The sequence below is a fragment of the Nuphar pumila genome, chromosome 4 (assembly GCF_984573655.1).
Source record: "Nuphar pumila chromosome 4, dmNupPumi1.hap1.1, whole genome shotgun sequence".
NCBI classification, from domain to species: Eukaryota; Viridiplantae; Streptophyta; class Magnoliopsida; order Nymphaeales; family Nymphaeaceae; genus Nuphar; species Nuphar pumila.
This window is the reverse complement of record NC_143252.1, coordinates 22,296,465-22,556,184: the sequence shown is the minus strand read 5'-3', so window position 1 is coordinate 22,556,184 and position 259,720 is coordinate 22,296,465. Positions and strand designations below refer to the sequence as shown.

Below are 259,720 nucleotides of genomic sequence, written 5' to 3'. Positions count from 1 at the left end.
AATGTAGATTCACATATTTGTTTTTGGCAGACCTCACAAAGTTCACATAACTATATTTGTCAACCTCCTATTAAGCCTGTAGAAGTTCACAAACATTTCACTAAATTCACATATATAACATAAAATTCACAAGATATAATGTGAACCTTATGTTAATATATCGTAACATTGCAAATACAGTGTACTAAATCCACATATATATAACATGAAATTCATGAGATATAGTGTGAATCTCATGCTGATACATTGTAACATCATAAATATTGTACTAAATTCACATATATATAACATGAAATTTGTGAGATATAGTGTGAATCTCATGTTAATATATTGTAACATCACAAATATTGTACTAAATCCGCATATTTTCGATGATTATTTTTGGCAAATCATAGGTGGCAATTAATTGATGTCACTTCATCGAAGAAAATCATCGACAATGAGTTTTTTCGGTAAACACATCTTTAACAACTAAACCTGTTATTTTTTTTGAAACAATAGCTTGAATAAGTTATTTTATTAAAATATTGGCATGAGTTAGTTATGTTATAGAAAAATTGCATGATTTTTGAGTTATCTTTGTATATTATACTTTTTATTTGATTAAATCATGTATGTGAGTGTTTGTGTGATTATATGTTGTGCCTCTTGTATTATAATCATAATTAGGGAATACTCTTTGTTTCTTTTGGTTGTTTCCTTAATAGTTTGAGTTTTTTTATAGGCTATTATGTTGGTTTTGCAATGTTTTTTCAATAGTCTATGCCTTGTCTTTGTTGCCCGCCTATTTATTTATATTTTTTGTATTGTTATTATAAATTTTTTTTTATTTAATATGATGACTGAAAATACTGAATCAAAGGGGGCCACACCCACAAGATCCGGTAGTGTTGGAACACATCAAAAAAAATAAATGAAGAACAATTATATATTGGGTGATAGTTTGTATTATGAAGTACGAAGTAGGCTTGACACATGGGTAGAGAGGGAGCCTGCTTTGTGGCCAAAAGCTTGGGTATGCGACATGAATCATGGATAAATTGATACCCACTTCTATGCTCAAACTCGCAACAACTAACACCTTTAATACAGACCAAACAACAACAAAGACTTGAAGCGTGACCCAAATCTAAGGAAGAATATAAAAGTTTGTTAATGAGTTTGTAGCCAAGGTCATGTTTCTGATCTTGAAAGCATCTAAGAACAAGAAGGGAAACTCAATGGTGAAGAAGTTTCACCCATTGGCTGACTATGAGGTTGTTGCTGACCTTAATCTCTGGATAGAGGAAGCTAGAGATGCGACCACCTATAATGATAGTGGTGAGATAGAGATTATACCTCAGCAAGGGAAAGATGTGAACCTTAAGGTTGAGGTTAATGTGGAGGGTCCTCATGAAATAGAGGTGAGTGAGGGTCCTCAAGACGTGGAGGTGAGTGAGGGTCCTTAAAAGCAAAGCCGGGTAGATCGAATGCTTAGCCAAAGGCTAAGGTCGCAGAGGATAGTGCACATGATCAAATGCAATGAGGAACAAGGTCCGGTGCTTTGAGGAGAGGGTCGTAGTGGAGGACAAGTTTCAATACTCATGGACATGTACTTTATTTACTTGTTATTTTATTTATACATGTTTGTAAGATGTTTGCATTTATTGTCAATTATACATTCAATCAATGATAAAATTATTATATGTATATATTGTACTTTAATCTTTAAAATATTATATTTGTGTGTCTATAATTAAATGACTAATTTGATTGATTCTATCAAAATTAATTATGATTATAAGATCCAACAAACTGCATGCATTAGTTTTACTAATTCCAAACACGTGAGTGGTTCGTAACACTAACAGAGGATGCGAATGACTAGTTGAATCAAATACATTTCCATAAATTCTTGGAGATCACACCATGGAATATCAGTCACAATCTCTTAGAGGTCGTTGTGCAGTTCTAGAATCCAGCAACCAACACATTCTAGTTTGGAGATATTGAGATGACTATCATGTTAGAGGATGTGGCACAAATCGCTGGATTTAAGTGTCAAGTGAAGCCAGTGAGTGAACATCAGTGAGAAGATTTTAAGCACATGTGTGATGTTTATTTGAGAGTTAAAGATGATGTGTTTGAAGGTGAAAGGCTGAAGTTATCATGGTTGAGGAACCACTATGACCCTAGTAGGGCAAGGAGAATGAAGGAAAAACTATTGTGTATTAGAGGGAAGGGTGGTTTATGGGTAGACAAGAAGGTGAGAATATTCTTGCTCTACTTCTTTGGTATATGTGTATTCATCGATACTAGTGGAAAGATGATCCACAACTCATACATTCAACTATTGCAAGACCTAGTTCTCGTCGACGAATATGCACAGGGAGCAACCTCACTTGCATATCTATATGAAAGTTTGAGTAATGTGAGGCATAAAAGAAGAAAAATGGTTAGTATGTTAGTTTTGTTGAAGATATTTATTCCTTTATTGTACTCAAATATTATTTAACATTATTTATGTACTATATTGTGTATTAATCTATATTAATTCATGTATTAATATTTACAGGTTTGGATATGATAGCACCTATCCATTAGAAGGTTGTTGAGATGTGACCGTCTTCTTGAATTTTCACGTGTTGCAATGTGGAGTCGATCACATAACGAAAAAAGGGTTATAATCGAAGAGCATTGGGTCCTCCCATGAGAAGGGATCATTGTGTTGCATCATTGTGTGGGCTAACCAGGGCACATGTAAGTATTCTTCAAACAATGTCCTACAATTTTTATAAATAATGCGATATAAGACTAACTATGAATGAAACTTTGGTATGTAGGTAATATAATGTTCCAATGAAGACCCGGAGAACCACTCAAATGTGGTTATGCAACCGAAGGACATCACAAGGAGGGATATTTGGTTGTACAATGATCAACCAAGTGGTTTGACAATTTGGTTTTGTTCAACAACCACCTAATCACCCTTGTGCAGTTAACAAAACAGTCTTGTGCACAATGAAGGACCAGATGAAGGATTAGCTCATGATCTTCCTCTTTGAACTTGAAGGCTGATACAAAGGTAGTGAAGACATCAACTTATCGTCTATGGTATGTGCTTGCAATGATGAGGATATAACTGCTACCAACCTTCAATTTTCATGCAGTACCAACCATCAGTTTGCAAGCAGTCCCTCTTCAAAGAGGGCCACTAAGGATGAGGAACTTGGGGTGAGGAGTCTGAAGCATGGAAGGACTGCAAGTGGAGTAGATGATGAGTTGGCTCTTGCATTATTTGAAATTTGCATGTTGAAGGTGTTACTTCAAGCAAAGGAATCTAAAATACATACTAAAGTTGACCTTATCGCTAACAAAAATTAGGTCATCGATGACCTATAAGTGTGCTTAACGCATCCACAAAGTGACTTTCATCTTCGATTATATATATATATATATATATATATATATATATATATATATATATATATATATATATATATATATATATATATATATATAACAATGATTTATTGTAAATTTGATTACTATTGTAAAACATTGGATGCAAATTTGACAGATTATTGAAAATAAATTTGACAATTTTTTTGATATTTTTTAAATTATTATTGTTCTTTTAATATTCAGTGTTTTATACATTATATTTTATAAGTTATGGTTGTTTTGAACATTATGTTTTATAAGTTTTGGATGTTTTATATAATATATTTTATAAGTTCTAGATGTTCTTTAAAAATGTTTGTATGCTTAACTTCATTTCATGTTTAATGTTTTGTAACATGGACATGTGCAAAATGATTTGGTCATTATAAATCATTAACTCATTAAAATTTTTTTGATTAAATTGTGTATCTTTTGTAAACTAATTTTGAATGGAGCAGGTGAACTTAAATATAACAGATGAATTGTGTAAATGTTATAAATTTGAATTAAGCAGGTGAATTTGAATGTAATAGGTGAATTATGTAAATGCTATAAATTTGAATTAAGCAAGTAAAACTATCAATTTGTGAGGATGGGGAAGTCCACAAGAAAAATTATGAAAATGGCCAAGATATGCGAGGATGAGGAAGTCCAAAAAAAAGATTTGTGAAAAATGACTAATATTTGCGAGGATGAGGAAGTCTGCAAAAAATGATCAAGATTTACAATGATGAAGAAGTCACTAAAAAAGATTTGCAAAAAATGACCAATGTTTGCAAGGATGAGGAAGTCCACAAATAACGAATGGGCAAACCTAATACTTAAGTCTACAAAAGCAATTATGCGCACAATGACCAATATTTTCAAGGATAAGAAAGTTCACACAAACAATAATGTGAACAGTAGGGCCAAGATTTGCGAGGATGAAGTGGTCTGCAAAAACAATTCGCGAACATTGACATAGATTTGCAAGAATGAAGTATGCAAAAAAGATTTGCAAAAATATTTTTTATGGACTTCCTCATCCACACAAATATTAGATCTTTTATTTTGGACATTTGCGAATTTGAACATCGGGTGGATTTTTGAAAATTATAGTTTTTTTTTTTAAATGCATCATTTTGTCTTACTATATAGTCATTTTCCATATTATATCAAAATCTGGTCAATTTAGGTCTAATCAGTTTAGAACATCAATTTAGTGCAGGTACACTCGACCCAATTACACCCTTAATAGGGACACTACATTTTATCCTCTCTTGCCTAAAAATACATTAATTATTGATAAAAGTTGTCTAAATTTTGGATACTTTTTGAAATTGACAAATTGAAAGTTAGAAAATATCATTATTATTTGATGCTAAGGTTTACCCATCATGTTCCATTTGTGTGTTTACTCATCATGTTTGAGTTTTGTGCAACTTTCTAGCAACACATAGAGGTAGAGTAAAAATGTACTTATACACAAAGTAACTTAAGAGCTTGTTTGATGCACGGTTCCCCACCCGAAATTAGATAGTGCAGTTGGTTGGGACGGTGTATGAAACAACCATTAGATGTGGAAGACATCCAAGAAACAGTATTTTGTTGTTTCTGTAAGAAAGTGTACACAGAATTTGGATCGGGACTGGGTAGACCTGATTCATTCTATAAAACACACCATCTAAGCTTGTAAGCCTTAATATTATTAAGGGTATTTTGGTAAAATACCAAACCCTAACATATAACATAAAATCAAATAAATAGACAACAACAATACACATGAAAAATTAATGTGAATTGCTGCTCCTTGTTTCAACTTTTGTCATCTTCCTCCTCTTCTCACGAGGCATTCAATAGGGATCAAAATCTAACATGGTATCAAAGCCAGGTCATCATTCATGTGAGTTATGATCATATCTAATATTCTCTCTATCTCTCTTCTTTTTTATCTCTCACCTCTTAAACTTTCCAATCTTTTCCTAAGGAAAACCACGTTTTTACTTATTCACATATTTTTTTAATCTTGATCCCTCTCCTCTTGCAATCTTCAACATCTTTTCTCTTAATTTATTCTCCTCAAATCTCTCTAAAAAATATCTTGAATTTTCCAAAAATCTCTCATTTTTCTCTTTTCTTTGGTATTTTCAATATATATACATGTATATATTTCTTTTCCCTCTCTTGAATCTTTTGCATATAGATTATTTCTTGTCTCCATATATCAAGATGGAAATCATATTTCTCTATAAAAAAAGGGGGGAAAAGGGACGATCTTTCAAATTTCTCTTTTATTCCTTAATATTTTTCCTATAAAAAAATCAAAATCATGCAAAATGTGATTTCTTAGAATCTCGACTTCTCTTAAATCCCTCTTTTATTATTTAGTATTTCCCTACAACAACTCAGGAGCTATTCAGTTTTTTGACCCTACCTGAATCGAAAAAAAAATATGGGTCTAGTTTCACATCTTATTTATTCATTTGGCCTATGCACCCAACTTCTACAAATGACTCAAATCTCCACTCCTTTTCCCATGAATCCTTCCCTCCTTTCCCAGTTTGTTCTAGAAAAACTTGCCTCTTCCAACTACTTAATATGGAAACATCAAATTACTCCCTTCATAGAGAGCTTGGATCTTATGGGACACCTGGATTACTCTGATCCCAAACCCTCTGAATTCCTAACTGAGAAAAATGATGGAGAATGGAACACTAATCGTAGTCTCACACGAACCCTCGCGTATCGTCAGTGGATTCGATAGGATAAAATGTTGGTGGCATATCTCTTGTTTACTCTCTCATAGGATGTTCCTATCAGCATATATGATGGGATGAGTGCAAAGGAACTCTGGGATAAACTTTGTGAGGTTTATTCTTAGGTTTTTTAATCTAAAGCAATGCAACTAAAATCTTAGTTTCTTAATTTGAAGCAGAATTCATCATCTATTATGGAATACATGGACAAGGTGAAGACCATTACCGATGAGTTGGCATTAATTGGGCAGCCCGTTTCCAACAAGGATAAGGTGCACCAAATACTTGCTGGACTTGGACTAGAGTATTCCATGCTTGTCATATCTCTGGAGTGCCTATAAGAAATTGTGACCCATATTGCTACAACATGAGGCTTCACATGTTAAAAAGGGAGGTGATGATCAACAAAACAAATCTGTTGAAGTTCTTAATATTAATGTGGGGTCGAATAGATGTCGATTGCGACAGAATAATTTCAAATCACGTGAACATGACAAACTATGGACAAGGGGGAAGATGATTACTTTCTTTACCATTGCAACAACAATAAAATTTTCAATAGTATTCAAATCAGAATCGTGGGAGTCTTATTTATCAACTATGCAAGAAAAGAGGCCACAATATTCAAATCATAATCATGGGAGTCTTACTTACCAGCTATGCACGAAAAGGGGCCACAATGCAGCTGACTACTGGGATTTGCCTTGTCATGGAGTGGCAATTGGAGCAGAAAAGGTCGAATATAACACTAATTATGCTCAAGTTCAACAAGGCAATGAACAACAATAAAGTCATGAAGCCTTAGCTGTAGCATTTCAGGGAATACAGGTGGACCATACGGAAAAATGATCTCAGGATAAAGCATGGATCTTGGATTCAGGAACCAGCAATCATGTTACAGGTGATGAGGGTAAGATATCTGAACCCAAGGTATATATTGGCGATGGTAAAGCTATTACAGGTGATAGAATTATTCATCCCATCACTCATGTAGGAAAAGCCTCTCTCTCTAGCAGCCCAAAACCTCTAGTCCTATCCAACAAATTTCTTGTCCCAAGACTCAAACGTAATCTTGTGTCAATTTCTCAACTTTGTCAACAAGATAATTCTTCTATTATTTTTACTCTTTCTGTTTGTGTGAAGATACTGGATTTGATACATTGAAGGGAAAAGAGATGGAGACCTATATGTGATAAAAGAAACTTGAAAGTTTCCATTGCTCCTTTCTGAGTCTCGGTCTACTTCGACGCCACCAGTTGATCTTTGGCATCGTCATCTCGCCCATTGTGGGTAACCTTCTTCGCAATCTTTAGTTAGTGTTGGTCTAGTGTTTGGTTGTTTTTGTAATAAAGAGTTGGTGACAAAGAGACTTTGCCCTAGTTGTCAAGTGTGTAAAAGTCATCAACTCCCTTTTAAAGTTGTCAATAAAAGGACTTCTTTTCCTTTCGAAATCATTTATACTGATGTTTGGGGTTCAGTTCTTGTTTTTTCTTATTCATCAACTAAGTATTATGTGATATTCATAGATGGTTATAGTCGATATACATGGATCTTTTTCATTAAACAAAAATATAAAGTGTTTGGCTTGTTTTGTCATTTTCATGCCTTTGTGAAAAACTAGCTTAAGCAAAAATATCATCCATCTTCACAGTGATGGTGGTGGTGAATATAGTTCCAATGCCTTTAAAGAATATTTACAATGTCATGGCATAATACACAAAAAATCATGCCCTTATACACCTGAACATAATGGTATATATAAAAGGAAGCATCAACATATAGTTGATAGTGTGATGACCATGATTTACGCAAGCCATGCTTGTTTGGGGTTATGGACCAAAGCGTTTCTTACAACTGTCCACATCATAAATAGGCTGCCAATGAAAATTTTGAATAACATGACACCATATTTAGTTCTTTTTCAGCGAGATCCTTGTTTCCAAGATTTGAAAGTATGGGGTTGAGTTTGCTATGTTCATGTAAATGATTCTCAATGTAATAAATTTCTCTCAAAGGCATCGATATACAGGTTTGTCAGGTATGATGATGAATAGAGGGAGTACCACGGTTGAAACCTTGCAAAATGATGCATAACTATATCCATGCGTGTCATTTTTTATGAAAACAATTTTATTTTTATAGAAAAAGGCACTGATACAGATAAACCTCTTCTATCTTCCATATATAATTATGATTTGCAAGATTGGTTGAATTTTTCTATACAACAAGATACTTCATGTGCAGATCTGCCAAAAGAAAGTGTTGATTCTGCATCCCAACTAATTTTGCATCCTAGCATCTTAGCTCAACATAATATTTCAGCGACATACTCTCTTTCAACAGCTCCATATGATCTCAATGCTAAATGATATAAATAGGTTTATTATAGAAGGGCATAACAAATGGCGCCAAAAACCATACAACATGCCTCTGTTGATTTTGAATTAAATGTAGACACGAGCCAGCAAAATCTATAGGCTAAAATGTGTAGATTCGCATGAGAGCACCATCTCATTGACATGTGGATGAGTTATGATGCTTTTAGCGCTGATTATCAGGTATATTTTCATACAATGATGGATGTCAAACATGGAGGTTAGTTGATAGACTGATTGGCAATAACGTGGTTGGCAACAAATGGGTGTATAAAGTAAAGTAGAAAGCCGATAGAAGTATAGAAAGATACAAAACTTGGCTTGTAGGAAAATGATATACACAAGAACATGGTATGGACTATGATGAAACCTTTAGCCCCATGATCAAAATGAGAAAAATGATTTGTGTTTTGCCTTATTGTAAAGTATAATAAGAGAATGCATTAGATAGATGTAAAGAACACTTTCTTTAATGGTGAACTTAAAAAAAAAGGACAAAGAGATGGAGTCAAAGTATGTTGATTCTAATAATCAAGTGGACATTCTCACAAAGAGACTTACAAGGGCAAGGTTCTGGTTTTTAAAGAGCAAGTTGTCCATGATCCAAACTACATGTACAGAGGCTATAAGAAAGTTAGTGTATACTAGGCAAACTCAATCCATTTTATAAAACACTTCATTTAAGCTTGTAAGTTGTAATATTATTAAGGGTATTTTGGTAAAATATTGGACAACAACAATACACACAAAAAATTAACGTGAACTGTTGCTCCCTGTTTCAAATTCTATCTTCTTCCTCCTCTTCTCACATTTTCTTGCGGGTATTCAGTAGGGGTCAAAATCTAATAGTTCCACCCCCCTATTACGGAAAGAACATGAATGGAAGAATGTTTTTTAAACAAAAAAATGGTAGGGGTCTCCCCAACTCACTCATTCCTCTCTCTCTCTCACTCTGTAGTGATCCCAAACTCAACCCTGAAAATATAATCTTTTTAAACAAGGTCATACTTATGGCATTGTCTTAACCGAATTAAGCTTTAAAGAGTCAGCCTATGCATGCACAAGCATTTATAGCTCCTTAGAACAAAATTCAAAATACGACATCTAATTGACTCCAACCATATCAAGAACTAGATGGCCCACCTAAGTGCAAGCAGAAGCACATATTAGCCTCATAGTACTAGGTCTAGTACAAAATTACCAAAAGTCAAGACTTTTTTGTCAAAAATTCAAATAATTGCTTTATTTTATTTTAAATGCAGAATAAAACCCAAGGATCTAGGGTCCATCACAAATTTACTTTTCCCACACTAACCAATCATAAAAAATATATATTAAAATGAAATAATTTAAAATTATAATAAAATTTAATAAACTTTTAGAATTAAGTTCACAAGTCTAAATCTGTATTAATGCCAAAGGTTTAGAAACCATCAACTAATTCATAAATATCGCCACTCCCAGTAAGTCAGCTTTGCCAGCATGCTGCTCAGTTAAGTCTAAGCCTCATCACCTGAAGATATTAAGTAGCGGGTGAGAACTCACAATTTCCGTACGAAATTTCACATTGCACGGCAATAAAGAGTAAAGCACAAGTCTTCCAAGAAAACATTGCATAAACAATTAAGCATAATAATTCAGACATAATAATTCATATATGCTTGCACACAAATACATTCAATATAATCACATAACAGAAAAATTGATGTAGGTACAATGCATGTGTCAAATCATATACGTTGCATGAATTAATGTTAATGCATGAATAAATTTCATCTCTTTATTAACATTTTTTATTGAATGCATGTAAATGATTAATGTCAAACAATTTAAGTTATTATTTTGATCATGACCCACAGGTACCAGACAAGTCAATTTATAAGATTCGTAGTAGTATCCAGTTATATCTTAGTCACACACAATTATATTTTATTATTAACTAGGTACTACACATGTTTATCGACCGATGTTCGTAGAACACATCACCCTAGGCCAGAACATACATGGAATACTTCACCGGAATGTTGAGACAAAAAGGGACATACACAGCTTATCATCATTTTCTTAGTATACCAATACTCAACAACTGGAGCCAAACATCACCACCCTAGACAAAGTAGTGAAAAGTTTCCTATAACTATGGCTAAGAACATAAACCTCAATATCAAGTTCTCAAAAAGAATAATGCACAGTGTTTGGTATCTCACAAGTCCTCCATGACTTGCAAAAATCTAAGGATTCTACTATACAAGCAAGGCAACCAAGTACTCAAAATACACTATTTAGGTCTTTTTTACCTTTTTAAATCAACACATGTTCTTCTAACAAGAACCAATGTGGATTCACAAACATCCATAGTATGCACTTTATCATGCGTTAAACAATGTATCATTGTATGCTAACAAATATCATCAATCATATGCATTATATTACAATATAAACAATACATGTACAACATTATTACATTAATATGCACAAGCACACAATCATACATGTAGCTTACTCATAAGTCACAATACAACTTGGTTAACTCTTCCAAGTTGTATCAGGTATTCAAATAGGCATTACCCGTTAGACAACAAATAATGCTCACAAGCCACCTACCAAGGCCACATAATTCACATGATTAATATGAACATGCATACAAAATCACACATCAATATGCACATAAATCACAGGGTTTAAATATGAAATCAAACCATGTTTATTGGTCCCTTTTTGAAACTAGGACACTGAAATCACAAGAGCTCCAACTCGAAATTGCAGAGAATAAATTTTAGCAGTCAGTATAAATTTTGTATCAGTCATATTACAATAAGTAAAAATCTAAAAAATTAATAGTAGATGCAAGGGTGTGTTAATTAAACATATCTATAAACCTTGCCTTAATCAGAATTTAGAGCAGGGAGAAATAAATAATTTATCAAAACTGGTTTTCTGCTCTTGAACTAACTTGTATGATTTAATCCCTCCGAAAAAGCATCAATCTAGTAACTTTATAGAAGGAGAAAATTTCTGTAAAAAATATTTTAAATAGATGGACCTGTCTCAAACAATCTCACAGAGATTAAGGCCAAACTCCATCCTAGCTGTGAATTGAAATTCATAGACAACAACCTATTCTGGTTCCTGAACAGGTTGTACTCCAGAAATTTTCAACTTTCGAAGCTAACTTTTGTGATTTTTAGCTCAAAGACCATAATGAGTCTATGTATAAAATTTATATTTGAAGTTCTTTAATATGTAATATAAAAATTTTGCCATAAAAGTGAAACCGAATAAGAGAAATAAAATCCACATGATAATACAGTCATGTACAAAATTTTTGTTAGGACAAAAATTCTGCTCTAATTTTCGGAGGTCGTATTTCTTTATCTAGAACCCGAATAGAGCCAAATTTTCTCACAAAACTTCCTCTATGACTTTGAAACAAAACTCTATAATTTGGTAATTTTTGGCTAAACCTTTTGAGCATACAATAAAGTTCTTAAAAAGTGTTTGAACCAATGAAAAACCAAAACAACATATTTTTAATTAAATACATAATAAATCTCATAATTTTCATAATAAAACATAATAATTATGCTTCTAATGATTTTCAATGAATCATAAGCACAACATACACATTCATATCAATATCTAAACATGTTGTAATCATACTCATAAATTAAAGTTCAATATTTTCAAACAAGAAAACTTGTTTTTCTCCAATATTTCCAAACAAGAAAACATGTTTTTCTCCAAAAAATGATTTTCAAAAATTATTTTAGGATAATAAGCACCTTTGAATAGATTTTTAATACATAAAACTATATTAAATTTATGCATAAACATATCTAACACGCTATAAACATCAGATCTAGCATGAATATGAATTTAAACATCAAATTGCACCATTCTGGTATAAAAAAAATTAAATCAAGCTTATAATTAAAAATAAATAAAATAATCGAAACTAGGGTTTAAAAATTGACATATATATATATATATATATATATATATATTAAATCCAACTGTAGGAATGTGGTTTCATACCTGATCAACCTATACCAAACCCTAAACATGTTGAGTAATGAGAAATCCCTTGCCTTTGATGCGTAAACGAATAGAAAATCACAACGAATACACAAACGAGTATCGTATCACGACAAGAACATCCAAAATATCAAAGAAAATCTGAAAATAGGTCATAGATCTCTCTACCTCCTCACATAGATGCTTGGTTTGGGCCTTCTTCTCCAAATATTGACCTTCTTTCTCTCTCTCTACTCTCTCCCTTTCTCTCTAACATCTCTTTTTTCTCTCTCACCCTTTTCCAATTCGTGTGGGAGAGAGGAGGCCTCTCTCTTACTTTTATAGAAGAGAGAGAGATACTCCTATATCTCTTACCTTGGTTGGAGTGGGACTCCAACACAAGTGTGACTTTCCCAAGAGGAGGGGGGGTCTATGATCCAACGTTAAACATTATTCTATTTAATTAATTAAAAATTATTAATTAATTAGTTATTAAATAAATAAACATTAATAATTACATTTAAATAAAAATTTAAATTTCTAAATACAAATTTTAGTCATTGCTAACCTGTACAACACATAAATTTAACCACATCATTATATGTTATAACCTCTTTCCCAAATATATATTATTATAAATTATCATATTCGTTACACAATCATCAATATTATAAATCATCACAATATTTGGCTTAATAAGTAAACATCATTGTAAGATTTAGAAAACTTAAGTACAAATTGAGATAACTTCATAAATACACATCGCTACTGTATCAAACGTATAAATCATTGCTGCTTCAAACGTATAAATCGCTACTAATTTAAATGTATAAATCGTTAATACTTTAAACGTACAAATTATTGTAGAATTCACACCCTTTATAAGTACATATCGTTATAATGTTTGTGTTCCATAAGTAAACATCATTGTACGATTTAGCAAACTTAAGTACAAATCATGGTAACTTTATAAATCATAAATACACATCGCTACTGCTTCAAACGTATAAATCGTTGCTACATCGAATGTACAAATGACTCCTGCATTAAATGTATAAATCATTGATGCATTCAAACATACAAAACATTATAGAAATTTGGCCTTCATAAGTACATATTCTTGCCAGAAATAGGCTCTTGCAAGATCTTTTTGGGTATACATACCTTTTATAAAAAACCAAGCCTCATTGGCTCGGCGAAATTGACAATATTTGCACATACCTTGAGTTTTACATTGTTCATAAACCATGCTAGGATTTTGCATGGTTGCTCTCCAAATCTTCTACTTTCCTTTGATGATCTTCAATAGCTTTGAGGCGAGCATCTCCCTTAAGAGCTTTTTCTTGACCTCCTTCAATCTTGGTGAGCTCAAGTTGAGGTTCCAGAACGAACTCCATTACATAACCCCAAAGTTTTTTTCCTTTGAGGTTATTCTCCATTGCGGATGCCCACATCATGTAGTTTTTGCCATTTAGCTTGAATGATAGGTCAATCTTGGCCACCATTGCTCCAATAAGAAAGTATGAGAATAAAGAAGAGAGAGAGAGTCACAACTTCACCTTACAAGAGTCTAGTGGCTTTGATACCATGTAATGAAGTATGCGAAAATATAAAGAATGCTAAATGCATTCACAATCTCCAACAACGGAGAAATATCAAAAGAGAGCAATACACAAGTCCACTATGGGACAATACATGCACAAGCTTTATAAAAAGCACAACTAAAATAAAAAGTCTCTTTTATTGAAAGAGAGAGCATGAAAAATGCTTAAGAAATACAAGGGGTCTCACCCCTATTTATACAAAGAGAGAGGGCTGAAAAAGGAGCCAAAAAGGGGGGCTCCCAAAGAGTCGTTGGGAGCCCCCAACGGTCATATTTGTGACCGTTTGGGGAGCCCAACGACTCTATTGTGGGCCCCCCTTTTGGCGTGAATCCAAAAATAAAAAGGATAAAAAAGAAAAAAAAATTCTAAAGAAAACAAAAATACATTGTTTATTAAAACAATGTGAAAAGACTATAATACCCCTATTAGGTATTATAGTCTTATACATATGATTTAACAGAAACAACATGAGGACATATAAACCTCCTCATTTTTTAAAAAACAACAATGGTGGAGGAAGAAAAATTGTTTGTCATCTTTGTAATGAATGAGGTCATCTTAGACCGGATTGTCCTAAGCTTAAAAAGAAGGTAGCTTTCATTGGAGATAGTTCAAGCAATTCAAGTGAAGAATCAAAGAGAGAGAGATATAAATGACTACAATGCTCAACTTACGTAAACTCTCCAAAAATTCATGAGAATCAACTCTTCCGCACCTTCCACCTCCGGTGACGCGATATCATCAACTCCCGGTATGTCTTCTTGGATCCTTGATTCGGGTGCCTCCTTTCATATGACACCAAATACATTTTTTTTATCCAAACCAAGTCTTAATTCTTTTAAGTCATTTGTTTCCACGGCCGATGAAACATCATTAGATGTTGAAGGGATAGAAAATCTTGAAAAAGTTTTTAGTCAAAGCAAAAAAATTTATGTTTTAAAAATTAGGATTATTTCAAAACTGTAATGTTTGACCTTCATAAGAATAAATTGTGCTAACTGTTTTTCAACGCCTAGAAGGTAGATAGGTACAAATCGATTTATTTCAGTATGAAAATAGGTATTATTTAACATGAATAGTACAACCAGTTGCATGATTTAACATTCAGATTTACAAATCGATTTGCTTATATAACGAAACCTTACACGAAACTCACCAAAACAATAGGAGTTTTGGTAATCCGACAGTGGAGGAGAAACACTCAAAAGATAGATGCAATCGATGGTGGCAACATTGCTTCCATTGCGCAGACGACAACAAAGGTTGCTCCGGCAGCAGCAGATGACGATAAAGAGTGCTCCAACATTGGCAAACGATGACAAATGGTACGTCGTCAAAGAGAGCTCTTGTTACAACAGATGGTGCATTATCAAAGGGTGATCCGGTGGTAGCATAGGAGTTTACTGCTTAGGGCAAAAACAAAACGTTTGAACTTTGAAGAGTTAAGATCAACCTTTATTTTTTGGATGAAAGACAATTTTATCCTTTTTTTGAATTATCGTTTGATGACAAAAAAGGGTACTTAAGTCTTTGCAACAGCATCGGACTGCAACACTACGTTATGCTTCGAGCCCCCACATGCTTATATATGTGGCGCTCATTTCTACTCCTGAACACGCACCTGCGTGTGTTCAGGGGAACATATAACCTGCTTCGGTTAAGCTCATATGATATGAACGTCGACTTTGTTACACCGCCAATGTTTCTGTAAGAAAGGCATACGGGGGAAATGTAGGGGTACTTGGAATTCCAGGACATCGTGGAAAAGTGAATCACAAATAAAACATCTGGGGGCGCGGCACAAAAACGCTTTTACTCTATTTTTTTTTTCTCTGCCACGGAACTCGGAAAGGGTGGTTGGTCAGAAAAGGTTGCTCAGTCATTTGATGACTACTGGCTACTGCTTAAAATGAGAGCAGCCTCGCATTGGCTTTACTTCCCCCCCCCTCTCCTCTCGCTTTGATGTTGGTCCTGGTCTGCATTCTCGCTAGGTAGAGGAGCAGGACCAAAAAGTAAAAAAAAAAGGATGGAAGGGAAGAAGCATTTGAGCAATAGGGAAGAGGGTGGTTTACCCACCAAGGAGGAGAAGAGGACCAACAAAGCGTCGACCATCGTGATCCCTCCTTACATGAAGGCGATGTCGGGGTCGCTGGGAGGGACAATGGAGGCGTGCTGTCTGCAGCCAATCGACGTCATAAAGACGAGGCTGCAGCTCGATCGTTCCGGCAACTACCGGGGGATCCTCCACTGCGGCAGAACCATCGTCAGGACCGAAGGAGTCAGGGCACTGTGGAAAGGCCTGACCCCCTTCGCCACTCACCTCACCCTCAAGTACACGCTCAGGATGGGGACCAACGCGCTCTTGCAATCCGCTTTTGCCAATCCTGACACCGGCAAGATCAGTAACGGGGCAAGGTTGATGGCCGGTTTTGGCGCCGGCGTCGCCGAGGCCCTCCTTATCGTTACTCCTTTTGAGGTCCTGCATCGTAGCTCTTACCATTTTATTGTCCTTGCTGCTGCTTATTCTATTCTAGACTCTTCCTCTTGTTCTGTTTCTTTTGGGATTATTTCAATTCAATTCATCTTCATTTCCTTCATTTTCCCATCTTAACTGAACCGCTTCCAAAGTGGGGAATGTGCATTGATTTGCTATGTTGGACAAGATCTAGACTGAAAGACTAAATAACTTACGCATGCAATAGGATTTCCAGTTCTTCGAATTGTTAGCGTGGCTGATGTCGGACACGGATGTTTCCCTCTTCTTTAGTGGTAATGCATATGTATTTGAGCTTTAAAGATCCTAGTTGCTGGATAGAGTGAGATGACAGTCGCTCAGGATGCCAAACAAAATCTGCTCTTAAAGGGCAGAGAGATTAATCAGGATTTCTTTACGGACGATTTTTTCTTCTTGCAGAAAGAATCCTGGAGTCTTTGAATGGTTAGGGTCGTATTATTCATATGTTTCCATGTCAAATCGAGATGTCTCCTCAGTGGTTCAACTGGGATTGGAAAATGGCTTAAAATATCATTTTATATTCTAAACTGCGTCCCCCAGATTTGATTGTTAAAACCATAGAAAATATTCTTTTAAGAAAAGCAATAATGAAATTCTGTTGCTACATTGGAAAAGATTCATAGAAATGCTATGGCACTATAATTGTTAAGTGTATTGTTGATCTAGCAATACTTGTTGAAGACCAATAAGCATGTGACCCGTCTATGAGACCTCTGCCACAACTGTATCCATGGATCTATACTCCACTTCATGCTAGCTTGACCAACTATTCTACCAAGATTGCCACCAAAAAGAGAAGACATAATAATGCATAGCTTTCCTGTTGCTCAATCTGTTTTCTGAATGTGTGTCCAAGAAAATCCCAGTAAGTAATGGATTTAAAAAATGCAATTGTAACATAGATATAAAACAGTTGGAGTTAGAAGATGCAGGTGTATCATAGGTATAAATCCATTGGAATTCATCTAAATAGATGCCTATTAGATTTAGAAGATGTAGATGTATAGTAGGTGTAATACCATCCACTGGCAGTAATCTACAGATACATCTTTCACTTATGTATTCCCCTCATTGGTTCCATGGGAAACCGTTGGAAGACTGCTGGGGATTTGATAAAGCAGATACAAAAGGGATCAAAAGGAGACTGCTTCTCAAATAGGCCCAAGCAAAGGACAGCTACTGTATGAATGATACTTCATTCTTATTTCTAGAGAGTGAATCTATCATTTCTAGAATTTTCCTCTTATCCATAATAGCACCATATAAAATAAAAACTTTCTTGTGGTTCTGTTGGATACCTCACTTGATAAATAATGAATAGCCTGGTAAATCCTGGATTGTTGAATATAGTAAGGCAACTTTTCTTCTTTTACACTCCTAGCTGATCGATAATATCACTTTTACCTTCATTAGACCTTTGTCCAAACAATATCAAGGTGCAATAGAGATCCATGAAGCATGTTTGTACACCACAAGTTTAGTGACATATTTATGCTACTGCAATGTCATTGCTCATCTATTGATATAGTTGAGTGCCTATAAATTTCTCCAGGTAGCCCATATTCTTTATCTAAAGCTGCATAATGGAATGTTATCAACATAGATGAGAAGATTAGGGAGACCATATGGCTATAATTTATTAAGAGTGAAACGCCTGCTTGAATCCTTGACTACATCAAAATCCATGACATTTGATGACACTTTGAGAACTATCAAAACCAGGGGCTAAACTATAATTTTCTTTTTAAAGATGGTATGCATATCCACCTAGGATGCCTTGCCACATAATATCTGCCTCATATAAACTTCATCTCATACATCAGAATGGATATATGTGCTGCTCCTATATGTCAGCAGGTGTTTCGATCATGTGTGGCAACTGGTGAGAGAGGTATTAGCAACTTAACATCATTAAAGCAAAGCTTTTGTCGTAGTTGTAATATCGTGTGTTTTTTTTAGTTTTAAATTCTAAAATTCTGAAATTGTGGCCAAGTACTTTATTGAATACGATAAATATCATGAAAAATATCCTCTAATATAAGTGACGTTAGCTTGGTCTGGGGGTGGCCCAAGGCTTATTGACAAGACCAAAACGAGACGATTAATATTTGTAAAACTTTTTGTTTTTAACATTTACATTTGAGTGAAATTCAGGTTAAATTAAGGCAAAATTCGGAGGCGAAAATTAGGTAAGTATACCGTTAGATGCGTCTCGTAATTCTGAGAACATTGATATTTCATTTTTTTGAAATCAGGTTACGGTTGACCCAAAAATTATGTTTTTAAAAAATGACCCACCTCTAATTTTGGGATTGGATCAGATTAGATTCAAACCGTTTGATCCAAATTGATATGGATTTGGACCTGGTCTAGGACTCATATCGACTAAGATCTGATCCAGGTTTGGATCCATATGGATTTGGATCTAAATTCAAAATTTGAATGTAACCAATTTAAAACTTTGAAATCAATTTAAAGGTTAATTTGAGCAAGAATTATGCTATGAGAGAATTTTCAGAGGGGGCGACACCCTTTGAATATTCTAAAAATTAATTATTTAATAATTAATTATTAAATAATTAATAAAAACATGGAGTAGAACTCTACCTAGATAGATATTCTAGAGGGGGCGTCACCTTCTAGATAAACCTATAATAAAAAAAAGAGATAAGATAATAAGGAGAGGTTAGAGTTAGACAGAGATAGAGTTCTACATTTGGTAGAACTTTATCCTCTATAGGATAGAGATCTCTAGAGGGGGTGCCACCCTCTAGAGGAGCCTTTTAGAGATAAGATTAAAAAAAAATTGTAAGGGATCTAACTCGTCACTCTCTCTAGATCTCATTTTCTAGAGAGAGAGAGAGAGAGAGAGAGAGAGAGAGAGAGAGAGAGAGAGAGAAATGGAAAAGAAAGAAAGAGAAAAAAAGAAGAGAGAGGGAAAGAGAGGATGGAAGAAGAAGAAGAAGAAGAAGAAGAAGAAGAAGAAGAAGGAGGAATCGATCCGTCCTTTCCACCCTATATCCGACGACTTTTCGGTCTATTTTTGTTTCTAAACCAAGGTACAGGTTTCTCTCTAAGTTTTTATGAGAAGGAATAGGTAAAAACTTGATTCATGTATGGGTTTGAGGAAAAAAGAGAAATTTGATTGTGAAACAACATATATTTAGGTATATGTATTGTCGATTTTAGTAGATTAATGTATTCATATCATTTTTCATATATATGTCGATTTCCCTAATTCATGTGTCTGAAAATATGTGTAAATACATATTCATACATATCGATTTTATTTATTTTTATACATACATGTTACCATGTTCGTGATTCATGCATCCAAAGTATGTTTATGCCATAAAGTCAGTTGGTTTTATCGATGTATTTAAGACATGCATGAAACTTTAGACTGTTAATTTTATTTTATGTTCATTTAGTTAAATATGCATGCCTGCTGATTTTCCTTTCTGTTGGCCATTCATGCTGATATATATATATATAAATATATATATATATATATAAATATAAATATAAATATATATATATATATATATATATATATATTTATATATATATATATATATATATATATATATTATGTCTTGGTCGACCCTTTTGATCATATACCCAATTGCGGGCATATAACCCATGCGTGATGAGTTTCTTTTTTATGTATCATTTCTGAAAAAAAATTTACTGTATTCAGTTATGTTGGCAACCTCGTGCATGTCAAGTTGCGTATGTGGACAGATCTGGTCAGATTTGTCAGCAGCATGTGTTGACAAATCTGGATAGGTCTGTCGACTGATTGTGTCAATAGATTTGGACCAAATCTATCGAGATCCGCATGGGTGCAAATCTAATCAGACTTGCTGGCCCGGATTGGGTGCAAATCTAATCACACTTGCTGGCCTAGATTGGGTGCAAATATGATCAGACTTGCACTGCCTTGCATGGGTGCAAATCTGATTAGACTTGCTGGCCCGAATTGGGTGCAAATCTGATTAGACTTGTAGTGCTTTATGGGTGCAGATCTCATTAGACTTGCTGGCTCGGATTGGGTGTAAATCTAATCAGACTTGTAGTGCTTTGCATGGGTGCAAATTTGATCAGACTTGTTCTTCCGGATTGGGTGCAAATCTGATCAGACTTGCAGTGTGTTGCATGTGAGCAAATCTGATCATACTTGCGGACCCCTATGTCACACGAACTCTTCTAACAGGGCACCACACCTGCACCCAAGCGGTTGCGACACTTAGACACAACTTCCTTTATGTTAGGTGAAGTCAACCACATTGAGGTCCATTTCTATCCAAAAGTAGATTCAATTAACCCTAATCCAGTCCATTTTTATCTCTCTCTCTCTCTCTATATATATATATATTATATGCGCACACAAATACACAGTGTTAACTTAAAACTGTTATAATATATATATATATATATATATATATATATATATATATATATATATATATATATATATATTCACCCCCACACCCAAGTTTTTTTAAAGTGCTACATCGCAGCATCTGCACCTGCACCTATCTCACATAGGCAGACTCTTATTGGATATAAATCTGATCAGACTTGCGGGTCCTTATTGGGTGCAAATCTGATCAGACTTGCATTATTGTGCTTGTGTACAAATCTGATCAGAACTGCCCAATTATTTTTGTTCCGCAAGCTGATTAAACTTGCCAATCTATATATGCATATAATCCATCGTTGATAATTCTATTTTTTTTTTCAGCATGTTTTGATGATGTTATATGATTCAAATTTGTTTTGCTCATGCCTATATATATACACAAGCTTAGGTATTTTTGTCAAGTTCATAGTATGTGAATTTGATCAAAACTGCTAAGTTTGTGAGTATGCGAATCTGAACATAATTCTCGTATTCAGGTTCACACTCATTTTGGTTGCAGACTTATTATTTGATTACATGTTTGATCGGGTATGCATGCTTATGCATTTAAATGCCACGTTGCAATTGTGCATATCATATGCATGAATCTGAAATTTATTAGATGTTGGCATAAATATGGTCATATGCATGTTTGGATGTTTATGTATGAAATTGATCATTTTAATGTGTTTTGCGAGCATCGATTGACATGTGTATGCATTTGGTTTCATGTGCATTCATTTGTATGATTGAATGTGCATTGTGGACATGCTTTGTAATAATGAGTGGGTTGCATGTTCACTGAAATTTTTGCAAAGATGCATAAATCACCTTTGAGATGTGTTAGTGGTCAGATGTGAACCACTGCAGGCCGTGTAGGCCAGGAGCATATATTAATTCACTTATTATTGATTTTATTTATGTATTACAAAATTTGTTTATGGAATTATTGGCTTTCCAAAATTAATTGTACTGTTAAAATGTGATGGGTCAGGGTCCGAGTTGGGTTTTTCATGTTGATTTGCAAAACGGTTCTTATACTAAGAACTAGAAATTGTTTAAAAAGATAAAAAAGACCAAAAAATATAATTAATTCTTCCTAGATGTTCCTTCTATAGTATGAGAATCTTGGATAGCGGTTTTGGGAAAACCGTGAGGATACTAAAACTCCGTGTGCGATTATGTTGCTGAACCCAATGTGGTGGTTCACCTCCCGACCATGGTTTTAGGGAGATTTTAACCACTTTGCCTGGAGGTGGTGTTATTGACACAACTATTGTTATTGATATACCAAGAAAGTGACGTCAGTAAATGTTGATCTTCCTTATGTCTCAACATTAGATGTTGATTTCTAATGTTCCGATGGATGGTGTTGATTCCTGATATCGATCGAGGAACAAGTGTAAAACTGAGTAATAAATTACAAATTGTGTGTTAAGCTACAACCGAGAACCTAACTTGAACTTCGAGAATTGTTATACCCGTTTTGAGTATCCATGGGTTTAATGAAAAGTGAAAATAAATTTGTGTGCATTTAATAGGGACATGCATACAAAATAAACTCTTATAATAACTTAATCAGTTATTCATTCATGTGCATTTAATCATGCATATTTATTGTTATGCATTAGTTCATGCATTCATACTTATTCTGTCTCATATAAAAATTGTTATGCTTGAATGATAAATTGATTATAAAATTGTTGTTATATTCTTGCCATAAATTATGGATTTGTCATAAATGCATTTTCTCCAAATTATTGCATAAATTCTAATTTGTATTCTTTATGCTCATTTATTTCATTAGAGAGATTCGTATGTAAAATTCTTTAGATTCTGACACCTTACTTTTAGTGTTTTTTGCAGCCTCAGGGGATTAGTGAAGTGACTCGCTTCTGAGAAAGCTACGAGTGCCACAAGCTTGCTAGACAGCTTCACCGATGGACAACGTGGCTATGCTTTTCTTTACTTTATCTTTACATTTAATTGTCTATGCACTAAGGTTTTTTAATGCAATTGTTTCGAGACTATTATTACTTATTTAATAAAATTTGACTTGCTATGGTGTAGATGATAAATGTAAGATCCTTGGTGATTTGTTTGGTTATCCAACTGGGAGTGAAACTATAAATGCCCCGGGTCTTTATAAATATTTTCGCAATAGTTTAAAAAAAAATAAAATTTTTCGCATCTTTTAATGGGTATGAGTTGAGGTCGTTACATGTGTGGTATTAGAGCCACCACAAAATCTTACGCTTTTATCATCCTTTTAACATTACAGTTTTTAATTTTGGTACGAAAGTCCTCTCTTGAAGTGTCAGCAAGTCGTGCCTTGTGATCCAGAGCAGTCTCCTTCACTGGTAAGGCTATTTAGTAATTTTATATAAAGTCTTTGAATTTCTTATGACTGATTGCATTCATAGTAAAATTTTCTTTTGGTGTGAATTAAAAAAAATCTTGGTGTGACTGTATGAATGCTTTTGCTCGGGATCAATCCTAAGGGGTAGGACCGATCAAGGTTTAATTTTTTGGAAAATTTTTGCATGATGTAGATGTATCGACGCAGGGGCGCTTCGACTTTTTTTGGTGCTACCCACACTTTTTCGGTAAGTTCTAATTTTGGGGACAAAATTCTTTTAAGGGGGTAGGGATGTAATATTGCGTATTTTCATACTTGGTCATTTTTATATTTTTCGAAAAATTTGGCTAAGTATAGAAGAAAAATCATTTGGACCTCGTTATTAGACTGATGTTTTTGAATCTGGGCTTGGTGCAGGTCTCATCGACGAGGTCGAGACGAGCCAATCGAAACAGAAGAAAGAGTTTTATTTTTGACCTTTAAATTCAAGCGAAATTTAGGTTATTTTCGTGCGAAGTTCGGAATTTGATATTCGTGTAATATGTCGTTGGATGCGTTTCGGAATGCCGAGCGCAACAGTATGGTACTTTTTCGAATTCGAGTTTCAGTTGGCCTGAAAATCGTGTTTTCCAAAAAAGGAGCAGTTTGTCGAATTGAATCCGAATTTGGATCGGATTGGATCCAATAGATTTGGTCCAAATTAATATGGATCTGGACTCTATCCAAGACCTATATTAATCTGGAATTAGTCCAGTCAAAAATCTATTTGGATTTTTGAGATGGATTTTGATCTTGGATCTGGATCCTGATCCAAATCTATACCCAACGTTTTTCTAGCCTTAAATTCAATAACAAGCTTTAAATTAGAGTTAAATAAGGTTAAGAAGTCTCCTAAATTAATTTTGCTATTTTTGGAAGCCTTTAGATATTTATCAAGTAATAAATATTTAATAATTAATTAATTAAATTTTATTAATTTCGAAAATTTGATTTAGGGGTGATTAGGACTTCTTAAAAGAGTCCTCATACTTACCTGAGAAGACTTAAGAAGGATTAAGAAAGGATTTTTAGAAATTTGGAAACTTTGAAAAAAAGGTCAACAAAGAGGAATTTTGAAAAATTTAGAAACTTTAGAAGAGAGTCCCAATATTTGGAAACTCTCCTTCTCCTGCCCATTTAGAGAGGGCGGGAGAAAGGGGGGGGGGGGGGCGTCACCTCTTCTCTCTCTATTTAAGAAAAAATGGGAAAGGAAAAAAAGAAAAGAGAAAGAGAGAGGAAGGAGGAAGAAGAAGAAGGGTGACCTTCTTCTCCAGCCAATCCAGTCCTTTTCTACCATTATTTCTCATTTTTTCTTCAATTTTTGCAAACTCTTTTAGATCAAGTGAGAAATCGAATGTCGATTCGATTTTCCATGCAATATTTGGTGTAAATCTACGATTAAAGAGTGAATCCATATGTTCACTCTAGAATACATGGATGAGGGTCCATGGTTTCTCTTTCATATGTGTATTTTTTTATTCTTTTCACATTTTCAAAAGAGTAAATTTCTGTACATACTAAAACCGAAATTTTATTAATGGTAGAAGTGCTTTTTTAATGTTTCTTTTGATAGATATTGGTTCCCATGACTGATATATATATATATATATATATATATATATATATATATATATATATATATATATATATATATATATATATAATGGACTGTCATGTGCATGTACTCTGGTGATTAAATGATTCATATGCACTCATTCATCAAAAGAAAAAAATCGTAGATTGGTGAATCTGAATATTTTGTTGGAGTTGTTTGTATACTTATACTTGCATATTAGTGTTAATCATGCATAATGCATACTCTTGAAGACATGTATGGACACAAGTGCATACATGGATCCTTAAATCTGAATGTGCATGCATAATACAAGTTTAATAGCATGCATTTTTTTACTTATGAAAAATAATTTTTTTCATGGACCCTATGCTGGTATGTTTTTTTTAGCATGCTTGAACTTTGCCACAGGGCGCAGCCGAGTGGGCTCGGCTGGGCAGTCTGCTAGTGACTTGGGGCTGCAGGCGTGGCCAGACGGCCTGTTATGTAATAATCAGAAGAAATACGCATATTTAGTTGATTTGGGCCTAGGACCCGATACCCGGATCCGTAAATACCCTACAAATTGGATATTAGAATATACGTAAAGAAATAAATAACTAATATTAGTTATAAAATAAAAATTTCCGGTATAAAGGGGTCAGATCCATAGTTGGACCCACAAGGATCCAACTGAGGATCCGCTATTCAGGGGCGATCCGGATCCATTTTTAAAATGGACTCAGTATTGTGGGTTGCGAGGCTCGGACCCGGACCCGAACCTAGACCCGTGTAAGTGTTTTTAAAAGAATGCAGAAACCAGAATCGTGCCCTAGGCACGATTCTTGCACAAGATCAAGAAAGGAAAAGGGGGGGGGGGGGTTACGCATGGCGTAACCGACCCCTCCGATTCTTCTGGAGGGAGAAGAAGGGGTCGAACCTCGAATAAAAGGGGAAAACCATCCCTCATTCGACATTTTTTTGGTCTTCCCGTAATCCGTCTCTCTCTCTCTCTTCTCTCTATCGTTGTGCGCACCGAAAAGGAGTTCCGTCGCAGGCTACCTCCGACTACCTGCAGCTGTCATCGGCCTCCTCGAGCACCTCCTTCACGGTAGAAGAGAGGAGTGACACCAGCTAACTTTCTCTTGCCACGGCAGTCTCCGATCACCGGAAAGGTCGTCGAGAACAGGTACGGTTGTTCATTGAATCTTGGTGAGGGATCGAACAGGGGTTCGATTCCGTGTAAGGGTTCGAGGTGAGAAGCCACAAAAATCCTTTAGATGGACATTTTCTTGGTTTTCAAGAACCAATGGGGTATTTGCTCCACTGGAAAGAATAGCGCAACACTCTTTATTGGGTCGCTGCGAGTTCGAATCCCAATGGTATAGTTGTATAACTGGTAGGGTTCTGCCTAACCCCAGATTTGAGGGTTTCCAAGTCTTAACCCCATAAATTGAGGGTTTCCGACTGTAGTATCGGGTAAACCCAGTTTGAGTTCCGATTATTGTGGTTGAATAACCAGATTGAGGTTTTTCGATTTTTGTTGTTGAATAACCCAGATTGGGTTTCAGATTCTTGATGTTGAGTAATCCCAAATTGGGAGTTTTCGGTTCTTGGATTCGATAAACTTAGGTTTGGGGGTTTTCTTTACAGAATTGGTGGGCCGATAATGATTGTTTCATTCGGAAAAATCAGTGCATACATGTGTTAATATATGTTGGCCGATTGCATCTATTTTGAAAAAAAAATGTAACTTGATGATGTTAATTATTGTTAGTCGATAATGTTTATGTCATTCTGAAAAAAAAAAGTATGTTAAATCGATGTTGAGTTAGATGTATCGTAGGTTCCATTTTGTTTTAAATTCAGAATTTGCATGTTCAATGACACTCTGTGTTCTGTCATTAAACCAGAATTTATGTTATAATAAAAGCCTACATTAAGGTGCTGGTTATATCAAATATGTTCCTGTGTGTTTATTAATGGATATTTAATCTGAATACATGTCTTAGTTACCTGTTATTAGACTTGATTTCTATTCATTTTCTTAATTATCAGAATTGAGTTCATCCGATTTCATGTGATCATGTATGGTTTTACACAGTTTTATATCATTAAAGCATGTATATTTTAAGATGAAACTTTAGGGTGTTCGGTAGACGCTTGATTTGGGTTTTCTCTGAACAATTTGGTTTTGGGGAATCTGTATAGTGATTAACCTAAATGCTGTCTGGAAAAATACTTGTTAAGTACCCACCTTCTGTGGGCTATTCCAGTGTTGAACAGAAAATGATATTCCTATTATAAAACTGCATATGTGTGGGTTGTTTCAGTGTTGAATATAAAATGATATTCCTGTCATAAAACTGCATATGTGTGGGTTGTTTCGGTGCCAAACAGAAAATAAACTGCCTGTTATGTATGGGGGTGTGTTGGCTGGACCGATACTGTAACAGGCATAGCAACAGCCCGATGGAACACACTCAATAGCATACCTATGTTCGTCATGGCTAATGCTGCTCATAATACGGTTCATTCCATGATAGGTTAATATATGTGCTCATAAGTTCTGCCCAGTGATATGTATATGTGATTGACCTTGTTAAGCAGTAGTTAATTGTCCTGATTATGTAGTCATTAACGTGAGCATGTGTTGTCATATAACTGTCAGGTTATTGATATTTGGCAATTTACATAAGCATGTACACTTGATAAAAATGTTTAATTTATGTGCACATGCACACACTCAAAGGAGATATGCATGGGTGGATACATGTATGTGATGGAGGTAACACACATGGTGAGGATGCATATGATTGAAAAATGACATGCTTATGGTTGGGTTATGTTTGCATGAGTGTACATGCTTTTGGCACTATTGGCCTAGTGTTATGAATAAACACTACTTGGTTTTATTATGTGATGCATCGATTGCCTTATTGGATCATCATCGGCTTGGAGAGCCGTGAGTTTGTTTTCCTTTCACATATGTTTTTTACTGCATCACTGGTATGACACACTACTAATTGTTCTAGTTGTCCTCACGGGCTGGAGTTCCGTAAGGGAGGATGCGGGTTTTTACTTTACTTTTGCATATGGTGTTGCAAACTTAAAGAATTGAGGTAAATTAAAAACATAATAAAGAACAATGTAATATATGTTCTGGGATCTTCCATCTGGAGAATGAAGATCTTAGAGATACGGTCTTGGGGAGACTGTGAGGATACCAAAAACTCCGTGTGCTGTAATTTTGTCCCCTGAACCCGATATTGAGGTTCCTTCTCTTGGCGACGGTTTTAGGGAAAGTCCGCCACTTTACCTGGGGGTGGTGTGTTGGTCACAACTGTGATTGTTTTGGTACCAAGGAAGTGACACTTGTGGGCGTGGGGTGTCCCCGACATTAGATGTGGAGGTCTAATGTTTCGAAGGTGATTCAGTCGAGGGCTAAGTTGGAACCCAGTAATAAAATACAAATTGTGTGCTAAGCTACTCTAGGAACCTACTTAACCTCGGGGATTGTACCCGTTTGGTGTATCCGCGGGCAACAGTAATTAAAAAGAGAAACTTAAAGTTGCGTGCATTTAATAGGGCATGCATATGCAAAGAAAAAAGAAAATTTAAAGTTAAGATAATAAAAGGACTCATGCATTGAAAAAAAGTCATGCATCTTCCTGTTATGCATTAGATTATGCATGTTTGAATTGTTCTCTATATCATGACATGATATGGTGGTGATATGCAATTTACTTCCTGAAAGCATGCTGCAAGGTTTGGTTATTTAGTTCTTGATATATGGTACCGCTTTACTGATCTCGACTGGTGAATATATGCAATCTGTCGCATGCATGAATTGTTAGACACTGCAAATTGTTATATCTGCACTAACTCAAATCATTATATGAAATCTTATCCATGTTCTTTGTCTCACCTGATTTCTTTAGAAGTAACTGTGCTCAGAATTTCAGTTCTGACACTCTACTTTGTTGGTTTTTCATAGGAAATGATGAACAATGATGTTGGACTGACTACTGGGAATGAATGAGAGTCATACTTGGGCTTGACAGCTTCAACATGGGACATAGTGTCTCTTTCTTTTACTTCAATCCTTCTTGCTTTTTCAGTTGTTGCTTTATTTTCAGTCGAATAAAAAAGTCTCTGAAATTTACTCTTATTCATAAATAAAGAAATTGTTTTGGTTCTTATGGATGATGGTTGCAAGTTCGTTTGTGGTGTTCGGGCTATCCAGTTGGAATTGAAACTGTGAGGACCCCGAGTCTCTGGGAAGTTTTCCGTACTGTTATAAAAGAAAATAAAAATAAAAATAAAATAAAATATTTCGCATTTTCAAAGGGTATGAGTTGGGGTCGTTACATGTTACGTCTTTGGAGCCCAGCCGAGTGGCTTGGCTGGGCAGCCTTGTGGGCCTTCAAAAAAAAAAGTAAGGGATTTAAAAAAAAAGAGGGGGGTGGAGGGGATAGGGTTAGGGCTGTCAGCTAGGCCCTGACAGCACTCACAGACCCGGGCTAGGCCTGTGCATGCTGTCAGAACCATCCAACAGTCTTGGCTGGGCCTGGCTCAGCTAGCCCAGGGCTGGCAGGGACTTGCCAAGCCCAGTCCAGCCATGGGCGGGACTAGGCCAGGCCTGGGCAGGGTCTGTCCAAATCAAACCCAGTCGACCAGGGTCGGCAGGGTGTGGACCTCCTTGAAAAAAAAGATTTTCTAAATGTTTGTTTCTTAAAAAAAAACATATTTTTTTTGGGTTGACTGGCAGCCAGGCTGACTGCACAGGCCCGGGCTGGGCTTGTGTGGTGGGCTGCCAGGCCCAGCCGACTGAGCTCGACTGGGCTGGAGCCAAGCCCAGCCGATCGGGTGGACTAGTATCTTTAAAAAAAAAATGTATATATATATATATCATCTACATGTTTTTTTTTCTTTTTATATAACATCATGTTACCTGTATGATGATGGTGTATGTAGGTTTTAAAGAGTTTAAAGACCGAGATAGCAACTTTACTAAATCTTTTTATAATTGAAACTAAAATAAGTTTCAGGGCTTGTATATGTATCATCTACATTTTTTTGTTTTGTTTGCATAAGATCATGGTGTATGCAGGTTTTTAAGAATCTAAAGATCAATGTAAAAATTGCATTGAAATTTTAATTGAAAACAAATGACGATGTTATTATATTTTGAAAGTGTTTCTTCCGAAGTACAATTTCTATTAAACAAGCCATGCTAAATACATGGTGGGTCAGACTGAAATAATCTGAACTTAAACTAATAATGACAAGATTAAACTTAGTCTTTTGGTTAGGGTTTTAGTGGGAACAAAGTTGTAGGTTGGGCTTGACTTGAACCCAAGTCGACAGGGTCGGTTGGGGCAACTGTTAAAATATATATATATACGTAAGAAGGTATATATAAGTGGAAATACAATAAAAGATAAGATTTAGAACGAAGAGATACGTAAGAAGGTAGGTGTTGCACCCATTGAAAATAAGATGCGAGAGAATCGTTTACGGTGGTTTGGACATATTCGGCGAAGGCCTAATGATGCTCCAGTTAGAAGGTTGGAGAAATGGGAAAATATATTAGTTAAAAGAGGTCGGGGTAGGCCTAGGAAGACTTGGATGGAGATGATAGGAAAGGATATGAATGCTTTGAACCTCACCGAGGACATGGCGTTGGATAGAAATGATTGGAGGAAAAGGATTCATGTGGAAGACCCAAAATGAATTTCTTTTTTTGGTTCATATCGCTGACCCCAATTGTTTTGGGATGAAGGCGTAGTTGTTGTTGTTGTTGTTGTATATATATATATTGTTTTTTTTAAACAAAAAGTTTTAAAATAAAACTTGGTTTTGAACAGGCAAGTGGCCTGTTTGGGTTTAGCTTGGTCGAGGCTGAACCCTGGATGACAGGGTTGGCTAGTCTTGATAAGCCAACTTAAAAAAAAAGATATGTATTTTTAACCCTTGGTGTTATGTAAATCTAGAATTCGATTTTTAGCATACATGTTAAATTTCCAGATTTCGGGTATGTACATGTATGTTGATTTCAGTACATGTTATGCATGAAAATGTTCATGTGCTCGAATTGATGTGACATCCTTAAGGATTATGCCAAATGGAGCTTGTTTTAAGTAGATGCGCATACTTGAAATAATGTATGTTTTGCAAGTGAATGAATGTTCACATTTTTAAATTGGACTCTCATAAATGGAAGCATATATGTGAATAATTACATAAAAGCACATGCGCATTAATAGTGACCACGTGCACATGGTTAATTTGACATATACGTATGTGCATTGGAAAGTGTGACATTATAAATAGCACGTTGTTATGATATTTGCATATGATGTATTGATGATTAAAATGGATCGTCGTAGGCCTGGTGAGCTTTGAGCTTTGGTTTTGCTTTTCTTTTACTTATTTCAAATGCATCAAAAAAATCACATTAATGTTGTTGCACTATATTGCACTGTTCAATGCTTTTCCGTGGGCGGTGGTCTTGTGATGGTTCTTGCAAGGGAATATGCGAGCGTGTGCTTTTGTTTGCATGCTGATTTGCAAATTAAAGAATTGATTATTAATAATAGATAAAAATAAAAGAACAATGTAATATACGTTCTTAGATCTCTTGTCGTTAGAATGAGAATCTTAGAGTTTCGCTTTTGCGGAACTACGAAGATACAAAAAACTTCGTGTGCGCTATATTGTTACCCCTTAACCCGAAATGAGGTTCTTTTTTCTGGCTACAGTTTAGGGAAAGTTCGCTACTTTACCTGAGGGTGGTGTGTAGACACAACTGTCATTTTGGTATACTAACAAAGTGACACTATTGGATATGGAGGTTCTTAGTGTCCCGACATTAGATGTGGAGGTTTAATGATCCAAAGGTGATTCAGTCGATGGCTAAGTTTGGAACCCAATAATAAAATACAACTTGTGTGCTAAGTTACTCTGAGAATCATACTTGATTTCAGAAAATTTTACCCGTTTGGTGTATCCGCGGGCAATGGTAATTAAAAAGAGGAACTTAATTATGTGCATTTAATATGGACATGCATATGAAAAAAAACTCTAATAAAAGATAATAATTGACTCATGCATTGCACTGAAGTCATGCATATTCCTGCTATGCATTAGATCATGCATATTTACTTATGATATATGGATGAATGCATGATATGTGTTTTATTTCGCATAATAGCATGTCTTTAATGCTTGATTAATGTTCCTTATTGATATAAGTTGTTTCATCTTGTTTAACAATTGTTCTATATTAATTACATGCTTGCCTAAATTATGAATCTATCATAAATGCATTTCCTTTCAATTATTGCATAAATTCTTATCTGTATTCTTTATGCTCATTTATTTTATTAGAAGGATTAGTATGCAGAATTTCTTGGATTCTGACAGTCTACTTTTAGTGTTTTTTGTGGCCTCAAGGGATCAGTGAAGCGACTCGCTTCTGATAGACCTACGTTTGCTACACGTTTGTTATACAACTTCACAAATGGACAACGTAGCTCTGCTTTTATTTACTGTATCTTTGCATTTAATTGTCTATGCACTTTGATTTTCTTATGCAATTGTCTCGAGACCATTATTACTTATTTAATAAAATTTGGCTTGCTATGGTGTGGATGATAAATGTAAGATCCCTGGTGGTTTGTTTGGTTATCCAACTGGGAGTGGAACTGTAAAGGATCCGGGTCGTTGAGAATATTTCTGCAATGGTTTTGATTTTTTTTTTTTGCATATTTTAAAGAGTATAAGTTGGGGTCGTTACACAAACTATACCTGATTCCATATATTAATTGGACCCTTCATGCCCGACCTAGATTCTAATTGGGCCTTCTTTTTAATCACCAAACCCTAACCCTATAGGCTTACGGGTCGGGTCTGGGTCAAACCATAGTTTAAAAACTCATCAGGTTGACCTGGTGACTCGGTCTGGATCACCCAATCACCAAGTCAAAAATTAGGTTTAACTCATCTTTAACAAAACTCAGTCGAGTCATGGGCTAGTCAGCCAAATCATGCATATATATATATGCATTTAATATATTTTATATATAATTACATATATTATATGAAATATAATATAAACATTATGTATATTATATATAAAAATATGATTATATATGTATTAATAAAATTATACATTAAATATATTATAAAAATATCATATAATCTTATATTATATATAATATATTGGTAAAATACTATAAAATATAGATAATATATACATATATTTATATATTTTATATTAAATATAAAGTTAACATGACCTGACCGAGTCATGAGTCACTAAAGGACAAGCCTAGTGACGAGTCATCGGGTTTTAAAACATTGGGTCAAACCCAACCCATTGACACTCCCACACATAAATGAAGGAGGGAGCAAGATGGCTAGTCCAACTAGTCATTGGGAACAAATTCAAAATAAAAAAATAAAAAAATACAAAATACAAAAATGCCCCTAATGGGCATGGCCTATTATAAGAAAAGAAAAAGACAAAAATTCCCCTAATGGCATGGCCTATTACAAAGAAAAAAAAATACATAGAAATCTAAAGGATATATATATATATATATATATATATATATATATATATATATATATATATATATATATATATATATATACAAGTTAACACTCCTTCAAACTTGTGTGATAACCGAAAGTTTGTTAAAAAGAGAAATAAAACGAGGTGAAGGTAAGGCCTTTAGTGCAAAAAACTGCCAACTGACACTCATAAGTCATCCTCTCAAATACTCTAACATAGTGCCAGATTATCACTATACACTTTGTTCTTTCATGGAAGGTGTGGTTGTTAGCAATGTAGATTACACTTTTGTTACCGCAACATATCTTCAAATGATTAAAGATAATGACTCCCATATCTTTGAGAAGGCTTATCAACGAAATAATCTTCATAGTTGTCGTTGTCATGACATGATATTCAACTTCTGTTGAAGATAACAAGACTTTTTGTTGCTTCTTGTCAGTGTTATAAAAAACGCGCCTTGAGGCGCAAAAGGAGCGCCTTGCCTTGAGGCGCGGCCCTCTGTGCCTAAAGGCGCAAGCCTGAGGCGCAAATTTTTCTTCTTTTTTTTTTACAAAAAGATTTCTGAGACATGATCAACAAGATTTTTGTAAGTTAATCTCATATATTTTCCAATTATTTCAGTTATGTAATCAGTTTCTTAGTATATTACTATATGTTAACTTTTGTTGGTTAATCTTGTATATTTTGCAGTTATGTAATTAGTTTCTTAATATATTTTAACTTTTGTTGGTTAATCTCATATATTTTCCAGTTATGTAATTAGTTTTTTGGTTACTTTTATATGTTAATCTCATATTTTTTAGAATAATCTCATATATTTTAACTTTTGTAGGTTAATCTCATATATTTTCCAGTTATTTCAGTTATGTAATCAGTTTCTTAGTATATTTTAACTTTTGTTGGTTAATCTCATATATTTTCCAGTTATGTAATCAGTTTTTAGTTACTTTTATATGTTAATCTCATATATTTTAACTTTTGTAGGTTAATCTCATATGTTTTCCAATTATTCAGTTATGTAATCAGTTTCTTAGATATTTTAACTTTTGTTGGTTAATCTCATATATTTTCCAGTTATGTAATCAGTTTTTTAGTTACTTTTATATGTTAATCTCATATTTTTTAGAATAATCTCACATATTTTAACTTTTGTTGGTTAATCTCATATATTTTTCAGTTATGTAATCGGTTTCTTAGTATATTTTATCTTTTGTTGGTTAATCTCATATATTTTCCAGTTATGTAATCATTTTTTTAGTTACTTTTATATGTTACAACAACAACAACAACAACAACTACGCCTTCATCCCAAAACAATTGGGGTCGGCGATATGAACCAACAAAGAAAATCATTATGGGTCTTCCACATGAATCCTTCTCCTCCATTCATTTCTATCCAATGCCATGTCCTCGGTGAGTTACTTTTATATGTTAATCTCATATTTTTTAGAATAATCTCATATATTTAACTTTTGTATGTTAATCTCATATATTTTCCACTTATTTCAGTTATGTAATCAGTTTCTTAGATATTTTAACTTTTTTTGGTTAATCTCATATATTTTTCAGTTATGTAATAAATTTTTAGTTACTTTTATATGTTAATCTCATATTTTTTAGTACTTATTTGAGATTTTCTATTTCTTATTGGTTGTTATTTCATCAATAAAATTATTATTTGAAATGGAAAAATATATTTGTTAAAAGAGGTCGGGGTAGGCCTAGGAAGACATGGATGAAGATGATAGGAAAGGATATGAATGCTTTGAACCTCACCGAGGACATGGCATTGGATAAAAATGATTGGAGTAGGATTCATGTGGAAGACCCAAAATGATTTTCTTTTTTGGTTCATATCGCCGACCCCAATTTTTTGGGATGATGGCGTAGTTGTATATATATGTATGGTATTGGTTGTTATTTCATCAATAAAGCATTTCTTTCTTTATTTATAATTTTAGATATTTTTTTATAAATTTTTTAAAGTTTTCAAAAAAATATTTGAGGCTTACGCTTTACTTCTCGAGGCTTACGCCTCGCCTAGGTTTTTGGTGGAGCGCCTCGCTACGCCTCAACGCTTTTCACAACACTGCTTATTGTACATCTAAGATATTAAAGAGTCCCCTATAAACACACAAAATTCAGTAGTTGAGACTATCATTAGGATTTCCTCTTGAATTTGCATCAGCATAAGCAATTAATTGTAATGAAGACGAGGATAAAAAAATCTCTTTAGTTATAGAAATTTTTATTTATTTGATTATCCTACTAACTTGTTGAATGAACTACAATATCTATGTCTGACCTTGTAATAGACAAGTAGGTTAGAGACCCCATCAATTCTCGATATGGCGTTGGATCTTCTAGAAGAACTTCATCTTTTAGACTCAATTTTGTATTGACAACTTTCGGTATATCAACTTTCTTGTCATCTGAAATCTCTGATTTAACAATAATATCTGCAATCAACTTCATTTGAGATATAATATATCCTTTGGGTGAGTAAGCCACCTTTATACCTAAAAATATTTCAAAAAACAAAATATTTTTTAAGAATAATTTTTATTTATTTTACTCCCTTTTTGTCACATCCAGTAATGATCATATAATTCACGTACAACAGAAGAATAGTAATATCAGAACCTACATCTTTGAAAAAAAGAGCAGTGTCAGTATAACAAGATCTATAATATAAACTTAATATAACCTTGTTGAATCTATCGTACCAAGCTTTAGGAGTTTGCTTGAGCCCATATAAAGCTTTTCTCAATCAAACAACTTTCTCCTTCTCGATCTTAAGACTGGGAGGAGGATTCATGTACACTTCCTCGTTTAGGTCACCATTTAAAAAGACATTCTTAACATCTAATTGGTAAACATGCCATTTTCTAATGGATGTTAAAGCAATAAGAGTCCTTACACTAGTCATATGTGCTACAAGTGCAAACATTTTCTTGTAGTCAATATCATACTCTTGATAGTAATCTTTAGCAACTAATATAGTGTTATATCTTTCTAAAGATCCATCTCCTTTCGTTTTAACCTTAAATACCCATCTATATCCTATGGTCTTCTCCCGTATAGGTAATGCTTGAATCTCCTAAGTTTTGGCCTTTTCTGGTGCTCTTAGTTTTAGGTTCATGGCATCTACCCATTCAGAAAGGTCTTTGGCTTTATAGTAGGACGAGGGTTCATGAAAAGAATGGAAATATGACAAACTCTATACTTTGGTGCAAATGGCTCATAAGAGACATGCACATGGAAAATTTTTAACCGTTATTCAAGAATATTGCTGAATAGGCACATGATTATTCAAGGAATCACTAAAGTTATCAATATGCTTAATCTCTAAGTCACCTTCAAGGAAAGTCACATTTCTTGAAACATAGAATTTCTCATTTTTAAATCTTCATCGGTATCCTGTTTATTTTGCGTGTATCCAATAAACACATGTTTAGGAGAGAACTTATCTTTTCCTTCAAGAAGAACAAAACCTATGCATTAAAAAACTCTTAATCTACTTAAACCAAGAGCGATTTTATAAATGTTTTTAATTGGAGGAATGTTTTGCAAAAAAGATAGGGCATCCTGTTTATAAGATATACTATGGTAAGTGCACTTTTGACCCAAAAATTCTTCGGAGCACTTTAAGAAATAAGTTTCTTGTGGTTTCAATGATATATCAGTGTTTTCTTTCGACCAAACCATTTTGTTGTGAATTTTTTTTATAAGATCTTTTATGGGTGATTCTATTTTCTTTCAAATAATTTTTAAAATCATTGGATAAATATTCTCCTTTTGAGTTTGATCGAAAAATATCAATATTGATTTCAAATTGATTTTTCACAAACTTATGAAATTTGAATTTAAGCCTAAGGAAGTAGATCCAAGTATACTGAGTATAGTCTTCAATAAATACTACATTTAAGAAAATCTCATTTAGATATAACGGGCACGAGTTCTCATACATCTGAGTGTACTAATTCAAAGGGCTTTGTAGAAACAAAAGACCTAGATCCAAAAGGAATAGATTTCATTTTGCCAAGTATGCAATCTACAAATTCTTTTTCATTACAAGATTCCTTCAAAAATGAAAAAAGAAACAATTTTGAAATATTTTGATGGCATCTTTTATGCCATCATGTAATATTTTTTCTTTACAAAAAGATCCTTTAAGAAGGGAAAGAAAATCCATGCAGTAGAGATCTCCCCTCCTATGGCCTTCTCCAATTAGCTTCCTTTGGTGATCCTGCATCCAACATTTTTTAGACGAAAAAGAGACATTTAGAACATGAAATTTGAAACAGAAAACAAGTTTAGTTAAGTTTGAAAATAACTCTAACATTTGGAACATGAAATTTATTTGAAATTATCTTTAAAACTTTCAATACTTTTTATTTTCAAAGAAGTACCATCCGTGATAAAAACAAAAGATTTGCAAGAATTATTAGTGCATTCAGATAAGATGGACTCATTAGGAGTCTTATGAAAAGCGGCACCAGAATCAAGAATCCAAGAATACGTACTCGGTGGAGAAGAGGTAGACACTACGACTGTGGAGGTGGAAGTTGAAGATGCCTTAAGAAATTGTTGAAGAGATTCCAAAAGTTGAGAGATAGAAAAGTCTTTAAGGTCATCACTAGGGATGATGGTGGACCGGGGGGGGGGGCAAGTTCTCCATCCCTGCCCTGTCTCAAAATCTGCCCTCCATCCTTGCCTCCATCCCTGCATGAGTTTTGATTCCTGTCTCCATCCTTGTTTCATGTCATCCATCCCCAGTCCAAATAGGGCGAGGTGGGGCAGGGCCTCGTTTCCCCTCAGTCTCCTAAAGGAGAGGAAGGTTTACTAACGGGGATTGGGGACGGAACGGGAGAAAGCATAAGTCTATCCCTGCATGGGTTTTGATTTTAACCTCCATCCCCGTTTCATGTCCTCCATCCCTTGTCCAAATGAGGCAAGGTGGGGTGGAGCCCCGTTTCCCCCCTGTCCACTGCCATCCCTAGTCATCACCTTTCTTGCTTGTCCCATCCTTCTTGAAGATTTTCAACGGTAGTCACCTTTTTAGTTTTGGACAGTCCAACTTGATGTGCTTCGATTCATTGCAAAAATGACATGATTTTTCTTTTTACACGATGGTCATGTTTTTCAAATTGAGGAGTTCTATATATTCTTACATTGTTGTCGGGCCTAGACACAATAAAAACTTTTGCTCTTCTCTTAGACATGTTAAGCCGCATTTCTTCTTGATATACTTTGGCAAGGGCTTTATCAAGAATAGGAGCAATGGTCCTATGTAGAATTTGAGACCTAACTTGCTCAAATTTGGGCCTTAGCCCAAAGAGGAAAGAGAATAAATGTGTCTTTTCAAGTTGCTTTTTTCTCAACTCAATGGCCTAGTCTTCTCACTTGGGTTCGAGCAAAACCAACTCATCCCGTAAGGGAAAGAGTATCCCATAGTAGTCTCTCACACTCTTATCTCCTTGTCTTGTGGTACATATCTTGTCTTGGAGGAAGTATTGGTGAGCCAAATCCTTTTGCACGAACATTAGTTTAAGAAACATCTAAGCATCACACGTCTTTTTAAATTTAACTATGTGGGCTCATGCTATTAATGAACCAAAACATGATTTGGGTATTTTCGGCTTCCCAATCTTTCATCTTGTCTTGGTATTCTTTAAGAGCATTTTTACGTTCATTGTCGTCAAGAGCCTTGATTTGGTCACCATATTTCTTTTTGAGTATGAGTTGTGGTTCTTTGTGTAACGACCCCAACTCCTACCTTTGAAAAATGCGGAATTTTTTTTTCTAAAGAGTTGCGGAAACCTTCCCAGAGATCTGGGGTCCTCACAGTTCCACTTTCCATTGGATAGCCCATCCACCACAAACGAAGTTGCAATTATCATCCATATCAACCACTAAAACTCTTTTATTAATGAGTAATAAAATTTCAAAGATAAGGTTTTCTTCAACTGAAAGTAAAGTAACAATTGCAGAATTGAAAAGAACTGAAAGACAACAGAAAGAACCACAATATCCTCTACTGAAGCTGACAAGTCCAAGTATAACTCATCCATCCCCAGATGCATGCCCAACTTCACTGTTCACCATCTCTTGTGAAAAACCAACAAAGTAGGGTGTCAGAACCGAAATTCTGAGCACAACTACTTCTAAAGAAACCAGATGAGAGAAAGAACATGGATAAGATTTCATGCAGTGATTTGAGTGAGTGCAGATATAAAATTTTCAACATCTAAATTTCCATAACTACCAATGATTTCATTTACTCACCAATCAATAACAGTAAACAGTGTCATATATCAACAACTAAATAACCAACCTTTCAGCATGATTTCACGAAGTAAAGCGTATGCTACCACCAAATGATGTCATGATATCAAGAATGATTCAAACATGCATGATCTAATGCATAACAGAAAAATGCATGATTATGTGCAATGCATGATTTCTTCTGTTATCTTTCATTTAAGTTCCATCTTTCCATATGCATGCCCTATTAGATGCACACATCTTTAAGTTCCTCTTTTTAATTACCGTGGCCCGCGGATACACCAAACGGGTACAAACCCCGAGGTCAAGTAGGTTCCCAGGGTAGCTTAACACACAATTTGTATTTTATTACTGGGTTCCAACTTAGCCCTCGACCGATATCAGGAAACAACACCATCCATCGGAACATTAGACCTCCACATCTAATGTCGGAGACACAAGGGACACCCCACGCCCACAAGTACCACTTTCTTGGTACCATAAACTCACAGCTGTGACTAACACACCACTCCCGGGTAAAGTGGCGGGCTCTCCCTAAAACCGTGGCCAGGAGAAGAACCTCAATATCGGGTTCAGGGGCAACAACGCACACAGAGTTTTTGTATCCTCACAGTCTCCCCAAGACCGGATAACTAAGATTCTCATACTCCAGATGAGATATCCCAGAAGGTATATTACACTGTTCTTATTCATTATATTTTTATTTAATTCCATTCTTTAAGTTTGCAACACAATATGCAAAAGTAAAGTGAAAACCCCGCATCCTCCCTTGCAGGGACCCATTCGGGACTCCAGCCCGTGTAAACACATAGAACAGTGTAGTAAAGTGCAAACCATCTTATGTGGTTTAAGTGATGCATTTAAAAACATATATAAAAGAAAACCCAACCCACGGCTCTCCAGGCCGGTGATGGTCCCATAGGCCATCGGTGCATCACATAATAAAACCAAGTAGTGTCTCATTTACAACACTTGGCCAAAATGCCAAAAGCATATATATTCATGCAAATATAAACCCAAACATATGCATGTCATAATTCATTCATATGCAATTACAATATGTGTATGTTACCTACATCACATATGGATATTAACCAATCCATGGTTTCTTTAAGGGTGTGAGTGTACATGTACCATTTCACATATAAATCAAGTCTACATGTTCAAGAAGACTTACTAATAATTGAATCATGCTCACACTCATGCGTACCATAGTCATAACAGTCAAGTGAAAACATAAATCTCCACGACAAGTGTATCCCAATGCACATCCATATATGCCAATATAACCATGGACATGAAACAACAACACTCACAAGCATGGTTTCAAAGATTCATGTGCAAGGATTCACATATTTATACCAAAATATATGTTGTCATCCCTTGATTAATTTTATTATATCATGTGAACACCCATGCATGTAGATTCAAACAATAAAGCATTAGTTTCATGATTGCTCATGCCCATGAAAACAACTAGACAACGATATCCAAATCGAGCATAACAAATCAAGTCTAAGCATATTAGCATTTTCATTCACTTGTATGCAAGGAGCCAGGTCTAACACGATTAGCTAGTATTTCTGAAAACTTTGACTTTAGTGTGCTAAGAGGTATGCTTTCAAGTAAGTTCCAAGAGAGTATTTTACAACTACTTAATTTGTTATGAAAGAGATGCATGGTTGGAAACAGTACTGCAAGCAGCCAAAAATGCAATGCAAGCATAGTAGTTTTCTTTAATATTGACACTGAGTATAAAGCCATTGATTAAGACTACTGTAGTCAAATGAACACTTATAAAAGAATTTCTGTACATAAAGTGACTTATAGTTTCTTTACAAAAATATACACAGCAACACTATGGATTTGATTGGTATTCTTCTTCACAACAGTGACATTGCCATTTAGATGTACCAATTTGCATCACATAAGTAATGTGCTTATTCATCACCAATTTCAGATAAAAGGATGCTAGCCCTCCAAAGTCACTCTTCAATGTTGCGGTTAATTCATGTGATTGTCCTTTAGTTCTGGGCTCACCACAAATATGCCATAGACACATCATGTTAATAGATGTTTTGATCACAACCCAGCTGCTAGCACTGTCGCAACCTTGTAGTTGTAGCCTTACCTCTATAGTGTATGATCCATTTCCTCGACTTAAGGAATATTACAGCATTGCTAGTTCCCAAATAGGACCAGCCACATAAATACCTCATACCTAGAATTGGAACATTCCTGTGCATGTCCAATAAGACCAAACATCAAATACAATTGCTTATTGTAGCATGATTTAACTTCAAATTTACCAATGAATTCTCATCTTATAATAACCCTAATTAATGATATTGTAAATGCATAAGTCGGCAACCAACATCCTTGCTGCATCCAAGTTAAAGAGGTTTCCTAGTAACTAAATTTGGTTTCCAAATCCTGAAGATGTCAAATCCAGATCTCAGTCTTCATATGTTATCATTTACATTTATCATCGTGTATATATATCAGTATACCTATTACACCATACGACTGACGATTCCACAAGATAGCCAACATATAGAACAAGTTGTTGCTTTATTCACACACACGACACCTGGACCGGACTTATTTCTATTAACACTTAAAAAGAGTTCTGGGTTCCCCTAACCCATCAAGACTTCCAACATTACACGCTTCAACAAACCTGCTGCCAATTTCAAAGTCTATGACTCAATGTTACATTGTACTCTAAAATTTAATCTCATCTTTTAGCCCACCCTTACCTACATAAAATATCAACCTCCAGAAAAATATCTCCCACATCCAACAGTCATTTACATCATTCCAACAAAAGAGAATATCACAACAATCATCTTTGAATGATGAACATTACACAGATTCAAATAATTTCTTTTTAAATTTGATATGTTAAACAAGAATGCATCAAATCTGTATGCACAAAATGAAGGATAAGTTTTATACTAAAAACAAAGGATCTGATACAAAAACCCAAAAAAAAAAGCATAAATATCTTTAGCCCTTCCCACACTATGACATACAGCATATTGAAATACAGAAAAGTAATAAACTCACAAAAAAATGCTAAACATCGATAATTAATCATTAAAGAGATATAGATTTTTGCATAACAACAGGCTGGAAATAAAAGTTACATAGAAATCCCAACAGATCCTACATTATAATCGAAAATCCCAAAAGAAATTTCGAACCACACAAGGCATACTTGAAATAGATATGTATGTAAAAGCACAACCACCTTACTACCAAAGGTTCACGGTTTGGGGCTCCCCAAGCACCTAAACCCCAGATCCTCCCCTCACGGTGGATTTCCAGCAACCATTCAGCCGAAATAACAAAGATAAAACCCCCAAAAACAAAATTTTTGTTTTGTTACTGACGGTAACCCCTCCACACACACACGTATTCGAACCCCTCATCAGGAAAAATCCGAAACCCCCAAATCATAGATTTGGGGTTTTTGGTTTTGGGTTGACATAACCCCAAATCCTACACTCAAACCCCCACATGGAATCGAATCTATGTTCGATTCCTCACCCCGATTCCAAGGAGCACCGTACCTTATCCGGCGATCCTTCCGGTGATTGTAGGCTGGGGACGTGAAACAGGACCGACTGGCGCCGCTTCTTGCTGCTGCCGTGACCGGGGAGCTCGCTGCAGTCGCTGATGGTTGTTGGTTGCTCGTCGGCGACCTCCTCCTCTTCGATGCACACTGACAGAGAGAGAGAGACGGGGGAAACGAGAGAGAGCCCGAGAGAAAAGGCTGAGTGAAGAGGGGCAAGACCCCCTCTCCACTCCCCCCTTTATCGGCCCCAAGCCCTCTCCCTTTGCCGAGGGGCGCGGGGTCGGTTACGCCCTGCGTAACCCCCCTGCTGTTTCTGCGATCGGGGTTAGGGTTCTCCCAGAACCCTAACGTTGGCTGAAGGTATCGGGCAACCCTTATCGGGTTGCCTTAATAAAACCTACCTTCCCCCTTTTAAAATCAAGAGGGTCGGGTCCGGGTCCCAGCCTGTACCCGCGACGCTGGGTCCATTATCAAAATGGACCCGGTTCGTCAATAGTAACGGATCCTTAGCTGGATCCGGGTGGATCCAACTGTGGGTCCGACCCCCTTGTTCCAAAATTTTCTTATAATTAATATTAATTATTTATAAAATTCCGAATTTAACATTATACATAAATTTTTTTTAACCCCCATCAATATGGATCCGCAAGTCGGATCCATGTGGGTCCAACTGTGGATCCTCGAGTCCACTTAATATATATGTATATTATATTTCTATAGTATTACCAATATTAATATTATTTATTTATGATTATACACACATATATATATATTTAGATATATATAAATATATATATATGGATCCGGTATATGGATCTCATACCCATCTACGCACCCCTATTGAATGATTATTCTCCGAATTATTTAATTAATTAAAATTATTGTACTTATACATACATATCAAATTTACGAGGTAAATGTATGCGAAAAACTCCTTTATGGGTCCTGGATCTGTAATTTGGATCCAGGCCCAATTTGCAAAATTTTATAAAATTTCCGGGTTTTACACTTTGAACATCCCACTCACATATCCCTAAAGTTTTTTCCCTTTAAGATGATTTTCTATGGTGGTGGCCTACATGAGGTAGTTTGAATCATTGAGCTTGAAGATCACCATCACAAATTCTTTCTCGACCATAATAGAAGCAAGATATAGGAAACAAAAAACACCACTAATCAAGATGACCTTCACTGTAAGATGGTCTCTTTCTGCAACTACGATCACAAACCTTGAACCACGAACAAGAGTAGAATAAAAATATACAATAGGATCTCAAGATACCAAGGCTATGATACCATAATGAAACACACATAAATGCAGTCACAATGCTACTAAGAGCATACAGGAAAGTGCATATGTATAAGGCCACAAAGGCAATACACTAACCACTAATAGGCAAATACAAGGCCACAAAGGCACACTCAATAGCTCACAATAGCACATGAGAGCACAAGATGTAAAAAATGATATTTTATTCACTTAAAATGCTTAAGACAAGAATGCCAAATACATGGGGGAGACCCCATAAAAATAGAGAAAGGAGGGAGCAAGGGGGCTAGTCCCAACGGCTAGAACGGATTCAAAATAAAAAAGTACAAAATACAAAAATGACCCTAATGGGCGTGACCTATTAAAAGAAAAGGAAAAGACAAAAATGCCTTAATGGGCATGACCTATTACAAAGAGAGAAAAATACATAAAAATCTAAAGGAAATATATATATATATATATATATATATATATATACAAGTTAACAGACCCCTCGGTTATGATAGTGCAACCTAACTATCCAACTATCGATCCCAATTGATACTAGCAGCTAACAAGGATAATTTTAGATGATTTCAGTAGCCTCTATTTTAATAACCACCTTGAGGTTCTTTGAAGGTGTATGTAGTCATTTCCAATTCAAGTACTGTTTTGCAAATTCATTGTACTTGAACTTTTTTTATCTTATGCTTAAATCCATAACTCAATGTTTCCTGGAAAAGCATAAGGTTGTTCGTCTTATTTTGGTTACACATAATTTTGTTCTCTCATGGTTTGATGCATGTCTTGGTCAATGGTTTCTGATTTTCTTTTTAAGTACGTGCAGGTGGTAAAGATTAGGCTTCAACAGCAGAGGGGATTGAGTGCTGAGCTTCTGAAGTATAAAGGACCAGTGCATTGTGCCCGCACTATCATTAGTGAGGAGGGGCTTTTAGGACTTTGGGCTGGTGCTGCCCCCACTGTTATGCGTAATGGGACAAATCAAGCTGCGATGTTCACAGCCAAAAATGCATTTGATAACATGCTGTGGAAGAAGCATGAAGGGGATGGTCGCTTCCTACAGCCATGGCAATCGATGATTTCAGGATTTCTTGCAGGAACCGCTGGTCCAGTGTGCACTGGCCCTTTTGATGTGGTGAAGACAAGGCTTATGGCTCAGAACAGAAGTGAGGGGGATGTCAAATACAAGGGAATGTTTCATGCCATAAGAACCATCTTTGCTGAGGAAGGAATCCTGGCCTTGTGGAAGGGGCTGCTGCCCAGGCTTATGAGAATTCCTCCAGGCCAGGCAATCATGTGGGCAGTGGCTGATCAAGTCACTGGCCTTTATGAGAGGCGGCATTTACACAATTCCGTCAACTTGTAAGCTTGATCAAATATGGACCTGCTTCATTCAGATGTAAGGCCATTGAATTCTTTACCCGGTCATTGCATAGAGAGAGAGGAGTTTTCCCCTCCTTGATTCTGCAGTATGATAAGAAGTATGGTGTTATAAGTGCAGGGCTGCCAGCTCTAGGCTTGGAGTAACCATCATGGACAACCGCTGTCTCTTCTTCTGTTCCCCCTTGCCATTTTTATTGCTTAGCCCCAATAAATTTCAATATGAATGAAGTTTTTTTAACATGTTCTAATCTGTTGTGCGAGCCTACCTAGCGTAGTGTTCTTAGTAGCATCTGGAAATCCTTCACCCACTCGGATCTCAAAAATTGTACTTATGCTACCAGTTTTTGTCACTATGAATTGAGAGGATTGGACAGAAGCGCAGATATTTAATAGTACTTGTTTGGAACTCACATCATCTGAAGCTGTCCGATGACACTAAGAGATGATCTCTTATAATTTGCTCTGACTGATTAGGGTTTTGCACAGGTGTTACAGCACAAAGGTGACAAATTATTTCCCAGTGAATTTGGAATCAAGGATATGTTATATTATTACAAATTGCCATTTTATCAAGTAATGATAATCTGTTTGCCGCATGAAGAGAAGTTGAGAAATTAATACAAAAGGATTATTTTGATATGTGGTGGTATTGCTTTAAATTTAGCAGGACCACGGTATATATAGAACTAGGGTTGAAAATGGGTGCGCATGTGTACGCTACTCCAATCATGATGAGATGAGAAGACTTGGCAGGATCTGAGCTGTGCGATGTTCCCAGTTAAGAGAGAATAATTGGAAACACTGGCTTTTTTATTTTCCTGCCGATGGTATGTACATACACGTAAATATTATGTACAAAATAATTCTTTTTTTTTTTCTAGGAAAAGAAAGAACAACCCCCATCATCAATGGTACATTGGCAGCCCCCCAGTTGGTAACACCCTTGAGGTCCCCCCTGCCCACTGAGTATGCAAAGGATTATTTTGATATTTGGTGGTATTGCCATGGTATGTGTAGAACTAGGGCTTAAAGTGGGTATGGCATGTGTACGCTACTACAAACAATATCCATCTTTGAAGTCATGTATTATGAAAACAATGTTTTTGTCTTTAAGAAAATGATGGCACTATCCTCAAAATTTGACGTGTTTATGCAAGTACCAAAAATGTCAAAATTCTCTACCTATCCAAAATCACTGATTTCAGACTTATTTAGGCTCATTTTATTCTTCACATGTAATCTTTGCAAACCTTTTGACCTTAACAGAAATATCTTGTGAACCTCTAAAACTCTAAAATTCAAATGCAATTTGCATAATATTTGTGTGGATCTCCTTGACCTCCGCACAAACATCTTGAGAACCTTCAAAAGGCTAAAATCTAACTAATGAGATTCACATGATATTTAGCGGACCTCCCAAAGATTAAAATCCAACTAATGAGTTTCACATGATATTTGTGTAGACCTGCTGACCTTCGTACAAAGATCTTCGATTTAAATCCAACTAAGGAGATTTATATGATATTTGTGCAGATCTCTTAACCTTTGCACAAGTATCCTCTAAACCTCCAAAAACTAAAATCCAACTAAGAAAATTTGTATGATATTTATGTGAAACTCTTGACATTTCACATGATATTTTGTGCAGACTTCTTGACCTTGTCACAAGTATCCTGCGAACCCTCGAAAAACTAAAATTCAACTAAGAAAATTCACGTGATATTTGCATGAACCTATTGACTTTCACATAAGTATCTTGCAAACCTATGAAAAACTAAAATCCAACTAATGAGATTCACATGATATTTGCATGAACCTTTTGACCCTCACACAAGTATCTTGCAAACCTCCGAAAAACTAAAATCCAGCTAAAGAGATTCACATGATATTTGTGTGGATCTCCTAACATTCACACAAGTATATTGCAAACCTTAGAAAGAATAAAAATCTAATAAAAGTGATTCACATAATATTTGTTTGGACCTTTGTATAACATCTTCCGATTTTTTAAAAGACTAAAATCCAACTAAGAAGATTTGTATAATATTTACGTGGACCTCCCAACCTTCACATAAATATCTTATGAACCTCCGAAAGACTAAAATCCAACTAAGAAGATTCACACGATATTTGTGTGGACCTCCTAACCTTTGCACAAGTATCTTGCAAACCTCTTAAAGACTAAAATCTAATTAAGAAAATTTGCATGATATTTGCTCAAATCTACACAAATATCATGTGAATCTCCTTAATTTCATTTTAGTAATTCAAGGGTTTGCATGATATTTGTGAAGATCATGAGGTCTACACAAATCATATGTGAATCTTCTTACCTGGAGTTTAGTCTTTTAGATGTTCAAAAGCATTTTTGTGAATGTCAATAGGTATGTGAAATATTATGCGAATATCCTTAATTAGATTTTAGTCTTTCAGAGGTTAGCATGATATTTGTGAGAAGATCGGAAGGTCCGCACAAATATGCAAATCTTCTTAGTTGAATTTTAGTCTTATGGAGGTTTACAAAATATTTCTGAGAAGGTGAGGAGGTTTGTGAAACTTACGTGTAAAGGGTAAAATGATCCTAAATAATTCTAGAATCAATGAGTTTAGATATATAGAGAATTAATACATTTCTTGGTATTTGCAGAAACACACCAAATTTCAAGGATAGTACAATTATTTTTTGTTTTTATTTTTCTGCCAATGGTATGCACATACACGTAAATGTTATTGACATACATATATATGCAAAATAATCTTTTTTTGGCTAGTAAAAGAAAAAGCAACCCTTTTATCACCAATGACACATTGGCAGACCTCCAGTTGGTAACACCCTTAAGGTCACCCTTGCCCACTGAGTATGCAAAATAGTCTTTGAATCTAAAGAAAGATGCATTTTTCCTCCTTATGAATCACATTTGTTCCCGCAATCCCATTTGACTTGCTTCCATCTGAACAGTATACATTGGCCAAGCGATCTGTAAGCTGGACCATAGGTATGATTCCTACCAATTATCTGGTCTTTTGGGTGCTTCTTAGTTTAATCATTAACATGATTAATCATGCAAGCCAACATTGTTTAAGATGTAAGAAACACAACAACTCTACTTGAGACCGTGAAAGCTTTCTCACATGTTATTTAAACCAAAAATTACCAAACCATACAAAAAAATGACATGTTTTCCCAAATGCCCCACAATTTTTGAAATTTGCCCCATGTCCAAAATCGTAAATAGCCAACTTCATTAGGACTTTTTTACCCTTCATATATGTCAAACTCATGAAGTTCACACGATATATTGCTCCTCAAGTTGGGTATTTCCTATTTAAAAGGAGATCAACAAAATTTTTTTGCAGACATCACAAAGTTCACATAATTATATTTGCGAACATCTTAACTGAACAATGTAACCTCGCAAATACTGAACTAAAGTCGCATATATATAGCGATCAACGTATATACTTCATGAAGGTCACACTCCTAAATGATTGATTATAAAAACTGATTGTTCGCACCCCATGATCATTTCTGCACAAACTAGGGTTCTTTGTGGTCCTCAATCAGTGACTTTTTTGGCAATGATTTTTGGTGCTTCATTGACAACACTTCATCTTTGATTATTTCAAAATCATTGACGATGATTTTTTTGTTAAGCACATATTTAACGGCTGAACTATTTATTTATTTTTAAATAACGACGTGAATCAGGTTTTTTTTGCACAATTGTTATGAGTTAGTTATTTTGTGGAAGAATTGCATAGTTTTCAAGTTATCGTTGTTTTTTTAATAGCCTATTCTATTTGTTTCAATGATTTGTATGCCTCTATCCTTCAGTTTGATTGTTTATATGTTGTGTATCTTGTATGATAAATATGGTATACTGGGAACACTATTTGATTTTTTTTTTGTTTCATTAACTATTCAGGTTTTTGCATTGTTAATAGGATGTTTTTTTTGTTTTTTACAATATTTTTTTCAATATCCTATGTCTTGTATTTTTGTTGCCGGTCTATTTACCTACATTCTCTATCTTTTTATTATGAGAAATTCTGAATTTGTTTAATATAATATGCCCACTAAGAAAACTATGTTGGAGGGGTCCACACCTACTTCATCTTCTAATGTTTGAGCACATCAGAAAAAGCCAAAGAAGAAAAATTATGAACTGGGTCATCCTATGTACTATGAAGCATGAAGTAAGCTTGACACGTAGATAGAGAGAGAGAGCCATATCTAATGCCAAGAATCTTGGTGCCCAACATTTTTCAAAAAAAAAAATGCACCCTCCATAAACCAAAAAAAATTATGCTCAAACAATCAACAATAAACACCTTCAATGTTGGCCAAACAATAGCTAATAATTTTAAAGTGGTCCATATCTAAGGCATAATGTTTAGAAAAGGTTAAAGGGTTTGTGGCTACAAGCTTGTCTCCCATTCCGAAAGCATCTAAGGAGGAGGAGGGTGACTCAGTGGTAAAGAAGAGTGAGACATTATCTCAATCTGATGTTGTTGCTAACCTCAATGCCAAGATAGATGAAGTTGGACATGCAACTACTTGCAATAGTAGTGGCAAGACGAAGATGAAAAGTTTGGATAAAAGTTTTCACTAATTATTTTAACTAGTTTGAATATTATAATTGCTTGATTAGTTTGTCATGTATATGTGAAACATGTTTTTAGGATAACTAGATTATTAAAACTTTATATTTGTATATGTGTGTAATTTTGATTTATTCCAGTAAAATTAATTGTGATTACACGATCTGCAACCACAAGATTCTGAAGATTCAACATCTCGCACACCCGTGATTCTTAACACCAACAGAGCAAGCGAAAGAGTGTCTGCATCAGATAAATTTCAGATATTTCTTGGAGATCACACAATGGAACATCAGTCTTAGAGGTCATTGTGTAGTTTTGGAATTCGACAACCAACACATTTTAGTTCAGAGATCTTGAGATGACAATCACATTGGAAGACATGCCTAGAATCACCAAATTTAAGTGCCATGAAGAGCCAGTGAGTGGATATCAGTGGAGAGATTTCAAGCATTTGTATGATGCTTATTTAGATGCAAAGGATAAAGCATTTGAAGGAGAGTGGCTGAAGTTATTATGGTTGAAAAACCACTATGACCCCAACATGGTGAGGATAAAAAAAAGCTACCGTGTGTTGGAGGGGAGAGCAGTAGTAGAGTGCAACAGCATGTGAGAGTGTTCTTGCTCTGCTTCTTTGGTACATGCTTATTAATCGACACTGGTGCAAAGTCAATTCATACATCATATATTGAATTGTTGCAAGACCTGGATCACGTCAATCAATATGCATGGGAGCCGCCTCACTTGCACACCTATATGCAAGTTTGAGTAGCACGAGGAGTGGGAGAAAAAACATGTCCAGGGTGTTGGTGTTGATGGAGGTATTTATTCCTTCATTATACCTAAACTTTTGATTTATATTAAAGTATTATTTAACATTGTTGATGTATTATACCATATATTAATCCGTGTTAATCCTTGTAAGTTTGGATATGATAACACATATTCATTGCAAATCCTTGTATGTGTGACTGTCTCCATGAATTTTCACATATTGCAATATGGAGTCAGTCACATAATAAAAAGGTAACTGATCGAAGAGTGGTGGGTCCTCACATGGGATGTGCCCAATGCACTGCATTATTGCACAGAGTGACCATGGAAAATGTAAGTATTGTTGAAGATATTTCTTACATTTTTATAAATAATGTGATATAGGACTAACCATAAATGAAACTTTGTTTTGTAGATAAAGTCGTGCTCATATGAAGATATAGAAGAGGAGGAAAAATCTGATGTGATTGTTGGGGCGAAGGACATCACGAGGATGAACATTTGGTTGCACAACATAAATAAAGTTGAGCACCAAATGGTCAATTAAGTTGTTCAGTAGTTTGGGTTTGTTCAACAACCTTGTTTTCCTTGTGTAGTTAGCAAATTTGTTTCACTGCAAATAAAAGACCGTACAAAGGATTACCCTACGATACTTCTCTCCAAACTTGAAGATTGAAGCGACAGAATAAGAGAAAAATGACACATATATGCGATGATGAGAAAGTCTGCATACATTATTCATGAACAATGACCAATATTTGTGAGGATGTGGAAGTTTGCAAAATGAATTTGTGAACAATTGACCAATACAATTACGAATTTATCCTAAATATGCAAATTTTCTCCTATAAAGAGTTGTGAGAAATAGGTCTTTTGGAACAAAAAATATGTGATTTTCATAGTATGTGATTTCAACCTAAATCTTTTGCAATAAACAGTTGCAAGGATGGGGGAACTCCACAACAAAGCTTTGTGAACATAAGGAAATTCAAGACTTTATGCATTTTTCTTCCAAAATATGCAAATTTTCTCTATATATGCGAATTTATGCATTTTTTCTTGAGTATGTGATTTTCCTTTAAAATATGCAAAATTGCAATCTACACCTTTATATTTTATGTAGACTTCTTCATCTTAGCAAATATTGATCATTGTTTGCCTATATTTTATGCGAACTTCCTCATCCTTACAAATATTGGTCATTTTTTACCTTTTTTTTGTGAACTTCCTCGTCCTCACAAATTTACAGTTTTACTTGCTTAATTCAAATTGATAACATTTACACAATTCATATATTAAATAAAGTTAAACATACAAAATTTACAGAACCTTGTTAATTATTTAAAGAGCATCCTTCACTTACAAAACATAATTTACATATCATAAAATATTTAAAGAACATTCAAATTTTAAACCCATAATTTACTTCTTTAAAGTTTGACAATTCACACAAATTTACATTGACTATTAAAACTAAACTCTACATAATTGTCCATAACTCAGTTATTGAGACCTCGTCAGCCAGTATCTCACTAACCGACTCATCAACCTCTGCCTTTTAATTGGCCTCTTTACCATTTGTTTTCTGCTATAGTTCATTTTCATTCTTTGCCTCCCCATCATCCTTCTTTTTGTCACCTTCCAAAGCTTTATTTTCCATGTGTTCATAGAATTTGATCATACACCTCCTATACTTTCTGGTACCTTTCTAAAAAAATATTATTAGCAAACAACTAACTATAGCTTACATCTAAAAGAACATAACATAACATGACATATAAAGTTGTTCCGGCATGAAATATATTTTTTAGTTTTTTTATCAAGTACTGCATATACAATAGGATAAATATACCGGTAACAATCATATACCAAGTCAAGAACATGCACATGTATAAATTGAGTTAACGTATGTATGAAAAGTAATCACTGACTTTTTGTTGAGGAATACCCTCCATGGTTTCAGTTATCTAATCATAGTCAAACCACAAAAAAAAAATGAATTAACAAACATATAAAAAGCAAGTTAACAAACATATGCAAAAAAATGAATACATTATTGAATAAGTAATGTTATCATACTATTTATATGATATTCTCATATGCATAATCAGTGGACACCGTAAAATTTTACAACTTGAATACCTTCTTTATGTTCATTTTTAAAGAACCCATTGGTAGTAGCCTCAATTGACAGAAATTAAGAACTGCAACATAAATCGAGTTTAAAATCATTGTGCATATGAAAATGTAAGTTTTGTAAGTATAAAAAGCTATCCAACGGATACCTTGTTAGCTTTAAAGAATTGATACGACAACTTGCTACTCTCCAAGCACCCAATTGCCCCATCTCACTGCCCTTTAGTTGTGACCATTTGTTGTGAACAAAAAAAGTTTACCAGTTAGTTTTTAATAGTCAGTAGAAAAACAATAGAAACCTCAATTTTTAGACTCACAAAGAAATATGAGGTAAAGTAAAAGGGTCCTTGGTAGTTTTGTTCCTCTTTCCATGTCCTCATTGCTGGCCACTTGAAATCTTTCTATGATTTTGCTAGATGATACATAGTCAAAATATGTGTTATATTCATGTTATATTCAAATGAGTCTCCATACAAACATAACAAAATAACTATACAAATGAACAAACCTAATACCTATGTCACTTGCCAACAAAGTTTTTTGCGAAATTCATACCCTTTCGGCTATTTTGTGTTTTGCTGCACAACTTATCCTTCCTCATTAGCTTGTTATCATCACTAATTGAAATTGTATACAAACTCATACATGTACAACATGACAAATATACACATATAATTTGAGACTTTAGTTATACATTAAGCACCACAATTGCTTCATTGCTTGGGTGAAGATGGACGTTTGATTCTTTTTTTGCTATGTTTTCCTTTATATTTATACCTAGAAGACATACTTAACATATACATAGAAGACATAAGACATTGAAGCAATTCATTAAACAATACTAGATAAATATAAAGAAGCAATTCATTAAACAACTCTTACATTTTGCAAAGCATACATACTCTAACATATTGTTATTTGTGCTTCTGTCTGTTATGGCCAACCCCACCATATACACTGCATTTGTATGTCATAATATCCTTGTGTTGTATGCTTCGTCTCTTTACCTTAAGTTGCTTTGCTTTACAAACCACTTTTGATGGATAGATAGGTATACAAGTCGATTGAGCGATGTGTGGGACATTATCTACCACTAGAAAAAATGAATATTCATTATATGCATCTTGATATGATTCAACTATGAAGAACTTATCACAATAATCCTCTGATAATGTGCTCTCATATAAAATGCATATGATCGCATGTTGACAAGAAATCCCGCTAACCTGTCACTTTTTACAAGAACACAAGTACTTCTCAAGATCAACATTATAACTATGAGATCAATTGTGGGCTTTGTACCAACATCAATGGTAATACACCACTTGCACACATAGTTGTTGTGTCTTTCTCTATAGTTCATCTAGCTTTTCTTTTACCTTTGACACCATAATGTCTGTCATATGTTGTCTGGTATTTTTTCTTTTATTAAAAAGTTTCATTAGCATGAGACAAAGTCTTTCAATAATAAGAATTAGGAGCTTGTCACATATGGAAAGAATCCATAAATTGAAGTTCTATGATATCTTAGATGTTAAGCACCCAATGGATCAATACCATAGGCTGACAACAATATATTAGTGTATCTTCGTTTTAGGAACATGCCATCTACCATAAAAACTGAAATGCATCCTTTAAAAAACTCATCGATGCTTGGATGAAAGGATAAAAACATATATTGAAATCGATCTTTTTGATCGACTTAAATGTACCCTAGAGATCCTCAATTAGCCTTCATTAAATAATTCAAAGAGGCGAGAAGCATTCTGAAGGACTCTTTGAATGAACCATATAGTGCCTCTTTAGTTTGTTCCCATCCATATAATGCTTGTTTGAAAGTAACCTCCATGCATTCCTTGCAATTGATACCATTCATGATTTTTCTTTTAGTTATCTTCGGGTTATCGTGCATATGTAAAGACACTTTTTCCCCTACAAAGTTGCTCAGTGATCCACCACATGTATGCTCGCTTTAATACTTCTTCAATTGACAAGACCCTGCTTTGTGCAATGGATCTTATAGGGGCAATCAACTATAATCCATAGGTTCTTTCTCGTGCATACAATAGTGACTCTGTTAGTGCAAATCTTTAGAAAGTTTGTTTTATAGTTATTCATAATCACATGATCTTTTAAAAGCTCATGATAGTGTTGGAGATTATTAAACCTTTTGCCAAAAGTAGTTTCTCAATTGTTTAAGCATGTTGTTAAACACTGGATTTGTTGACAATCATTAAGTTGTTTGTTATAGAACTTGTCATACAAATGAGATGCCTCAACTTCAACGATTTTTAATTGCTCTTGACTGTAAGAGAATCCATTGAACAAGAATGTATTCAACCACTTCTCATTAGTGTAATAACATAAAACAATTATATTTTGCAACAAATGTTCGTATAACTTATATAATATATCAAGGGGTCGACTTCTCATTACATTCACTTGCTATTATTTGTTTTATGTCATCACGGTCTTCGTCTTCTCCCATCGACATGGTATAGTCATCATTATCGATATCATTCGATTCTCCACTGTCAATATAACCATTGCTACCACTAATTGATTGTTTGTTGCACAAACTAAATAAAAAATTATCGTAACTATTGTTTCTTTTTCTTTCATGCATTCAACATTCCTGCATTTCCATCATTCAAGATTAAATATAAAAACTTCACATCCATTATTGCACCTATATCTCAAGCATAAATTACAAAGTCCAACAACTTATGTCTAGCTTTGTCATTTGCTTGGCAAGGCTCAATGTCAATTAAATCACTATGATGAAGATCACTGACACTAGTTTGACTACATAGTTCTACATCCTCTATGGTGATCTTTTGATTATATACAATATTAATTATTCATTCTTTATTGTCTGTACATCGAACATCTATATCCCTAATTGGTTCAGGCAATTACATGCCCTTTGCATGCTTGAGCTCAATGTTTGGGACATTTTGGGATAGATGGATAATGACCAAAAGGATTGAGCTAGATAGATGGTGCCTTACATAGATGCACATTATATATAGGATTCCCATCAATTCATTCATCAACCGATTGTTTAACTCCCAAAGAAACAATATTTTATTCAGCTTTGTGAGCAACTAAATAAACATTGCCACTAAATAACATGGATTCTACATCATCATCATCCAAGATATCTATCCATATATCTTGGCCATCTAATTTTATAGAACTATACCACAAGATCACTGACTCTTATGGATATTCAATTTTATGATATATCAAAGCTACAAATTTCTTATAGCTACTATTTTTTAAGATTACTATAGATCTCCAAGTAGGGTTATGAGTGCTATAGTAGTATATTTTAACTCTTCCAGATGCCATCATTAACTGCCTACACCAACTACACAACATAACATTTATCTTAAAAAACTAATATATGAGAAAAGATCATCCATATATACTTCATAATTCAATTAACAAAACTATTAAGAACAACCACTATGAAAACCAATTATCCTATATTCAATGCTTGTGCACAATGAACCCTAGCCCCATTACACCAAAACATAAATAACAAATATTAACTAAAGAATATTCAAACAAATCTAAATAATCTACAACACAAATAAATATATACATACATATATATATATATATACATATATATAGAAATCCTAAAGGGTAAACTCGGTGACAAATATTAAATAAAGCACAAGAAAACATACAAAAATATCCTCAACAACAACCAAACACAAATACATATGGCACTATTAAATGAACATATCTACGAAAAAAGAAAAAAAGTTTAGAGTAAAATAAAACAATATGCATATATATTGTTTGTATGAAACTCACCTTTCGGCTAACCAATGAAGTCAATGAGAAGGATGATGTTGCAACCTCATCGAAATGCAGCGCTAAAAGTCACCTTAGCTTCGCTATAAGTGAAGAGGAACAATGTTGAGGGTTCTATAGAAAAATGTGATTCTTAAAAAAAAGAAAGAAAGTTTATATATGATTCAGTAAGCATGCAAAGTTACACAGGTTCACATGCCAAATATTTTTAGATAGCCACATATTTATGGATCTTCTTGTTACTGAAAGGAGGTTTGCATGGTATCTCAGAAATTTAGTGTCATATATGCGACATTAGTCTAATATTTGTGAAGTTATGAGGTTCAGTTTAGCAGGAGGCTCACAAATATTTTTATGTGAATTTTGTGAGGCATATGCAGATTAAGTAGGATATTTGTGAGGTTATGAGGTTATATGAATTTTGTATTATATATACAAATTTTGTCAGGTATTTGCTAAGTTTTGAGGTTTTAATTTAATAGGATGTTCACAAATATGATTACGTGAACTTTGTGATGTGAATAAGTGAGAGTTTACGATACCTGATGAGTGGAGCGATATATCGCGTAAACTTTATAAGTTTCACATATGCAAAGGGTAATAAAGTCCTAACAAAAATGGCTATTTGCAATTTTGGACATGGAGCGGATTTAAGAAATTATAGTACATTTCGAGAAACATGTATTTTGTTGTATAGTGCAATCATTTTTTGTTATTTAAAATAGTTGGAGAAGTAGATGCCAAATGCTCACATTAACAACATAAGTAGTGATTTCAAGATTGGGATAATTCAAACTAGTGACCTTTTCATGGTTGCTTTATAAGCAAAAGGATGGCGAGTGTACATTCTTTCACTCCAAACATAGTGGAACTCAAGTAATGCAATCAAGCTTTTATGAGAAAGTAGAATAATATGACAGCAAGTTTTTTGAAGGTGGTTGATATTGCACATCCCATGCTTGCCTTACCCTTATGTGGAGCTGGTTCTCTGTGGAGTGACATTTGACTAGTCACTAAGAACAAGGGAGAGAATATGGAAAAGATGAAATAATAAAAAAGGATGCGATTGCTATTAGTAACTTGTTACCATCCATGGTCACTAAGAATAAGGGAGAGAAATACAGAAAGGATGAAGTAATAGTAACTTATCACCATCCATTGGTTGATATAGAATCCATGTTTTAGATGCATCAAGAAACATTCTTTTAGCTAAACCTACAAATAAAATAGAGTGAAAGGGTCTACTTGCAACAAACAAGAAAAAAAAGGAAACCAATAGGGTAAACTTATTGCCAAGCCCCCTCTCTAAATCGCTGCAGATAATTAATAGGGTACTTGACTTATTGTCAATCCCCCCTCTCTAAACCGCAGGAGATAATTGACTATCATACAACCGACTCAAAGTAATATTATGCTATATACACACCATTTGGAGGTTCGGGTTGTAATTGGATTGAATATTTGTTTTAGGATCTGTCTCATATAATATTTGGGATATTATGTTGTATTGTGGGTTTGGTTCTTGTATTTTTACCCATCGTATTTTGAGGATTGAGGCTTGCTTTATTGTATTTGGATCTTAGATCCACTATGGTATATGTGGCTTGCATGATAAGAATCACTCAAAGCTATAAATAAGGGTCCTTTTTTGCATTTTGCTCATTCTTATATAACAACTCTTCTGTGATCTTCTCTACTTCAGAGATTTCTCTTTGGGTGGATTCTTACCACTAATTAGAGAAAGCCATTGGTTTTGGTGAGTGGATCATTCCATTAATAGGAGAACAAACTTCACTTTATGTCCTCTCCACCATCTCCCCTATTATTTGACTTCTCTGCTCACTACTAGACTCTTAATTACCCAAAACTATGTCCAAAATATTTTAAACTATAAGCTTAACTCATGCTCCACCCATCCTAACCTTTTCCTCTCTTATTTTCTATTAAAAAATCATCAAAAAAATGTAGTGATCCTATCATATTGCTGTCACTGATAAGTAGGACATGAAATAGGAACCACACAGATGAAAATTTATATTCAAAGGAGATTATGTTGGATTTTGAAAACCATCGAAAACTAAAGAAGACCGTCAAACATGTTCTCGGTAAACTTTTGAAATCAATAACTGAAACAAAACTTGATGTGGCGTACCTGAATTCATAAGCATTCTGGTAGATCGTCGACAGGTATGATCTTCCAGAACCTGTATATGTGGCCCTATTTCTTTCTCTAAACCTTATGAGCGAGAATGTTTTCTCTTGATGGTTATGGAAAGCCTAAACGAGAGGTCCATTATATAAGGTTTGCGGGCCATAATATAATGTGTATCTAAATAGGAGTCTGTCTCCGATTCATCCTATTACAAAACTATAGACAGAACAGGTTTTTTTACACAGTGTACCATACCATATGAGATACTATATGGCCCAACCAGACCAGATGACATAAAGTGGGCCTGAACCTAAGATAGTCTATAATATATGGTTTGTCATATGTAGGCCCATATGATTTTTCCTAACAATCTCTCACTTAGGCCATATATGTAACCTTACAGTCTTATCATTTGATATCTTTACCAATCCGGTTAATTAATCATGTCAACATAGAACCAAAGTGATCTTCATTACAAATAATGTAATTGGACCCATCAATGATCATGCATATTGACATAATCAAATAACATAGATTAAGTATGGATGTGAATCATGGAAATTACATGCAATGTGATCAAACATGCCTATTTTCAACTGGTCCTTCCTGAAAACTTTAATGAGATCACAACATAACGAATACAGAATGAAATCAAAACTTTAACTTTATTCTATCATAGAACATCCAAATACAAACTCCCACTAATCCAGCATATCATAAAATGACAAAACACCCATTCAAGCAGTATGCTTGTAAAAGACCTTGGGTGTAACACCCCAGAGGTTCGACTTGAGACAAGAAGATTTGAATGAAATCACCTTCAAAAGTCAGAGTTTGCAGCAAAGTTTTTTAAAGATACCAAAAGTTTTAGATAAAGTCGCAAGTCGATTCTTCTGAGCACGCTAGCAAAAAGACCCTCCCTCAGGGGATGGGTAAGCTATTGATTCTCAACCATGGTGCGGGCTCTCTTAATAATGGACTCAGGGTCCTCTACAGGTAAAACAAAATCGAGGTCAAGCAAGTGTCGCCCTTGCATACAGCTTGGGTAGAGACCGGTGTAGCAACCATCCTAAGGGTTGGTTTTCTGCCTAACCTAGCTCGCAATAACGATCAAACCATACCACGAAAGTAGGCAAAAGTAAAATAAAGTATTAAAAGTAAAAAATAAATAACCACCACTCAATGCAGATATAGAGCTCAAAAGCAAACTATATGCAAAGTCACCTAGGAGGGTACCCTAATAAGTGAGTCATGCAAGAAAAATAAACATGCTCTATGGTTTGCACTCAACGTGGTTCTAACAATCCTAATTAACAAAAGCAAACTAACAGTCCTAAATATTAACAAAAAATTAAACTAGCAATCCTAAATAAAGTGTGAAAGCAAACTAATAATCCTAGATAGACGCAAAAAAGGCAATAAAGTGGGTATTCAGTTTTTAAATCACCATTTCTTGGCAATGACGCCAAAAAAAAGTGATGCAACTTTTCATGAAAGTATTTTTAAAAGATATTTTTTTTCAATAAAATTATTCATTTAAACCGTGTATCAAATTATAAAAACTAGCTCACACAAGTGGTGAAGTCCGGGTCGAACTCAGGGAACGGGTTTAAATTCTTTTATACTCCACACAAAAACAAACTTTATTGCCTTGAATAAATAAAAAAATAATTAATTAAATGTGCTACCCTCTGTGGAGGGCTCAAGAATAACAAGCCTTATTACAATTTTAACTTAAAAATAAACGGTCCTCTAGCCCCCAAAAAATTAAAAATAAAGAAAACTACAATCTGTAAGGGTCTTCTTCTCTTGTGGTCTAGCCTCTTTTGTTTGCTTGGGTGCTACAGTTAAACTATAAGGCTTAAGGGTCCCTTTTCTGAGGGGCACGTCCCTGAGGGACTCTTTGGAGGGGCCCTTCGCACAATAAATCTACCCTGCAAAACATGAAAGAACACAAAAGCACAAAACAAAGAAAATGCAAGGAACACTTTCTAAAATGAATGTTAGTTATAACAAGAAACAAGAATCAAAACTAACTATTCTAACAAACTAACTACTTTATAATAAATTAACAAGTTATAACTAATTGCAAAACAAACTTAAAACAAATTCTAACTAATTAACTAGGCAATACTAAACTTTACAAACTAACTATACAAAAACGTAAATTAGACTACCTAATTAATTACATGATACAATATAAAAAAACTGATCTAAGCTAATTAATCTAAAATAAATAATTAGACTGGCTCTAATTAATTAATGTTGAAACATTAAATAAACTAATGAACTATGAAAAACATGGAAACAAATTGACTAACTAATTATGATGCTAAAAACACTTAAACTATAAAAACAAAGCATCAAAGTTGTTCCCTTGTGACCTACTTTGTACAATTGTGTTTAGAGTCTGTTTTGCTTTGGTTGAGACATGATGTAAGTGTTGAGTCACTTTCTTCAGACCACCCTTGTACTTTGGTTCAGGTTGATCAATACCCTTAAGGGTTAGTCTATAGATCTGAACTGTAATGCACCTTCGGGCGAAATAGTGAATGAATGCAAATATGTTGAGCTTTCTTTGTTCACCCTCATTGTGATTACCTTCAAGTGATTGCAATTTCTCTTCATCTCTTCTCTTTTACTCTCTTGCACTCTCTATACTCAAAGCTTCCATAGCGGCAAGCGAGTGACTAGATAGGCTTGCAGTGGTAAGGAAAGGATCGTCACGCCACACTGGCCTATTGAAGAAATAGGCCAATAACAAATTGACATCAAAGCAGAAAGATTCACAAAGACCTTGTTGTTCATTGTGTGCGATATTGAAGAGGACAATGATGCTTTATCTTGGTTATGCAAATTTTTGCAGCTGAAGTGTAGTTGACCGAGCACAAAAGCAAGATGTTGGCAGGATGGTATGAGACATCTTGCCGATGATAAGCAGAAGTGTAAGGTTGTTGTTCAGTTAGCTAAGGGAACATAGATATGCCAAAGATTTTTACTAGTTGTGCGTTAGGCTCACAGGTGGAGCGTGACATTTGCCTTGTACATGCAGAGAATGCACATTGGATTCAACTTGATGGATTTGCACCTTTGGGTATGGGAGACTCAACTAAACTTTTAGATTCTCTCCTAAGATTATGGGTTAGTGGAGTGCCCACATTGAGCAAAATACTCATTATTTTGGTCCTTTGAGTTGGCAGATCATCAATGCATTGTGTGTATAGAAAAAGTTGTTTGTTGCTCGTTGGTTTCTATGAAAATGTTTTGTTGACTCTAAGAGAGAGTTATAACATGTTGGCTTCGAGAGGGGAGTTTAAGTGTTGGGCCAAAGGTGCCCATGTGAGGACGAGTGCTCAAGAAGACACTTTGAATGACCACTTTGGGGTGATATGCAAGAAGGTGTCCCACACTTGAGGACTAGTTTGGACCATTGAAAAATCACAAGTTGGTGCTTAAAGGAGTTGATATCCCTGCGGCACGCATTGGTGGTCGTCTTTCTCTACGAGGACCACAAAGGGCTTGAAATTGCCCTTGCTGGGGTTGGAAGGCACCCCAACCATGAGCATAAAGATAACAAGTTTATCGTGGGGGCGATGATGACCTGTTTGTATTTGAGATTGCACTGGGGTCTCACGAGCAGAGAATGCTCGATATTGATAAAGCAGACGACCATTGTCTAAGTGATTAAAGGCACGTTAAGGAATGTGACTTTGCGTGTTAAAGGTTGCGACGATGGTAGATATAAACCATAACAAGTTGAGTAGGCTAAAGAAAAAGAGTAAACCAAAGATAAGTATAAAAAAGCTGGCATATCAGTGAAGACTGTGTTCTTACTTGCACCAACATTGTCGAGGACGATAATGGTTTTGGGTGGGGGAGAATGTCCTGGGCCGATCTTTCGGAATGTGACATGTGCAGTGCAAAGCTCTACTCAATGAAAAATGCATCGAGTGTAAGAACATGTGGTATGCGTTCGCTTGATTAGTGAGGTGCGGTGGTAGCACAATATGAGATAGACATTGGTATCATTGTTAGTGCATGGTTGTGTGACAACACAGACGTGGAGCATTGTTTGGTTAAGCAGTGCCAGCGGATCAGAGGATGTTTCCTTTGGAGATTTGGTTAAGGACCTCTCAGCTTGCAAGAGTTTCCCATGCATAGAGGTTGGACGCACAGGGGTGCATGTGGGTTAAGGCTAATTCTCCTAGAGATCACATTAGGTGATTCCAACCGATTATGGTGACTCGGGGCTAGGTGAGTGAATGCCTAGGCGCAGGCGAGTGAGTCTCGGTGGTGCTCTTGTTATTATGCAAAATTTTACTTTTGCAATTCAACTGACCTTTTGAAAAAAGTTTTTAGAAAACTCACCCCCATTTTTAAAAATATGGGAAAACTCGAGAGAGGGGATCCTCCTATCGGTATGAGGTTTAACCATTCTTGGCGCCTTAACAAGGGGTAATCGAACCAAGGATTGAACAATATGCCTTGTTTTATTCAAATACCTATGAAATTATTCTAAATCCTAGAATGCATAAAGAATCAAACACATATGACATGTTTTGAAAAAGAAGTTTATTGAAAACATGATACATGTCTGGAATTGTTTAAGAAATACTTTTTGAAGAAATATTTTGAAAATGACTCAAATAATGGGGTGTGTGGCCTTGTGGGCCCATGCAAGATGCAACCTAATCTAAATGATGCATGGTTAAAATCCCTTTTAAGAAAAAAATTTGAGAAAAATCATTGATAAATCTCCTCATTTTATAAAAACTCTTTTGATGAAAAGGGTTTTTTTTATGCCATATAGAATTCATATGAAATAAATTCGCCGCATATTCATGACTATGGCCATAAATATATTTTAAATGTACTTCATTTAAATCCTAAGGGAAGGTTTTGGAAAAAGATTTTGAAAGTATGCAATAATTTTGAAAATAACCTAAGTGTTTAGGCTTTTGTAACTTAAAAGAGATTAATAAAACTTGAATTCCATTCATATTCTAACTATGATCACAAATACGAATTTCATTAAGTTTATTAACTTCTTACAAGAAGGTGCACATGTCATTCATGTTTCACCATTGTGAAATTTGAAAAGTGTATATGCATGCCAATCAATAATAATTAATAATAAGAAAGTAAACTATATGCTTATGTAATCCTAAAGCTATGCATGAATAAAGAAAAATTCCACTATTTTTAGTATTTGATTATAATTTACATTGAGAAATTGAATAATAAAGAAAGAAAAGAGGAAAATAAAGTCTTGAACTTTCTTGCAAAATCAGCAAACATGTTAGTAGAAATATATAGGCTTTTCAGGATTTGTCCAACAATATCTAGAAATTGAAAGATATTATCTAGAAATAAGCTTTTCTCATGCTTTTATAAAATAAAAATTCTTAAATACTCTAAACAAAAATGCATGATTTAATAAACTATAAAACTAAACTGATTATAGAATAACATTTTAGAATTAAAGGTAAAAGACCAAAATACCCCTAGAGATTTAGAATAATTATAAAAACAATATTAAAAATTAGGGTTTTAAAAACGGTTTTAAAATATGTCTAATCCAAAGACTAAACAAGTTCAAATCGACACCAAATCGGATGGAGATCAACCTGCCATGATCAAGAAAATAATCAGATTTTAAAACCATAAAAACTATTTATAAAAATGATAATATAAATAAAAAAGGCTGAATCTGCCCTTATTTCTACAAAACAGGATTCTATATAAACCAATTCTTTGAAAACAGTAAAATAAAATAACAAATGACCTCTAAAATTTTTAAAAATTGACATGAAAAATCTTAACAACCCTAAAGATAACATGCAATCAAAAAATAAATTTAATAAATATGCAGAAAAAGATATTAAATTAACAAGTGAAAATGGGTTGTAGAACAAGATATTCTATATCTATCATAGTTTCAGACCAAAATAAAATAGCAAACAAACATGAAAAATCATAAAACTTTTTATAAATAAACTAGACACGACAACAAAGAAATATTTTTTTACGATTTTGAAAAATCATCTCCGGTTAGGAATATATGACTCCGACAAGATGACCCTGATAATGAACAACAGCCTGACGATGCAGAAAAATAGGTTCTAGTTTTTAACTGAAATAAAATAGAAAATGAATATAAAAAATCATCAAACTCACCAAAAATAAATTAGATATGCAGACAAAAAAGTTATTTTTTACGTATCTGAAAAATCATCTCCGGTTAGGGAGATATGATTCCAGAAAGTTGACCTTGATTCTGCACAATGTTTTGATGGTGCAGAAAACAAGTTTCGGTTTTTATTTTTGAAAATAGATTAAAAGATGTTGAAAAATCATGAAACTTGGCCAGATTCACGTAAACATATAAATATATGTCTCATAAAAAATTCAACTTAAAATGATGAAAATAAACACATAAAATAATGATGCTAACATGAAGGCCATAATCAAGATTTAAAGCATAGGCTATTAAACAAAATAAAATCTAATCTAAACATGCATAAAAGAAAAGAAAAGAAAAGAAATAAGACTGAATGATCTTGATGTTGTATGGATGCAAATAATGCAAACCTAGATCTATGATGCACATAAATAATAAAAGAAAATAATGAAGCATGGGGTTTATTTTCCTGTAGCTGATTGGAAGGAGGGACTCAGTTGATGAAAAATCGAGTTCCAGCCTTCTCATGGCTATAAAGAAAAAGAAAACACAGCAAATAAAATAATAGCAAGAAAAAAAAAATAAAACGAGGAGTTACCTTTGGTTCCTCCTTCGCTGCAATCGAAGAAAAAAAAAAAAGAAAACGAAGAAGAAAGGAGGGCGGCAACTATGGAAGAAGAAAGATGAAAAAAAGAAGGGAAAATCAAGAGGGAGAGAGAGAGCAAGCTTGCATTGCATGGGCTGGACGTCTCCCTTTGAGTCCCTTTCATAAAAAAAAATTAGAAGATGATGCATATCCTCTAGTGTCCCACATTTGCTAAAATTGGAGAGATTAGGGGGTCAACCTCCTTAAAAGAGTCCTCATTTGGTTTTATTTTTCGACTTTTCTTTTTTTTCAATCTAATTAAAACACTTAAGAAAGAAAACATGAATTAGAAGTCTCTAAATGTGGCACCATTTGAGTGGGGTCCACATTTAATTTTAAAACAAAAAATAAAAGGATAAAATCAAAAGATAAAATAAAAAATAAAATCTTAAATCAACTAGTTATCTAAAATAACAAAAATAAGAAAACCAAATGAAAAGAATGATCCAGAGGTGACGCCACCTAGGTGGCATCCTATCTAATGTGGATTGGATCTAAGATTCATTTTAAAATTCGAGTCTAACAAAAATCCAAATCAACTGACATATTGTTTCTGAAAAAAGCATTTTAAAATATCAAATGTAAATCATTGGGTTTAGATTAAAATGTAAAAATCAATTTTGAACCTAGGTTTGAAATTGAAAGAAACTTTGAATTCAGATATGGATCTGAAGCTTCAAATGATAAATGAATCTGGATCTCAGATAATGAGTTTGACTCATGTTTAAAAATGCTGAACGAATCCTCAATCAAATATTAAACATTTAAAATAGATCCTGAATAGTAAAAGAGGATGTAACATGTAAGGCAATATGTTCAAAGATAAGACATTTACAAGCTGTTCAAAGCTCCAAGTCAAATACTGTGCTGCTAAATACATGCCTACGCATTATTTCTAAATGGCATCTGATTGTCACATGTAACATCCTACAGGCAATATGTAGGACTGGTTAATGGACCAAGCTGTTTGCAATTTGTCTCAGTTCAGCTCAGTTATTTGCTTGTTCATCTTGGTAAAAGAGGCTTACTAACCATGCATGCTATCTTTTATAAGCTCATCAGACATTATAAACAGCCAAGTACCAAGAGGGGCTACTCGGATGAAGACATGGACACATCATCGACTGTAATTTTGCAGTGTATTTGGTGGGAGGAGGTGTCAACCCCCAAACCTTCATCTTCAACACATCACACCAAAAAAAACTTTTCAAATCCCAAAAGACGTGCTTTTGAACTTTTGATCCGAAAATCGCACGCCTGATCAACCCAAAACCGCGACAAGGCAATCCCAGACCCAACAAAGAAGGAAAAAATCACAAGTCACAAAATTTTGGTTTCTTTCCACCAAAAACTCTAATTTCCATCAAACACATGGAAGATCACATTCAAAGCAGGGGCAAAACAAAAAAAAGAATTTTTTTTTCTCAATCAAATGTAGGAAAAAGGGACTGACATGAAAGCCTCATCAAATTTCAGCATCTTTCCATCGTGATCTTCCCGGCGGCCGATGAGCTATCCGGCAGAGAGAGAGAGAGAAATAGAGGAATGAGAGACTTCGTTTATTTATTTATTTTTTCGTCACAACTTAATCATTGACGAAAAAGCTACAGTTAACAGAGACGGCATGTGCTACGTGGCGCTCATCTGGAACACGAAACGGTCGGCCGCAATGTTCAGAAGCATCATTTTCAAAACCGATCTGATCCACAGAGGCTTAGGTGCAAGATGCCACTTTGTACGACTGAGGCGGTTTGACCCGCGTGCAGGCGGGCGGGCCACCATGACCACGGGCGTCACAGCACCTCGTCATAGCATTACGGTTACTGCTAGGGGTGGCAATCGGGTCGGGTTGGCGGGTCGGCATACCTCAACCCGAACCCGATCCGTTTATTAAACGGGTCGGCTGTGGCAAACACGAACCCGACCCGTTTATTAAATGGGTAACCGGACACTACCCGCCAACCCGCTTAATAAACGGGTTGGGTCGGGTAAACGGGTTGACGGGTCGGGTTGGCGGGTTGACCCACCTGCCTAACCCATTTATTAAACGGGTCAGCCGGGTTGGCGGGTTGGCATACCCCTAACACGAACCCGACCCGTTTAATAAACGGGTTAGGCGGGTCAACCCGTTTATTAAACAAGTTCGTTTTTGTCAAACCCAAACCCGCCTAAGAGGCGGGTTGGCGGGTCGTATCAGGTTTTGCCACCCCTAGTTACTGCAAATAGCGACGAGATGGGACGGCGCGCGCCTGGCCAGTATTCGGCTTCACCTTGTATTGCCACCCACCCACCCGACGACCAGCACGCCACGATCACATCCCCCATGTCCCCACCATATTCTTTTCTCTTAAAAGAGAAAAAAAAAGAAAAAGACAAAAAATGAGGTGCGTTGAGATGAACGGCACAAATTGAGATGGGATTGAACAACGTCCCTGGCTACAATTATGGGAACCACATCGACCAGGGGATTATCGTCAATAATAATAATAATAATAATAATAATAATAATAATAATAATAATAATAATAATAATAATAATAATAATAATAATAATAATAATGATAATAATAATAATATGAGATATCAAAGTTCTTCCCAACAGCTAAAAAATGGGCTTGGGATTATAAGCAGGCTTAGGGCTTTTGTCGTATGCCCGGAAGGCGACCTCCAAGAATCCCAGGTTTGACGTCGTGGTTTCCTATGAAATTAAACATATTCACATGAAAGGGCTTAAAAAGGCACGCCATTTTCCCGAGTTAATTTTCGGCAGTCTAGTAAGTTGTTAGCGTTCCTGTGAGCAAAGCTTGAGGAAACGTGACCGTGTCCATTACGCTGAACCCTGTGGACAGATGATAAGCCACCTGCCATGTGGTTAGCGTCCAACTCTCCTTGCTGGAACTTCTAGGAAGGTCGCCCACGCGGCGCCAACTTGCCTGCCACGAATCCATAAGAAAAGTCACGTGGTGCAGAACCAAAAGATGCCAGCTGCACGGATAGGGAGGCGGCGGCCTCCTGATTGACCATATCATCTTTCGCTTTCCCCCCCAAAAGGGCACCGACTATAACCCGTAACCCCCACGCTAAAATTACAACATTATCCCTTTCTGTTGTGCTTCAGTCCTCTTCCGTCCTAATTCTTATCCCTTTATCTTTTCCTCTCGGCGATATAGATACACGGATTCCCCCCTGCTTTCTAAAAAACAAAGTGTCTCCTTTCTAAATATATCCATACTTGTCTCTCAATTTCTTTTTTTTTTATCTCTTTCTTTATGAATGAATGAATATGATAACAAAGCAAAAAGAACAAACCACATCGATAGTGGGGGTGTAACGGTGCAGGCGTTATCAAGATGGTCACGTTTCTGGAAGCTATTCTCGTTTTAGACGGAAGGAAAGCCTGCCCATGTGTTGACGAGTGGCCGTAAACCTAATGCCAAAGTTGGGGCCAAGGCAAACTCTCACATCTCTTGACTAGACAAGCGTGACCATTAACCATGTTTTTTTTTTAATTGTTAATTTGTGTGTGAGAAAACAAGAAGATCGTTGCGTAATTTTTGGGGTTATTGTCATTTTGGACAAAGTGAGAGGACGTAGTTTCGTCCTTCAAAAGGGAACGCGGTGAGGGAAAGACGAAAGCGGAGGGAAGGCGGAGGCGGTCGTCAGACCAACGCGTGTGTACATAAAGATGAAATAAAACGAATAAGAAAGGGTAACAGGAATTACCAAGAGAGAGAGAGAGAGAGAGAGAGAGAGAGAAGAGGACTCGGGTTTTCCCTTTCTGCCTTTCTGGATTCACCATCGAATTCCTTCACGAAGGATCTCGTCGGAAAATTTCCGAAGCGACCGTATTTCCGATAGGTCCCGATCTCGAGTGTAAGTTGTAACGGTATTTCTATTGTTTGATGTTTCTGAAGTTCGTTCCTCGTCGTAATACAACCCCTTTTCGTCATCATCTGATGCCTTGTTTCCCAAGCGATTGTATGTTGTGTTATAGGGTTTTATATTGGCATTCGTCGTGGCTTTCTTTTCTGTTTTTAAGATTCGCACCCACGCATGCACAAAAGCATTATGTTTTTTCGATAGTATCGCGTGGATTGTCTCATGATGATGATTTAGGGGCTTCAATCGAAAATATAAATAGCTGTTACTATGGGTGTCGTTGTGATTCCCTATTTTTTCATTTGCATGTTAAACATGGACATGGTGATTATGGAGTCGATTTTTTGAGGGATTCTGTTTCTTTTGATTGGTTTCTTCCCACTGTTTCATTGTTTGGGTCTCTCTCTCTCTCTCTCTTGAAATGTTCCTTTTCGAGTCCTTTGTTTCAGTGAAAGTGCGTTGATCGATTGGAGAGAAATGCATGCTTTTAATCGAATGGATGGCAGGAACAGCCATTAAATTATGATTTCGTTATGGGTTTTCTTTCTTTGATGCTCTGTTATTGTTATAGTAAGCAAAGGCGATTCAGAACAAGGCATTTTGGTCATGCAGGTCGAATAGAACGCTTGTTACCTCTTTTTTTTCCTGCGCCGGCGTGCCCCTCTAGTTTTTCCATCACGATACCTTGTAGGCAGCAGAAGAGCTGGTGGTTGAACTAGGCCCAACGATGACGTCGAGGTCGTACACCAATCTTTTAGATCTTGCAACAGGAATCATCCCTACTAGCGGCCGTACTGGGAAACGGCTTCCTAGGGTTATGTCTGTTCCTGGGATCATGACAGAGTACGATGATGACAATGCGAATAGTGTTGCCTCAGATGTTACCTCGTCTGTAAGCCAGGAACGGGTGATTGTTGTAGCTAACCAGCTTCCATTGAGGGCGCGGAGGAGACCGGATAATGCAGGTTGGACTTTCAGTTGGGATGAGGACTCCCTTCTATTACAGCTAAAAGATGGATTGCCAGACGACATGGATGTTACTTATGTCGGTTCTTTGAAGGTGGACGTTGATCCTAGTGAGCAGGATGAGGTTGCTCAGATACTGTTGGAGAAGTTCAAATGTGTTCCTGCCTTCCTACCTGATGATATTTATAACAAGTTCTATCATGGCTTCTGTAAGCAGCACCTCTGGCCACTTTTCCACTACATGCTGCCGCTCTCTCCCAGTAGTGGCGGTCGCTTTGACCGATCGTGCTGGCAGGCTTATGTATCGGCAAATAAGATTTTCGCTGATAAGGTAGTGGAGGTGATAAATTCGGATGAGGATTATGTCTGGATACACGATTACCATCTTATGGTTTTGCCTAATTTCTTGAGGAGAAGGTTCAACAAATTAAAGATGGGATTCTTCCTTCACAGTCCATTTCCTTCTTCTGAAATATACAGGACTTTACCAGTCCGGGAGGAGATATTAAGAGCCCTTTTGAATACAGACTTGATTGGGTTCCACACATTCGATTATGCCCGCCATTTTCTTTCCTGTTGCAGCAGAATGCTGGGATTAGAGTACCAATCTAAGAGGGGCTATATTGGGTTGGAATACTATGGCAGGACGGTTGGCATCAAGATATTGCCAGTTGGAATCCACATGGGTCAGATTGAATCTGTTCTCAGGCTTGCTGATAAAGAATGGAGGGTGAATGAACTGATGGATCAGTTTAAGGGGAAAATGGTTGTTCTTGGCGTAGATGACATGGACATCTTCAAGGGGATAAATCTCAAGATTTTAGCTTTGGAACAGCTCCTCATCCAATACCCAAAATGGAGAAACAAGATTGTCCTGGTTCAGATCATCAATCCTGCAAGAGGTAAAGGAAGAGAGATAGAAGAGCTGCAAGCTCAAATATTGTCCAGCTGCAAACAGATTAATGAAGATTTTGGGTCTTCTGAATACACGCCTATTTTGCTAATCAACAGGCCAGTTCCTGTCTATGAACGAATTGCTTACTACACGGTTGCTGAATGTGTTGTTGTCACAGCTGTAAGAGATGGGCTGAATCTCACTCCTTATGAGTACATTGTCTCTAGGGAGGGAGGTTTGGAAAACCCCAAAAAGAGCATGATTGTTGTCTCTGAGTTCATTGGGTGCTCTCCATCGTTAAGTGGAGCCATTAGAGTGAACCCATGGAATACAGAAGCAGTCGCTGAGGCTATTAACTTAGCCATTTCAATGCCAGAATCAGAGAAGCAACTGCGACATGAAAAGCATTACCGATATGTGAGCACACATGATGTTGCTTTTTGGGCACGCAGTTTTATGCAAGATCTGGATAGATCATGTAAAGATCATCAGAGGAGGAGGTGTTGGGAGATTGGATTTGGATTGCAGTTTAGAGTGATATCTCTTGATCCTAGTTTTAGGAAGTTGTCAATTGATCATATAGCATCTGCATATAGGAGGACGAAAAGCAGGGCTATATTGTTGGATTATGATGGTACTGTGATGCCGGAGTCTTCTTCCATTGACAAGCGCCCAAGTCCAGAGGTGGTTTGTATCTTGAACAGGCTATGTGCTGATCCAAGGAATGTGGTGTTCATTGTGAGTGGAAGGGGAAAGGAGTCATTAAGTAGTTGGTTTTCTCCTTGTGAGAAGCTTGGACTTGCTGCAGAGCATGGCTACTTCTTGAGGTATGGTTTTCATTATTTGACTTTTCTCTCCTTTTTTTATTGAAACTTGGCTTTAATGATACTAATACTGTTCAGTACATGAATTTTTATTTAACCGATAATGTTCCTTGATTTTATGTTCCTTTTTATCTTGAACCTAGATCCTCTGGTAATTGCAAATCTGCCAACTTATATGTTAGGTTTACATGATGAGAAATTCAATTTCTATTACAATGTTCCTATGTCAGAGCTTAAATTCTTGACTTCTTTTGCTGTTTTTGAACTTTTTTGGGTCTTATCAAATACCACCAGCTATGTATTATTTTGTGTTCTATCTGTACTTTCGGTAATGAAAGGTGCGAAGTTTGTTGATGTTTACTATATCTTAATCAAGTTTAGTTAATCTGGAAGTCCATGAGCTTTTTCTACAAGTATCCTGCATATTGTGTAATATGCCTATATGTGGCAGCACTTGAAAGGATTCAACACTATCATCCTGAATTTCCACTGACAACACGAGTACATTGCCCATTTTGAATTACCTATTTTCGTGTTCTTTCAACCATAGTCACAAATATCGGTATTTGATATATCTCAACGAGGTATAATATTGGGATATTATAGGTTTTTCAATAAATCTCATGAAAATCTTGGAATTTCAAAAAATAAAAGAAAAAAAGAAAAAATAAATATAAAGCAAAGGAGCCATAATATGACATAAACAACGTAAATATGCAGGAAACTATTGATCTTAAAATTGCACTAGACTAGATAGTGAAGAACTAAAGATTAGGCTTTCAAATTTATAATGTCTTGCAAGGTTCTTAAATCTTAACATCATCAAAATGTCTAACATAAAATTAAAAAGAAAGATAAGATCAAGCATCATTAAAATCATCATCATTATAAGAGTCTGAGTCCGAGCCATCTTCATTGTTTGATCGTCTCCGTGCATCATCTTCATCTTCACTTTCATAGGCTGCTCCACCTTCTACATTTACTTCTTCATTATCTGATCAATATCAATTACACTTGCATTGAACTTTTGTATCTCTTCTTCGTGAGTGTGTCCCCAGAATTTTCATTCCAAAGTTTTGTAACTTAGGAAAACATGCACCAAATATTTTCCACCATAGCCCTGAGAAGGCTAAAAACTTAAAAAGCTGAAACATTCTGTTTGTTAATTGTATGTTCTTACATTGAATATTTGATATATAATATATTTATAAATGAAATTGTACATAATTAAGAACAATGAGGGAAAAACTTACTTGGATGTGCTGAGTAGATGAGATCTATAGCCAACCCCTTCTTTAAACAATTCATAATCCCTGTCATGATACTTCATCAACTCTAATGCCAGCTGTTTTTGTTCTTCTTTGGGAACCATTTTGTTGGTAACAATGTCAAGTCCTTTCCTAACTTCTCTATGTATGTTCTATACTAATGAGGGTTTCAGCCCTCAAAAGCTCTTTAAAACCCAAAAACATGAAAGCACGGTTTTGCCCATTTTTAAGTACGCAAGTACCGTATTGTACGATAGATGCGATACACCTACGATACACACATGTATCAAGATACAGGTGTGTATCGTATCGGTCTCTTGCATCGATACGTTACGTATCCTACGATACAGACAACATTGGTTTCAGGTTCAGTTGAATCTGCGTCCAAACCAAACAAATAAATAATTAGACCAAGGTCTGACCCAATCCAATCCAACTGACCCGGTAAGCATAGGTTTTGTAAAGTGAAGTGTGAACAATGGTAATGTAATATATATATAATGTGTGTGTGTGTGTGTGTGGTAACATTTGCTAATATCGACCTGACCATCCTAATGAGCTGGAAATCATATGCATGGGTCATGTTTACCCAATCAGACCTCATGGATGGATTCAGCATGGTCCAAATGCTAGGAATTGGCTTTTGGATCATGTGTTTTTGATGAAAAAACATGATTTTATGAGCCGAGAAAATATCACACATTGTAGGCCATTGATTTTTCACGGCTAATAAAATCATTCCTACATGTTGTAATTGAAGATCTAAGAGATGATTTCCACTAACCTAAACATGCTGATCATATCTGTAAGGTTAGTTTCATGAAAAACAACAAATAAATTTAAAAAATGAAAAATAAAACTCATTTGTAGGTAATGCTGACGTGAGCAAATTATTAACCCTATATATATATATGTTTGCACACACACACAGACACACGTGCACGCTAGATCAACGGCATGTCTTCATGGATGGAACAATAAAGAAAAATGACCAATTCAAATTAAGAGATATGATTATAAAAGCCAAAACTAAATTTATACATAAATTTAAGTAAAAAGAAAAAGAAATAATACCTAATGCTACTCCTTTCTCCGAAAACTAAGAATCATTATTCAATCATCTATTCAGACATTATAACCAATATGTGCCACCTCTCGCTCATGCAAGACTGAAGAGAATACCATATTAGACCAGGGTGTAAGATGATTGCTTACCTATAACAAGAGTGCATCATCCTCTTCCTTGTTTAATGGCCGACCTAAAAAACCTCCTCCTTAATGACCCAAGATATGAAATTCATATAAGAATAGTGAATCCCACATCCTTGATTATGGATATAGCTGATTTAGAATGAGCCAAATGTATCCCATGCTTTTTGGATGTTGGAATTTGGTAACTTTAAAAACTATTATAATTTATCTAATTTGGCTATTTTTAGTAAATAAATGTATATTCTCACATCCATAGGATCTCTCTCTCTATCTCTCTGTGTGGTAACTTATCATGTATAATTTAACTTTAGGTAACTTTTAATATTGATGATTAATTTAACTTTAGTAACTTGGGTAGGATTTTCCTACTCTCTTTTTAGTAAGGATCCTATAGGACTCTCTCTCTCTCTCTCTGGTAAGTAATGACCTATAAGATTCTCTTTCTTTCTAACATCCTTATATACATAAATTTTCCTAATCTCTCTCTCTCCCCTAACGTCCCCATAGGATTTTCCAGTCCCCTCTCTTGTGTATGATGGGGGCACTATGCTAATTTTTTTTGAGAATTTAAAAATGACATGCAGCCCAACAAAACCAGTGTAGTTTCTAAAAAAAATTATAAAGCAAACTATTTTGATACACCAATGCCCCTCTTCCATCTTTAATATATATATATATATATATATATATATATATATATATATATATATAGTGGTAGTGGTAGTGGTAACTGCCTAACACTTTTTGAGCCTACCGCCAGCCTACCACCAGTGAATAAGTATTTTTGGATTGTATTTTGCAAATCTGACCCTGCAGATGTGTTCGGCATGGTTGATTTGCTAGGAAATGACACCTGGATAAAGTTTTTTTCGATAAAAAGGGAGTTTTTAAGCATTGAATATTTTTAAAATTGTAGATCGTTGATTTTTAAATCTTATAAAAACCTAACTTCATGTCGGAATTGGATGATCCAAGAGTCGATTCCCATAAAATCAATCATGTAGGTCACATTTGTATGGTCAGATTATAGAAAAAATAGAAAAAAATCCTTCCAAAGCCTGGTAGGCTGGTATTTGGCCCAAAAAGTGTTAGGCATATATATATATATATATATATATATATATATATATATATATATATATATATATATATATATATATATAAACAAACCTTATCCAATGTTTGGATTCCAAGTAATCTATGTAGTCAAAAGCGCTAGACCCCTAAAAAGACTAGTCGGTACCCAATTAAAATATAAAAAAGTACACATAATATACATAAAAATATTTTTAATTCTTTTACTAATAAGATGTTTTCATTACACAAGTACAAAATTACATGTGCTTTCACAAAATATATTATTATACATAACCAGAATATATATATATATATTTCAATTATTCATAACATATTCAATATAATCAACAAAATATGCTTTCAACCTTTCACATAAGCACAATAACACATACATATATAAATAACATATTACATAATTCATAATACTAAACATGCTTTCAGGTTTTTATAGAAAAATTCATCAGAAACAAAGTAACATATATAAAAAACATAATCAATTAAAATTAACTAGGCATGCTTTCATTGTTTCACAGAAAAAATCCGAAAAGCAAAGTAACACACACAAACATATATATACATCTTTTCATGATTTCACAGAACAAAATCACACAAAAATGCACACATATATTAATTATATACATACAAAAAATAACAATATATATAAGAATAATAAATAACTAAACTGCCCTCATGCCTAAGCGGAGGTAGCTTAGTCGCCGACTAGGCACCTTGTCGGCAAAATTGATACCTTTTAAGGTACCCACCTAGGAATTGCGAAGCCTAGGCGTTTTACTTATGCTTAGACTGACTAGGCAGACAAGTCGGGGCTTTTGACTACATAGCAAGTAATTGCCACCGCCTTGGATTTTCTCAAAGAGTGTGACTTTTACTCTACTTATTTCAAGAATGCCACCTCCATTTTTTTTTCAAATCAGCTTTTGGGCTGCAGATCCAATTGCATAAAAGTAGGATCTAGTCAGAATCTGAAACTCTAAGAGTGTTTTGAATTCGATATGGACTTGAAACCAGACCTGTTACTATAAATTCAGACCTAGGACTGATTTTGCCTAGGTTTGACCCATTGTTAGAAAACTCACCGAGTCAACTTGGTGACTCGGGTGACTTGGCTCGGCTCGACCATTCACCGGGTCAAATTATTGAATAACTTGGAACTTAACTAAACTCAGCCGAGTCAACCAACTCATAGAATGGCTCAGCTGAGTCATACATATATAATGTATTTAAATATATATGCATATTAACTATATTATTTATAAATGATATATTTGCATAATTAATAATGTAATATATGTACTTTGTATACATAATATTAGATTATAATACATATTATATGTAACAATAGTTATACAATATATGTAAACATATTTTATGCATAATTTTATAGAAATATAAGGTTGTCATGACTTGTTGGATTCACGAGTTGACTCGATGAGGGACGAATCAACCCATGCTGAGTCGAGTCACGAATCACTGGGTTTTAAAACTATGGTTTGACCCACTGTCATCAATATTGGCGATATTTTAATATCGTGAGAAATACCAATATTTTAAGGTAGCCAATAATATCGGAAAAATCTTGTGATATTTTCAAAATATCGCTAAAACGAAATTACTGCTATAATATTGCGCTATTATCACATTATTTTTTGCAATTAAATTTTTTTTTTATGTATTTTCAGTTCAGTTTTTCTCATTTTTTGTTTCTTATGTATTTTTAAAACTTTAAAATCTTGTTTCTTTATATTTTTGTAAGAAAAACAATAGAAAACCTATTCTTTCTTACTAATATTTATACTTTTTTCAATTTTTTAAGCTTCGAGATTTTCCCAAGATTTTTCCGAGATTTCACCTTTTGAAAATATCTCCGAGAAATTACCTTGAAAGATATAGGTGACTATGGTTTGACCCAAATCTGACACATTTGCAACACTATTTGGAAGATGACACTGCATGAATTGCAAATGGATGTTGATGCTTTACAAGTGTTGTAGCAATAGATGCAGATGCAGCGGCAAGAGATTCAAGGTAGCCTACATCAAATTTAGGATTCCCTTTGACATCTAATCAACTCAGTTTTCAAGGATGGCCATAGCTGCACGAGCTGAATGCTGTCAGGAAATGGGCACAAAGGAGACTGCTTCATGTCATAGGAAGGGTCTATCTTCATACACACAAGGTTAAAATTGTCTCCCGTTGCCTATGAGGATGCACTTAATTGGATCTTCAAGGCATAGTGATCCTTCTGATAACAACACATGTCCATCGATCAATGCATCACCTTCACTTTGTTTAATGTCAATGGCGAAGCTGTCTTGATATCATTGGTATGAAACACTAATTGGAACCCCCGATGTGGAAGGAGTTTGTGAGAGTGATGACGATTAGATTCATGCCTTCATCCTATCTTAATTTCAATATGGCTCCCTTGGGAGATTGATAAATAGGTGTCCTGCAAGAGTACTAGGCTAAGTTTGAACAGCATTGTGAAGGCTAGCCAATAGCAGCACTAATAGGCTCATTCATAGGAAGACTTCACAAAGATATCATGGTATAAGTACAAGTAGTAACCCCTAAAACTTACTTGAACGCTTCGACCTGACCCAATTTGTGGAGGAGAAGCAACTAAGATCAGCTGTATGTGAGCAGCAATACTATGATGACCAGTGGCATAAGATGTCAAACAAAGTGCAAATTGTTGGAAATGGAAAAAGGGGCTCACAGCCCACAAGGAGGTGAAGGTCACGCTTGTTTCCTCCTCGGGGCCTATGAACATTAAGATTAAGCCCCCCAACCTGGAACAAATGAGCGAACATTGCAAAGAGAGGCTTTGCTATGACTGAGCAGAAATGAATTTCAGCTCATCGATGCAAGGCACTATGCATGTACCTAGTTTAAAATGGAAACCCTAAAAAGGAAGTGAAAGAAGACCTCGACAAAGCTGAAAATCCTAGTGAAGCACCCAAGATTCCATTACATGCCTTGGACAGGGTCATGGTGCTGCAGTCGATGCATGTGCAGTATGTTACCGAACTTCCCTATGTCTATACTAGTCAACACATTTTTATTTATAGCACCACAACCAAGAGATTGAGTTGTTCCTTGCAGCCTCAACTCATATTTGGTGTAATGTGGTTGGTTGTGAAGATAGATTGAAATGTGAAGGGAGGTGCGTTGAGGTGGAGATTTGTGTGTAAGGATAAAATTTTCAATTGAACTTTCTATGTTACTGATGAAAGTAGTGGATATAGCGTTTTGGATGCAGTAGCTCGAGGGAATTGGGAGAGTAGCTTTGGTTTTTTGTAGAAATCTACATGCAATTTGAGCATGAAGGGCTCGCCCTAGAGATCAAGGCTTCATTGCTGGCTGCCTTCGTAGGAACTGATGTGCAACATGTAATTCGTTGGTTTCATGCCAACCCTTGCTCCTGCCTATTGCAACTAGTAGGCCAACAAATGGGAAAGGGGCAAGTGGCACAGACAGTTCAGTTTCAAGCATTGCTAGACCGCTTCAAGGAGGTGTTTCATGAACCCAAAGGACCGCCACCATCGCATAGTCAAGATCATACCATGACATACCCACCAATGCTTGCTCATATTGATGTGTGTGAACCCAAAAGAGGTTGAAAGATTGGTTTCAAAAATGCTATAAGGCCAGATAATCCAGCCCTACAGGAACCTTTACTTTCCTCATGTGTTGTTGGGAAAGAAAGAACATGACATTTTTATGTAGACTACCTTGATTCTGATGATCGATGAGTTATTGGTTGAGCTATGACGTAGTGTATTTCTCCAAATTGAGATCAGGCTGCTACCATCTTTAGGTTGCACAACAAGATGTGCACAAGATGGCTTTTAAGGCTTATAATGTGCACTACGAGCTTTTGGCAATGCCCTGCATCCTCACAAACGCTCCATCACCTTCCAAGGTCTCATGAATGATGTCTGTAGTGTATAGCTGCACATGGGACAGGCACTTCAAGCAGTTTGAGATTACAAGTGTTGCATTCATGCGGACTGTTGGCAAAAATGTCCAAATGCCAATTTGGGAACAAATCGACTACATAGGGCACAATGGTTGACCTCGTGAAATCATAACCATGTTCGAATGGCCAACTTGCTTCATCAATTTGAATAGATTGATGCCTTCGTGATTATTAGCATGGTTTTAATTTTAAGAAAGTCATTTTATATACTTTCTTAAAGCTGATCGAGCTTGTCTATTGTTTAAGTTAGCAAATATGAATGAGTTTGTGGATCAGCTGACATCAAATTTTGTGGGCAACACTGATAAAAAGAACACTTGTTAGTTGGTGTTAAAACAGTTGTTTTTTTATCTTAAATTTCACTGAACTGTGTAATTTTCTTCATTAAACGTATGAGTGATGCACATGCTTCGGATTAACTTGGGGTCAAGCTAACTCATTTTGTTAACTATTATCCCTTCATGTTTGTCAATCCAAATTGCTTCGTTAGGAAGCATGAATGTCATGGTGTTCTAACTATTTTGATGAGAGGATATGTTGGGGTCCATTAGATCAAGTGTGCCTCAGACATTTAGTTCACCCAGAATTCAGTGGCCATCATCTCAAATTTAGTGTGTTCCCTTCACTTTTAATATTTTCGCAGATGGTAAGTGCAACATTTAGTGATGAATATTTAATGGTCATTCTGTTAATGGTCTCTCTCTCTCTCGCGCCAAACTTTTTGTCATTTGGCTGATAATTATGTGCGATTGACTCAGGTGGTCCAAAGAGGAAGAATGGGAGACTTCCTGTGATCAACCCACTGATTTTGCATGGTTGCAGATGGCAGAGCCCGTCATGAGACTCTATACAGAGGCCACTGATGGGTCATGGATAGAGACCAAGGAGAGTGCAATTGTTTGGCACCACCAGGATGCTGACCCTGACTTTGGCTCTTGGCAAGCTAAGGAGTTGCTTGACCACCTCGAGAGTGTGCTTGCTAATGAGCCGGTTGCTGTCAAGAGTGGACAGCATATACTAGAAGTCAAACCTCAGGTAATTATGCACATCTTTTCTCTTATTGTTTCATTGTGATTCACCTTCAAGGGAACACACACGCATCTGTGCACACGGACATGAGAAAGGCAAGAACAGCTCAGATCATAGAACCAAACTCTTCATCGATGAGTTCAATTTTTCAAGTTGGCTAAGCATAACCGAGTTATGAGAAAGAACAGCTGTCAAAGTCTGTGATGCTAGTTGGGAAGATGCTTTGGTCCGTGTAAAATTAATTGGAAATAATGTTAATTTAATCTCTGATTTTTTCCATGCTCTTTTCAAATCAGGGTGTCAGTAAAGGCCTTGTAGCCGAGAGACTGCTCTCGGTAATGGTGGAAGGGAACAGGCAGCCCGATTTTGTATTGTGCATCGGTGATGACCGGTCTGACGAGGACATGTTCGAGGTTATCAGCAGTGGTGGTACCGGTGCTTCTGCTTCTGGATCTTCTTCCAACAGAGAGGTGTTTGCATGTACCGTTGGTCAGAAACCAAGCAAAGCTAAATATTATGTCGATGACACTGTTGAGGTGATCAAAATGCTTGAAGCTCTTGTTGGCGCCTAGACTAAATAATCAGAAGGCTGTATCTTTCCAAAAAGGTTTTTGTCAATTGACCGGCTTGGTAAATCTGGGGTCTGTATCCTTGCCATGAAAAACTTTGAAGGGACAGGAACGAAGGTCTTCATTACTCATTAACCAGGCTGTTGTTGCATGGGGGTTGTAAAGCATGGGAAGTGGGGTTTTCTTTATTTTGGACAAAGAAGAATTTGTGAAGAAATGGTGCTCTTAGATGGCTTCTCCTTTTTTTTTTTTGGGTTGATGGGGTTGTGCGGCTGTGGGGTGATGTTAGGGAGGGTGCGAAGGGACGAGGGGCGCACGGGACAGGATGATTTGTAGGTGCTTCAATTTATTTCAACAAAGAGGGAATAATTGCATTGGTATTGACATTCGGCACTCTTGAAATTCTTTTCTTTTACAATAAGTTGAAATTCGAGGCCATGTTGATTGATTCTTTAGCCATGATGCTGAATATCTTCATTGAGATTCACTTCAGTCGTGGGGGAGTGGGAGGCGGTTATCGCTGGCCATGTCACATGGAAACAGCCATTGATGTGGAGATATAACCGTTTTTACGGAGTTTCAAATATGAGTCGTGTGACGTATGGGAGCAAAAATTAAAGTATCCGTGTGACAGACCGTCGCTAATGATCAAGCCTGAAACCTTGGCTGGCCTGCGTATAGGTTTCCATCATTTGCTCTAAAATCCTTGCTTTCGCCTTCTTGATAGCAATCATGTTAAGATGTAAACGTTTTGATCTGGAGAGATGTTCACGCATAAAGATGTTGCATTTTAATAATGTGATGGCTAGTTACATTCAAAGGCTTCGCACAAACTCATTTTTGTGTGCCAAATCATTTAATTGGTTCTGCACACCACTGTACACAGTCGCCTAAGCTAAAGCTGATCAAACACATCTCATGCGTATCTTGTTGATCCAAGCCTTTGGCTCCATGTATTTTTTTAGTGCCTCACCATTGTACTTTGATGAATAACTAAAAGGGTCATAGTTCAAGTTTCAAGTAGCGATGCTCGCACCTAATCAAACAACCAACCAATCCAAATAGTGCTGCCGCACCTCTAAGGCTGCAACGCGACCTCTTGAGAGTCACTTGAGAAGGCCTTATGTGTCAGTAACATACTAGGGAAGACATTTTTCAAGATCGCTCAGCCTTTCGGCCAGTTGATAGCTAATGTCATAGCAAACAACACTACTCAGATTGTTCACCTACGCCTAGGCATTCACTTGTTTAGCCTTGAATCATCCGGTTGAAGCTACTTAATATGATCATCGAGAGAGTTAGCCCTAACCCGCATGCACCCCATGCGATCAATGTTATGCGTGGGATACTTGTCGAAGTTGAGAGGTCCTTAACCAGGTCTTCAAAGACAACATATTATAATCCACTGACATACTACTTAATCATTGTCCACGTCTGTGCCACCATACACCACCGCATCAACGGCGATATCGTTGCCTATCGCATGCCATACTACCATCGCATGTCATTGATCCGCCCAACGCATACCACATGTTCTTACACTCGATGCATTTTTTACTCAGTAGAGTTCTGCACTGCACATGCCCCATTATGAAGGCTTGATCCAAGATACTCCCTTACCCAAACTATTCTCGTCCTCGATAATGTCAGTGCAGGTAAGAACACAGTCTTCACTTCAATTTGCCGATTTTTCTTTTGTAATCAACTTTGGTCAAGTTTTCCTTCTTACCGATCAAGACCAACCAAACCTTGGAGAGCCTCGCATATCTATATATAGATGAGATCGTCAAGTTACATGGAGTATCTGTATCAATCATTTTTGACAAAGATCCGAGGTTTACGTCGAAGTTATGGGAACAATTGTAAAAGGCTTTGAGGACAAAGCTAAAGTTTTATACGACTTTTCATCCTCAAATGGATAGACAGTTAGAGAGGACGATCCAGACATTAGAAGATATGTTGTGGGTTTGTGCATTAGACTGAAAATGTGACTAAAGCAAACACTTGGAGTTAGCAGAATTTGCGTATAACAATAGCTATCATTCGAGCATAGGTATGGTTCCATATAAGGCATTGTATGGATCACCCTGCAGATCGCCTGTTTATTAGAATGAGGTTGGTGATCGGTTTGTCGAATCCCCGATAATACCAAAACACTATACCGATCAGGTACAGATGATTCACAAAAAGCTTTTGACCGCTTAGAGTCGTTAAAAAAGTTATGCAGATACAAAGTGACGTGAGCTTACTTTCGAAGTTAAAAATCATGTATTTGTCAAGGTTTCACCAACTAAGAGTGTATTCCGGTTCAAAAAGAAAGAAAAGTTTATCCCAAGGTACGTGGAACCATTTATGGTTCTTGAAAAGGTCAGAGGAACGACATACAGACTGACACTTCCTCCTCAGTTCTCGAATATTCATAATGTGTTTTATGTATCCATGTTGTGAAAGTATGTGTCAGACCCGACACATATCATACAATATGAGGATCTTGAAGTGCAGAATGATCTCACGATTGAGGAGCACCCGATAAAGATTCTAGATCGAAGGGATCAAGTGTTGCGAATGAAGATTATTCCTTTGGTGAAAGTGCATTGTCAACACCACGAGATCGATGAATGTACTTGAGAACTGGAAGAAGCTATGAAGGAGAAATTTCCAAGCTTGTTCGGTGAGTAACTCTAATTAATTTTGTAAACGAAATTTCTCTGAGGTTAGGATATAATGTTTGCAATTTTTGGTAATTATTAAATAGTTATTTATACCTTTAATTGATAAAATTTAAAATTTATCTGATTTCCAACTTGAGATTGAAATTATAAATTGAATTGAGTCAGCAGTTGAAATGAAATTTAACATTGAACTTAATTAGGCGTGAAATTTGAATTTAATTATATATAAGAATTTAATTTAATTTGATAGAAATTTAAGATGAATTTGGACCCTCATTGGGATGTGGGTTTTAGTAATTAAATATGGATATGGATCTAATATGGTTTACTCTTATTGGATCAGATCTTAATTGGATTAAAAACCCAGTAAGGAAATCCAATAAAATATCCAATTAAGGATAAATCATGGCTTTTAATTAAAAATAAAATTGGTATTAATTATGGGTATGGAATCCCATGATCTGGACGTCCATTGTGGACCCCACATATGGTCATGCCACTTGGAAGAAATATAAATTAGTAAATAATAACAAAAATAAAGAGATAAAGAAAGAACAAGAAAATTTAGATTTTTTAGTTAATAGAAGATAAAGAAAAGAAGAAGATCAAATGGATTGGACTTTTGAGAGGTCTATCCATGAGAGGACGTCCTCCATAGTGGGCCCTCTTGTGTGAACTTTGATATAAAGTCAAATTAAGCATATATGTTATATATAATAAAGTTGAAATAGTTTATAATATATAGTAAGTAAATAGTTGAAAAAAGAAGAAGTTAGAGATAATTAGGAATTTAGTTTTTAAGATAAGATGATTGAGAGTATACTTAGGTTTAGGAGACTTAACCTTATGAAAAAGAGGCTCACAACCCCCCCCCCTTATTTAATATTCTAAAGGAAAAAAGAGAGAGAGAGAACTTACCTTGTTATTTTCTTCTTCATCATATCTCCTTATTCCTCCTAACCCTAAAGGCAGTCCAGTCCTCTACTAGAGACCTGAAATTACCTTGATGAAGGTCTAAACCATCTCAGATCGAGGTGTGTATAAAGAAAAAAATGACGGTATCATTACAAAAAGAGCATTTTCGATAGAAAATCTCTACTTTTATGGTGTTCAATTTCGGGATGCATTAGCATACCCATTTTTTTATCAAAGGCTTGGATCTACATGTAATCTATGCCTAGAATGCCTATGGTAATTAGATATACATGAAAAGAATTTTCGAAAACCCAAAAATGGTATTTTGGAAGATCAATTTTGAGAAAATAATTTGGAAAAAGATTAATTTTGAAACCCTAAAAAGCAAAAAATCATGTGAATAGTTAGATCTGTATTTTATTGGATTGTTTAGCATGTATAATGAATATAGAAGGACATTTTTTAGTGTTTCTTCATAGAGCTTGATGCTGTAAATTTATCTCTTGCCTAAATCTTGGTTAAAGATATGTAAAAATCTTTTTGAAGAAGGTTTTGGCAAAAACGTCTTAGGGTTTTGATGTTTTGCATTAAAGAAAGTTGATCTGAGCATATATGGTAACATGATTAAACAATATGTTATTACATAAAATAAACCATGATTTCATGTTATTTAAGGTTTCTTGTGATTTTTGCATAAATAAAATTGTATTTGAGATATTTCATAAAGTTTTTGTGATTCTTGGATGATGAATGTTAATGTATGATTAAAGATGCATTGTATGATGTAAATATGTTTAAATCATAAAAATTCACGATTGAATGGATTATAACATGCTTCTTGTTCTTGCTTAATGGATCTTGCATGAGTATGAATTTGGGCTATTCTGTCCTTGTTTTTTGTTTCGATAAAATAAAGATACTGGAGTGTTCTGCACATCCATGACTTAAATTTAGAATCTTGTTTTATTCCATTTGGTTCAGATTTGAGGCCAAAACATCATTTGCAACAGAGAACAAATTTTCTACCCTGTCAGCAGGACTATTCCAACCAAAGATTTTGAAAGTTCTAAAAACTCAATCAAAAAATGATCTAAATAAACTGTAAAAAATCTGGGTGAACGGTAGTATGTATAAGACACTCCTATAAAAAGGATTTTGTCAAAAGCGTTTTATGTAAGTCTTGTGAAATTCTCCAATCTGGGATAAATTTCTGTAGTAGACAGGATTTGTCATATATTTTTTCTGAAGAGGGTTCAGTACCAGAAATTTTTTATTTTATTACATCAAATTTTGCAATTCTGGTTTTTGGACTGTGTTCCTAAGATGTTGGGGCAGTCCTAATACAATTTTGAGAGTGGAATTCCGTTCATGTGATTTTTGGTGGGTTTTCTAAAACCAGAATAACAGATATCCGAACAGCATAATATGGCGTGTTGGTGCCCAGTTGTGTTTTACTTTATGAAACATGTTTATTGATGCTTAAATAAGATATTTGACTGATATTCATATTTATTGAATGCATTTCATTCTTGATTAAATTGTACATGCATAAATATGAATGATTAGTCTGCTTTGACTGTGTAAATGCATAATGATTGTATTATTGTATTGATTTTATGGAAGAGACTAATCGAAAGCATGCATGAAGTGTAATGCCCTAAAATTCTAGAGATTATTTTTTTCTTCTTTTTAAAACAACGAAAACAACATTTTTCTTTGGGTTAAATATTTTCTGCGGCTTACAGTACAATCAATTATCATAACTGATTCAAAATGTGAACATTAGGATTTAATTCAGTTTCAATAATTTAAAATATATTTTAAAGTATTTTGATAACAATAATTAATTTTTTAAAAACTATTAACAAGAAAAAAAAGACTGGCGCTCGACACTGCCCAAGCATTCTGCATTCGCTTTGTAGTTGCAAATCACAATTTATCTAAAACCCCATAAAATGGGTCAAACTCGTGAAATCCTAGTAGAAAATAACATACTCACAATAAATGCATGATATCAGAATACATTCAAATACAACCTCATATATCAATCATATAACACATCTTAGCAAACAATAAATATAAAATCATGCTAGCAAGTCAATTTAATGCATATTCATTTATATTAAGATTTGCAATAATACAATAAGTTATGCATGTATAAACATATACAAAATGCACGAACTTACTATTTCAGTGTTGTGAGATCTTCACGCATGAATAAATTCTTATCTTCAATTATTGTTTTCTTGCTTAAACGATACATGTCATATTCTATCTATATGCAATTCATATTTTTGTTTCACTTGCCAATATCTATTTGTGGGTACAACACAGACTCTCCCAATATAGAGGTATGACCCAGGTTTGTATTTTCAAGCAATTGTATCTTATTTGTAAAACCCATGTTTTTCTTTGACAAATAAACTGAATAAATTATGAACTTTATTTGCATCTATAACATAAATACAATTTCTTAGTTTTCTTGAAATTCTTGAATTTATTTGATTTTTTGACATTTTTTTATTTTAAATGATCATAAAATTAAGTTTCAAGTCATCAAGATCATTGCAAGAATAATTAAAAAATGTTAAAATATGTGAATTAAACAAGAAAGTAAATGATTTTTATATGTTTGGATTATGGATATTGAATTTGGATCTAAATCCTAACATTCGAGTCCAATATGAATTTGGACCTTAAATTAGGTAGTAAATTTAACTAATGGTATTTTGAATCCAACCCAATTAGGTTGAACATAATCTATAACATTTGGATCTAATTAGGGATTAATTGGGTTGAAAATAACTAAGGATATTTGAATTCAATGTCATTGGATTGGACCCATAGACTCAGACACTCTGAATAACATCATCATTATTTTGATATAAATTTCGGTCAATCAGTGCCTTACCTATTAAATTGGAGTTGACCTTAACGTTCTTCATTTCGATGGCATCAAAATTGACTATCTACACGTCCAAATTGGTGTTGATTTGAGTGTTTTATCATCGACTGAAGTTCATGCCTCATTGTAGGTCAAAAATCATTGTTTTTCAACATTGACTAAATTTTCTTGTCAATCGGTGTGCGTATGATTAAATCTAAGACCACCATGATGATCTACATTTTGAGGTACGAGTGGAGGAAAAATGACGGTATTGTTGCGGGAAGCGCATTTTCGGTAGTGAATCTCTACATTTTGATGTTCAGTTTCAGAATGCATTAACATACCCTCTTTTTGATCTAGGGTTTGGATTTTCGTATAATCTATGTCTAAAACATCTATAGCTATTAGATCTATATGAAAAAGATTTTCAAAAACCCAAAATAGTGTTTTGAAAGATCGGTTTTAAGAAAATGATTTGGAAAAAACTAGTTTTGAAACCCTAAAAAGCAAAAATCATGTGAATAGATAGATCTGTATTTTATTGGATTGTTCAATATAAATAATGATTATAGAAGCATGTTTTTTAGTATTTTTTCATGGATCTTGATGCTATAAATATATCTCTTACATAGATCTTGGTTAAAAATACACGAAAATCAATTTGAAAAAGGTTTTGCCAAAAATATTTTAGGGTTTTGATGTTTTATGATAAAAAAAGTTAATCTGATCATATATGATAGATTAGAACATGTATAACATGATTAAACACCATGTTATTGCATAAATAATTTATGATTTTATGTTATTTTTATGTCATTTGTGATTCTTGCATAGATGAAATTGTATTTGAGATATTGTATGAAGGTTTTGTGGTTTTTGAATTATGTTTGTTAATGTTTTAGCAAAATTAGCTTAAATATGATCAAATATATGTTATATGATGTTGTAAACATGTTTAGAGCATCTAAAAATTGTGATTGTATGAGTTTTACCATGTTTTTTGTTCTTGCTTAATAGATCTTGCATAAGTTTGAATCTTGGTTATTCTGTCCTCATTTTTTTGTTTCGACTAGATCAAACAAAAATTGATATCTCTAAAAAATAAGGTCAATAAATAAAAATAAAAATAAAAATACTACAATTTTCTACACATCCAGGACTTGAATTTAGAATAATTTTTTGTCCTATTTGGTTCAGTTTGTAGGCCAAAACGTCTATTGCAATAAAGCACATATTTTATGCATTGTTAGTAGGACTGTTCCGACCAAAGATTTTGAAAGCTCTAAAACCCTGCTCAAAACAGATCAAAATAAATTATAAAAAATCTGGGTGAAAGGAAACACGTATAAAAAAAATTTGTAAAAATAATTGTCAAAAGTTTTTCCTGTAAATCTTAAAAAATTCTATAAACTGGAATAAATTTCTGCAGTTGACAAGATCTGTCTGATATTTTTTTTAATAGGGTTCAGTCCCAAAATTTTCTTAATTTTATTACAATGAATTTTGTAATTCTGATTCTTGGAATATGTTCCTAAGATGATGGGGTAATCCCAGTAAAATTTTGAGAGTTAAATTTGGTACCTGTGAATTTGGGTGAGTTTTTCAAATTTAAGTTAATAGGGATCCAAACCGCACAGTATGGCATGTGTTAATGTCGGGTTGTATTTTACTTTTTCCAGCATGTTTGTTGATGCTTAAATAGAATATTGGACTGATATGCATGTTAAATGAATGTATTTCATTATTGATTGAATTAAATATGCATAAATATCAATGATTAACCTACCTTGACTGTGTAAATGCATAATAAATACATTATTGTATTGATTTTATGGTAGAGACTAATCAAAAGCATGCATAGAGTGCCATGAATATTGTTTCATTTAAACCTTGAATGTGGTTGCATGTTTGCATTGGCACGATTAACAAGAGTAATAATTAAAAAAATAAAAAATAATTCCCTTGAAACTTATTGAGAGAGTAATCATAGTACTCACGATTCTATGGGATATTTAACTTAGCACGGAAGGTTGCTTTTGTCCCCTATCCATATGACCAGTAACCGGAGGAACTACCATGATTTGTCAGCGGTGTGGTAGGTAAGACTCATGAGAAAAGTCTGATATATCGGGATTGCAAGAGTTGAAAACTCTCTCTATAAAATTATATTCCCTCTCTAGAGTATGCACAGTTGGGTAGTTATGCAGATTAATAAGATATAATTGTTTAAAAATAAAAAACTGGGTCGTACCTCTATCTGGGAGAGTTTGTGTTGTACTCACATATAGATATTGACAAGTAAAACAAGATTGTGAATTGCATATAACATAGCATGCATCATTTAAGCAAAAAAATAATAATTAAAGATAAGAACCCATTTATGCATGAAGGACTTTCATTATTAGAATGATAAGTTCATGCATATTGTATATGTTCATGCATTTGCTATATGTTCATGCATGTGCATAATTTATTATATTGATGTAAATCGTAGCATAACTGAATGTGCATTAAATTGACTTGTTAGCATGAGTTTATGTTTATTGCCTACTAAGATATGTGTTACATGATTGATATATGAGGTTGTATTTGAATGTATTTTGATATCATGCATTTATCGTAAGTATGTTATTTTCTACAAGACATTCATGAGTTGGACCCGTTTTATGGAGTTTCAGGTAGATTATGATGAGCATTTGCAGAGTGGATGCAGAATGCTTAGGCGACTTTGAGAGCCGGTCTTTTCTTTTTCGGGGATAGTTTTAGAAAAATAATTATTGTTATCAAAATACTCAAATATGTAATTTAAATTATTGAAACTAAATTAAATCTTATTGTTTACATTTTAATTCAGTTATGATAATTGATTGTATTGTTTAACTCAAAAGAAAAAAGTTGTTTTCACTGTTTTAAAAAGAAAAAAAAGTTTTCTCTGAAATTTTAGGATATTATATTATTAACGTGCGTGACGCCCCAACTGTGACTACTCCAGAGGGGGAATATAATTTTATATAAAGAGTTCCCAAATCCTGCAACCCGATATATCAGTTTTTTTTTTCATTAGTCTTACCTACCACACCGCGAACAAATCATGGTAGTATCTCCGATTACTAGTCCTATGGATCGTGGATAAAAGCAACCTTCCATGCTAAGCTAATATTTCACAGAACCATCAGTATCAATCTTACTCCCTCAATAAGCCATAAAAGAATTAATTTTATTTTTATTTCTTAATTAACTCTCCTATTAATCGTGCAAATGCAAACATGCAACCACATTCAGGGTTCATATGCAACAATATTTATGACACTATGCATGCACTTGATTAGTTTTTACCATAAAATTAATACAATAATGTAATCAATATGCATTTATACAGTCAAAGTAAGCATGTATATCAGTCTAATATCTCATTTAAGCATCAATAAACATGCTACATAAAATAAAACAGAACTCAACTTCAACACATGTTATATTGTGCAGTTCAGATCCTTCTTAACCTAATTTTAGAAAACCCACAAAAAATCATAGGAACTGAATTTAACTCTCAACATTTTATTGACATTGTTCCATCATCGTAGGAACACAATCCAAGAAACAGAACTACAAAATTCGTTGTAATAAAATCAGAAAAATTCTGGGACTAAATCCTATTCAGAAACAATATCAGACAGATCCTGTCAATTATAAAAATTTATTTTGGTTTAAGAAATTTCTCTAAATTTATAAAAAAATCTCTTTACAAAATTCTTTTTACAGAATCTTTCTATACATGTTACCTTTCACCCAAATTTTTTAAAATTTATTTTGATCCGTTTTGATTAAGGTTTTAGAGCTTTTAAAACCTTTGGTCGGAATAGTCCTGTTGATAGGGCAAAAAACATGTGCTCTATTACAATGAATGTTTCAGACTCAAAACAAAACCAAATAAGATGAAACAAGATTCTAAATCCAATACTTGGATGTTTAAAATACTCTAATATTTTATGTTTTATTTATTGACCTCGTTTTCATAGAGATATCAATTTATTTTTTAAATTGGTTAAAACAAAAAAATGAGGACAAAATAATCAAAATTCAAATTCATGCAAGATCTATTAAGCAAGAACAAAATTCATGGTGAAACTCATACAATCACAATTTTTGGATGCTCCAAACACATTTACAACCTCATACAACACATCTTTAATCATATTTATGCTAATTTTGCTAAAACATTAACATCCATAATCTAAAAATCACAAAACCTTCATGAAATATCTCAAATATAATTTTATCTATGCAAGAAACATAAAACAAACATGAAATCATATATTATTTATGCAATAACTTATTGTTTAATCATGCTATACATATATTAATCTACCATATATGATCAGATTAACTTTCTTTATTATAAAACATAAAAACCCTAAAACATTTTTAGCAAATCCTTCTTCAAAACGATTTTTGTATATTTTTAACCAAGATCTATGAAAAAGACATATTTACAACATCAACATTTATGAAAAAACACTAAAAAACATGATTCTACATTCATTATACATGTTGAACAATCCAATAAAATACAAATCTATCTATTCACACGATTTTTGCATTTTAAGGTTTTGAAACTAGTATTTTCCAAATCATTTTCTCAAAACCGATCCTCCAAAACACTGTTTTGGGTTTTTGAAAAAAAAGATCATGTAGATCTAATAGCCATAGATATTCTAGGCATAGATTACATGTAGATCCAAGCTTTGGATAAAATATAGGGTATGCTAATGTATTCCGAAATTGAACATCATGAAAGTAGAGATTCTCTATCGAAAATGCTTTTTTCGCAACAAGACCGTCATTTTTTCTCCATATGCACCTCGTTCTGGGCTGGTTTAGACTTCCACCAAGGTAGTTACAGGTCTCTAATGAAAGTCTGAACTACCTCAAAGCTTGGAAAGAAAAGGAAGATGTGAGGAAGAAGAGGAAATAAATGTACTTTACTAGAGAGAGAGAACTAACCTTGTTAATCCTCCTTATGAAGACCTCTATTTATAGATGGGTTTAGGCAAGAGTCGCATCTCTATTATAAGAAGTTAATATATATTAATTTATTTTATTAATAAAACAAGTACATAAATTATGGGTCCTACCTCATTAAGTTTCGAAATTAATTAAGCTAAAGAAGAAAGGCGGGGTCTTCTTGCCCTTTCTTGAGCTCCAATGACATGGTCGCGCACACCTGCATGGCAGGAGAGAGACCCAACAACAACTGATCTAATTTCTGGGACAGTTGGTCTACCTTGTTGCTCAACTCAAGGTTCATCCCTAACTCGAAAATACCTGCCTTCTTAATGCTATCTTGTGCAGGTGCAACCCTCTCGAACCGTGAGGCTGTCGCATGGTGCATCGAATTCTCGCTCAATGTCTCAAAAAGCGACCATGCTTCATCCTCACTTTTGAGCATAAATGTGCCCCCACATGCGGCATCGACCATCTGACGGTTCTTCTTAGTAAGACCGTCATAAAAATATTGCACCAGTTGCCAACGAGGCACCTGGTGGTGGAGACACTTGCGGAGAAGATCTTTCAATCTCTCCCATGACTCATGAAACTGTTCTCCCTCAATTTGGGAAAAACTGGTTATTGCTTTACGAAACTGGTTCGTCTTACCAATTGAGAAATATTTCTTTAAAAATTCTCTTTGCATATGTTCCCAAGTGGTAATTCGAACTGTATCTAATGATTTTAATCAACTTTTCGCTTTGTCCTTCAGAGAGAAGGGGAACATGGTCAACCTCATCGCGTCATCTCCAAAATTGTTGATTCGCACTGTCGAGCAAATATCTAAGAATTCGTCGAGATGACGGTATGGGTCTTCATTGCTAAGGCCATAAAATGAGGGTAGCATCTGGATCACACTGGCCTTTATCTCAAAATGGTTTGCTCCTACATCAGGTCTTGTGATGCGGGAGGCGGGAGTGTAAGTGTTGGGCATGAAATACTCCCTCAGAGGATGAGTAATCTGTTGATTCTCAGCCATGGTTGCAGATATCTGGGCTCTCCTAATAAGGGACTCGGGGTCCTCAATCGGCTCTACCAGCTCAGGGTCAAGTGAGCGTCGCCCTTGCATACACCTCGTAAGGAGGCCTACAAATCCAAAGGCTCAACATAATTCGACGTTCAAAAAGTTGATTTAATAGCCATCAAAACGTAGATCATCTTGATAGTCTTAGATTTAATCGTACACACATGGATAGAAAATAAAATTTAATCGATGCCGAAAAACATTGGTTTTCAACTTAAAATTAGGCATGAACTTCAATCAATGATAAAATACTTAAATCAACACCAATTTAGGCATGTAGATAGTTGATTTTGATGCCCTCAGAATAAGGAATATCAAAGTCAACTCCGATTTAATAGGTGAGTCATTGATCAACCAAAATTTCTATCAAAACAATAATAATATTGTTTAGAGCATCTCACCCTATGGGTCCAATCCAATAAGATTAAATCCAAAAATCTTAAGTTATATTCAATCCAATCTATCACTAAATTGATCTAAATGTCATGGATTATATCCAACCTAATTGAGTTGAATCCAAAATACAATCTGATCAATTTTAAATAACCAAATTATGAACCATATCTAAGTTGAAAACCCAAATAGAAGTCAATCAATTTTAGAATTTACAATTTTTAAAACAACACATAAAAAAATCACTAATTTTGATCTTCTATGAGATCTACGGTTCACAACGGACCTAACTAGAGTCCTAGTTCAATTTAAACTCTTAAATTTTACCTGAATTTAACTTGATTTAACCCAAACCTGACTTGAATTTTGCTCAAATTTAAAAGTTAAACAAAATTCGCAAGTGTTACATGGAGTGTCATAAATATTGTTACATATAAACCCTAAATGTGGTTGCATATTTGCATTATCATGATTAACAAGAGAGTTAATTGAGAAATTAAAATAAAGTTAATTCTCTTGTGACTTATTGAAAGAATAAGCATGATATTAACGATTCTGTGGAGATATTGTTTTAACACAAAAAGTTGCTTTGACCCCCATCTATAGAGCCCGTAACTGGAAGAACTACCATGATTTGTCCACGGTGTAGTAAGTAAGACTCATGAAGAAAATTTGATTTATCAGGTTATAAGAGGTTGGAAACTCTCTCTAAAAATTATATTTCTCTCTCTTGAATAGTTACAGTTGAAACATCATGCAGGTTCATAAGACACAATTGCTTGAAAATACAAACATGTATCGTACCTCCATACTGGGAGTGTTTGTGTTGTAACCACCGACAAATATTGATAAGTGAAACAAGAATATGAATTACATATAGATAAAATATTGCATGCATCATTTAAGCAAGAAAATGATAATGATATTAGGTAGATTTGAATTTTAATTCATGTTAGATGTTGTTTAGAATCTCTACATGTATTAGAAATTGAGAATTTGCCAAAATTTGATTTATCTGTGCATGTTAAATATTTTTCTATTCAAATTAGAATCTCTACATTATTAGAAATTGATTTGATTTATATATGCATGTTAGATATTACTCTATTCAAACTGAAATCTCTATATGTATTATAAATTAGAAATTTACCCAAATTTGATTTATATATACATGTTAGATATTATTCTATTAAAATTGAAATCTCTATATGTATTAAAACTTAAGGATTTGCCCATATTTGATTTATATATGCATGTTAGATATTATTCTATTCAAATTGAAATCTCTACTTGTATTAGAAATTGGAGATTGGGCCAAATTTGATTTGTATATGCATGTAAAATATTATTCTTTTCAAATTAAAATCTCTACACATATTAGAATTGAGGATTTGCCTAAATTTGGATCTGTATATGCATGCATGATTGATTTTAGAAATTTAAATATGTATTTGAATGCATGGTTGATTTTAGAAATCATATATATGCATGCATGATTAATTTTAGAAATCACATATATGAATGCATGATTGATGTTAGAAATATGCATATGTACAGGAATGCATGCTTGATTTTAAAAATCTAGATATAAATAAGCATGCATGGTTTATTTTAAAAATCATAAATAAGTATCTTCAAACCCTTTTAATGTTTTGAGAATGTCAACTCTATACATTGACACTTATATTTCAATTAAGGTTTGAACATGGTTTGAAAATGAATGATTATTTCGATATCGAATTCATGATTGGAATCGATGTGTGGGCTTGGACCTAAGTCTAATAAGATTTAAATCCAGTCCTTGCATATGCATGTTTACCTATAAGGCGCCAATGATTTGTTAACCCAAAACTAAAAAAAAATGTTTTTTGTTGTTTACTCTTACAAAAAAAAATTACATATATTTTCAGGTTAAAGATTTTGGGGCGTAACATTGGTTATAGCTCTTTCTTATTTTAACAATCTTCATTATTCTATAATATGCCTGTTGTAGCAATCAATTATGAGCCATTAGCACACACATAAGGAGAAAAGGAAAAAGAATACACTATTCTTTCATAATGATGATTGCTAATATTTCTTTTGACTTTGCATAGCCATAATCTGAAACGGTCGATACCCACATCATTTTCAGTTTGTGGAAATCAATTTTAAAATCAGTCTTTTGTACTCTTTTTCAAGTTGGAGTCTGATGTAATGCGAAGAGGTGCATGAGCCATGTCAGAGAAACATCACATGCTTATTACATGAAAGGAAAAAATGCCAAACCTGAAAATACCTCTAGAAAGAAGAAAGAACAATTGAGGGAGGAATCATTTTCCTTCAGATTCTGTATTGCATATATGGTATTTTAGTGCTTCTGATTCAACTCCGAGAAGAAGGTTCATCTATGACCATTATATCAATGTGGGCATATTATTTGGTGTGTTTTCCAAAGTTATTCACAGATTTGGCAAGTATGAACAATATCTTAGAACTTAAGGTAAAAGATTTTCTATGATTGATCCATTTAAGTTTGATCTTTAAGGTAATAAGTATGTTGGTCTTGATTTTGCATTACCAAAAGTATTACTACATGGAAGTTTGGTTGTGACTTGTGCATGATTTAGAGATTTTACTCTATATTTTCTCATAAATTGTTTTCCATAATTTTCTTCACATGATTCTGTTTTGAAAACCATACTTACATAGTGTTAAAAAGTGATGTTAATTTTTTCACTTCATATGGTTTTGTTTTGAAAATCATACAAGTATGGCGTTAAATCAGTGAGACATTAAAATTTCCATCATGTTTTTTATTCTTATTACAAAATAATGTAGCAACCATAGACAGCTGTTGGCTAGCAAATAGCACCCATTTGGTTTGTGTTCGGTTAATTTCATTCATTTCTGGCTTGAGGTTTTAGGTAATAATTGATCTCTATGGCCAGAACATGTCAATTTGGTTTTTTCATTTTGATGCTCTAGTGATCTACAAAAGCTCTACATATTCCTCTTCCAAATGATGGGATTGGTGGGTCGTGCATTGTTCTTGATATGTTCTATGTGCAAGTTCATAGATAAGACTATTAGTCACTTTAATCACAATCTTATTCAATATGTACAGAAATTTTTGCTCTGTTTATCTTATTCAAAAAGAAAGAATCCTGCATTTGTGTCTTGCCATGTACTTTACCTGAAGAATGTTTTATTTTCTTTTTATTTTTTTAAACCTTAAATTACCAGTCCACTATTTTTTCAGAAGCAGCAACACTTTGTCCGTGGTTTGACTGTTAAATTTGATCAGCAATTGACCTCCCATTACCCTTCTGCACATTATTCGATTAATGGCTATAATATATATGCATTATATTCACTACAATGTTTTTTTATACTACAGAATGATCAGTGCTTTCAATTTTTGAAAAGTATAATTGGCACACAGTAATAAAACAAGTTATGCCATTTGATAGTTAACCACATAATAGGAATTTCATTATACACTAGTATCTTGTTTGCCAACTCATGGTTCATAATTGTGTAGTTAATACGACAACTGGGACTATATTTATGAACATGTTGATATTTCTACCTAAGAAACGGTTGATATCTAGGTTGTGATGAACAAAGAAACAGATTTAATCCATTTTACAGTTAATTGCCACAAACATTCTTTAAAGAAGGATTCAGTGCAATAATCTGCATAATGCAGGATGATGTCTGCGTACTATAAATTTCCACACCAGAATAAGTAGAAATAGATGTTTCCAGCATATGCCTAGCAGAGCCATCAACTTTAGATTCATAACTAAAGCCACCAAATAATTGTATTTCAAGCCTTCCAAGCATAAGAAACATATTTTTTTGGAAATTCTTTAGAGTTAAAAGAAGTCACATATTACATAGATGAAGGTGCTTGAATCATATAGGCATATTAAAACTAGGTCAAAAAACCAATAATTTAGACATTTTTCTGGAAATTCTTTAGAGTTAAAAGAAGTCACATATTACATAGATGAGGGTGCTTGAATCATATAGGCAAATTAAAACTAGGTCAAAAAACCAAAATTTTATTACAAAAAAAAAATTAAGCAGCATACAGGATGTGATGATTTGAGAATAAACAAGAAAATTCAATATTCAATAGCGCACTTGAAAGCACAGCTGCAAGAAATAGTTACATCTTCAACCAACCAATGAGATACCATCCTTCACAGAAAATCAGATGCCAGGATTAGGAGAAATAGATAATAAGGCATTAAAATACACAATGTTTATACAAGATTAAAGAGACAAGAAAGAACCTCTCTTACATCTCTCACTACAAACTTGTCCAAGTGATTCAGTGAAGGCAGCAGCCATTTCGACATATATATTGGTAAGCTGCTCTCATCACTGACAAGGGCATCATCTGCATGCCCAACAATCTTTAGCATGCATAAATAGTCATGAGTTTTCAATAAATCTCAAGAAAGACCAACAACACGAGCAGATTTATTCCATCAGATTGTACTTTTCATGAAATGAAATCAATGAGGAAGGTATAAAATATCCTTATGTAGAAAATGCAAGAAAAAGCTCACCTGTGACTTGTAGAAGTATCCTTTGAGTAACAAGTGACTGCAAGTACAAAATATCAAGCAACTTGAGAATTGTTCAAACAGCAGAATGAAGGAAAAGACAAAAGAGTATGAGAAATGAAAAGAAGAATGAAGACGCAAGGAGAGGGAGAGTTTGTATATTGAGTCGGCAACATGGATAGAATACGAATGAACCCTAATCCATTGATTACATAGGGAGTTATCATTTATTTCATTAGGAATGACAAACAAATGAATAAAATACCCTCTACGAGCAAAAATAACAAACACAGCCCTGCATAAATAAATAATGACAAAATCACCTCTACTTTTAATTAACAATCCTTGTGTTGGGGAAAAAATATCTTTCATCCCCAACTTGCCAACTGCTCTTTTTAGTGCAGAGCCTCCAACAACTTCAATCGGGTAAGTCATTAACTTGTCTTTAGTTCAATATTCTCATGGATGAAATCAGAATCTATAGTTATGTGCTTTGTCCTATCTGGATAGAGTTTATTGGTTGCCATGTGTAACGCCCCAAGATTTTAACTTGTGACTTCGAAACACATTAATGAAAAACCTTTTCAAAGTTTAGGATTTTGACCTTTAAAATTGTCAGCGAAATCAATTTAGAAAGAAGCACAAGTTGACAAATTCTGGGCACGTTAACTTTAAAATCATCATCATCCATAAAACAACTACTCAAGAGAAGTGAGGAAAAAACCTATAGATTATTAATAGAATTTGCAGTTTATTACAAAAATGAGTATTTCTCCCACAATCCACAAATCTAAAGAAAACCCAAAACACAGAACCAAGATGCTAGTAGAAAAAAAGAAATCTTGAACCAATTTGCAACGCGCCATCGGTCGTCTGTAAGGTCTTACTCGTCACCTGCCCATGAAATGAGTCAGTTTCATAACAAACTGGTAGGTGCACGAACATACAACGAAGAAAAAATAAAGTAGGACATTCATAAGATAAACAAATTATTTCATTAGAAGCAGTAACTAAAATGAGTAATTAAAATGCGAGAAAGTAAATTTATTCTGGCATGATCAACATATGCAGAGAACTACTGTACTGAAAGAGATATTCATCACAAGATATAAGCAACATCGTAAGCAGTATGAATATCATTAATCTACAACTATTGTGAACAAGATATTCTTTAAGTTCTGATATTAACTGGCCTATGGGTACGCACATACGCGAAATGTAGAAACAGTCGAGACCGATCCGAGGGTTTATTATATCAAGTATTTTTCATTAACCCGAGTGGCGGACTGAGTCTGCTCCTAAGGAGACAATCAGTGATCAAGAGAGTAAATTCCCAAAGGCATTCGTAGCCCATGGATGCATCCAACTTCTGCAGAAGTACCTAAGAGCTACCACCTAAGATAATTTATGGTAGTCGCATTTCTCCTAACTCTGATGACTGAGGAAGTCGAGTCTTTTGCATGTGGGGTGGTTGTTAACAACCTGTTCATCAGAGTTTTTGTACTATCTATCCTCTCACAAGATGGACTGTGAGAGTCGAATGGGCACGATGGGGGTTTCTTAACCGTCGCCCTATTCTACATGCTCTGGTCTGCCAAACTGTGATCATTGCAAAATTTTTTCTCTTGTTCCTTCTCTTTTTCATTCTCTTTTCCTTTCTAACCTCTATTCCCTTTTTGAAGGGAAATAAAAGATAGAAAAGAAGAGAGAAAAGAAAAGAAAGAAGAGAGAGCAGCTCTTTTGCAAAGGTCTCACTTCACCTTAATTTTAAAAATATTTTGAAATTACTCGCCTCCATTTTTGAAAATTTGCTGAAAAATGGATAGACGAGATTCGCTCGTCGGTACGAGGTTCGACCGTTCCTGATGCCTTTACCAGGGGTAATCGAACAAAGGATCAAACTTATGCCTTTTGCTTTGCCTAAATATTGTCTAAGAAATTATTCTAAGTCTAAAATGCACAAAGAATCATGCTTGTGCAATACGAATGCAAAGATATATGCTTTTGAAAATAATAATTTTAGAACTTTTGAGATTTATCCAAGTGATTTTTTTGAAATAAATTTGAAGATACTTGGAGAAATGATTCAAAATGGTTTGAAATTGGTTTGTAAAAATTAGCTTTTGAATCTAACTTAAAACTTTGAACAATGGATCTGGAAGAAGAGACTTTGAAATTCTAAGTCTTGGAATAATCAGAGTTTGGAAAATAAATCTTAGATGAAGAGAAAAGGAGAATTGAAATTCGAAAATAGAATTTTGAAGTAAGAATGAAATTTCAAAGTCAAGATGAACTTTGAATTTGGATCGATTTTCAAGAATCGATTTTTGAAAAAGGAATCTTTGGTTTTGAGTTCTGATTTAGAACCTGAAATAGAAATTTTTGATTTGGAAATTGAATTTGGACTTGGAGAAATAGAAAAAAAGTGGTTTTGGAAAATAGAAATTGAAACTGAAATTTTGAAATCCAGATGAGATTTGAAAATGGAATTGAGTTTGGAATTGGAAATCAAATTGGAAAATGAAACTGGATTTGAAAAATCTGAATCCAAGGTGGAATTAGATTTGGAAATCTAGAATCCAATTTGGAATCCTAGATGGAATTTGGAATTGAAATATGGAATCCTAGATGGATTTGGATTTTGCAATCTAGAATCCAAGATGAAATTGGATTTGAAAATCTGAATCCAAGGTGGAATTGGATTTTGCAATCTGGAATCCAAGATGGAATTGGATTTAAAATCTGGAATTAGAAGATGGATCTGGATATTGAGAAATCTTGATGAGATCTGAAGATGGGTTTGAACCATGAAAATCCAGATGGGATTTGAAGATAGGTTTGGATTTTGAAAATCCAGATAGAACTTGAAGATGGATTTGGATTTAACACTAATCTTTAGAATTTCGATCCTTAATTTCAAAGTGATTTGAAGATTTAGAAACTCAAAAGATTTCAGAAAGAACTTGGATATTTTGAGAATTTGAAGTGAAAAATAGAAAACTTGATTAGGAGATGAACTTCAAAGTTAAATTTGAACTTTGAAATTCGTTTTGAATTGATTTTAAAATTGGACTTTTGAATCTTGGAAATGAATCTGAAAATTCCAAAATTGAACTTTGAAATTGGGATATTGAAGTTTGAATTTTTGAAAATAAGATGAAATAGAAAAATGAATTGGGATTTATAGATAGGAATTGAAGATTGAATTGAGAAATGAAGAAAGATATTTGAAGAATCATCTCAAAATCACTTGGATTTTTGAAGAAAATTTGAAATGATTTTGAAAAATATGATGTAGTTCTATCCTAAATGATAAATGAATTAAAGAATTTTGAAAATTGGATATTGAAAAGCATATTTCATTCTTTAAATGAATTGAAATAAGATTGAAGATATAATACATTCCTGACTATGGTCATAAAATGCATTATAAGATAATCTATATTTAAATTCAGAGGAAGAATAAAACACATTTTTGTGCCTTTATAGAGTTTGAAATGAAATTAACTATCAATATATCCTGACTATGGCCATTGATCTATGTCACATGGGTGCAGGTGCGGGTGCTGGTGCGATACGGGTGCGACACAATTTTAAAAATTTTGGACACGGGGACTCGGCTTTATATATATATATTATTTTATTTTTTTTAAAAGATATTATTTTATTTAAAAAGTGCACAGTCACAGCACTGTGCGCACTGTGCACAACACTGTGCACTGGCACATCACTGTGCACTGTGCACAGGCATAGGCACAGTAAACAGGCACAGGCACAGGCACATGCACATGCACATGCACATGCACATGCACTGTGCACTGTCTCTTTTTATATAAAAAAAATCGTTTTTTTAGTTTTTTCAATAGACATTTTTGGACTCAGTCAAAGTTGATCGAGTCCAAAATGTGGACGGACTCGGCCTCGACTCGTTGACCGAGTTCGACTCGGCGTTGGCCGAGTCCGAAGCCGCACCCGTGTCGGGGCGTGTCGACTCGGGTGCGGCACCTCCCTAGCCGAGTCCGTGTGACATAGCCATTGATATATATTTTGAGTTAATTTCAAGTTAAACTCTGATAAATGAAGAAAAATTCAGAAAATATGATGATTTTTGAAAGAGATCCAGTGTGGATCCAATGTTATTCCATAAAAGATGAAAATCCTAAGTTTTTTTTCACATTTTGACTATGGCCATAAATGCAAATCGTCAACTTAGGATTTAATCACCTTTTATTAGAATGGTGCACGTGTCATTCGTGTTCCCATTTGTAGATTTTTTTTTTGAAAAGAAAATAAAAGCAAAATGATATAAAACAAGCAATTTATGATATTTACATGCTCATACATTCTAATCTAGTACATGAAATATAGAATTCTTATTATGATCTAGCTATTACAACTTTGAAAATGATAGAATTCTGAATCTAAAAGAAACTCAACAATTTCTACATATTTACTGCAAAATTCCAAATTAGCTAAGCAATATGGAAAAGAGGTATCATGTTAAAAGACTAACAAGCACATGGTCATGTCCAGGACAATATTAAATGCAGATGTGCCTATCTAAATATAATGCTTATTCCTAATGAATGAGACTACAACACATATAGCATGTAACTAAGAAGTCAGAAACATTAACAAAGGTGAAACGGGAAATGAAATGAAGATGACATGTATAGAGGCATAACAAATGAGATTAATGTATTTATCAACTATAAGATGAATATCACACGGTTTTGCAGAAAAGGTGTGATATATGAATGGTTTAATATGCCTAAATGCATAATGATTGGGCAACCTTCATGATCCATTCATACTCGTACCAGCAAATACTTGTACCAGCAATGTGCAAGAAAAGATAAAAAAAAAGATGGTGAAGCAATGTAAAGGGGGTTGATGTGCTGCAAATGACATCAAAGGGTGTTTTAAATGGCAGCAGGGGTAATGAGATGCATGGAGTGATAATGCAACAGTGACTAGTAAAAACGTACATGGGAGGGGTGACAATAGCTAAGTGATGAAGGTGGTTGTGCATAGTGGCTATAACAGTGCAATGGGTCAAAAGATGGAAGTGCTGGAGGTATTTGTAATAGCTACAAGTATGGTGGCTATGCACAGTTGTTATAACAATGCAATGGGTCAAAAGATGGAAGTGCTGGAGGTATTTGTAATAGCTACAAATACGATGGCTACAGTGGGCTGTAGGATGGATGTGTGTGATGGAGGTATGGCAAAACTAGATGATAGGCAATAAGTGCAAATGGAGCAGGTATATGCAGCAGTAGAACTCAATTTATAGCAGCAATATGTTCATGGTGAATCATAATAAATTTTATAATAAACGAGATAAAATCTTACAGTAAAACAGAGATTTTCATGAGATTAAATAAACTGTTCCTAAATAGGAATGCTAGTATTCAAAGGAGATGGATAAAAAGGAGCCAACATTACAGGTCCATTGTACAAACGAGGAGTCCAAAATGACACTCAGCACCAAACGATTAATCAGTGAATCGATTTTCTGCAAAATAATCATTCACTATGTCATAGATTTTCCCTGTATCATAAATCAGTTTTTTGAAAAATAATCATTCACTGTGTCACGGATTTGCCCTGTATCATAAATCAATTTTCTGCAAAATGATCATTCACTGTGCCACAGATTTACCCTGTATGCTTCATGGTGCTTTCACAACAATTCAAAGTTTGTATTGACAAGTCAAAGGGGTTCCCCTTTGCGTCTATGGACCAAGTAAAACAGCAACGTATCTGTAACGCCCCAAAATTTTAACCCAAATTTAAGAGGAATTTTTTGTTTTTTTTTTAACAGCGAAAACAATTAATACTATAGGGTTAAATATTTTGAGACATTACGGTGGAGAGAAACCCAAGACATTTATTTCATTTCAATATTAATGAAAATCATCAGAGTTTTAAATGATATGAATAATTAAAAATTACATTAAACCCAAGCGATTCCTGGAACAATAAATTCAAAAACCTCGATTCGATGCCTCATCCTGCAGCCGCTCATAAACCATTTTCTTTACCTGAAAAATAGTAAATTGATTGGAATTAGACTAACACGTCTAAGTAGGAATTACTGTAATTCTTCTTGCAGGTATATCATGTGTCAAGTATGTGATGTGAGTGTCAAGTGTGAATCTTTAGCGTATACCAAAGCACATAACGCAAACTATGCAATAGCAATAACAGACATACATCTAAGTAAATAAGCAGGTTATACAACAGCTATAATTAAGCAAGTAAAGCTTTTATGCAGCAACAATAACAGTAACATGCACCACTTTCAAGTAATGGTCACAATATGAATTCAATTACTTCATATCCACACATTTCAGGATTTACATTTCATCATAATTACTTCATATCCACACAATTCAAGATTTGCATTTCATCATACGCTCAGAACATAAAGCATGTTAGGAGTACGAAATTGTCTTTTTAGTAACTCCACTCACTGTAATACCTAGTTGTTCTAATTATTGTTTATCTTTTCTTATCCCGCGGGTACACACGAGCCGAGACAACCATCACAGAAGAGAACGTTCGGGGGTATATTATTCAGAGTTGTTTTATTAACCCGAACCTTCTGACTGTGACTGAAAATCCTAAGGGAGCGGCCTGTGACCGAGAGAATCCCTCAAAGGCCAAACCAAAACAGGATGCATCCCTAACTTCTGCAGAAGAACAAAGAGCTACCACCTAGGACATATTGGTAGTCCGGGTCCCCCCAACTCCGAGGACTGGGGACCATCGAGTCACTTTAGCTCGAACCAGTTAAACACATGTCTCCGGAGTTTTGTACCACCTACCCTCTCCAAGGTAAGCCCGAATCTGAGTGGGTTAATCTTTTCATTTAATTATTTTCCCGAAGTATGGGGCATTTCCCCAACTTCCTTCTACTATCATAGCAGTAGAATTCCCAACCTTAATCATTTTACCAAGGTGTATAAACCAGTCCCAATCATTTGTCATATTGATTGCATAACCCACCCAAAGTGCTCCGGTGCCTTTAAACCAGTCAAGCACGAATGCCCCGGTGCCTTTAAACCAGTCGGGCAACAAAATTATATTTTCTTTTCCCTGTGGATTCACATCATAACTTCGATGGTCTATGCATGACCCTCAATACATTTGTTTGACATTCATATGTCCATAACAAACCGACCCATAGGTTCAGTTATCCAATCATCATTCATCATTATTATTATTATTTATTTATTCTTTTATAGCAAATTGCCATAACGCCTCCATGTATAAAAGGGGTGGCATGAATTAAAAGCTCTGCCAACAAGCAAAAACACTATTGGTGTCCCTTATGGAGCATGCAAGGTAATCTTAGAGATTTGGTAATACAACTATATACATTTTTCCAAACACCTTCTCATTTGAACATTCCACCAGATATACAGCTTAGTTGGCATTTGATACTTACAACAATTATGTAGTGTTAGGCAATAGTATTTCAGAAACATATACATTTTATCATGCATATAAACATTGGAGAATAAGCATCTTCATGGCCATTTGAACCTTCTAGAGGATATACACTTAATGGCAATTTGCATATTTTAGGAAATATGCAATTGAACATACTAAATTATGCAGCTTAGTATAAAAATTGAATATCATTTTACTACGCAGCTAAATATGCACTTGAGCATTAGTTTAATATATGACTTCAGGTACCAGTGAATGACAACCTAACATGCAGTTAAGTTTGCATTGAATATCAGCTTGATATGCAACTTTGTACTAAGTTGAACATACACTTACTATACAGTTGTATAAGCATTGAGCATCTAACTAATATGTAGCTTTATATGGAACCAAACATCAACCTATAGGCATCTAATTAGGGATTTGCATATCAACTGAAAATGCAGGTAAATGTTAATTTGAATTTCAACTTAATATAAATCCAACTAGATTCTCATTTATACATGTTTCCGAGATTTTTCCCGCAACAGATTACGCATAACAGAAATTTCAAATACATGAGAATATTCCCTATGCCCGCACACGGATCAGGAAGCCTCAACCAGGTATGTATATTCTGAGACATCAGATGTTTCAAATAAATTTAACGATCCCACAAATAAGCATGGTGATTCCTAATCCCTACACATGTTGTTATGAACCTATAGATTTCATTTATCAGATATCACATATATCATATACAGGGCTAATCAAACTAAATTTCCAGAATTAGGTGATAAAACAACAACATAGATTAATATTGATGACAAGAACGAACAAATTGTCTGTGTAGTCCCATTAGCGGAACCAGTGATAACATTTGATTTCCAAGTAGATTTTCCATGGATCGATAAACTAACTTATTTACATACTGTGAATTAAATTCAATCACTTAGAGGAAACAAATTCAGATGATTACGATGTTCAGTTCAATGTGTAAAGCAATTCTGATGTCAACTAGAGAAGATAGCAGTTATCTGAAGCTTAACCTTGACAAATTTTAATTACAGGCATGGAGGATCAACATAAACAGGCATAGTGTGCATAGCAAAGACAAATCACGGTACAGATCTACTCACTCATGACCAGTTTAGAAGAAATTAATCTATCAAGTCTACTAGGCAAGATCCCTGAGAAACGACCAGGCAGGGAAATCCCATGTGTAACCCGTACCCATGATATGTACAACACAAAAAGGAGGGAATTTTACAGCATTTAATAACGTATTCACCCACACACGACAATCAGCAAAAGAAATCACAATTATAACCATTAACCCCTTGATAAACAGATGGATTTCGGAACCACTAAATCGGGGAAATTACTGGAGCTACAACGCGTAACTAAAAAAAATCAAGTTTCTGGTAATGATTTCAACTCAATAAGAAATTAAAAACTGAACCTTCAGGAAATCATCTAAATGGCCTAACGTATGACCGTGCATGTCTAGCAATCTGAAGAATAGATGCAACTTAACAAAAATCTAACAGAGCAAATCGGCTAACCCCCATTTTGTCTAAGAAGAATGAGCTTTTCAGGAACAATCAAGGCAGGGAATTCCATGTAAGCACGAGCCCAGTGCATATACCCCTATCAGACAATTCAAACACTTTTTTTTTTCTTTGACAGACTTACAAAACCCCCAAATCAACGATTTGGGGTTTCGGTTTGGGGTTCACCGTGAAATCCCGAATAGCAACTCGATTTCCCCAGATTTAAATCCATGCCAGACACTCTATCTCTTTACTATTGAAACTCTAAAATCCCCAAATCGAAGATTCTGGAATTTCGGTAGCTTAAACCCTAAATCCCCAAAATTTCTTGTCGGATTTGGGATTCACTGCACTCGCAAATCCCTATTCACTGCCCCCCCGCACCCCATACTCGACCCACATAATACCCAAAAGAAGAAGAAAACAGGAAAACCTACCTGTTCCGACGACGAGGAGGTGGCTGTCGTAGTCAGGGAGATCGCCAGCATCGGTTGCTCCTGCTGGCGAGCTCGGGTCGAGAGGGACAATGAGACAGTGAGTGCGGGAGGAGAAAGAAGAGGTGAGTGGGAGGAAGAGAGGTGTGGGAGGGGAGTAATTAAGGAGGATGGCCCCGAAACGGAAGGAAGCGGTTACCTTCCTCCCTTCGCTCGGCGGCTGCGCACCCAGAAGCCTTCACTTAACGTGTTAGGGTTCAAAATGAACCCTAACACGATTTATCGTTTTTGTTTTTGTTTTTCACTTACCTCTTTACACGGGCATGGCTCCGGGTCCGAGTCCACGACCCTGGATCCAGACGCAGTATGGATCCACGACAGCTCTGCGGAGGGGATCCGAAGATCGGGCCCAAATAGATCCAATTACAGATCCACATGATATGTTTATTTTATTATATATACATATATATTTGTATAGTTATATATATATGGTTCCTTTTAATAAATCTGGATCCAGGAATCTGAAGTTTTAATTATATGATTTGGAACTATGGATCCAAATGAATTCTTATGGATCCAACTAAATATACATTGATCCTTACGGTTTCCATACAAGGATCCAGATTAATATTGAAGTTCCGACGAAGATCCAAATGAAATGTTATGGATCCGAACATCGCCTAGGCTATACCAATCCCACTAAAGTGTTGTAGACCCAATATAGAAATTTTATCAATAAAAATTTGATTTAAACTTCGAGGATCCAATCCATTTGACCAAAATCTATCATTAAATATTCAATTTAAGGTTCGTGGTCCGATATCTAAGATCCGAATGGAATATCGGAGTTCTAATCAGGATATTAGGGATCCAATATTGAAGATCCAAATAGAATATCTGATATCCGAACACAAATAACACATACAATAATAAAAATATTTGATATTCAGTTCAAGAACATAAATTTCAAGTTTATTTACCGGATAAAATTCGTGGGTATTACAGTATCTTGAGTTACTTTCACCATGTAAAATCCCAACAAAGATGGGAGAGATACTTGAACTTTCCAATATATCCATCCTATACCATTATATACTCTCTTTTTTTTTAATTGTTTATCATCAAATCTGTCATAGGGATTCGGCTAGCAGGGTGCCGCACCCGCGTCGACGCGACTCGACGCGGGTGCGGTACCGGGTGCGGTCAACCCGATCCTGGGTGCGTTGACCGCACCCAGGATCATTTAAGTCCATTTTTTTTTTTGGATTTTTTTTTTAAAAAATTTGCCCTATGTTGCGAATTAAAAAAAAAAAAAAACTGTTGACAGCAGCTGTCTGTCAGCTGTGACAGCAGCTGTCAGCTGCTATTCTTTTTTTTAAAAAGCAGCTCTGTCAGCTGGCTGACAGACAGCTGCTAACAGCAGCAGCTGACAGCTCGATTTTTTTTTAAAAAAAGCAGCAGACAACTGCTTTTTTAAAAAAAAAAATCGATTCGTAAGAGAGGGGAACCTCGACCCCCTATATATATATTGACATTTTTGCCCCTGCCGCACCCCCGCACCCGGGTTTTTTGGAAGTGCCGAATCCTCGCACCCGCACCCGCGCCCGCACCCATGTGACATAGCATCAAATGATAAACATATTTATGGCCTTGGATCTGGCGATATAAGACCATCAAAAGGCTGATGCACAGAGCCCAGTGCAATCACGTTCAGTGCTTAAATGGTAATTCAAATGAGATATTTCACAACAAACCCAAGTCTGATTCCAAGTCCTCCGCAGGGAAAAACTTCACTAACAAATGAGAGACAAGTCCATCATGGACTAAAACAAGATTTATAATAAAAACAAAACATTGTTAAGAGATTGTAATGAGCACAGGGGAGATGGGCACCGATCAAAAGGATTCTAAATGCTTTTACAACAATTAATTGTATCCAAAATGAATAGGGAAGGCAACAATATAGAAAATTAAACAAGGCAATGAAGGAAACATACTAGATAACATACAACGGGTAGAATGTATAAATGTGATTGAAGTGACAATGATGAATAACGCAACAGAGGCCCAACCCACTATACTGAGCCCTTCATAACCCTCACTTTGTCAGGCAGGGGCTTCGGCCCTTGCCGCTTGTTTTTTTTGACAGCCAGGCAAGGGCAGCGCCCCTGCCCTTTGTGTCTTTTCTGGCAGGCAGGGGCAAGGTGAAAAGAAGACATTATTATCTTCATTGTATGTCTGACCCGATCCATTTGTATAATGGATCAGGTCCAGATCCAGTTCATGTATTGTAAATTATTATTTTGTAAAAGGGTATTTTCGTACCCTAATGTTTACACTTTATGTTAAATAGAATGAGAGGGCAGTCACGATGGACTGAACCCTCCTTTCAGCTGGAAATTTCTCTCTCCCTCTCTTCTCTTCTCTCATCGTAGATTAGAGTTTCATTCTTTCATGGTATCAGAGCAAGGCGTGGATCTGCGTGAATCTGCGTGAAGAAAGCAAGGCGTGGATCTGCGTGAAGAAAGCACAGCGTGGATCTGCATCAACGTGGATCTGCATCAGCTATCTGCGTGAATCTGGGTGTGAATACCCAGCGTAAATACCCAGTGAAGAATGTCTGGTCGTGAATCAGCGTGATTTCAGCCTGCGTGAAGAAAGAAAGCCCAGCCTGCGTGAAGAAAGCCCATCTGCGTGAATCTGCGTCTGCGTGAAGAAAACCCAGCCTGAGTCTGCGTGAGCAAATCCCAGCGTGAATCCACCAGCGTCAGCAGAGTGAACTTATCAGCCGTGAATCCCAGCGTGAATCTGTGTGCCGTGATTTGAATCTGTGTGGTAAATCTCTGTGAATCTGTGGTATTGTGGCCCTCAAATACCTAGCGTGAATCTGTGTGAAGAAAATCTTTGTGAAGAAAATCTGTGATTTCTTTCAGCCGTGTGTTACAGCATCAATCTGTGTTTTCTTTTTAGCCGTGATTGCTTCTTTGTGAAATCAGGTTCATCAGGTTTAATCCCTGCTGTTTTCCTACTGTTTTTCCTACATTTAATCTCTTGATCTGTGGTTTAATCCCTGCTAACCATTGTTAATCTCTTTATCTGTGATTTCCTTTTCCTTTCTGCTGTTTTTCCTGCTAATCACTGCTAATCATTGTTAGCCATCTGTCATATCTTATCTGTCTTTTTCTGTTAGCCGAGTTCTTTGTTCTTCATACCTAAGTGTCAGTTCAAGTATATTCATCAAATGGAATTTACTCACGGGCAATCATGCCTGTCCTCAAGTTTTCTTGGTCAACTAGTCTCTGAAAAATTGAATAACTGTAATTTCTTGACCTGGAAAAGACAGATTATTCCGTTTATAAAAAGTCAGGACCTTTCTGGTCATCTGGATGGATCGGTCCCACCGCCTCCAGAATTTCTTTCGCAAGAAAAGGTGGATGATAAAGGCGAACAATCTGTTGTTTTTCACAAGAATCCAGAATATGTTGCTTGGATGAAGAGAGATCAATCGCTAGTGGCATATATCACTTCAACTCTTTCACAGGAGGTCCTTATTGCTCTTCCTGATGATTGTTCGGCAAAGGAACTGTGGGATATGTTAGTTCAAACATATTCACAAATTTCTGAGGCAAGAATTATGTTTCTTAAGCGAGAATTTCAAATGCTGAAGAAAGATTCCATGTCTATTATGGAATACCTGAATAAAATGAAAGGCATCACAGATCAGTTGGCGGTTGTTGGGTGTCTCGTCAGTGAAAAAGATAAAGTACAACAAACCTTGAGTGGATTGGGGCCAGATTATCATGTTATGACGACAACCTTACTATGTTTACCAGAACTTCCAAAGTTTGAAGATCTTCGTGCAAAACTGTTGCAATATGAGATGAATCTGAAAGGTTCCTCTGAAGCTTTTCATGGGAATTCCGGAACACAAGATGTGCTGGCTATGGGAATGAGTTATGGTCAAGGTAGAGGAAATTCTTTTCGAGGAAAAGGAGGACAAGGGAGAAATAACTATGGAGGTCGTGGCATACTTCCAACACCCAATGTTCAGGGACAAAGACCCATTCCCACCTGTTTCCTATGCAATAAGAAAGGGCACATTAAAGCGAACTGTTGGTTTAATCCTCAAAACAAAGGGAAAGCTCCACAAGCAGAGGCTAGAAAGGATGGAGAAGTAAAAGAGTTGTTGTTGGCAGCCTTGTCAGGATTGAATATGAAACAAAATGACAAAGGAACTTGGTATGTCGACTCTGGAGCAGCTACTCATGTTACAGGTGATGTAGGTAAACTCTTGACTCTTACACCTTATGTTGGAAAGAATAGCATTGTCACAGGAGATGGATCACATCATGCCATCTCACATACTGGAAATGCCATTATACACATGTCAAAGTCCTCTCTTAAACTTCCAAGTGTCATCCATGCTCCTAATATTCAAAAGAACATTGTTTCTGTCTCAAAGCTTGTTGATGATGCAAATGCTTCAGTTGAATTTACTCCCTCTTCTGTTTATGTCAAGGATCTTCGCACGAGGAGGACATTCGTTGAAGGAAAACGATGGGGCAACATGTACATCTTCCAAGAAGATCCTTCCTTCATTCATCCCAACTATTCATCCTTGAAGCCTCACCAAGTCTTTGATTCTGATTTTTTATTTAATGTTTCTGAAAGTAATAAGCCAAGACTTTGGCATAGTCGTCTTGGCCATTGTGGTCGCCATTTTATTGAAAAACTTGTCATGAATAATCTTATTCCTAAGTCCAGTCTGAGTTCAGAAGTCGTTGATACAAAATGTTCTAGCTGTCATCTATGTAAGAGTCATGTCTTACCTTTTGCTTCCATTAATAAAAGAGCTTCAAGGCCATTTGAGGTCATTTGTTCAGATGTCTGGGGTCCTGCTCCAATTACTTCTTTTTCTGGCAGTAAATACTATCTTATTTTCGTTGATAGTTATTCACGTTATACTTGGATATTCTTTATGAAGCACAAATCAGAAGTTTTTGGATTGTTCCAGAAATTCCACTCTTTCGTTCAAAATCATTTCTCTACCAACATTCTTAATTTCCAGTGTGATGGAGGAGGTGAATTCTCCTCGAGTGACTTTGTTAATTTTCTTCAACATAATGGGATAAAGAGAAGAGTGTCTTGCCCTCATACACCTCAACAAAATGGGATTGCTGAGAGGAAGCATCGACATATTGTTGAGACTGCAATGAGCATGATGCACGGGAGCAATCTCCCTACATCATTATGGACTGAGGCCTTCCACTCCACAGTTCATGTGATAAATCGCTTGCCCATGAATATCTTAGAAAATAAGTCACCATACTTCTCTCTTTTTGGCATACAACCTGATTATCATGAATTACGTGTGTTTGGGTCTGTTTGTTATGTGCACATTGATAGCTCACTCAGGCACAAGTTCCAAGATAAAGCTTTGAAATGCAGGTTTATAGGATATGCCGAAGATTACAAAGGGTACAGGTGTTATGATCCCCTGAGTAAGCGTGTCAAAATATCAAGGAATGTTATTTTCGATGAAATGAACTTTGCTGATCAGGATAATAATTCAACTATGGTGGATACTGATAACTCAAGCTCCAGCATTGAGGTATACTACCCATGGTTAAATTCAGAACTCTTCTCCAATGGTACAGTAGAATGTCCAGAAAATTGCAGTCAGAATGAGCCACATGAGGATTCAGCCAATGAGACTCAAACGGAGGAAACTGTCACATATGACTTGGAGCCAACAAGGTATAAGGGAATTGTGTACACTCGGCGAGAGAAAAAGCCCGCATTCACTTCTTGTTCGAACACGGATCCATCTGGATCATCCGTTTCGCAGCAAATGGATATCAGAAGATCTTCACGGATTCGACATCCACTTGACAGGTGGGTAAGTTATAAAAATTTTTCAATGGATTTTCAGTTATTCTTGACATCCATAAGTAAAGAGGATGAGCCTCTTATGTTCTATCAAGCTGCGAGCTCTAGAAGATGGGTAGAAGCAATGAATGAAGAAATGGAGGCCTTACATGAATGTGGCACATGGGAGATTGTGCCTAGACCACTGAACAGAAATGTAGTTGGGTCAAAATGGGTGTACAAGATAAAATATAAACCAGATGGGAGCATCGAAAGGTACAAGGCTCGACTGGTAGCCAAGGGATTCACACAAGAGGAAGGCCAAGACTTTGATGAAACTTTTAGTCCTGTTGTCAAGATGGGGACTATTCGTATTGTGTTGAGTCTAGCCATTAAACATGGATGGACATTGAGCCAGCTGGATGTAAAAAATGCTTTTCTGCACGGGGATTTAAAAGAAGAGGTTTACATGGAACAACCCACTGGATATGCAGAACGAGACGCCAAAAAATATGTATGCAAATTAAAGAGAGCACTCTATGGTTTGAAACAAGCTTCTCGTTCCTGGTTCGACAGTTTTTCTCTAGAAATACAACGGCATGGCTTTTCTAGGTCTCTTCTGGATCACTCATTATTCATTCACAATGAACAAGGAGTTACTACCCTTCTGTTGATATATGTTGATGATATCATCATCACAGGGAATTGTAAAAGCCACATTGAGCAGGTGAAGAAGTTATTAAATCAGAGATTTAAGATGAAAGATTTGGGAGAGCTGCGATATTTTCTTGGGATAGAAGTTGATAACAAGAATGATACACTTACCCTTACTCAACACAAATATACGCTGGACATTCTCGGCAGAGCAGGCATGACAGATTGTAAGCCGTTAACAACTCCAAGTGTCATTCATCAGAAATTGAGTTCACAAGAAGGGAATATATATGGAGATCCCACTAAGTATCGCAGTTTAGTTGGCATGTTGCAATACCTGACTTTTACTAGACCCGACATAGTATATTCAGTTAATCAGGTATCCCAGTTTATGCATGAACCTCGTGTGTCACATATGGAGGCAGTCAAACGTATACTTCGCTACCTAAAGGGTACAGTGGGTGATGGGCTGGTATACAAAGGCAAGGAAGAATTAGATCCAGGTGGGGGCCATGAGATTATTACTTATGCTGATGCTGATTGGGCGGGGGATCCAGACGAACGACGATCAGTATCTGGTTATTGCAGCTTCATTGGGCCAAACTTGGTATCCTGGAGCAGTAGAAAACAAAAGGCGGTTGCTAGATCGAGCACTGAGGCCGAATACAGATCAATGGCCACTGCCACGGCCGAGGGTACATGGATAAAACATCTTCTGACTGAAATGGGAGAGCCGATTGTTCGATCACTGTTGCTGTGTGACAATCAAAGTGCCATCAACATGTCATTCAATCCCATTCACCATAGTCGAGCAAAGCACATTGAAATAGATCAACATTTTATCAGGAAAAAGGTTGAAGACAAAGAGATTGAGCCCATGTATGTGTCAACAAAAGAACAAGTTGCTGATATCCTCACTAAAGGGTTAACAAATGATAGATTTTGGTTTTTGAAGAACAAGTTGTTCATGGTCCAACACCATGCACAACTTGAGGGAGGCTGAAAAGAAGACATTATTATCTTCATTGTATGTCTGACCCGATCCATTTGCATAATGGATCAGGTCCAGATCCAGTTCATGTATTGTAAATTATTATTTTGTAAAAGGGTATTTTCGTACCCTAATGTTTACACTTTATGTTAAATAGAATAAGAGGGCAGTCATGATGGACTGAACCCTCCTTTCAGCTGGAAATTTCTCTCTCCCTCTCTTCTCTTCTCTCATCGTAGATTAGGGTTTCATTCTTTCACAAGGCTCCTGCCACCTTTGGCTTTGCCCACAGGGGTGATGCCCCTGCCCCTCTTTTCCCTCGGCAGACAGGGGTTCACACCTTGTCTCTGCCCTTTTTCCCCCATTTTCGGATGTGTCAGGCAAGGGTTTTGCCCCTGCCACCTTGTAGTTGCTCAGGCAGGGGCGAGGCCCCTGCTGCCTTTAAGTTTCTAGTTCACTGCCACTGTTTCTTTTGCAGGCCGGACAGTGGGCAAAGGCTGCACCTCTGTCCATTCTTCTTTCATTTTTTCATACTAACATGTCGTACCTTCGCAGATTTCGCAACGAAGCACGCTCGTGCCTTGTCACCTTAGCCCGTCCTCACTTACGCTTGCCCCCGCATCAATTTTGAGGTACGGGTTCCCCTTTTGATCTCAAGTGAGAAAAGGAGCACAGATGCGTTTCTCATGCAATAGTTAATGGATCCAATATAAGAGATAAAGCATCATCACCAGAACCGGTATATTAGCTAATTGATCCAATTCACAAGTCATTACCTAGATACATTCATTTCAGTCATATAATGCATTTTAAGGAAATGAGACAAACTAGGTGGAAAAGATTGGAAATGGTATAAAATTGGAAATAGTGTTTCTTTGCGACTTCAACTTCTTGGTATCTTTTGTTTGACAGAATATTCTTCAAGAGCTTCCAGATTTGCCTAGTAATGTAGTTCTAGTGCTATGCTAATCTTTGAATATTGTTTTAAAAAGTTATTTTGGTTCATTATACATGGTAGACCTTTTGGCACAGACAAGATGGCCCAAGAACAAAGCATCTCCATCCTGGAGTATGGCATAACACATGTATGAAGTATGTAGTATGGTCAAATACCTATAGTTAGAAGCTAAAACATACTAAGATATAGCTTTAAATATTGACATAGTGCTTTCAAATATGTTATGATGTACTCTTCACAGCTCACTCTGAGGAAGCTAAAATCCTGGATGGCTTGTAAAGGGGTTCTAGATTTTCATAGATGAACAATCATTAACAAATTTTGGCCATGGACTCATTTGTAATTTTTATGACGAATATAAAAAGATTGGCTTGTTGGCTGTCACATGAAGATGGCTGCGGATACGGGGTACAACAATTTTTATGAAATTTCCAATACAACTTGTATATGAAGGGATATGGAAGGATAGTCAAAATAGACTAATAGAGTGTCCATGTGACATAACTTGTGGGATAGTTATGTAGGTTGTAGTGTGACAATCTTTTATGGTTCTTTTTGCCTTTTGATCACTATCTTGCTCGGGTGTTGTTTTTGTTTTTAGGAAGCCGAAATTCAGAATGCCTCTCTTCTTAATTACCTCTGATAAGCAGATAATATGCTATGTTATTCTTCAGCAGTGATTACCATGAGACTGGCTATGAATTGCCAAAGATTGTAAACTTCATAGCTGAAAATATGGCTATGGATTTGCAACTATATTTTTTTTATATAGATATCTTCATAGTTGAAGATATAGAGGGTGTATCATAGAAAAAAAAATCTATTGTTAGGGTCTTTAGTCATCATTTTCTTAGACAGGTGCTCCTTTCACTATCAGGGAATTTCGCCCCTGCTTGTTCATGTTGACCCTGTGCAATGGATCCTAAATTGGCTTATTGTGAAGAACAAAAAGCCTTGGACTGTCTGGGTGCTTTTCTATCAACTGGACAGGTAATTATTGTGCATCTCCATCATGGAGCTCTGACCTTGATCGACATGTTGAGCACCTGTTGGACAAGCAACCAAAGTAGTATCACTAAGTGAGACCTGGGCAGTTATATATATATATATATATATAAGAGGAACCTGTGTATGGGCTGTAAGGCCCAACCAACAGGGTCGGCTGGGCTGACTTGGCTAGCCCTGCCTGGCAGGCAGTCCGGACTCCGGCCTGAGGCTGACCAAACCCGACCCAGCTGACTAAGGTCAGCTGGGCCTGATTTGGAACCCCAGTCGACTGAGGAGGTGCTACTCGATATGCGGTCTCCCCTACTCGATCAAGAACCTCAAAGGGCCCAACATACCAAGGACTCAACTTCTCCTACTTCTCAAACCTGAAGACACTTTTCGTAGTCGAGATCCGAACAAACACATGATCGTCTACCTCAAAATTGAGCTCTCTGCGCCGCTGATGGGCATAGCTCTTTTGTCTGCTCTGCGCTGCAATCAACCTCTGCCGGATCAAATGCACCTGGTCCGCATAATACTGGATGATCTCTAGAGACTCCACTGCTCTCACTCCAACCTCATCCCAGCACACAGGGGATCTAAATGGTCGGCCATATAGAGAATCATACGGGGCCATGCCAATACTGGCATGAAAACTGTTGTACGAAAACTCTGCAAGCTTCACATGCTTGTCCCAATCGACTGCCCAATCCAATGCACATGCTCTCAACATGTTCTCGAGCGTCTGGATCGTACGCTCCGACTGTCCGTCCGTTTGTAGATGGAAAGCAGTACTAAACTTCAACGTAGTGCCTAAAGCCTTCTGAAGCTGGAGCCAAAATCGAGACATGAAACGTGGATCTCGATCTGACACTATCGAACGCGGCACCCCGTGAAGTCTAACAATCTCATCCACATAAAGATCGACCAAGCTCTCCAAACTCTAACCGATTCTAATCGGGAGAAAATGGGCACTCTTCGTCAAACGGTCCACTATCACTCAAATGGCATCTCGCTGTCGTCGGGTCTTAGGCAACCCTACGATGAAATCCATCGAGATATCGTTCCACTTCCACTCTGGAATCTCGAGTGGCTGCAGAAGTCCACCAGGTCGTTGGTGCTCGATTTTCAGATTCGTACATGTTCACAAAATACCCATGTAGTTAACCTTCCCTTGAATATTGCTCACGCAAAACTTGTTAATCATAAGCATATGAAAATTTCTTTCTAGCAAGCACATAGTTGGAACCTTTATAATGGAAAAAGTCTGAAATTTGCAAAGGGCAGCACACTATACACACACACATTATATATATATATATACACATACTCAAATTCTGGTTTAGTCGGCTAGGTCTATAATTTAGCCTGCACCCAACCAACTGTCAGTTGGCTGGGGTTTCCCTTTTTTTTATCAGGGATACACACCCAACCGACCTAGTCGGCTAGGGTTACCGGCAAGCCCAGCTGACTCGGGTCAACTGGGTCGGGTCTGATCGACCCAACCAAACCTGTCCCAGTCCTGCTAAGGGCCAGACTGGGTCAGGCAGACCTCTGCCAAGCCCGGTTGGCTAGCCAGCCCAGCCGACCCTGTCGGCTGGGCCTGACAGCACATCGGCTGGGCCTGACAGCCCATGCACAGGCCCTAGCCCGGGCCTGTGTGCTGTTAGGCCGAACAGCCACCAACCAAAAGAAAAAAAAATATATATTTTGTAACCGTGACCCACTCGGCTGGGTCTGACCTGCAGCCAAACCACCCAGCCGACCCAGTCGGCTGGGTCAGCCACTAAGCCCAGCCGACCCAGTCGAGTGGGACTGACTGCTCCAAGGGCTCAGCCAACTGCAGGTCGGCTGGCCAAGCAGTAACCCCAAAACAGTATATGAAAATAAATAAATAAATAAATATATATATATACATATATATTCTTTCCCTGTAGAGCTGCCCTAAACATGTTCATAAGTATGGACAACATTCATTTATGCATGCGTTTACAGATTTAAAACATCATGCATGCTTACACAAATTTTTCCTATTCATAACACTTGGACATGCATCTAATATCATATGCATATATGAAATCACGTAGGAATCGAATTCATTATAAAACAAGTGTTAAAAAGCTCACTTAACATGAAATAAAATTCTGTTTTTGTTTAGAAAACCCATACACAAAAATTTTTTTATATGAAAGGGACCGAAAATACCCATATAAAAGAGGATCTATGGATCCTCATTCATGCATACTTGAATTAACACATAGATTCACTTCTTAACCATGGATTTAGATCATGGTATTGCATGAGAATCGAATCGGTGTTCGATTTCTCACTTATGTCAAAAGAAGAGACCCGTATCTTAGATAAAACTCGAAAAATAGAGAAGGATGATGGTGGAACAAGGGTTCTTGGAGAAGAGGAACCCTCTTCCTATTAGACAGTGTAGTATACGTGTTTTGTTTTTACAGTTTGGATCCGGATCCGGATCCAAACTATTGGTATGTAATGGCATACTTGTAAATAACCCAGCTTATCAGGGTTATTGTAAATGTTATGTATTAGGGCTTTTGCCTATATACTAATGAAATAGGTCACGATTTCTAATATATCAGAAATCGTGACTCATTGCAGCCTCTCTCCCTTTCTTCTCTTAGTTTCTCGTTCGCAGGCTCTAGAGAAAACTCACATGGTATCAGAGCACGTCTGATCCAAGGGATGAAATTCTTCTACACAGATACGTCCATACAAGATCTTCCCTCCTCTCTTTCCTTATTCGGTGTAGCTGCTGCAACACGATCACGAGCCCAGATCTTCCTCAATCTTTTCATCTACTGGAATACGAGCCCCAGGTACTTCTTCCTTCAATCTCTTCCAACCCAAATCAGTTTTCATTTCTTCCTTCATTCTCTTCTAACCCAAATCAGTTTCACGATACCCAAATCAGTTTCACAATATTTTCCCAAATCAGTTTCACGATACCACTTCCTTCAATCTCTTCTAACCCAAACCAGTTTTCATTTCTTCCTTCATTCTGTTCTAACCCAAATCAGTTTCACGATATTTTCCCAAATCAGTTTCACGATACCACTTCTTCCTTCATTCTGTTCTAACCCAAATCAGTTTCACGATATTTTCCCAAATCATTTTCACGATACCCAAATCAGCCACCCAAATCATTTCCATTCAATTTCACACATTTGGGTTTTATCGGTTGTTCACAGATCTGTACATCAACGATATTCCTTTTATTTCTGCTTTATTATTGTCGTGTGCAATTTTAAAAAAAAGAAGAAGGAAAAGTCTTAGCTTCTTTTATCAAATCAGATTAGACTTGATAATCCGGGTATCAGTTCTAATAATCAGATTCACGTTGAATTCTCAGCTATCTACTGTTTAAAAAAAAAATTTGCTGCATTTATATACTGATTGCACACGCCAATAATATTTTTTTTCTTGTTCTAAGTCATGGATTCTTCTTCCTCTCAAACTTTACTCTTATCCAACTTTCTTGGCCAACTCATTTCTGAAAAACTTACCAATTCCAATTTCTTGATCTGGAAGAGACAAATTCTTCCATTCATTAAAAGTCAAGGTCTTTCTGGACATTTAAATGGATCAATTTCAGCCCCTCCAGAATTTATCATAAAAGAAACTAAGGATGAAAACGAGGTTGATTCTATACAACGAATACCAAATCCCCAATATGAAAATTGGATGAAGCGTGATCAAGCTGCAGTTGCTTTCCTTATCTCCACTATCTCTCAAGAAGTATTGGTGGGAATTCCAGATGAGTGCTCAACAAAAGAATTATGGGACCGGCTAGTGAAGACATATTCTCAGATTTCAGAGGCTATAATTTCCTTTCTTCAGCGTGAATTTCAATTCCTCACTAAAGGTTCCATGTCTCTTATGGAATACTTGAACAAGGTCAAGAACATAAGCGATCAACTAACTGTTGTCGGGTATGAAGTGACAGACAAAGATAAAGTCACGCAAGCCTTGAATGGATTAGGATCGGAATTTCATGTTCTTTCGACCTCATTGTTATGTCCGCCCAGCTTACCATCGTTTGAAGACTTGCAAGCGAAACTCCTTCAATATGAGATGACCTTAAAGGGGATGTCACATGACACTGGTGGACAGGTTCTTGCTACTAGTGTTTCCTTTGGCCAGGGACGCGGTGATAGTCATTTTGGTGCAGGCAGAGGACGAGGACGAGGTACTCCAGGGGGGCGTGGGTTACTACCCACCCCGAATGCCTCTCCTTATAATCTGAAAAACGTGCCCACCGGTTATCTATGTAACAAGCGAGGTCACGTCAAAGCCAACTGTTGGCACAATTCACAGAACAAAGGAAAGTTCCAAAAGGGTGAGAGCTCGTCAGGACGAAAGGAGAACCCTTCAAAGTTTGGTGGCGATGTGAAAGAGCTTCTTTTGGTTGCATTGTCTGAACTTGATCTGAAACGTGATGATAAAGGAGTCTGGTACATTGATTCAGGGGCAGCTACTCATGTTACAAGTAATGCGGGTAAATTCTCTACTTTAACTCCTTATTTTGGAAAAAGTAACATCGTCACTGGAGACGGGTCATACCACCCCATCACCCACATTGAAAATGTTTCTATCCCCTTGCCTAAATCCTCACTTCATCTTTCCAATGTTCTTCATGCCCCAAATATTACAAAAAATATTGTTTCTGTTTCTAAACTTGTTGATCATACCAATTCTTCTGTTGAATTTACTCCATCTTTTGTTTATGTCAAGGATCTACAAACGAAGAAGACGTTCGCTAGAGGGGAACGTCGGGGAAATATGTATGTCTTCCAGGAGGACCCTTCTACTTATGTTCGACCTACCTTGAAGTCATCTCCTCAGTCTATGTCGTCAAAGCATATCCATGTGTTCAATTTGCAATCTTCAAATAAATGTAATAAGCCTGATTTTTGGCATTTGCGTCTTGGTCATTGTGGTCGAGTCTTCGTTGAGCGACTCGTATCTGATGGTCTTATTCCTGAGTCTGGCCTGATTCCTAGACCAGATAATAAAATGTGTTCAAGTTGTCAAATGTGTAAGAGTCATGTTCTTCCTTTTCATTCAATAAATGAGAGAGCTTCAAGGCCTTTTAAAATCATCTGTTCCGATGTATGGGGACCGACTCCTAATCCTTCTAATTCTGGCAGCAAATATTATGTTACTTTTATTGATAATTTCTCTCGCTTCACTTGGATATATTTCATGAAGAATAAATCAGAAGTTTTCTCTATTTTTCGTTGTTTTCATACATTTGTCAAAACTCAATTCTCTTGTAATATTCTACATTTCCAATGTGATGGTGGGGGGGGACTACTCCTCCAGGGATTTTATCAATTATCTCCAAGATAATGGGATAAATCGTAAAGTATCTTGCCCGCATACACCCCAACAGAATGGAGTTGCAGAACGGAAACACCGTCACATTGTGGAAAGCGCTATGAGCATGATGCACGGAAGTCATACTCTCATAAGACTCTGGACAGAGGCCTTTCACTCTGCTGTTTACATTATTAATCGCCTGCCCATGAAGCTTTTGGAAAATAAATCACCTTTTTTCATCCTATTTGGAAAACATCCTGATTATGATGAACTAAAATTTTTTGGCTGCACGTGCTATGTTCATATTGACTCTTCTCTGCGAAACAAGTTTCAGGTTAAGGCATCCAAGTGTAGATTTGTCGGATATGCAGATCACCACAAATGGTACAGGTGTTATGATCCTGACAACAGACGAATTAAGATATCTAGGAATGTAGTTTTTGATGAGAATGATTTTGGAGATGGAGAATATGTTTCTACCCAAACCAATATGAATACTTTATTTTATGATCCATGGCTCAGTGCAGAGCTCTTTCCTGCAACCAATGATGAGTGTTCTTCCCCCTGTGCTCAAGAAACATCCTGTCAAGATGGATACAGTGGCATATAGGAACTTGAAATAGAACATCCTCCAGAGATTAACAAGTTTATAGGAGAAGAGAAAGGGACTCACTCTTGACTTCGGATGATATTGAACAAGAAGATCCATCCAACGACATTACTTCTTCAATTTCTAATATAGTAGCTATTCTGATCAGACGATCTGAAAGAGCTCGGCATCCTATTGAAAAGTGGGTCAATTATGAGAATTTCACCATGGATTTTCAGTTATTTTTGTCACAGATTGAGAAAGAGACCGAGCCTAGACATTTTCATCAAGCCATGAATGAAGAGATGGAAGCTTTGTACCAGTGTCAAACATGGACAGTTGTCCCTCGACCTCCAGATAGAAATGTTGTTGGCTCACGATGGGTTTACAAGATCAAATACAAACCGAATGAAAGTGTTGAACGATACAAAGCTCATCTCGTAGCCAAGGGATTCACTCAAGAGTTTGGACAAGACTATGATGAAACCTTTAGTCCAGTTGTGAAAATGGGCACAATTCGCATTGTTCTTTCATTAGTTGTTGATTATGGTTGGAGAATAAGTCAGCTAGATGTGAAGAATGCCTTTCTTCATGGGGATTTGAAGGAAGAAGTATACATGGAACAACCGCCAGAATATACAGAAGTAGATTCAAAGGAATATGTATGCAAATTAAATCGGGCTCTCTATGGACTGAAACAAGCATCTCGATCTTGGTTTGAGAGTTTCTCTCTAGAAATTCAAAGACATGGTTTCTATCGATCGCAATTGGATCACTCCCTCTTTATTCTTCGAGGTAAGGAGTTTACTACCTTCTTGTTAATACATGTTGATGACATAATTATTACAGGAAGTAGTGAGAATCATGTTCAAGAAACTAAAGATCTTCTGAGTCAAAGGTTCAAAATGAAGGATCTTGGAAACCTTCGGTACTTTCTTGGAGTAGAAGTGGATAGTCAAGGAAATAAACTTACTTTGACCCAACATAAATACACCCTGGATCTGTTAGAAAAGGGTGGAATGAAAGATTGCAAGCCTCTTGCTACTCCTAGTGTGCTTCACCAGAAACTAAGTGTGCAAGACGGAGACTTGTATCATGATCCCACCAAATATCGGAGTCTAGTGGGAATGCTTCAATATCTTACTTTTACCAGGCCTGATATTACATATTCTGTCAATCAAGTTTCTCAATTCATGCATGAGCCAAGGACGGGACACATGGATGCAGTAAAAAGGGGAGAGTACTGTTGGAGATGGACTTTTGTACACCAAAAGCAGATCCATGAATACTGCTCATGACATAATTGCTTATTCAGATGCAGACTGGGCTGGAGATCCTGATGATCGAAAGTCAGTTTCAGGGTATGGCGTTTTCATTGGTGCTAATCTTGTTTCCTGGAGTACTAGAAAACAAAAGGCAGTGACTAGATCTAGCACAGAAGCAGAATACAGGGTGATGGTTGCTGCTACGGTAGAAGTAACATGGACTAGACATTTGTTAACAGAGCTCAAAGAGCCGATTGCTAGTTGTTCTCTTTTTTGTGATAACTAAAGTGCTATTCAAATATCTCTTAATCCCATTCATCACAGCAAGACCAAGCACATTAAGATTGATCAGCATTTTATTAGGCAGAAGATTGAAGAAAAGGAGATTGACCCCATTATATTAGAACAGAAGACCAAGTGGCTGATTTTTTCACTAAAGGACTCACAAAGTGCCGTTTTTGGTTTCTAAAGAGCAAGTTGTCCATGATCCAAAATCATGCACAACTTGAGGGAGACTATTAGACAGTGTAGTATACGTGTTTTGTTTTTACAGTTTGGATCCGGATCCAAACTATTTGTATGTAATGGCATACTTGTAAATAACCCAGCTTATCAGGGTTATTGTAAATGTTATGTATTAGGGCTTTTGCCTATATACTAATGAAATAGGTCACGATTTCTAATATATCAGAAATCGTGACTCATTGCAGCCTCTCTCCCTTTCTTCTCTTAGTTTCTCGTTCACAGGCTCTGGAGAAAACTCACACTTCCTGCTCTCTCTCTTTCTCTCTCTCTCTCTCTCTCTCTCGGTAAAGAATGGGAGAGGGGGTGACGCCCCCCCTTTTTCTCCAGCTCTCTCTAAGAGAGAGTTCGCAAAAGGTAGAACTCTCCCTCTCTTAGTTTCCTAATTTTTTGAAATACTACCAAATGTTGACTTTTCCATATTTGGTAGTTTTTCTAACTTTTTAAAACTTTTAAAGTATAAGGGCTCTTTTAAGGAGTCCCACACAGCCCTAAACCAAAATTCAGAATTAATATCAATTAATTAAATATTAAATATTAATTAATTAAAAATATCTACAAACTTTCAAAAATAACCAAATTAACCCTAAAGGCTTCTTAACTGTAATAAAACCCAAATTAAGGCTTTATACTGAATTTAAAGCTGGAAAAATGTTGGGCTTGGATTTCGATCCGGATCCAAACCCATACCCAAAACAAAAATGGATCAAGACCTGGATCAAATCCATATTTAAGTAGGACCTAAATAGAACCCAAATCCATAAAAATTTGGATCCTAGGCCTTGGATCCAATCCGATCCAACTCCGAATCCATTTCGACAAACTACTAAATTTTCAGAAAAACGCAATTTTTGGGTCAACCAGAACCCGAATTGAGAAAAGTAAAACATTGTTGCGCTCAGAATTCCGAGACGCATCCAACAATATATTAAACGAATACCAAATTCCGAATTTAGCCTGAAAATAACCTGAATTTCGCTCGAATTTCGTATGAATTTAAAGGTCGAAATTAAAATTCTTTCTCACGTTTTGTTTGGCCCGCCTCGACCTTGTCGATGAGACCTGGGTCATGCCCGGACTCAAAGACTTAGTCTAAAAATCGAGCCTCAAACGATTTTTGTCCCAGACTTGGCCAAATTTTCGTCAAAATTATAAAATGACTAAGTACCAAAATACGCGATATTCCAGCATATGCATCAAGTGGCACCACGAAAACTTGATCACGAGCACCACGTTCACTGGAAGGAGAAACACTGTCAATTCTTGAGTCATGATCCCAAGAGCAAAGTCCCAAGAGCCAATGGCTCTTATACCATGTAACGAATCCTCAAGGATTCAAAGATACAATGCCTACCAAGGGCAAGAACATAAATATAGTGACATCAGCTTTTGACACTAGCCGTACAGATGCTGCTGTCAGCAAAGCAAAGGCTTGCTACAGAATGAGATCTAAACCAGATTTAGCACAGAAAGAATGAGAAGAAAGGCGGTATAAAAAGGAAATGAAGAGGAAGAAAAGAAGAATAAAGAAGAAAAGGACAAGGAAGAAGAGAAGGTTTAGATCAGATATGTAGCAAGGGAGTATAAAGATCACCCCTCATTAAGATCAAATCTATTAGAAGAAGAAAAGGTTCAAATAATAGAGAGAAAGAAGAATAAACATAAGATAGGGATTTGGAGGAGATGAGATTTCCAGTTTGAGGGGTGTTTGAAGTAGCAACTGGCATCCTAGATTGTCAAAGGTTTGCAGCAGGTTCTCAGGGCCTTACACTCTAATACCATGTGAAACCATGGCAAACATAAAGGAAAGAAGATGGAAAAAGAAAGGAGAGAAAAAAGAGAGAATAGAGGAAAAACAAAGAGAATGAAGGGGCAACAGCCTTAAGGAGAATGGCCAGAAAACCCCTTGGGGATTCATCAACTTAAAATCTTTACGGTTCTGACAGATTATGCCCTTGATTACATGATATAAGCACAAGTCTGTCACTTGTACAGAATTACAATTAAACTTCACATAAATGCACATAAACATTCTCTTCCAAACATCAGAATTTTGGGCCCACTTATGATAGATAAAAATATTTGCAAACTCTGGTAACAAAAAAGAAATATTCTACCTGCCAGGCATTAGGCATACATTCTCCTATGTTGACATTTCCTAAAGATGATGAGCCTGCAAAGGGATTCCTGTAAAGCAGATTGAATATAGTTAAAAATGGAAGAACTCTGCCACTATGAATAATGAATGAAATGAAATTCAAGTTCACATGCCCTAAAATTTCTCTTTGGTGTATGTGTAAACAATCTTTTACCAAATTTAACAACAATTATTCATATCCTAAATGCACTAATAAATTTATAAGCATCAGCAACAGCTTATTTATCAAGAATTGACATTAACTCTTTTTAAAACTAATACAATAGACATAGCCCTGTGCACCCCTTGAAAACATGATTAGTGAAATGGATAAAACTTAGTGACACTCGTTGATAAGGATGGTTCTAGTGCATCCTATTTTTATCATAAATTTCCTACAGTAAAAAATAGCAGTTTACAACCACCAAGGTTATGTAATGAAATATAAGAAACACGAAAAAATGCTTCTTAGGAACTTGCAAAATACACAAGTAGGAACACCACCGAGGACCACTTTATTGGGACGTGATATATCTTGGAATCAGATCTGGATCCATTGTAAAACATGTAATGATTATTGGGACATGATATATCGAGTTTTTAATTCAACCCACGATTTTCCCAAAAACGTGTATATAAAAGAAACTAGATTTTATTTTAACTCTAAACTCACTTGAATCGATCTACACTAGATCCCACCAAGCTAAACTAAGAGAATCCCATACCTTTGTTGTTTCGGAAGAAAAGGAGGAAGAAGTCGTTGAAGAAGAGAGAGGAGACGTTAGAGGAGGTAGCGCTACTGCCTCTCACACGCCTCTCTTTCTTTCTTTTTTCAGCTCAGCCCTCTCTCTCTCCCTCTCTAAAACTCGATATTCAGAGAGAGGAGAACAACAGCCCTTTTATAAATAAAATAGGACTCCTATTGAGGGGACGTCCCTTATGTTTGAAATAGAAAGTCTTCTATTTCCTTATGGAAATAGAAGTCTCTTCTAACCAAACTCTTATATATATATATAATCTTCTTACTATTTTTAAAACTAGTTTATCTTATCCTAAATGGATCATGGATCTTGGCAATGGGTCAAAGATCCATATCAGGATCCACTTTAATGTCAGCCACTATATATTACAATATATATTATATTAATTTCAGACATCAAAAATATAATTATTTAAATAAAAAATTATATTTATTAACTCTAAAAATAGATGAAAATTTGTGAGATGTTACAATCTGACTGCCCTATCTGTTATCTTTCTTCCACTATAATCCAAACCAGCCCCTAGTTTCCTCCTTTATTTTATCTTTCAATTTTTAATTGAATATTATCCCTATTTTTCCTGGTTTCCTTCAAAAACATTTTAACAATCACCCGATACCCTCTGTTATTCATTATGACATCTCCTAGAAACTCCTCCCAGTTTTCTTCTTTCAATCCATCCCTTTCGACTCAGTTGGTCCAAGAGATACTTCATTCCACTAATTTCTTGGTATGAAAATAGAAACTTGTCTCATTTATTCAAGGTCATAATTTGATAGGACATATCAATGAGTCTGATCTGCATCCAGTGGAGTATTTAGTACAAACTGAGAACACAGTCAGTAACACACGCACTCGTATGTCACTTCCAGGGTGAGATGCCTACTAGTTGACAAGCAACTCCAAATGTATTTCAAAACAAGATGATTACAATGGTTCATCATGGGGCTTATATAGGGTTGGGACCCTTCTATTTTATGGCTCACTTCTAATTTATAATACACATTTCCAAGAGGTCATTGGGAGTCCTTAGACCACCAACTTCTACCATTAGCTCAACCCGCATCCTAAGTCCACCATCCTAGTTATCATGCTCTTCTTATCACATATAACCTATGCATGATATCCTTACCCATGTTACTGAAGAAGACTATGCCATGTATGGTGAACACCATGCATGTCATACCTATCATCGCTGGACTCTCAACTAACACTCAAGGGTGTGCCACATTTAGAGTTACTCGTGGTCTTCTATGGATAAGGTCAATTGCGCCAATGGAATGCAACTCCCAATACCCGACGAAAACTATAATTAAAGCAGGTGGGTAGGATAGTGGATAAAAAATTATTAGCCTTATCCAATGTAGGTCCATCCCCAAAAAACATGATTGTGGACCTTGTTCTTCAAGTTTCACTTGAAACTTCACACACCTAGGTCCCTGCTATACTAAATTCCTACAGAACCCTAAAATGCCAAACCAACCTAATGGCTACTAGCTGCTCATCTTGGTTGCAAAATTCAGATCCCATAATCTGTTACCCAAAAATAGAACTCAGCCCTTGTTACAATACAGATCCCAAGATCTGTTCCCAAAACCCAGGTCCTAAATGAATCTTGTAAGCTTTATCTGGGTCCAAGTTTAGGTTCCAATTTGTTCACTCCTGTGCTGATCCTATCTGTTGTAAAGTGGGGTATATCCAATGTCACATGGGTGCGGGTGCGACACGGGTGCGGCGCAATTTTAAAAATTTTGGACACGGGGACTCGGCTATATATATATATATATATATTAAAAAAAGTGCGTGAATGTGCATACAGTACAGTCTGTGCACACAGTCAATGTGACTGTGCACAGCACACCTGTGACAGTGCACAGTGCACAGCAGTGACTGCACAGCACAGCTGTGACAGTGCACAGCACCGTCACTGTGACTGTGCACAGCACCGTCACTGTGACTGTGCACAGCACAGCAGTGACTGCACAGCTGTGCTGTGCACAACACAGCACAGAATTTTCTTTTTAAAATTCTCAGCCCAGAATTTTTTTTAAAAAAAAAAATCCAAAAAATGGACCAAAATGACCCTGGGTGCGTTGACTGCACCCAGGGTCGGGTTGACCGAGTCCGAGCCGCACCCGTGTCGGTGCGTGTCGACGCGGGTGCGTCGACCTTGGAGCCGAGTCCGTGTGACATAGGGTATATCAAATTTAATTTGATATCTTTCTCCCACTCTGTTATTAATTATTTACTCTTAAAATACACTGATCTTTAGAAGACCATCATCATCCCTGTGCCATAGCAAATTTGGTTCCACTAGAAAATTAAGGAAAAAAGAGAAGCAGTGATTACTAGATTTTTAAAGGTTATATCAGGCATTTTACCATAAATTTAGAGTACATTTGAATCCCTCAGATCTTGGACTAGAGATCCAAGGATCTCATGGAGCCTGTGCCACATTAGTGAGCCCTATATATATATATATATTTATACAGGATCTGTGCTAAATACGGCACAGTGCTAAATGAAACATTTTATCAGATTTCTTGTGTTTTTTTTTTAAATTCTAACCGTACAGATGTGTTCAGCATGATTGATTTACTAGAAATCGACATTTTGATCATGCATTTTGGATGGGAAAAAATGATCTTTGGAGCTTCAAAATTTATAAAAATTGTAGGCTGTTGATTTTCGAAACCTTATAAAAACCTATTCATGCATCTGAATCAAATCCTCCAAGAACTGATTTTCATAAAACCAAGCATATAGATTACATCTGTACAGTCAGAATTTTGAAAAAACACAGGAAACCCGATAAAATGTTTCATTTAGCACCATGCCATATTTAGCACGGATCCTGTATCCTAGCAAATGGATCGTGCTGAACACATCTGTGGGGGTCAGATTTGCAAAACATGGCTTGGAACATTGAAAATTAGCACTGTCCGCACCATATGTACTGCAAATCTGACCCCCACAGATGTGTTCAGTATGATCCATTTGCTAGGAATCAGTTGTTGGATCATGGCTTTTGATGAAAAAATAAGATTTTATGAGCCCTTGAAATTTATCAAAATTCTAAGCCATCAATTTTTGAAGCCTTGTGAAAACCTGCTAAGATGTCATAATCAAATGACTAGATTCCTATTAAAAAAGTCATGTAGATCACTTTTTAAAGGTCAGATTCCAAAAAAAAAGAAGAATTAAAAAAGTGAAAAATTAAGGCTGGTTACAACGTATGGAACAGGTAGGAGGAACAAATCAATTTATGAAAATTCTTAGCCATCAATTTTTGAAGTCTTATGAAAACCTGCTAAGATGTCATAATCAGATAGTCCAAAAGAGATACCTATTAAAAAAGTCATGTAGATCACTTTTTTAGGTCAGATTCCAAAAAAAAGTGAAAAATTAAGGCCGTTCACAACACATGAACAGGTAGGAGGAACAAATCAATTTATGAAAATTCTAAGCCATCAATTTTTGAAGCCTTATGAAAACCTGCTAAGATGTCATAATCAGTTAGTCCAAAAGCAGATTCCTATTAAAAGAGTCATGTAGATCACTTTTTTAAGGTCAGATTCCAAAAAAAAGAATTGAAAAAGTGAAAAATTAGGGACATTCATAATGTATGGACATGTAGGAAGAACAAATCAATTTATGAATATGCTAAGCCATCAATTTTTGAAGCCTTATGAAAACCTGCTAAGATGTCATAATCAGATAGTCCAAAAGCAGATTCCTATTAAAAAAGTCATGTAGATCACTTTTTTAAGGTCCAATTCAAAAAAAAAGAATTAAAAAAGTGAAAAATTAAGGTCGTTCACAACGTGTGACATGGGTGCAAGGTGTGACATGGGTGCTTTGGGGGTGCAGAAGCACACATGTACATAGAAACATGCCCTTAATGTCAAAATTGCCAATGGGGTTTTTTGATTAACCACAGCAAAGTTTAGGATCATTATTGAAAGTTTTCAAAACATATATGCATTTTTTAATTATGCTGAAACCACAGGTGCCAATTGAAAATTACCCTTTTTCAAAAAAGATCCCCAAGAAGATTTTCTTAAGAAAGGCCATTTATGTTTAAATTTCACTTAGGAAATCCTTGCGGATTATTGCAAGACGCAACTACATAGTGACCTAAATAATACACACTGACCACATTTATTTTCAACCACACAAATGGTTTTCAACATTCAGCCATAACAAACCTATTATCTTGACATGCTGAAGAACCAACACGTAATATGGTGGTTTTGATGGCTAATACAAGAGCTGGTTGGACATGCAAAAGCTTACGAAGTTCTTGCACAACAGATTCTGTAACACTTTGAAGTGACAGCTGTTTCCTACAAAATCACACGTTAGACATTAAAACAAGTCTCGGATACTTATTGAAGAAAACATACACAGCTAGTAAACAAAGATGAAAAATAACCAAGACTGAGAGGACGAAGATATTTTCTGGTTTACAGACAAAAATAAATAAGAGAATTTCCATTATAATTCGTCGGCACATTCTTAAGTGCATGCTTGTGTAGACCAGTAATATACATGAATTTCAAAAATAGCCATTCTAGTTTTTTATTATTTTGTGCACTAATGCCAACCTCAAGACATGATATGAGAGGAGGTTTATGGGGGGTCCAAAATTGAAACTTCTAAATAAAATCATTTAAAACTTCAAAATATGGGTTTAATTTACACGTTGGACTTTAGGAGACCTTTCCTATTCTCAATGAAAGCTTTTAATTTCTAAGAATCTAAATAAAATCATTTAAAACTTCAAAATATGGGTTTAATTTACACGTTGGACTTTAGGAGACCTTTCCTATTCTCAATGAAAGCTTTTAATTTCCAAGATAGATTTTAGGAAACCGTTTTCTATTATCAACACTTTCCAAAGCTGCCTTGTTGAGAAACTTGTTTTATGCTTTTGGTGGATGAGAGGAAGTTTTATTACTATTAAATGAGAGAGTTTAATGAGAATTTATTCACTTGAAAATAATGTTGTTAAATGCATTATAAATGAATTTAAAGCAAGGGTCTCTTTTTTTTATTTTCCAAAGCAGATTTTTTTAATCCAAAAAATGGACCAAAATGACCCTGGGTGCGTTGACCGCACCGCGTGCCGCACGCGCACCCGCGTCGCGTCGACGTGGGTGCGGCACCTGTCTTGGCGAATCCCTGTGACATAGTTCCATAGGTAGTTTGGAATCTTCTTGTTACTTTTGGCACTATAAAAATGTTTTTGGGTTGTGTCCATTACTTGGGGATGAATAAGAAAAATATGTGTCATTGGGTTCAAATTGAACACCATCCTTCCAAATCTTCTTCATCATCTATTTTTATCTCCTTTTCTACAACTCTATATTGAACATGACAACATGACAACATGCCATTGAATGCTCCCTGAAATGAAATGGGGATCTTCGAAACACGAGCTTAGATTAACAAGGGCAAGTGTCAAGAATGACACTAAAGCATAACCCTTAAAAAGGGTATAACTGGAAATAAAATAAAAATAAAAATGTATTCTTTATTGATATGAAAAACCAATTGCTTAAGAAGCATTGGAATAAAATACAAGAGGGGCTGCACCCCTTTATATACACAGCTGAAAGAGGACTCAATAGAGCTGTTGGAATGTGTCAGTCCAACAGCTCTATTGCTAGTCAAGTCTGGACAGGACTTGACTAGCAACAGTCATTCTAGTTCAAACTGAACTAGATGACATAAAGACAAAAAATAAAAATAAAGGAAAAAATTACAGAAAAGAAAGAAATGAAAAATGTATTTATATATATATATAATAATATAATATTATTATATATACATATATGTACAGTTTTACATTTTAACACTCCCCCTCAAACTTACGGTACAATGAGCGAAAGTTTGTCTAAGAGAAAGTGAAATCGGGGAGCAGCGAGAGGCTTTATAAAGAAGTCTGCTAACTGATATTCTGAAGTGACATATGGCAGATCAATTATCCCGTGTAGATATTCCTCTCTGACGTAGTGACAATCCATTTCGATGTGTTTGGTGCGTTCGTGGAATGTTCTGTTACTGGCAATATAGATCGCACTTTTGTTGTCCCAACACATTTGTGAAGCCTTTGTTGCTTTAGCTCCCATGTCAGCAAGCAGTCGTCGGAGTCAAACTACTTCCATGGTCGTGGTTGCCATGGCTCTGTATTCAGCTTCGGTGGATGAGAGAGATACCTTTTGCTGCTTTTTACACCTCCACGAGATCAATGATTCCCCTAAAAAGACACAAAAGCCAGTGGTTGAGTGTCTGTTATTGGTATCACCTCCCCAATCAGCATCAGTATATGCAATTAAATCAAGAGAAGAGGAGGAAGATAAGAAAAGTCCTCGTGAAAGAGAGGACTTGATGTATCTGATAATACGCATGACTGCTCCCATATGAACAGAAGTAGGAGCATGTTGAAATTGACTTGCTGTATGAACAACATGTGCTATATCTGGTCGGGTAATAGATAGATATGAAAGTGCCCCGACAAGCTGTCTGTAAGGAGTAGGGTCTGCAAGAAGTTCTCCATCATCAATCTTCATTTTAACATTAACAACTTCTGGAGTGTTAACTTTCTTATCATCAGTAATACCAGACCTGAAAACAATATCAAAAGCAAATTTAGTCTGAGATAATAAATATCCTCTAGGAGAATAAGCAACTTCAATGCCTAAAAAATATCTCAACAAGCCCAAATCAATCATTTCAAAATGAGATTTAAGAAGTGTTTTGATTGTTTCAACTCCCTGTTTATCGCTTTCGGTGATGATCATATCATCCACATAGAGAAGAAGCACAATGATCCCTACATCACAATTCTTAATAAACAAAGCAGTGTCAGTTAAACAGAATTGAAAACCAATATCAATCATAACACGACTAAACCTATCATACCAAGCTTTTGGTGCTTGTTTAAGTCCATAAAGAGCTTTTTCTAAGCGAAGGACTTTACCCTTAGGAATACTTAGACCAGGAGGGGGTTCCATATATACTTCTTCAACTAGCTTTCCATTTAAAAAAATATTTTTGACATCCATTTGAAAAATAGACCATTTTTTTATAGAAGCTAAGGCAATTAAGGTTCGAACAATAGTCATACGAGCCACCGGAGCAAAGGTTTCTTCATAATCAATCCCATATTCTTGGGCATAACCTTTGGCTACTAAACGGGCTTTATATCTTTCAAGAGTACCATCACTCTTGGTTTTAATTTTATAAACCCATCGACATCCTATAGTTTTCTTCCCTGGAAGAAGATCTTGAATATTCCATGTAGAAGCCTTTTCAAGTGCATCTAATTCAGCTTTCATGGCTTCTATCCATTTGATATCATTTTTTGCTTGAAAATATGTGGATGGTTCTTCATATGAGTGAATTAATGCAATAACTGCCCTATATGTGGGTGAGAAAGACTCGTATGATACAAACTTTCCTGGAGGCCTCGAGATTCGGGATGATTGTCTAGTTGGAATGTTAGAATATTTCTCAAGTGCACATGGAGGATTAGACTCTTGTCGCCTGGAATATTGAATACTAGTATCTCTATGAACTTCTTCATTTTCAACATTAAGATCAATAATTGTTTGATCATCATCAAAGTTACAGTCAAGGTCATATTCATCAGATGTTGATGTTAGATCTAGCAAAAAGGAGTACTCAGTGACGTCTTTTAATTTTCTAAAATCAAAGAAGCTCTCCTTTTCAAGAAAGGAAACATTTCTAGACACATATAGTTTATTATTTTTGAAGTCAAAACATCTATAACCTTTCTGATTTTCAGCATATCCTAAAAAGGCACAGGGAATCACACGAGGGGAAAGGTTATCATTTTTGTCAGTAAATATGAAACATTTGCACCCAAATATTCTTAGTCTAGAGTAGTCTGGAGAAATGTTCATAAATTTTTCAATGGGAGTGATATTTTGTAACGAATAAGATGGCATCCTATTAATGAGATAGGTGGTAGTTAAGGCAGCTTCTGCCCAAAAGTCTTTCGGGACTTGATTTGCTATTAATAAAGTCCTAGTGGTTTCTATAATATGGCGATGTTTTCGTTCTGTCAGTCCATTTTGTTGAGGTGTATAAGGACAAGATCTTTGATGTGTGATGCCATGCAATTTAAGATAATTTTGAAAATCTGTGGATAAAAACTCTCCCCCTGAATCTGTGCGAAAAATAGTAATATCATTTTGAAACTTGTTTTTAACCATATTATGAAAAGTTTGAAAGTATGAAAATACTTCAGACTTATGTTTGAGAAAGTACATCCACGTATGTCGGGAGAAATCATCGACAAAAATAACATAGTAAACAAATCCTCCTTTAGAAATTACTGGTGCAGGACCCCAAACATCCGAGTGTATTAATTCAAGTGGTCTTGAAGAGAAAAAGGTTCTGTTCTGAAATGGTAATCTTTTCATTTTGCCGAGAATACAATCTTTACAATCAAATGATTCAGAGTTACAAAATTTCCCTAGATTTGGAAAATGTTGGATTTTGGCTATATGTGGGTGACCAAGTCTCTTATGCCACAGTTCCAACTCTATTTTTTGAATATTATAACAAAAAGCTTTCTTCGGCATTTCCAAAAAATCCATGTAATAGAGTCCTCCTTCTCTATGACCTTCCCCAATCAGCTTGCCTGACTGGCGATCCTGTACCCAACAACCATGAGAAGAAAAAGAAATATTACACCCATAATCAGAAATTTGAGATACAGATAAAAGATTTAAATTTAATTTGGGAACATGTCTAATTTCTGGAATAAAAAATTTTTTTGTTTTATAAATTTTTTCAAAATCTCCTATTCCTTCTATTTCAAGAGAAGTCCCATCAGCAGTAAAGACCTTTGACACACTTGTTTTATTTTTAACACATTTGGATAGACTTTGATTATTTGGGGTCATATGAAAAGATGCACCAGAGTCAAGAAGACAAGAAATTTTACCTAGATCAGAAAAAGATGAGGCTGCTGCGCCGGTTGAAGCTTCAGATGAGGAAGAGGCACCTTTGATGAGAGGCTGAAGAATCTCCATTAGTTGGGTCAGGGAAACTGGTGCATCCTGATCTTTAGGCTCCGATTCAGCAATTGCAGCTCTTTTTTCTCTCAGCTCCTTAAGTTTGGGACATTGTGGCCTGTAGTATCCCGGTTCATGACAGTGATGACAAATAACTTTCTTATCATAGTCACCATTTTGTCGGTTAAAGTGAGGAGGCCTATATGATCGAACATGATTCACTGGTCTAGACACGGCTAAAACGGAATCATCTTCAATTTTTAAAGAACCTTTCCGGAGACGATTTTCTTCCATTGTTAACTCTTCAATAGTTTCAACAATAGAAGGAATTTTTCCCCGGTGAAGTAAGGCCGATTTAGTGGTTTCAAATTCCGGCCTTAATCCAGTGATAAACTGGTAAAAATGTTCAGCATCGAGTTGTTTCTGACGAAGCTCGATGTCTTCGGCACAATGCTACTTTGGTTCTAAAAGGGAAAGTTCGCACTGATTTAGAGTTAGCGGCAGTGGTGTTCGCACTGAAGATATGGAGACATTACTTGTATGGGGAGCAGTTTGAAGCATTCACCGATCATAAGAGCCTTAAGTACCTATTTTCGCAGAAGGAATTGAACATGAGACAACGGCGTTGGCTTGAATTCCTCAAGGATTACGACTTCACCCTCTCCTACCACCCAGGAAAGGCGAACGTCGTGGCTGACGCTCTCAGCCGCAAAGCACCGGAAGTTTCGATTAATGCCTTATTCGCTGGATGGAGGTTGGTCGAAGACCTAGCCCCTTGGGAACCTTTCGCAATCACTCAAGGTTCAATCGGTTTATCCCACCTTGTTGCTCAACCTTAGCTACTTGCGAGGATCATCAATGGACAGAAAACGGATGCACGCTACGAGAAGTTGAAGGCTCAAGCGGTATTGGCAGATACACCTTTTCGTCTGAAGGAGGATGGAAGTATATGGTTGAGGGAGCGCCTTTGGGTTCCTGACGACCCGATTCTTCGAGATGAAATTTTGGCGGAGGCCCACAAGTCTAGATACACCATTCACCCGGGTAGCACGAAGATGTTCAAGGACCTACAACGCAGTTATTGGTGGAGCGGTATGAAGCGAGACGTGGCTGAGTATATCTCGAGGTGTTTAACGTGTCAGCAAATCAAGATCGAGCACCAGAGACCCGGTGGGGTCATGCAGCAGATAGAGATCCCTCTATGGAAGTGGGAGGATGTTACCATGGACTTCATAGTCGGTCTACCGAGGACGCGGAGGAAGCATGATGCGATTTGGGTGATAGTCGATAGACTCACCAACTCTGCTCACTTCCTACCTATCCGTCTCAACCAATCGTTGGATAGTCTCGCTGATCTCTATGTTAGAGAGATTGTGAGATTGCACGGTGTTCCAGTCTCAATTATCTCCGATCGTGATCCTAGATTCACTTAAAGGTTTTGGAGACAACTTCAGTTGGCGTTGGGCACAAAGTTAAAGTTTAGTACTGCGTTTCACCCTCAGACAGACGGGCAGTCGGAGCGTACGATTCAAACCTTGGAAGACATGCTTCGAGCCTGTATGATGGACTGGAAGGGAGAGTGGGATTCCCACATCAGTTTGGCGGAGTTCGCGTATAACAACAGCTATCATGCGAGCATCGGGATGGCCCCATATGAAGCTTTGTATGGGAGGCCATGTCGATCACCTGTTTACTGGGACGAGGTTGGCGAGCGAAAATTGGAGGCACCTATAGTCTTGCAACACTATACTCAACAAGTGCAGATGATTCGAGAACGACTCCGTACCGCTCAGAGTCGGCAGAAAAGCTATGCAGATAGACGCCGACGAGAGCTTGTCTTCGATATTGGCGAGATGGTTTTTGTTAAGGTATCTCCAACGAAGAGCGTATTTCGGTTCGGGAAGAAGGGAAAGCTGAGTCCTAGATACGTCGGACCGTTCGAAATCCTGGAGCGGATTGGAGAAGCAGCTTATCGCGTGGCATTACCTCCGCAGTATGCTCAGATCCATAATGTTTTTCACGTATCCATGTTGAGGAAGTATGTTCACGATCCATCGCACATCATTCATTATGATGATGTGGACATTAGAGGGGACTTGACATTCGAAGAAAGACCAGTGGAGATCGTCGACCGTCGTGACCAAGTGCTTAGATCAAAGACCATTTCCTTTGTAAAGGTTCGGTGGCAACATCATGGAATTGACGAATGTACTTGGGAACCTGAGAACGATATTAGGAAAAAATATTCTGACCTGTATTTTGATTCTTCAAGGTAATAAATATTTCGCGGACGAAATTCTTTTAAGAGGGGTAGGATGTAAAACCCCATAAAAAAAAAAAAATCTGTTTGGACACGGGCCGGGTCGGGTCCGGACCAGACCCGGGCCCCCTTTTTATTTTAGGGTTTTCAAAAGTAAAAACCCGAGCAGTCGGGCGCCGCAACCCCCCCCTTCTCCCCCTTCGTTCTGGGCTGGATAAGGAAACCCATCGAGGGTTTCCCCTTTCGGGTGCCCCCTGCGACTTTAAGAGAAAGGATGGAGGGCGAGGGGGGGATCACGCCTCCCTCTTCTCTTCTCCTCCCTCTCGCAGCCCTCACCCCCCTTCCACGTCGGTCTCCTCTCTGCTGCGCACGTCGCCGACGCCGGCCACCGCCTCCCAGGTTAGTACTCTTCTCTTCTCCTCCCTCTTCTCCTCCTCACCCCCCACCCTGTCACCTCGCCGGGAGGCCGGCAGGCGGCTCACAGCCACTGTCGCGGCCTCCCACCGCCACCCTGTGTCGCCAGGGCCCCGACAGGTGGCCTACGCGGCCCCTGTCGTCCCTGTCTCCCTCTGCGATTCGCCGGAGTGCCGGCAGGGGACCGGTGGCCCCTGCGGCACCCCTTTTTGCTGCCACCTTGTGGCTTTCGGCAGGGGCTGGCCCCCTGCCGTCTGGTGCTGTCGGCAGGGGTGGCCCCTTGCCGACCTGTGTTGTCGGCAGGGGCTCAGCCCCTGCCACATCGTGCTGTCGGCAGGGGTTGGCCCCTGCCGACCTGTGCTTTCGGCAGGGGCTGGGCCCCCCTGCCGTCTGGTGCTGTCAGTAGGGGTGGCCCTTGCCGACCTGTGTTGTCGGCAGGGACTCAGCCCCTGCCACTTCGTGCGGTCGGCAGGGGTGGCCCTTGCCGACCTGTGTTGTCGGCAGGGGCTCAGCCCCTGCCACTTCGTGCTGACGGCAGGAGTTGGCCCCTGCCGACCGATGCTTTCGGCAGGGGCTGGCCCCCTGCCATCCATGTGCTTCTGGCAGGGGTTGGCCCCTGCCATCCTTATGCTTCCGGCAGGGGCTGCCCCCCTGCCATCCATTGTTGTCGGCAGGGGCTCAGCCCCTGCCACTGTGTGCTGTTGGCAGGGGTTGAGCCCCTGCCACTTCTTGTTGTCGGCAGGGGCTCAGCCCCTGCCACTGTGTGCTGTTGGCAGGGGTTGAGCCCCTGCCACTTCTTGCTGTCGGCAGGAGCTCAGCCCCTGCCACTTCTTGCTGTCGGCAGGGGCTCAGCCCCTGCCACTGTGTGCTGTTTAGGCAGGGGCTTGTCCCCCGCCGCTTGTCTGTTTTCGGCCAGCAGGGGCACACCCCTGCTGCCTCTCTTTTTCTATAGGAAGGCCTGTCTTTCTTTTTCTCCGCATTATTATTAACATAGCACTGTTGCAGACCTCGCATCGGACCCCCGCTCTGGCTCCGCGGCCCGAGCCTCGTATCATCTACACACGTAGACGCACGCAGTTGCACGACATCCCGAGGTAGGAGAAAGTCGCACGAATAGTATGTATGAACAAAATAAAATAAGACTTCTGAGATAGAATAGTTATTTTGCATCTGAAGAAATATTGACTGGTCAAAGTTTACTATTTATGATTCTTTTGAAATTGCATAATGTAAATTCCTTGGGTAGACTCATCAAGTAGTTTAATTGACATGCCTGTTTACGTGTAAGATTACTTAACTGATAATTGTCTATTTTGCATGATTACTCCTTTGAAACTGCATTACTTAAGGTAGACTTTGTGAATAGACTCAGAATGCACTGCAATTGCTATTGTAATCGAACCTTAAGACAGGTACGATATGAATTTTATGTAAGATCATGGAGTGTATTAAAGTATGAAATTTACACTTTATTGGTTTTGATGTGATAATATCGGCCTCCACAAGCCAATTGCTCAGAAAAGCAAAACATGTCATGTAGGAAACAAAAGAATCATAAACCATTATGTTGCCCTCTCATCGTAGTTGTACCTCTAGGAAGGTACGATCGTACTTTTGGACAAGTACGTCCCATGTGGGTTACGATGGTGGGATGATGAGGTTGTGGCAACCTCGATGAATGCTATTAGCAAAATGCTGAGATCACATAAAATGGTGACCATTTCGCCTTCACAGGCAAGATGCTCGAGTGGGTCTAATGGACCAGAGCATGTAGGATGGGACGGCGGTTAAGAAACCCCCGTCGTACCCATCCGATCTTCACGGTTCATCAAGGGAGAGGATGGATGGTACAAAGACTCCGATGGACAGGTTGTTAACAACCACCCCACGAGCAAAAGACTCAGTTTTCCCCAGTCATCGGAGTTAGGGGAATTGGGATTACCATAAATTATCCTAGGTGGAAATTCCCAGGCACTTCTGCAGAAGTTGGATGCATCCATGGGCCATGAATGCCTTTGGGGATTTACTCTCTTGGTCACTGACCCTCCCCTTAGGAGCGGACTCAGTCAGCCATCCGGGTTAATGAAAACACCTGACATAATAAACCCCCGGATCGGTCTCGGCTGTTTCTACGTTTCGCGTCTGTGCGTACCCACAGGCCAGTTAATATCAGAACTTAAAGAATATATTCAGGAATAGATATAGATGACTGAGACTTACACTGCTTCTCTTTGCACTTATTACATTTGATAGAATAGACTACAACTGCTTTAATTGCTTAAATATCATAACTGTTTATCTCATGAATGTCCTGTTTTATTTTCATTCTACTTATCTGTTCGTGCACCTACTGGTTTGTTATGAAACTGACTCATTTCATGGGCAGGTGAGGAGTAGGACTTTACTGGCAGTCGATGGTGTGGTGCAACATGGATCAAGATTTGTCTTCTTTCTGCTGGCGGCGTGGCTCTGAGACTTTTTGGAGTTTTTCTTAGATTTATTGAACTCTGGAATAAAATGCTTATTTTGTAATAAACTGTAGATTTTAATCTATTGCCTTATTTCTTAAATTCCTTTAATTTGTTGCACACGTGAATGATGGTTTTTCAGCTAACGTACCCAGGATTGTTGACTTGTGTTCCTTTCTAAATGTCTTCCGCTGTTGTTTTTAAATATTAAACTTTAAATCTTTGAAAGGTTTTTCGATAAGGTTTTCGAAATCACAAGTCGAAATTTTGGGGCGTTATATTCTTCCCAAAGTTCGGACAACCCATTGTAATATTCACGAATAGTTTTGTCTCCTTGTGTCATCATTCAAACTTTTTCTTGGAGGTTGCACACGTGTGCAATATCTTTAAGGGAATACATATTCTTAAGGTATTCCCATGCCTTATCAGCATGATCAAATTTGGCAAGACTTGAGCATTTTTTAATGTCAACGCTATTGATAAGTCATGACATTATCTTCGCATGAGATATTCTCCATTCTTTCCATTTCTTCTCGTATGAGGCAATAGCCTTGATTTTCTCTTCTTCCGATAGATGGACCTCTTTATCTCCCTCTTTTTTAGTAAGAGATAGCTTAGGTTCCGAATCGGAACCATCCACAATCCCCCATAAGCCTTTTCCCCATATATGGTGCTTCATGATTGAAGCCCATGTTACATAGTTCGTATCGCTTAGTTTCATAGGCATGATGGTGACTTTATCATTGTCATCCATCGATTACAAGGAGAGAAAGAATAGGGATAGAAGAGAAACAAGAAGGAAAATAAAAAAGAAAAAAAAAAAACAATACAACAAGATGTGAAATCTTCTCCAATGAAGTGATAAAACACTTCTCTTCAAGTGGCAAACACTTTTGCAAACGGGCACGGAAACCGAGGTAGCTTTTCCTCAAGATTTAGTACTTCCGCGGCTCTGATACCACTAAATGAAATGGGGATCTTCGAAACACGAGCTTAGATTAACAAGGGCAAGTGTCAAGAATGACACTAAAGCATAACCCTTAAAAAGGGTATAACTGGAAAGAAAATAAAAATAAAAATGTATTCTTTATTGATATGAAAAACCAATTGCTTAAGAAGCATTGGAGTAAAATACAAGAGGGGCTGCACCCCTTTATATACACAGCTGAAAGAGGACTCAATAGAGCTGTTGGACACAGTCCAACAGCTCTATCTCTATTGCTAGTCAAGTCTGGACAGGACTTGACTAGCAACAGTCATTCTAGTTCAAACTGAACTAGATGACATAAAGACAAAAAAAAAAATAAAGGAAAAAATTATAGAAAAGAAAGAAATGAAAAATGTATTTATATATATAATAATATAATATTATTATATATACAAATATGTACAGTTTTACATTTTAACACTCCCATCATGAAATTGCAGAATAGCTGAGCTAGTTACAGCAAGCCATATTCATAGATATCGACTATATATTGAAAATATCGCCTATATCTATCTTTTTAATGGGAAACCGATAAGTAAAATATTACGAGATTTTCAAATTCATATTTATTGTGATATTATCAAGATATTATCATGGTAATATCATGATATTTTCAGTCACTTCTACTTTTATATATGTTCACTACATTTTAAATATGTATATTTTTCTTTTATATTTTCTAGATTTCAAAATTCTTATAACTTTTATTTACATTTTCACAATAACTTTATTATGTAAAAATTCTTTTCAAACTTATTTTTGCTATTTGTATATTTTTTATATTTTTATAGTGCCGAGATTTTTATAAGATTTTTGTGAGATTTATCAATGCAACCTTTATTATCGTGAGATTTGGCTTACTTATAGATAGTCAAGATTGATATTTGTGACTATGCAACCAACTTCCTTTTCAAACGATAAATTGAAGAAACGTATGTCCTAGCAGAGAGGCTTAGGCATTCAAGAGAGTCCATTTGACAACCTTTTAGGCATGAACATATTTTGAAAGAAAATTAAATTTTACATAAGATTTTTCAAGAAAATAGAATCGTAGTATAGTTCTTTTTTAATGCAGCATTGTATGCCAAAGAAAGGTAGTGAGTTGTATACAGTCCAGTCAGTGTCATTCAATTGTGTAAAGTGCATAGTGGAAATCATACGACTTGTCATGATACACAAAGAATGTAAAACCCGCTAAAAAAAAAAAATTGGACCTGGGCCGGGTCGGGTCCGGACCTGACCCGGGCCCCTCTTCATTAGGGTTTCATAACCCGACACAGAGGGAGGATTTGTTAAAACAAATCCTCTCCCCTGTGCGCCGCGCCCTGCCCTGCCCACGCCGCTCCACCCTCCTCGACAAAATAAGGAAACCCCTTGAGGGTTTCCCCGATTGTCGCCTCTCCCGAGTCTTTAAGAGAAGGGCATGAGGGGAGGGGAGGCACACCTCCCTTCTCTCCTCCTCCTCCTCTCCTCCCGACGCTGCTGCCTCTTCCCTATCGCCGCCACCGACGACCTCGCAAGGGAGCCGATACCGACGGCGGCGCCCCCCCTTCCAGGTACGCCCTCTATCTCAGTCTCCTCCTCCCTCTTCTCCTCCTTCCCCCCCCCCCCCTCTCTGTTAACTCGCCGGGACGCCGGCAGGCGGCGCACGGCCCCTGCCGCGCCCTCCCACCTCCCTCCGTGCGCATCGGAGATCCGACAGGGGGCCTACAGGGCCCCTGTCGTCCCCTTCCCTCTTTTGGGGTGCGCCGGAGTGCCGGCAGGGGCCAATGGCCCCTGCGGACCCCCTTCTCTTCCCCGTGGGAGACCGGGGCGACCGACAGGAGGTCGGTCGTCCCCCTGTCACCCTCCTCTCTTACCTTCCGGCAGGGGCCATCGGCCCTTGCCCCTCTTCTTTTAAAACCCAGCAGGGGTCGATGGCCCCTGCCAGTTTTTTTTAAGACCGATAGGGGCCTTTGGCCCCTGCCCTCCTCCTCTTTTAAAGACCAGCAGGGGCCATCGGCCCCTGCCCTTTCTCTCCATGAACGACAGGGGCCATTGGCCCCTGCCTCCTCTTTTGAAGCCGCAGGGGGCCTTTGCCCCTGCACTCCCCTCTCTCTGCTCATTTTTTTGGCAGGGCCCATCGGCCCCTACCATTCCTCTTTTTGGTAGGGGCCTATGGCCCCTGCCCTTCCTTTCAAGCCAGCAAGAGCCTTCGGCTCTTGCCTCCCTTTTCGGAAACCCAGCAGGGGCCGATGGCCCCTGCCCCTCTTTAAATATCTGGCAGGGGCCGATGGCCCCTGCACCTGTTTCCTTTGCCGGCATGGGTCATTGGACCCTACCCCGCTCTGTTTCGAATCGGCAGGAACCGTTGATCCCTGCCTTGTTTTGCAGAGAAGCCGAAACCCCAGTCCTTTATTGCCGTTTTCCCTATTCATTTAAATGCATGCTAATAACGTACCTTGCAGCTTACGCAACAGGCTCTGATCGTGCTCCGCAGCTCAACCCTCGTATTATCCTCACGCGTAGGCATACGCAGCTACACGACATCCCAAGGTAGGGTAAAGTCGCACAAGGGGCAATAGATCTAATTAAGTTGAAATAATTAAGATGTCCATGCTAGTTGTACTTAGATTTATATTACATTTGCGTGGCGTATTATTATTGTCTGCATGCTTATGAGTCGAGGTACGATTTTACTCTTCGAGTATTAATTTGCGTATTTGCTTATGGGTCGAAGGTGGTTTCGCACTTTTTGCAATACTTATGCCCTTAATTGCTTGCATATATACTTGCTTGTACGTTCCTATGGGTTGATGTACAATTTCATTCTTCGATTATTATTTTGCGTAGTTGTTTATGAGTTGAGGTGTGGTTTCGTATTTCTTGAAATACATATGCCCTTGTTTGCTTACATCCATTTTTGCCTGCACGTTTCCTTTGAGTGAGGTACGGCTTCGTGTCCCATGTATTACTTATGACCTTATGTGTTTGCCTATCTAAGTGGTCAAGGTATGGTTTGGCACCTCGTGTGTTACTTATGCGTTTTTCCCTCGATGTGCGGCATCGCAAGTCGAGAGTTGCTTGTCGTCATGTTATAATCTGCACATGCTCACATTTATGGTAACTATGTACTTACATAAATGTAGTCTTGTGCCTAACCTGTTATCACTCGTTTTCAAAACACTAGAAGTTGCACTTGTGCACTATAGTTCTTTTAAAGAGGATTTCCTTCTGCAAACCCAGGGCTCTTCAAAGTGCACAACTTTTGCAAAGTTAAGTTTTAATCCTCGCAGGATTTCGAAGTTGCATTTGAGTCCTCCCAAGTCCGCACACTTGGGAGAAATATTTTATAACCCTGATTCGAGTTGCGACCCAATTCGAATAACCCCGATCAGGGGCATGAGCATATGAATGAGTAGGGTTCTGTTGAAAGGACCCATTCTTTATTTATCAATCTAGTGTCACATGTCGATACTAAGATAAATTTTGGATGTAAGATTGACAGTGTTGTGCCTTGCATGAATGACTTAATGTGGCATCATGGCTTTTAAGGATGAATCGTGTCAATTGAGCACTCCTTTATTCTTTGTATCGTTATGAAGTTGTGTGTTGGGTGTTCCTTTTGAGAAGCCCCCACACCTCCCTGGTTCAGTATAGCGTACTGTTAGACATGCACAACATGTTAAGTACTTTGTTGATCGGACGAGAGGTCCGAGATGACCTTGCATCATGAAATATGAAAAATGTTGTTGAAGAGAATTCAAGACTTATCTTGCCATGATGTGTTGTATTAATTCTTTTGCAGATAATATCTGTTGGGGTTTCTCTTGTGGAACCATTTCCCTTTCATCGTAGTCGTACTTTTAACAAGTACGACCGTACTTTTTGACAAATACGTCTTCTTACGTTGCAATGATTGGATGAGTAGGTTGTGGCAACCTCGATGAGTGCAAATAACAAAATGTTGTGATCACCTAAATAAGTGATGTTTTCGCCTTCACCGGCAAGATACTCGAGTTGGTCGAAAGACCAGAGTATGTAGAATGAGTCTTCAGTTAACTACCCCTGATGTACTCATTCGAATCGCTGACTCCTGTAAGGAGAGAGGACAGGAAGGTATAAAACTTCGATGGACAGGCCATTAATGGCAGTTACGAGCAAAAGACTCGGCTTCCCCAGTCATCGGAGTTAGGGGAATGAGACTACCATAATTATCTTAGGTGGTAGCTCTCCATGTTTGGGATGCATCCATTGTTTATGCTGCTTTGGGGATTTCTCTCTTGGTCACCGACCGTCCCCTTAGGTGCGGACTCAGTCAGCTATCCGGGTTATCATAAAATACATAGCATAATAAACCTCCGAATCAGTCTAGGCCGTTTCTAGAGTCGTGCCTTGTGCGTACCCGCTTGGCCAGTTAATATCGAAACATAATTTAAATCAGATCACACAATGTGTTCAGTTATGCACGTATGAAAGTTATAGAGTACAATAGGTTCAATACTTATGGAATTATGTGTGTGGTTGATGAAGCATTGTATTTTGCTAGTTAACTTTTTTATGCAGTACTTTGCTTGTAATAGTTAGCTTACTTGTACCAGTAAAATGCTTGTAATAATTTTAGCATTGTGCTCATGATAGTTGCTCTATGAATCGGTTGAAATTAAATTGCTATATAATTGTCTGTCTACTTGACATATTAAATTATTCTGCTTAATTATGTTAAATATTGTCCTGTCTGTGCACCTACCAGTTTTTAGCGAAACTGACACATTTTATGGGCAGGTAATGGATAGGTAATACAGTCTGTGATGGCACGATGACGTGATGAGATCAAGATAGAGCTCTTTCCCTGACGTTTCGCTCCTGAGGACATGTTGGTAAATTTGGTATAAAATGTGTTTCAAAATTTCTCTTTTATTAAACCGTGAGTTAATAAAACTGTTTTAGTAAGCTTCTTCTTGGTTTCAACAAACGAATTCTCAATTATTGAAACTCCATTTCTAAACCATTTGATTTCAATGGTTGTGCGGGATTTGACAAAGGAAAGTTTACGCTGTAATGCGTTCAAGGTCCATCGACTTGTGGTTTTAAAAATATCATTTTCCGCTGAAGTATTATTTAAACTCTGATTATTGTATGATTTCAAAGCTTTCTAAACTATTCTAAAAAGTTACAAGTCCTGGATTTTTGGGGCGTTACAAAGAAGGTGAAAAATATTCAAGTGTTCATGCAAGTAGACTATAAAATATTAAAGCTGCAGAGTGCCACGCATGGAAGTTTAAAATCAGCTATGATGAATATGCTGCTGCAGCAAATGATACAATGAGGTGCACCAAAACAAGGACGCCCACGGATATGTAAAGAATAGGAGTCCATGAGTCATTCAATCATGTGAGAATAGTCCCAGAATATGCAAGTAGGGGGATGGTTCTGGGGTTTCAATGACCCACTGGATGTTCACGGAGATAGAATTCTTACATACATAAATGTTACATATACTGTTACTGCAAGCAGGTTCATCTTTGCATTACCAACAGCCTACTAATGTTCTTAGCTTTCTTTTTGTTTTAAATGAGGCCACTACATGATGGCAGAATTGCTACATGTACAGTAAGTGATTCTCAGTGTGTGGGTGTGCATATGCATGTGCATGAGTTTTTAGTTTGCACCAATTTCCATGGATGTTAACAAGTCCGCCAAAACATTTTTGCCCTAGTGCCTTCATTAGTTACCACCAGTATGCCACTTCACTAATTCTACCAAGGCTAAAGGTCACATATATCCAATGCACTCTGCAAAATGTATGAAGATAATTTGCAGTAAATGAAGCATAACAACATAACCCAGATGGTGAAAATTAATCTCAAGTACCAGCATCAAAGTTTAACAATCATTAAGGGAAAAAGTGGTCTGTACACATGCAGACACGTAAATAAATATATACATTTCTGTGCATACCATGAGCTGCTAAAATCTACATATTTTAATGGATGCCAACAAGTGCACCTGGTCTTCTTGCCCTTCATAATTTTGAGAATTCCATGGGCGACACCATGTATAAGGTTATAAAGAGAATGAACTAATGGTTACACTAGGAGCATAAGCTGAGAAGCACGTTTACACCGTAACAAAAGAATAATAAACGACCAAAAAAACAAACACAATAGAAAAAGGCTTCACAGAATAAACAGTAGAATTTCATTTGACTTTAGTAGTTAACCAAGGTGTTTGAATAACAACCTATTATCACGTACAGGCCATGCACTGGATGCACGATCAATCCAATAGAAAGCATTGATGCTGGGAAAAACATTCAACAAAAGTATCTTACATCTTCTGAACACAAATATATTTATAATATAATACTTCCAATAATAGCATGAAGGTTGCTGGAATAATAACTAAACCAATAAAAAGGCATATAACAACAAAAACACACATACATACATGTATAAAGTAATGAAATGGGATTAAAATATATAATTGATACATGCAGTAATCATTTCAATGTTAAGTTTGTGAACTGAATCACAAAAAAGGAAAACGAGACAGTAAGTTGTTAAACAATAACAAAAATGAATCAACAATTCACGAACCTCAGGAATAGCAATTTCAACATAGAATGAAAAGTATTTCATAGGCCTTCATGCCTAGAGATTATTATGGGGAGCAGAGAAAACATTAAATAGACAATGATGAAACATCCTAGAGACATTCAAGGGATGTGAGTGTAATAAACTAACACAAAATTACAAGATATATCAATGGGCTCTAAGGCCAAATACATGCCACTAAAGGAAAATACACAAGCCACTAAGGGCAAATGACAAAGGCACTAAGGCAAAAGAGAGCATTCAAGAGAGAACACAAAAAAATATTAATTTTCAATAATAAAATGACTTTAACAAGCATATTTTACAATGGGAAGGAACCTATATATATAACGAAAATATATCCAACATTTGTTAACATATATTGTCATTATTTCCTTCTTGTAATAGGGTCGGCCAAGTAGGGGCCGTATTGTAAAACTTATTTTTATTTTTTTTGCTTTTTGTTTTTTGTTTTTTGTTTTTTGTTTTTTGTTTTTTGTGTTTTGTTTTTTTGTTTTTTATTGTTAAAGCTGAATGGGACCATTGTGCTTCCCTCTTTTGTCTATTTAAGGGGATTCTTTCCCATTCTATGCTTCTCTAAGCATATTTGTGACCAATACAAGATATATTTTTATATTCTTTTTTTCTTGAGAGTTGTTATTGTGAATCTCCTTTGTGAGATTGTAGCTGGCCCATAAGTGGCCCTTTTGTATTTGTGCTCTCTTGTACCCTTTAGTGGCATTCTCTTTTGTTTCATTACATGGTATCAGAGTCTTGCGCTCTTGAAAACTTGTGAATTCAAGATCGGGTCGTGTTGAAGGCTCGAGAGCTCATGTACACGCTTGTTAGTGGATCTTCATCAACCTATCTCTATCTATCTTCCTCTAATGGCCGATAAAGAAGTTGTAACCGTTGTTCCTGTAATATCGCATTTTTTTCACACAGTTAAATTTGAGATTTTTGATTTTAGGCAGATTCTCGATTTTAGGCAGATACTTTTGAGTCTCGGTTTGACCCCAGGTCTCATTGTCAAGGCCTAAACGAGTCACTTAAAATGTGAGAAAGAATTTTATTTTTTACCTTTAAATTCGAGTAAATTTTAGGTTATTTTTCCGACGAATTTTAGAGGCGAAATTCAATTTATATATCGTTGGATGCGCCTCGAAATTCTGAGCATAACGGTATGTTACTTTTCTGAATTCGGGCTACTATTGACCCGAAAATCGTATTTTTTCGAAAAATGAGCAGTTTGTCGGTTCGAATCCGGATTTGGATCGGACCGGATCTGATGGATTTGATCCAAATTAATATGGATCTGGACTCTATCCAAGACCCATATTAATCTGTTATTGATCCAACTCAAGACCCATTTGGATTTTTGGAGATGGATTCGAATCCAGATCCAAATCCATGTCCATCGAATTTCTACTTTTAAATTCATTAGATACTTTTAAATTGGAGTTAATTAATGTTAAGAAGCCTCCCAAGTTAATTTGGCAATTTTTAGAAGCTTTTGAAATTTTATTTATTATTTAATATTAATTAATTAATTAATTTAATATAATTCCGAAAATGTAACTTGACATTTATGTAAGACTCTTAGTAGAGCCCTTAAACACACCTAGAAGGATCTAAGAAGGTTTGAGAGACATAGAGTTCATATGAATTAAAACTTTGAAAAGTCAACTTGGAATTTTAAAATTTTCGGAACTCTCAAGACAGAAGAGAGTTCCCGGTGGGGCTGCACCCTCTTCTCCAGCCCATCTAAAAGGGGCTGGAGAAGGGGGGGGGCGTCCCCCCTTAGAGCTCTATAAATAGATAAAAAAAAAAGTAAGGGAAAGAAAGAGAAGGAAAAAAGGAGAAAGAAAGAGAGAAAAGGAGAGGAAAAAAGAGGAAGGGGAAGAAGAAGTAGGCTACCTTCTTTAATCATCCATCATTTTCACCATCAAATCCATATTTCTTTTCAATTTACATGTAAGGTACGGGTCTTTCACTTGTTCCGAATGAGAAAAAGAACATGGATTATATTTTCATGCAGTGTTTTAGTAGAAATCTATGTGGAAGAGTAAATCTGAATATTTACTCTACGATCCATACAACAACAACAACTACGCCTTCATCCCAAAACAATTGGGGTCAGCGATATGAACCAAAAAAGAAATTCATTTTGGGTCTTCCACATGAATCCTTTTCCTCCAATCATTTCTATCCAATGCCATGTCCTCGGTGAGGTTCAAAGCATTCATATCCTTTCCTATCAACTCCATCCAAGTCTTCCTAGGCCTACCCCGACCTCTTTTAACTAATATATTTTCCCATTTCTCCAACCTTCTAACTGGAGCATCATTAGGCCTTCGCCGAATATGTCCAAACCACCGTAAACGATTCTCTCACATCTTATTTTCAATGGGTGCAACACCTACCTTCTTACGTATCTCCTCGTTCCGAATCTTATCTTTTATTGTATTTCCACACATCCATCTAAGCATCCGCATCTCAGCTACACTCATTTTTTGAATATGATGTCTCTTGGCAGCCCAACATTCTGTACCATATAGTAAAGCGGGTCTAATAGTCGTCCTATGGTTAAAATTAATGTATTTTCATCTTTTTCAGAATTTATTTTGGGAATACATCTATATATATATATATATGTACATATATATGTGTATATATATATATATATATATATATATTTCTGTACATGTTTTTCCCAATGATAAAACAGAGTTTTTATGGTAGGTTGAGTGTGAGTTTCATGATAAATTTTGATTCCCATGAATAGTCTTATGTATGAGACAGTTGGAAGCATGTAAGCCAGTAGAAAAAAAAATATACAGCTATATGTGTGTTGTGATATGACAACCATCCTTTATACTACTTGGAAAAATTGATTTAAAAGTAGGATTTTGTGGATCTATTGGTCGTTTATGATTTATCATTAGGTATTGCAGATCATGTTTAATAATCATTTCATGTTATTATGAGACAAGTCATGTTGTATATTGCTTCCATGTTTAGGCAACCCAAGAATCTGTTGTTTTAACAACATTTATGTGTATTGATTTGTGACCCGGTTCGGTTTAAAAGCATATATATATATATATATATATATATACACTTGGTATTGCAGGTGTACTGCAACTGGGCAGCCTGGAAGCCCTGCTGAGTGTTCGGCTGGCCAGACTGGGTTCTGTCAGGCCCAGTCCAGACACTTGGCTGGGCTGGTGCAGGCCTGGCAGCCCCCTGTTAGGCCCAACTTGCATAGTTTTCAAAAGAAAAAAAACTGTTTTGTGACCTGGTCAGTAGCCGGTAGGATGCTGATAGGCCTAGTCTGTCAGGCCCGTCGAGCCTTTCCAGGCCCAGCCAAGTGGGCTCGGTTGGGCATGTAACGCCCCAAATTTCAAACTTGCGAACCTTTTCAGAAAATCAGGCAAAAGACTAGAAATATCTCTTTCCTTCAGAGTTTGTTTATGAAATCAGCGGAAGATTTTTCTTTGATAAATCATAAGGCAAACTGACAACTTTGGGCACGTTAGCTAAAAGAACCAAAACTCACAAGATTCGGATATCCTAAGGAAAATCCGATATAAACCCATAGAGCAGGAAGAAGAAGTCTTGAAGCCATCCTGCAGCCGCGCCATCGCCCGTAGTATACATAATCATCACCTGTACCCATAGAATGGGTTAGTTTCGCGAAAAACTAGTAGGTGCACAAGAGAGACTAACAGGAAACTGAATTAAGTACATTTAATTCAGTAGGCTACGCAGTTTAAAGCAAATAGGCAGTTAAACAGGTAAACAATGCAAGCAGGTGAATAGTGCAAATACGTAAGTAGTACAAGCGAATAAGTAGTGCGAGCGAGTAAGTAATGCAAGTGAGTCAGCAGTGCAAGCACGTAAGCAGTGCAAATGCATAAGTAGTGTAAGCAGTAAGCAGTTCAACGCAAGTAAGCAGTGCAAATGAGAAATGCAGCATACGATTCAATTGATCGTAGACTGTGAACCACCACGCAACTAGCTAGTTCTTGTTCCTAGAACGAGGTCTCTGCATCTAATCACCGTCAGGACATCGTTTGTCGTTCACTACTTCTAACAAACGCTTTGTCCTGAACAACCTTAATCTATTCTCATCTCTCGAGGCCTCACACGACCAACTATCACCTGTTATGACTCACAAAGGCGTCATACTTCCTCCGAAAAGCTCACCCTTCCGTAGAAGGTCCAAAACGTAATCACTAACTCAAATCGCTAACGATCTAATTCTCACATCTGAGTCCTGCATGTAATCATGCTAAAATAGAAAGTCAAAACTATGAATTCATAGTTGACTATCACAAACAATCTCAGGAGATCGTCACAGCTCAACATAACTTTTTATGGTAAGGAAAAACATAAGATCCACGTCGGATCGCTCGGTCCGAGAGATATACGACCGAACAAGGAATTACTACCCTAGAGGGTATACCTGATCTTGGACCATACACTTCCTCACAGGAGTTCACCGACTTCGCGGTTACCCGTTCGTGGACAGTGCATATCCTCACAGAGATTCTATCGCTCTAGCAGGGTCACCTGATCTTGATCATACATACCCCCACAGCGAACCCTTTGGGAAGCGGGTCCCCAACAAATGTCATATCCAATGAAAATCATTGCGATACACACATCAACGCAAATAACCGCTCTCAGGGTCAATAGCCACTATTACCATCAACAAGATCAACGCCAGATCACCTGGTCTAGGAAATGTATAACCTCACAAGGAATTTCGCCCTAGATGGTATACCTGGTCTTGGACCATACACTTCCTCGCAGGAGTTCATCGCCTTTGCGGCTACCCGTTCGTGGACAGTGTACATCCTCACAGAGAATCTACCACTCTAGACGGGTACCTGGTCTTGATCATACACGCCCTCGTAGATAATCCTTTGGAGATCAGGTGCTCGACAAACACCCCACTCAGTGATACATGTATTAATAATTGATCGCTCCGAACCATTGACCGCCTCGGGGTCAGTAGCCACAATATGGGCACAAGCATGTATATCAGCGTTATGCATCATATCACTTCACACAGAAGCATATAATCCTATGCATCGTGTTATTGTCACGAGGAACATTACAATCCTCAAATAGAACCTCAAAGCATGCGTAAACGACACAGGAGAACACGCAGATATGGAAATCCAGTTGATTCTATGGGTGAAGGGTAACTAACTCTACCCGTCAGCCAAACAAAAAAACTGAATAAAAAGAGCACTCATAACAATGCTCGTAAAACATACAATTACCATCAAATGGCTCAGTCCATCAACAAGTAATTAAATTAAGCGTAAGCCATAAACCATTGCATCACAAGCCATTCATAAGCAATCATACGGCAACAGTTATATCACAATATATAAACAGCTTATAAGACAAGCGGCCACATCAATCCTAGTTGCCACCAGTTTGTAAAGTACGAGCCGTATGCAATCACATCAATCATAAGAGATGCAAGCCAACAAGTGCTACGCTACAATAAGCACCAAACAGTTTGACCGAGGGATAAAGCAAGTCACATGCTAATATGTAGCAACTGCCATAATGCTATTATTATAAGCATTTAACTAGTATGAGAAGCTCCATATTACTCCGCAAAGAACTGCGTAAGCAGTTTAACCAACTAGAGTAACGCCTTGACAGGCGTGCACAGCTCAACGAGTAACATACTAAACTACCGAGCAAGCAAGCGAATTAGTAGTGCAAGTGAATCAGTAGTGCAAGCGAATGTCACGACTCAACGACCAGTGTGAACAGACCTTATGTTTCGATAATTACGAACCTGCGGGTACGCGCAGGCAAAACGTAGAACCAACTGAGACTAGTTCGGGCGTCTGTTATTCTATGTATTTTCAATAACCCGAATAGCTAGTTGAGTTCGCTCCAAAGGGACGACTTTAGCCGAGAGAGGATTCCCCAAAGGAGGTAGTGCCACGGACGCATCCAACATCTGCAGAAGTGTTGAGCTAACTATTGTAGCCCATTTCCCCTAACTCCAATGACTGGGGAGGCCGGATTGTTGCCCGTAGGGTGGTTGTTAACAACCTGTCCATTGGACCTCTCCCTTGACAGACACATAGAAGCGAATAGGTACGTTAGGGGTTGCTTAACTAACGACCCATTCTATGTTGTGGTCTTTAAACCACTCGAGCATCTTGCCTGTGAAGGCGAATGTGAAGCCATTTATGTGATTACAACATTTTGCATTTAGCGTTGTTCGAGGTCGGACGACTGTCTCATCCGATCATCGCAGTACTAGACGTGTCATGCACGACCACAAGTACTCTAGGATGAAGGGAATATAGCTCCTCAATAGAAGCCTCAACAGGAGTGTTTCACAAAGATGTAAAGTTTATCAACTTTATCTTTTGAAACGGCAGTACCTTGTGCCAACATTATGCATGTGATTATCTCGAATCACATCCGCTATTGCGGTATCTACATGTCTCGCATGACTCGATACCGGCCTCGATAGATGAGATACAGGTTTCTCAACAGAACACCCGCTAAGAAGTTCGCTCGAACCCCCAATTCGGGATCACCCGAGATATGCCAAAAAGGGCGAGGAGAACCGGCTAGTCACATCCTTCCAAATGCTTCGATTTGGAGCAGTCTTTGATGCTTTTGCGCAGCTCCCTAAAATCTCAAGTCGACTCTGCAGGACTGCGCACACGAAGAGCCAAGATCCTTGCGAGGTATCCCTCTCCTTAGACGAGGATGTGTCGCTCGCTCCCAATTGAACTCTTGTCGCAAGAGGGTGAGTGGTAAATGTCTCTTGCATCCTCCACGAGGATGCCCTTAAGGCATACGCAAAGAGCAAGAACTTGCACGTCATCTGCAATAGCAAGGCAATACCAACCAGAGTTGCCAGTCGAGGAAGCGGGAAGCGATACGGGAAGCAGAAGCGGGAAGCGAGGCACTTCTAAAATTTTAGGAAGCGGGAAGCGCGGGACGACTTAGGAGCGAACCAGGAAGCGTCTCGGAAGCGTCTCGGAAGCGACCTAGGAAGCGTCTCGGAAGCGACCTAGGGAGCGAACCGGAAGCGACCTAAGAAACGAAGAAGGAAGCGACATAGGATTCGAGTGAGAAGCGAAAGGGAAGCGAAAATGTAATTATATATTTTTATTTTATAAAAAAACTAAGATTTATGTCATCATTGACAAAATAAAACATGTATATAGACAATAAATAATATAAGTTGTAATTATCTAACAAATGCATCATATTGCAACTGTCAAACATTTAAAAAATTATACATCAAAAGAAGATCATAATTCACATTCTTGTTGTATATAAAAGTTTTTAAGTTGGACTACTCCAACTACATTATAAAAAAAAATAATAATTCAAGAGTTCATTAATCTGTCATCTTTCTCTTCCCCTTTAAGTCAGCAATAGATCGCGAACTTTCTGCATCATCACGTGCTTCTTGTCCTCCACGACCATGTCTTCTGCTCCTTCCTTCATTTCCTATAATAAATACGTTAAAAAATTAAAATGTTCAAAAACCATAATTTAAAATATAAAAAACACAATATCAACATACCTTGCCTAGGTCTCCGACTAAAGAAACGATCAATCCGACCATGAGGAACTGATGGTCGCTCTTGTATATCTACAGTTCTACTAGCTCTGATTGATTGATTTGTATCCTCTTCAACTTTATTTGTACGTATAATTATTGGAGGTAATGGAGCTCTTGGTTGTGCATCTTTATGTTTGGATTTGGAAATAGTGCTTGATTGTTGTGCACTATCATTCAAATCTCTTCATCGCATATCCTCTAATCTCACCGTATTTTCTTCTACAATAGGAAGTTCTGGATTGATATCCCATTTTCGACTAGGCCCTTCTTTATAGCGATTATTGTACCTTTTATAATAAGAATATAAAATATGAATGCTAATAAACAATCAATGATAAAAAAAGAGAAAAAAAATACCAAAACAAAAGTACAACACAGTTTAATTATACCTGTCAATCAATCGAAGATTGGAATGAATATACACTAAGGTATCAGCACGATCTTCATTGAGCCTATTTCTTTTAACATTGTGAATGTAACTATAGGTGCTCCACACTCTTTCTGCAGAAGATGTGCTAATAGGTTCAGATAAAACCTTAATGGCTAATGCTCTCAACTTCGGTGTATCACCACCATAAAAACGCCACCAATTAAGCACTGACATTGTAAGATTCAGTGCATCTATTCGTGCTGCATTTCGGCTAAATCTTCCACTTCTTGATGCAAAAGCCACAAGTTGTGACCTATAAAGTGTAGATAACTTTTCCAGAAGATATGACTTCAAGCGCGAGCATTGCACCGTCTAAGATATCATTATCCTTTTCTGCAAAAAAATGTTTAGTAACTATAACAAGAAAATGCAAATGAATTAATAAAAAAATTAAATCATTTAACTTTAAACTTTATTAAATAGATAGAATTAAATTTTTACCAGGAGAAACTCGTTTGACCCCTCTTGCTGCTGGGATTTTGAGATACTCTGACTCGTAATATTTTGGAGTAAGCATGTGGGCTAGACTATGGAGAGGCACATTCATTTTATCTCATCTATTTGAGACAATCTTATGAATCTTTTCATATAAATTTGGTTGTCCTTTTAGATTGTCTTTGATTTCCCCCAACATGTTGTCCATGCCTTCATACACTTCACCAATTATAGGGTCTTCCTGATCACAAAATTTAATCATCTTATAGATGGGTTTTGTAATCAATAATGCTAAATGTACAGAATCTCAATATTCTTCATCAAGAACAATTGTTTCTGTTGTAACAACCTTTTTTTTCATAATTTCATCCGTGCATGATTGCTTCCAATCGCTCCATCTATCTGAAATTACTGTGAGCCTTAAGCTCTCCCTCACATCAAGCAAGCGTTTCAAAGTAGTATAATGTGAAGCAAACCTTGTTTTTGCAATCTTTATTAATTCTAATTTTTCATTGCTTCTAAAGATTGCTAGTGCTTTTGAATGATTTGTGATATACTTCACAATTTCTTTACTCTGCAAATATGTTTCTCTCAACCAATGAAACTCATGTGCCAAATCCTTGAAGATCAAATTAAGTGTGTGCACAACACAAGGTGACAAAAAAATATACTTGTACGTTTGTTTTAATTCTTCACCTGCTAACTTGCAATTTCCTGCATTGTCTGTAATCACTTGCACTACATTAGAAGGCCCCACAAGTTTAAATCCTGTCTTCAAAAACTCAGCAATGTTTGCAGCTGACTGTTGCACATTAGAGAAATCGCTTGCATATAAGAACATCGAGCCAAAACAATTTGAGGCAAGTATATTTATCAAGTGTTTGTTCTTGATATTTGTCCAACCGTCTGAGACAATGGAAACTCCAAACTCCTCAAACTTTTCTCGAAATTCATTTAACTCCCTGTGAACACACTCTTTCTTACTGTCAAGCAACGTTGTTCGCGCCAGTGTTTTAAAAGTCGCCGAGTCAACTCGTTGACTCAGCTGACTCGGCTCGGCTCGGCTCGCCCCTCCAGCGAGTCAACCCGGCAAGGCAAACTCGGTTTGCCAAAACTCGAGCTTGACTCGGCCTGACTCAGACGAGTTTTGGGATGTTTGAAATTTGTTTTTTGAGTTTCAAATTACAGTTTCGAAATATATAAGTACATATATTTTAACAAGGGTTACCCCCAAATTTTGTATAAAAAAGAAAATAAAAATCATTTAAAGATAAAAAAGCATTTAAATCCATAGAATAAAATCGTCATGTTGTTCGAACTACTGTTCACCCTGTGTTACTGTTATCAACTTATTCTAGCAAAATATTTTAAAGAAATGATTCTCACTATATATGGCGGGTCAACTGGGCCTATGGGAAGTCACATTTAGGTTTCATCATCCATTTGTTATGTGAACAAGCATTGTACATATTCAAATATTAGTAGTCTTTTTATAGTTGTGCCATTAATATATTTCCTGCATAGTTTTATACATGAGAAAATTGCTTATTTATGTTGATATTGGGCATTCTGTAAACTTTCAATATGCGCATATATCCCTGTTTTACATTTATGGATTTGTTAGAGAGGGAATTAAAACTTTTAAAACAAGCTAGCATATATGATTAGCCATTTTAGGAACCTTAGGTAGTGGCAGACTAAACTCATGGTGACCAAATCCTCTAATTCAAGTCATGAATTAGTCAAAGTGCTTGTATAGATATCAAATTCAATTATTCAAGCAAACCTCTATAGCTCTTTGCAGTTGTTTTTATATTCTTACAGACATTTGGAGACTATGTTTACTCAAAAACATGGTTTCAGACAAATTATATATTGTTTTTCTTTTAAAATCAAAAGTTAACAAAACCCGGTCTGAGTCACCGAGTTGACCCGTCGAGTCACGAGTCAATAAAGAACGAGTCGAGTTCCGAGTCACGGGTTTTAAAACCTTGGTTCGCGCTTTTTCATATGATGGGGGTTTATATCCGGGCACTTTACTAACTGCAGATATCATCTCTTCCCAATATGGTGATCGAAGCACATTGAAATGTATGTCATTTGCACACAAAATCTGATAATTTTGTAATCTATCATCTCTTTCTACCTTTTTAAAGGTATCACGAATATCAACTGTTTTTCGGCTTCCACTAGATGATGTAGTCATACTAATAGGCTTCTTCGGAGTATCAATTCTTGATCTCCTCAACTAAAATGCACTTGATGAAACCTCCACTCGACGAACTTGCCTCTTAATTTTTTTTGCCAATTCTGCATTTTTTGCAACTACAGGGCAAAAGGCAATCCCAACACTTTGTCACTTTGGAGATCCCATGAGATGTGCAAAAACTCGAGTATATGACCCATGATAAATATTTTTGCAGTGCCTGCACGTAAAAACTTGGGTTCCACCTTGCTTTCCTTGCCCACTTTTCTTTTATTTCAATACATGGCGCCAGAGCACTGTTGTTTTATGCATGCTAGGTGGTTCATCATCTTGGTCATCTTCAGAATAGTAGTCATCCAAGTCATATTCTTCTTCATCTTCCTCATCAAAACAATTTTCGTTTCTGTCCTCAAACTGATATGGACAAGCAAAAGACCTCTTCTTGCCCTTCCCAACACCACTAGATGATTCATGCTCCAAATTGTACAAAGAATCGTCATCGTCATCAGAATTATCGTGATCATAGCTTGAGATGGTCATTAATGAAGCAAAGAACATGCAAATATATCTGCATCATAAAAGTATAAGAATCATCATAAAACAGTTTAAAAAAGCTATTATTAACAGTAAATGATGGAGAGTGAAGAACACAAATCATTACTCATAATTTACCAATTACTAAAACAAATAAATAAACATCATTTAAGGAGGTGAAAGATCTATGATTCTATAATATACTATGATAAAGCAAACAAAATTTTAAAAAAAAAAGTTCTTTCAAAAGTTTGTATTTATGAAAAAATGCCAAAATAAGATAACATAACAACGAAGAAAAACAAAATTCATATTGGCCGACTGTTACTAGCAATAATGATATTTATTTAAAATTTTAAACAACTAGCTGCAGCATACTAGTTGCCCCACTCTTCTGATAGAGTAAATGAGTCGAGCCTGGGTGTGCCCACGCTCGGTATATCAAAGAATTCATACTTAATAAGGATGATAAGCTCAATCATGCTTGGTATACATTTTGTATAATATGTTTTTATAATATGAATTCAAGAATTTTCCTATAATATATTTTATATATATTATAGGATACATATAAGTATCTCTTTTGTTTTGTTTCTTTTATCACGCTTGGTTCACTTGATCAACATGTAAGTTCAAAATTCACATAAAGCAAAATCACTTCAAGAGATCAAGGAGAGAATAGATTCTAGAAGTTTGCAAGATCAAACACCATAATGAAACCATAAGACAACTTGTGGAGGCAAAACATGTTTTTCATTGACTTTGAAATTTAAAACAATAAATCAATAATCCATATATATCCAACAGTAAAAGAATAATAAAAGTGATTCAGTCAATCTGATCAGGAATCAAGATTCAAGCAATCGTCAAAATGACTTAAAAGTTAAAACCTACAAGAATGATAAAAAAATACTGCATTAACCCTTATTTCTAAAAAAGACGACCAAATAAACTCAATTAAACCACAAAATGTGAAATGTTTCTCAACCAATATACTGTTCATTCATGGGACTCAAATACGAATATAAATGATCATCATATTGATAACACAAAAGAAAAAGACCATCATGTTATTGCAACAGGAAAATGAAACAAATAGTCTCTAACAATCCCCTGTTCCCTAAATGTACTTTCTAGAGAGAATGAAGGAATCAAACCTCTACTCACGAGCTGAACCTCACACCACACAAGTCAGACACCAGCCCTATATCACTCGAAAACTCTTCATCAAAGCAAAATATGGGCCTCCCAGTCCAGTTAAATAAAAATTTAAAAGCTCATTCCTAGCCCAGCTCCGATTCCATATGAAATAGATTTTTATCCATTTTTGTAGCCCAACCCTGACTGCAGCAAATAGTTTGATTTGTCCATATGAAATAGATTTTTATTAATAATTGTAGCCATTTTTATTTTATCTCAAAAAAAAACGACGTTGGGTACTGGGCTGGGCTACAAAAATGGATAAAAATCTATTTCATATGGAATCAGGGCTGGGCTAGGACTGGGCTTTTAAAAAATAAAAAATAAATAACTGTTTCGGGAGGCTACCGTAACAGCTATTTTTTTTTTTAAAAGCCCAGTCCTAGCCGGCTAGCCCAGCCCTGATTCCATATGAAATAGATTTTTATCCATTTTTGTAGCCCAGCCCAGTCCTACCCAACCCTGACTGCAGCAAATAGTTCGATTTGTCCATATGAAATAGATTTTTATTAATAATTGTAGCCATTTTTTATTTTATGTCAAAAAAAAAATCGGGGATGCTGCCCCATAGTAACTGATGGGGTCTGCCTAACTAGTGTTGTGAACTTGTGAGAGGCGTACGCCTCAGAGGCGAAGCGCAGGCTCAACGCCTCGCTTTGCCTCATCGCATTTGTTGTGAGAGGCGTATGCCTCAGTTCCTCTCACAACAAATTTTGGATGACCTCGAGCGAATCGAGAGGTCGCCGGACGTCAGTGGAAGAGAGAGGAACATACCGGAACAGAGACATTGCCAACGTCGATCGAGGTCTTCGGATGTCAACAAAGGAGGAGGTCACCGATCGTCAGAGGTCGTCGATCGTCAGAGGTAGCAGATCGTCGGAGGTCGCAGATCGTCGGAGGTCGCCGGTCGTCGGTGGCCGAAAATGAGAGAGAGAGAGGAGTCGGGTGAAAAAGCAAAACCATGAGCCTTCGTTCTTAAGTTTTCACGATTTTTTTTAAATGTCTATTTTGCCCTTATTCAGAATTTTTTGTTTTAGTTTCTTGTTTTTCACGTGTCAATTTCGTTTTGAAAAAGGGTAAAATTGGTATTTCGTAAACGCGTCCCCCTTTAAAGGGGGACGCGATTCCCTTTAAAGGGGGACGTGTTTTCCTTTAAAGGGAAATGCGTCCCTTTAAAAGAGGGACACGTCTCCCTTTAAAGGGGGACGCATCCCCCTATAAAGAGAAGCGCGTCCCTTTAAAGGGGGACACGCTTCTTCTTTTTTACGTGTGCTTCCCTGTGCGTTTCGGAAGCACCGCGTTTCGCGCTTCCGAAACGTGTCTCGGGGAAGCGCGCTTCCCCTTATGCATATGTGTTTCCGGTAACTCTGATACCAACACATATGCAAAAGCAAGAGCCTAGGCGCAAAGCGCGACAACAAAGTAAAGGCGGTAAGCAGAAGTGCAACGCAAACCCTCGACACAACGTGCAACGGCAAAGAAAAACTGTAAGCAAGAGTGCAACACAGAACCTTTGCGCGATGCGCAACGGCAAAGTAAAGGAACTGTAAACAGGAGTGCAACGCAAAACCTTCGCGCGATGCGCGACGGCAAAGTAAAGGATAAGGATCGCAAAACCGCGTCCTTGAGTTAAATGTGTACTCGTACAAATATATATATATATATATATATATATATATTTATTTATTTAATGGTCCCTTTTTAGTTAATTGAACTTAATTCAATTGTCCAAGTCTTTTGTGCAATCTTCCCCCTACCTTTGAGAGTTGCAAGCTTGCTGGCGTCTACGAGTGTAAGCGATGGACGGCTCGGGTCGCGGAGCGCGAGCAGGATCCGCCGTTCAACCTGTGATGCTAAAAAGGTTAGCATGCCAAAATACAAATGAGAAGTGGGTTCGGTAAGACCTGCAGCAGTACCGGACCCCGATACGAGGTTAGGCAGGGAGCTCAACTCCCTGCAGAATGCAGAAGAGCAACAGAGGCAGCAAGATCAAGGCAGAGGGGCAAAACCCCCTACCGGAAAACAAACAAGGTGCAGGGGGCAACGGTCCCCGCCAACCTTGAAGAAATACGAGGCAGGCGACAGGGGACGTCGCCCCTGTCGACAAAGGACAGGCAGGGATCCAGCCCCTGCCGACCTATTAGAAACAATAGGCAGGGGCTTTAGCCCCTGCCGATCCAAAAGTTTCAGGCGACAGGGTCGATGCCCCTGTCGTCCTGTCAAAAGACGTTAGGTAGGGGCCATAGCCCCTACCGGCCAACGGTAACAGAGAGAGAGTGAGGGGCAGGGGCTGGAAACCCCTGCCAGTCGATCAACAACAGGCGGCAGGGGGGGGGGGGGGGGGCATCACCCCCTGCCAACCAGTCGGACACAAGCGACAGGAGGCGTCGCCCCTGCCAGCCTGCCGACTGAAAAGGAGGAGAGAAGAAGAAGACGATGGTGCAGGGAGAGGCTCGACCCCTCCCCTGACCAAAAGAGGCAGCAGGGAGGGCTCGACCCTCCTTTGTCGTCAAAGGTAGCAGGGAGGGTTCAACCCTCCCCTACTGTCAGAAGCAGGGAGGGGTCGTGCCCCTCCCCTGCCGAACAGAGGGAACAGAGAGGAGGGGGGCGAGCCCCTCCTCTGCTGTAACAGGAGGCAGGGAGGAGGGCTCAGCCCCTCCCCTGCCGTAACAGAGAGAATAGAGAGGAGGGGGGGCGAGCCCCTCCTCTGCCGGAAGAACCACTAAGAGGCAGGGGCGGGCTCCGCCCCTGCCGAAAAATCCACAAAAATGCAGGGGGCAGAAGCCCCTGCCGAAAAGGTGGGCCGACACAGGGAGCTCCGCTCCCTGCCGGCGAAACACGAGGGACATGGGGAGCGGAGCCCCCTGCCGATACGGCAAGTGACAGGGGCCGGAGCCCCCTGCCGACTGATGGCGACGACAGGGGGCTCTGCCCCCTGTCAATCGACCCAAAGAGAGAGACAGGGGGGGAGTCCCCCTGCCGACGACAGGGGGCTCAGCCCCCCTATCGGTCGATCCTGCGAAAGGCAGGGGGTAACCCCCTGCCGATGAGAGGCGACGGCAGGGGGCTCTGCCCCCTGTCGGTCGATCTCTCACAGAGAAGAAGATGAGGAGGCGAAAGGAAAAGAAAAGGGGAAGGGAGGTGGGTGCGTACCTGGAGAGTCGCCGAAGCGGAAGGCGATGGCGGTGCCGCCGATGCCTTCTCAAAAGAGCGAAGAAGGTGGTTGTCGGCGACATTATCGTTGGCGGTTGAGCCGGCTCCCTGTAGCACACGGAATGAAGACGGTGGCCGGCAACGAGTCACCGACGTCGGTGGCCGTAGGGAGGAACGAGGGGGAAAGAGGGAGAGAGTCGGTCGTGGGAGAGAGATCGAGAGAGGAAGAAGGGGGGCGAGGGTTCTCTTTGAAATCCCTGCCTCCCTGTCTTCAAAACACGGGAGGCAATGCCTCTATTCGGGTCTGGGTCGAGTCCGGATCCGACCCGAATCCAAACTTAAATTTTTTTATTTTTTTTTCCAGTTTATTACCGGGCAGGTGGGTCCTAAAAAAAATATGAAACCAAAGTTTTTAAATAAATTTTTTTGTGTGTGTGACAGGCAGGTGGCCTGTTGCACCCAGCTGATTGGGATCAGCTGGGTTGGGGGTTGAGCTCTAACCGATGGGGTCGGTTAGGCTCAGTCAGCCTACCTTCAAAGAAAATTGTAACACCCTTGTGTGTGTTCAAGCCTGGGTTTCAAAGTTCATAAAGCATGTAAATTTCCAGATTTGCTAAGTGTAGTTGTTTTAATTCTAACACATGCAAATGAATGAGATTTACACATGCTTTTACATGACCAATATTGCTTGCTCTTGTTCTAAATGAGTTTGACTACCATATGCATACATAAAAATGTGTTTACAATATAAGCTTATGTAAGAGTGTGTTATCATGCTTGCTTGATTCATGAATTAAAGCATGCATTCGATATGAATATATAGATTAAATGAAAGCATGCAATTAACATGATTACGTGAACTCATGCGCATGCATATGAATATTATTGTTTCATGCACATCTTTAAATTGGCATAAATGAATGTGCATTGAGAAGCATTTAAAAAGAATGCATAGTGGCATGATATTTATGATTTTTGCATATGAATGTATCGATGATCAAAATGGATCATCATGGATTGTCTGAGCCTTGAGCATGTGATGTGTTGCTCTTTGTTTTAGTTGTTTTATGCATTGCAAAAATCAAATGTGATATTATTTTAATTGCATTGTTCTATATTGCCACAGGTTGTGGTCCAGTGAAGAACTTCGCATGTTGATTTGCGAACTTGTATTATTAATTCTGCATGTTAAATTGCAAATTAAAAGAGATGAATTAATAACAAGATAAAAAAAATTAAAAGAGCAGTGTAATCTATATTTCCTTGATGTCACTTTTATAGTATGAGAATCTTGGATATTGCGGTTTAGAGGAACCATAAGGATACTAAAACTCTGTGTGCATTGTTGTTGCCCCTGAACTCAATATTAAAGTTCTTCTCCTGTCCACAATTTTAGAGAGAGTTTGTCACTTTACCTGGGGGTGGTGTGTAAACCTAGTTGTTGTTTTGGTATACCAAAAAAGTGACATTATAATTGTTGATTTTCATAGTGTCCCGACATTGGTTATGGATTTTCAATGTTCTGATAAATGGTGTTGATTCTTGATATCGGTCGAGGGCTAAATTTGGAACCCAGTAATAAAATAAAACTTGTGTGTTAAGTTACCCTGAGAACCCTACTTGACCTCGGGAATTCTTACCCATTTAGAGTATCCGCGGGCAACGATAATTAAAAAGATGAACTTAAATTGTGTGCATCTAATAGAGACATGCATATGAAAAGAAAACTCTGATAAAAGATAATAATTTATCCATGCATGTGCATTGAAATCATACATATTCCTGTTATGCATTAGATCATGCATATTTACTTGTTCCCCTAATTGTGATATATTGGTGAATGCATGATGTGTGTTCTCTAATGCAAGTTAAATGTCCTTATTGCTTAAATTGTGGTCTCTATTGTTTATTAAATTTTTTCTCAAGCTTAATAATTATTTCTTATTGCATGAATAGTTAATTGAATTATGAATTTGTCATAATTGCATCTCTCTAAAACATTGCATGAATCTTATTTATGTTCTTTTTACTTATTTGTTTCATTAGAGGGATTCGTATAAAGGATTCTTTGGATTCTGACACCCCTACTTTTGTGTTTTTCGCAATCTCAGGGGCCCAGTGAGGTGATTTGCTTTGCGAGGAGCTACGAAGACACTGTGATTTCTTAGCAAACGTTTCTTTTGGACAGCGTGGTTCTTCTTTTTGCTTCATTTGCAGTTTATTTGCTTATGTTTCAGACTTTATGCATTTTAATAAATAAAGTTTGTGATTTGTTTGGATGATGGGTATAAGATCTCTTGTGGTGGTGGTTGTGTTTAAACTATAAGGGCCTCGGGTTTCTGAAAAGGTTTCCGTACTTGTTTAAAAAAAATATCACTTTTTCACGGGTATGAGTTGAGGTCATTATAGTTCCCATCAAATTTGATTGGAGCAATTATAATATGCGGCCACGAAAGTGAAAAGAATACTTATGGGCAAGTATTTGTGGTAATTTGTTGATGGTTTCGCTCTGGAACCTCAACCAATTACCACAAAAACGACTATAGGAGAAGATGGGCAATATAAAGAAGAAACTCTCAAGGGAGTTGAGAGAGAAAAGGCTTTGTTGGAATACAAAAAAAAACTATAAAGAATGGAAAGTGAGTCATGCCAAGGTCCTTTCCCTTTTTATGGAAAGTATGCATGAGGAGCCATACTCCAACATTCCTGAGTTTGAGAGGGCAGATTAAGCTTAGGAGTTTGTTAGGAAAACTTATACCCAAAAAGATGTTGCCCACAAATGGGATCTAAGGGACAAGATCTATAATTGTAAGCAAGGTGACAAGACAGTTAGAGAATATTATAGTGCCCTTAAGAAGCTTTGGGACTAAGTCACACGGACTCGGCTAAAAGGTCGACGCACCCGCGTCGACACGCCCCGACACGGGTGCGGACACAGGTGCAACTTCAGACACGAAGCGGATACGGTCAACTAAGTGTCAGACTCGGTCAACGCACCAGGGCCGAGTCCATCCATATTTTAGACTCGATCAACTTTGACCGAGTCTATTTTTGTCTATTTATTCATTTATTTTTGTACCTCTAATTCAGATAATGAGGCAGATTTATAATAAGTTTTGTTGTTATCACACTCACAAGCTTCTTTATGTGTTATACTTTGGTAAGTTTGTGTTGTTACTTCAATAGAATTACTTTTTTATTTTTGCTTTAAAATTTATAATCTTATTATTGTTATATATATATATATATATTTTAAATATATATATATAGTTGTGTCCCCATGTCCAAAATTTTTGAAATTGCTTTGCACCCATACCCACACCCATGTGACATAGCTTTGGGTTGAAATGGCTAAGTTGGAGTCAATGATGTTCTTCAAAGAAAGAAGCAAATACTTGAAGAGAGATTGTTCAATTTATGAGAGGTCTTCGACCCGAATTTGAACAAGTTTGGGTTAATATTATCCATAAGGAAAAATCTCTTCACTTGCATATTCTTGTTCTTCCTTTTAATTACTTGATGTCGTATATGCTTTAATGTATGGTATTGCCCTTAGTGGCTGTTTGTATTGCCAATGTTGGCATCTTGTATTGTCCCATGGTGGACTTGTTCATGTGCACGTTGTGTCTATGCTATTGTAAGCCCTTTAAGGCTCTTGTTTTTGTTTTTTTGTATATTTTGTGACATCCCATACACCACGTTGAGAGAGAGGGAGCAAGGGAGAAGGCAGGATCAGCCTTCCAGTCGGCCATTGTAGAGATTTTCATTGCCTAAGTAAGCCATCTACTGTGTGATTTTTTTGGTAACCGGTCATATTAGCCGATTGTGTTTGTGTTTTAGCTTGTTTCTGTATGTTGGGTTTTGTTGAGAATAGGTGGTTTTTAGGTTAAAGTTCTTTTATATTAGAGGTGTTTTGAATTTTTGTTTTCATAAGGACTTAGTTGTAATTTTTCCTTTTAGCCTCTCTCTATTTAATATAGAGAGAAGCCCTACTCCAAAGGTAACGAAATTAGTTTCTGTGCAGCCAACTCTCTCTCTCTCTCTCTCTCTCTCTCTCTCTCTCTCTCTCTCTCTCTCTCTCTCTATCTCTACAGGTGGTTGCTTCCTTCTACATGGTATCAAAGCACTCGATATCGAGAGCGTGATCACGAGAGGCTCATCATCACCCACGAGAGGCTCATCATCACCAACGAAGAAAGAAAAACCCCGACTGCGTGAAATCAGGTTTGATGTTCAGCGATTGTGGAAGATCTGATAACAGATCTGGGATGTTACCCAGATCTGTCGTCAGATCTAAGGATGGAGCTCCCAGCGAGGATTTCCTGGAGCCGTAACCTCTTTTTTATTTTGGAATCTAGAGTTTTTTTTCTTCATGATCTCCTGTCGTGATTTCCTGGACATTGACGAGTTGCGCTCCTGCTGTTGCGTGCCTGCCGTGACTGCTGTGCTGTTTATGCTGTTGGTTGTTCCTGCTGTGTTGTTGGCTGTTTGGGTCACGCAGCAAGTCTATGTGCTGCTGCGTGCCAGCCGTGATTTTCATGTTTTTGTGTGCTGATTGAGTGTCTGCCGTGTTTCTGAAATTTATTTTCTATACTTGTTGCATGTGATCGAGATATGCTTGATCTCTTTAATTGTCCTCTGAAGTCTTATTGGCTGTTATGCCTTATATGGTTTGGGAACAGCAGTTGGCGTGATCATCTGTGTTGCAACTGAATAATATCGTGGTGTGTTTGGGTACAGCACTGGTCGTGAATTCCTGCTGTGTCGAGTTTTGTTTCGTGTTATGTTAGTTCAAGCTATCTCTCTATCGTGAAAGCAGCTGGAGTGATTCCCTGCTGGTTGTGGGCTTTTTTTTTAACAGCAGGACTGATTTCTTATAGTGTTGGAAAATTCCACTTGAATACTTGTTGTTCAAATGAGCAGTATGGCTGAAAATTCGAAATATGATTCTAAAATGGAACATATTGGGGAGTATAAGGCTTTTGCCAACCCATTCTCGTATGGCTCTTCTGTAAGGTTGAATAAAACCAACTAAGCCAGATGGTCCAGAACTTTTATGATGTCGGTATCTAGACATCGTCGAAAACATATTCTGTTGGAAGGCAAACCCACTGAGAAATTGGGAAAATATGTTACTTGGGATGAAGATAATGACATAGTTATGTCATGGATCATGAATAGTGTTGAACCCCATATTGCAGATGGATTGATCTACTATAATACTGCCAAACTGATGTGGGACAATCTTCGTGATACATACTCACAAGAAACGAATGTGAGTCGTATCCTACAAGTCGAACAGGAAATATATAATTTGCAACAGGGAGATCAGACCTTGGCCCAGTACTATGCCTCTGTCAAAGCTGTGTTTGAAAGACTTAATGCTCACAGGCCTCTTTGTTGCTCGAAGCAAAAGGATCATCAAGAACAAACCATGGTTGATCGTTTTCTTACAGGTCTTTCTTCAGATTTTTCTATTGCAAAAGTTCTAATGTTGACTGGATCAGATGTTCCCACTCTTGCTGATGCTTACAATCGTCTGAGTAGACTTGCGATCTCTCTGCCACAATCTCAGCCTGTGACTCAGTCATCTGCTCTTGTTGTCTCATCTCGTTATGGGCGTGGAAATATTCAGAATATCAGAGGACGAGGACGTGGACGTGGTATGAGAGGTAGAGGAAAGCTTCAATGTACATTCTGTGAAAAATCTGGACATTTAGAAGATCGTTGCTGGGATAAGCATGGTCGACCAACCTCCTCTTCATCAAAGTCATATACTCCTAAAGCAAATGTTACTACTATCGAGGCAACAAACGTACAAGAGAATATCTCTGCAAATGAAAGTAGTAACACCCTTAGTCGTGCGGAATATGATGAGCTGATAGCTCTTCGACCTTTGAGTTTCACCCCTCCTGTAGCTGGTGTTGCCTATTCAACCGGAAATCATCTTCATCCGACTGATAGTAAGTGGGTTATTGACTCTGGTGCATCCAGACATTTGTGTGGAAATTCACGTGTTTTTTCAGATCTAAAGGATATTAAGGTTCAACTTGGAGTCTCATTAGCCGATGGGAGCTCCTCCCCGGTTGTTGGTCAGGGAAATATTTCTATATCCTCCTCATTACAGTTGAAAAATGTTCTTCATGCTAAAAAATTTCCTCAAAGTTCACTCTCTGTTAGTTGCCTTATAAAAGAACAAAACTGTAGAGTAATATTTGATCCGATGGGTTGTCATTTTCAGGATTTGCTGACGGGAAAGAAGATTGGTGGAGGCTATGAAGAAAATGGAATTTACTACCTACACCATCCAATGGGTACTGTTCATGCTGCAGTGGAACATTCATTCAGTCATGTTCAGTGGCATCGTCGTCTTGGTCATCCTTCATTGTCAAAGCTTCATTCGGTCTTTCCTCAGATTCCTTCCACCACATCATTTCAGGGTTGTAGAAGACTTGCGGAGGTGGATCTCTACGCACATATACCAATGGAGGATTATGAAATCTGGAAGAGGATGAAGTGTGGTTCTGGAATGAGGGCACGGATTCCAAGGGAAAAGGAGGTATAGGTAATGGACAAGACTCAGCTGGATCAACCTGCAGCGGGGAACCGGTATTAGAGTAATATGGAGTGGATTCATAGAAAGATACATCTGCACTAACATACTCTCGGCGAGAAGTAAGATCATAACATCGATATCCCTTTTGATTTTTGGGATAACCTATAAATATGCATTTTGTAGCTTGAGCAGCTAATTTATCACGGTCAGGGCCAAGTTTGTGTACAAAACAAACACATCCAAACACTTTGGGCGAGAGGGAGAAGAGAGGGGTATTGGGTTTTAGGATATGAATTGGAATTTGATCACCCACAGAAGAGGAGGGCATGCGGTTGATCAGATAGCAAGCAGTTGTAATTGCATCTCCCCAATATGCTGCAGGAACATTTGATTGAATCATAATGGTCCTGGCAACAACAAGTAGGTGACGATGTTTTCGCTCAGCCACCCCATTTTGTTGAGATGAATAAGCACAGGAAGTTTGGGGTTGGATGCCATTATCTTGGTAAAATTGTAACAGACCTTTTGATTTAAACTCAAGAGCATTGTCAGTGCGAACAATCTTGACAGTAGATTCAAACTGAGTTTTTATTTCAAGAATTAAAGATTTGATAATATTTGGAACATCAGATCGTTCCTTTATTAAAAACACCCATGATAACTTAGAGAAATCATCAACAATAACTAAATAGTATCGACACTGAGTCCTAGTAGGAATCTTACTAGGACCCCATACATCTGCATGAAGAAGTTCAAAGACTTTATTACTAGACCGACTCTGACTCGAAGGAAACGAACTTCGATGATGCTTGCCTAGCTGACATGCTTCACACTGAAATGATGTGGTGGAGGGAATCTGAGGAAAGACCGAACGAAGCTTTGACAATGAAGGATGGCCAAGACGACGATGCCACTGAACAGGACTAAATGAATGTTCCACTGCAGCATGAACAATACCCATTCGATGATGTAAGTAGTAGATTCCATTTTCTTCATAGCCTCCACCAATCTTATTCCCCGTCAGCAAATCCTGAAAATGACAACCCATTGAATCAAATATTACTCTACAGTGTTGTTCTTTTACAAGGCAACTAACAGAAAGTAAACTTTGAGGAAATTTTGGAGCATGAAGAGCATTTTTCAACTGTAATGAGGAGGATATAGAAATATTTCCCTGACCAACAACCGGGGAGGTACTCCCATCGGCTAATGAGACTCCAAGCTGAGCCTTAATATCCTTTAGATCTGAAAAAGCAAGGGAATTGCCACATAAATGTCTGGATGCACCAGAATCAATAATCCACTTACGGTCAGTCGGATGAAGAAGATTCCCGGTTGAATAGGCAACACCAGCAACAGGAGAGGTAGAACTCAAAGGACGAAGAGCTATCAGCTCATCATATTCAGCACGACTGAGAGTTATACTACTGTCACTTGCAGAGATATTTTCTTGTGCCTTTGTTACCTCGAGAGTAGTAGTATTAGCTTTAGGAGCATATGACTTTGATGAAGAGGAGGTTGGTGTTGGTCGGCCATGCTTATCCCAGCAACGATCTTCTAAATGTCCAGATTTTCCACATTATGTACATTGAAGCTTTCCTCTGCCTCCCACACCTCGTCCACGACCTCGTCCTCTGATGTTCTGAAGATTTCCACGTCCATAACCAGAAGAGACAACTAAGGCAGATGACTGAGTCACAGGCTGAGAGTATGGAAGAGATATAGAAAGTCTGCTTAGACGGTTATATGCCTCAGCAAGAGTAGGTACATCCGAACCAGTCAACATTTGGACTTTTGCAACAGAAAATTCTGAAGATAAACCTGTAAGAAACCTAGCAACCATAGTTTGTTCTTGATGATCTTTTTGTTTTGAACAACAGAGAGGTCTGTGAGCATTCAGTCTTTCAAAAGCAGCTTTTACTGAGGCATAGTACTGGGCCAAGGTTTGATCTCCCAGCTGTAAATTGTATATTTCCTGTTCAACTTGTAGGATACGACTCACAGTAGTCTCTTGTGAGTATGTATCTCGAAGATTATCCCACATCTGCTTGGTTGTATTATAATAAATTAAACCATCTGCAATATGGGGTTCGACACTATTCATAATCCATGACATAACTATGTCATTATCTTCATCCCAGGTAACATATTTTCCCACCTTTTCAGTGGGTTCATCTTCCAACAAGATATGTTTTCGACGATGTCCAGATACCGACATCATAAATGTTCTGGACCACCTGGCATAGTTAGTTTCATTTAGCCTTACAGACGAGCCATACGAAAATGGATTGGCAAATGCCTTATATTCTCCAATATGCTCCAATTTTGAATCACATTTCGAAGTTTCAGCCATACTTCTGGTTTAAAAAAAAAAACGGACAGTCTCTAAGCTAAAACAGGAAAACCCGTGTGTTACACTCACACACCAATTGATATTCCGAGCAGCAGTTATTCACTTACGAACAACAAAAAAAATTCCACGACAGTAGTGAGCAGCAGCCCACAAATAGAAAAATAATTCAGCACGTCAGTGAATCACAACTAACATGACTTTTGCATATGCAGCAAAAATTTTTTTTTTTTTCATAACAGGGGCAGCTCCCCAGACATATACAGTTCGACAATGAGTCATGCATTTTTTTTTTCACGAGCAGCCCACTACGTGTTGGATGCTGCCAAGAAAAAATAGCAGAGTCACGACCTGAAATCACAGCATGTCCACAGCAACGATATCCAGACTATACCAACAGCAATCAACCTCCCCACAGGTAGTCACGAGACTTACGGCAGGAGATACCACCGAGGCAGTAGGTATTCACGAAACAATGAAAACAAAGAGCTGCGAACCCACAGCAAGCATCCACGACTAGTAGCATGACCAGATCTGTCATCAGATCAAAAAAAAATTTAATTTTCATCGCTAACCTGATTAGGTATTAATTTCTTTTTACTCATGGGATAGGAGTTTGATCACGATCAAGATGTAATCACGATCAAGATGGCCTTCACTATCGACCGAGCCTTGATCACACTCGATCACGTCGAGCTTTGATCACGCTCGATAAAAAAAATCCCACATCACAGTCGATCACGCTCCCACGATCAGCTGAGCATCGATCACGTTCCCACGTCACAGTCGATCACGCTCCCACGATCGGCTGTGCTCTGATACCATGTAGACGAAAACCCGAGACCTAGAGAGAGAAGAGATAGAGGGAGAGAGAGAGAGAGAAAGAGAGAGAGAGACGGCTGCACAAAAACTCAGAACTTCATATCGATATTAGGGCCTCTCTCTATGTTAAATAGAGAGAGGCTTAAGAAGCATAATTACAATAAAGCCCCAATTATAAAACTAAAATACTAATGGCATCTTACTATAAAATAACTTTACTTAAAACCACCTATTCTCAACAAGTGTGAAGCATGTCAGTTGGGCAAGCATCATCGAAGTTCGTTCCCTTCGAGTCAAAGTCAGTCTAGTAATAAAGTCTTTGAACTTCTTCATGCATTCCTACTAGGACTCGGTGTCGATACTATCTAGTTATTGTTGATGATTTCTCTAAGTTGTCATGGGTGTTTTTAATAAAGGAACGATCTGAAGTTCCAAGTATTATCAAATCTTTAATTCTTGAAATAAAAACTCAGTTTGAATCTATTGTCAAGATTCTTCGCACTGATAATGCTCTCGAGTTTAAATCAAAAGGTCTGTTACAATTTTACCAAGATCATGGCATCCAACCCCAAACTTCTTGTGCCTATTCATTTCAACAAAATGGGGTGGCTGAGCGAAAACATTGGCACCTGCTTGATGTTGCCAGGACCATTATGATTCAATCCAATGTTCCTGCGTTATACTGGGGTGATGCGATTACCACTGCTTGCTATCTGATCAACCGCATGCCTTCGTCTTCTGTGGGTGATCAAATTCCATTACATATGCTAAAATCTAATGCCCCACTTTTTGCTTTCTCACCAAAAATATTTGGATGTGTTTGTTTTGTACACAAACTTGGCCCTGACCGTGATAAATTAGCCGCTCAAGCTACAAAATGCATATTTATAGGTTATCCAAAAAATCAAAAGGGCTATCGATGTTATGATCCTATTTCTCTCCGAGAGTATGTCAGTGCGGATGTATCTTTCTTGGAATCCTCTCCATATTACTTTATTTTCGGTTCCCCGCTGCAGGTTGATCCAGCTGAGCCTTTTCCATTACCTATACCTCATTTTCCTTTAGAATTTGTGCCCTCATTACCGAACCAAACTTCATCCTCTTCCAGATTTAATAATCCTCCATTGGTATATGTGCGTAGAGCTCCACTTCCGCAAGAGCCTTCATCTTCTTCTTCTCCTGAGGTAAGTTCTACTGACAATAGTGATCTTCAGGATGATGATAACAGGCCTATTGCTCTACGAAAGGGGACACGACAATGTACCGTATATCCCATATCTCATTTTGTCTCTGATGCCAGAATTGGAAATCAGATGAAGTCTTTTATTTCAGCCTTATCTGCTGAAACCATTAGGCAGAACTTGATAATCGCTGGAAGCTGGCTATGCAAGAAGAAATGAATGCTTTAGTATCTCAGCATATATGGGATCTAGTTGATTCCCCAGAAGATGCAGACATTGTTGGATGTAAATGGGTGTATACAATAAAGTACAAATCTGATGGTTCTATTGAAAGGTACAAGGCCAGATTAGTAGTGAAAGGATATACTCAAACATATGGTATTGACTTCTTTGAAACTTTTTCTCTGGTTGCACGGATGGGTACCATCTGTCTTGTTCTCTCAGTTGTTGTTCAGCATGGTTGGAGCCTGTGTCAATTAGATGTGAAAAATGCATTTCTATATGGTGATCTATCTGAGACCGTTTACATGCAACAACCTCCAGGATTCGAGGTTGAGGGGGAGTGTCAGAAGGTGTGTAGATTGAAAAAGGCGATTTATGGCTTGAAACAAAGTCCTCGTGCATGGTTTCAAAAGTTGTTTGAAGTGATGTCACGCTTTAGTTTTAATAGGTCAGCAGCAGATCATACACTATTTACAAAGAAAACTAGCTCTGGCATAGTTGTTATGGTGGTATATGTGGATGACATCATTCTTACAGGAGATGATGTGAAAGCTATTGAAGCCACAAAGGCTCATCTTCAAAAACACTTTGTTAAAAAAGACCTTGGTTCACTCAGGTATTTTCAAGGTATACAAGTTGCCAGGAGTCGTGAAGGGATGGTTTTGTCTCAACGGAAGTACGTTCTTAACTTATTAAAGGAAACGGGAATGTTGGGACCTAAACCAGCAAATATTCCCATGGACCATAAAGTTCAGTTGTTTGAAGAAGGGTCAAAACTGGTTGATAGCAAAAGCTATCGCTCCCTAGTAGGGAAGCTACTGTATATAACTGTGACCAGGCCGGATATTGCTTTAGCAGTAAGCAAAGTTAGACAGTTCACTGGAATGCAGCCATAATGATTCTTAGATATCTAAAATCCTCTCCTGGAAAGGGGTTATTGTTCAGGAAAGGTGGAACTCTAGAGATAGTAGCCTATTTTGATGTTGACTATGTTGGATCTGTAGTAGACAGAAAATCTACCACAGGATTCTGTGTGTTTTTGGGAGACAACTTGATTTCGTGGAGAAGTAAAAAACAAAATGTGGTTTCCAGGTTGAGTGTAGAATCAGAATATCGGGCTATGGCCCAAACAGCTGCTGAATTGATATGGGTTCGCACTGTTATTCATGATCTCCAGGTAAAGTTTTTCTCTCCAATGTCCATGATGTGCGATAACAAAGCGGCGACATATATAGCAAACAATCATGTCTTTCATGAGAGAACAAAGCACATTGAGGTTGATTGCCACTATGTAAGAGATATGATTCAAGCTGGTCATATCACTACCAAATAGCTAAAGTCGGAAGACCAAGTTGCAGATATGTTTACAAAGCCTCTTGCTAGGCCAAATTTCTCAAAATGTTGTGACAAGCTGAGCATGATTGATATCTATGCTCCAGCTTGAGGGGGAGTGTTGAGAATAGGTGGTTTTTAGGTTAAAGTTCTTTTATATTAGAGGTGTTTTGAAATTTTGTTTTCATAAGGACTTAGTTGTAATCTTTTCTTTTAGCCTCTCTATTTAATATAGAGAGAAGCCCTACTCCAAAGGTAACGAAATTAGTTTCTGTGCAGCCGACTCTCTCTCTCTCTCTCTCTCTCTCTCTCTTTCTCTACAGGTGGCTGCTTCCTTCTACAGGTTTGACGCAAGGTTTGAACCTTGGTCTTGGACAACAACCACGTGTGTTGGGAAAGGGATCTACGATCTCTTTCACATTCTGAAGGTATCACGGGAGCGCTACGTTACGATTTGAATTTCATTTTCGTGTGCAGTGTTTTAACCGAACAAAAACTGCATTAAGGTACATAATTTTACGTTTTTCAGCATGTATGGAGTTTAGCATAGGCCAAACAAGCATTGAACCTTGCTTTCATGGGTTGTGTACAAAGGATCTAGGTTGGATAAATTTTTAAAACCAAGATTTCCTTCGTAAAAACTGTTTTGATTTGTAGAAGAAATCAAACTTGTTTTTCTTCGAAAAAGGATTGAGTTTGGGTTTTATATTTATGTTAGGTGATGGATTTTTGTTATATACAGTCAAATATGCATAAATGCATGAACTAATGTTGAACAATAAAGATGCATGATTCAATCTACATGCATGAAAAACTTATTAAGTTATATATTAGAGTTTTTTTGCATGCATGTCCCTATTAAATGCACAGAAGTTTAATTTTCACTTTGTCTTGAACCCGCGGATACTTTAAACGGGCACAATTTCCGAAAATCCAAATTAAGTTCCCTGTTGTAGCTTAATACACAATTTGTATTTTATTACTGGATTTCACACTTGTACCTCGACCGATATGAGGAATTCTCACCTTCCATCAGAACATTAGAAATTCTCACCTAATGTCGAAACATCAATGGAAATCCTCAACCATTGACGCCTCTTTCTTTGTAAACCAAAACTATAGTTGAGTCAACACCCCCCTCCCCTCCCCCAAGCAAAGTGGTTGAAATCTCCCTAAAACCGTGGCCGAGAGGCGAACCATCATATCAGGTTCAGGAGCATAATCGCACACAGAGTTTTAGTATCCTCACGGTCCCCCAAAACCGCCATAAAAAATTCTCACACTATGAAAGGAACATCAAGAAAGAAATTAATTACAATGTTTGGTCTCTTTGACCTTTTCAAATAATTTCAAGTTCTTTACAAAAGAACCGTTTTGCAAATCTACATGCAAAACCGATTTCGAGCCCTAGCCCGCATAATTTAACAGTGCAATTAATTTTGGAAAACCATTACATTTTCAGAAATAAATTTTGCAATGCATAAATAAAAGTAACAAATTAAGCAATACATGCTCCTAGCTGGGACCCGTAATGGTTCACATCTGACCACCAACACATCTCAATAGTGATTTATGCATCTTTGCAAAATTTCAGTGAACAAGCATCATACTCATTGTTTCAAAACATGTTCACAATGCATATTCAAACACACAAATGAATGCACATAAAACCAAACGCATACGCATGTCAATCGATGCTCGCAGAACACATTAACATGATCAAGTCCATGCATAAACAATCAAACATGCATATGATCATATTTATGCAAACATCAAATAAATTTCAGATTCATGCGTATGATATGCACAACTGCAAGTCAATCAAATCAAAATCATGTTTATCTATCATTTCAGAAAAATGCATACATCAATCTTAAACATATACATGATTAAATTCATGTACTAAATCAACTATGCAGAAATTTCTATCGAGCCAACAACTGGGGCTAATCTGAATTCACAATTCAAACACTCATCTATTTGATAGATTTGGACTAGATTTGCCTAATGCATACACTCGGTAGTTCTGATCCATAACAGTTCACCTATGTTAAAATATGTATATATATATATACATATACTTATATATATATATATATATATATATATATATATATACATGCATATATATGTAAGTATATATATACATATATTTATAATTCAAATACCCGAGAGGGGTATTTGTGTAATTCCCCATGTATTTTTTACTTTTTCTTTTTTGTTTCTCTTTTTCTTTTCTTTTTATTTTTCCTTTTTATTATTGTAATAGGACCACTAGGGGCCCCACCTTCTAGTCGTTGGGGCCCCAACGGTCATAAATATGACCGTTGGGGCTCCGAACGACTAGAAGGGAGCCCCTATGTGGTCCCTTCCTCTACTTTTTCTCCTCTATAAAAAGAGGGCACTCCCTCTTGCATTGTAATGGGTTTTTCACCCACCTTCTCTTTTCAATAATATTAATCTTATGCCTTATAGACACTTTACCCCTTAGTGGGTTACGTATGCACTTTTTGTGTTTGTGTTCTTGACTTCTTTAAAGTGTGTTTTGCTTTATAGGTGGTTTCGCTATTTTCATTACAACCTACACTTGGCGAATCTGATCAGATTTATGTACCCATGAAATTCAGCAAATCTGAACCAAATTTGCATGTATATAGAACTCGGCAAGTCTGATCAAATTTGCATGCATATAAAGTTAAGCAAGTGTGATCAGAATTGCATATATATAACTCGACAAATTTGTTCAGATTTACATACTTATGAATCTTGGCAAATCTGGTCAGATTTACGTACTCATAAAACTTAGCAATTCTGATCAGATTTATATACTATAAAACTCAGTAAAACCTTATCAGATTGGCATATTAATAAAAGTTGACATGTCTGATTAGATTTGCACACAAGTAAAACTTGACAAGTCAAATCAGATTTGCTTACTAATGAAAGTCGTCAAGTCTGATCAAATTTGCACATAAGTGAAACTCTGCAAGTCTTATCAGATTTGCACACAATTAAAAGTCAACAAGTCTGATAAGATTTGCTTACATACAGAAATTGGCAAGTCTGATCAGATTTGCTTACATACAAAAATCGACAAATCTAATCAGATTTGCACACATAAGAAACTCGGTAAGTCTGATTTGTTAGAAAGTGGCTGGAATACATTAGGTTCAATAAAGAACTCATACACATGCACATGAAGTGTGAATAAACCCATTAAAGGGAACAACACAAGCACATAATGTGCTAACACATAAACCCACACAAGGGGCAAAAATATGACATAAAGTCATAAGTTGAATATTATTGAAGAAGAATGAAGAAGGGGGTATAAACCCCATACAATGGAGCATAAGCTCCTCCAAGGAGTGAAGTAATTACAAGGGGAAAACCCCTATTTATAATACAAGAGAGGAGCCACATAGGGGGCTCCCAAAGGAGTCATTGGGAGCCCCCAACGGTCACATTTGTGACCGTTGGGGGCTCCCCAACGACTCTTTGGGGAGCCTCCCTAGGTGGCGCAAACCACAAAAAAAGAGAAAAATAAAAATGAAAAATAAAAGTAAAAATTACAAACATATTCCAAATGAAATATGCGTAAACCAGTGAAATGACTAAACTACTCCTATGCCTATAAATAGAGAAATATATATTTTATATATATAATTAGGATAATACATATGAATATATACCATATATGAATATGTATTATCCTTTATATATATATAAAATATATATAAGATTACAAAGGTTGAATGATACATTTTAACACCCCCCCTCAAACTTTGCGTGGGGGAACGAAAAGATTAAAGAAAGCAAGAGGAAGAATCTCAAGGCTTCAAGGGCCTTCAGTACGAATGCCATTGCAAATGTCTTCTTCCAACGTCATTAACGATGAGCACCTTCCATGATCTATCCAAGGTACTTCTTTTCCTCTTATCTTCAAGATCCTGTGGAACAACAACAAAGAAACAAGTAAAACATATCTTTGCACTTTACTCAAATGGAACATTTCTAATAAGCTTAATTGAAACCATATCGGATGACACATCCGCAAAACAATGGTGCAAAAATATAACTTATGCATAAAAATTTGAAGCACATGATAGGATAATTATTTTAGCATGAAAAGTAAATTTAGAAAACCAAAGTTTCAAAATCATACATCATGTTAAAGAGTGAGCGGAAGCAAATTATGCGGAAATGAATTGTAAGAATACATAATGCATTCATAAGGTTCAACATTGAACAAACATAACCCCATAATGGGGAATAACACAATGGTCCCCTAAGAGACACCACAGTAAGCCTACGAACAGGCATAAGTTACATATGCTTTATTGAATGAGATCCTAAAAGGCATAAAGAGCATATGCATATATTATCATGAAATGAATTAATACTTAACGGAATCATTAATGAACATGCTTCAAACATGTAATGAAGTGCCAAACAAGAGAAACGAAGTCTCCAAGCATACTTTAGACAAAATAAACACAAGAGTTCACAAGTTTTTAAATCCATTTACGAGGCAAAACGAAAAGTGTTATTTGAGTAGAGAATCTTACCCATTTAGGAAAATCTTACTCAATTGACAAAAAACACATTTTGCATACAAAAGTGGCCAAAAAAAACCATAAGCACTTAATATATAGATTAAATGCCAAAAAATCAACTTGATTTTAAAATATGCATATCAAAAATATGATTCACTTGAATATCTTAAAACACAAGTCATGAATGAAATTTTGCAAATTTCAACAATAGTTCATCCATTACAAACAACTACCTCATTAGTCCTCCAAAACCCATAACTCAAGTGTATAAGCTACTAGATCAAGAATATAAATATAATGCCATTAAAGGCCAAAGACATACAAAAAGGTGTGCAAAAGAACCTCTTATCTACATATAATAATACTTGAAATGAGTGCATCTACGACAAGAACAAGAGAATACACGCCAACATGGACCAAAAACATCTCTTGTCTACGTAAAAATACACTCAAAACCAAGTATGTTCAGCTACTAGAACAAGAGTAACAAGCCAACCATGGGCTAAAACACAATACATCTCTTGTCTACATTAGATGGCACTTGAAATGAGTGAAATAAGTCAACCATGGGCATACATCTCAGCAACTAGAACAAGGACACAAACGCCAACATGGACTAAAATCACACACCATGGTGTGAATCAACGTGCCTTGTCTACATAAAATAACACTCAAGACAAGTGTGTTCAGCTACTAGACCAAGAGAGCAAAAGCCAACAAAGGGCTACCAACACACGAAGGTGTAATAAAATTCTTGTCTACATATGATGACACTTAGATAAGGGGCATAAAAGAAGAAGACTTTTGAGGTAATCAAACATGTAATGACAAACATATATATAAATCAAACCTTGAATCAATAGAACAATATTCTTAAAAAAGAATACCTATAAAAATAACATTTTGGAATAAACTATGTAAAAGTATCTTCAACAAGATACAACAACCGATAGAACAATATTCTTGAAAATAAATGTGTGAACATACGCACACCAAGAACATATGGAACACTTGTGCACAAAAGCACAAAAACACAAATGTGCAAATGCACTCATAATTTTCATAAACAATGGAAGGTTGGGCAATAATCCCTAAAACCTTGATTTCAATATACCTTAAAACATTTTAAGGTTTCAAACATCATATATCCATCACATTTATATATAAATAAGAGCATCCATAAGATCAATGGCCAACATCAAACTAGTGACACACTCATATACCAAATCATTCTAGAGTCCCAAGGTGCTCATAACTCACCTCAACCCCCATCTATAATATGGTAAGTGGACAATCTAAAAAGACATAACAACGAGTGTCACACTCATAATTAGAGATCATATACCAAATCATTTTAGAGTCCCAAGGTGCTCATAACTCACCTCAACCACCATCTATAATATGGCAATTTGGACAATCTAAAATGATATAACACGAGGTGCCCATAACTCACCTCAACAAACATCTCTAATAAAACAATAATAAGGCCAAAACAATGATGCATTAAAGAAACATGTGATGGACAAATATAAATGTCACAAAAAGGCAATAAACACTTTAGGAATCATTTTTCAAAGAAAAAAGGACCGATTAAAAAATTGAATCAAAGGTCCAATATAATCAATCACAATAATATGCTTTATAACAACAATTTTGCATAAACATGAATTATGCTTAATCTTCAAAAGAAGTCATTTATACAAAAAAGACTTATTATGCAACTAACACAATTATGAAATATTAAGCAACATCATGCGTAAGAACCGATTTGAAATAATCAAAAAGTCAAAAACAAGCCTCAACTATGATAGATATAAAGTGCAATTAAATGCACACCAAATGATAATAGATGCACTTTTATGCAATGCAAGATTTTTAAATGACAATAATCTTGAATGAGCAAATAACAAACTTAGGCCAATATAAGCATTCATAAAGATGGTGAAGTCTGAAAAAAACTTATGAAATCCACTATTGTAACTTAAAAAATGATGCTCACAACCAATCTCAAAAGATCCACAAAGGGTTAAAAGTATTAATGAATCGTTGAAGGATATTATGCAAGGAAAAAGATACTCACAAACAATCTTCTCACAACAACCATGAAATCTTCATAAAAGAGTGTATACTCACAAGAAGATTATAAGGACCGAAAGGCTCCTTAAAAAGAGCTCAAAACACACAAAATTCCCAAATAAGGGGGAAACTCCACTAAAGTGAGAGAAATTCCAACAAAGAAGAATAATAGATTTGTTAAAAAAAACTTATGATAAAGTAAGATTGTACTATGGCATAAATCTATAAAATTAAACATTTATTGAGGAAAAATTCAAAAGCTTTTAAGTTTTATCAAAAAACATGACTTAATGGATTATTACGAACTCCTAATGTAATAAGTACGCAACAAACATTAGTGAAGACCATAAATTTTATAATGAGACAAGCTCTTTAAATCAAATTGAAAAATCTTTTAAGAGTATAAAGATGCAAAGAAAATCACCATATTCCATAAGACTATTTTAAAACTTAATTCAACCGGAATTATATAAAAAAAAAACTTTCTTAATTAAATGTTGCTCATATAAAAAGGACACATTGGGTAAGTGAATCAAAACTTATTAAGGAATTTAGCATTTTTCGAAAAACTACATCTCACAAACATTTTAATCTTAACATACCTTTCTTTAAAGACTTACCATATATAAAAGGTATTCTTATAAACAAAGTTAGATTTAAAATATAAATTCAAGGCTCCAATGGTCATAAATCTTTACCGACCCATTAAGTTTTGAGCAATCATATATCTAATTTTTCGCCAAACAAGTTATCATTTTCAAATTTTTCAAAGAAAAACATACGAAAAAGTATATATACGAAAAAGATTCAATAGAGTATCAAGTAACTCAAATTTTTATAAAAAGACATAATGACAAAGAGTACACATAAAAAAACATATTAAATTCTTCATACAATACTTAAAGAAATAAAATGCATACCTAATAACTTTAAGAAAGAAAAGAGAGAGAAATAAATACTTCACCATTTTTCTTTAAAAATTTCTTGAATACCACGCTTCCCAATGCACCAAAGAACAACTCGATCTCAACCTTGCTCTGATACCATGTTAGAAAGTGGCTGGAATACATTAGGTTCAATAAAGAACTCATACACATGCACATGAAGTGCGAATAAACCCATTAAAGGGAACAACACAAGCACATAATGTGCTAACACATAAACCCACACAAGGGGCAAAAATATGACATAAAGTCATAAGTTGAATATTATTGAAGAAGAAGGAAGAAGGGGGTATAAACCCCATACAATGGAGCATAAGCTCCTCCAAGGAGTGAAGTAATTACAAGGGGAAAACCCCTATTTATAATACAAGAGAGGAGCCACATAGGGGGCTCCCAAATGAGTCGTTGGGAGCCCCCAACGGTCACATTTGTGACTGTTGGGGGCTCCCCGACGACTCTTTGGGGAGCCTCCCTAGGTGGCGCAAACCACAAAAAAAGAGAAAAATAAAAAGGAAAAATAAAAGTAAAAATTACAAACATATTCCAAATGGAATATGCGTAAACCAGTGAAATGACTAAACTACCCCTATGCTTATAAATAGAGAAATATACATTTTATATATATAATTAGGATAATACATATGCATATATAGCATATATGAATATGTATTATCCTTTATATATATAAAATATATATAAGATTACAAAGGTTGAATGATACATTTTAACATGATCATATTTGCCCACATAAGAAATCGGCAAATCTAATCAGATTTGCACACATAAGAAACTTTGCAAGTCTGATCAGATTTGCTCACATAAAAAATCGGCAAGTCTGATTAGATTTGCACACATAAGAAACTCTACAAGTCTGATCATATTTGCACACATATCAAATATGATCCAAGAAGTATTTTCAGAACATGCTAAATCATCACATAGCAAGGTTGACAGGGCTAATATATATATATAGCAATTAAAAAGAAAATTGACAACATGCATATCTAGCTACACGCATATCCAAAATTGACAATCTAAAATTTCATGCATATTTTTAGATACATCAACAGCAAGACCAACAGGTTCTATAGCATGAACATATTTTTGATGCATGAACCATGAATTTGGTAATATGCATGTACAACATTCAATAAAATCGATGGGTCTGAAAATTTATTTACATATATATTTCCAAACACATGGAATAGGGAAATTGCCATCTACGTGAATATATATACATGTATCTATCTACATAAAATCGACAATACATATACGTATATATATATATATATTGTTTTGAAATCAAATTTCCCTTTTCCCTCTAATACCTATGTATGAATTGATTTAAACATATTTCTCCCCGTAAGAACTTAGATAGAAACTCGTACCTTGATCGTAGCATGAAAAAGATCGAAGAAAAATCGATATATGTATGAAAACTAAATTTTCTTCTTTTTTTCTCCTCCTTTTCTCGCTTTCTTTCTTTTCTTTTTTTCTTTCTCTCTCACGATTTTGGGGTTTCTTCTTTTTTCTCTTTAACTCCCTCTCTAACTCTCTCTCTCTCTCTAGAACACGAGTTCTTGAGAGAGGGAGAGATCGACCCTCTTCTATATTGGTTTCTAATATTTTATTTTGTTATTTTTAATTTAACTTAATCTAGAAGGGGGGTGATAACCCCTCTAGATGACTCTAATTAAGTAGAGTTCTACTCCATGTAGAACTCTACATTATCTCCTAGATTATCCTTTTTAATTAATTTATTTATTTAATAGTTACTAATTTATTTATTTAATTTAATATCTAAATAATATTCCAGAGGATGTCGCCCCCTCTGGAAGACTCTATGGGGTAGAGTTCTACCCCGGGTAGAACTCTACTTCATCCTCTTTTAAATTTTAAGCTGATTTTAAAGTTTTAAATTGGTCATGTATGGATTTTGGATCCAGATATGGATCCAAGATCCAAATCTATATCAATATAGATCCTACCTAGACCAGATTATAATCAACATGGATCATGAACTAGGTCCAGATCTATATTAACTTGGATCAAACGGAGTAGATCCAGTTTGATCTGATCAAGAAAAAAGCCAAAAATAGAGGTCGTTTTTTGAAAAATACGATTTTTGGGACAATCGTAATCCAAATTCGGAAAAACAGGCCACCAACGCGATCAGTATTCCGAGGCGGATCTAGCGGTGTACATATCTTATATTCGCCTCTGAATTTTGTCAGAATTTAACCTGAATTTCACTCAATTTTCGCTCAAATTTAAAGGTTAAAAACAAAAAAATTCTCAAACTATATTTGGCTCAACTAGGTCTTGTCAGTGAGCTCTGAGCCACACCCAAACCTAGCTGATGTCACCTATAAAATAACATATTTTCCCAAGATTTTATTATTTTAATTAAATAAATAATTTAAAATTTATATTTTTTTAATTTAAAAATCATGGAAAAATACGTGATATTCCAAGATCAGATCTCCACTACAGGATTATGTGTTTTCATGGAAGTTCTCTAATATTGTGAAAGAGAAAAAAGCATCAGCAAGTCGTATCCACTGCAAAGGCAAAGTACAGGGCCACGTCAGGTTATTGTAGAGAGTACATAGATTAGATGGCCTTTGGGGGAACTAGGTGTTTCCGTTTGTGAAGGAACCTCCTTATATTGTTACAGTATGAGTGTTATTCACATTGCAAAGAATTTAGAGTTCAATGAGGACAAAGCATATTGAAATAGATTGTTATATAAGCATGAAAAATGAACAAAACATCAAATACAAAAACAAAAATAATAAATAAAATTTTCAATAAAATATCACGATAATATTACTGTAGTATTAATTTGACATTTTTAGTTTGGAGTTGTCAATTTATCAGATTGTTCGGAGTTGTTGGAAACAATCAAAATTCAGAAAAGGCAACTTTATTGGCTGTATATATATATATATAGAGAGAGAGAAAGAGATATAGAGATATATATATTTGTATATTCATGAAGAGAATATATTTAAGCATACCTAGCTGAGAGGATGAACCACTTCAAATCAAGATATTCAAAATCGAGGAAGACTTGGAACCCACAATCAAGCTCAAAAGTAAAGAAAATTATACCCAATATAATATGGGTCTTAGAGCATCATAATATCAGGATAAACAACATTGAAAGTAAATATATTTAATATTATGTTTCAAAATCACAAATTTGAAAAGAGTACTTTAAATTTCAATTCTCAAGATTACCTTTAACAAACAGACCTCTAATGACAAAATACGACACCCTGAGATGTGCTCCATGGGCAATAATTAACTAGAGAAGCATAGAATCATAACATCATCTAAGGAAATTACAACCTGTCAATCATAAGAAACAAAACACCAACACCATTGGTTTCACTTTCCTTCTGCATTTGTCGCCGTATCGTCTACTAGTCAAATAAGAGCAATGGATGAGACAAGAAACACTAAAGAAGGAAATCCAAATGAAAAAGAGACATGCATCTATATCCATGAAAAGAAATAAATCATGAGAAGCAAATTATTACTACTTAATTATAAACATGTAAGCTAGTTAATACACATTATATAATCCAAATATCATGACAAAGAACTGTCAATTCACTTTTGCATTAATAGGTTTCATGTTGAATCGCACAGTAGCAGAGAAAAGAACCCTGCAAGGATGACAGTTTCTGCATGCTTTTTTAGTGTTAAACTGTAATAGGTTAATAATTAACTGACACCAATGCTTTGTTCCATAGTGTTTGTATATAAACAAAGTGGTGCATTGGCATTGTTCATTACAAAAGCAATACTTCATGGACTAGGGGCATGTGCAGTCAAACATTTGCAGGTTAGCACCCACAGATAGTCATCGATATTGTCAAATTTTGAAATTTTGAAATATTATCGGTACTTTTAGATAAGCCAATAATATAGGCAAAAAATAAATATCACAATATTATCCTGGTATTTTCATGAGATTTTTAAAAATTTATCTTATTTTTATATATTTTAACATCAAATAAATTATATCTGATGCGGACCAATCTAAAACCTTGATTCTCCCTTTTTATTCTTTTTTGTGAGAGAGAGACGGAGGGAGTGAACAGAGAGAGAGAGAGACTAAGGGGTGGGGAAGAGGAGGAGAGCATGCTTTTATCCCTCCTCCTTCATCTTCTTCTTGGAGCAAGTTTCGAGAGAGAGAAGGGAACATGAAACACCCTTTCTCTTATTTCTCTCTCTTATTTTAAGAAAGAAAGAGGCAAAGGGGGTCGCACTCCCTTTCATGTTATCTTCTTTTAATAAAGGAAAAGGGACCATTTTCTTCTCTTCTTTTAATAAAAAAATAGGGAAAGGAGTCTGTACCCACTTCTCTCTTCTCTTTCTTTAAGGGGAAAGGGAAAAGGAGGAGGGTTTGTGTAACCCCTTTCTTTTCCTTTCAATTTAATGAGATTTCACCAGAAACGGTCAGTGGAAGGGGAGAAAAGTCAACACCCCCCCCTCCCAACCAACTTCTCAACAGGATTCAGATTCACATAAACATAAAAAAAAAAAATACAAAAGCTTTGTTTCTTATTTCTTGCATTATTTTTTATATATTTTTTAAAAAATTCAATATTCTGAGATTTTCTTGAGAAAAAACAACTTGTGAGAAAAAAACTGAGAAAAACCTTCGGCGAGAAATTGCTAAGAACAATATTGGTGACTAACCCAACCATGCATTGCAAATTAGACAAGCTCCAAGGCTAGCCCAGGTATCTCCTAAGACAAGCCTGAAGCATAACTAAAGGCTCATTTAGAGGTCAAGCCTAAGAATAGGCTAGTTAAGAGCTCCACAAGAATAGAGCTTGTTCAAAATTTTAGAAACATAAGATATGTATTTGGTTACTTGTTTTCATATGAAAACAAACATTTGTTGTGGTCATACTGGGAATTCCTTAAAAAAAAAGCTGGTGACGATCAAATCCCACCTACTTCCTCATTTGTCCAATACTCATGCCCAAGCTTAATAAAGAAGCCTTCAGAAAGGAGGAAGAAGGCTAGTTAGAGAGTTGTAACCCCCAAACTGCACACTTAACCTTTCATTAATATGAGAAGCCCTATTAAGGGCGGTACAAAAAAGTCAACATAAAAGAGTCAATTACAACAGCGCCACTCTAGGTAGTATATACAAACTATTCATATGTAGGCAAAAAGAAATAAAGAATAAAAGAAAACAAAACTGTCAAATGGCCATAGAACCAAACCATCATGATAAGAGCAGCAGCTGGATGTTCAATAAAAGAAAAAACAAAAATGCCCCAGAAGGGTGACGTGCATGTCTCAATACTCCCCCTCAAGTTGTGCATCTGGTTCCAACATGCACAACTTGCTTTTAAGAAATTTAAGTCTGTTCTTGGAGATTCCCTTGATAAATATATAGGCAATCTTCACTTCTAACTAAACATATTCAGTTTTTAATTCTTCATTCTCAACCTTTTCTCGCACAAAGTGATAATAAATTTGGATGTGCTATGGTCTATGATGAAAAACCAGACTCACTGCTAAAGCCAAAGCACTTTTATTATAGCAATAAATTGTAGAATACCCTGCTTGAATACCTAAATCATGCAAGAAGTTATTAAGCCATGCAATTTCTTAAACAATTCTTGCTAGTCTTGCAATACTTTTCTGTTATGTTTCTCCCTCTTCCATGATATCAGATTATCCCCATGAAAATGCAATAACCAGAAACTGATCTACGAGAGTTAGGGTCTCCAAACCAATCCGCATATGAAAATCCAAAAAAGGGAATCAATCGTCACATTCTTGGCTCCACTTTGTGCAAAATCAATCCAAGTGACACTCCAACTTTAACATATCTCATTATTCCTTTGAGCTCCTCTAAATGCACATTTGTAGGACAATACATAAACTGACATGATTGATTAACTGCATAAGCAATATCTAGTCATGGTTAGACAGTGCAGGGCTCTAGTCATGCTCCTTTATAAATCAGCATTTTCTAGCTCTTTCCCATCAATCCTAGATAACTTTTTACTAAGTGCAGCTGGAGTGTCAGTTGGCTTGCAGCTACTAAATTGAACCTTTGTAGCATGTCTAGGTGTAACGCTCTAAAATTTCAAACTTATAAACCTTTCTTAAAAAGTTCAAAAGACTGGAAAATTCTTTTCTTATCAGAGTTTTGTTTAACAAATCAGCGAAAACGATTTTTATTTTTGAAAGATGAAAGGCAAATTGAAAACCTTGGGCGCGTTAGCGTAAAATCCACATTTTTAAACACATATAACTTGCAACCATTTTAATAAGCCATTTGTATTAGAAGTAACTTTAAGTTGTACAAAATTGAGATTTCCTGAGGAAACCCTTGCCAAAAACCAAAACATCCAGGATGCAAGCTGCTAGCAGAAACAGTGGGATCTCAAACCGTCTTGCAATCGTGTCATCGCCTGTCTCGCAACCTATTCGTCACATGTACCCATGAAATTGGTCAGTTTGACAAAAAAACTAGTAGGTGCAAAAAAAGGACAATATAGAACAGAATTAAGTATATGTATTTAATTTTATCCTACTTGCCCGTTTAAACAAGTGAGAAACTATATAAGAAATTCATCAACACAAGTAAAATGCTACAGTTAGCATAAGCAACAATTAACAAATAGTACTCAGCAAACAAGAAATGAACAAAATAACTTTTGTTTTGATCATAGCTGGCCTACGGATATGCGCAAGGCATGAATCGTAGAAACAACTGAGACTAGTTCGGGAGTCTATTATGCTATGTATTTTCAAATACCCGAATAGCTAGTTGAGTCCGCTCCTAAGGGGGACAGTCGGTGATCGAAACAAGATTCCCCAAAGGCAAACGTAAACAACGGATGTATCCTACTTTTGCAGAAGTATATGGGATCTACCACCTTGGATAATCTCTAGTAGTCTTGTTCCCAATCTCCAATGAATGGGGAATACTGAATCATTGCCCGAGGGGTGGTTGTTAATAACATGTCTATCGGAATTTTTGTACCATCACATCCTCTCGCTTGACAGGAAACAACTGGTCGAATGAGTGCTTTAGGTTTTATTAAACTGAAGACTCATTCTGCATGCTCTAGTCTGTTCGACCCAACTCGAGCATCTTGCCGGTGAACACAAGTTATCACTATTTATATGATTACAGCATTGTGTCATTAGCACGATTCAAGGTCACATGACTGTCTCATCTGATCATCGTAGTACTGACATGGCCTGCATGTCTACAAGTACGCTACGACGAAAGGGGTATAGGTTGTAATGAAAAGAGGCGGAAGCTCCAATAGAGCAAGTGTCACTCTTTAAGAGTGACCACTAGAGCCAAGAACACAAACACCGAATGTGCACACACAAAAACTCTCAAATATGGAAATGACTTAAAGTCATAAGTTGGATATTATTGAAGAAAGGAAGAGAGGGGTATAAAACCCATACATAAGAAGGAGAACACCTCCTCTATTTATAGAGGAGGGAGGCACTAAAGAAGAGACTACAAGGGGGCTCCCTTGTAGTCGTTGGGAGCTCCAACGGTCAGAAATCTGACTGTTGGGGCCCCAACGACTACAAGAGTGGGGCCCCTTGTGGTCATCCTAAAGAAAGAAAATAAAAAAACAAAAAAGGAAAAAGTAAAAAAGGAAAAAATAAAAATAAAAAAGTACATTGACAGAATTACAAGAATACCCCTATCGGGTATTTCAATAGAATAGAATATGTATATATATACATATATGTATATATATACTTATATATATACGGATGTATATATATATAAGTATATGTATGTATATATATATATATATATTTTAACACGCCCCCTCAAACTTTACGGGGAGAAGACCGAAAGTTTGCTAAGGAGAAACATGAATCGTGGAGTTGGGAGCGCCTTGGTGAAGAAGTCAGCTAGTTGATGCTCTGAAGTAACATATGGTAATGAGATAGTCCCTCTCAGGTATTCGTCTCGAACATAATGGCAGTCCATTTCAATATGCTTGGTCCGCTCATGAAAGGTGTGATTACAAGCAATGTAAATCACACTTTTGTTGTCACAGCAGAGCTTGGTGGGAGTGGAAATGGGGACGCCCATGTCAGCAAGGAGACTTCTGAGCCATACGATTTTCATAGTTGTCATTGTCATGGCCCGATATTCAGCTTCAGTGGATGACAGTGAAACCGTCTGCTGCTTCTTGCATCTCCACGAAATGAGGGATTCACCTAAAAAAATACAAAGACCCGTTATTGAGATACGATCATTGGGATTTCCTCCCCAGTCAGCATCAGTAAAAGTAGTTAAGTCAAGAGAGGAGGAAGAGGATAAGAAGAGTTCCTTTGATATAGTATTTTTGATATATCTGACAATTCTCAATACGGCTTCCATATGAACCGAAGTAGGTGCATGCTGAAACTGGCTTACTGCATGAACCGCATGAGCTATGTCTGGACGTGTGATGGATAAATAGGTGAGAGATCTAATTAGTTGACGGTAGGGGGTTGGATCCTCAAGAAGAACACAATCTTCAAGTCTCAGTTTTGCATTAATGACTTCGGGAGTCTCAACTTTCTTTTTATCAGATATTCCTGATTTGGCACAAATTTCTGCAGCTAGTTTCATCTGAGATAAGATGTATCCTCGCGGGGAATAAGCCACTTCAATCCCTAAAAAATATCTCAAATAACCAAGGTCAGACATATCAAAAGTTCCTTTTAACATGGACTTTACATCATTTACTCCCTTTTTGTCATTCCCAGTAATGATCATATCATCAACATACAGCAGAAGCATAATAATGGAGTCACCTGTCCTTTTAACAAAAAGAGCAGTGTCAGTATAACAAGAAGAAAATCCTAAATTTATTAATATGTTACTAAACCTATCATACCAAGCTTTAGGTGATTGCTTAAAACCATATAAAGCCTTTTTTAATTTCAAAATTTTTCCATTTAAATCCATACCTGGAGGCGGTTCCATATACACTTCTTCATTTAAATTACCATTCAAAAAGGCATTTTTGACATCAAGTTGAAAGATTGGCCATTTTTTAACTGCGACTATAGCAACAAGGGCTCGAACACTAGTCATTCGAGCAACGGGGGCAAAGGTTTCATCATAATCTACCCCATACTCTTGGGCATATCCCTTGGCTACCAACCTAGCTTTATATTTTTCCAATGAACCATCACTCTTAGTTTTTACATTAAAAACCCATCTACATCCAATGGGTTTCTTGCCATTGGGAGGATCAATGATTTCTCAAGTTTGTGCCTTTTTAAGAGCATTAAGTTCAAGTTGCATAGCTTCATTCCAATGAGCATATTGCTTAGCATCATTGTAATGAGATGGTTCATGAAAAGAGTGAAGAGCAAGTAGGCATGCTCGAAAGTTAGGCGAAAAAGAATCATAAGAAACAAATCTATTTGGTATTTTGGAAATCCGATTTGATCTTCTTTGAGAAGTCTCTTCGATGGACTCATTTTGGGAAAATTTTTCAAGGGCACAAGGAGGATTCCTTTCATTTCTTCTAGAGTAGACTTGAATTTGTCTTGAAACATTTTCTTCTAAGTTTTGATCATCGCTTGGATGTTCAACAAGATCTTCACTAAGGGATTCATTAGGATCAATATGATCATCTATGATGTTTTCCTTAGGCAATAAGTCAAATAAGAATGAATAATCAATATTTTCATTCGGTTGGTGCGAAAAACCACTTTCCTCTTCAAGGAATGTGACATCTTTACAGATATAAAGCTTGTTTTTAAGTATGTCAAAACATTGATACCCTTTTTGTTTTTCGCCATATCCTAAAAAAATACATTCAATAGCCCTAGGGGAAAGTTTATCATTCTTGTGAGTTAAAACAAAACATTTACATCCAAAAATTCTTAGTCTTTTATAATCGAGAGACATATTGTAAAGTTTTTCAAATGGAGAAAGATTTTTCAAAGAGGTCGAAGGAGTTCTATTGATAAGATATGTAGAGGTTAGAACCGCTTCGGCCCAAAAGGATTTTGGAATGTTTCTTGAGATTAATAACGTTCTTGTAGTCTCTATTATGTGCCTATGTTTTCTTTACGCAAGTCCGTTTTGTTGCGGAGTGTTGGGGCAAGAACGTTGGTGGAAAATTTCATTTTCTTTCAAATAGTTTTGAAAATCATTGGACATATATTCGCCTCCCGAATCGGATCTAAGAATAGATAGATTTCCCAAAAATTGGTTTTTGACCATTGCATGAAATTCTTTAAAGAAAGAGAAAACTTCGGATTTGCGACTTAGGAAGTAAATCCACGTGAATCGAGTAAAATCATCAATAAATACTACATAATACGAAAAAACTCCTTTAGACAAAATAGGGGAAGGTCCCCACACATCGGAATGAATAAGTTCAAATGGCCGAGTGGTAAAGTAACTTCTTTGTGGAAATGGAATAGCTTTAGATTTCCCAAAAATGCAATCTTTACAAGTCATGTGATTGTCTTTACAAGTATTGTTCAAAAACGGAAAAAGAGACATTTTTACAAAATTTGGATGGCTAAGTCTCTCATGCCATATTCCAATACTTTTGTCTTTTACAAGATTGCACGATGGCTTAGATGGAAGAGTCAAAAAATCCATAAAGTAGAGGTCACCCCTTTTATGGCCTTGCCCAATCAGCTTCCCTGACTGGAGATCCTGCACGGTGCAATCCTTAGGTGAGAAAGAGACTTGGCATCCATGATAGGTGATTTGAGATACGGAAAAAAGATTTAAATTTATTTTAGGAACGATTCTTACTTTGGGAACAAAAAAGTTTTTAAAATCAAGTGATCCAATACTTTCAATTTTTAGTGATGTACCATCGGCCGTTGACACACAAGAAGATATAGGTTCGGAAAAAATATTTGAAAGAGAATTTTTGTGAGATGTCATATGAAAATTAGCACCGGAGTCTAGTATCCACATACCTGGAGGAGATGAAGAGTAAGCAATGGCGGCCCCAGATGTTGAAGGAGAAGTCTTGAGAAGATGTTGGAGAACTTCGGAGATGTGATTTAGAGTTTCTTTGATATCTCCTTCTTTGGTACTTTCTTCCTTCTTCGGAGAAGTTTCCCCAACCGCGGCAACCTTTCCTTTGAGTTTTGGACAAGCCGGTCTAATGTGACCCGGTTCATTACAATAATGGCATATTATTCCCCTTCTAGGCCCATTATTGTTTTTGTTAAAATGGGGAGGTCTATAGGCTTTAATATTTGATCCGGGCCTAGTAACGGCCAAAACTTCATCACTCTTGATGCTTAAGCCAAGTTGAGTTTCTTCTTGACATATCTCGGCGAGGGCATCTTCAATAGGTAAGGCTTTGCTTCTATGAAGAAGAGATGCCCTTACTTGTTCAAACTCCGGGCGAAGACCATGAAGAAATTGAAAGAAATGTTCTTTTTCAATTTGTTCCCTCCTTAATTCAATATCTTCCAGAGCCACCCACTTAGGCTCAAGAAGAGCAAGTTCATCCCAAAGGGGAGTTAAAGAACTAAAATAGTCCCGGACACTCATGTCCATTTGTTTGGTGGAACGGATTTTTTCTTGACAAAAAAATTGTCGAGCAAGATCCTTTTGGGTATACATACCCTTAAGGAAAAACCAAACCTCATTGGCCCTTCTAAATTTGGCTATATTAGCACAATTTTTAAGGTCAACATTGTTCATAAACCATGCCAAGATTTTGGCATGGTTACTTTCCCAATCCTCAATTTTGGATTGATGATCATTAATAGCTTTGATGCGCTCATCGCCATCTAAAGCCTTTTCAACTTCATTTTCGATCTTGGTGAGAACAAGAGAGGGTTCGGGAGTAGTTCCCATAACAAAACCCCAAAGTTTCTTACCTCTAAGATGATTTTCCATAGCGGAGGCCCACATGAGATAGTTGGACCCATTTAGCTTAAAAGAAAGCTTCACTTTAGAGTCACGTTCCATCGGCACCAACAAGTCCTTCCTTTCTTCAAAAAAGAATGAGTCCCACGTTGCAAAGAAAAGGCCAATCACCAACCGAGCTCTGATACCATGTAATGAAAAGAGGCGAAACCTCCAATAGAGCAAGTGTCACTCTTTAAGAGTGACCACTAGAGCCAAGAACACAAACACCGAATGTGCACACACAAAAACTCTCAAATATGGAAATGACTTAAAGTCATAAGTTGGATATTATTGAAGAAAGGAAGAGAGGGGTATAAAACCCATACATAAGAAGGAGAACACCTCCTCTATTTTTAGAGGAGGGAGGCACTAAAGAAGAGACTACAAGGGGGCTCCCTTGTAGTCGTTGGGAGCTCCAACGGTCAGAAATCTGACCGTTGGGGCCCCAACGACTACAAGAGTGGGGCCCCTTGTGGTCATCCTAAAGAAAGAAAATAAAAAAACAAAAAAGGAAAAAGTAAAAAAGGAAAAAAGAAAAGATAAAAAAGAAAAATAAAAAAGTACATTGACAGAATTACAAGAATATCCCTATCGGGTATTTCAATAGAATAGAATATGTATATATACATATATGTATATATATACTTAGATATATACGGATGTATATATATATAAGTATATGTATATATATATATATTTTAACATAGGTTTCACAAAAGGAAACCCCAACACTAAGTTTCGCAAAGATGCAATGTAAAGCAAAAACTCCTTTGACATGTTTTATCTTTTGAAAATGAAGTACAACATTTGTGCTATTTGCACGTTATGAGATTGTCACTGATCTCTCGTCCGTTTATCATAGTATTCGTATGCAGCGCATGACTTGATACTAGTTTTGATAAATAGGAAACAGGTTTCTCAAAAGAATCCTGCCAAAACACATGTTTGTACCCATAAACCGGGGTTATCCGAGTCGTATCGGATACACAAACAGAGGTAGCAAAAACCTCAATCCCAAATACGTTGATTCGGGAGACTGGGTTGCAAACTTGCAACAACAAAGACCTTCAAAAACCAGCTCATCAAGACTACGCATTTGGATCACGGATTCGCTCTAGGAATCCCTTTTTTTTAAACCGAAATGCATACGTGCAGCTCATGTCATTTTAAAACAAACGAGCGAAAAAGATTACGCACCAGTCTAAACTTACACATGCATAAGTTAGCAAGGAAATGCGAGCTCGTGCACAAAGTAGTGCGACAGCAAGGTGCCAACAATCTTTAAAGTGTGAAGACGCGCATTGGGCGCAAGAATGCGTAAACGGTGTGCGAGGTACGAAACTGTACCTCAGCCAAATAAACGTAACAACAGTAGAAGCGGAAGCAAAGTAAATGCACAAAACAATGCACGAGGTACGAAACCGTACTTTGGCTAAACAAATGCGTAAGCATGTAAATGCAGAAAAGCAAATAGCCTATGCACTAAAGCGTGGTGGCGAAAGTAATTGACAAAAAACTATGCTTGATACGTGAAACTGTGTATCAAGCTAAATAAATGCGTAAAGGAAATCAGTTTGTGCACTAAAGCGCGACGACAAAGAGTAAATGACAGAAAGTAATAAGGACAAGGATCGCAAAACTGTGTCCTTGAGTTTAAAAGCGTACTACCATAAATATATATATATATAATTATTTTAATTTGTATTTTAAGTGTTTTAACTTAATTCAATTCGTCCAAAGTCCATTGCACAACTTTCCCCTACCTTGGGGAGTCTCGGTGTTGCGATTGCCTTCGTGAGTAAGTAACGAAGGGCTCGGGCCGCGAAGCGCAAGCGAGATCCATCGTGCAAGCTGTGAAAGAGCAAAGTATGAGTATGCGAACAAAGCTCGAAGAAAAATACAGGGGCGAGGGTGGGCTCGGTTGTCAAGCCGAGTTCGGTCCTACGTGCAATGGCCCAAAGGCGAGGGGTGGGCTCGGCTAATAGGCCAAACCCGACCCTGGGCCCCAACAAGAGCAGGGAGGGGCCCGGCCCCTCCCTTTGCGTAAAAGGGAAAACAGGGAGGGGTAGGGACTCGCCCCTGCCTGCCGGTAAATAGCCAGGCGGCAGGGGAAAAACCCCTGCCAACCTGCCGAAAAGTACGAGGCAGGGGCCAAAGGCCCCTGCCGATTGCTTCGTCACGGGCGGTAGGGAGACAGGGAGAGAGCTCAGCCCCTCCCTTGCGAAAAGGAGAAACAGGGAGGCAAAGAGGGGGCTCGGCCACTCCACTGTGAAAAGAAAAAGGATCGGGGGCAGGGGCTTTACCCCTGCCTGCTGAAAATACTCAGGCGACAGGGGCAAGGCCCCTGCCGACTTGCTGAAAAAAACAGTAGGGGCGTCTTATTGCAGGCGGCAGGGAGGGGCTCGACCCCTCCACTGCAAAAAAGAAGGGGGAGACGGCGAGTTGGGGGCAGGGGCTTTGCCCCTGCCGACAAAAAATGCAAGGATGGCAGGGGCTTTACCCCTGCCAACCGAAAAAACCCAGGCGGCAAGGGCAAGCCCCTGCCTGCCATAAGTAGCGAGCGGTAGGGGTAAAGCCCCTGTTGGGCGGAAGTAACAGGCAGCAGAGGCAAAACCCCTGCCAAGTTGCTGAAAAAGAGAAGAAGACGAAGAAGATGAAGTAGAAGAAGACAACGAAGAGGAGAGGGAGAGGATACCTACAATGGCCACGGAAGAGAGGTTGAGGTCATCGGCGTCGGCAGACGAGAGAGAGAGAGAGAGTTGTGGGTGAGGGGGTCTGTCGGATAGGAGCTCGCCAGAGGGGAGCTTGTCGGAGGTCTGTCGGTGGGAAGGAAAACGAGAGCGGGAGAGAGAGATGCGGGGAGTGGGGGAGCAAAGAGAGAACGAGGGAGTTGCGGGAGGGAAAAGGGTTTTCTCTTTTGAGAAAACCTTGCCCCTCTCATGTCTTATATAGGCACGGGGCAGTAACCCCCCTTTTGGATCCGAGTCCAAAATAATTTTTTTTATGGGTTTTACACCAGGGCATATTTTTGCTGAGTAAGCTTCATACTTTCTTTATCCCCATTGATTTTAATCCCAAGAAAATATTTAGAGGACCGAAATCTTTCATCTTGAACTTCTTATGTAGGAATAGCATCACTTCATCGATCAAAGCCCTTAAATTAGTTGTAATAATTGTTGAGAATATGTGGTTTTAAGTGAAGTCCTTTTATATTAGATGCTATTTGTAATTTTGCTTTTATAATGGGCTTGGTTGTAATTATTCTTTTAAGCCCCTCTCTATTTAACATAGAGAGAGGCCCTAATAACAGTTTATCGAGTTCTCTCTCTCTCTCTCTCTCTCTCTCTCTCTCTCTCTCTCTCTCTCTCTCTCTCTCTAGGGTTCGATGAATCTTCCTACTTGGTATCAGAGCCTAGCCGATCGTGGGAGCGTGATCGATTGTGATCAAAGCACAGTCGATCGTGGAAGTTTTCTCGATCGTGATCAAACTTCGATCCAATGAAAATATTTTTTCCAATCAGGTCAGCGATTAATATTTTTTTTAAGATCTGATGACAAATCTGGGTGTGCTGCTGGTCGTGGATGTTTTTTTTTTCTCGTGACTACTTGTTGCCAAGCTTTTTTTTTCGCTGTGAGTTCCTGCCGTGACTCTCTGTTGCCGAGTCTTATTTCATTCCCGATTGATTCTGTTGTTGGTAAGTGTTGACGAATGTTGGTTAGTGGTGGTGATTCTGCTGTTGGTTATTTCATTCCCTGGTGATTCTGTTGTTGCTGTTGTTGATTTTGCATATGTTTGGGCCCTATTTTTTTATCGTGATTTCATGGCGTGAGATCTTGATATCGTGGACATGGGTACAGTTTGCACTGAACCACGTTAGCTCCTGTGTGTTAATCTCTTTGCTTTCTGATCTGCCGTGAATGTGTGAAAGATATCAGTTTTTTATTTCAGCCGTGATACCCTGATATTTGGGCCCTGAGTTTTTTTTGTATCGTGATTTCATGTCGCGACTTCCTGGTTTTTAGAGAAACAGCAATCAAACTCGTAGTGGTGTTGCTCGTGATTGAAAAATGACTGATTGTCGAGTTGTATATGACTGGGGAGCGGCCCCTGTTATGAAACAGGTTATGCGTATGCAGAGTTATGTTGGTCGTGATTCACTGACGTGCTGAAAAAAAAAACTACATTTTTTTTCATGTTTGTGGGCTGCTATTCACTACTGACGTGGAAACTACAGGCTAGATTCCCTGTTGTGCTGGGAAAGTACTCTTGTGTGAACAGCAAAGTTATGTTGGTGTGTGAGTGTAACACACGCTTTTCCCTGTGTTGATTGGAGTTTGTCCAGTTTTTTTTTGTTTGTTGAACCAGAAGTATGGCTGAAACTTCGAAATGTGATTCAAAATTGGAAAATATTGGAGAATATAAGGCATTTGCCAATCCCTTTTCGTACTGCTCATCTGTAAGGTTGAATGAAACTAACTATGCCAGGTGGTCCAGAACATTTATGAAGTCAGTATCTGGACATCGTAGAAAACATGTCTTGTTGGAAGACGAACCCACTGAAAAAGTGGGAAAATATGTTACCTGGGATGAAGATAATGACATAGTTATGTCATGGATTATGAATAGTGTCGAACCCCATATTGCAGATGGTTTAATTTACTATAATACCGCCATACAGATGTGGGACAATCTTCGAGATACGTACTCACAAGAGACAAATGTGAGTCGTATCCTGCAAGTTGAACAGGAAATATATAATTTACAGCAGGGAGATCAAACCTTGGCCCAGTACTATGCCTTCGTAAAAGCTGCCTTTGAAAGACTTAATGCTCACAGACCCCTCTCTTGTTCGAAACAAAAGGATCATCAAGAACAAACTATGGTTGCTCGGTTTCTTACAGGTTTATCTTCAGAATTCTCTGTTGCAAAAGTCCAAATGTTGACTGGTTCAGATGTACCTACTCTTGCTGAGGCATATAATCGTCTGAGTAGACTTGTGATCTCTCTTCCACATTCTCAGCCTGTGACTCAGTCATCTGCTCTAGTTGTCTCATCTGGGTATGGGCGTGGAAATCTTCAGAACATCAGAGGACGAGGTCGCGGATGAGGTGTGGGAGGCAGAGGAAAGCTTCAATGTACATTTTGTAGAAAATCTGGACATTTAGAAGATCGTTGTTGGGATAAGCATGGCCGGCCAACCTCCTCTTCATCAAAGTCATATGCTGCTAAAGCAAATGTTACTACTCTCGAGGCAACAAAGGCACAAGAAAATATCTCTGCAAGTGACAGTAGTATCACCCTCAGTCGTGCTGAATATGATGAGTTGATAGCTCTTCGTCCTTTGAGTTTCACTCCTCCTGTAGCTGGTGTTGCCTATTCAACCGGAAATCATCTTTATCTGACTGACAGTAAGTGGATTATTGACACTGGTGCATCCAAACATTTGTGTGGAAATTCAGGTGTTTTTTCAGATCTAAAGTATATTAAGGCTCAACTTGGAGTCTCATTAGCCGATGGGAGCTCCTCCCCGGTTGTTGGTCAGGGAAATATTTCTATAACCTCCTCATTACAGTTGAAAAATGTTCTTCATGCTCCAAAATTTCCTCAAAGTTTACTCTCTGTTAGTTGCCTTATAAAAGAACAAAACTATAGAGTAATATTTGAACAGATGGGTTGTCATTTTCAGGATTTGCTGACGGGGAAGAAGATTGGTGGAGGCTATGAAGAAAATGGAATTTACTACCTACATCATCCAATGGGTACTGTTCATGCTGCAGTGGAACATTCATTCAGTCATGTTCAGTGGCATCGTCGTCTTGGTCATCCTTCGTTGTCAAAGCTTCGTTCGGTCTTTCCTCAGATTCCTTCCACCACATCATTTCAGTGTGAAGCATGTCAGCTGGGCAAGCATCATCGAAGTTCGTTCCCTTCGAGTCAAAGTCAGTCTAGTAATAAAGTCTTAGAACTTCTTCATGCAAATGTATGGGGTCTGTGAACACCCTAAATTTTTCAAAGTTTTGTAAAAATGACCCTTTTGCCTCTGACTCCATCTTCCGAGAAAATCAAAACGATTTCAAAAATAAATTTCAGTCATTCTTCAGATTTCCTAAATTAAATTCCATATTGAGGTATTCAAACTCAATTCCGGATCCGAACCCAGTGTTTTAAATCCATATTCTCTCAAAACCCGGATCCTAATGCACTTTCTGAAGAAATTTTCTCAAAATAGCTTTTTGTAAATATTTTTACAAAAACACCAAAAAAGTTAGTTTTAACCTTTGATTTCTCATAAAACTTTAGGATCTTATTCTAAAAATACAAAAAATTTGAAAAATAACATAAAAAACCAAAAATTGAGAAAAAGCTACACGAAAAACGAATGATTTTTCAAGCTTTTGAAACCATTTTACCAAAAACCTCACATTCAAACCATTTTTTAAAAAAATTCCTGAAAAGGGGCCTTCTTTTGAGAAATTGGAAAAATCACAAACGGCAGCAGGCTCGCTTCTCCTCTCCGCCCTCAATCTTCAACAGCCATTTTCGCCCTCCTCCCTCGATCTTGAACCATCTCCCATTCTGGAGCCTTCCACGCTCTCCTTAAAAAGAGACCTCAGTCTTCTTTGGGAGGCATCCCTTCTTCCCCTGGTGAATACCGATCCATCAAACTCATCTCTCACAATCCATGAACTTCTGCTAATCGACATTTTCTTCTGAAGGGGATCCATCCATCATTCAGCATCGCCTTTCGCAGTCGTCGTCTTAAACCTTCCCTCTACAACCCACTTCGGCATTTCCTGCAGTGGAGGAGGAAGATTTCCGGTAACAAGAATACCCAAACGCACTTCTCCTCTTTCGATTTAAAGCGAAAAATCTGGTAAGAATCTCTCCTTCCCTACATTTTTTTTTATTACCTCTGAGCTTTCTCGATTTGCTGCCTCATTAATGCACCTTTTGAGGGATTGGGGTTGCTCATAACAATACCCATCCCTTCTCTGTGCAATAGTAACGGAATATTCATCCCTACATTTCTTTTGTGTTTATGGAAATTTTTTTTCCTCTGATCGAATATCTGTTTATACTCGATCTTCTTATTCTCTTTTCCATTATCTGACTTTCCCATTCATGCTCTTAGATTCCTCATTCATGATGATTTCTTGTTTTATTTTGATTATCTATTTCAGACTTCCCTTTTTATGGTCTGCTGATCTTAATTATCATAGTGAGTTCATATTCTTGATTTATACTGAAATCTTTATTTTATAATTAGTAATGTCATGTGAATGCGTTTTGGAATTCATTCGCGACATTCCCTTCCATTTTGCGTCTTCCATTATATTTCGATCGTTCCATTGATAACATTCCATGATTTTTTTTTTTACTGTATTTGATTACATTGAACGTTCACGGCGTTTGACCCCCCTTTTTGATTCACTGATTTTCGTCAAGAGATTGCCTCCGGGTGCGCTGTAAAACTCAAAACCAGCAGTCTACGGCAGCAGCTAGTGACCTGGGTTTGTTGAACAAATGGCTCTGAGACTGATTTGCGATTGATCTTATTATTTTTTTGGGCAATAAAACTTTGGTTCCGTTTCTCTCATGCATGAGTCTTCTCTTTTAACCCCTCCCCCTGTCTAACTTTCATGTCATATATTGTCATCACATGGGCTAGGTCCCATTTGCATTCTCTGAAATGGAGACCCACGGTGGATCATCAGTTCACCGTGAGACTCTTTGTTATGCTGGACTTTCCTTTCCAAAAGTTGAATCTGTCTTGAGATTACTGTCACGAGAGGGCAGTTCCATCAGGATGCTTCTGTCTGATCTACCATGTAAATTGAGGATGTTAGATCTAAAAATAGGGGGTTGATCTGCCACAAAAAGCAAATCCGATCTTTCCTAATAGCAGATTTCCTTTCTCTGTTGTAAATCCTCTACTTGATTGGCCCTAAACAAGTTGTCTGATCTGAATTGCTTTAAAACGATCAGCATTTGAATGGCTATGGAGCCCAACATTTTTAGATTTCTTCGTTCCCGTACATTTGTTTTAGTTCTACAATTGTTATCCTCATGCATTTGTGAGTATAACTCTCTTGTATCATCATATGTCTTCATGTCGTTCTTTGCTAAATTCCTCAGAATCCTGAGTTCTGTGTGACTTTCATATGAAATGCTTTATTTACTTGAGCTGGCTAATATGGGGAACCCCCATGCTGTAGTTGTTCCAACTTTGTTTCTTGTGAACTAAACAAACTCCAAGTTCCAATCGATTAGGATCTGTGGCCATGCTGATAAAAAAAAAAAAAGAAGATGAATAAGTGTTTCATGATGATTTTGAAATATGGCCAGACAGTAATTGTAGAAGGAGGTTGATGGGGTGCATCAGGAGATTTTTAGATGGGCTGGAGTTCAGAAGTGTTTATACCTTGATAAACAATTATCTGGGTTTGTCAATTGCATTAAAGCTTAAAAGGATCTCACCCTGGGATAACTTTGGGCTCCAGAGGCTCCATGTATCACCTGTCATAACGATGGTTGTGCCCAAAGATAAATTTGACATCGAGTTGGTTTGCTGTAAGTGATCAATTTGATATGAAATCAAGCTACCACTGTCAAAGCAAAATAAGTATTCAGGGTTACGGCCAGGTGCAAGTTAGCCTCTCTCCTGCAACATTTTCAACAATGACAACTCAATGGAGTCTTGATTGATTCGATTAAAGGGAAGGTTCGACGTCCACCACCTATCACAGCAGATCTAAAGCCATTCGACATCCACTTTCTTTTCTGCTATTACCCCCCTGTGCATCTCTTATACATTTTAATTCTCATATCTGTCTATGTTCATCCTCTGTTATTGTCCATGTTGCAGGTCCATCATCATTGGCGCTCGCCCAAGCACTCATATCAGCCACAACAGCCGCTGCCAAAGCTCCCCCAGCAGCTATATCAAAAGGATATAAGCATCCAGTCGCTGAAGGTATATTTCCTGTAGGCACCCCTTTACGACATAACCATGTTCTGATTCCTGTAATCAACAGGGGAATCATCGCCACATTCTGGGTACTCTCTCAGATGTGTAGGGCTCACGGATTCTGTCATATCTCCTGTCTTTAATCGGTTTTCTGCTGTATTTATTTTGTTCACTCAACAGGACATTTCAAACACTCAACATTATATGGCGCTAATCTCAGCATATGCTTCCATGCGACTCATCCTGATTCTTTAACCTGTATATTGCACATAATCCACATGTATCATTTATAACCCTGTGAACATCATCATGTTATTTCATGCTGATTTATTGTTTGCCTAAATCAAAATACACATAAGAGGCTTATGCCAAATATTCAATGCCAAGTGCAGGGATTGTGTACATCTCCTTTTCCTTTTTTTTTTATTTACCATTATTCATTCTTCTTTTCCTTTACCTTTTGCTTGAGCAAGCAATTATCCATTAATATATACCCTCACTTCCCATGATTCTGGGATCAGAGAAATGATTGAAACTGAGTGACTAGGAGAGATCCATCCCTTTGTTTGTGCATCGATACCGCCAGGCCAGAAGCTATGCTCTTTGGTTAATTCAGACATAAGAGTTTTTTTTTCAGGATCATAATTGTCAAGTGGATGGATTACTTCCATCTCAAAGCAATCATTCTCTTTACAAGGCCTAGTGATTGAGATACTTCTGAAGTTTTCTTTTAGTTGTCAGGACATAGCGAGATCCATGAGGACCTGTTAATGGTTAAATAGGCCATTTCTGAATATATGAATGAATGACTTTCAGATATATGTGATTTAGAGTGTGCTAAATTCATGCTTGAATATCCTCAAGCTCTCGAAAAGACAACAGGTAAGTTCCCTTTTCCTGTTCATCCTGATATATAAAAACAGAAGTCTGAAATTGAATCGTTGGAAGGTTCTCTAGTGTCACTTTTTTTTTTTAGTTTTAAGAAATGGGTATCTCATGGTTCTGCATCATGCATTTCAACAATTTCCATAATTTCACAAAATATTCAGCACGCCTTTCCCTGTATATTACATTCACCTGTCATTTACTTCCCACTTAGATAGAGTCAGGCGTCTGCACTAGTATGACAACATTTCTTTTAGTTTCCATGGGCATCTGCAGCAGCCCTCCCTGCTGTAATCCATTACCCTCACTATCTGTAACTGCACCCACTTCATCCACTAAAATTCGTCTCACACCACTATTCACCCACAGCCCATCTTCAGCCCACATTTACTGCATGCACTGCAGACTTCCACAGCAGTGTATCATCACTGCTACACATCTTCCCTGTCATTTTTTTCATTGTTACACAACACAGTTCGTCATTTCATCCACTATTTAGCACCCAGCCATTATAGGTATGTCAGTTGCATCATGACCATCAGTCATGTTCACCTCATTACATTCCAGTCGATCTAGTCACTGTCATTTTCATTCATTCATATTTACATTCTATGCTTTATGGCATTGCATGGCGACACAGATCCCCATATTGCAAACTCGCCACATCATCCCACCTGCCTTAGATATGACAACATATCTTCATCAGCACACTCTCATTTACCTACATTAAGTACACGTTACATGTGATATGTATATATATATATATATATATATGCCATTTTCCATCCTCTTCATCATATCTTTTCACTATTTGATTTCCATACATATGTGATTTTCCTTCTTTTTCATTACTAACCTGGTCGTTTTGCAGGAAACATATGGAAAAGGCTATTATTTGAAATTGTAAAATTGGTTTTACAAGTTGTAATAGCTAGATCTAAATAAGAATTTACATTTCTTGCTTTAGGTAGAATGGATGAGCATTATAAAATGCCAGGAATTGTTTATTCCATGCATTTTTCCTTTATTTCTCAAAATTCCCACAATGGTGAAACACGAATGGCATGTGCACCATTTTGTAAGAGGTAATTGATACTAAGTTGATGATCCACATCAATGGCCATAGTCAGGGTGTGGACAAAACTTAGCATTTTTATCTTTTACAAAATAACACTGGATCCATTTTCAGGATTCATTATATTTTTCCTAAAAAAAAAATTCTTTTATCAGGATTTAACTTAAAATTAACTCAAAATATATACCAATGGCCATAGTCAGGGTATATTGAGGGTTAATTTCATTTTAAATTCTATAAAAGCACTAAAATGTATTTTATTCTTCTTTTGAATTTAAATATAGATTATCATATAATACATTCAATGACCATAGTCAAGGATGTATTATATTTTCAATCTTATTTTAATTCATTTACAGAATGAAATAGCTTTTCAAATTCCAAATTTCAAACTTATTCAAATTCATTCATCATATAGGGTAGAATTGCATCATATTTTCAAAACTTCTTTCCAAAATCCCAAGTGTTTCTTCTTCTTCATCAGATCTTATTCAAATCCAATTCTATCTCATTTCAAGATTCAAAAATTCAATTTCAAAGTCCAATTTTACTTTGAAATTCCAAAATCATATTATATTCAAAACTTCAAATTTCCAACTCAATTCAAAATTCAATTTCAAAGTTTAATTTAACTTTGAAGTTTCTGATTCATCGTCTGATTAAAAATCAAGTTTTCTTCAAATTTTAAATCAAAGTTGAGATTGACTCTGAATCTCAAAATTCAAACCTTCCTAAGTTCAATCTGGGTTTTCAAAACCCAGATCCATCATTAAAAGTCCTATTTGGACTTTTCAAAACCCAAAACCAAAGTTAAATCCTAATCTTAGATCCAAATTTCCAAGTATGAATCTAATTCCACTTTGGATCTCCAATTACAGATCCAAATTCCATTTAGGATCCAGAATCCAATTTACTTTGGATCTCAAACTTTAGATCCAAAATTCATTCTAGGATACAGAACCCAATCATACTTTGGATCTCAGACTTCATATCTAAATCCATCTTAGGATCCAAAACCAATTCCACTTTTGCAGATCCAAATTCTATTTAGGATCCAGAATCCCATTCTACTTTGGATCTCAGACTTCAGATCCAACTCCATTTTAGGGTCCAGAATCCAATTCTATCTTGGATCTTAGACTCCAGATCCAAATTTCATCTTGGATTCCAAATTTTGAATCCAATTCCATTCAAAATTTCAGATCCAAATCCCATCTTGGATTCCTAATTTTGAATCCAATTCCATTCAAAATTCCAAATCCAAATCTCACTTTAATTCTAATTCTTAAAGCCAATTCCTCTTCATTCCAGATTTCAAATCAAGTTCCTATTTCAGATCCTAAATCCAAAATTCAACTTTGGACTCTATTTAGAATCCAGACTTAGGATTCAGATTCCATCTTGAATTCCAACTTTCAAATCAAATTCTATTTCTCAAATTCTATTTTAAATTTCCCACATTTTTATTCTGATTTCAAACTTCAAAGATAGAATTCAATTCCATTCCAAATATTCATCCAAGTTCAAATTTTTAAATTCAAAGTCCATTTATGACTTTGAAATTTCCTTTCTTCTCTTTTCTCTCATCTCAGTTTCAAGATCATTTTCCAAACCCAGATTTATTTTTCCAAAGCTCTTGATTATTTTAAAAACTTAGAACTTTAAATCTTAAGTTCTAAGTTAGAAATCATTTCTTTACTTTAGCAGATTCATCTCAGAAACAGGGAATTTCTCAAAACATTTTCAAAAAGAGCATACATCTTTGCATTACACAAGCATGATTCTTTGTGCATCTAGACTTAGAATAAATACTTAGATAAATTCTTTGCAAAGCAAAAGGCATAAAATTCGACCCTTGGTTCGATTACCCCTGGTAAAGGCGCCAGGAACGGTCGAACCTCGAAACGACGAGCGGATCCCGTCTCCCAGTTTTCCCACAAATATTTCAAAAACGGAGGCGAGTTACTTTCAAACATTTTCAAAATTAAGGTCAAGTGAGACCCACGAAAGAATTCCTCTTCTTCTTTTCTCTTCTTTTTCTCTTCTCTCTTTCTTTCTGACTTTTATTTTCTCCCTTCAAAAAGGAGAAAATGGAGGTTGGAAAGGAAAAGAGGAGGAGAGAGAAAACACAAGAGAGGAAAAATTTTGCGATGATCACAGGGTCCTAGTAAGATTCCTACTAGGACTCGGTGTCGATACTATCTAGTTATTGTTGATGATTTCTCTAAGTTGTCATGGGTGTTTTTAATAAAGGAACGATCTGAAGTTCCAAGTATTATCAAATCTTTAATTCTTGAAATAAAAACTCAGTTTGAATCTATTGTCAAGATTGTTCGCACTGATAATGCTCTTGAGTTTAAATCAAAAGGTCTGTTACAATTTTACCAAGATAATGGCATCCAACCCCAACCTTCATGTGCCTATTCATCTCAACACAATGGGGTGGTTGAGCGAAAACATCGTCACCTGCTGCCAGGACCATTATGATCCAATCCAATGTTCTTGCGTTATACTGGGGTGATGCGATTACAACTGCTTGCTATCTGATCAACCGCATGCCTTCATCTTCTGTGGGTGATCAAATTCCAATTCATATCCTAAAACTCAAAACCCCCCTCTTCTCCCTCTCGCCCAAAGTATTTGGATGTGTTTGTTTTGTACACAAACTCGACCCTGACCGTGATAAATTAGTTGCTCAAGCTACAAAATGCATAATTATAGGTTATCCCAAAAATCAAAAGGGATATCGATGTTATGATCCTACTTCTCACCGAGAGTATGTCAGTGCGGATGTATCTTTCTTGGAATCCACTCCATATTACTCTAGTACCGGTTCCCCGCTGCAGGTTGATCCAACTGAGTCTTGTCCATTACCTATACCTCCTTTTCCTTTGGAATCCGTGGCCTCATTCCCGAAACAAACTTCATCTTCTTCCAGATTTCATAATCCTCCATTGGTATATGTGCGTAGAGATCCACCTCCGCAAGTGCCTTCATCTTCTTCTTCCCCTGAGGTAAGTTCTACTGACAATAGTGATCTTCATGATGATGATAACAGGCCTATTGCTTTACGAAAGGGGACACGACAATGTACCTTATATCCCATATCTTATTTTGTCTCCGATGACAGAATTGGAAATCAGATGAAATCCTTTATTTCAGCCTTATCTGCTGAAACTATTCCTCTGATCTATCAACAAGTAAAGCTTGATACTCGCTGAAAGCTGGCTATGCAAGAAGAAATGAATGCTTTAATATCTCAGCATACATGGGATCTAGTTGATTCCCCAACAGATGCTGACATTGTTGGATGTAAATGGGTATATACCATAAAATACAAATCTGATGGTTCTATTGAAAGGTACAAGGCCAGGTTAGTAGCCAAAGGGTATACTCAGACATATGGTATTGATTTCTTTGAAACTTTTTCTCCTGTTGCACGGATGAGTACCATTCGTCTTGTTCTCTCAGTAGCTGTTCAACATGGTTGGAGCTTGTACCAATTAGATGTGAAAAATGCATTTCTATATGAGGACTTATCTGAGACCGTTTACATGCAACAACCTCCAGGATTCGAGGTTGAGGGGGAGTGTCAGAAGGTGTGTAGATTGAAAAAGGCGATTTATGGCTTGAAACAAAGTCCTCGTGCATGGTTTCAAAAGTTGTTTGAAGTGATGTCACGCTTTAGTTTTAATAGGTCAGCAGCAGATCATACACTATTTACAAAGAAAACTAGCTCTGGCATAGTTGTTATGGTGGTATATGTGGATGACATCATTCTTACAGGAGATGATGTGAAAGCTATTGAAGCCACAAAGGCTCATCTTCAAAAACACTTTGTTAAAAAAGACCTTGGTTCACTCAGGTATTTTCAAGGTATACAAGTTGCCAGGAGTCGTGAAGGGATGGTTTTGTCTCAACGGAAGTACGTTCTTAACTTATTAAAGGAAACGGGAATGTTGGGACCTAAACCAGCAAATATTCCCATGGACCATAAAGTTCAGTTGTTTGAAGAAGGGTCAAAACTGGTTGATAGCAAAAGCTATCGCTCCCTAGTAGGGAAGCTACTGTATATAACTGTGACCAGGCCGGATATTGCTTTAGCAGTAAGCAAAGTTAGACAGTTCATGGACAAACCAACTGAGGTACACTGGAATGCAGCTATTATGATTCTCGGATATCTAAAATCTTCTCCTGGAAAGGGGTTATTGTTCAGGAAAGGTGGAACTCTGGAGATAGTGGCCTATTCTGATGCTGACTATGCAGGATCTGTAGTGGATAGAAAATCTACCACAGGATTCTGTGTGTTCCTGGGAGACAACTTGATCTCTTGGAGAAGTAAGAGACAAAATGTGGTTTCTAGGTCGAGTGCAGAATCAAAATATCGGGCTATGACCCAAACAGCTGCTGAATTGATGTGGGTTCGTACTGTTCTTCATGATCTTCAGGTGAAGGTTTCCTCTCCCATGACCATGATGTGCGATAACAAAGCTGCAACATATATAGCGAACAATCATGTATTTCATGAGAGAACAAAGCACATTGAGGTTGATTGCCACTATGTAAGGGATATGGTTCAAGCTGGTCATATCACTACCAAATATCTAAAGTTGGAAGACCAAGTTGCAGATATGTTTACAAAAACTCTTGCTAGACCAAATTTCTCAAAATGTTGTGACAAGCTGAGCATGATTGATATCTATGCTCCAGCTTGAGGGGGAGTGTTGAGAATATGTGGTTTTAAGTGAAGTCCTTTTATATTAGATGCTATTTGTAATTTTGCTTTTATAATGGGCTTGGTTATAATTATTCTTTTAAGCCTCTCTCTATTTAACATAGAGAGAGGCCCTAATAACAGTTTATCGAGTTCTCTCTTCCTGTGCAGCCGTCTCTCTCTCTCTCTCTCTCTCTCTCTCTCTCTCTCTCTCTCTCTCTCTCTCTATCTATCTAGGGTTCAGTGAATCTTAATACTATAATAATGCCATCAACATATAGCAAAATTATTATAATTCCTTTACTGCCATAATATGTGAATTGTCATTTGAATCCATTGTCCTTTATTGCGTGATGAAAGCTTTTGAACCATGTATGTGAAGTTGCTTTAAGCCATACATTGGTCTCTTCAGCTTGCATATGTATCTCCTTAGATCAGCTCAATCGACGGCCTGCTCCATGTAGACTTCCTCCTTTAATTCACCATGTAAGCAGGTACTTTAACATCAAGTTGATATAGTGGACAATCATGTGATAGTGCTAAAGATAATACAACGTGAATTGAAACTATCTTAACCATAAAGCTAAAAAAATTTGTTGGTTGAAACCCTTTGCCACTAATCTCGTTTTATATCTTTCTACTATTGCATTAATTTATATTTCACTTTATAGACACACTTGCTTCTTACAACATTTTTGTTATGTGATTTTGGCATTATACCCATGTTTGGTTTAGATGCATAGCCTCCATCTCTTTACTCATGGCATCAATCCATTTTTATCCTTCACTGCTTGTTGATATGATGTTGGTTCCTTCCTATGTCACCTGGGTATGGGTGCAGGTACGGGTATGGAGGGTACGACACAAAAAATCCAAAAAAGGTGGGTACAAGGACACGGCTATATATATATATATATATATATATATATATATATATATATATATATATATATATATATATATATATATATATATTAAATATCACATAAATTCAAAATAAACTGAATATAACCTAAATATATATGCTATATCTAAAATATAAATTATATACTGAAAATATAATTATAAATTATAAATTAAATAGAAACTTGTATGTACAGAGGGTAAAATGGCGTGTTTGGGTGTCGATGTGTGTCGACACGAGGATACACATGTTGACACGGGTACAGAGTGCAAAAATGGAGTGTCTGGGTACCATAGGTTTCTCCACTATGCTCATTTGATTGAAATAAGCTTGGAACCCATGTGAAAGCCTCATATGAAACAAATATTTCAATATCTCTTGCTAGTTGTCTTTTCAAGGTTTCATTATTAGATGTGGATGTCATATGACCTTAAGGTGGCCCAAGCTACATTACATCTACCTTTTGCCTTCTCATTTAGACATTCTTTGTCTATGGTCTCTCATATCAAGGATAAGTTGATTGTGTACCATCAGCCAGAGAAGATTTTGAGGAAACCCTTTATTCTATCATTTCATGCTTCTCTTCCTCTTCTTGATCAATTGTATTATATTGCACAATTCATTGTGCCAATGTTGGTTCTCTTCCTAAAAGGAACTTTCTTTAGCTAAGGCCACCTCATTCTCAATATCCAGTAAATGTCCCGTTTGTGATTCTTTGCTACCTACAAAGAAGGGTTTTCACTTTCCTTGAAAAGATTTATCATAAACTTTGTGTCAACACTTTTGTTCGCTCATTTGTGGAGACATATACATGGCCGCATCAAAAGTGATGCGGCAAGAGATGCATATCTTGTGCTGCTCGGGATTGTAAGATTGATAAACTTTGTGGAAGTCAAAATATGCATCAAATATACATGGAATGGACTTAGATTGCAACTTATTTCTCTAGCTACAGTTAACATGAACATAATATCGACATCAAAAAACTTTCATAAAACTATAATTAGGAAGCCTTCCACAAAGAAATTCAAAAGAAGATTTCTGCTTTAGAAATTGTAGTATGTAAGGCTTCAACCCATAATCCTGTAGGGGCTTCACTACCAAACATAAGTGAGAGTGCAGCAGCTGCAGCTTGTTTGTGTGCCTTTGTTTCCTTTTTACATCCCCATTTTGCTCAAGGGTGCGAGGGTAGAAAACCCAGTGTTCAATGCATCGTCCATAGAAAGTCACATAATAATTGAGATGAGTACTTTCCTCTTCGATCATTCCTAATGGAACGAATAGGCAATGAATAATGGTTTTCAACACAAGCCTTTAAAGTTCTTAAAAGGGGTGAACACTTCAGATTTGCTTTAAGAAGAAAATCCAAGTGTATCTAGTGAAATCATCAAAAAAAGTGACAGTACTTAGAACCAAACAAAGAAGCAATAAGAGCAAGGCCCTAGACATTAGGATGAAAGAGCGTTAAAGGAGAAGAAGCAAAGATGTCATGCAATGAAAAAAACAAACATGTGTTTTTCCAACAGAAAATCATAACAAAGTTTATATGATCCAAAACACAACTGCTCAAACTGACAAAACCACAACCATCTTTCCCATTGAGCTTACATAAGCAAGACATTGATGCCATATATTGCAGCTATCTTTCCCATTGAGCTTACATAAGCAAGATAAAGCTTCCACATAACAAGCAAGAATGTTGCTCTAAGCTAATATGAGAAATTCTTGCCTTCAGTGAAGCCAAAAATTCAAAACTGTTGTAACAGCGAATATATGAGAAACGCCTCATGCAAGATGAATATAGATCCTCATTAGAATAAGATTCCTCAGCTACCAGAGCATTATGATCCCACAGACACTTGTCCGGACGCAAGCCAACAGTACTCTTTCCTGTCAAAGTCAAGATATTACTCAATAAGATTGCTAGCGTAAACTCATTAAGCACATTATCTTGAAGTGTCAAACCGTTACCAGAAGGTCAATATCACATAAACTGAACTTATTTATATTTTGCAAACACATCATTCTTTCAAAACATATGTGTTATCTTGCATCATATCCATGCAATGGTCCTCTTAGAAAATCTTTAACAAGAATAAACTAGTTAGGCTGAGTAAGAGTCTGACACTAGTATTAGCACAAGATGAATGCAAGAAGAAGAAACAATAGGAGAGAAAATAAAACTCATGTTGATTCTTTTGGGCAAGAATTACATATAAATGGGATGACCACTCTTCAAAATTACCCCTTAAGAAACGCATTCTTGACAAGAATAAACTACCAAGTGGTGGTTTCATGTAGACTTCTTCAGCTAGACTACCATTAATAAACGGATTCTTGACATCCATATGAAAGATATATCATTTCTTTACAAAGGCAACAACAATTAAGGTTCTTACAATGGTCATTCTCGTGACTAGTACAAATGTTTCCTCATAGTCTATTCCATATTCTTGGGAATAGCCTTTAGCAACTAGTCGAGCCTTAAATCGTTCAAGAGTGTCATCACTCTTCATTTTGACTTTATATACCCAACGACATCCAATAAGTTTTTTCCCTGGTGGAATATCTTGAATAGTCCATGTATTTGCCTTTTCTAAGGCACTTAACTCTGTTGACATGGCTTCAACCCATTCAGAATGTTTTTTTGCAGTATCATAGTTAGAAGGTTCTATGTATAAATGTAACAGGGCAATATATGCTTGGTACTTTGGCAAAAAAGACTCATAGGATACAAATTTTTCAGGTACTTTTGACACCCTTGATGATCTTCTTGTTTCTATGTGCTTTTGTACTTTAGTATATTTTTCTAGAGCACATGGTTGCTCCAGGTTACCCTATCTGAAATATTGAATGCATTCTGGATGAGGTGATTCAGTACTTATCACATTTTGATCTTCTTGATCAACATCTTCCTCATTAATCTCTAGAACTAAATCCAGTAAAAAGGAATATTCATCAATTCTGTAGAGTTTTTAATTTCAAAAAAACTTTCATTTTCTAAGAAAGATACATTTCGTGATACATATAGCTTTTTAGTTTTAAGATCAAGGCATCTATAACCTTTTTTATTGCTTGCATAACCAAGAAACACACATGGAATAGCACGAGGTGAGAGTTTGTCTTTTTTGTTGGAAAAAACAAAACATTTACAACCAAATACCCATCACGTTGAATAATCTGGGATTTATTTGAAGAGTTTTTCAATAGGTGAAATTGTACTTAAGAATGATGATGGTATTCTATTAATGAGATATAGCGCGGTTAGAGTGGCTTCAGCCCAAAAAAAATAGAAATAGATGAGTAATGGGTAGTGTTCTTGTTGTTTTTATGATATGCCTATGTAGTGTTGTGAGGTATATGAGCATGATCTTTGATGTGAAATACCATATAAATTTAAGTAATCGTTGAATTATTTTGACAAAAACTCTCCCTGAATCAGTGCAAAAAATAGAGATATCATTTTTAAATTGATTCTTAACCAGTTTATGAAATATTTGAAAATGAAAAAATACTTCGGATTTATGTTTGAAAAAGTAAATCCAAGTGTGCCTTGTAAAATCATCTACGAAAATGACATGATATGAGAAACCCCCTTCGGATATAACAGGTGCAGGACCCCCATACATCTGAATGCACTAACTCAAAAGACCGAGATGAAACAAAATTTCTTTCTTGAAAGGGTAATCTCTTCATTTTTCCCAAAATACATTTTTCACATTTAAACGTTTCAGAATTACAAAAGTTTTCCATATTTGGAAATAAATGAATCTTGGATATACTAGGATGACCAAGTCTCATGTGTCATAGATTCAAGTTCATTTCTGAACATTACAACAAAATGTATTCTTGGAAATTTCCAAAAAGTCCATGTAGTATAAGCTTTTTTCTCTATGGCCTTCCCCAATCAGCTTCCCTAATTGGTGAGCCTGTACTCAACAACCACGAGAGGAGAAGAAAGTGTTATATCCATGGTCAGATAGTTGAGAAACAGATAAGAGATTAAGATTTAATTTGGAAATGTATCTAATTTGTGGAATATGAAATCCTTTTAAGTTTGAGAAACTTTTTTAAAATTTCCTATTGCTTCAATTTCTAGTGATGTTCCATCGGCAGTAAAAACATTAGATCCATTTGAGTTATAACATTCGGATAATATTTCAACATTCGAAGTCATGTGAAAAGAAGCACCTTAGTCAAGAAGTCATAGAGTTTTACCTAGAACGGATGTGCTCACAGAAGAGACTGCAGCTCCCGTAGATGAAGATGCTCCCTTGAGTAGAGGTGCAAGTGCTTCCACTAATTGTGCAAGAGACATACTCCCAATGGAAGTTTCGGTAAATTCTCGTGGAGGTCCGACGGAGGCAACCTTTTTTTATAAGGTCTCTTTAATTTTGAACAGTGAGTTTTCACATGTCCAGGTTCTCAGCAATAGTAGCAAATGATTTTCTTTTTCTCAAAATCATCATTTTATCTTTCATAGTTAGGAGGTTTGTAAGTCTTGACGAAGTTTCCAGGTTTCGAGACGTCTAGAACTCAGTCGTCATCGCTCTTAGAAATTTTACTTTTTAGTTTATTTTCTTTCATACTCAATTCCTTTATGGTATCTTCTATTGATGGCACTTTTCCACGATGGAGAAGAATAGACTTAGTGGATTCAAATTCCGATCTCAATCCACTAATAAAATGAAAGAAATGTTATACATTGATTTGATTTTGGCGGAGTTCAATATCTTGTGGACAATGTCACTTTGGTTCAAGAAGAGCTAACTCTTCCCACAACTCCGACAAGTCATTGTAGTACTCTTCGGTGCTCTTGTCTCCTTGAACCATATTCTGAACATTAATTTGTAAATTGCACACATGTGCAATATCTTTAAGAGAATACATTCTCTTAAGATAGTCATATGTATCATTAGCATGCTCAAATTTTGCAAGACTTGAGCATTTCTTTGTGTCTACACTTGTAATAAGCCAAGACATAATCTTGGCATGACCCATTTGTCATTCCTTCCACTTCTTTTCATAAGTGGAGATAAACTTAATCCTTTTTACTTCCGTGAGAGGTATTTCTTTCTCTCCATCCTTGGTGAGGATTAGTGTAGGTTTTGTATAGGTCCCATCTACTAATCCCCATAATCCCTTTCCCCATATAAGATGTTTCATGATAGAAGCCCATGTGACATAATTGGAATCGCTGAGTTTGATGGACTTAATGGTGACATTGTCATTGTCACTCATTTTACAATTTTTGGGAAAGAAGAGATAAAGAGAAGAAGAATAAGGAAGAAACAAGAAGAGAAGTAAAGACGAAGATACTCTACCGCAAACGGTGAGTATAAGAATTCCCTTAAGCTTTCATGTCTTCACACGATCACAACTTCAAAAGAACTTTACTTGAAAAAAAAAACTTCGAGTGGCATGCTTCCCAATGCACCGAAGGAACTTAGCTTGATTGCTTCAACTTTGCTCTGATACCATGAAAGAAAATAGAATCCTAAATGGAACTTAAAAAGCAATATCGCAAGGGTTCATTCAACACACTCACAAGAACCGAAATACTCAAGAGAGTGCATACACCAAGAGAGAAAAAGAAATATCTCATTAAAGTGGGAAAACCCCACAATAAAAAGTTGGTTATTACAATGGGGTATTACCCCATATTTATACACTTTAAAAGGGAGCTAGGGAGAGTCGTTGGACTCTCCAACAGCTCTAAATAGAGTCGTTGGAGGGTCCAACGACTCTCTTAGACTTTTGCTTTTTGACTTGGTCAAAAAGCATAAGTCTAATAAAGTTCAAAAAGAAAGAAAAAAATAAAAACTAACTTATTAACTAACTATTATATTGTAACTAAACTGAAAAAAAAAAGATTACATATGATGAAGTATTTACATATGAGATTGTCTATGAGATTACAAATTTTAACAACCAACGTTTGGTATCTTGTTTTTTTTAGCATTTTTCTAGTGTATTTAGCAATACATAAACACTAGAAATTCACTAAATCATGTTAAAATTTTCTAATTCAAAAAAGTTGTGAAAAAATTACATACAGGTTGTAAAGTATCTCCACCAAGATACCAAGATCAAGACCTTAATATTCTTGATAATAAACCCACCACGAATGCACAATAAGAACACTTTAGAACACTTGTGCACAAAGGCACAACTCACAAATAACCCACAAATGCACAAAGGCATAAAAACAATGGAATCAATTTATTAAACACTTGGGCTTTGACTCAAAGCCATAAAGAAATACAAAGGGGAGAGCCCCTATTTATAACCACAAAAAGGAGCCTTGGAGGGGCTCCACTCATAGACGTTGGAGCCCCTCCAACGGTCACAAATGTGACCGTTGGAGGGGCCCAACGTCTATTTGAGTGGCCCCCCAAGGTACCTTTTGGTACTAGAATTAAAAGAAATAAAAAAGAAAAATAAACTAAATTACAATCACATTCATAAAGTGAATGTGCGTAAAACAGGAGAAAAGACTAAACTACCCCTACGGCTTAAACAAAGTAGAAATATATATTTTATATATATAATAAGTAGATACATATACATACATATTAATATATGTATATGTATTACCTTATATATATAAAATATATATATTACATTAAATGATTAGGTACATATTTTAACACCCCCCCCTCAAACTTAGGGCAGGATGACCGAGAGTTTGCTAAGAAGAAAGTTGAAGCGCGGTGCACACAAGGCTTTAGTGAAGAAGTCCGCCAATTGATATTCGGACGTGACATATGGAACGTCAATGGTTCCTTTGAGATACGCCTCCCGAACATAGTGACAATCCATCTCTATGTGTTTGGTCCGCTCATGAAAAGTGTGATTTTTAGCAATATAAATCGCACTTTTGTTGTCACAGCAAAGCTTGATAGGCCCTTCAATATTGATCCCCATGTCTTCCAGCAACTGACGAATCCAAACAATTTCCATGGTAGTAGTCGCCATGGCACGATATTCGGCTTCAGTTGATGATAGAGACACATTTTGCTGCTTCTTGCATCTCCACGAGATCAATGAGTCTCCTAAGAAAACAGAAAAATCAGTGGTGGAGTGACGGTTATTTGGGTCACCTCCCCAATCAGAGTCAGTATAAGCGATTAATTTTAACTCAGAAGAAGAAGACAGAAAAACTCCCTTATTAATAGTGTTCTTTAGGTATCTTACGACACGTAAGATAGCACCCATGTGAACAGAAGTTGGTGCATGCTGAAACTGACTTGCCGTATGCACCGCATGTGAGATATCTGGTCTGGTGATACTTAGGTACATCAACAATCCTACTAGTTGCCTGTAGGGAGTAGGATCGGAGAGAGGAACACCATCATCAATCTTCATTTTAGCTCCTACTATAGCAGGAGTTTCACAAATTTTATCATCTTAAATACCTGACCTGTCAATAATCTCAGATGCAAGCTTAGTTTGAGACAAAAATATCCTCTATGAGAGTATGCTACCTCAATACCCAAAAAATAAGTTAAGAAACCCAAGTCAGACATTTCAAACTTATCCTTTAAAATGGATTTTATGCTTTTAATCCCTTTAGAGTCGCTCTCAGTTATAAGCATGTCATCTACATAAAGTAGTAGAATAACAATCCCTGCATTAGATTTTCTAACAAACAAAGCAGTATCAGTAAAGCAGGATGAAAAACCATTTTCTAACATTACGGAGTTAAACCTATCATACCAAAGCCTTGGGAGCTTGTTTTAAACCATAAAGTGCTTTCCGAAGACGAAGCATTTTTCCTTTAGGAGACTCCATTCCAGGAGGAGCATCCATATATACTTCTTCGTTTAGATCTCTGTTTAAAAACGCATTCTTAACATCCATCTGATAGATGTTCCATTTATTGATTGAGGCAACGGTTATAAGACATCGGACGGTGACCATCCGAGCAACCGGGGCAAAGGTCTCCTCATAATCTATCCCATATTTTTGACCATATCCTTTTGCAACTAAGCGGGCCTTATATCTCTCAAGGGACCCATCACTCTTAGTTTTGACTTTAAACACCCATCTACACCTTATTGCTTTCTTGTCTTTAGGAAGGCTTTGAAACTCCCATGTCTTTACTTTCTTTAAGGCTTCAAGTTCATTATTCATAGCGACTATCCATTCCGAACATTTTCGTACTTCCTCGAAATCCCTAGGTTCTATGTAAGAGTAAATGGCGCTTAGACAAGCTCTATATTTCGGTGAAAATGACTCATATGAGATGAACCTAGAAGGGGGTCTTCTTGATCTTTTGGTCCTACGAAGATTTTCTTCACTCGAAGGGGTAGGCTCACTATCATATCTTTCGAGGGCACTTCTAAAAGTATTCCTATCTCTATGAGAGTAGGTTATAGGATCTCTATGTGATTCTTCATTGATGTGTTGATGAAGTGTTGAGGAATCAGAATGAGTTTCATTATTATTCAAGTCATTTTGATTTGTTTCATCATCACTAGTATCATCATCTTCAGTTAATAAATCAAACAGAAAAGAATAGTCTATATTCTCGTCATTAGTTTCAAGTTTCTCGAAACCACTAACATTTTCCAAGAAGCTTACATTTCTGAAAACATATAGTTTATCACTTTTAGTATCATAATAGCGAAAGCCTTTATGAGTTTCAGAATAACCAAGAAAGGCACAAGGAATGGCCTTAGGGGAGAGTTTGTCATTTTTATCAGTAAGGACAAAACATTTACATCCAAAAACCCTTAACCTGCTATAATTAGGTTCTTTTTCGTATAATTTTTCAAATGGGGAAATTTTGTTCAAGTTTTTAGATGGAAGTCTGTTTATGAGATAGACAGAAGTAAGGGTGGCCTCCGCCCAAAGTTTTTTTGGAATATTTTGTGAAATGAGCAAAGTTCGTGTTGTTTCAATAATGTGCCTATGTTTTCGTTCCGCCAACCCATTTTGTTGAGGAGTTTTAGGACAAGACTTTTGATGGAGAATTCCATAATTTTCAAGATATCTTTTGAATTCATTGGAAAGATATTCGCCACCCGAATCAGTTCTAAGAATTTTTAACTTTCCATTGAATTGATTTAAAACCATCATATGAAAGGTTTTAAAAGTTGAGAAAACTTCATGTTTATGTTTAAGAAAATATATCCAACTAAACCTAGTGAAATCGTCCACATAAATAACATAGTATGAGAAACCTCCCTTAGATATCACCAGAGCCGGACCCCATACATCGGAGTGAACAATTTCAAAAGGTCTTGTTGTAAACATAGATCTTTGAGGAAAAGTGAGACTTTTCATTTTTCCAAGAATACATTCATTACAAACAAAATTTTCATTACAAAGATGCTTAATAAAGGGCAAATAAGAGATTTTAACAATGTTGGGATGACCCAATCTCTTATGCCATACATGAATATCTTTGTTTTGAATAACATTACAAAATTGATCCTTGGGAATTTTAAGAAAATCAACATAGTAGAGGTCGCCTCTCCTAGAGCCTTCCTCAATCAACTTCCCGGACTGGCGATCCTATATCCAACATTTATTAGAAGAAAACCTTATATCGCAACCATGGTCCAAGAGTTGAGAAACGGAAAGTAAATTTAAGTTTAATTTTGGTATAAGACGAATTTTTGGGATAAAGAAGTCTTGTTTTTCAAAATTGTCCATTCCTTTAATTTCAAGAGGTGTTCCATCCGCCATTGAGACAAAAAATGGAAGAAAATTTTTAGAATAATCAGAGAGAAAACAAGGACTTGGAGTCATATGAAATGAGGCACTGGAATCAAGGAGCCAAGATGACTTACTGAGAGAGGATGAGGATGACATAGCGGCTCCAGAAATGCCTCCTTTGAGAATAGGTTGAAGAGCATCCACAATTTGTTGAAGCGAAAGAGACTCATTTGATGACGAAGGTCGTTCTTCTGATTGGGATGCTAAAGCCGCGGCAAGAAATTTCTTCCATTTAAGACAAAGGGGTTTGATATGCCCCGGTTCTTTACAAAAATGGCAAGTTAATTTGCTATAGTCTCTCTTGCCATATCGATCATTTCCTCCTTGCCCTTGATTCTTAAAATGTGGAGGTTTGTAGGTTTTCAAGCTATTTCTGGGTCTTGACACGGCATTAACCACTTCATAATCACTTTGAGAAGAGGTAGCAAGAGTACTCGGGTTATTTTTACTAATCTCCATACGTGTTTCCTCACCACTTAGCTTGGTGATGACATCTTCAATAGAAGGGGATGTGAAAGCGGATAGGAGAGAGGACCGAATTTGCTCAAATTCGGGTCTAAGACCATTTAAAAAATTAAAAAATTGATCTTCCTCTAGTTGCCTGTGTCTTAATTCAATAGCTTCTCCGCTCCATTTTGGTTCGAGCATAGCAAGCTCGTCCCAAATAGATGATAATTCGGCAAAATATTCCCGAATAGACAAATCATTTTGTTGAAGAGTCAAAGCTTTCTTTTGGAGATAATATTTGTGTGATAAGTCCCTTGAAGTATACATTTTTTCAAGGTACAACCAAGCTTCGGAGGCCCTTTTAAACTTAGTGATGTTGGCATTGATCTTGGTTTCAACGAACGAAAAAATCCAAGATAAAATTTTGAATTTCTTCATTTCCCACTCATCATGCTTTTTTGAATATTCTTCAAGGGCCTTTTGTCTATCTTCACCTTCAAGAATCTTAATATCCCCTTTCTCTATGATAGAAAGTTTGGGTTCGGGTTCCGATATGGAACCTTGAACGTAACCCCAAAGGCCTTTCCCTTTGATATGGGCTTCCATATTACCGGCCCAAACATGATAGTTCAAACCACTAAGTTTAAACCCAAGGGAGAAGTTGGAGTCTTTTTCACCCATTAGAGAGGTAAGATGATAGAAAATAATGTGTACCTTAAGAGTTTTTCCAACTTTTCTTGACAAAAGTTGCTTCTAAAATATCGCCCGAAGTAGATGATATACTTCGAAACTTCACTTACTTGAGGGCACGATTACCGAGGTACTTCACAAAGTGGCGGGATGCACTATCCTCCTTCTTCAACGAGGCTTTGATACCATGTAAAAGTATCTCCACCAAGATACTAAGATCAAGACCTTAATATTCTTGATAATAAACCCACCACGAATGCACAATAAGAACACTTTAGAACACTTGTGCACAAAGGCACAACTCACAAATAACCCACAAATGCACAAAGGCATAAAAACAATGGAATCAATTTATTAAACACTTGGGCTTTGACTCAAAGCCATAAAGAAATACAAAGGGGAGAGCCCCTATTTATAACCACAAAAAGGAGCCTTGGAGGGGCTCCACTCATAGACGTTGGAGCCCCTCCAACGGTCACAAATGTGACCGTTGGAGGGGCCCAACGTCTATTTGAGTGGGGCCCCCAAGGTACCTTTTGGTACTAGAATTAAAAGAAATAAAAAAGAAAAAGAAAAAGAAAAAGAAAAATAAACTAAATTACAATCACATTCATAAAGTGAATGTGCGTAAAACAGGAGAAAAGACTAAACTACCCCTACGGCTTAAACAAAGTAGAAATATATATTTTATATATATAATAAGTAGATACATATACATATATATTAATATATGTATATGTATTACCTTATATATATAAAATATATATATTACATTAAATGATTAGGTACATATTTTAACACAGGTATCATTTGGATGGGAACAAATTGCTTGGAAAATGGATTTTTAAGTTTAATAACTCTAGTCGTTGATATTTTATAGTTGATACTTTATGCTTTATGTTATTAATTTGTTTATGTTGGATAAGTATTAACTATTTTCTCACTTTTTGTTTAAATGATAACATCTCATTTGTTACATAATTCAAAGTATTGCATTATAATTTTTTCTTCAAATTGGTTTTGTAATTTATTTTAGATAAGTGTTATTCACTATTGGATCATAACTTCTGCATTACCTACTTTTTTCCGCTATTTTTCAATATTTTTATGAAGCTTACACTTTCCGCCTCAAGGCTTATGCATCGTTTCATAGGTGGTTGTTGGGTGTCACCACTTTCAACAACATTGATACACACACACACACACACACACACACACACACACGTTTCTCATATGGTGGAAATAGGCAGCATAGCTCCACTAATGAATAATAATGAAATGTATAGCACTGTATTAGGGCCGTAAAGTAAAGAGAACTTAGTCTGACTACAATAAAATTTCTCACCCTTCAAGTTCAAAATAAGTAACTCCAACTGTGACGTGCTATGTCGAGGAGGGTACAATTCCTTCCAACCAAATATCCATTAAAATATTGCAATGCTATACATATATATACATCCTAATCTAGTAACTTTTTAGAAATCATCCTTAGGACATGAAACAAAATGTGGCCAACTGAATTTGACTGATTTTCATGCTTCTCACATGCATTGCTATGTGTGTTCAAAAAGTTTGATGTGTTTGAATACTTCTACACAAAGAAAACAAATAAAAAAACGTGTTTGAATATTTCTACACAAAGAAAACAAATAAAAGAGCATCATACTGTTGTTTGTACACGAGTTTAAATATCAAAGTTTAACTACATTTGCATTTTCAACACCGCAATTTCAAGCTATAAAAACTAAAAAGCCTAAAGAAAAAACCTTCACCAGAATCCAGATAATTGTAGCGCTCGAGAATATAAATGAACAAACTAAATGATCTAAACAAATTAAGGATGTGGAGCGCGCACACAAGCAGATGGAAACTACATAAAGAAGGCTATGGTGAAACAGGCTAGGTATAACACATGTCATGTACTATAATTCGACAAAGTCAATAATACTTCAAATGATATTGGAGCCTCAAGGCAGATTAAAGTTTACCACAAGCTTCAACTAGGCGCAGCTTCAAGGATTTCGAGAAACGCTGGACATCAAAGCTACAGTCTAGGTCAAAGTACATGACTAGCCTTTCCATCCCACCAAAGGAGATCCCACCCCAATTCTTAGGAAGAACAGCATTAATTGCAGCCTATTAATAAAGTAATGTATACTCAATCACTTGGATATAATTTAAGAAACATCTCACTTTAACAATTTCAGATATCTAAATGACAAAAAGGATGCACCACCATCAGCAACGAATGACACTCTAATGCTCATCTCTTTTGTACAATTTGATTCCGAAAGACCAAAAGTCTGACATTGAACACATGTACCTTCAAGACTGTTATAACGTGAAGGATAGCGCTTATCGTTATTAAGATAATAGACTATTAAAAGAACTGAAATGCTCTTATTTGCCTGCTATAAACCAAATGTTAATAGTTGACATGCTTGCTCGTATCATAGTCACCTATATCTTTCAAAGTATTTTCTTGGCAAGGTTCTTCTCGAAGAGATTTTTAAAAGTTGGTTTTTCTCAGGCAAATTTCGGGAGTTTAAAAAATTGAAAAAAATATAAATAATAGTCTTGCATTATTTTTCTTTCAAAAATATAAAGAAACAAGTTTTAAAAGGTTTTAAAATATAAAAGAAACAAAAATAGAAAATGTATGCTTAAAATATAAAAATAACTTTCTCCCAAAAATATTGAGGTATTATTGCAATATTTTGAGTATTGGTGATATTTTGAAAATATCGCAATATATTGCTGATAACATCGACTGACCATAAATCAGTGATGTTATCACAATATTTTCAAAATACCGGCAGTATCGGTTACATTAGCTTGTATTACTTCGTCTCCATGGGTTTATTCTCCATAATAAATTAAGTTTCAGAAGTTAGTGAAGCATTCAGGTTCTCCTTAAAGTAGTGATTTTCAATAAAGACGTGAAAGAAAAAAAACTTGTCGATGCATAACAAACCAAAAACTAAGTTCATGCTTTCTAGCCTCTATTCGGACAATGCCGATTTTCAAAGAGAAAGATGCAGATTATCATGTTGCACATAAAGCAGTTATACTTCTGTTAGTATGACAAAACACTAAATCATCAAATTGCATGCTACAAACCATAACCATAAATCAAAGTTTGAAAAGAACAAAATATCCAGATTGCATGAGAAACCTTGCATTGTATAACAAACAGCCACAAGTATTGCAAATTAAGCACCATATGTAACATGCCCCAAAGATCCATCTTGTGCCATTTCTATAAACATTTATTTATAGTGTCTTGCATAGAACGCACACACAAACATATAAAAATTATATTATATTATATTATATATAGGGTTAATCTAACTTCAAACTTTTATATTAATGCTAGCAGTGTCCTGTTAATATATGCATATTTGCATATATATGTATGTATCAGGGTTATCGGAAGTGTCATAGGGCATGGGGAAGCGCGCTTCCCCGAAGTGTTTTTCGGAAGTGTGAAACGCTTTCGAAACGTGCTGAAAAAAGGCACGTGTGTGTTTCTCCTAAAAACACACATAGCCCAGTAGTTGAGTGTCGATCATTTAGATCACCTCCCCAAACATGCTTACAAGAATAAACTACCAGGTGGTGGTTCCATGTAGACTTTTTCAGCTTAAAAAACACATTATAGACATCCATCTGAAAGATATGTCATTTCTATACAGAGGCAACAACAATTAAGGTTCTTACAGTGGCCATACTCGCGACCAGTGCGAAGGTTTTCTCATAGTCTATTCCATATTCTTGGGAATAGCCTTTACAAACTACTCGAGCCTTAAATCGTTCAAGAGTGTTATCACTCTTGGTTTTGACTTTGTATACCCAACGACATCCTATAGGTTTCCCTGGTTCAAGATAAAAATTTACCAAAATACTTTTGGGCTGAAGCAATAAATACATCATGTTATGTGTTAAACCGTGTTCTTATTCGACCAATCTTACATAAAACTTGTTTTGAATTATATTGTGATCGTATACCAAAGATCTCATATTTCAAAATTTTTGGTAGTAAATGTTTCTTGTTAAATACCAAAGATAATCTTGATAAGTTTGATTCAAAATTATATGAGTCAATATTTCTTGGATATTCTTCTAGAAGTAAAGCTTATCGTATTTTTAATAAAAGAACATCTTGCATCGAAGAATCTTTACATGTTGCATTTGATGAGAATTGTGAGCAGGTTATACCTCTAAGCGAAGGAGAAGAAGTAATACTTCAAGAAGAACCCTTGATAGAGAATACTTCTCAAGAAAATGTTCTTCTTCAACCTGTTTGGAAAGAAGTTCCTAATCATCCACATGAACAAGTTATTGGAGAAATAAAAAGTGGTGTTCAAACTAGAAGGCAATTAGAAAAATATATTGCAAATGTTGCTTTTATATCTAAAATAGAACCAAAGAATATCAATGAGGCTTGTGATGATGAATTTTGGCTTTTGGCCATGTCTGAAGAACTTAACCAATTTACTATGAATGATGTTTGGGATCTAGTTGATAGACCAAAGGATCATCCGGTAATTGGAACAAGATGGGTCTTCCGAAATAAGCTGTACGAAAATGGTGAAGTCATTCGTAACAAAGCAAGGCTAGTAACATGAACTTCAAGTTATATCAAATTGATATTAAGAGTGCATTTTTAAATGGACACATCAATGAAGAAGTTTATGTAGAGCAACCTCCAGGCTTTGAAAATGAGATATATCCAGAAAAAGTCTACAAATTAAAAAGAGCTTTGTACGGACTTAAACAAGCACCAAAAGCGTGGTATGAAAGACTACGAAATTTTCTAGAACAATCTGGTTTTTTCATTGGTCGGGTAGACTCCACTTTATTTATTAAAAATCTTAATTCAGATATTCTTATTGTGCAAATTTATGTTGATGACATAATATTTGGTTCTACTAATGATTTTCTTTGTAAAGAATTTGCTAAAGCTATGCAGGAAGAGTTTGAAATGAACTTGATGGGCAAATTAAACTACTTCCTTGGACTTCAAATAAAGCAAACTGAAGAAAGAATCTTCATCAATCAGGCTAAGTATACAAAAGAACTTCTTAAGAGATTTGGGATGGACTCATCGAAATCAAGAAGGAATCTTATGAGTACAACTACTTCTCTTGATAAAGATGAAAATGGTAAAAGTGTAGATATTAAGCTCACAGAGGTATGATCGGATCTCTATTATACTTAACTGCTAGTCGACCTGATATTATGTTTAGTGTTTGTATGTGTGTAATATTTCAAGCTAATCCAAAGGAATCTCATTTAACTGCAGTAAAACAAATTCTTCGTTATTTGAAAGATACTTCAGATTTCGGTTTGTTTTACTCAAAATCATCTTCCTTTGATTTAGTTTCATATAGTGATGCAGATTTTTGCAGGAAGTAAATCTGATCGCAAGAGTACTAGTGGAACTTGTCATTTCTTAAGAAATTCCTTAGTCTCTTGGTTTAGTAAAAAACAAAATTCAGTGTCACTCTCAACAACTGAAGCAGAATATATAGCAGCTAGTTTAGCGTGTTCACAAGTACTATGGATGAAACAGACCTTAAAAGATTTTGGTTTGAATTACTCCACAACTATTTACTGTGATAACACTAGTGCTATAAATCTTTTTAAAAATCATGTTCAGCACTCAAGAACTAAGCATATTGAAGTTAGACATCATTTCTTAATAGATCATGTGTTAAAAGGAGATATTTCGTTAAATTTTATTTTCACTAAAGAACAACATGCTGATATCTTCACTAAACCTCTTTAAAATGAAGATTTTATGAGAATTAGGAGAGAACTAGGTATTTGCTCATTTTTTTATTTATAAAAATGCTGATTTTTGAACAAAATCTCAAAATCGCACTATATTAGTCGACCGATAAAATTTTAGTCGACTGATGCTTTAAAATTTTAGAATGAATCGCACCATATTAGTCGACCGATATATTTCTAGTGGACTGATGTTTTAAAATTTTTAGAATGAGTCGCACATTCTTAGTCGACCGATAAAGTTTTAGTCGACTAAAAATTTTTTAAAAAAAATTTAACTGAAGGGACCGGATACCCCTTGGATTTTTTAACACCCGTTTTTTTTTAAAAAGGCATCATTTCATTTTTCACACCTTTTAGTTTTTCTTAAAAACGAAAACCCTCTTTCTCTCTCTTTCCTCTCTCTCTTCCGAAAAACCCTCGGAGTGTCGTTCGATCCTATCCTCGCCGGGATTTTCTTGCCGTGACAGGGAGACGCCGGAATCTTCTGGCCGTGACCGGGAAACGTCGGAATCCTCTTGCAGTAACTGGCGCATCTTCAAATCACGTCGGAACACTCTTGTCGTGACGGTGTATCTTCAGCCATTGCCGAAATCCCCTTGTGGCAGCCTTCACACTCGCCGTCAGCCACCGTATCTTCCTCTGTTTCTGTTTCTGTTTCTGTTTTTGTTTCTATTTCACAACGCCGGACAGCATTTTCCTTCTGTCGGACGTCGTTTGGAAGCCGACATTCTTTTTGGTAAATCTGTTTTTAACCATGCCTCGTTCGAAGTCTGCATCTGCAAAAGGTTTAGGTTCTCCTCCTCCTACACCTTCTTCAAGATATGGATTTTCTCTCAGATTACTCTGAAATCCTCTTTTATATGATACTTTTGGATCGATTTCTGCACTACCTATTTTACCAGGCCGAAATATATTGTTTCACCTGTTTTCTCGTTACAAAATAAGAGAATTACTTCCAGGAATTTCACATCTTTTTGATGTCTGTGCAAACACCCTTCACTATCCTTTTCTGATTCACTTGTTTTATACGAATTTACATTTTGATCATGAAACTGGAGTTCTTTCATCTCTTGTTCGTGATGTTGAAATCGAGTTTGATTCTAAACTACTTGGAGAAATCCTAGAAATTCCATCTTCAGACACTCTTTTCAATACTGTTGAACTGAATGATGAGAGAATTTTTGAACAAATTCTTCTTCCAGGTGCACCTCACTGCCCTCCTTTAAAAAATACTAATCAAGACATGTAAAAAGAAAGAAATTTTCTACAAGTCAAGACAATGATGAAGTTTTGCAGCGACTGGAAGCCTTGGAGCTGCATCAACGCACTTTTCGTGAAGATGTGACTCAACAACTATCTTCAATTCAGAAAGAGATTACTTCAATCAAGGACTTGCTCAACTCACTTTTCTGATCTTTATGTTCTGTCTTTACTAAACTTTGATACTTTATGGGTTGTAATATTTTAATCTTGTATCTCCATTTTGCTTATGCTATTTCTGCCCTTATTCTTTTTTATCATGACAAAGGGGGAGAAAAAGATAAAAGATAGCATTACATTGAAATTGCAGGAGATCTTGCATGAGAAATGCGAAATTAAGAGAAAAAAAAAGAATGGAAATGCAAACCAATTAATATGTGATATATGTGCTTTAAATGTGCTAATGGAAATGCAAACCAATCAATATTGATATATGTGCTTTAAATGTGCTAACTTTTAATGTTTTGCAGCATATTGATAGGGGGAGTAAAATCTCCATCTATGCATCTAAATGTTTCATCTTTGATTAAGTTTGTCATCATCAAAAAGGGGGAGATTGTTACGACAATGAAGCCATACATGATACTTCAAGTACAAGGTTTTGATGATGAGCAAGTGAAATCAACTGCATTTCAGCTAAGGATCTTTGAAGACTAGTGTGCAAATGTTAAATTCATTAAAAGTCTTAGATTCTTGTAAGAGCCTTACTTAGAGTGCATATTTAGATTGCATTTCACCTAAAAAATCTTTAGAAAAACTTTTCTAAAAGAACCCCTCATGAAAATCTTTTTTTAGAAAACTCGTTTCTTAAATTTTCTTGTTTATTAGTCGAGCAATAGACTCACCAGTCGACTAATCCTTTCGCACCATATTTTCTAAAAAATCATTTTTGTCAAATTAGTCGACCAAAGGTTTTATCAGTCGACTGGACAAAATGTCTGTTTTCTGGAAAATTAGCAGCAGTCGACTAATGGTTTTATCAGTCGACTGGACAGAACATGTGTTTCTGAAAATTTAGCAGCAGTCGACTAATGCTTTTATCAGTCGACCGGACAGAATGTCTGTTTTTCAGAAGATTTTAGCAGCAGTCGACTGAAAGGTTTTTCAGTCTACTGATGATATTATCAGTCAACTAATTTTATCTCTAATCGACTAAGTTTCAAAAGTTCAGATTTTCAAACGGCTCGATTAACAGATCAGTCGACCGACGATAATTGTCAGTCTACTAATAACTAACTATTAGTCGACTAACTATTGTTCCAGTCGACTAATTTTATCGTTTTTCCTGAAACTTCAAAAAGGTGTGTCTTTTCATTTTTCAAACATTTTGATCATTCAAAATGGACTGTTTTGACACCCTTTCATACACTCAACGTATGGAAACTTTCAACTATAAATATGAGTGTTTTCTACACTCAAAAAATATCAAACCCAATTGAATTACTTCTTGCTTTTCACTCCTATTCATTCAAGTATTTGTTTTCTCACTCACTTGATATTTTCACTTCAGTTTTTCACTCAAATTCTTTTGAGAGATAGTGAATTCGTGAGTAGAGTATTTCAACAACCTCAAAAGTCAATTGCATCTCATTTGCATTCAAAAAAAGGCTCATAGGTTGTATTGTAAGTTGTTACTTATTTTCTGTAAAAGGAATGACTCATTGGTTTAAAGGAATTGTTTGCTTTCAGTAGGTGTGTTACTGAAAGTGGGACCGGATTTGGTTTGTATGATCTTGTAGTTACACAAGGTTGATAGTGGAAATCTCAAGCGGATTTTGCTTGGGGACTGGATGTAGGTCGGGAAAGACCGAACCAGGATAAATTTTGTGTTCTTTGTGTGATTGCTTTTTAAATTGCAAAATTCGTTAATATTTCGCAGACAATTTTTAAAAGCACTATTCACCCCCCCCTCTAGTGCTTGTTGCCTCGATCCTACTGCACTTTCATTTTGCAATCATGTGATCATATGCATTTGAAAAATGGTTATACATGTACATTCTCATTGTGGTTGCGTGAATATGCATTTGTGAGCATAATGGTTTCATATGTGCATGCTCATTATGGTTTTTGTGTATGGTGCATCAGTGGTTAAAAGTGAACCACTATAGGTCGTGTGGGCCTCGAGCAGGTATTACTTCATGTTTAGTTTCTATGCATCGCAAAAATCAATTTAATATTATTTGAATTACATTGCACTGTTTCATGTTATAATGGGATGAGGTCCTGTGATGAGTTTCGCATGTTGATTTGTGAAACGAATATTGTGTTTTGCATGTTGATTTGCAAAACTGGTATTTTGAAATAAATCATTCTTTTAATAAAAAATAAAAAGATAAAACAGTGTAATTAATGTTTTTTTCTGGATATCCCCTTCTTTAGTGTGGGAATCCTGGACTGCTGTTTTAGGGAACCATGAGGATATTAAAACTCCGTGTGTGTTTGTGCCCCTGAACCCAACTAAGTAGTTCACCTATCAGCCACGGTTTTAGGAAGATTCAGCCACTTTGCCTGGGGGTGATATGTAGAGACAGTTGTTGTTATTGGTATAACAAGAAACTGACATTAGTGGATGTTGATTTTCCTAGTGTCCTGACATTAGATGTTAATTTCTAATGTTTCAATGGATGGTGTTGATTTCTGATGTCGATCGAAGGCCAAGTGTGGAAACCAGTAATAAAATACAAATTATATGTTAAGCTACAACTAGGAACCTAACTTAAACTCGAGAACTTGTTGTGCCCGTTTTGAGTATCTGCAGGTTTTAATGAAAGTGAAATTAAAAGTGTGTGCATTTAATAGGGACATGCATACAAAAGAAAACTATGATAATAACTTAATAAGTTATTTATGCATGTGCATTGAATCCATGCATTTTACTATTCTGCACTAGATCATGCATATTTACTGCTTTCTTAAATGTGATATATCATGTTGTATGATTCTTATTCTTATAATGCATGAATGGTTAACTGAAGCATGAGATAGTTGTTACATTTTCTCTAAAAATATTGCTTGAGTCTAATTTATGTTATTTTTATTTATTTGAATTGTTAGAGGAATTTGTACGCAGAATCTCTGAGACTCAATGATGAGACTTGCGGCTTCGGGGAGCTACGAGGGCTACACGACTGCTTGACAGTTTTTACTTTGGACAGCGAGGCTCCACTTTTGGGCTTGTTTTTATTCATGTTCATTGTTCCTAGGCATTATGATTTTAATGAATAAAGTTGATTTGATTTTGTTGATGGTAGTGTGAGATCTCTTGTGGTTGTAGATGTGGTTATAACTGTAAGACATCGGGTCTCTAGGATTGTTTCTACAATTGTTTAAAAAAAAATCATTTTTCAACCGGCATGAGTTGAGGTCATTACACTTCCTGTAGTTCGAGTGGTCATCGAAGGGCATGAGTTGTCTGCCGACCTGGTCACTCTAGACATAACTTTCTATAATGTTATTCTGGGTATGAACTGATTGTCCAGACACAATGCTACCTTTTAGTGTCAGGGAAAGAAGGTTTTGTTAGAGCCCCCGACTTGTCAGACACAATGCTACCTTTTAGTGTCAGGGAAAGAAGGTTTTGTTAGAGCCCCCGACTTGTCTACGTTGGTGTTCTAGGCGACTAGACCTGTGAGTGAGGTGAAGATCGTCTCGGCTTTGAAGATCTTCAAGTACCACAACCATAGTTGTATGGTGTTCTTAGCATGTGTGTCCGCGACGAACAGTGAGGCAACACCTTTGAAGTAGTTGAACATGTTCCGTGAGTTTTCGAATGTCTTTCCCGAGGACTTGCCAGGTTTGCCACCTCACAGGGAGATGGAGTTCTCAATCGAGCTAGTACCTGACACGGCACAAGTTTCACGTGTACCGTATCGCATGGCATCTGCAAAGTTGGTTGAGTTGAAGAAGTAACTGCAGTAACTTCTTGACAAGGGTTTTATCAGGTCAAGTGTGTCTCCTTGGGATGCACATGTTCTCTTTGTCAAGAAAAATAATGGGTTTATTCGACTCTGCATAGACTACCGCATGTTGAACCAGGTAATTGTGAAGAACAAGTACCTTTTACCTAAGATTGATGATTTTTTCGACCAGTTGCGGAAAGCAAAAGTGTTCTCCAAGATCGATCTTTGTTTCGGGTTCCATCAGTTGCGGTTCAGGGCAGAGAATGTTTTGAAGATTGTGTCTAGGTTCAGATACGGGCACTATGAGTTCTTGGTGATGTCTTTCGAACTCACTAATGCCCCTGCAGCATTTATGGATATGATGAATTGGTCTTTAGTTTGTGGATGGATTTGTTTGTCATTGTGTTTATCGATGACATTTTGATCTATTCTGAGAGCATAGAGAAGAACTGAGAGCATCTGCGAATCGTGTTGCAGACACTGAAATAACATAAGTTGTATGCTAAGTTCACAAAGTGTGAGTTTTGGCTTAATAGGGTGATGTTCCTCAGCCACGTGATCTCAAAGAAAGGCATGGAGGTTTATTCAGCTATGGTGGAGGCAGTATTGTCATGGGAGCAACCGAAGACGGTTTCAGAGATCAAGAGTTTATTAGGATTGGCGAGCTACTATCGTCGATTCATACAGGACTTCTCGCGTATAACTACTCATATGACTTGACTGTTGCAGAAGGGGGTGAAATTTGTTTGGTCACCTCAATGCGAGGAGAGCTTTCAAGAGTTGAAGAGGAGGTTGACCTCAGCCCGAGTGTTGTCTTTGCCTTCTGAGACGGGCGAGTTCGTAGTTTACAATGATGCTTCGAGAACCAGACTGGGTTGTGTTTTGATGCAGCATGAGAAGGTCATCGCATACGCTTCTCGACAGTGGAAGGTGCACGAGAACTACCACACGCATGACTTAGAGTTGACGGCTATTGTCTTTGCGCTAAAAATCTGGCGTCACTACTTATATGGGAAACAGTTCGAGGTCATTTCCTATCACAAGAGCCTCAGGTACATTTTCAAACAGCATGAGGCAACGCAGGTGGTTGGAGTTCCTCAAAGACTATGAGATCTCCATCGCCTACCACCCTAGTAAGGCGAATGTAGTGGCAGACGCGCTCGGCAAGAAGACATTAGTCATGGCAGCCAGCTTGATCGGGCGCAATTGAAACTTGATCGAGGAGTTTATTAGGTGACAGTCGTTTGCAAATGATTCTGAACGATTCTGGTTTATGGTAACCTCGTAATGTGAAAATGCACAATGATTAAAAGAAAATCGCATAAATGGTGATGATCGCCTTCACAGGCAAGATACTCGAGTTGGTTTGAAAGACCAGAGCATGTAGAATGGATCATCAGTTAAAATAGAACCTAACATACTCATTCGTCTCTTTGGTTCGGTTAAGAGAGATGATGTGATGGTATAAAAACTCTGATGGACAAGCTCTGAATTTTGATATCTTTGCACCTACCAGATTTTTATAAGTCTGACCCGTTTTATGGGGTACAAGTGATGATTAGGTCAGTACAGCAGGCGATGGCACGATGACGTGATGATATCAAGATCCCACTCTTTCTCTGACGTTTCATTCCTGAGCACGTTTTGTAATTTTGCATAAGGGTTTTCTTTTGAAATCCCTCTTTTGTATAAACTTTAATTATTAAAAACCTCATTTTGAATCTATATAGTTTCAATGCTTATATGAAAATACAAATTCATTACGTAAAGGAAAATGTGCCCAAGGTTCATTGACTTGTTATGTCAAACACTATTTCTTCGCGAAACTGCCACTTTAAACTCTAAAAAATGATGTATTGCAAAGCATTTAAATTTTTCCTTAAAAAATACAAGTTCAGGATTTTGGGGCATTACAAACAGTATAATTAATTTTCTTCCGAGATGTCCCTTCCATAATGTGGGAATCTTGAATGGCGGTTTTGGAGAAACTGTGAGGATACTAAAACTCCGTGTGCGATTATGCCCATGAACCTGATGTGGTGGTTCACCTCTCGACGACAGCTTTAGGGAGTTTTCAGCCACTTTGCCTAGAGGTGGTGTTGTTGATACAATTGTTATTATTGGTATACCAAAAAAGTGGCGTCAGTGGATGCTGATTTTCTTGATGTCCTGACGTTAGATATTGATTTCTAATGTTCTGACGGATGGTGCTGATTTTTAATATCGATCGAGAAACAAGTGTGGAACCCAGTAATAAAATACAAATTGTGTGTTAAGTTAAAAGTGAGAACCTAAATTGGACTTCGAAAATTGTTGTGCTCGTTTTGAGTATCCACGGGTTTAATAAAAAGTGAAACTAAAATTGTGTGCATTTAATAGGGACATGCATGTAAAAGAAACTCTAATAATAGCTTAATAAGTTATTGAATCATGCATCTTTACTATTCTGCATTGCATTCATACTTATTCTATCGCATACGAACTTTGCTATTGCATAATACTTGATTTAAATGCTTAAATGGTAAATTGATTATGAAATTGTTGTTATATTCCTCTGAATTTATGCATAAATTTGGTTTATATTATGTCTTTTCTGCTTGAAAGGCATTCATATAGGTCCAGCTTTTGGTTCACAGCATCCTTGGCTATGATTTGCTTAGGCATTTACTATTTGGGTTGTAGTAGCATAATTGTAGTACAGAAAATATTCTAAAACAAATTGAACAAAAGATTTTTTCCTTAACTTCATAAAATTTCTAAAATTGCTATATATATGTGTCTAAGATTTTTCCATTATAATATTTATGGATCGACGATCACCAAGCATATTCAATGATGAAAAATGTTACCTAAAATTAGGATGAATTCTTAAGCATCAAGTTCTTTTCTTAACTTAAAACTGAAAATCAGCTATACACAGGTTCTCACTTACTGATTAACTTTAATCTAGCGAGGCCAACGTTGCTTGAAAGGGAAACACTGTTTATCTTTTTTTATTGCATGGAGACATGTATTATCCTTTATTATATATAAGGATGGATGCCTATATTTGAGCAACACCTTATATTACTGATTTGGCAGGCTAGCAATCATGTATTAGAAGACATGGGAGATGCAACAGTTTAAACCTTCTTAAAGGGAGTTAAATATATGAAGTTAGCAAAACTAACCTCATCCTACATGAATTGGAACAAGGAAGAAAGGAATAGTAAAATATGGGGAAGTTATAAAAGTTGTGTGAGAGATTAGAGAGCTAGCGTGTTGGTGAGGGTGCCAGAGAGGTCTTTGGTAAGGATTTTGAAAGAAATCTAGAACTGATCTAGAAATACTTGTCGACATTTCAAAATAGAACTGATCTCCGACATTTTGCAGACCTTACGAGACTATTTTCCTGCTAAATTGCTAGTTTTCTTGTCCATCTGGGCCATGGCAACTTCATTTGGCTCACTCTTAATTATAACGGCAATAGGATATTGGTGGTTTGAGAACCACAAATCTACAGTCAGTCTAAAGACTTCAATAACCGTTTTCTCTTGCCAACGATGACTCTGTCCACCTGGTAGGACCAACTCATAATCATTGCCAAGCCGAAGCGTGTCACAAGTTCAAAACTCATGGTTGAATCTTTGTTGCCGCATGGCCTAATCAGGGTGAAACCAATGGTGGGCAAGGGGAACCTAGGGTTTTTTACTCCAATGAGATTGTGAATGGTGAGGTGGTTTTTCTCAGTTATCCAAAAAATTAACTGCTTTCTTCTTGTGAGCAAACTATATCAAATTGTGAACATTTGGCAGTGATGATTTTAGAACCTACATTATTTGGATCCATTAGTATCACCTGGACTATTGTAGGAAATCAGGTCCGCATTGTATAAGCAGGAAATATTGTGCATCTGGATTCAGTTAGAGGTTCTATGTGGCTCATCCAGTCAGTCCAAGCATCTACCTTTCGAGTAAGCATCACCTATTGTTGGACTTTGTTTGTGGCTGCTGTTTACTTGGTACCTAAAATATCACTGTGGATATTGTAAATCTCAGAAATTTTATGTCAAACTTAACTCAGACCTGGACCTTAGATCAACCTGTTTGGTCTAACTGGACCTTGTAGTATCCCGCACATTTCAACATTCTTTAACTAGATTTACAATTTTGTTTGGATTAGGTGGATCAAACTAAGTCAACACTGGGTGTAGTGGTGGGAAAGTAATTCTTAAGATAACCTTGGGTGTAGCGATGAGTTAGTGTTCCTTAGCCATGAAGCAACAGAAATTCTATAGAAAAACCTTCCTTCCCCCTCTACTTCTCTAAGAAGTCATTCCTAGACTCTAAGAACCCTATCATGGATTGAGAGAGAGAGAGGTGGTCTTGCAGCAGCCACCATAAACTACATTGATAGCAAAAGAGTGGTCTTTGGTTGGCTCCAATCCAAGAGCCAAGTGCAGTTGGAGGCTTGGGCTCTACATAAATCTGGCTTTAGAGTTCATTTTGGCGTCCCTATCAATTGTTCATTGGATCACACAGCCAGATACCAGTTCTTGATCTTCAGTTATTGCAATAATATATTAGGGGTTAGCATTTTTTGTTTTACTAATTATAAAGTTCGGCAAAGGAACTCTTTCTAAGGTTTACATGTGAGATGGGAAGAAGGAACTCTTTCTAGGGTTTCTCGTGTGGTGGACGTTAGATCAGGTGGTGCATGTGGGAGGCGTCATACTTTGCCGATTGCTTGCAGAGGACGGCTACAACGGTTTTATGCGTTGAGCAAAAATGAGAAGAGAGAGAGAGAAGAAGAAGAAGAAGTAGGAAATTGTGCACATTGGGAGGATGGGTTACCTGGAGGAGTATTTCCGACTTGGCGGAAGGCGATGGGCCAACGAGTTCGACGACGTTGCCAGGGCGTAGAGGAACGCGGTGCAGAGGAGGTGGGAGAAGCAAGCAGGGGCGCTCGATTGAAGCTCTACGAAGCATCTCCTTGGCGCTCTCGTCGATCCTCATCCAATCCTTCACCTCTTGCCTTAACGTGCCCATGCCGCCCAGAATCAAAACTCTCTCTCTAGTATGTATGTGCATTTTGAATTGCCGCGTCTCTTTTGAAGGGAAAGGGTTCGGACCTCAGATCTGAGTATCCGACCCATATCGTCGGATTCGTTGTGTGACGGTTTCCGGGAGACGGATTTTGACAATATAGCTTAGTCAAAATCCAAATGGTTTTGGGCACGTTTGGTTGCTCCTTCAGAATCACATGGGATCACAGAAACTTACTCTCATTCGCCCACTTTTTAATTTGTGTGAGATTTAGAATCACATGTGATTCTGAATCATTATTTAAAGGAGCAAACATTTCTCTTTTTTTCCCAATAAATGCACAAAAATGAGATTGGTCTGGTTTAACCCATTTTATCATTATTTAAAGGAGCAAACATTTAGCTTTTTTTCCCATGAAAGGCACAAAAATGAGATGGGTCTGGTTTAACCCATTTTACCAATCAGATTTGTTTGCGAAAAATATTGATCCATGTGAATAAAACATCCACAAAGTGTCAGGTTTGAGTTAGGTGAGGCAACGAGTACGAGTGACGTTTGAAAAATGGATATTCTTTTGGGATTGAGTCAAATGGACTCGTGTTTAGTTTCATGATGGGATTTTCGGATATAGGACTATGAGGGTCCAAAATGGGTTTAGGAATAGCCAATAAAATATATTTGGATTCATTACATGATTTTGGATCTAAATCTTCTTTAATTGGATCTAGGCTTGGGATGGGCTCTGAGAGTGGTTTTGGAGAAGGCTTCTTGAAACTTAACTTCATATGGATCTCTCCTTTTTGGGTATGAGTAGTTTTAAGGACATGTGGAGGTCTCTCTAATTCTTGTCTGAGTTTTTCTCTAATATTTAATGCATATTTGATAACATGTTCTAAGGTTGTGAGATTGGATCTTGAAACCTGTGGATTATTTTGGACAAGAGAATGGGTTTGAAACAATTATGGATCTTGGGTGAGGTTAGGACTTGGACAAGTAGGGAAACAGGTTTAAATAATATTTGGTTGTTTTAAACAGTTATTTGGGTTATAGTTGATATTTTGATCATATTAGGTCATTATAGGTAATTGTTGATGTGGGTATGGGTCCAAGTTAACACTAGATGTGTCAAAATAGGAGTATTGGGGTTGATTTGGTGGATTAGAGTGACAACATTGGGGTTTGGGTCAGACTTGGGAGGTTTAGGTAAGCATTTGGAGCAATTTGGGTCGACACACATGGGTTTTGAGATTGGATTTGAGTTGAAAATGGTTTTAGTTAACATAACTGGTTCGTGAAGAGTGAACCGGGTGAAAAATGAAAAGGAAAATGAGTTGGAGATTAAACAAACCAGCTCTCAAAATAAATGGTTTGTCCAATCCCCTCCTCACTCCCGATGGGTTGAGGATGAGGGTGTGGAAGTTAGGGTTTTGATACCCACCCTCCACCACCTGTGTTAAAGATCAAGGGTGCCGCTGGCCTGGGGTGGTCGGTGGCCACCCTCTAACGGAGTCTTGGCCAGTGTGCACCTTGAAAATGTAAGATGGGTCACTCGGAACCAGCAAACACATGATAATAATCTCACTCACGACAAGGAGAAAGATAAAAAAAACATAAAACAATCTTTGCATGTGGTTCGACAGGTTGCCTACATCCACGATACCCCTTCTCTCATACAGGTCTATGAGAGGGAGGTTCCCTTATTAAAGCACATTACAGATTTACATAAATCTTGTCTTGATGATAAGATTTAGATTCAGTTTTACCACACCACATTTATTGTTGATCGGTTTTACCAAACCACATTTCTTGCGAATCAGTTTTACAAGAGGAGTCTCTTTTAATGACTTTGTTAATCTCAACAAGTTGATCTTTATCCTTTCCAATTCTTGGCATCCTTATCTTTCTGTCTTGCCTTGAACTATTAGATGGACCTCGTTGGCACTGGCTGTGGATTGGATAATGAGCTGGTCTTGGATCTCTTTCATCACACCTCCTCAAGCTAATCTCCCTGATATTAAGCTTGTCTCTCAAATTACTGAATTGTGGACCACCCAATGGTTTTGTGAGAATATCTGCAAGCTGCTCATGAGAAGAAACAAATCTGACTTTAATTTCTTGCTTTGCTCCCTTTTATCTGACAAAATAAAAATCTACCTCTAATTGCTTAGTCTTGGCTTGAAAGGCAGGATTGGCAAACAAGTAGGTTGCTCCAAGATTATCGCTCCATATAATTGAAGATTTAGATTCTCCAATGTCAAGTTCACGCATTAATTGTTGCAACCACATAAGTTATGAAACTCCTCTAGCTAATGCTTTATACTCAGCTTTTGTACTAGATTTAGCAATTGTTTGTTGCTTAGAAGACTTCTAGTATAAAAGATTTGAATCAAGATAAGACAAATAACCATTTGTGGACTTAGTTCATCCGGCCATCCAGCCCAATGGGCATCAATTGCAAACAACACACAATTGTTAGATTTGGATATTTGAAAACCCAGATTGATAGTATCCTTTAGATATCTTAGAATAAACTTCACGAGTAACTAATGAAGTGCATGAATTGACACACTTTATTTATGACATATGATATGTCCGGTCTAGTGTGAAAGTCATATATTAAAGAGCCCCTATAATACTGCGATAATAAGTTGGATCTTTGAGTTTTTCACCTTCATATATGGATATCTAAACACTGGCTCTAGCAGGAGTCATAAGAGGTTTATAATTTTCATTCCCATTTTGATAAGAAGATCATATATATATATATATATATATATATATATATATATATATATATATATATATATATTCTTTGGGTAAGTAATGTTCCTTAGGCATTCTTGACGACTTCTATACCCAAGGAAAAATGTAATGCTCCTAAATCTTTGATAGAAAACTCAGTTGTAAGCTCCCTGATAAGGTTTTGAACCATACCTTGAGAACTTTGTGTGATTATTATGTCATCAACATAAACCAACACATATAGAATTACTCTATGTGAACTTTTAATAAATAAAGATGTGTTGGCTTGAGAACCTTCAAACCCCAATTTCTCTTGATATTGTCTGAGTCTCTCAAACCAGTCTCTTGGAGTTTGCTTATAGCCATAAAGAGCTTGATTTAACTTGCACATGTAGCGAGGAACTTGGTTATTTTCAAACCCAATGGGTTGAGACACATTCACCTCTTCTTTTAAAAATTCATGGAGAAAGGCATTGTGAACATCAAGTTGATGTATGGCCCAACCACAACTCTTAGCTATAGATAGCACCATGTGTATAGTTATGGGTTTAACCACATGGCTATAGAAGTAATGGATCCCTCCCCGTTGGTTGTATTCTTTTGCTATTAAATGGGCATATACTTGTCTATGGTCCCATCAACATGTTTTTTTTATTATGTAAACCCACTTCCACCTAACAATATTGGATGTTTCTTTAAGAGGAACAAGAGTCCAAGTATTGTTTCTAATAAGAGCATCATGCTCCTCTTCCATAGCTTGTCATCATTTAGGGTTCTTGCATGCTTCATGAAAAATGGTGGGTTTACTTTCTTGAACCAACTGGTTCATCAGACCAAGACCAAAGTGATAAGGGGATGCCTCATTGTTCTTTGGTCTTAGGGCATCATCCGAAGATCGAGTCAGTGTTGGGTGAGTCTGGCCTTGGATGGGCTGATGAAGCACCTCAAAATGAAGACCATTATAATCATGATTTTGAATAGACTCATCTAGAGATGACTCATTTGGCTAACCACCACTGACTAAATCTTCCACACTTTGTTTTTCCCCATTCTAATTAATGTCATTATTGTGAACATTCCCTAATACCAGCAATTTTTTTTAGATTTTAATGGGAATTATTCATGTATTTTTTTGGATAATTGATTGATGATTAATTATCGATAATATCTTGGTATTTAATTAAGATTCTTTGATCATTGATTTTATGGAAATCACTGAATTTTGCATATTTGGCAATTAAGTATATTTAAACATTTAATTAGAGAAATTTATGAGGTTTTGAATAAAGTATGGGCATTTGGTTCTTAGGGAAGATCTAGATTAATTTATCCATGTATTCGAGATTGGATCCAATTGGTGGATCCAATCTGAAGTAGAATTTTTGGGTTTGGACCTAGGTGGGGATCTGAACTCAAATGAGTCAATATTGATTTACGACACTTTATTCACTCTGTATGAATCCCATATAATTGAGATCATACCAAAAAAGTTTGGGTAAGGTTTAGACCCACATCAGAGTTTAAATCAGACATTGAAGGGATTTGAATCTATTTGAAACCCAAATCCCATTAAATATAATAAGAGTTGGATCCATTTGAAAGACCTAAATGGATCTCACTAGTATTCTAGACCCATTTGGAAACCCAAATGGATCCCACTATGTAAAATGAATTTTGAATCCATTTGGAAACCCAAATGGATCCAAATAAGTAGAAAGTATTTTGAATCCATTTAAAAACCCAAATAAATCCAACTAAATAAAAGGTATTTTTAGATCCATTTGGAAACCCATATGAATCTTGATAAATAAAGAGTATTTTAGATCCATTTGGAAACCTAAATGAATCCCACTGAATAAAAAGTAACTTAGATCCATTTGGAAACCCAAATGGATCCCACTAAGTAAAATAGGATTTTGGATCCATTTGGAGATCCAAATGGATCCCACTTAGTAAATAAGATTTTACATCCATTTGAGACTCAAATGGATCCCATTAAACTAAATAGGAATTGTGTCAACTTGGGACCCAAATGAATCTAATTATATATATATATATATAAAGTAATAAATTGGTTTTAGGCTTAATAAGAACTAAATGGATCTCACTAAACCCAAGACCCAAACCACCCCTAAACCAAAAGAATTGGGGTAGGATCCAAATGGATCTAACCCACAACTCCACCATGCTCAACCCACGGATCCGATTAGAAATATGAGGCTAGAATAATTGCCAAAAAATATAGTCAAGAATATAGTATAAACTATGAGAAAATTGGTGTAAGTTTTATTAAATAGATTTTTAAAACAATATTTTTTTAGATAAAACAACGGTGAAAGCCAGACACCAAATAATAAAAGTTGGCTCGCACAAGTGGTGGAGTTCGGGTCGAACTCAGGAAATGGTATAAGTGCTTTTGCACCTCACACATAAATACTTTTGTTGCATTGAAAATGAAAATTAATTAACTAAATAAAAGAATGAGTGTTGCTCTCTACAAAAAATAATTAATGGTTTTATTACAGACCTAATGAATTAAATAAATAAGACTTAAGCTAAAAAAAAAAAGAAAAAAGTCTTCAATGCTCGAAGCTTCTAGTCCCTTTTTATCTTCACTGCTTCCCTTTTTGTTTCTTCATCATTGGTTTTTAGTCTTGAAGGGCCTTTTGAGGGCTCACCGCACGTCTGAACGCTTCCCTGCAAAATAAAAATCACAAAATGAGCAGAACCACGAAAAGAAACACTACTAAAATCTAATAATCTAATCAAGAAAAAATCAAGAAACTATTCTAACAAACTTTAACAAACCACTAACATGTAAATAACATGTAACAAGTATAAACTACTATGTAACAAACTAAATAACAACTATGCTAACAAACTAACTAACTACTTTATAAAAATTGTTGAATCATGCCTAACAAAATAATTGGTTTGAACTACTTTGTTACAAAATAAAACAAATTTTAAGAAAAACATTTGAATTTATGACTAACTAAAAGAAACTTATGAAGACACACAAATCTGGTCTAACTAATTAAACTTGAAATTCAATTAAATATAGCTAATGAACTAATGCTAAATTAATCAAATAGTGACTAAAAACAAGGAAATTGTATGAAGCTACACACTGATTGCAACAAACTATTTAACTTCAAATCACAAATAAAACATTGAATCTAAACTAACTATTATTATTAAAAAAAGAAGATAAACCTAATCTAACTAACTAACTAATTAATTGAATTTCACGTTAACCACTAAAAACATTGCAACAACCTAATTACGAAACAGGAAATTAAAACTAAATGATGCTAACCCAACTTTTTGTAAGAATAATTGACAGACTCACTACTCAATCCAACATAAGGTGATGCCCATCTAAAACATCATCATCATTGATCACATTGGTATATGTGATTAATGATGATGGCAAGACCCACGACTCTTAAAAAAAATATGAATGCACTCAAAAAATCATAATCTGATGAAGTCCAACTCTACTTAATTTATTATTGTTAATTACGTCAGGCCTGAAGACACAAATTCAGAAAATGATCAAGACTCCAAATTAGAATATAATGGTCTACGCGCATCAGCCAGCACACGTAGCTTGAGTCTCACACTGATCAGTCCACAGTAAACTGGTTCACTCAATCATAAAAATTTAACAAGTCAGCGTGATTTGAGATTCACACTGATCTGCGCAATTTTTTTATGGGACCTGGTCACGCTATATTTGCTACTAAATATCAAACACGATGATGATACACGCAAGTGCAGGTTTTAATCAAAGAACACTATATTGTTGTTGCACCTGTTCGGCATAGTCGTGATCAAGTAGACCTGATTAGTTCTCATGTTGTTCTGCTAATCAGATAATCCGGTCTTGATCAAATCTGTATGACTGATAGATCGGACTGCATAGGTCCAGATTAAACAACACCTTTCAAAGCAAATCACATTACGCTAATCCAAAAAATGACTTAACTATCCTATATGCATTGACTGAACAAAAGAACCTAGTTTAGATACATGCAACAATTTAATGAATGTATTCTATGTAGAAAACATTGAAGATACTATATCAACTCCAATGCAATGTCTAAAAATATATATACGCACAACTTAATGCAAGATTATGCTAAAAATATCAGAAAATCTTAGACTACATGCATAAAAAGATAATATAAAGAACTGAGGGAGACGGAATGTACCTCGTGGCCGATCTTGACGGAGGGGTTGAGAAGAAGAATGACCTTTCTATTGCGATCACACGAACCTCCAATCTCTCCAATGATAGGGGTAAGAAGAACCGGTGACAACGGGGTTTAGAAGAAAGAGTGAAGAAGAAGATGAAGAAGAAGAAGAAGAAAGAAGAATAAAGTAGGCAACCGATTGAGAAGAGAACAAGGGGAAGAAGAGGTAGAGAGGAGAAAGAGAGGGGGGGGGGGCGAAGGCTAGAGGAAAAAACACCCTCTCTAGCCTCAAAAATCCTTTTTATATTAAAAGTTTAGGTCTAATTAGGTTTTTGGACAATTTTTCAAGAAGAGTCTATAAATTTTTTTGATATTTCAAAAGACTTCTCTTTCTCAAAATTATTTTCTAAAAACATAATTATTCTCCCCAAAATACTCAAAAGAGGCTCAATTTGCTCAAATTATGATTCGATAAAAAATACTGAAAACCTTCGCAAACAAGCATTTTTAAGCGATTATCGCACATGATCATGCATGAAGATGTATGAATTTATGCATGATAAAAAAACTTTTGCCCATGTTGCTAGAATGACCACTGTTAGGAACAGAGTTGCAAGAAATATGATATCACTCGGGGAATCACGCTTCCTAGAAACGTATTTCGAAAGTGTGAAACGCTCTCTTCTGAAACGCACGAGGAAGTGATGTTGTTAAATGGAAAGCACACTTCCCATTTGTTTTCCCACTCACTTCTCAATATCAGAAAGTGAATTTTCTTCTTTTGGGAGGCTTGGAGCCTTTAACAAAAAATTTTTGTCCAGTATCGGGAAAACTTCATTCCTATTCGCTTCCCTCTTTGTTTCCTCTTCGCTTCCAAGAAGATTCTTGGTTCGCTTCTAAGTCACCTCGTGCTTCTCGCTTCCTAAAATTTTTAGAAGTGCCTCACTTCTTGCTTTCCCTTTCTGAGTCACTTATAGTTTTCACTTCCTCGACTGACAACTCTGGTTAGGAATCTTATAGCTATTAAAAAAAGATTTGTTTACCAAATGGATGCAAAGAATGTTTTTCTTAGCGGAAACCTTAATAAAAAAAATTATATAAAACCCCATCAAGAATTTGATTTAACACATGAAAAGATCCTTCGCTTGTGTAAAGCCTTGTATGGCTTAAAAAAACTCCCATGACTTGGTATGATTGATTCATCAATGTGATGATTTAATTGGGATTTAAATCATATTATATTGACATTACATTGCTTGTTAAGTCTTTGAATGCAGTTATAATGATTTTGTTGCTTTACGTTGATGATATGGTCATCATAGGAGGCAACAAGCAAGAAGTTAGTCATATCAAAGCTATCATTAAAGATAACTTTAAAATAACAAATTTTGGCTTTCTTTGTTATTTTCTTGGTATAGAAGTTGCACTCACCTTGTGGTTATCTTTTGTCACATACTAAGTACGAAGCTGAAATAGTGGATCAATCTATGATTACTAATGATAAGAGAGTGGATACACTCGAGGTTATTAATATAAAGATAAAGAAAGATGATCAAGAACCTCTAGATGACTAAACTCTCTACAAACAAATGATTGGAGCTCCAACTTATCTCTCTATTACTAGACATGAAATTAATAACATTGGTGAAATTTGTATTTGTAGTCATAGTTAGAATACGAATCAAATTCAAGTTTATTAATCTCTTTTAAGTTACAAAAGTCCAAACACTTAGGTTAATTTTAAAATCATTGCATACTTTCAAAATATTTTCCAAAACTTTCCTTTTAGGATTTAAAAGAAGTATATTTAAAACATATTTGTGGTCATAGTCATAAATATGTGGCGAATTCATTTCATTTGAATTCTATAAGGCACAAAACCCCCCTTTTATCAAATGAGTTTTGTAAAAAACAAAGGGGATTTATCAATGGTTTTTTAAAAGGGAATTCTAGCCATGCATCATTTAGACTTAGGTTGCATCAAGCATGGGCTTACAAGGCTACACGCCCAGTCATTTGACCTCCTTTCAAAAATCAAATTTTAGAATATATCAAAATATTTCTTCAAAAGGCATTTTTCAACAATTCCAAGCATGTATCATGTTTTCAATAAACTTCTTTTCAAAATCATATCATATGTGTATTTAATTCTTTTTGCATTCTAGGACTTAGAATAATTTCTTAGGAATTTGAATAAAACAAGGCATATTGTTTAATTCTTGGTTTGATTACCCCTTGTTAAGGTGTCAGGAATGGTTGAACCTCATACCGACAACCAGATCTCAATTTCTTAACTTTTCCCATATTTTTTAAAATGGATACGAGTTTTCTAAAAACTTTTTTAAAAGGTTAGTTAACTTACAAAAGTAAAAATTTGCATGATAACACTAGGTTGGATCCAACACAGATCCGGGTCAACCCACCCAGTGTTTCTATTTAAACTTTTAGGGGGCGGGGGGGGGGAGGGGTTCCTTTTTTATAAAGCAGCAAGGGGACCACGAGCCTGCCTCGACTGTCACCGGAGAATCTCGAACCCTTGTTTTCAGTTGTCAAAAATGATTTTTGCATACAAGAACATGGATTAAAGCATATATCAAAATTTCAGAAATCATGTAATGTGAAACACATAGTTTCGCGTTTTTACATAATTTTAGATAGTTATATATTTGTTTTCAGCATGTTTAAGATGTTAATATTATATTATGTTGAGAAAAATATGTTCTATAAGTTTTGAAATTTTGATATATGCTTTAATCCTTATTCTTGTATGCAAAAATCTTTTTTGAAGAAGGTTTTGGCAAAAATATTTTATGGTTTTGATGTTTTATGATAAAAAAAGTTAATATGATCATATATGGTAGATTAATACAAGTATAACATGATTAAACAACATGTTATTGCATAAATAATTCATGATTCCATGTTGTTTTTATGTTTCTTGTGATTCTTGCACCGATGAAATTGTATTTGAGATATTCCATGAAGGTTTTATGATTCTTGGATTATGGATGTTAATGTTTTAACAAGATTAACATAAATATGATAAAAAGATGTGTTGTATGATGTTGTAAATATGTTTAGAGCATAAAAAATTGTGATTATATGAATTTTACCATTATTCTTGTTCTTAATTAATATATCTTGCATGAGTTTGAATCTTGGTTATTCTGTCATCTTTTTTGTTCTAACCAGTTTTAGAAAAAGATCGATATCTCTATGAATACGAGGTTAATAAATAAAAATAAAAATACTAAAGTATTCTAAACATTAAGGGCTTGACTTTAAAATCTTGTTTTGTTCTGTTTGGTTCAGTTTTAAGGTCAAAACGTCTATTGTAACAGAGATAGGTTTTTTTGCCCAGTCAGCAGGACTATTCCGACCAAAGATTTTGAAAGCTTTAAAACCCTAATCAAAACTGTTTAAAATAAATTATGAAAAATCTGGGTGAAAGGTAATACATATAACAAGATTATGTAAAAAGGCTTTTCTCAAAAGAGTTTTTATAAATCTTAAGAAATTTCTTAAGCCAAAATAAATTTTTGTAGTTGACAGGATCTGTTTGACATTTTTCCTGAACAGAGTTCTGTCTCAGAATTGTCCTGATTTTATTATGATGATGTTTGTAGTTTTGTTTCTTAGACTGTGTTCATAAGATATTAGGAAAATCTTAGTAAAATATTGAAAGTTAAATTCTATTAATTTGATTTTTGGTGGGTTTTCCAAAATTAGGTTAACAGGATCCGAATTGTACAGTATATGACATGTGTTGGTGCCTAGATGTGTTTCACTTTATTGAGCATGGTGATTGATGTTTATATTAAAATTTGATCTGATATGCATGCAAACTGAATGTATTTCATGTTATTCTTGATTTATAACTATTCATATGACAAGCATTTTTATAAATATTGTGCACCATAAAGCATGATCAATGTAAAATAATTGGTTACACATGTTTGCTTATTCAAGCATGATCATGATTGCATGTGTGTGCAACTTTTATATATGCATGTGGGCATATGATATGAGATGCAAATCATGTATATTCTTATATGAATTGTTTTATGAATATGTTATATGCAAGCATGTTGATTATTTCTACATGATGGCATATGAGACAACATGTTAAAACATGAGATTTAAGTATGATGATTAGGCTATGTAGTATGCATATGCATACATGCATGAATTACATATGTATAACTTGAATGATGTATATAGGAAATACATATGCTTGAGGTTTAGATATTTCATATAATAAAATACATATTTTTGAATTGTAAGATATAATTGATTCAATTAATCGAATATGCATGCTTTGAGGTTCAATTTATGAATGTATTAATTTTAAACAATATAAAATATGATGTTACATGTAGCTATGTTGCGATGTCAATATGTATGATGATGTGATTCAATGTGATGTTGAAATGTCACATGAGTTGAGGTTATGAATGCATGCGATAAAAGTTTAAGCTCAATAATAGAGCTATTGTGTTGCAGAACCCTATTGATATGTTAACATGTGATTAATGTTGAATTGTCATATGATTATAACCTATGATATGATGCATGTTGAATGTATACGTACTTATGCCTGAATTGGTAGCTATTGACCTTGTGAGTGATTAATTGTATTTATGCATGTATGGTAATAGATCTATTATGGAGCTGTTCCAAAGAAAATATTTGTAACAGTGTATATGACCAAGATCGGGTGATCCAGATAAAGCGGTAAATCTCTGTGAAGAGGTGCATTGTCCAAGATTAGGTAACCCGCAAGGATGGTACGTTCCTTTGAGGAAATGCATTATCCAAGACTAGGTAATCTGACTAGGGCGAAAACTACCTGTGAGGTTATACATTTCCAAAACTAGGTGATCCAAAGTGGAACTTGTTTTCAAGATATGATGAATTTTTTAGAATGAATAGTGAAAGTAAATTCGGATATAGCAGATGAATGATGTATGTTTGTGATTACCCATGTTGATTATGATATAATGTTTAATATGAGATACTGCAGAGTAGAAATCGATTCTTTGGACCACTGTTAAGTTTCTCGCTCGATTAAAGAGCACTTCAGTGGATGTTTGTCTGACTCTTCAAATCAATGAGTTAATTAAAATACATAGCATAATAAACCCCCATCTGATTGTTGAGTTAAGATTAGGTCCTGAGTATGTATCCTTCAGGAAAGAAAAGAAAAATAATGCATTAGATTAAGTTCACCAGTGGTTAAATGATTCATTGAATATTAGCATAAATTTCTATGCATGTCATGTATAAATTCTGGTTCATGTATATGTTGGCATAGATGGATATGTTTGATTATTATCTTGATTACTAATGATGATACATGTACATCACTTAATGGTAAGAATGAATTAGTATGTAATCCTGCATGATTAAATTATTATTGTTATGATCTTTAACTGTGTTGGGTTTACATACTATGACATGCTATGATTTATTTGCATTGGGAAAAATGTATATTTTATGTACTTGTATTCTTTTTATGCCTATGTGTAGGGTAATTTCCTACTAGGGTTGCGGCTAATGCTCCTATATTTTAATATTTTAAGTAATAAATAAGCTAGAAGGCGATGACAGGAGGCTCGGGATAATGTCAAGAGAGTCATAGTCCTATAGGTTGTTGGATGGATTAAATTATTTTATTTACTTTATTAATTTTCTTTTAGTCCCATAAACTCTGATATTTAGAAGACTGGTATTAGATTTATTGCAATTTAATTTATAATTTGAATCTATTATTCTAGTATTTCAAGTGTGTGTTGGTAACTGTAACCCGCCCAAGGTTTGAACCAAATCCAAAAAGATTTGCTGTTGTGTTCTTATAAATATCGTATAAAATAATTTTAAAAAAATCTTAAAATTTTTTTATTTCAAAAAATGGGGTGTTACAGGAATGGTATAACCTCGAGTGACAATGTCGCATATAGATTTCACCTGCATGTTATACCGACTTGAATTCAGAAACAATGATGTTCTTGGACCTGCAGTCACTCAAAGTTAGGAAGATTAGGGTTACCCAAAAGTGGTATACCTCGGCTACTGCAGTAGTATGAATTGCAATCGGGTTACCCTTGCGAAGATTTCTCTCAGTCACAGATCACTCACTTGGATGAGTTTATCTAGTCTATAAGTACTACGACAAAAATACACCAATGGCATAATAAGCATTGTAGTATACTCTAGTAGATACGATGATAACTACCTTCACATACCTGAAGGTATAATCAAGATAAACAAAATTATTCTAACACTACTAACCATCTGACCTCAGTAATTGCCATATCCATGTTAGATATTTCAATGATTATGATATCTACTTGATTTACATGTGATATTCATTGCTAGTTGATCATATGTTATAATATTTGTAAATAGTTAATTTTCTTATGCATCCATATTGCTCATATAACTGTTAGACTGTAAAACCATGATAACATGATATGACATCAATGATAGATGCTTTGGTATTATTCATTATACATATGAATATGGATTTTCTTACCTGTTCTCAAGAGTTTGACTTTGTTTCATGGGATGCAGGTGATGATTAAGAAAACGACATGAGGGTGCGATATGGCGGCGATGCCAGGAACCATCTTTTCTAATTGTTTCGGTGGTCTTAAGACAATTTTTGGGTGTCTCAATCTATTTGAAATGTTTTAATTAATTTCGCAAACTTGTATTTCCAGTTACAAACTGATGATATGAATTTTGCAATTAAATTATTGTTCCTTACTATGTGAGTAAGGATAGATCTGATTTTGATAAAAGTTAGGTCCAGCCTAGTTCAATTATTTTATTTCTATAACCTGCCAGAATTGTCCGACCTTTTAAACCCAACTATATCCATTGTGCTATCTCTATTTCAAAAAAAAATGTTGAATTTTTTACATATCCTAAGTTACGAAATTTGGGGCATTATAGTTATCCGATCTCCAAAAATCACCTTGTCCATTTTCTTATATGTTCCCCAATTCCACTTCAATCTCATTTCTATTAGTAAATAAATTTAAGAATTGAAATGTAAAATCATATTTAAACAATATCACTATTTTATTCAAGACCCTCACTCGAAGATGAAGGTGGGAGTGTATGTTCTCGAGATCGATGGTAAACATGCTTTGCATGCTTCCTTTTCTTTTCTTTGGCATTAGAGACTTGGTCATTTGTCAAATTTTAGACATTATATTCTCGTTTATTCTAATAAAATAGATGAATGTGTGTTTATTCCAAACAAGCCAATGAGCCATTTTCTAATAGCTCAATATCCTCCTTTGAACCTTTCTAACTTATCTATTGTGACATATGGGGTGGATGTCATACTCCAACAATGTTGGGAGTGCAATATTTTTTATCATAGTCGATGATTTTAGTTGGTGTATGTGGGTGTACCTCATGAGATATAAGTTTGAAACTTATACTCATCTCAAAGGTTTTATCAACATGATAGGAAATCAATTTGGTACTAATGTCTTAAGTCTTAGATCAGACAATGGTACTGAATTTTTCTCAAATGATATTCAAATATACCTTAGAGAAAAGGGTATTAACCACCAACACAGTTATGTTACAACCCCACAACAAATATTAAATGTGGCTTGGGCAATTCATTTTAAAGCCCATTTACCCATAGAGTTTTGGGGAGAAATTCTCATCATCACATATTTGATAAATCATTTTCCTTCAAAACCGTTGATGGGTGAAACTCCTTAAGAAGTACTTCTTAACAAAGCACCCAAATATGATCATCTCAAAGTTTTTGAGTGTTTTTGTTATGCTTTCAATATTCACTACACCCACAAGTTTGGCAATCATGCTCAAAAGTTTATGATCTCAAAATACACACAATTTTTGTTAGCAAAGGTGCCAAATTTTATAAAAATGAATTTTCATTTCAAAATCAAAGTGCTTCTGACAACGATAGCGGTCATATCCTACCCATACCAATCTTTGAGTCCCAAGAAAATGTCTTAGAAAAACAAGACAACTATTGTCCCAATCATGATACTTGGATTCAAGATCCAAACTCGCAGCCTATTCCTTCTTCTCATCATATTACCGAACTCCCATCCACCAATATTGAACCTCAAACCTAAGAAGATCTCCAAATCTAGAGATTTGAGAGAGATCGTCAACCACCATCATATCTCAAGGACTACAAGTGTTATTTTGTGGCTCTCATACTTCAATCAAGCAATTTGTGTGTTGTGATTCAAAGCAATTGTTATCCACTTAGTAGTTATCTTGATTATACCAAGTTCTCCCCAAACCACCATGTTTTCCTAGCTGCCATCACCCAAAACTCAGAGCCAAAAACCTTTATCCAAGTCATGAAGTATCAATATTAGCGTGATGCTATGATCGCTAAAATTAGAGTAGTTGAAGAGAACAATATTTGATTGATTATAGAATTACCTAGAGATAAACAACTTGTTGGATGTAAATGAATCTATAAAATCAAGTATAGATATGATGGATCAATTGAGAGATACAAGGCACAATTAGTAGACAAGGGCGACACTGGAATTGATGGTCTTAATTATAATGAGACCTATGCTCCAGTTGTCAAACTTGTTATGGTTCGATGTTTGCTTGACATTGCTGCCATACAGAATTGTCACCTCTATTAAATTGATGTCAATAAGGCTTTCCTTCACGGAGAGCATGATGAGGAGGTCGACATGTAGCTACCTCCTAGATTTTATGGTAAAGGGGAGCCCGCTTACATAAGTCCATCTATATGCTCAAACAATCTTCTAGAAATTGGTTTACAAAACTCTCTATATACCTAAAAAGTGTTGATTTTGTTCAATCCAAGACTGACTATTCCCTTTTTTTCAAAATCGATCAGAATAGTCACACATTCATCTTGGTGTATGTTGATAGCATCATCCCTACTAGCATGATCCAACACATATTGAAGAACTCAAGTCCCACATTAACAGTCATTCTTGTCTTAAAAACCTTGACCAACTCAAATATTTTCTTGGAATCGAAGTAGCCATATCAAAATGTAGTATATTCCTTTTGCAAAGAAAATATGCAAAAGAAAATATGCACTTGATATTTTGGAAGACATGGTACCGTGGAGCAAAACCATGCACTTTTCATATATATGGAGCAATAGTTAAAGCTTAATAATGAGGATGGTGATATCTTAGAAGATTTGAGTAAATATCGATGCCTCGTTAATCGACTTATCTCATCATCACGAAATCAGATATTGTTTTTGCTTTTCATATATTGAGCCAATTCATGAGTCAACCGCACAGACTGCATATGAACACAGCTCTACGAGTTCTCCGATATCACAAAAATACTCGTAAAAACAGAGTCTTGATGTCATCCATTAGTAAATTAGAAGTTGTGGGATATTGTAATTTTGATTGGGCCTTATGCCCCGTGACCCAAATATTCACTTCAGGTTATTGCATCATGATTGGGGATAACACAATATCATGGAAATCTAATAATCTGTCTACGGTTTCTTGCTCATCAGCAAAGACCAAGTATATTTTTATGACTTCAGCCATTTGCAAGCTCACATGGGTCAAATACTTGTTGGCTGATGTCAGTGTTTCACATTTCCAATCCATTATCCTATTTTGTGACAATCAAGTTACCATGCATATAGCAGCTAATCCAGTATATCATGAACGCACAGAGCACATTGAAATCGATTCGAGAGAAGATCCAAAGTGGATTGATCCGTACTCAGTTTTTTCCCACAACTTCTCAATGTAAAGATTTATTCACTAAGGCCTTCGGCAGTGAACAGTTCCGCCGGTTGAAGATCAAATTGAGGATGTTAAGATCCAACACTCCAACTTGAGGAGGCATATTGGAAATTTCCACTTCTTTAAATTTCATGTACGTAAAATGGGCAACTAATGTACGTTAGGCAAGTAATCCATGATCAAAAGGAAACTTTCTCATCATGTGTTTAAGAAGGATCCAAATCCTTTGATTTGGGTAACTATCAAAAGGAATGGAGGTCCACTTTGGAAACCTCATTAGATGAGGAGATCAAGTCAATCACGTTGAACTAGGAAACCCCTCCTTGATTAAGGAGATTGGGAATCCCATTTAGAAAAGAAAACTCTCCCTAGGCGTGTCTTCATGCTTGTGCATCAATCAAATTTATTCAGTTATTTCCCCTCCATTGCAAGGCTTGCCTAAGTTATCAATTTCTTTCAGTTTTTGATAGGTAAGAACATGAAAAGAGATCCCGTGAGAATTTTGAAACTTGACGAGCACTTTTGGAGAGACAGCACAATAATCATTCAAAAGGAAACCAAGCATGGAATGGAATAAAGGAATGAGAATCTTCCTCCCAGTATTGCTTTTCTTTTGATTGGAAGGGCATGGAATTTCAAACAGGAGGAAGTTGGTCGAAAGCGACACGCATTTTGACCCACAAAAAGATTGACATTCTGGACCGTGATGAACTCGATGGCATGCCCTGCTTGGTGTTGGCAAGAATAAGCAAGCACCTTCCACTTTCATCTCCACAGAATAACTTTAGCTTTTCCAAAAAAGAAGGCTCTATGCATTTTACATATATCATGAAAAAGGAGAGAATGATGAAGACCAACTTTTTTGAAATGGCAAGAACTGTGCCAACATGCAGTGCTTGCACAACCGTTCAATTAACTTGAATCCATTTTGTCACTATATATTGAACAACCACAGGACCCTCAACAATGCTGGGCAGTCAATTGCCCTAACTGCCCGCCCCTATCACTTGGGAAGTAAACTTGAATCTATATAAAATCTATACCTCTAAATATCGATTCAGTAACTAAAGGATAAGATTTATAAAAAAAAAAAACAAGGTTAGATTGAACTTTAAACTGGCTTTCTCCTCATAGTGTACTTTAACTTCCAGAC

At 36.6% G+C, this 259,720-nt stretch overlaps 3 protein-coding genes and 1 long non-coding RNA gene across 5 annotated transcripts; 3 read left to right on the top strand and 1 right to left on the bottom strand.

Annotated features, from left to right (window-relative positions):
• The first annotated feature begins 16,100 nt into the window (after positions 1-16,100).
• On the top strand, positions 16,101-46,745 carry MSFC1 (Mitochondrial substrate carrier family protein). The gene is made up of 2 exons (XM_090002696.1): positions 16,101-16,627; positions 45,570-46,745. The coding sequence occupies exons 1-2, from the start codon at positions 16,178-16,180 to the stop codon at positions 46,107-46,109; spliced, it is 990 nt and encodes a 329-aa protein (XP_089858822.1). The 5' UTR covers positions 16,101-16,177; the 3' UTR covers positions 46,110-46,745.
• A 23,331-nt stretch (positions 46,746-70,076) lies between these two features.
• On the top strand, positions 70,077-82,595 carry LOC149839627 (putative alpha,alpha-trehalose-phosphate synthase [UDP-forming] 7). Its single transcript, XM_090002695.1, has 4 exons — positions 70,077-70,318; positions 70,937-73,012; positions 81,328-81,604; positions 81,895-82,595. Exons 2-4 carry the CDS (start codon positions 71,052-71,054, stop codon positions 82,168-82,170), a joined length of 2,514 nt encoding a protein of 837 aa, XP_089858821.1. The 5' UTR covers positions 70,077-70,318; positions 70,937-71,051; the 3' UTR covers positions 82,171-82,595.
• A 1,346-nt stretch (positions 82,596-83,941) lies between these two features.
• Positions 83,942-85,425, top strand: LOC149839626 (uncharacterized). Its single transcript, XR_016431507.1, has 2 exons — positions 83,942-84,503; positions 84,619-85,425. It is a non-coding gene; the product is annotated as an uncharacterized LOC149839626 (long non-coding RNA).
• A 12,292-nt stretch (positions 85,426-97,717) lies between these two features.
• On the bottom strand, positions 97,718-241,974 carry XRCC2 (homolog of X-ray repair cross complementing 2 (XRCC2)). 2 transcript variants are annotated; one of them, XM_090002693.1, is made up of 10 exons: positions 241,665-241,974; positions 227,866-228,013; positions 216,744-216,904; positions 189,905-189,975; positions 150,571-150,630; positions 133,377-133,514; positions 128,388-128,457; positions 99,664-99,700; positions 99,394-99,491; positions 97,718-99,289 (listed from the first exon to the last, which is right to left on the bottom strand). In XM_090002693.1, exons 1-10 carry the CDS (start codon positions 241,899-241,901, stop codon positions 99,266-99,268), a joined length of 1,044 nt encoding a protein of 347 aa, XP_089858819.1. In that variant the 5' UTR covers positions 241,902-241,974; the 3' UTR covers positions 97,718-99,265. The 2 variants fall into 2 exon arrangements, with proteins under 2 accessions (XP_089858819.1, XP_089858820.1); XM_090002694.1 differs by lacking the exon at positions 133,377-133,514 and having other exon boundaries at positions 241,665-241,970.
• Positions 241,975-259,720: the final 17,746 nt, after the last annotated feature.

Bases quoted from the DNA above. Each gene is read 5' to 3' on its own strand.
- XRCC2 (XM_090002693.1), bottom strand. From the start codon at position 241,901: ATGCACATACATACTAGAGAGAGAGTTTTGATTCTGGGCGGCATGGGC. The intron at 228,014-241,664 runs GTAACCCATCCT...CTTTATTAATAG, and splicing joins AGTCGGAAATACTCCTCCAG to GCTGCAATTAATGCTGTTCT. The intron at 99,492-99,663 runs GTGAGCTTTTTC...TTGGGCATGCAG, and splicing joins GATACTTCTACAAGTCACAG to ATGATGCCCTTGTCAGTGAT.
- LOC149839627 (XM_090002695.1), top strand. From the start codon at position 71,052: ATGACGTCGAGGTCGTACACCAATCTTTTAGATCTTGCAACAGGAATC. The intron at 73,013-81,327 runs GTATGGTTTTCA...CGATTGACTCAG, and splicing joins GAGCATGGCTACTTCTTGAG to GTGGTCCAAAGAGGAAGAAT. The intron at 81,605-81,894 runs GTAATTATGCAC...TTTTCAAATCAG, and splicing joins TACTAGAAGTCAAACCTCAG to GGTGTCAGTAAAGGCCTTGT.
- MSFC1 (XM_090002696.1), top strand. From the start codon at position 16,178: ATGGAAGGGAAGAAGCATTTGAGCAATAGGGAAGAGGGTGGTTTACCC. The intron at 16,628-45,569 runs GTCCTGCATCGT...AAGTACGTGCAG, and splicing joins TTATCGTTACTCCTTTTGAG to GTGGTAAAGATTAGGCTTCA.